This window comes from Podarcis muralis, chromosome 3 (assembly GCF_964188315.1).
Source record: "Podarcis muralis chromosome 3, rPodMur119.hap1.1, whole genome shotgun sequence".
NCBI classification, from domain to species: Eukaryota; Metazoa; Chordata; class Lepidosauria; order Squamata; family Lacertidae; genus Podarcis; species Podarcis muralis.
In genome coordinates, this window is record NC_135657.1 from 38,137,913 (window position 1) to 38,373,632 (window position 235,720).

Sequence of the window (235,720 nt, forward strand, 5' to 3'; positions counted from 1 at the left end):
GGGAGTTTCCAGAGTAAAAGATTCACACTCAAAATTCTTAGGACATCAATTAATTTCCTGTAGAATCCCACACAGGTGGGATCTAACAAACTGACTGCAGAAGGAAATACCAGTACGTATTTCCTTTGGCTGTAGAAAGTACAGTTGCAGTTTGGTTCAGAAACTCCACATGCAAAACAAGTGCTGTTCCCTGCTCTCCACAAAAGTAGATACAAACACAACTTAGAATGGTATTACAACAGTTATCAGTACTGAGGTTTGTAGGAGAATGTTGTGTCTCCAATGGAAGTAAGTAATATCACGTACACCTAATACCGCTTGTGTTGTTATACCATCTCTGGTATTATCTGTTAAGAAGAATTTCTGTAATCAATGCTTTTGTTTGTTTGTTTGTTTGTTTGTTTGTTTGTTTGTTTGTTTCGTACCATTATGGCCTACCTTTCCTCCAAGGACCTCAAAGTGGCATACATAGTTCTTCCCATTTTATCCTCATAACAACTGTGAGATAGGTTAGGCTGACATTCAAAGCTGCATTCCAACTGGGCAAAGACACTCCAGTTGCAAAGCAGGGCCAGTGAAGGGTGTGGCCTGGGGAGAATTCTGAGGGCCAGGTAAGGAGTTCTGGAGGGCCATATTCAGTCCCTGGGCCTGTAGCTCCCCACTTCACCCCTGTTCTACACAGCTACTTCCCTAATTATTTCACTGGGGGCAAAGCATATAAAAAAATATTTCAAAAAATTATTTATGCTTTTCAGGTTTATACATTTCACTAATTTAACAATCATTTTAACATTTCGAAAACTTGCCTTCCTTCCCCCTCTTTCTGCGGTTCCTTAAATTTATTTTTAATATCTTCTGCATATCCAAATTAACTTAATTTGCTCATCTATTCATCTACTTTAAATATATACTCTTATCAAGCGGCAGATTATTACAATAATCCTGCCAGTGTTCTTATCTGTTTACAATTTATCTGTAAATATTCAATAAACCATTTCCATTCTTTTATAAAAAGTTTGTTATCTTGATTTCTTATTCTTACCAGAAGCATATACAATTTTTATATGTGACATAGGGCCAGAATATTCTGTGTGCAAGTAGTCAGTCAATGCCCACTGAGTTTTTTCCTCTGTGCATTTGCCATGACTTTTAGAACAGCCCACATACATATAAAACGCTGTTCATGTAGAACCTAGTTTTGTGATTAGGAACCCCATCCAAAGCAGGGTGCTCAGTCACACTCATCAGATCTGCACAAGTACAGTTTGTGTACACATAGGCTCTTTCACAAACGATGCCAAACATTAATAGGTGGGGCAGGTTCCTGCATACAGGTTCTCAAATTGTCAATCCTGCCCCTGTATTAGAGCCTTCAATTCTTAAAATACTTCTTTGGGCAGTTATGAGGGGATATACACATAATCAATGTGCAAAGAGAGTGGAGCAAGCCTAAGAATATAGTCCTGGCCTGGAAGAAGCAACTATCCATATTTCCTGACAGAGCCGGCCCTACCATTAGGCAGAGTGAGGTAGCATCCTCAGGCAGTTGCTTTTGGTAGCAAAGTAGCAAATTGTTGTTATTATAGTGGGATGTTCTGTCTCAGGTGTCAAAATAACTTGGTCAGGTTTGCATACTACACACTACCTTGACTTGCTGAAGGAACCGGAGGGAACATGCTACAAGGTAAATTGGCATGTTCTTAATTTTTGGCTCTAGAATGCAGGAAGCCCCACCTTCAACCCGAATAATAATAATAATAATAATAATTTATTATTTATACCCCGCCCATCTGGCTGAGCTTCCCCAGCCACTCTGGGCGGCTCCCAATCAGTGTTAAAAACAGTACAGCATTACATATTAAAAACTTCCCTGAACAGGGCTGCCTTAAGATGTCTTCTGAATATCAGGTAATTATTTATCTCTTTGACATCTAATGGGAGGGCGTTCCACAGGGCGGGCGCCACTACCGAGAAGGCCCTCTGTCTGGTTCCCTGTAGCCTCACTTCTCGCAATGAGGGAACCGCCAGAAGGCCCTCGGCGCTGGATCTCAGTGTCCGGGCTGAATGATGGGGGTGGAGACGCTCCTTCAGGTATACAGGACCGAGGCCGTTTAGGGCTTTAAAGGTCAGCACCAACACTTTGAATCGTGCTCGGAAACGTACTGGGAGCCAATGCAGGTCTCTCAGAACCGGTGTTATATGGTCCCGGCGGCCACTCCCAGTCACCAGTCTAGCTGCCGCATTCTGGATTAATTGCAGTTTCCGGGTCACCTTCAAAGGTAGCCCCACGTAGAGCGCGTTGCAGTAGTCCAAGCGTGAGATAACTAGAGCATGCACCACTCTGGCGAGACAGTTCGCGGGCAGGTAGGGTCTTAGCCTGCGTACCAGGTGGAGCTGGTAGACAGCTGCCCTGGACACAGAGTTAACCTGCGCCTCCATGGACAGCTGTGAGTCCGAAGCTCTATCCCCGCTGCTGTAGCTCCAAACTCCAAACTTGCTGTGCTGTCAAGAGGAGAAAATGTGTCCTCTCAATTCCTATTACATCTGGAAAAGCCTCTCTCTGTTCTTGCCTATTCCCAAGAGGCAGGTTTCTCTCAGCATCTGAATTTCCAATGGCCTTCTCTGGTCATGTTGCCATGTGAAACAGATGGGCTGCTCTCTCACTCACTCTCCAGGGCAAGAGTCTATTCCAGCCACTCATGGAGATGCTGGGGATTGAATCTTCTATATACAAAGCAGGTGCTCTGCTACTGAGCTATGGCCTTCTCTTCTGAAAAAATAATGACAAAAGGCCTGTTTTCCTACTCCTCCATTTTTCTTGAGTGGTACCTGCATGTAAGCTCACCAACTCCTGAATGCTCAAGTCCAGGCAAAGCTTGTATCTGGCAGGAAGTTTGAGAAATCACAGTGGCAATTTACATAAACAAAAGCCATATTCTCTTGGGGTGGGGGTCAGCCATCTTCACATCTCCAAAAGCTGCCTATCCCATTTACCTACCTATGCTCTGGTGGACCAGAATATAGTGACTGCCACTCAATCCAACTGTGTGTGCGTGAGAGAGAGAGAGGGAGGGCTCTTAAAAATGGGCTGTGGTGTGCAGAAATTTGCCCCTCACATTCCATTATCCATCATCAAATTTTGGCTCTCCCCCAAATAATCCAGGGTTCTGTGGTTTGTTAAAGGTGCTTGGAACTGTAGCTCCACAAGGGGTAAACTATAATTCCCAGGATTCTTCGGGGCTGCTTTAAATGTATGGATGTGGATGCAATCATAAACGACCAAGTGAAGTTCTTTGGACTCCGCCAGCCTGCCTGTAGTGTTTAAGCATCCCACTTTGCTCAATTTCCAGTGCTGGGAGGATGGGACCAAGCTAAAGGCACATCTATCTTATTTTCACATGCAGGGGAATTATTTCCACTTGGCTTGGAATTTGCTGCTCCACTAATTTTGTTGTCTCCTCAATTGTCCATTGTCCCACATTTCCAAAGGCATTCCCCACCCCCAATTCACTTCTCTCTGCCCAATCCCCCAGGATTCTGGCAGGTACACAAGGAAGCCTATCCATCAACTCAAATATCACTGAGTTTTACAGAGATGAGGGGAGGGGAGAGGCAGAACCGCCTGACCTTTAGAACAACTAAGCGCTCGGGTTCCCTTCCTTGGCTGGGAGATGCTCTGCCTCCCTCCCTGCATTGTAACCTTCTCCTCTCTGCCCCTGCATTTATTTATAAGCACTATCAATAATTGAGAGGCTGACTGCATGTGCACCTCTCCTCTTGGCCCCTGACATTTCCCTATTTCAAACTGCCTCTTCTGGTTAGTTATGCGCTTAATTTCCTCCCTCTGCCTTGTTAGGAATGTCAGAATCACCAGCCCGGAACAAACCAAGGAGTCACATTTCACCTTATTGGAAAGCAAAAGCAGCCTCCTTAGCTCACCTTCTCCTGAGTTAGGGATGACTAGGTAAAAAGTTCAACCTGTCTCAAGATCCCTACAGTAACAGAATATATTGAGGATTCCCTTTGGCTTAGTTCAGCAGGGCCAGCTTGATCATGAGGCAAGGTGAGGTAATGGTCTTAGGTGGGGGTTCAGCAAACTGGCCCATACCCCGGCCCACCACTCACATGCCTTATCACCTCCTCTCCTGCTGTTGCCGCTGCCCACCCACCCAATTAAAAATTGCAATTAGAAATGGTGCTGGATTAAACCCTGTGGAGGCCCCAGACAGTCAAAATAACTCCTCCTTCTCTCTAGTGGGATATCACTGAACTAAGAAAGCTTGGCTGTAATTTTCTTTCAAGATCAAATAAATATTATTTTGACCCGTTGTCACAGGACCCCCTAATAGACATGGGGTCCCTAGGCCATGCCTACTCTGCCTATTTGGTAATCTGGCACTGGTTAGAAACCATTCAGCATCTAGCAGAGTGCAGTGGGATTGCTACAATAGGCAGAAAAATACGTAAGTGGCCCACCAAGACCGTCAGCCATTTTCTAGTGCTCCATGGAGGGGCAGAGTTTGGGAACCACTGGCATAAGCCATCATATTTCTGTCCTGAATCAGGAACTGTACTTTAAGAAGTCCACCTAGCTATGCTCAGAGGCTGAATTGTTATTCCAGAAAATTGCAGTATCTGGTTGGCCTTGTCTCCTTGTGGTTCCAAAAGTGGCAAAGTAGGCCTGAGATGCAGATGCAACTGAGTTTTCTACCCAGCTGCTGTTAAGAAGCAGACACTCTGCAGCACTCCTATTTCTGTCTTTGGGCTTTCTCTCCCATTCTTCCCATCCTCAAGAAGGAAGATGGGTTCCTACCAGATCTTAGTCCCTTGCAGCCGTGCTGTGCACTGCCTGTTAGCTCTGTGGGGGACCCGGAGAGAATAATAAGAGAGCTGGTTAAAGCAACAGCAGAAGACGGATCTGTCACAGGGAATCACTTCGCCAGGACAGTGATGTGTAGCTTGCGGGCTTCAAGGGCCCGCCATCGTTCGTGGCTACCATTGGAAGGGGCTGAGGATACAAGGGAGAGAGCATCAAAGGACAGTGTCAACTCAGCAGCCCTGGTAGCTCCCAGGCTGTCGTATCCCATCAGCCCTCACCACTCCAACCTAACTGGCACTGTCCTTGCCAGGCTGGGTGCAGTGAGATGCTTTATCTGACCACTCAGGGCTGCAAGAGCTTCCTGCTGAATGAGGGTTCCTCACCTGAAGCAAATAGAAGCAGCTGTGGAGCCTCTGGTGACGCCGGTCCCCTTATTAACAGCAGCAAGGAGGAAGCAGGCAGAGCTTAACTTGATATCTAGTTCTCAAGTGGAATCATCACTGATGGGGAAGCCCCTTACTCTGGCCATGGGAGCAAGTTAGAGGTGTAAGAAGCAATGCTGCAGCAAAGCCACCTACTTACCTGTTGCTTCAGCAGAAGGTGTCTACTTCCTTTCCCAGTTCAAGCTATAACTTCTTGCCTTGGGTGCTCTGAGGCGTAGGAAGCAGTGGGAGTGACGCTTCAGGAGGCTGAGGCAGGCAAGGGCCCACAGCCCAGCTCCCTAGCTGGCTAGGTGGGTCTCGCTAGCTCTGGGAGGAGGGCTGTGATTCCTCAGCTGGAGTAGGCTTGGAGCAGGTGAGGGTCACATGTCTCATCAAGCCCAGATGCTGCAATCAGCATGCAAAATATAAAAGGGCAGCAGAGTGAGGTGCTTTGTCTGCTCAATTGCCCATGTTGAGGGACCTTGATGCTCCAGGATGTCTGTGGGACTCTATGCCCCACATTGTTGAAATAAACACCTGCCATGATGGGCCCTTGTGCCTCTGTTGAGAGCTAAGACAGGAAGAGAAACTTTGGCACCAGTTAGTTCATCCTGAGCCTCATACCAAAGCCTTACATTTCTCTCTGTCCTTCACGTTCTTGGAGAAAAGGCCTGAAGCAGGATGGAGTGGGGTGGGGATAAAAATGGAAGGCAGCCATTTAGTGCAACGATTAATTAAATTGCAATCCATTTCCATGTTGCCTCTTCTTCCTGACAACACTATTGATATTAGGCCTGCTCGTTACCTCTAATGATCCTATTATGTTTCTTTTAAGTGTTCCCTAACCCCACCCGCTTCCATACTCTAGACTTGAAATTTGCTCCAGACGTTAATCACTAAGCCAGCTTGAAGCCATTTCCCCACCATCTCTTTGGGATTTTCAGTGCAATTGGATAAATGTGCGTCTAAATGTTCCTTTCATTTTTTAATTGCTGTTTCGATAAAACAGAACATGCTCCTTCCTTCAGGCAAGCTGCTAATAAGGGTCTGACCTCTAAAGCGATAGGAAATTATTACTAACTGGATTCTTAAACCAATGGACAGATATGCTCTTATCACCTTACACTTGCAATTCTATATGCGCATATTTGAGAGGAAGTCCCATTAAACTCAAGTGGGCCTTGCCTCCAAGTCAGTACATGCAGGATCACTCTGCAAAAAATTGCAGCATGGATCCCCCCCCCCAGTAATGCACCCTTCTAACCATAGTTGTTTGTATGCAATTTCCACAGATTTCAGTGGGATTTACTTCAAAATGTGGGCTCAGCATTGCAGAGTCTACACTTTTGGTCATATGAGCCTCTCCAGCATCAAACTGCCACCACCAACACCCCACAATTTTCAATATTCAGGCTGTGGTGCCTCTTGCACATGTAGCCAAAACTACACACAAGAGGGAGATATTGGGAACCTGAGATTTGCAGAAGTACAAACACATCTTTGGGGTGAGGGAACTGCCCAATGAGGAAGGAGCATGTTCAGCAGCCATGGAATGCTGACTGACTGTTGGCAGGAGGAGGCAGAAAATGGGGGGGGGGGGATAGAATGGAGACCTAAGCAAGAGCTTTCCAACTGCACCGCAACATTTTGTTGCAGGCTCCACATGCCCAGTAGCGATTGAGAAGGCTCCTGGGGCAACTGTTTAAAATGTCGACAGGTGCATGAATTGACCTTGAAGCCTCTGCTTCCAAAGCATATTCTTGTTTGCTGGCGTGCTTCGCATCTCCTGTTGCTGCTGTACTTTTTAAAAGGCCACTTTGCCTGCTGGTAAACCCCACCTCCCCTGGTGCGATGAGAAGCCACAGGCAAGTGCCAGCAAGAGAGCCCCCATGAGATAAACCTCTTCCTGGGCTGCTAAGCACCATTCTGTGCAGAACAATTAAGAGGAGCAGATGGGATGATTCCTGCGCTAGCATCTCTTCCTTTGCTAAAAAGCAGGGAGGAGGAACCAAATCCAATCTAATTAAAGGGTAATTACCATTCATCCCAGAGACGACTGTAGGAGACAGAACCCTGCTTTCCCTCCCATCTATTAATAGTCAGCAGCAGCCACACAGAACCTGCTGGGAACCAGGCAAAGTGGAAAGCACTAGCTATGCCTGCATCTGATGGAACTTGCAGCTGGTACCGGCACAAGCCCAGCACTTGTGCAGGTGATTTTGCTTTCTTTTTTCAAGATGCAAAGAAAAAAAGAAAGGATTTTATGGCCTTTTAAGAGATGCTCACTCCCAGATTGTTCGATGCAAACAGGTATTGCCTCATAGCAGTGGCGTAGCGTGGGGGGTGCAGGGGGGGCCGGCCGCACCGGCCGCAACATCTGGGGTTAGGGCAAATCCACAGGTTAGGGGGCGCAAATCCACGGGTTAGGGGGCGCAAATCCACGGGTTAGGGGGTGCAAATTACTTGCCTTGCCCCGGGTGCTGACAACCCACGCTACGCCACTGCCTCATAGGATGATGTGGGGTAGTAGCAGAAGAATACAAATTCCTATAAGGATTTAACAGTTTCAGGGAATCTAAGCATTGCAGCCTGCAGGAACCCCACCTTTCTTTTGGGGAAGAATAGGCTGAGCGGTACATTGTGTGTTATTTGCTCCTGGGTGGAGTCACCATCACTTCCCCTTTCAAAAGAGGGGATCATAAGCCTCAACTTTTTGCTGGATTTCACATCCTCTCATTTACAGGGTGGGATAGCAAAGTCATTCCAAAGTTGGCAGAAGTCACAGTGCTGTGAAATGTGAGGGTTTCAGAAATAAGATTCAAGTTGGCTGGCAGCAGGTCAGTCCAGCCTTGTGCCCAAGCAAAGATGGCCTCAGGTTGCCTGAGTGGCAGAGGCACAGAGAGAGAGACACACAAGATGGTATCATTTCTCATCAGTGTTATGTTCAAAAAGTTATTTTGCAACCCAAAGGGACAATATTTTTTTTAAAAGCAGAGCTTAGCGGCTGCTCAGTAAATCAGCAAATTCAATGAGAAAGGCCATTCTGTGACAATTTATGTGGCTGCATGATCTCATTATACATGCTGCCCTGCCTGCAGTCTTTCCCAGGACTGTGTCCCGTCTAGTTTCCAGTATGCCAAGTGATGGGGCTCTCCCCATTCTCTAGAGACAAACTGTTTTGCATTCATCAGAGTTGTGTGTAAAGAACATTTTCTGGATGTTAAGCTCATTTTTTTTTAATTGACTAATTTCATGCCACTTTAAAAATGGGAATAAGACCAAACATACACATCTTTATATATTTTAAACATACTTTTTATGCCACCCCAAGTACAGTTCATAATTAGTTCATAATGAACTGTAAAGTACATGAAATTCAGGCTGCGATCCCATATTTGGAGAGCTATCGCTCTGTAGGCATGATGCAGATTTTTCAGGGACTGCAGTCCCCTCTGGTCACTTCTATCCCTCCTGGATCAGTCCCCTCAACACAGGGAGATGGAAAGAGATGGAGCCTATGTGTACATACTTTGCTTTTCCAAGGGATTTCGGATCCAGTAGAACTCACGAGTCTTGAAAAGCACACATAGCTGAAAGAGGAAGTAGGAAAGAGTGTCATTCTTTTCACTTCCTCGTTCAGCTCTACGTGCTTTTCAAGGGTGAAAAACATAACTTTACCATCTCATTACCAAGGAAGCTGTGAGTCGGAAGCCTCAGAGGCTTCTTGGGCACCTGGGGAAAACCTCAAGGATTTAATTACACCCATGAGCACCATGATGGCAACATGGATGATGGAGTGTATTTGTTTTCTATAGCTCCAGAGGGCGGGACTTGAACCTATGTGGGCTCAAAATACAAGAAACAGGATTTACACTAAACATTAGGAAGCACTTGATGACAGTACAAGCTGTTTGATGGTAGAACAGACTGCCTTGGAAGGTGGTGGACTCTCCTTCACGTTAGGTTTTTAGACAAGAGAGTGGATGGTCACCTATCAGGGATGCTGTAGTAGTGAGTATCCTGCATTGGCAGGGTGCTGAACTAGATGAGCTTTAAAGTCCCTTCCAACTCTGAGTTTAGGTTTACATGGAAGAAAGGAAAGGACTTCCTCCTCCCATATGTGGGCCTGTCCTCTTGTTAAGATCTTCCAAGAGGCTCTTCTTGTCCTACCAACCAGTGGGCAGAGGTAAGACCGACTGGGATGCAGAAGAGGATCTTCTCAGTGGCCCCACTGATGTTATGGAGTTCCTTATGTCAGATTATTTGACCAGGTCTCCTGGAGATTTCCACTGTTTGCTTTTCTGTTTCAGGAGGCATTTGGCCTGCCGGGTTGAGACGAGTTTTTGAGGAGCCCCTTGTCCACGAGTCAGCTACCTAAGGCCCATGGGTCGGAAGTGGCTCATGGAGTTCATTTGACCAGCCCATGAGCCACCCCCAAACTGAGCCACCTGCTTGCGCACTGCACTAAACTAGCGCGGCGAAGGACTCGCTTACACAGTGCCAGAAATCACACACAGATGCCGAAAATCGTGGGTGTGCATGCACAGATGATGAAAATCACTGGCGGGCACACTCACGCACCCTGGCCCACGGAGTTATCTCCACTGGCCCGATCCGGCCCAGGCAAGATAAACCTTGCCGACCCTTGCCTTTGTCTGTTTTTACAGCACAATCCTGTGCATGTCAATTTAAAAGCAAGTCCCATGGAGTCTGACAAGGCTTACTTCTAGGTAAATGGTTGCAGCCTTCAAGTTGCATTAATATGATGTACTTGATTCCCCCCCCCCCCAATATGCAATGAGCCATCCTGAGCCATGTTGTTGAAACAGGAGGGTAGGATATAAATAGCCTCATTAAGCTAGCAGGCAAGTTCATTGGAGTCACGGAGGCTATGTTACTTCCAAGTAAACATGGCTACAACAGGAGTGTTAATGACAAAATATTTCACACCTGCTCTGCTATTAAAAAAAGGTATTTCAGAAGTAAACACAAATGGCATGATCAAGGAAGCATGAATAGCTGTATCCTTCCCATCCTTCTCTTACAAGTGCTGCTCCATATATGAGAGTTTCCTGGCATCAAATCTCACCTTCCCATCAGTCCCACTCCTGTCAATAGAGAACCGAGCTAGTGGAAAGGGACCGTTTCAAAAATATGTCTACAAGATCACTGATCCTTATGTTTCTGACCAAGAGGAGCCCAACAACAAGGGTTTAGATTTGATTCAGATTCACTTATTATAATACAGTGGTATCTCGGGTTACGGACTTAATTCGTTCCAGAGATCCATTCTTAACCTGAAACCGTTCTTAACCTGAGGCGCACTTTTGCTAATGGGGCCTCCCGCTGCCGCCGCGTGATTTCCGTTCTCATCCTGGGGCAAAGTTCTCAACCTGAGGTACTACTTCCGGGTTAGCGGAGTTTGTAACCCAAAGTGTTTGTAACCCGAAGCATTTGTAACCCAAGGTACCACTGTAATTTTGTTCTATTGTTCTATCTGCAGCATAATGTTGCCTTTATTATTTACACAGAAATAAATCTACTGGGTTCAGTGGGGCTTGCTTCCTAGGAAGTGTTTTAACACTGCACCCCTAGTCTTCCTTCCCTGCAATATTTATTTATTTATTGCTCCAAAGCAAGACTCCGAAAGGAAGTAAAGCCAGGGGTGGCTTGGCCCAGTGCTCCTCTCCACCCACCAAGGGCTGCATCAGCTGGCCGGGCTCCCCCCATATGATGGCAGGCAGGTGGCTCAGCATGGCCCACTTTGCTCAAGTGGCAAGGGCAGGTCTGTGCCCTGCCACCCGGCATGCGCTCACCAGCCCCAGCACCTTTAACTGCTGCTATGCCACTGAGTAAGGCAGAACTATTCCAATGTTTATGGCACATGATGTGTCCTGAAGGTGATACAAAATGCATCTCCAGAAACCCTGGGAAGAAAAGAAACATCAATTTTTGCTTTTAGGACCATGCTGGAGCACATATAGCAGCTTTAAGGTATGTAGGAAGCGGCCTTGTACTGTGTCAGAACATTGGCTTATATGTAGTCCTGCACTGCCTACATTGTGATGCACATAGCTATCAACTTACAGATTTGAAAATAAGGGACCAGCAGCCTTGAAAATAAGGGACCAGCAGCCAAAATAAGGGACCTGCAGCCTCACCTGTTCCAGGCACTCCAGTCTTCCTGTCCTCCTGCAGTCTGGTCAAACTCATGCTGGGTAGCTTCGAGAACACTGTCCAACCAACTTGTAACCAGAGGTTCAACTGAATAGAATCTGAATCACATGCACCACAAGGCCTATGCAGCCTCAACTTAAGATGGCTCCCCGGCCTAGCTTTGCACTGCAAAGTTTGCAGCAGCATGTGCAACAAAATGGCGCCCAGCATTCAAAAACCCCCTCAGCTTGCATTAACTAGCCACACACAAGGCATGCAAGCTCCACCCCCCAGTAATTCTTAGACTTCTTATTGGGTGAGCAACACAGCCAAGCAACACAGTTGTAGCCTCCCTCCTCCCTGGCCGGCAGGGAGGGAGGGAGAGGAGCTGCTTCCTTTGAAATTTAAGGGACATCATTTAAGGGACATTTAAGGGACATCCATCAATAAGGGACAGCAGCGGGACATGGTGCTGGAACAAGGGACTGTCCCTTCAAATAAGGGACACTTGACAGCTATGGTGATGCAGCCTCCATAGCCCTAGGCCATTGCACCACCCCTATGAGATATTAACTATTTCATGGCCCTTTCTTGTTGTCTTTAGCACAGAAGCAGCAGCAATAGATAAGAACTTAGGGAGACCCCTGCTGGATCAGGCCAAAGGCCCATCTAGTCCAGCATCCTGTTTGCATAGTCACCCAACTACAGCACATGCCTGTGGGAAGGCCATATGGAGGACACGAATGCAAGCAAAATGATGCAGATGTTTCCCCGAGATGACATTACATCAGGTTGTTCTGTCTCCTTATTTGAGCTGCATTTCTGACTGTTACTTATGCTGCCTTTTTGCTTAAAGGAGAGCTTGTCAAAGGGATTAGGCCAGAAATATGACCCTCCGTACCTTCGAATTGCTCTCTTTTGCTCAGGAATGTCTTGTGGCATTTGCGTCTCTCTTGCTTAGAAGTTCTTTTTCACTATACAGCCAAGTAATTAAAAGTGCCTAGCTGCTCGTTTTGGCAAAATTGCCTTTAGGTAGCATGATTTTTGTAGATGGTCAGGCTCGGTCACTACAGTCCACTGCTATGTTGCTGGATAGCTGACTGTTTTTATCATCCTGGTCATTTGACTGGTCTAAATTAAGATTATTTGAGAGAGAAAATATTATTAATAATAATTTGTTAATTTATTAATGTATCTATTTCTTTGAGTCCGTTCATCTGACTGGGATGCCCCAGCCACTCTGGGCAGCTTCCAACAGAACAAAGCATCAGACATTGAAAGCTTCCGAATAAGTCATATAATTGTTTCTCTTTGACATCTGACAGGAGGGTGTTCCATAAGGTGGGTACCACTACCAAAAAGGCTTTCTTCTTGTTTCCCTGTAATTTCACTTGCCATGTGACAAGTGCCCTTTTTGGATATGCTAAATGGCTTTCTATTCAGGAATGTGTGGTTTGCTTAACAGGCAAATGTTTACTTAACAAGCATGATAATAGCTGGGCTACTGGGTTATATATGCCACCTTTGGGGGGGGGGGAGGGACTTTGGCAATTCTGGATGTAGCCAGTGTCAGGAGAGAAACAAGTTTGTGAACCGCCCTGAGATCTTTGAATGAAGGGCGGTATACAAACTTAAATAAATAAGTCAGAGTTTGCAACGGGCTGGTGAATGCAGCCTTTCATTGGCTGCTAATGGATGGGCTTTTCGGGGAGAAGGGGAAGCTTCTCGCTGCTACTTTCCAGATCAGCGCTGCCCAACTGCGGCCTCGCTGCTCCCCGCGCATATTTGCATCATAGGGACTGCACAACCCTCCGGTATATTCTCTTCATAACCGGCCCGGTAGAGGATTTCCTGGCCATGAGACTTCCCAGCGCTCCAGGGGAATGGGGCTCACAATTCTGCATGATGTCTTCCCTCTCGTTTGCAATGTGCTTCCTACAACGATCACTGCAGCAAAGTAGCAAAGTCCGTTGTAGAGGAGCCTCTTGGTTCATCACCAGGACGGTTTCCTACAACATAGGGCTGTATTCTCCAGACTGGGTGCACAGCAAGGCTCCTCGTGGTACTGTTGTACCCAGTTCGGAAGGTGGCACCCATCCCAAGCTTCCTGTGGCAAAGGCATGCCAGAGCCCGCCGCCGGGATGACGAGAGCACCTATTACAGCGGCACGCCCTCCTCCAGGCTAAACCTATGCAAGTTTACTGAAAAGCCTGCCCCACTGGGGACATGCCACCCAGTAGGTGCGTTAGCGTTTGCTCCCACGAAAACCCTGGAGTGCTCCTATTTCTTGTTGTTTAGTCGTGTCCGACTCTTCGTGACCCCATGGACCAGAGCACGCCAGGCACTCCTATCTTCCACTGCCTCCCGCAGTTTGGTCAAACTCATGCTGCTAGCTTCGAGAACACTGTCCAACCATCTCGCCCTCTGTCGTCCGCTTCTCCTTGTGGCCTCCATCTTTCCCAACACCAGGGTCTTTTCCAGGGAGTCTTCTCTTCTCATGAGGTGGCCAAAGTATTGGAGCCTCAGCTTCACGATCTGTCCTTCCAGTGAGCACTAAGGGCTGATTTCCTTCAGAATGGATAGGTTTGATCTTCTTGCAGTCCATGGGACTCTCAAGAGTCTCCTCCAGCACCATAATTCAAAAGCATCAATTCTTCGGTGATCAGCCTTCTTTATGGTCCAGCTCTCACTTCCATATATCACTACTGGGAAAACCAGTTTTAACTATACGGACCTTTGTTGGCAAGGTGATGTCTCTGCTTTTTAAGATGCTGTCTAGGTTTTTTATAAAAAGGTAAAGGTAAAGGTACCCCTGCCCGTACGGGCCAGTCTTGACAGACTCTGGGGTTGTGCGCCCATCTCATTCAAGAGGCCAGGGGCCAGCGCTGTCCGGAGACACTTCCGGGTCACGTGGCCAGCGTGACATCGCTGCTCTGGCGAGCCAGAGCTGCACACAGAAACGCCGTTTACCTTCCCGCTAGAAAGCGGTCCCTATTTATCTACTTGCACCCGGAGGTGCTTTCGAACTGCTAGGTTGGCAGGCGCTGGGACCGAGCAACGGGAGCGCACCCCGCCGCGGGGATTTGAACCGCCGACCTTTCGATCGGCAAGCCCTAGGCGCTGAGGCTTTTACCCACAGCGCCAGCCGCGTCCCGATCTAGGTTTGTCATAGCAGTCCGCAATGAATGGACGCCTGTCAGGCACATGTTTTAATCTAAAACCAATGTTTTAATCTAAAACCAACAATCACCTGGCATGGGCTTAAAAAGGTAAAGGTACCCCTGCCCGTACAGGCCAGTCTTGACAGACTCTAGGGTTGTGCGCCCATCTCACTTGAGGCCGGGGGCCAGCGCTGTCCGGAGACACTTCCAGGTCACGTGGCCAGCGTGACAAAGCTGCATCTGGCAAGCCAGCGCAGCTCACGGAAACGCCGTTTACCTTCCCGCCAGTAAGCGGTCCCTATTTATCTACTTGCACCCGGGGGTGCTTTCGAACTGCTAGGTTGGCAGGCGCTGGGACCGAACAACGGGAGCGCACCCCGCCGCGGGGATTCGAACTGCCGACCTTTCGATCGGCAAGCCCTAGGCGCTGAGGCTTTTACCCACAGTGCCACCCGCGTCCCTGGCATGGGCTTAGGCAGGAATTATTTTTTAGGGCGGCAGGCTTCATGTTGGGGTGGGGGGAGGAGGACAGAACCGAGTTATCTGTGATGCAATTAGTTAGTTAAGTATTTTTATTTATTTACTTGGTGGGGGGCAGCTGCTCCTCCTGCATCCCCCTGGCTACGCCCATGCCACCTGGGCGAAGAATGGGTGGTTCTCCAAGGGCGGCCAGGTAGACGCGAGACCAGGGGCTCCTGCACCTTGCAAGTGGCACAGCTATTAAAGGTGCAGGAGCCCCGTCTTCTTCTTCACCACACGAAAACCGCGCGCGCTGTTCTTACCAGCGCCTCTCACTCCCCTTAGCGCAGCCTCCTGTTCTGAAGGCGGGAGGTACCCATTATTTGGGCGGGGAGGGACAGCAATGCTTTACGGAACGTCGCCCTGACGATTTTTGTTTCAAACGCAAAGGGGACAACGCAGTCCTAACCCCCGCCCCTGGGCGTTTCTTCGCGCCCACCCCTCTGAAGCGGGAATGGGCGGCTCCCGCATGCTGATTGGAGGCTGCGCTGAAAGCCCCTGGCGGGGCGGGGCCGCGCTTGCATCTCTGGCGCCGGCCCTTGGCAACGCTTCGTTTCCCTAGCAACCGCCCCCCCCACCCCCGAGGACTAAGCAGACAAGTGGGATAGCTCGGCCCGGGAGACGGGCGTGTGCTGGGACCAGTCGGGATAGGGGAGAAGAGGGAACCTCGAGACTTCCGGGTTAGCAAAATGTGAAGGTAGCACTCGGGGTGCAGGGGGGCCATCCGTGAAAGGGGAACAACAGGTCGAAGGTTTATTGGTTTGTTTATTGATTTATCGCATGTGTGCACCACCTTTTCCCTCCAAGGAGCTCAAGGTGGTGTGCATGTTTCTCCCTGCATGGCTAAATGACCCTTGGGGTTCCCCCTTCCAGCTCTATAGTTCTAAGCTTCTATGACTCCCCCTCCTCATTGAATCCCCACAACAGCTCTGTGAGGTAGCTTATAGGCTGAGAGGCAGTGACTGGCCCAAGGTCACTCAGTGAGCTTCTTGCCTAAGTGGGGATTTGAACTCTGCTCTCAGGCTACGCCACACTAGCTCAGCAGGCAGGGGACCCCACAAAGCAATTGGAAGAACGACGATGAAGGCAACCCCTAAGCCCTTTTCCCAGCACTCCTTCTGCCGCCACCGCTCTTTTAATATATATTCCAACTCTATGATTCTTTCTCTCTGTGTGTGTGTGCGTGTGTGTGTGTGTGAGAGAGAGAGAGAGAGTGTGTTTGTGTGTTTCTGTGTGTGTGTGTTTTCACAGGCTATAATATTAAGGAAAGAACAGGCTTTCTTTAAAGTAAGAGGCAGGCAGTTCTGCTGTCATAAATGTGAGATCTTGGCCTTCTAATTACAGTGGTACCTTGGGTTACATACGCTTCAGGTTACAGACTCCACTAACCCAGAAATAGTACCTCGGGTTAAGAACTTTGCTTCAGGATGAGAACAGAAATTGTGCTCTGGTGGTGTGGCAGCAGCAGGAGGCCCCATTAGCTAAAGTGGTCTTCAGGTTAAGAACAGACCTCAGGTTAAGAACAGTTTCAGGTTAAGAACAGACCTCCGGAACGAATTAAGTACTTAACCCGGGGTACCACCGTACTCTGGGTTAAGTGCCAAAGGCTGGTAGTTCCCTTTTTGTACAGTTACGGTGAATTTGGAACACTCACTTTATCCATTCCACAGGCACACACCGAGAGACCAAGAGAAAGCTCACCCTTTTGCCATCCTTGAAGTTTGGGGTGGTTTAGGGGTAACTAAAAGTATTTCCAGGTGATCAGTTGTTTCTAAGGACTGCAAACTAGAATTCATATTGGGAATGCAAAAGGGGTGGGTTAAGTAAACATTTAAAATACGGCTAAAGTGGCTGTGTGCGTGTGAAGAAATACTGAGAGCTTTTGGAGAATAGCAAATGGTGCAAAGCTGTTTCTCTTTCACAGTATTTGTATTTGGTGCTTGACTTATGGGGAAAGAGAGATAGGGGAGCTTTTAATGACAAGACACCTCCCATGGACTGCCCCGCAATTTAGACAATCCCCCTCCCAGGCTTCTAAAAACATCATGAAAAATAGAGCACCTTCTCCTGTAATTGGAGCATTGCTTGCATAGAACTGTAGAATTGTAGAGTTGGAAGCGACCACGAGGGTCATTTAGCCCTACCCCCTGCAATTGTTGAGTGGGTGTTGCATCTACTCAGTACTGCACTATTAGAAGGTAGGGTTTATATAATATTCATTTCAGTGGACTTTGTGTTGCATCTAAAAGCAGAAAATATTTCCCAGTAAGCAGGTTTTATTTCTTAAATTAAAAGAAAGTTGAATTGAAAAAGGGCTTGACTATTAAAAAGCAGCTTAAAATAAAGAAATTGAATGAAGTACTTAAGGACATGGAAGAAAGTCAGTGATGTTTTTTCTTCTATGATTAAATCTATGGCTTATACATCCTTGCGCAAATTGTATAGATTGGAAATTGACTCCATTTTGGCATTTTGTTGCATCTCTTTTAGCAGTACTTTTGCAATGCACTTGATTTAGGCACAACGTGGGTGGAAAGTTACATATACAATTATATGCTATCTTCTAATTAGCTGCATCTTAACATGCTGTTTAATGCAAAATGTCAAGAAAGGAGACTACATATATTATATGGCAGTGTGCCATTTATGGGAGCAGTTATGTTTTCAGCCAATGTTCATTGAATCTGAGATGATGAGTGAATAAGAAAGGCTATTTATCAAATAATAGCATATCACAGTGAGCGTATAACCACTTGGTATGCTAGTAATCTATATTGTCCTGTGAAAAAATGAGAACTTTACATTTCCATACTGGAAGTGGAAAGCTGAAAAAACTGGAGGAGGGGGCATAAACTACCTGTTTGTACTTTGGCAGGGCAATATAATCTGTTTACTAAGTGGTCACATAAATGTGGTAACTTGGTAGAAAGTTATCTAATCATCCATGAATATATGAATGTGAACCCAAAGCAGTACAGAGGAATATATGTATGTACTGACAAAATAAGAAAATGAAGTATAGAACAGCCATGGTGATATGTGATTGCTGCATCAGGAGATCCTGTAAATTGATTCAGTGTGATAAATGACTCACTGCAAGACCTAGCACCTTACAACTCCCCAGGCATTTGATCACAGAGTTAATTCAGACACCTTGTGGAATCTTCATCACACCATAGCAACCTTGCTCTGCTATATTTGTAATGACACTGAATGTGGAGTGAGTGAAACACACATGCTTTGTAAAAGCAAAAAGTAAGTTTGAACACTGTGTTGAGGTTTTTGCCTCATTTTCCTAGAACATTGCAATCCCTTCATAATACAGCGTACACAGCTCATGAGTACAATAGAGAACAGCTTCTAGTGGAGAAATTACTGGCAATAGGTAGAGTCAGAAAAGTTTTATTTATTTACTAGAACTATAAGCAGCCTATTTTATTTATGTGTCTATAAAACCAGATATACTACTTAATAAAGTAAACATCTCTAAGTGGTTTACATAAAACAATGAAATTGCAAACAGCATTATTCAATTAAAATTTTCAAAAAAAACACCTAAATAAAAACAAGCCCCCAAGGTATAAAACATTATTAATCCTGACTACCAAATGAGCTTGCACTACTGTACGTAGGATGGGAAGAGCCCTGCTTTCTGCCAAAGCTACGGACACTTGCCTTTTTCAGTTTGCAGTGTATTCAGTCCACATGTGATTAATGGTAATTTGGTGGTTTCCCATTTCAGTCTCCCAGCCCTTTCAAAGGCAGGCTGCAATTGAAACTGCAGAATCACAACTCACTGTAGTCCACAAAAGCTCATGCTGTAATAAATCTGTGGGTCTTTAGGGTGTCACAAGACAGGTTAACATGGCTCCCCTACTGGAAATTGTTGCAACCAAATCAGTTTTCTAGCACAGGTTGATGCTAAAGAGTTGGATGCTAAATTGATGCCATTTGATTTGTATGCAGAGGAAATTGAACGGCCCCCTTTTCCCGTAAGGAGATGTGGTGCCACTGTCGGTAGCAGGCTTTAGGTGGATTAGTTTAGGACAAGTGTATGTGCCATGCCTATCATGTGGATTGTAAGAACATGGTGTGGTGTCACACTTCTAATTGACATTTGAATTGTAAATAATCTTAAACCCAGGCTTTATTTTAGCTATACCAAGGGTACCAGTGATTTTTGGATAGCCCTAGAATAGTGGAATTGTGTGTACAAAAGGGAATAAATCTGGGCGCCATCATATCTGACAATGACTGCTGGATCCTAAAGCTTGCCATTTGGTCACCAGCAAAAAGAGTCCTTGGGAATTTTGCAACAAAGCATCACACTTTGCAGCAGATGATCACAAAATTGCAGCATTTAGAAGAGTTTCAGGGCATGTAAACTAAAGGGATGTGTGGTAAACTGCCTACAGAGCAGCACTTCTTTTGAATGGAGCCTCTCTTTTTAAAAGCAGCCCTCCATGCTGCCTTTAAGCTGTTCCTAAAACTCAGGGGAATTTCAGAAGTACTCCTCAGAACAGTCGGAAATAGAAATGATACTTCCCTGACCATGTGTGGAAATGCTTTTCCTGCATAAAGTGGCTCTTTGGATTCAAGCCATAGGCTTTATGAGCTACAACTGGCATTAGAGGTTTTAATGAACTGTTCTGCACTTGCAGGCTCCTTTTTTAAAAGTCAGTAGAGATTTAGTTGAAATTCACCTACAGCTGCTGTCTTGCTTTATGGAATATTTAATCATGAGATGTTTTATTTTTTAAATACAATTTTGTATGTGCATATTTTGACAATTAAATTCACAGTTGTTCCCAATATTTTTTTTAGAATCCTGCTCATTATTAATCGTTTATGCAGTTCATGGTGTTTTACAGAAATAAACTCATGTCCATGCCTGCCTCTTGGAAGAAGCTACAGTTGCACAGTGGTTCGTTTACTATTGTCCAGTAATATTTGGACTGTTTGGGAAGTGCAGAAAGCTTTTGAGTTTTCGTGCTTCGTGACCCCAGGGGGTTGTTCTTGCAATTGCCAACTGTTTTCTCCCTTCCATATTCTGGGATTGATGAAGATTGGAGTGACAAGATGGTTCTGGTCACAGCAGTCAGATCTGCAGAAGCCCTACGGATCTCTGACTGAGGAGCAGCGCTGGGCTGGCTTCACGCAGGAAGGAAGAATCACAGAGAGCAGAAACCACAGTTATGAGGGCTGTTGCATTCTCCTGGTTTTCTGTGTGGCTTTTGGGGTTAAGAATCTTAGTTGCCTGCAAGATTGCTCCAAAATAGCTGATTTTCCACCCCCACTCGGATTAGCTGGTCTCCAGTGGATATTATTCCATGTCATTTGGCCCTTGGGCAGCATTGTCTCACAATTTCTGTAGACACCTAAGTATCCATGTGACCTGGCCTCTCCCTGCCCTTCATTTCAGTGTGCTTTGCTTCGCCTGCTGCTTGCTGCTACCATCTGAGAAGCCTTTGCAGACACATTATCAGTAACACAACATGAATAACTTGGCTTTGCCCCCTTGCATTCTTCAAAGGGTTTGTAGAGGTCTGCTCTTGTGATTTAGCAGGTTGTTTTTATCAGCACTACCCCAGAAAGTTTGGGGGCTGAAAAATTGCCCATTGCAAATGTTTCAAAGGCACCAGGGCTTTCACACACCAAAGGCTGCTTCTTATGTGTGCTTGAAAGCAAAATGGAGCAGCTTCATGAACAGGAAGGAAATAATGAGCTTGATCTCTGCCGTGGCACTGGCTTCTCTCTCTTTGTAATGGGAAGGTAGTGTATAAGATCAAAGCACTTCTCAGCAGAAGTGTGCCGGATTGGGGCACTAGTTTCCACGCAACTGCAGGTGTCTTTGTAGAAGGTTACAAGGACGTCTTGTGCACATGAACATTTTCCACTCTCAATTCACACACCGTATCCAACTGCTGTGCCGTCTAAAGTAAGCCTCATTGAGCTTAATGGGATTTACTCCTGGGTAGAGATGCACTGTTACTGCTTATTGTATGGGTTTTTTTTTTAGTTCCAGCCTTTTTTAACATGTTTTCTTTAAAAGCCTAGATGAGCACTTTGGTAAAATGAAAGAACGCTCAACTTTTAAACCTTGAAGAGATTAAGAGGCTGAGCATTCCCCCATTATGCCACAGTATTCACCCAGCATTTTAATGAAAAATCTCAGTAAGGAACCTGCAGGATTGCCCACTTCTATAATGGTTTCCATGTTAAAATATAATTGTAAGCTTATTTAGCTCAGCAGGGGGGAACTTTTGGACTTCCAGATGTTTCTGGACTAAAATTCCACCTGCCTCAGCTAGCACGGCTAATGATTGGGGGCAAATTGTAATCTAACAACATCTGGATGGCCACAGGTTCTCCACCACTGATCTTGTTCTTTGGAGGCCCTGAGCTCTGTTCTGTGATGGCATGCATTTCTAGCCTTATTTTTTAAAAGAGAGTTAGGGGGGCAAGTTACAGTTATCTCCTTGCTTCAGAGCTATCCCCTCCAGTCAAAATGTGCAGACTATACTTTGCTATTGTGTTGTGCCTCTGTTTTGGCACTTCAACTCCTAGGATGTGGAATGGATGAACTGCAACTTGGATAATATGTTGTCTGCATGATCCTTAAGAAATATGGGTACTGCAGGTAAGATTGGCGTATGAAATTAGACTAGTTCAGAGAAAGGAGAATGAGACTGCCAGATTCTCTTCTGTGCTTGCTTGGTGTGTTTTTTTTAATGTATAAATATATTTTTACATCATGTGAGCCCCCTGCACTGACACCCCGCTGCATTTTGATGTGAAACCACCACTCCAGTGTGCTTATAAATCCAATCTGCGTATGACTCACTTCATATAATTGCTTCATCTTAGGAGACATTTAATAGCTCAAGAAAAGGTGAAACAAATTTCTGATGTAAACAACTTCCAGTTATTAAATGTTCTTATATTCACAGAAGTTGGTCCAGTGAAACAGTCTGTCTACCTTCCTTGTTTTGTTATGTGCATTGGTGGAGCTAATAATTGATTGGACTACATCAGAGATTTAAATAATGCAGTTGTAAGGAACTTCTTCCTCCCTACACTTGTAGTATAATGCACCACATCCAATATTTTATTAGCATCAGTGAGTGGTACTGACTTCTGGATTTTTCTAGGAGGAATGGCTGCTGAACTTTAGTGTTCCAGTTTGCGCAGAACTTTCAAACCATTCTGAGAGAGAGGAGAGAGAAGAGAGAGAGAAGAGAGAGAAGAGAGAGAGAGGTTTTACTCCAGCACTTCAAGATGCAGGAGCCAGTTGCTGCAGACCCCAATGCAGTCCCTCCCCCAAGCCGGACCAGAAACCCAGCAGCTAACCCTCGGCGAATGCGGCGGATTATAGCTGAGGATCCTGAGTGGAGTCTAGCTATAGTGCCCCAGCTCACAGAGCTCTGCATACAGCACATAATCAACAACTTTGAAAGTAAGTAATTTCTCCTCCTCTGGTCTCTCTTGCTGAGAATGAACCTTTAGATCACAGGTTGCAATTATACATGCAGTTGAGGACTGAGTTCTTAAACATGAAACTAAGTGGAATGGTTCTTTAAATGCGAGGGAATTATTCCATAGACCAAGGGTAGCTAATGTGGTGCCCTCCATCACAACTCCCTTTCTTCCTGACCATGTAGTTGATGGGAACTGTAGTCCTAAACAACTTTTGGAGGGTACCACTTTGGCTGCTCTAGACCAAGTCATTCCTGCTGCTGATTCTTGATGACCAGTCAATACCTTTATTTTTGCCTTGTTTTGAAGCATTGTAGTCTACAGTATAACACAAAACTTTCATTTGTTCCTAGGGAATCCTGGAAACTATTGTTCTGGGAGTAGGGCTTGGTCTTCCTAATGGAATTCTTAGCATCCTCAGCAAATTACTCCTCTCAAGATTATTTAGTGGAAGCACTGCTAAACTTGTACAAACTAAAATGTGTGTTGCTTTCAACATATGATGCTATGTCTGAATAATTGTTTAATCTGCTGGTGCTATTCTAATGCTAAAAGGTTATCTGCTTATTTTATTTACTGCTGTTATTTGAGTTTTTTAGTGTTGCTGTTTTTTCTTATTCTTTTGTAATAACTGAGATGCATATTCTGTTGTTTTATTGATTACTGTAACTTGCTTTGGGGAGGATAATTTAAAAATCAAACAAACAGATAAATAATCTATCTATACCTAGCAAATAGATCTTCATGGTGGTATAAAAAGCAGCAAACAGACACCACATTCCGGAAGGCTCATTTCTCTTTTTTCCAACCAGGTAATCCTATTTTGAATAGCCTCCTTCCTGATCACCAAAGGAAGGTGCTGGACAAGGTCTCCACAAGTCTGCCCCTTACTGTGACTGCCAACCTGATTAGTGATGAAGGTTATTGGAAACGATGTTGCATTGCGAGATGGGCAGTTTGTGACGTGTCCCGCTATGGAAACAGCTGGAAGCGGATGTTTTTTGAACGTCACTTGGAGAACATCTTGAAGTTCTACATTCCAGACACCACTAACCCCAACCAGGTCCTGGATGTCATCCCACTCTGCAAGGAATATGTGAAGAAGCTAGATATCGACCAGTTCCTTCCACCTGTGAAAATAGATCAGAAAAAGGAAGACGAAGAAGCCTCTGATGCAGAAAGTGATTCTGGAATGGATGAACCTTCCATGGACCATTTTGATATGAGTATGCTCACTCCAGCGCTCTGTCACCTAGAGGAGCTGCACTTATCTTATGGCGTTAAAGATTGTGGCATGAATTTTGAGTGGAATCTTTTTGAGTTCACCTACCGGGACTGCTGCTCCCTGGCCAATGCTGTCAAGAAGTGTCCAACTTTAAAAGTAACTTGCCATATACAGTTCTATACTTTTTAGAAACTCTGAACCTAGAATGATGGTTCCCAAGGGTCAGAGGACAATTTTAAACCTTTAGTGAATAATTTTGTCCAAATCATTACCTGACATCGGTACAGTAGGCCCACAACTTAGGTTACATTCCGGGGATCATGCCTAAAGCCAAAATTGCATTTAGTCAAAGCACATTAGGTTCAATGGTGGGTGGGATTGCCAAAGTCTTTTTTCCCCCAGATGCCTGCCCCCTTTCCACTCATTTTTTAATTTTTTTAACCTTTTTTTTTTTGCTAAGCACGGAAAGCTGAATGCACACAAATGTACATAAGGTGCAGGCTTACTGTACTTCCAGGGCCACAGAGAGCCCCCTTTGCACCATACTTGTATACTAATCTCAAACACTCTTATATTAAAGTTAGATGCCATTACAGCTAAGTGATGGGAGCCACTCTTCCTTAGCTTCAGCTGGTGTAGATGGGGTCAGCTACATGGATTCTTCCCACCTGATCCCAGCTGTGCAAGGTTGATGTGCAAAGGACCTATGTGATTGACCCTGCTTACATGGCACACCTGTCAAGTGTCCTGGAAAAAATGGGACATCCCTTTTTTTGTATGAGATCACGGTGGCCATTTGGGGGGCAGCACTCTTGTGCTGAAAAAAAGTGCTTTTAGGGGGTGGAATTGTAGTGTGGGTCATGCGACTTGCCCCGGAGTGTGGTCCGGAAGACGTGTGAACTGTTTTTTGAAATTAAAAAGTTGGACAGTATGACATGGTATTAGAGCTTTAAACATTAAAGCAGTGAGATGAAGCCTTGGTAAATAAGCTCTTAAATCTCAACTTCAAGTCCCATGGATTTAAATTGAACACCCCACCCCCCAAAAAAGGCCAAATAAGGCAAAGTTTGGGAGATCCACTATTTAATCTCTTGGCATTTCCATTTTACTTAAAAGCAGCCACAGGGCCTCCAGACTGGAGCTACAGTGCCAGGAGAGGGGGCATTTAACCACATATTTCAGCATCTTTCTCTGATCAAAATCCCTCCCTCAAGTGGCAGTCTAGATCAGGAAAATTACTTGGGGGAAAGAGTTAGGTCTTCCTCCTCCTGCAGTACAGGCCTAATCCAACATGGGTGGCCCTCTATAGCAACTCTTTAAGAGAGAGAAAAAACAAATGAAGAGAGATTGAATCATGGGTCTCCCACATCTTGTTGAGTTTGGTCCTAATGTGGCTTGCATTAAAACAACAGCCTTAAGGTTCCTTTTTAAATTGCTCCTCCCCAATATATTTATAATGTAGACATCTGCATAAGAGGGTTAAATGAGGAAGCAAGGTAAGCAATAGCCTCTACTGGTTGCTAGAGACCTACAGTTCCTCCAAAAAAATAGGAGGATGGGTGGAATGACCTTTCAACTCCGCACCCTCAAACCACCCTCAGTAGCGTACAAAAGCTATCCGTTGGCTTATAGCACTTGAAAAACTTGTGTTGTATCTCACTCTTGATGACTGAACCACCCCTCTACCTGCCAGTTTAGATCACATAAAGGCTTGAGCCTGCTTAGGGGCAATGGAGAAATCTTTGATTCTAAATTCTAATATTTCTGAGAAAATTAGGCAAAATTAACCACAGACTTACTGTCTGAACTACGGAGCCTTTCAGACAACTCCTTGTGGTTCCAGATTGTAGAGCAGTTTAAAAGCCTTTTACCAGAAATACAGGTTACGCTTATTGCTTCTGATATGTGAACTTTTTCAAAAAAACAGCTAAGGCAATGAGCTGTCCAAATCCCTTGACTTTCAGTGAAAACTGTGTGGTTTGAGGCAAAAATAAAATAAAAATTGTCTGAATTATTTTTCTTTCTCAAAACGTGTAACCTTATTCTTCTTCTGCAGGTCTTCAAACTGTCCCGAAGCAAAGTGGATGACGAAAAATCTCGTGTGCTGATCCATGAACTATTAGACCACCCCTCGCTAACAGAACTAAACTTATCTCACAATCTGATAGCAGACCGGGGAGCACGAGCTGTTGGCAAACTGATCAACCGCAGCAAGATAGTAACCCTTAACCTTTGTGATAACAGGATCCGTGCTCAAGGAGCCCAGGCGATTGCTCACGCCTTGTCCAAGAATTCCATTCTGACGTCCCTCAATCTGCGTCTCAACTGCATTGAGGATGAGGGAGGCCAAGCCATTTGCCATGCCCTCTTGGCTAACGAAACTCTGACAAATCTTCACTTGGGTGGCAATGAGTTGTCGGAGCCAACGGCCACCCTTTTCTCTCAGGTCCTTGCTCAGAACACGGCTCTGACTCACATCAACCTCTCCTGCAACCACATTGGGCTAGTACGCAATCTCTTTTCCTACAAGGGGGATGGGCACATTGCACTTGTATAGAATGTTCAAAGCACTTTACATGCATTATCTTAAGTAATCCTTACAACCTTGTAAAGTAGGTCAGATGATGTTTCTTTTGAAGCTGGGAGATAGTGGCTTGTCATCTCACAGTGAATTTTTGGCTGGGATAGACTTGGACTGGCCTACATGTGTAGGAGAATGAGGTGGGGGGTGGAAATACTAAACTCCCTACTAGCAAAAGAGGGTCATATCACAGGGAGCTTCTAGCTTAATCCACTCCTCCTTGTGCTAGTTTTTAATTTGCAGAATTTTGTTTTGTGTTTAACTCAAAACCGAAGTAGCACAGTCCATGTGATTTTGTACTATAGCAAATAGTGTTTGTACTATAGCAATAGTGTGTGTGTGTGTGTGTGTGTGTGTGTGTGTGTGTAGGAACATTTGTAGTATAAAAAAATTATGGGATTTTAGCAGGAAAGCTATAGGATTCACACTGACTGCAGCCAAAGCAGTATAACTGCCCTTAAACTTTTGCAGGTGCAAATGGTATTGAAAGTGTGATTGCATATATAACCACCCTGATAGTATGATGAGCACAAATCGTGATGAATGTACAATAATGTCTTGTGGGGCCCCTAAAATACTTTCTGTGGTTTGCTAGCAATAAACCCAGAATATATATGTGGCTTACAATGAAGGATGAATGTTCTTATTTCTCTGCTTAGCAGCAGAGAAAGCTGCTGGAGAACGGGCTGTTTCAAATTGTGTTCTGGAACTCTACATTGCAGCATTATGTGTGACTACATTTTACACATCTTTTCTTAATTTGATAATGTGGCAACAGGTGATTGATGCAACCTGTTAGGAATGTATTTCTGTTCATTTCTATATAATGTTGCCGCAGAAAATAGCATACCAGCTGCTTTGCCATCTTTTCCTAGTTTGTGCTTGCAACAAAGGCAGAGATTGGGCAACGTGCCCCAGGACTGTCTGAAATCCCGTATTTTACCAAAGGGCAGAGGTTTGAATCCTATCCTCAGTGGCTGTCTTTTGAGAAGTTGGCAACTCTCTACATGGTAGAGCTACATATATTAATCTTTGTTGCTTGTATATGTTTATCCAAGCACGCTTTAGATTTTCTTGTCCCATCTTTCACGAAGCAAAATATTCTACTGGATCAGTTCTTGTGGATAAAAGTGTGCAAACTCTTAATATTCAGAGTTGTGATCCAATGGAAGCAAAAGCTCTGAAAACTCCAGCAGCTTTTGCATGTTTATTGGCAGATTTTGCTTGGTTTGCTGTATCTTTTCCAATCTTCTGCAGTAACATGGCCACCAGATTCCAGGTAGCTAATGGGCTTAAACGAAATGGCAGTATTCCAATTTCTGAAGATGGTATGATTGATTTCCCCAGAAATTATTCTAAATTCTGGGTGTCTGCAAGTGTAGGGTCCTTCATCTAATTGTGTGATGACTTTTTCTTAAAATCCAGACTGGGACGGGCAGGGCAGAAGCGGTTGAGAAGCAAGAAGATACAGAACAGAATGCCACTCCATAGACCTATCAGCCCATGTCAGCTCAGAAATCTCTACTTTTCATCACATGCTTTTAAGATCTGTCTGGTGCATGTATCACGATGCTATCACCTGCTTTTAGTTCCTGCCATGCCAGTACTGTTCCCTCTGGATCTGTTACATGCTTTTTTAGATGCCTCAGAGGTTGAGGGAGTTAATGACTTCTTGTCTCTTTCCCCCAGGATGCCAAAATCTTACCGAATTGCCTAAGCAAACACTTTATCATCTCTTGACATGGTAATGAGGAGGTAGGAAGATGTCACTGTCATAATGACACTTTCATAACGGGGAGCGTGACACACCATCCATTCTGTGAGCATTTGGCAATAAGCAGCAGTAGCTTGATGAATAGGTGACAGGAGAGGTTGACAAATCTGCTTGCTTTGGTGAGCATCCCTCTCTACTCCAAGAGGCACAGCTTCGGGCTAAAGGGACAAGTGCCTGGAACTGGGAAGGAGGGTGCAATGCATTCTAAGCACCTCGGAATCTCAGCACAGCAGGGTTTCAGAGGCAACCTCCACACAAGGAACTCATCCCTGTCCTCATACTTTGACTCTTCTAACACACACACACACACACACACACACACACACACACACACACACTGTGATCTGTTCCCATGCATAAGCTCCTGCTATCCCCAGGTCATTGTCCCTGTTTGTCTTCCTGCCAGCCATCCCTTTCTCCTCCCTATGCATGATGAATTCAGATTGGTAGTTATTGAAGAAGCATGTTGGAAACACCAATCTCTCTCTCTCTCTCTCTCTCTCTCTCTCTCTCTCTCTCTCTGTGTGTGTGTGTGTGTATATGTGTGTGTGTTTCAAACTGCAAGTTCTAGTTTAACTGCACAAGTGCTCTCTATCTGAAGAAGTGTGCATGCACACGAAAGCTCATACCAAGAACAAACTGAGTTGATCTCTTAAGGTGCTACTAAGGGATGCGGGTGGCGCTGTGCGTTAAACCACAGAGCCTGGGACTTGCTGATCAGAAGGTCGGCGGTTCAAATCCCCATGACAGGGTGAGCTCCCATTGCTCGGTCCCTGCTCCTGCCAACCTAGCAGTTCGAAAGCACATCAAAGTGGAAGCAGATAAATAGGTACTGCTCCAGCGCGAAGGTAAACGGCATTTCTGTGCACTGCTCTGGTTTGCCAGAAGCGGCTTAGTCATGCTGGCCACATGACCCAGAAGCTGTACGCCGGCTCCCTCGGCCAATAAAGCGAGATGAGCGCCGCAACCCCAGAGTCAGTCACGACTGGACCTAATGGTCAGGGGTTCCTTTATCTTTAAGGTGCTACTGGACAATTTTTTTTATTTTTTAAAATATATTTCTACAAGCACTCCCTATTTTAGAGTAGGGGCTGCTCCAGTAACTCAGTGCTCAAAAGATGGACTCTTTCCCACCCCCCTCCATGGAAATTTTATTAAATTTTTAAACAATAAAACAACAATCCCAAGGAAGCAATTCCATCAAAAACAAGAACTCTCTGGTATGAACATTTTCACCCAGTTTATAGGTCATACAGCTTGTAGGTCACAATAGTTATCAAGGTACATATCATCTCCATGGGCATTCTTGAGAGGGGGAAGAAAAATATTTCCCCTGCTTATTAACATAAGCAAAAAAGGGAAGTCATATGTCACCAAAATCGGTTGTCCCTTTCACCACGTCTTGTGAGATCTGAGTTAACCACTTCCCACACATTATTAATCCAGTTATAGAATGGAATTGCAAGCTTTGTTTTCCAATGTTGTGCTATTACGAGTCTTGCAGTGGTTAATAAAAGGCTGGTCAATTCTCTGTGCTGGAGAGAGCGTTAGAGGACTGTTGATATGTGCACAGCATGTGAAATGTTTTCACACTGGCAGAGGCAGTTTTGTTGCTCTAAATCTTTGGATGAAGAGTGGTATATACCGTATTTTTCGCCCTATAGGACGCACTTTTCCCCTCCAAAAATGAAGGGGAAATGTGTGTGCGTCCTATGGGGTGAATGCAGGCTTTTGCTGAAGCCCGGAGAGCGAGAGGCATCAGTGTGCACTGACCCCTCTCGCTCTCCAGGCTTCAGGAAGATATCCGCAAGCCTTGGCAGCCTGCGGGAGTTTCGGGCAGCTCTCCGCAAGCCATGGGAGACCGGCGGGAGTTCCCGGACCCGTTCTGGGGGCTGGGGACGGGGAAAGCTCGGGCTTCCCCCGCCCCCAGCCCCGCAAGCAAGCTCCGGGAGCGATGGCGAGGTTGCGCAACCTTGCCATTGCTCCCGGACCCGTTCTGGGGGCTGGGGTCGGGGGAAGCTCAGGCTTCCCCGGCACCCAGCCCCGCAAGCTCCGGGAGAGATGGCGAGGTTGAGCGCAACCTCGCCTTCCCTCCCGGAACCCCAGCCCCGAGGCTAAAAACGAAGCCAGGACAGCTAGCGGGATCCATCCCGCTCACTCTCATGGCTTCTTTGCTCTTTGGGGCTGGGGGGGAATAATTTTTTTTCTTTATCCCCCCCCCCCTCCAAAAAATAAGTGCGCCCTATGGGCCGGTGCGCCCTATAGGGCAAAAAATACGGTACACCGGTACACTTAATAAATGTTATGTACAGGATGATGTATTATAATTTTGAAAGTTCTTCAGTTTTATAGGACCTCCTAGTGGCATGCTGTTTATTGAGCGTTCTTCATGATTTGTACTTAGGATGTTATGGGAGCAGTTAGACCTGATCACACTTTCAATGCCACTTGCATTTGCAAAGGTTTTGGGCTGGTCGTACTTACTCATTTGCAAAATAATAATAATAATAATAATAATCATCATCATCATCATCTAAAAATGCTAAAATCTGATAACTTTTCATACCACAAGTGTTCTGGTGGGTTTTTTGCCGCTCTAGATGGTGATAATATTGGGGAAGCATTGCAGAAGAACTACTGAAGTTGAATGATGTGTGGATGCCCGGTGTTAATCCACCACTACTGCATTATAATCACAGTAGTGAGACGCTCTGAATATACCTTTATATACCTGCCAACTAAGAGTTCACTTAACACGTTTGATGAAGTAGGCTTCAGCCCATGAAAACTTATGCTATAATAACTTTGTCTAAGGGTTCCATGAGATTTCATTGTCTTTTCTTTTTGTAAATAAAAAATAGCATGTAAGGAAGCATGTTTGCCCCTTCCTCAAGGCATTTTTAGGTCTTGGTTGCAAACCAGCCAAGGTGCTTTGGGGCAATGTGGTTTAAACCCAAGGGTTGCTTGTGTGCATGTGTGTTTTTGACCTTCAGCCTAGTCTTTTTATTGATTCCAGGATGGAGGGAAGCAGCTGCTGGAAGGCATGACTGATAACAAGACAGTGGTAGAATTTGACCTGAGGCTGGCAGAGGTGGGCCAAGAGAGTGAATACCTCATTAACCAGGCCATAAAGACCAACCAGGAACTAGCCCGATTCAAAAGCCTGCAGCACCCGCCCTCTGCACCTGTCCCACATACGGTTGAAGAAAAACACCCCGAACAAGGCTAACATTTCCTGTGTTTTTGTCTTCACCATGTTAGATTAAATGCCTATTTTATTATCTGCTAAGCATTGTGCTCAGAAGTTCCTTCTCAGCTGTGTTTGATCTTGGCTGGCCATAACTTCCTTTCCTCCTGCCTTTCTCTTCACCTTCCCATGAAGCCTGTGGCACAAGTCCCTTGGTCCCATGTCATATTGCACCTGAGCCTGGGCCGAACCCTAGCAGGGGCGACGGAAAGCATGTGGCTTCCCTGTTTACCCCTTCTTCCCCTTGCTCTCTTGTTCCTCTTTGTCAGATTTTAGATCGGAAGCTGCTAAAGGCAGGGACTTCTACTCTGTAAAGTACACCCTGATGGAGCTAGATTATGGTGATTATTAATCATTGATTAAATCTTTTTAAATCATTTTTGACAGGCCATTCTGGGAACTGAACATGACAATACTGTAAAAGCAGGTTAAGCAAGGCAGAGTATGTTGAAAGTGAGCTAGATCTAACAAAATCCATCAGGTACAAGATTCTTGTTTAATAATTCACTGATTTTTTTGTAAATCTTTGAATGAAACTTTTCCTCTCTCTTTGCCACCGCATCAACCCTCTTTCCCCCTTGTGATCCCAAAGCAAAAGTCCTCTCAATAGCAGAAACAGCAAGCAGACCAAAAATGACTAAGGTTCAGCCTTCTGCTGCCATCACCGTCTAGTGGTGCTCTCAGCCTGGCCAAGCCATGCTATTAACATGGGAAAGCAGGGAGCTGTCCATTTGACCCTGCAACTGATGGTGCTGAAACCTGACAGAAGCCCCAAAATTTATTGCAGGATCACATCCTGCAAACCTCTGGTTTATACCCCAGGGCACACACCAGCCTACATTATCAGTGTCCCCCTCCCCCTTTGGTCAAGGAGTATATTAGGAACGCAAACCTATTAATTGTACTTCTAAACTTCAAAAGGGTGTGTGTGCATTGTGGATATATCACAAAACAGCCGTGCTCAGGGTGTACTGGTAATTGTTCCTCTGGAGTTTTGTTTCAGTTTAGATGCTGGGGAGGGGCAGAGTATTTTTTCCATCTGTTCAATTACGTAAATATTTGTGACTTGTTAACACATCATCCTAAGCCAATGGGCAACTCATCTAAATCTTGTGACTGTAAATGTGCCTTACTGTTGCTAGCTGTTGCTAAAGTGTGGGTTGATGTGAGGCCAGTGACAGAATCTGCTGTGACTTAAATGGCTTCCTGGGTGCAATTTGCTTTTGGATTTAGCCATCCAAACTTTCTAAGACCCAGTTATGTCTCTTGCAGTTGTTATCTTATTTTCCTTCTCCTGAGGAGATTCTCAGTAATAGGGTCAAGTGATGATTGCTAGGGGGAGGGCAGGCAACACCCTCCAAAGTCACAGTCATGTGCAATGGGAAGACTCTCATTTTTAGCATCAAAGGGTACATCCCTGATCTGACCTCCAAAGTCTCCTGCTTTTTCAAGCTTCTCTCTGAAGACAGGATCAGAAAGGCTTTCTCTAGCTATTGCCCCAGGTTAGCACACAGCAGTGAAGTCACTTAAAATTCCACTAGGTGCTTTATTGCTTATATAATCTGAGGTTCTTGCTGTGTCTCAGTATTTCCCTAGTAACAAGTAACAATTGCCATCAGAATGGTTTTCCTTGCTACACATCTTGTCTTTCCTCACTTCTTTAGGGTTGCTTTACATAACACAGTTGCTGTTCATAAACTCAGAAATGCTGTTTGGATAGCTAAAATGTTCAAGACGTTAGGCACAATCCTGTATTCCATTGGCCTGTGTGACTTTCTAAACACACTTACTAGGTAATGCTAAGCTTGCAAAAGTTGCCTTTGAAATCTCCTTGCCCTGTTAACTAACCCACTAGTCATAATGACAATGGTGTCACATTTTTAATTGTTCTATGTATGAAGAACTGAACTATCACTTATTCACATGCAACACTAATCCAAAACATGGCTTAACATGAAGAAGTTTTAAAATCATTATTTACATATAAAACCCTAAACTCTGGGCCAGGTTACCTGAAAGACCAACTTCCCCACCATTGCTGGTGAGCACATTAAGATCAACCAACAAATGCAGCCTAATTAATCTTGTCATGACCTAATTATTAATGGGTTTTTGCTGGCACATAGGTGGGCCTTTTCACTGACGTCACTGGAATGTGCTCGATGCCTTCTTTTTCTAAAATTCTCCCATGTATTCAATCTTGCCTTGTTTAAAAAATCTGCTTACATTTAAAATTAAACTATTCCGGGGAGGGAGAGGGTGGGTGTGATGTCACCAGTATTAGCTAATCCATGCTGCGCAATGCAGTCCACAATCAACTCCCCCAAGATCAACCCTGCAGAGGATTAAGTATATGTTAACCGGAATGTGGTGGGTGGGCTTTCAGAAGACAGTGGCTTCTCTTTTGATGGGTCTCTACAAACTCTATGAAGAAAGTCAGCCAGGCACACATCGGACATCGTGAATCATCTGGAACTTTTATTACACCGATTTGGTTTACAATCTTTGTACTTTTGATATTTCCAACAAAAAGGCAACATTGTGATATACCGTTTTACATAGAGAGAGACAAACAGAACTAGATAGTACGGACATATTGAAAAGTAAAAACTGTTCTCAGTGCTCACAGAAAAGTTTTGTCAGAACTGGATTTATCTCCGCTGTTGCTCATTGTGGGCAATGGATACAAACGTCCACCATCCATGGTTCTGCTGCCTGCAGTGCCCCTCGGCCAAAGGGGCTTTAGCTGCTTGATGTTTTGGCCGTAATAGATCAGAAAGGATACTTGTGTGAGGTTATCTTGGGTGGCAGCAGCTGTCTTAGAGGTGTCAACAACAACACCCCATAGTCTTTACAAGCTTGTGTTTCCCCCCTTCCTAATCCATGAGTGGATTGCTCCAGTGGTTTAAACCACAGGGAGTTGCAGCAGCATGAGAAATATGCCCATGGCAGCAACTATAAAATATCCCCCTGAGACATACCTAGAACATCAGATATTCGCCACTGACCACCTAGTTTCTTGACCTGAGGCAGGCTGGCTTGTTGAAGTTACAAAATAATGTATTACTTAAATTGCACACTTGAATTAAGAGATCTTTTTAGTCACTCAGGAAAAGGCCCAAGATCCCAAATCAGTCAATCATGGTAAGCACAGCTTCTTGCAATCTATTGGAGATCAGTTTCTTTGGGGTTGTTTTTAATCTGAGAATGAATGCGTATGATGTCTGCAAAGCAGCCTGCCTCCACAGAGTGCAGAGAAGATAAAGTAAAATTGACTCTTAATTGTGACTCTAAAACAGGCACCCCCAAACTTGGTCCTCCAGATGTTTTGGGACTACAACTCCCATCATCCCTAGCTAACAGGACCAGTGGTCAGGGATGATGGGAATTGTAGTCCCAAAACATCTGGAGGCCTGAGTTTGGGGGTGCCTGCTCTAAAACGTGCAACAAATGTGAAATAAAAGCAGTGCTTGTTGAATTGTCCTGGTGATGAACTGAGCTAGATAAGGTCACATGGCTGAATGGGTTAGTGCTCCATATGGGTGCTTAAACATAACTAACCAAAAGAATTCCCTAAATTCCCTCCAACAAACTTGTCCTGTGACTGGAGGGTGGTCTTGAGACTTCTCAGGCTATTCAGCTACAGAGTCATTAGCAGACAAAAATGAAATAATTATCTGCCCGAGCTTCTCTATCTGAAAAATAGGAATAATAAAAAACTACTTTACAGTGCTGCTGTGAATACTTTAGATTTATAGCCTTGAAGGCTCAGGTTGAGTACCAATTTAAAAGCATACAGAATTTTAAAAACCCACAATATAATTCAATATGACATTCAGTAAATACTGCTAAAGGCTCTCATCTTTGTGCTAACTCCTGAGAGCCAACTGAAACAGATAAACCTTAAAACACCTCCAAAACATTCTTAAGCTTTATGCTCTGGTGAATCTGTAGCTCAACACTGATGGGGTGTCACAGGCCAGTATTGTAACATCTGTAAGCTGCTGCCCTACGAGTTGTTCCCAGCTTATTCAGCATTATCTATAAATGGCTGCTCTATAAAAAACAAGGAAAAACAAAATGGCTGACACATGCATATCCCCCCCCCCCCAAGGCTTGGGGAAGCTTTTCTGATCCCAAGAGATGTTGCGAGTCTCAATAAATGCTGAAAACATAGGCCAACTAGCCATGGGTATTCTTCCTTTTCTTCCCAATACTTAGCTTTTCTCTATGTATGGTTCATGGCAGACTTTGCCAACCAGGTGCTCTCCTGATGTTTTGGACTACAACTCCCATTAGTCACAGCTAGCACGCAGTGCTGGCTGGAGTTGGTGGGAGTTGTAGTTCAAAACATCTGGAGGGCAGCAGTTGGCCAAGACTGATTTTATGGTGTACAACAGGGATGGGTCATCTTATTGTTGGAGACGGCATCTCCTTGGAGGTAATCTGTTGGAGTCACATGCTAGTACTGGGGGAACCAGAGACAAAAGAGTTCTGGATAAACCAATCCAGAATAAAGACTCTTCTGCTTCAATTTTCATCACGGCTACATAGGACTAAATTTTCTGTGTTCCTTTGGGGCTGACGGGGTTATTCTCAAATAAGTATGTGGAGGATTTATATTTTTTTAACCCAGAACACCCAACAGCTACTGTTCTGGAGGACAAGAGTAATTCCTTTCTGATTTTAGTGTACTGCACACACATGGCAGAAATCGATTTCTCAGGCAGCCAGGGTGGATTCTTTTCCTCAAGCCATGAAAAAGTGAAACAAAAACTGCCCAACTTCAATTTTTATCAGATAGGACTCCTTCCAATTGTTCTGCAACTAAACAAAAAGAGGGAGAAAGATACTCCAAATCAGAATAGGGCAGCTTCAAGAAGTACTGGAAGCAAGAGAAAATAAGGTTTAGGGGCTTCAGGGGATTGCCCACCTGTGCTGTATAGCAAAGCAACAAAGGTAGGGTGAGCTATCAACCTGCCAATCCTTCCTCCCCAAGGTGTAGCTGAACAAAGTTGTTTGTTAGCCTTTTCAGACTTTTGAACTCTGAAGTTAGGGCAGAAAATGCAAGTCTTCATATGACTCGGGTGGTCTGAAATGTACGTAGTTTCCATATAAAATTGCAAACTCGGCTTCCACTTTTCTGAACTGAATGCATATGACAGAAGGGCCATTTCCCACGCAATGGCTCCATCTCTTAGCTTTTCCTCTAAGTGCAATGACATTGATTTGGGAGGTTAAAAGTTAGTGATGTTAAATGGGTTTCTGGATGCATTACGTTTTTATGGCCATTTCCCAATTGTATACTATTTGTATGTTAGGCTCATTTTCTTGTCCCCATATTATTTAACAGCTGGTATATTCCAAGTAACAACAGGTAGTTTAAGATACAGTGACCAAGGGATAAAATATTGTATGAGCACCAATCCAGGCACATTAAGCTAGCTTTAATCCAACCCTACCTGTTAGTTCGCCTGAGAGGTTTCATTAAGAAGCTCTGCACATAATTATTATTCCTCTCAGCTGCTCTACCCTGTTTATTATAAAGGGAGGCCTCCAATTCTGTCCGGGTGCTTCTTGCAACCTCTCTCTCTCTCTCTCTCTCTGTGTGTGTGTGTGTGTGCTTGCGTGTGACACATTTTTGCTACTGAAATATGTGTGCATTGACCCACCTTTCTGTACGCCTTCCTTGCTAGGGAGGGAGGTAACACAGGATAGCAGTCATAGGGAGGCGAGGAAGACAAGTGTCCTGTTATGTTTGTCTGCTCACCTACAGACAGCAAAGACCTGCCAGTCATTTCCATGGCAACAAGTTTAAGTGAGGAGAAGCTGCTTCGGCATTTAAATGAATTAGAAAATGAATGAAATGTTATTAAGGTGAAGTGGAAGAAAAGGAGTTATTTCTTAGAGAGAGAAAGATTTTTGCATTTGGCTGTGGGACAACAGGGTTGTTGTGAGGAGAAAATTGGGTATGCCGATTTTTGCTACCTTGGGCTCTTTGAAGAAAGACCAGGATATAAATGTGTTACACACACACACACACACACACACACACACACACACACACACACACACAATTAATGGAGATGTTAAACACGAAATCAATAGAGATGACAATTTAAATCAGAAAGAGTAGTTATGATCAGAACTGTGCGCAGCCTGCATCAAATCTACAAACAAACCCAAGTTCTGTTATCAGAACAAATAAACCAGATTAGCAGCTAGTTCTTTAGTTTGGACCTCTACTACCAGGTTGATGATTTGTGTTGCTGTTCTAGAATTATGACCCAGAAACTGAATTTCTCTAAGTGAGCACGTTATTTTATCCGGCAAGGAAGCTTTGGTATTGGATTCTGGCGAAGGTTAAACAGTATTCTACCATTTTAGACTCCAGAGCATTACAGATCTCTAACGTATAAAACATATTTTATCTTCATGGTTATGGCGCTGTCCCAGTTTGTGGTGAATGTAAAACAGCAGAACGTCCTCTGTTTGTGCAAACCGTAATGATCTCACAGCACCTTTAGCAAAAACAACAGGCAGCATTTCCGTTCACAGGAACAAATAGATGCAGTAAAAGAAATAGGTGGCTCAGAACTCGCACCAAGGCAGAAGATGTTTTGTTTTGTTTTTTTAATCCAGTGTGTCTGAGGACATTTTATCCTCTGCAAATTCCTAAAATAAATGTCAGCCATGCATGTCTACTTTGCATTGCAACATCCATATGAAATGCCTCCAAGACAACAAATTTAAATTGCTATGCTTTGTTGACACCTTGCAAATTCAGTGGAGCTGGACAAAACATTCCAAATGCCGTTTCCCATTAAACTTAAAATATTTTATGAGGGTTTTGTTGCAGCTTTTTCAATCTGCCTAATTCTTTTGGTTGTGGAACCATGAAAGGCTGATGTGGAAAAGCTTTTGTATAATTCACATGCACCTCATTGTGCATTTCCCCCCACAGCACCAGGGAAACATTGTTGCTTAGCAAGAGAGAAAAGCAAAACACTAAATCATCTCGTATTATTTTGAAAGGGGACAGAATGCACCTTTTATCACCTGGTCCTATGAATATGCTTCTCTTGCCTCCGGAGACTCATTTGTGCGTCTAGGCCAGCTTTTTAAAATAAATAAATAAGCATTTTTTACCTTGATTGATTAATGGGATGCCGTCCAACATCAGGCCTCATTAGCCATCAGCTGACAGTGCCGCTAGGGATTATTTGAATCGTGTAAGTGATATGGATACTAAATCATCTGGACACATTCTACCTATATTCTCCACACACACCCCTTAAGTGAGCAGCTATGACTGTGGTAGAAACATCTTGCACTGATGAAAAATGACTTTCCAAGTGTACGTGTGGGTTCCCTCCCCCTCCCCTTCATTTTACAAACCAGTATACAAAAATAAAATCACAGTGGGTGATCCACAAAATTACCAGACTCCCAAGAATGTGTGATTTGATTCAGAAAGAGCATTTCTACTTGTATGCTTAGGGTGGACATTAAAAAAAAAAACTTTTTCAGGCAAAGCAAAAATGTGAAAGTTGTGCTTACAACAGAAATGTGCTTGATAAAAGTGGCACCCACCGGAAAGCAACATGGGATCACAGACCCTCAGCAGTTCCTGGAAGTGTTGTATAGGTGGCTAAATGTTATTTAGTCAGAAGAAACTGTTGCTGACTGCAGATACCCCCCCCCCCCCGCTCCTGCGGGACTCCTTAATGATGCAACTCCACAGGCAATGTGAGCAGAGGAACAGAAGAGAAAGCTATGAGAAACAGTGACTTCTTTCAGATCTTGGATTGTGGCAAAGCCACATCTTGGCTAGGAAGACCTATCTTTCAGAGATGCCTCAAACCTTCAGAACTGTATTCTTTCTGATGGCACTGGGAAGATTAAATTCATGGGCACAGCACACCTCCTTTCTTCATATAGTGTGGTCACAGACTCCGTTGTGGGAGAAGGAAAAACAGAACAGAATGATGAATTAGATTATTGCATCTCCAACGTATATTATTGCTTTTAGCAACTATTCTTTTCTGTAAACCACTTGGGAAGTTTCCCCGCCCCCCTACAATCAAGCAGTATATAAATTTTATGAAATAAACAAATAAATAATGGTGCAACCCTAAGTCCACTTACTTGTGAGTAGGCACCACTGAACACAGTGGTACTTACTTCTGAGTAAGCATGCATAGGATCAGGCTACAGGAGAGGATACAGACCATCAGGAAACACATGGTAACCAATTGAAAGCTTGCTGCATGGCACTTGTAATTGCAAGGAGAGACTATTCTGCACTTTTTATACTATAGTATGTGCCTTTGTAATAAATTATTACAAAACTGGCCTGGTTTCACAGGGGCTTTTGTGTGTGTCACAAAACCATGTTAGCAGCACATTTCTTTCTTGCAATGAAAGATCACTTTCAACATGTGAAAAATGAGCAAATATGCATTCTGCATCAGCCTTTAGGACTAGGCATGATAACATGAACTCAGGACAGTCCTGCAAGCTTTTCCTAGATCTACAACATGAAGCAGCGCAGTAGCAGGTGCTGCGAAGATATCAGGTGAAGAACACTGAAAGAGTTGCATCATTGTGAAAAAGCCACATTTTTGTGGCAATAGTGGAGGTTATTATCTCACAAGTTGTACAATTTCAATAGATAATTCAGTGCCCTAACATCAAATTATTCAAGGCAATCAGCACAGGAAAAACAAATAATTAAAAGAATATACTTCTCTCTTACACGTGCATGCGCGCACACCTCTTTAAACAACAAAACTAAGACTACACTCAAACTTCTGAATGTCCCTTTTCCCCCAGATTGGTGGGTGATGCTCATGATAACTACACTGAGGGGCAGTCAACAAAATGTCCACTAGATGTTGCTGGACTACAACTTCCATCATCCCTCACCGCTGGTCATACAGAATTGGGCTGATGGGAGTTGTAGTCCAACCACATCTGGAGAGCACCACCCGACTGTAAGGGAAGATCTGTGTGATGGGTTCTCCCAGTACTTTGTTGTCTAGTTGCACCATAGGTTACTTTGAGCCATGTTGCAACTGTATGCAAGAAAAGCTGCTCGCAGCAGATCGTCCTGTGCTCCCGGTTTGGCACTGAAGTGCCAAATAAATAAATAACAGGAAGTAATGCCCGTATAATGTTAAGCAAGATCTTATGCATCCTTTCCTGGGGCAGATTACTTCAGGATTCCTCTGTATGGGCTATTAGGCGAACATAAGCTGGGTATGGGTACCATATGGCTTAACAAGCACTGAATCGGTGCACCAGAGTTCCAAAAAAAGAGACATCCCTCAGGCCAAGCCTCACACCTCTGAGCCTGTAACTCATGGGTAGGCAAACTAAGGTCCAGGGGCCGGATCCAACCCAATTGCCTTCTAAATCCAGCCTGCGGATGGTCCGTGAATCAGTCTGTTTTTACATGAGTAGAATGTGTCCTTTTATTTAAAATGCATCTCTGGGTTATTTGTGGGGCATGGAAATTCGTTCATCCCCCCCCCCAAAAAAAATATAGTCTGGCCCAGCAAAAGGTCTGAGGGACAGTGAACTGGGCTCCTGCTGAAAAAGTTTGCTGACCCCTAAATAGCTTCCCAATGCTGGTAACCCTCTAGATCAGGATGGTCCAACACAGTATGGTGGGGGGAAAAGTCTAGAAAGACAAGGAAAAGTTGTGCACTGCCAGACCCAGAAACCGAACAGAGGAGCAGGGTCAATTGTGCTATTTGGTCAATGAATGAGAAATAATGAGATTAAGACGCAGCTGAGAGAACTCAGGTTACATATGAGGGAACAGGCTGTCACTATAAGAGCAGATCAGGCCATCAAACCTGTTGCCAAATAAATTGTCATCTCAGGCGTAAATAACCTGGAGATCAGACAATACTCTAAAGTGGAATGAATGCGAGGCCGGCAATTCCAGATGCTACACTCTTCAAAAATAATGTTTACGGTCACACAAGAGACATAACAACTGCTGCTTTATGCAAACAGTAGACTTCGATACAGGTTATCTTCATGCTCAGCCTCAAATCCCACATTCATGTATTTTAGCATCCTGATCCTAAACGCCATCACAGTGTCAAGGACTGGCTGGACAATGAGGCGTGGTGGGAGGCACCCACCAAGGAACCCCCAAGGGAAGTTCCAGAGGAGGATGGCTCAGAGCCTGGGGATTGGTGGTGGAGAGGTCAGAGGGAGACGATTGGAAGGAGGGGCTGGATGCCGAAGGGGCAACAGGGTTTAGTGAGCAGGAAGAGCCAGTGACAGAGCAGTTCAGACTCCAAGGCTGAAGCAGAGGAGAGGGAGCAAGAGGCTGCTGAAGAATCCCAGGAATCTCCCTCTCCTGCTGTGACAAGCTCCCCTCCCTGCTGGTCTCCAAGAACAGAGGCCAGAGGTAGGTAGGCACAGTTTGAGACTGCTTGGGAAACATACGGGAGAGGAGGAGTCTTAGAAAGGGTAGAATGCAGGGACCTTCAGTCCTGGCATCTGCTCTATGGGGGCAAGACCTACAGGGAAGTGTTGCTGAATTGTAGGCCATTTCCTTGAATAAAGAGTTAACTTCACTGACAACTGTCTCTGCTTCTTCGTGCTGACCTGCATCTGACGCCAGCCTTGATTTCCCTGCAAGCAACGGTGTTCAAAACAGCCAGTTTTCTCTCACACTTCCCCTTTCCTATTTTACAGAATATCCAGCTCGAATAACAGTTCCGGAAAACTCAAGTTTTGTGCAAATTAATCCTATATTATAAGGGCACTACAGTCTCTGCTGCGCCTCCTTGTCTAAAAGGAAACACAGACCCTGGTAAGTATATCTGGTACCCCTGGAATCTTGCACCGCTTGTGGAAATTGGGGTGACTTGTTTCAATATTATACCAAAATTACTCAAAAGTGCAGAGGCATTATTTGCTAGATGAAGTAATGTAACACAAAATGCAAATAAGCCAGAATGTGAGCAAAACTCTATTTTTAAAAGCAAGTTCAGCATGATAGAGTTCTGAGATCAGTGCCTATCTTTCTTATGCTAAATAATGTCAGAGTAGAAAATGAAAGGAACAGTTGTTCTCCTCCAATGAAGAAGGAATTGATCTGCCTGCTAATGCCCTACTATAGACAGGACTTAATCTCACTGGAATGCAAAAGGATCCATTTGCATGTTTCTGTTCTTTGACTAACACTGCAATCCTGTATGTGTCTACCCAGAAGGAAGTCCCATTGAATGTAATGAGGCTTAGTCCCAGGTACTGTGCATAGGATTGTGTTGTTTGTATTGTCAAGGGTTTGGATGGTTCGGATGGTTCGAGGAACCTCAGAAAACTATTTAGTGGTTCCTTATACTGTCCATTAATTAGGGGGGTGGGACACTCAGTAATGAAAGTGTCTTCCCATTACAAAGGAGCTCAAAACGCCTTGGAGCCACCTGTCTTAAGGGATATGAATTATAACAAGTTACTTCTCTTGCTATTGCCTCATTCTTCCACCAGAAAGAAAGCAGGTTTCAGGAATCTCTCTCACTCTCACATATACACGCTTTCTCTAACACAATTTCTCTTTTATGCTCTGTATAACTGCCTCCTTTCACATTCCAGAGAACACCATCAATCAGACAAGCTTGACTTTAAGTAAAATTCCCTCAGCCTTGCACTACCCCTCAGCCTTGCACACCAACCTTTTCCTGTATGAATAGATAAACTGCAGCTGAACCTCTCAGAACCTCCCTTGATACCAGACTTCCTCCCTGCCTGCGTTCATTACAACACACTTTCATTCACTTCAGAGCTCCCAGCTTCCCAGTTCATCCTCACCTCCCCATGACATCTCTCCCAACACCAGCAGATGCCTAGCAAATTCAACTGCTTTCCTTTGTGTACTGGCCCTTCTTCTAGGTTCGGAAAGAAGACTGCATTCTATTAAAAGCGTGGGGTTTCCTTTGCAAATTCCCTGTTCGTTTCTGCTTTCTGCTACCACAATGAAGTAAGTACTTTGAATGCTTTGAGCTTTACCTATGGGATGCTGATTCTCAGACGTGAAACATCAAGGCTTTCCAAGGAGAAATCCTAAGATCTCGCGTCCCCAGCAGCTGAGAACAGCGTAACAGTCGGAGCATGGTTTAGAAAAAGGAAGGCGGCCTGGCTTGTAGTTGCTTCTCAGTTATTTCTCAGCTCCTTTTGCCTGGGAAACCAGTGCAGTTAATTGCCTTGCTTCTGAAGGAAACATGCTACACTGCCATGAATTCAACTGCCAAAGTGTGTGACTCTACAAAGATTGGATGACGTCCCCTCCCCACAATAATAATCATAATTATGGGGCAGGGACTGCTCCTGCTAGACAGATATTGTCAAGGTGGCCTGGTTAGCTAGAGGCTAGGAAGAAAGACACACACACCAAATACTTGGGCTGTTACTGCCCTTCCCTTCAGATTTTTTTTGTTTTTTGCATGTGGCTGTCAGTGTTTAGTTCTGTGCAGTAGTTTTGATGGTGGTGTTAGCTGCCCACCTCACATCAAAGCCATTACAGAGCCAGAACGGAGCTCAGGAGCTGTTGAGTCCTTTGTGGGATGATAAGAGGGAGCCATTCTCTCTGATTCACATGGGATGTGTTGGGACCTCTCTTTTTCATCTGCTTCCCCTCCCCCCCCCAAAAAAACACCTCCCCACATCTGGGCACATGGCACTTCTCCTGTAGGTACTTTTCATGCCCTCACAGCGAGGTCTCCACGCAGGACCCATTCCGATGGAGATGGCGGTGGTCATGGTTGAGGCAGCCCTCGTTTCGGTGCACGATGAGGATGGGGAAGTAGAGGGCGTCCTGGTAAGGAGGAGGGTCTTCCTCCTCCACAGTGACTTGGCTGGACAGGCGGGTCTGTTCAGTTGGGCAGCTCTGCTCGTTCAGGCTCCCACTCCGGCTCTGCCAAAGGCAGCTGCGCCGTGAGCCATAGAGGCGGCTCAGTGAGAAGCGGCTGCTGCTGAAGGGGATTCTGGGGCTGCCGTTACAGATGCTGAGAGCGCTGCGGGAGAAGATGGAAGAACTGCTTATAGTCCTGTGGCACTGCTCACAGTTCTGTCTGTAGCTCCCATAGCGGCAGGAGGAGTAGGTAGTGCAGCTAGACAGTCCCACCAAGTCCATGAGGACAGCCTCAGAGTAGCTGGGCACCAGCTGCTGGTTGGACCGGATATGCCACTCCAGCTCAGTGCTGTCCACCGTGTTGACCCGGGGCATCCTCCGGCAGAAAGGGCGCTCTTCAGCCGGTGTTACTGCCACATAATCAAACCCAAAGAGTTTCTCTACGTGGTAGTGGACGTAGGAAGTGCGGAACTCATTCAAGACCCGCAAGGGCCAAGACAAAGTCAAGAGAGCAGCAACCCAGAAGACATAGTGGGAGACGTACCAAGGTAGGTTGTCTGGGTCTGAGAAGGCCACCATGTACTCTTTGAAGTCCACATTCTTAAGATGCATGCCTTCCCTTGCCTCCATATAGTCATCCAGTCCCTCGTTCTCTGTGAAGAAGCGGGCCCTCTGGGTCAGATAGGAGTTCTCAGATTCCACGTTGGCAAAGCTGAAGCACTTGGTGAAGCGGAGCCGGGTGGCCGGGAAGTTCTCCAGATCAATCAGGTCCTTCGAGATGTCCTTCACCCCGCAATTGGAGTAGTCAAACTCTGCTTCTGCCACGTGGGTGTTGACCCTTTCGTGGTACACTTGGGTGGTGGTATACGCGTCCCCGTTGCGGTAGCGGGTGACTTGGCGAGTCCTCCTGACGTAGTGGTAGCTGATGGCTTTCCACCAGATGCAGGGGGTGGCCTGCTGCATCCTCTGGACACGCTCGTGAACGCTCTCCACGTCCACCTTGTACTGGAGCTCATTGCGGGTGTAGCAGTGCCAGCATTCCACCAGGTAGACCACGTAGAGCATCACCAGGAAGGCCAAGGGGATGTAGATGTAGCCATTGGAGCAGGGGCTGTCATGGTACATCATGGACTTTCCCTTGTAGGCGCTGTCAAAGGTCAGCCGGGTCACCTTCGTCACATGGCACCAGGTCATGGCTCCCATGCAGCCGTACATGAGGAGGGAGAGCACCAGGCACTTCCAGTGTGACTCCCTACAGAGCGACTTGCTGAGCGACTGCTTCACAGGCCGTTGCTTCTCCAGGGCGGGGAAAAGAGAGAACAGAAAGAGAAATTACTATACAGTGAAGGGAAAGAAGAATTGCCACAGAGCTGCACCGGCGCCTTGATTAGCATTGGCAACTAGCCAGCTAGAGAAGAAGACACAGATGGGCATCCCCAGAGGCATGAAATCTCACTTAAAGGCTACTCAGGATAAACTCCTCTCATTTGGCAGGCGAGAGAAGGAGGCCTGCCTCATGTGTCATCCTTTCCTAGGACCCATATAGTATGTCCTCCAGTTGTTGTAATAAGAAACCTGTACCCATTTCTTGCCATGCTTGGGCTGCCACTGCACATTCCCTCAAAAGTGCTCATGAAATGTGGCCTTGGGGCATGTCGACCTGGTCTGGAAGCTACGATTCTCTTCGAATCTGAATGGAGCAGCTGGATGACTGTTCCATTATTTAACTCATACTACAACACAGGATGGGAAAGATTGCCCCATTCTTCTCCCTCTCTCCCTTCTGACATTTTCCATCATTTGAAGTCTTTCTTAAAATATGGGAATGCTGCTTGCAATCCACTGCCACTCCTTGCTGCAAGTGCAGGCCAGCCAGCTACCTCCTTGTCCAGTGAAATCTACTCAAGAGTCAGTAACAATAATTAATGGCGATGGGATCCATTATGTTCACCTGACGGACCTAGTTATGGCTCCTTGCCCTTCTATGAGAGGAAGGCAGTCAGGTGAGTATTAAGCACACATATTTCTGTATCACCTACAACAGAGGCAAAATCAACATAGCCAAGCTCTTTGGGCTCACACATACCTCCAGTCTAGGATTCCTTTTGAAAGCATTTCTTTATGCATTCATCCATTTGATCATGCACACAATAAAGGCACTGGAATCTCACACTAAGAGAAGATAATTGCTTGCAATGTTCCATCATTCTCCAGTGCCTGATGTTCCTGTTCCTAGCTGCCTGTACAGAGACAGGAAGGGAAGCTCCCCTTTACCATACTCAGGGTACTGGGAACCCCTGCTAAGTATAGAGGGATGATCTCTATGCACAAATGCAGGAGGTGCATGCCCTATGCACTAGGAGATGAGAGACCTGTAATCAAATGCTTCTGGGACTCTGTTTACACTGTTCCTGGAAAGTGAAAGAAGGCTGAGAATGTTTATATCCACGCCCTTTTTTCTGCCCAGTACAACCCCGTGTTATTTTCTAGTACAGTGGTACCTCGGGTTACATACGCTTCAGGTTACAGACTCCGCTAACCCAGAAATACTGTATTGGGGATATCTGAAGACTCTCCAGAGACAGCTAATGTGTTACCCACCAGAAAATTTGGACTACAGTTCCCATGAGCCCCAGCCAGCATGGCCAATGGTCAGGTAAGATGGGAGTTGTAATCCAAAACATTTGGATTACATCTCCAGTACTTTTTTTTGAAGAAAAATGAAGTGCTGGTACTCCTATCTTGATAAAAGTGCTTTGGGCAACAGCACAAAATGGCCACCATGGGCATCAAAAAGAGGTGATGGTACTTTATACTGGTGAGTACTGTCCCCTCAAAAGAACTCCCAACCTTTGTACCTTAGATGGGTGCAAATAATGCCCTTTAAACTCACAATATTCCAGTGGTATAAATAATTCCTGATGCTACAGGTCAAATTCATGCACTTGCATTTCTACCACATCTTCAATCCTGGATGGTGAAACAGTAAAGATGTGGTTACAAATAAAATAAGACTGATTTGTTTTCAGCACCATCCATGCGCTGCTTATAGAATTGCAGGTGACTGAAATGGAAATGCATTTACAAACCGCAGTTTCTCTCCTGCTTCAAAGCTGCTTGTTCTATTTTTGTATATCTCACATTTTCTGAGAGTGACTCTAGACTAGCCAGCCCTGATGTATAAATCTTCCATGTTAACAGGATGCAAGAAGCAGCCTTCTCATTGGCATGGTTGTCATCTTCAGGGTTATTAGCCAGATTTCTCTAGAAGGAGCTGTTCGTATTTATATTAAAGGATGAAACATTCCAAAACACAAAATATAAATCTGCTTTTATACCCTTGATTTCCTGTGGGATGGGAGAGACAGACATCAAAAAGCATGTCTCCATATATTTTTCACTGTAACCCCTGACTCTGACCACCCCTTTTTCTGTGGACGTCCTCATTCCTCTGGGGCTAATCTATGTGGGAGGGGCAGTAGGTAAGTGGCACAGAAGTGGCTGGGACCATCCTGTTTCTCTCATACACTTTCTCACAGGCCATCTCTTCCTCCCCACCTAGCTGGCTGCTGAGAGAGGGACAAATAGCTCTTCTCAGAGGTCTGGACGGCTTGCTTGTAAGGAGCTTTTGAAATTAGGTCCACACCATGGTATTTGACATTTTTGTTCATTTAAAGCATTTTTAGACTGACCTTCATCTAATGGTCTCAGGGCAGAGTACATCCCTAAAAGCATAATGTCATGAAAATACACAAACAATCCCAATAAAATAGTTAAGACACCAATTTCTACACCCACAGAACGAGGTCGGGAAATTCATGCACAGCGTTACCTAGAGTTACCTAAACAGAAACCAACAAAAGCCACAGCAAACAAATAAATGAGTTTTAAGCTGGCACTGAAAAGAATGGAGTGTTGGCATCAACTGTACCTCTAAAGAGTGAAAGTCCAAGAGATGGGGCTTCACCACAGAGAAAAGTGTGGGAAGTCTGATAGGCGAGATTGAAGGATGGGGACACCTTATGAGAAACTACAGTTGCTGGACCTCCCTGAAGCACTATAAATCTGCCCAGAAGTACAGTGGTGCCCCACAAGACGAATGCCTCGCAAGACGGAAAACTCGCTAGACGAAAGGGTTTTCCGTTTTTTGAGTTGTTCCGCAAGACGAATTTCCCTATGGGCTTGCTTCGCAAGACGAAACATCTTGCGAGTTCTTGCGAGTTTGTTTCCTTTTTCTTAAAGCCGCTAAGCCGTTAATAGCTGCTAAGCCGTTAATAGCCGCTAAGAGCCGTGCTTCGCAAGACGAAAAAACCGCAAGATGAAGAGACTCGCGGAACGGATTAATTTCGTCTTGCGAGGCACCACTGTAGAACAAAAACCTGAGAACATCACAAAACACAACATGATGGTACATTTCATCTCTTGGACTCAGAAATGCCCAGCATTTTCTTTTAATTTTTCCATATGTACTGTGAATCCAAAAATGATTGTGAAACCAGAGGGCAGGGAGGTAGCTCTTTTACTGCAATGTATTTTGTACTTTGGTTTTATATATATATATTTTTAAGCAAGAAAGGCCTCTGTAAGGTGGCTGGAGGAATGTGATCAATGCTGAGAACATCTTTTCTACTGTTGTAAGGCTGGGGGCTAGACCTGAGAGGGTTAGTGGGGCAAGATTTGAGTGTAAATGTTTCATATTAGTTCCTTTTATTAGGCAGTTTGCTCTTGACAGCTGGACTTTCTTTAAGTCTTTTTGAATGGAGCAAAAGCAGGTCTTCTTCCCCAGTACCTTAGAGTGATGTAATCTAGATAACAATGGAAGGACACATAACAGCTTTCAAGTGAGACACAGAGAAATGAGTTTCCATGCTCTGCAAGTTCAAGGAAAGAGCCTCTCTCTGGAGTTCTGATGTTTGGCTATCTGTTGGGAATATTATTTTAAGTGATGCTTCTATCCAACAGAAAGATAGTAGACCTAATAATAATAATAATAATAATAATAATAATAATAATAATAATATAAACACTCTGTTTCCCTGGGTCTCCAAATTTCTAGTTTTGTTCAGTTGTGTTTTTTATTTTTTGTTTGTTAAGAATGGAAAGTATCTAGTGCTTCTTAGCAAGCCGGATTGCCAGGTGTTGAGACCATCATTAACCCTCCATATCAACACAAAATAAGATCGGCCTCTTGGGTTGAGTTAATTATGTCTCCAGGCAACATCCCGCTCCCAGAAAGCAAGTGGTTGGCTCTGTGTCAGATGGGGACTTTCTTCACACCAGAAAGAGCACCGAGAGAACGAAGCAGATGGAAAAGGCGAAAGAGCACTCCGTTCGAGTGGCTGAGCAGATCTGTGCTGAGCATTCCTGGCTGGCTCAGTCCACCTACAGTACCAAATCTAGCCAACCGATTTAGAACAGTAAACACAACTAGGTTTGGCTACTCCTCTCAATCACAACTGGATGCCAAGCAAAACTGCTACTGTCTTCCTTGGGCTTTCCTGATTCTACTGCTCTGTGTTTCTGAGGGCAGCGACCGGTCCCCAGTTTGGGGTTTCCCATCTGTATTCCAAGAGAAGCACAACTGGGAGAGTACAGATGCTGGCACATTCTCACTGGAAGATTCACATTGTTGTTGTTGTTGCAAGAGTCAGTGTGGCGTAGTGGTTAGAATGTTGGACTAGAACCTGAGAGAGAGAGCAGGGTTTGAATCCCCACTTAGCCACTGGGTGACCTTGGGCCAGTCACCATCTCTTAGCTAAACCTGCCTCACAGGGTTGTTGTAACGATAAACTGGGAAGGAGAACCATGTACCCCCCACCTTGAGATCCTTGGAAGATAAAGGTGCTATATAAATAAATGTAATAAATAAGTAATAATAATAACAAAAAGAATGGTCTGATCCACAATAAAAATTCCCTGATACCCTTGTCTGCCTGGCTCAGAATTGCACCCAATTTCTTGGCACAGAAACAGATCAATGCACCAACCCACCCCTGACATAATAAGCACAGGCTTGGTAAAGTTAAAACCTCCAGCAGAGAGGTTAACCAATCATGAAGTAGGTAAGTAGGAGGGACCATAGCTCAGTGGTACAGCATATATCTGCATGCAGAAGACCCCAGTTTCAATCCCTAGTATCGCTAGGCAGGGCTGGGAAAGACTCTTAAACACTGGAGAACTGTGGGTAGTTAGTATAGTATTGCTACACGCCACCTCAATCTGCATGAGCAGTGCAAGACTCCTGGGGTATCAGGAGTGCTTAGCAGGGTCTGTGTTCGCTTTTGAGGTACATCGGTGACTATGATGTCTTTATAATATATGCCTTAAAAAGGTAAAGATAAAGGGACCCCTGACCATTAGGTCCAGTCGTGACCGACTCTGGGGTTGCGGCGCTCATCTCACTTTATTGGCCGAGGGAGCCGGCGTACAGCTTCTGGGTCATGTGGCCAGCATGACTAAGCCACTTCTGGCAAACCAGAGCAGTGCACAGAAACGCCGTTTACCTTCGCGCCGGAGCGGTACCTATTTATCTACTTGTACTTTGACGTGCTTTCGAACTGCTAGGTTGGCAGGAGCAGGGACCTAGCAACGGGAGCTCACCCCGTCGCGGGGATTCGAACCGCCAACCTTCTGATTGGCAAGTCCTAGGCTCTGTGGTTTAACCCACAGCGCCACCCGCATCCCTGATATATGCCTTATTTACATATATATACAACCTGCACCTAGATGGAGGCATTGCAGAGCATTCACATCTTAAGAGGGGCTTGTCCTTCCCAGCAAAGCACTGGATTCAGAGGCACCAACTGGTGCTTTCTAGGGTTCTGATTTACACAGAGGGCTGCCTTATACCAAGTCAGATCACTGGTCCCTCTGAGATGAGAACTGTCTACACCAGTGGCTCCCAATTAGCAGACCCCCTGTTTTTCAAGAGCCAAGTCATGGATCCCCTGGGGTCCACAGACCACCAGTTGGGAAGCACTGGTTCACACTAATTGGTTTTAGCCAAGAATCTTTCTGAGCCCGGAGTTGTTAGGAATTGAACCTTGGGACCTTCCACTAAACTACAGTCCTTCTACTTTCAAATTCATTTGGTGAAGGGGAAGACATAATCTGGCATGTTCTTCCCCTTCAGTAATGAAATGTCAGACTAGGCACACAACAGCTTCACCTTTTCCTTAAATCACCTCTAGAAAATTTCTGCACTTTCAGCAGGCTTGTAAACACTGGAACTGTTGTGAGAGCCGGGCTCTGTCTAAGAAAATCACATTACATCAATGGTCCCCAAAGGTAACGCCTACTTCATTGCAAAGTGGTGCTTCTAAGTGCAGGAGGAAAATAAAGCATGACCTGCTGTGCTTCTGCTGGGGATGAGGTATGTCTCTAATTCAGATACTGTTTGTTCCATCCATGGCCCACCTTGCACAGAAGAAAATAAAAGTACAACCAAGGGGCAGCATGCAAAGCAGGGGGTTCATTGACTGTTGTGTTGGACGTAGCAATTGGAACTGGATTTAAATTAGACATTGGCATTGACCTCAGTTCCCCATCTGTAAAATGGGAATAATGGTGGTCTACTTCACATGGTTATTGTTAGGACAAGCAAAGCACTTTTTGCATTAACAGTGCAAAAAGGATCTTATGTTAATGTGATTTTTAAGGGAAAGGCTGTTGCTCAGAGCATGAACTTTGCAGGCAAAAAGCTCCAGGTTCTGTCCACACATAAGGCTGGGGAAGGCTCCTGTCTGAGACTACAGAGAGTTGTTACCAATTGATTAGACAATACAGTGGAACCTTGGGTTAAGTACTTAATTCATTCCGGAGGTCCGTTCTTAACCTGAAACTGTTCTTAACCTGAAGCACCACTTTAGCTAATAGGGCCTCCTGCTGCTGCCGGAGCCCGATTTCTGTTCTTATCCTGAAGCAAAGTTCTTAACCTGAAGCAGTATTTTTGGGTTAGCAGAGTGTGTAACCTGAAGCGTATGTAACCTGAAGCATATGTAACCCCAGGTACCACTGTACAGGGATAGATGGACCAATGGTCTAACTCTGTAAAAGGAAGTTCCTATGTTTCTGTTTTGAAAACCCACAGCTCATTCCAGGTATCTGGTCCTGGTTGTTATCAGGAACAGCAGAATGTGTTTCGGGGTGTGGGGGAGAGAAGTAATCTAAGCTTCTCCTCAATAGCCTAAGTAAAGGAGCACTGAGGTACAGAATCAGCACTTATGTATCTGTGTCACGTTGTTAGCCAGTAAAAAGGAAAAGTGAACTATGCATTGGAATCACATCTTGCCTGGCAATGCAATGGCTTAGACATCCTATTAATCTCACTGAGGACTGTTTAAAAGTTCATGAAAACCAGTGTCTTGCTAGGTGATGTTGAAAATGCAAGGTGCCTCCTAGGACATCACAGCAGCTCCCTCTCGGCTTCATTTTCCTATTTTCCAACTTCCTAATGTTATTTTTCAGTGCCTCCCTGTAGGCTTTGACCATGAGGGACTCCAGCTCTAGTTACTAAAGCACCGAGTCAAGCAGCTTTCCCTGCAAAGCCCAAAGGAAATGAGAGTGCTGAGGAACATTCAATCTCAGAACTGTCTTGTACAGAGGCAACACTGGAAAGACTTCTCAACTTGGGGGAGTTCTCTTCGCTATTCATAACATTTAGGTAGCAATACTGCGCCCAGTTGCTCATGCATCTTGTGTTGAAGTTAATGGGATTTATGCCCTGCAAAGCAGATTTGAATAACTGCATGCTTATTTAATGCCAGCAAAGGACTGTTCTGTACCTCCATGTTTCTCAAATGGAATGGCAGAACTACCGAACAGTATTCAGTAGTAAAGCCCCAATCTCCTCCTAACCACTCCAGGCCAGTATTTTAAGCAACTTCTTCAAGTTCACGTCTCAAGCACCATGGAACTCCAGCCAGCACCTAAGCCATCTTTCCTTGTTTTGTGTTACATTTGAGCAGGTTCATGCTCTTTCCTTTTTTCTTAAGAAAACTGACAGTGATGCCTTTGAGAAGCCCTCCTCTCTCTCCTTTGCATGACCTGAATTCAACTCCATCCCAGCACACACAGCAAAATAAAATAAAATGCTGGACTATGTTGAGAAAGTCCATCAAAGACTGCAATCCTATTCAACATACCTGGGAATAAGTCTCACTGAACTCAGTGGGACTTACTTCCGAGTAGTCATGTGTGTGACTGCACTGTAAAACACATTAACAGAGAACTGCAAAGTTGGCGCACCATGTCCCTATTCAGTAACCACAGGCTTTCAATCCAAAGCCTTTTCACCAGCCACTGCATTTATCTGAAAATAGAAAACTGAATAGTAAATACAATTCAGCCAGAAATCTTTTTTCCTTTCTTTCTCCTAAGGCAGTCACACTGAGTGACTTTGTCTTTTGCAGACCTACAGTGTCATATACTGCTCAGGTCAAAGGAGGTCAAGTTCTTGCCTCAGTCCCAGAGTAAGCATTAGCCTACATTACAAAATGATGTCATAATTTAGCTGGGGGGAAAGCAGTTCCTTTTCAGGAGAGGCGAAAGGCTTACAACTCAAACTAGGCAAAACAAAATAGATTTCAATGGGCTAAGGAATGCCTAACTCTGACCACACTGTTAAGAGTAGAACGGCTCAAGGCTGAGTAGTAACTATCAAGTGATCATCTCTGACCTTAACCACCCTCATTTTCCATTATATTTTTACCAGCCACCTTCACTCCTCTAATTCTACCCTACTCGAGCCTTGCGTCCTCTTATCTTTGTCCAAAATGCCAAAATCATTCATCTTTCCCACTGTTCAATCTGTGCGACATTCCTCCTAATTCAGGGGTCAGCAAACTTTTTCAGCAGGGGGGGCCAGTCCACTGTCCCTCAGACCTTGTGGGGGGCCGGACTATATTTTGAAAAAGAAAAAAAGAAAAGAACGAATTCCTATGCCCCACAAATAACCCAGAGATGCATTCTAAATAAAAGGACACATTCTACTCATGTAAAAACACGCTGGTTCCCGGACCGTCCACGGGCCAGATTTAGAAGGCGATTGGGCCGGATCCAGCCCCCGGGCCTTAATTTACCTACCCAAATTCTAATCCTTACTCTGTTTCCTGCCCCCTTGGGCATCCAGCACATTTGCCTTGCCTTACATAGAAAGCTCACAATGACTCTGTCCCACCTGATCTTTATGCCCTTATCTGCCATTACATCTTTGCCAATCACCTTCACTTCTCCAGTTCTACCACAGTTGTGCAAAAGTCTTCTGCTCTCTTTAACAAACCGCCAACTCTCCCATATGTCTTGCTATGCCAGAGTTGGGGGGGGGGGAATTGGGCCTTCCAGATGTTGTTGGGGCTCCCATCACCACTGACCCTGATCAGAATTGGGAGATGTGTCGAAAGCCTTACTAGAAAATCTCTAGTTACAGATGGGTAGCCGTGTTGGTCTGCCATAGTCAAAACAAAAAAAATTCCTTCCAGTAGCACCTTAAAGACCAACTAAGTTAGACCAACTAGAAAATCTCTAGTGGAACAGCACTGGAGGGAAGATGCTGGTCAATTCCGGATCCAAATGACAGAGCTAGATGAGAAGGGGGCTGGCAGTGCTAGGCATGAAATAGCAAACAGGTGTATGTGTGCACTGAAAGAGAACTGCTTGTGTGAAGTCCAACACCAACTGATCAATACACATTTAAAGAGTGATGGGGAATGATGAAGGAAGGACAGGTCTACATTAACACAGGAAGTTTGTATAGAGATGTATTAATGGAGCTACTAGATAGAAAAAGTAACTCAGTCACAGACATTTCCTCAAATACATCAAACCTTCACTATAAATATTAGGTAGCGTCAATTTACTAGCAACATCAGCTACTAGCTCTGCCCATAGAACTGCTATGGCCTTACACATACTTCCTACTACAGTAGGAAAGCAATATTCACTACACTGCTTCAGACACACACACCTTTCCTAGGGACTTCATTCCCAGGCAAAAATCCTGGCATTCTTATATAAAACCTTTTCATCATCATCATCATCATCATCATCATTATTATTATTAATCATCCTGGGGTGTTCCAATGATCCTTAAAGCATATGAGAACTACCATCCCTCAGTAAAGATACCTTTCCTATTTTAAAAAAGTGGAGGAAAGAATCCATTTAACTGTCTTGAAGGGCAAAGCAATTAGAGCATCATAACTAAGGCTGCTAGGTGATAATGCGAATGATTCAGAAATCCTGAACTTCGGTGAGCTGTTGATACTTGAGTTTTTTTCTCTCCCCCTCCACCAAAGATACATAAAATGTGGGGATAGAAACCATAGCACTAATTAGCTACATCTACACATACAAGCGCTGCCGCCAACTATCTGTGATGCATGCAAAGATGTAAGAAAAGGAGGTCAAAGGAGACGTGTGGTTTTCCTTCTCGTTCCAGTGAAAGCAGGAATGCTGGCAAGATACACCATTGACAGCTGTTCCCACGCATAGACTCCATAGTACAAGGGATGATAGAAAACACCCACTGCCTCTGACACTGTGGCGTACCTGCTACCTCTCTTAACACGAAGTTCATAGAAACAGTTAGGAAGAGAAACGTCTGTTCAGTGGTAGAACCAATGCCTTGTATGCAGAATGTCCCAGGTCCAATCCCTGCCATCTCCAATTAAAAAAAAAAAAAAAAGATCCAGTAACAGATGATGTGATGACAAAGTCAGTGTAATATTTGCCTGAAACACTTATGTGGAAAGCCACACCCCTTACTTCCTAGCTCTCCATTTCTACAGCATCCGCTTGGCTTCACCTGAACTGGCTCTGTTATGCCAGTTTCTGTTATGCATTTCCATTAACCTGTTGCATATTTATATACATATATTAAAAGCACACCAGCATGCTTACAGATATGTGAGGATTGGATCACTGCAATAGGCATTCATTGGGGGTGGGAGATCACTAACATTTCTACATGAACAGTGCAAGGAAGTGACCAAATAGCACATGCAACATCCCACACTCTGAGCAACCATGCCTCCTTCTGTACTCCTTTGCAGCCAGAGTCCTAGATAGCTCAGTCCTGCAATTCTCACCAAGAAGAAGCACAATCACCACCTCACAGCCAGTAAGCGTTGCCTACTCCAGATAGGTTTAGTTCCTTCTTCACACACTTCAGCTATCCTTTTGCAGATAAATTCGCCGTTTGCAGACTCACACACAAATCATCCCAGGTTAATTTAACGGTATCTAGACCATCAGTTACCATCCTCTGATTGGTTCAAGACTCAACTAGGGGATGAAAACCCCCAAATCCCTCACTGGCATGAAAAGGTGGCACAAATGCACCCTTTCAGCGGCTAAAGTGTGTCAAGAGGCAATATATAAATCTGCGCCCAGAGATTCCTAAAGGTTGGAGGGAACATACAAAGTGTATCTTCTGAACTGTTAGCAACTGGCAGCGCAGGACCGAAAGGGCACAGTGTCCCAAATGAGTTCATCCTAAACAGTCAAATGAGCCAAGGCGAAAAGAACGACCCAGACACCCGCCCGCCCCACATCCCCCCCACCCCACCCGCTCCCAGGCGTTAGGGTTTTGCAAGGAAGGCGACGGGGGCCATCCTGCTCTGCTCCCAGGGACCCCCGAGCGCGGCGTCGGACAGGGAAGGCGACGGTGCGAGCGAAAGATTGCGTACCTGTGTATGCAAAGCGCCCTGGCCCGCTTAGAGCCGGGGTGCAAGCCAAGCCCCGTGCCGGAGCGGAGGGAGCCTCATCGCGATGCAATGAGCGTGCCATGCAAAGCCGGTCACATGCAGACGGTTACAACGTGTTTTGCAAAGGGCCGCCCGGCGAGGGCAGGTAGCTCGGCTCTGTCCTCACCTCCTCTCGGGCCCCCTCCGCCTCCTCCGGAGGCACCGAGGCGCTGCTGCCTCTCTCGCTGCTGCTGGCCGCGGCCGCCGAGGCTGGGGGGGACATGGCGGCGACTCGGGGCCTCTCGGGTGGGCGACCAGCAGGCGCGGCGGCGAAGACGGCACATTATCCCGCCACCGAGAGCCGACGAGCGCCCCCCGCGCGGTCGCGCCGGGGCTGGCGGTGGCCGGGCGGCGGTGGGGACCCGGGAGCCGTCGGCGCCCCCGGCATGGTGTCCCCCAAAAGCCCGGAGCACCCCGGCTGAGGAAAGGGGGTTGGCGGGCGAGGAAAGAGCCGAGCAGCGCCGCGAGGGGACCCTCCACGGCGGGCTGCCGCTGCCGCCCAAGTGCCGGCGACGGCGGGCTGAGGAGCTGGTGGTGGCTTCGCGCCTGAAGGGCTCCCGGCAAACCTCACGCAGCCCGCCGGGCGCGCACGCAGCGAGCGGGAACGGGCAGGGTGGGGAAAGGGGCGGGAAGCCGAGAAGGCTGGCAAGGCGAGGGGCGCGGGGTGTGGGGAGGAGGAGGAGAGGGCAGCACTGGGAATGGGGGGCTCGGCGGCGGCAGCGTAGGAGGAGGGCAGCTTGGTTCCCGCGCGCGCCTCTTTTCCCTCTGCTGTGCCAGGGAGGGGAGCGAGTGACCTTGAGGCTGCGGAGCTCCCTCGCTCTCCCTCTCGCGCCCCCCTTTGTCTGCCCGGCTCTGTGCGCGGTAGGCGAGGAGGAGGAGGAGGAGAAGCGGCAGCAGCCAGTCCCTCGCGCTCCCTTCCTCTCTGCGCCCTCCTCCTCCTCCTGCCGCCGCCTCCCCCTCTCCGCATTCAGATCCACCGGGAAAGTGGAGCCCCCTTCCAGGCGCGCGAGAAAGAAAGAGACGTGCTCTTCACTCCCGCAGCAGCAGCAGCAGCGCGGGAAAAATCCAGCTTCTCCTCCGAAACCACAAAGCCTCCTGGGAAGGGAGAAGGCGAGGGAAGAGAGGCCTTGTTTCTGCGACAGTAAAGGGAGAGCTCCGAACGTGGCGGTCTTTTATTTCTGGGTGCAACTCGGCCGGCCCCCCTCTGCTGCACCTGTCAAATATTCAGGTTAGACTTTCCCAAGAAGAAGAAGAACAAGTCCTAAGCGCGAGGCAGCCGAGCCACGCAAGACAGAAGCATGTCTCGCCCCGCAGAATTAGCTCGCATGCTAAATCAATGTCTCCGGCTCGCGGCAGACAATTAACGTGCCTGTCAACGGGATGAGAGGATGAGTCTCGAAGGCTCCATTAGTGGCCAAGATGAATAGCCATCATGGTGCCCAGATGTAAATACGTACAAGATTGAACTAGTGCGGGATGATCGCGGGAGGTGGGGGGTGGGAATAAATAACTGCCCCCACAGGAGGACGTCGAAGAAGTTCTGGAGAAAGTTACAGATGGGTAGCCGTGTTGGTCTGCCATAGTCAAAACAAAAAAAATTCCTTCCAGTAGCACCTTAAAGACCAACTAAGTTAGTTCTTGGTATCTGAAGAAGTGTGCATGCACACGAAAGCTCATACCAAGAACTAACTTAGTTGGTCTTTAAGGTGCTACTGGAAGGAATTTTTTTTTGTTCTGGAGAAAGTATATCTTAGAAGGAAAACTTGGAACGAATTGTTCCGTGTTACTAGGGCTTCTGCACTTGGAAATGTTTTTCACAGATATCAGAAGCTCGTGGCTGGGCATCCTTCTCTAGAGCATTTCAAAGTCTCCCTCTCAGATATGTGGTTATGAATGAAAGTGGTCCGGGGCCGGGCAGGCATCCTGCTGTGAAGACTTTTCTTTGGTCTAGAATGGTCAATTTGTAGGCTGGAAGCGATCAATTTACGTAACTTGTCCTGTACATTGCCCATGAAAAACATGAAAGAGTAATGTGTGGGTCATGTATAACCACTATTGTTGTAGCTTATTAGAAAACCTCATATTCTATTCAAAATAAAGAGAAAGTTTGTGGTTGTCACATTTGCAGAGATATGTTCAAAAACGTGATGGTGGAAAATGCTGAAAGAAAAGGAAGTGTGCTAAGACTTCAGGAATGGGGAACCTGCGGCTCTCCAGACAGCATGGCCAGTGGTCAGGAATTATGGGAGTTGTAGTCCGATAACAGGGATGCGGGTGGCGCTGTGGGTAAAACCTCAGCGCCTAGGACTTGCCGATCGCATGGTCGGCAGTTCGAATCCCCGTGGCGGGGTGAGCTCCCGTCTTTCGGTCCCAGCTCCTGCCCACCTAGCAGTTCGAAAGCACCCCTAAGTGCAAGTAGATAAATAGGTACCGCTTTATAGCGGGAAGGTAAACGGCGTTTCCGTGAGCTGCGCTGGTGCCGGCTCGCCAGAGCAGCGATGTCACGCTGACCACGTGACCCGGAAGTGTCTCCGGACAGCGCTGGCTCCCGGCCTCTTAAGTGAGATGAGCGCACAACCCTAGAGTCGGACACGACTGGCCCGTACGGGCAGGGGTACCTTTACCTTTACCTAGTCCGATAACATATGGAGGACCACAGGTTCCTGTTCCTTTTCTGAGTCAGGACTCCAAGGACTCATGTTCCAGTTTCTACAGCCATGAAGCTCGCTGGTGACCTTCTGCAAACTGCTATCGCTCAGTCTAACCTAAATCACAGGGTTGTTTTAGGAGGGGGAAAGAAAAACATACAGCATTTTTGATGAACTTGTTTGGAACAGTTTGAGATTCGGCTTGTTAGGAGGTAGGAAGGAGAAAGTCCAATTAAAATCAGCACTAGGAGTTCCAGTTTTCCCAAGCTGAAGTTAGGACCTGGCTTATGCTCATTTGCCTTATTGTACAACCTAAGGCACCTTTCTAGACTTCATGACATCAGCTGAACTGCCAGCTTTCTTTTTACCGGCTCGTTCCTATGAGTTTAGCAGCAGCCTGATATGCAAAACACACACACACACACACACACACACACACACACACACACAAAACAACCAAGGGTTTGTTTGTCTTTGTAATCCTATGCACTAAGAAATAAATCCCCTTGATCACATTGGGACTTGATCACATTGGGCCAACACAGTCCAACAAGTAGTAGATCTACCCAGAAAGTGTTGAGGACAATTAGGGACAACTTGCCCCAGGTTGCACTTATGTAGAAGTCCTATGGGGCTTAGTACAGTCCATAAGTAGACACTGAAAGAGCAGGAATTTGCAGTAACAGACTGAAGGAGCAAAAATTCAGTAGGCTGTACCTAAAAGCTCAGCACTTGCCTTTTCAACCAGAATGTTTTATAACCCTGAGTGAGATCGATAAATTCTCCCCATCATATCATTTTCATTTCCTTTGAAGGAACCTAGGTAACTACGCTGCCACATGAGCCCTTAGCGCAAAATAGTCCCCTTTCCATCTATCAAACCTGGCAGGTTTCTAAGTAACCTAATAGCCAATCAGTCCAATGGTCCAACTAAGCATAATGTCAGCAGACTATGTACCCCCAGCAGAAAAGTCGAGTGTAAAATGACAGCACTACTAACTACAGAGAATGTAACAATTCTGACAGCCATTCTCCAGCATCCACAGGGCAATATTCCCAGCATACACCAGCTAAGGAATGGCATGCTGGTGATGCCTCTACATCACACAGGGTTACTAGACATATGGAAGCTCTATATGCATACAGCTGTACATACAGAGGCACCTTTCATGTCTGGCAGAAAGCAGGGATGTTGTCTTCTTCGGGTGGAGCCAAAAGGCAGGACATGAGGAACCCCCAATCCATGAGCCAAACCACCAGAATTCCTCAAATGGCTCATGAGACCATCTTTCCTAGCCGTGCCCACCTGTCCCACACCTGATGTCATATGGTGTAAGAGGTAAATCTGCAGCTGCAAAGGAGCAATTTGGGACTCGAGTGCACTCCTGATTGTCCCTTTTCAACCAGCAGATACCAAGCAAGTCCCTGCGAGCACAATTGCACCTATTTGCACTATGCATTTGGCACCTTTTAAATTTGGCACCCAATACAAGCTCTGTTGGGACTGGTTCCACTTGGGAGTTCACAGGAACTCCTGAGTAGAGCCCATCTCTGTCAAATGCATTTGGCGCTGAATTTAAATCCAAGCCCCACTGGAATCAACTTGGGTTCTCCTGAGTGGAGCTGATCCCTGCTGAAAGCCAAATTTCAACAGCACCATACCCAAGCCCTGCTGCAAAGGAACAATCGTGAGTGCATAGCTAAGAGTGTGCTCCTGGTTGCTTGTTTGAATGGAACTTGCACTTGGCAGCATGGGTGTAGCCAGGATTTTTGTTGGGGGGAGACAGACCTTTCGTTGGGGTTGGGGCAGAATCTCAGTTTGCTGTGTGTTTTTATTGATTGGGGAGCAGCTGCCCCTCTCTGCCCCCCCCCGGCTACACCCATGTTTGGCAGTGTTCAAAATCCCTCCTTCATTCTATGCAGTTTTCATGATGAAGTCAAGAAGGGAGCAGGGGGCAGGAGTGGCGGTCAGGCACTTTGCAGTTACCAAGTTAGTAATTGTGGGCACGGTTGCTCCCATTTGCACTATGCTGGAAACCCCAGGCATAGACATCATATCAGCTTTACTTTTGCTTGAGTTCATTGTATTTTTCTGCCCAGGACTAGTTCAAGTTTGTTTTCTGCTGCCAAATTTAAAATTTGCAGCCATCTCCACAATGCTGTGCTTTATTGTATACCAAACAGCATAGTAATAGCATATTGAATTATTAAGACTGTAACATTACTTTCATTTTTTTATGTCTGCCACATCTTTCCTTCCCCTTCTTCTTCCCCAAGATATATATACTGGAATGTGTGTGTCCTGAGCAGCTGGTAGACATCAAAAGGTTCTCCCTTGGAATGTAAGGAATCCCATCTCCCTCCATGAGCTTCTAAAATGCTTCTGTGCATTTACTCCAAAACTACAGGCAGCAGTTTTCTCTCAAAGGCAGAGTACAAGCAGTTGCTTGGTTTCCTCTATGGGCTGAGTAGGCCCTGGGATCCTATTTATTTGGATATTACTCATTAATGTGTGGTAGAGCTGTAGCAACTACTCTGCAGCGGGGGCTAGTCCACCCACCACCACCTGCCTTCAGCCAGCTCCCACCAGCCTGCCTTCTTACCTACCATCTGTCCAGGGTGGTGCCAGCTGTCAGCTTCCTCCTCCTTAGCTTCAACATTGCCCTTGTAGCCCTCAGCAGGGAAGAGGATGGGGAGAAAACAAGAATTAGTTGGCTCTGCCTGTCCTTGGCTCTGGCTCCACCTACTGTTGGGCTCCTTGTCTTCTGCCCTGCCAGCCCCAATGGCCACCACTCAACCAGTGCTACTTTGACATAAGCACATCAGCGTGAAATTTGATTACGGTGGCTTAGAATGTAAGCTTGGCATTGAGGAAGCAGATAAGCAGATTCCCTGCACTTCCTGTCCAGCTTGAACGTCTCCCAAGTTGGCAGGATGCAAAGGCTGTGTTTCTGGTGATAAGTTCTGGTGATAAGCAATAGGAAGAGTGGGTTCCTTGCATGTTCCCATGTATCAAGCAGTTAGGCAATTTTAGGCTTGGAACGGTCTTAAGGGTCTCCCCATTTTAAAGGTGAATGAGTCTTACTCCAAAATGGGGTAAGCCAGATTCCACCTCTGTATTTGGGGACCTCCAACTTATTCCCTCTCGTGCCCCCAAGTTCTGCCATGATGGCACCACTGGTCTCATGTAATGTCTGAAGTTGCTCTAGTCCCTTTACCTTTACCTAACCATTCAAAGTGCATTCAAGTGACCAGATTATGGTCCCCAGGCTAACTTTACACAGGATATTTGTCAGGGAGACACCAGTATGGCAGCTGGTGCCCATTGGGGCTGATGAGGCAGAACGCAAGGTGGGCAACAGTAGGTGGAGCCAGAGCCAATGGCAGGCAGAGTCAATTAATTCTAGTTTTCTCCCCACCCTCCTCCTCCTGAGTTCTACACACCATATATTTAAAGCTCATGGCTTCTCCCAAAGAATTGTAGTTTAACCATCACAGAGCTAACAAACACAGAGCTGTTGGACTACAGTTCCAATCATCCCTGATCAATGTCCATGCTGTCTGGGGCTGATGGGAGTTGGAGTTCAACAGCATCTGGAGGATCACAGGTTCCCCACTTGTGGAGGGCACCTGTGAATGACAGGAAGGGACAGTGGCAAGGAGGGACAATGCCATCAAAGCACTTCAGAAATGTTAGTGCAATGGGTAATTGCAATGGCATTTCCACTTTTGCTGTGTTTTCAGACACAAAGCACGTTTCCCCAAGCCACCAAAAGTGAAACAGTACAATATTTCAATAACAACAAACCCTTTTTTTTTAAATGCACACAAACAAATGTGAATTATTTAAAATATGGAGATTCTAGGGAAACATCTCATGTAGACAGCTTAGCGAATGAACCCTGCCCAGCTGTCCTCATTTCTCAGTCTCAGTTTGTGCGCAAGTGATTTCATCTCAGGGTGCTTAAGGACAAAGCCTGTCCCTCTTTCTTGCAGAGGATCCAGGCTGCGTCTGCCTAGGTGAAGCAGAGCAGCTTTGTGGCAGGCTGTGAAATTCAGAATATGCTCCTCCAGCTTGCTACTGTTCCCATGGAAACGCTGGGAAGGCAGAGATGAAGTCAAGCCCCTCCTTCCTTATAATGGTGAGATTGCCTGTAAAGGGAACAAAAATGCAGGAGGTTATATTGGTTGATTTGAAGAAGAAATCCTTACAGGGACATTGTCATTACACTTTTAGTAAGAATCCTTTAAAAAAAAAAGATCCCAGTGAGCTGGCTTCTGAGTTTCACAGGACTCTATTCCTCAGGCTTCCTGTTTTTAAAAAAAGTAACACAAGAGGGAGGGAGAGAAAAATATATTGCTGGTGTAGGGCATGGCAGAAACCCTGCCTACCATCTGCAATAATCCTGAAATGATACTTCTGGAAGCTCTTTGCTGCATTTTGTTAGCTTGCAATCAGTGGAAAAGATCTCAGGTTGCTGTGGAGGAAGGAGAGAAGGAAAAAACTCCTCCCTGTTGCTGGGTAACTGGATTGACACTCCCTTACAATGGGATTCACACCCCTTTAAAAAGAATGCTGTGCAGAGGAACAGTATTTACATCCAGATGTGCTCTGGTCCCGGTCCCGCCCCCCCCCCCCCCGGTTGTCTCCTTCCCAGTCCCCTTGCAGTGAGCTTCCCTTTTAACCAAAAGAGACCCCTGACAGTTAGGTCCAGTTGTGGACGACTCTGGGGTTGTGGCGCTCATCTCACTTTACTGGCCAAGGGAGCTGGTGTACAGCTACCGGATCATGTGGACAGCATGACTAAGCTGCTTCTGGCGAACCAGAGCAGCACACGGAAATGACGTTTACCTTCCCGCCAGAGCGGTGCCTATTTATCTACTTGCACTTTGACATGCTTTCGAACTGCTAGGTTGGCAGGAGCAGGGACCGAGCAACGGGAGCTCACCCCATCATGGGGATTCGAACCTCCGACCTTCTGATCAGCAAGTCCTGGGCTCTGTGGTTTAACCCACAGCACCACCTGTGTCCCTCTTTGAATGGTTAGCACAATCCTAAATATGAGCCCATGCTGAAGGAACAGGACTTTATGATGAATCCCACCCCATACAAACAGATCCCTTACTGAGATCTCTTATAGAAAGAAAAAGCAGTCAACTGCCCTGAATATCTGTGTCTTATGTGCTGTAATATGAAACAGGTTTTATATTGTTTCATATGTTCCATCGTTTCCCTAGTAACACTCTCACACATGTTCTTGCCGAATTGCATGACGATATGCTCTGGCACTTGCTTTAATAGATGCATCTCACTCCTTGTCAAGCTATACTTGCCAGCTTTGAGGCCATTTGGTATGCAAACAGAAATGCAAAACCTAATTGGACCCTGAGCTTTGTAGATGGGGCTCTTTGTTGGTAGCAATAATCTTATAATAGCTTATCAGATCCTTGTGTTACAGATTAAGGGCACACCTACTGTATAGGAATTGCTACCAGTTCCTAAGCAGCGCATGCAATCAAATCTCTATACATCATCGCTATACAATCAAAACTATGGGGAAATAACACCATTAGCAGATGCTACTGGTTGAAACTAGCTTTTGAGCCTAGCAGGAAAACAACAGAAGGATAGGTGGTTGTGGTGGTAACAAAGAATTGCCCACAAACATAAACACCGACATCAGAGGGACTGCTACTTTCCAGATGTGCCTCTCCCCACCCTGCTACATCACCACAGCTATGAACATAAGAGCCTAGAGTGAATCATGCAATGACCCATCTAGTTCAGCTAAGTTTAGGCTCTGTATCTTAGGCTCTGTATCCTCACTGTCACCCTGAAGATCTGATGTGAGAGCAAGGGACCTTGGCTGTTGTTGGGTAGCTACTTTCACACTGGAACTTCTGCCTGCTCAGAGAAGTGTGGCGAGCATCATGAAATCAAATTCGATGCCTGGTCTAATCCTTCCTAGGGAGAGAGCTGAGGTGCCACAACCAAAAAAGGCCCTATATCAATCCACCACTTGCTTCACCTCTGACAGCAATTGGGACCTGGAAAAGGATCCTTTGTGATTCTTAAATTTATGGGGCAAGCTCATATGGGAGTGGGAAGTCCTTAAGGGACCTGGGTCCCAGCTTGTTAACACTTCCTCTATGGATCTTAAATGAGTGATCAATGAACATACTAGATAGGCCAGCTAGAATATAATGTTCATGAATCCCCATCGCTGAGCTGCAAAGCATATTAATACCCTGTGTTCTCAAAAGGCAGATCTGGCCTATGGGATCTACCCAACCACATGGCCTCTTTCCACCCCCCTATGGAACCACTGCAGTAAATGTGGTCAGCAGAAAATAAACATGTTGGAGAAAAAACACCAATGCTGAAAGGCCTCTAAATGGCATTAGCACCAGAAACAGCTGGTTACCTGGGTAACCCAGCACAGCGCATCACTTATTCATGGAGCCGTGGTGCGATTTGGCCTAGCCAAGTCCTTTACCTCCAGGGATAGCTGCCTGCTATATCCACGGCTTATCATTCCTTTTCATCTGGTTTATTCTTTCAAGAAACAGATGTGTCTACCTTTCTTTACTAAAGCAGCCTCTGCATTCCAGAGCTCGGTACCCCTGCTTCCCTTATATTTCTTGACCCTTTACGAAGACCTAAATATTAAGAACTTCCCATGGGTTTTAGAGAAGAACCAACCATATGAGATATCTGGGCTTGGTTGGTAAAGAGGGGACAGAGCTACTAAATATAAACCCACCCATGGGTAGACATGGGACATGCCCACTTCTTCACTACAGTGGCTGGTTCTTCCATGGGATTTTTGCTTTGTGGAACACTTTGCTGATAAGAGGCTGAGCATGTCACACGGGCCATAAGACGCACTCCAGGATCCCTTGCAACAGCAGAGATCCAAGGCCCTTGCTGGCTGGTGCCAAGGAAACAGTGTAGAATCCAATGTCAGTATCTCCTGACATCCTTCTGACATCACAGGCAAGGTGTACTTGCAGCCCAGGTAGTACTGCTACAGATATTGCAGGACTTGTGCACCAGTGTTCTGTGATGTCCAAAGGATGCCTGCGTTTCATAGTGTGTGGCATGCAAGCTGAGAGTTGCACCCCAACAGCCCCCATAGCAGAACCGAGTATTTGGGGACACAACAGTTGGGTGACACATTGTTCTCACTTCTGTCAGCTATATCATCCTGAAGGGTGATGATCACACAACAGTGTGGCATGAAGTAGTTCAAAGACATTGGGCGTAAGCAAAAGGTAAAATGCTGGTTCTAGGTTGCTTAAGGCACATCCTGGAGATAACTTCCTTCCCACTTGAATAACTCACATCAGTTCCCAGAAGGAACAGTAAAAGGGGAAAAACCTAGACATGGATTAGTGGAACATTAATCTACCTCAGAGAGTTTGTTTCCCCCCTCTCTCCCAGAAAGATTACCTACTCTCAGTAAGATTACTACTCTCAGCATACAACAGGTGCAACTAAACAGAAGCTGATACCCTGGCAGTATAATGTTGGTGGTATTTTGTGGTTTATATTATTTGCATTCCATCCATACAGAACTAATGCGAACCTCCATCAGCACAAGGATTTTTCCTTGCACAATGGAATGTTACTCCTCTCTTTTCCCTCCCTGAAGCCCCCCTAAATTTGTTCTAGGGTTCCCCCAACCCTTTAGAGCAGATTTGAGCATGGCAGAGTATGCATGGAAGGAGGAGAGTGGGAAGATGAAGTCCTGTTGCACAAGTAGAAGTCATTCTCCTTGCACAAAAAATAACGCCCATTATATCTTTCTTTACAATGGTATATGATGAGCACATTTGGTGATTTGGTCATACTGTCCTGCATTGCAATATCTTAACAGTTGTGTTGTTTGAAACATTCACAATTGTTTACTATGGTGCTAATACCCTGTGTTCTAGTTACTGCCAAACAGAGAAGCCACTTACACAGACCAAGCAGTTTTCGACACGTGTAGATATGGGTGAATTTGTCTCTTGCTCTAGGATGAGGCGCCATCTGCTGGTCCACAGCAGTCTTCTCTAGTCTAAAGCTCATTGCAACATTTTCATTCTTAAAAATAGAAAGGGAAACGTGTGGTAGGCAGGCCCTTATTTGCATTTTTACAGATCAGGAAGGGGAACTGAGTTTGCTAGGCCAGCTCTGTCCTTCAGGATCCTCACAGAATCATAGAATTGTAGAGTTGGAAGGGATCTCAAGAGTCATTTAGTCCAAACCTCTGCAATGCAGGAATCTGAAACCAGTTAGACTTTTTTTGTGAATGCTTGTCTGTCCACAACATAAAGGAAAATATAATACAAAGTGGACCATTCTTTCCACAAAAAGTCCTTGAGGGTCTTGACCAAAACGGTAAATAACTTATTTTATAATTTTCTCCTTGGGGTAGGTCTTTAGGAGCTTCCAACTAAATATTAGGAAGAACTCTCTGACGGTAAGAACTGTTCAGCAGTGGAACAGACTACCTCAGAAGATGGTTCATTAGAGGTTTTTGAAGAGGGATTCAGTCTGCCTGGGATTCTTTAACTGTGATTCCTGCATTGCAGGGAGTTGGACTAAATGACCCTTGCCTTCTCTTCCAACTCTACAGTGGAACTCTTAAGATTATTTGCTTTCTCTTCCTACCAACCTCATTAAGAAAATCCTTCTGCCTTTATGCCAACCTTTAACCGATTGAAACAGTAGCACAAAGGGTGGTATTCAACTAAGTTTTACTCAGAGCCGACCCGCGGAAATTAATGGGACTACTTTAGCCATGTTAATCCATTTCAATGTGTCTATTTTCTGCAAAACTTAGTTGAATACCACTCTCTTCCTCTGATTTCCAAGAACTAGGTTTTCAATTCCCGAGAACCTTGCCGGCACTTTTGGTTTCTATTCTTGGCCACCCTCACTACCTGCCCGTCAAAAAAGCAGAGCTGGATATTGCAGCACCCCCAGGCTCCTCACCTAAACACAAAAAGGCAACACAACTCCTTTGTTTATATTATCATTGCATTTCCAGGGTTTCCTAATCTTGCAACTTGTACAGAATCAGCAGCATTTGATCAGAACCAGCAGAGTCCAGCTGAGCTGCCTGCTGGCCCAGGAAGGCTCTCCTTGAGAAAAAGGAAAAGTTGGAGTCTGGCAGTCTGCCTCAATTTGAGACTAGCTGGCTGTGAGTGTGCCTGTGTGCTTCAAAATAAATAGGATTTATTTAGGATTCCAAGGAAGGGGGCAAGCAACCCCCACCTCACCAATGGCTGTCTCACTCCATTGAAGATGGGGATCGCAATTAATCCTCTCCTTTCTAAGGTGATCAGGTACAAAAGGGGACGGGGCTCCTGCAGCTCTGATAGTTGTGCAGAAAAGGAGATTTTAGCATAGCACGCTGCACCTGCTGTAGCAACGGAAGGCCTAAGCTCAGCGAGCATCTCCTTTGCACGCAGAACGTCCTGAGTTCAATCCCCAGCATCACCAAGTAGGGCTGGGGCGCCGCTTGCCTGAGACCTTAGACAGCCGCCACCAGTCAAATGTAGAAACAATACTCAGCTAGATAGACCGTTGGTCTGACTCAATCCAAGCTACTAAAGGTGCAATAAGTTAGTCCTCTTTCGCATCTAGATACCCCGACTCTTCCCGCATAATATGGTCCTATTCATTTGCATAGCCCCCCTCCTTCAAACTGATACAGAAAACCTGGCACCCAGAGGTGGGGCCATGTGCGACCCTAGCTTGCGCGATCTCCTATTCCTTCCACGTTTTCAGTGTCCGTGGGTTCAAAATCCCGAATAGGGGCTTCGGCGTTGCTTTCGTATGCGGGCAGTGCAAAGTCTACCCAGGGCTCCTTTCACACGTACATGCGCGGACACGTGTGCGTCGCTTGGCTGTGTGCGCGTCGGGGCGTGTGGAGGGTGTATTCATGTTCACCGTCTTGCCGCCAGGCGGCGCCCGTTCCCTCGGAGGCGGGCTTGGCTCCGGCGGAGGTGGGCGGAGTCAGGCTGGTTAAGCGTCGGGGCTGCTGGCCCCGCGGCTCTTTCACGCGCGCCGCATCGCCCTCTCCTGCTCGGCTATGCGCCCTCCGCGCTTCCTCCTGCCGGGGTTTCCTGGGACGCGGCTCTGCTCCAGCCTTTAGGCGCAGCCAGGGCCCCGAGCTCCGCTTTGCCTCCCGCCTCGACGCCCCTCCTGCTGCCTGCGCCGCCGCCACCATGTCGGAAACCCGGAGCTGCTGCGACGGCAAGAAGGACGTGCAGGTGGAAGGCGGCGTCTACCTGGAGGAAGGGCAGTGCGACTCCGGCCTCGGCTCCATCCGCTCCCTGCAGGGCCAGTTGCCCGAAGGCGAGCCCCGGTCGCCGGCAGCCCGAGGGGTCCGCTCGGACAAGGCTGCCGATTTCCCGGAGGCGGCCGCAGGCAAGGAGGGCTCGGCGTCGGAGCCGGACGAGCGGCTCGATTCCAGCTACGGCTCTTCCTCGCTCGTCGAGTCTTTGGCGGGGCTGGGAGAGACCCCTCGGCACCCTGGCGAAGAGGAAGAGGAGGAAGAGGCCGAAAGGGTCCGGCAGCAGCTGCTGCTGGAGACGTTCGCTTTCGTCTCGGAGGACGGAGACACGTGAGTGGCCCCAGCTCGTTCTCACGTGCTTGTTTCCGTGGGAGGCAGGAGACTTGAAAGTCGGCGCGCGGGTGGGGCAGGTTGGGCGAGGGCGAGCGCGTGCACACGGAGGCAGACACCTGCGCGCGTGCATTCTGCACTCTGGGGAATACGGGGAAACTACTAGAGGGAGTCGCGTGTGGGTGGAGGGGTGACGTTACTAGCTCAGTCAACATTTCCAAACTCAAGGAACACCTTAAGGGTGCTTCCCGACACAAGGGTGTTGTGGTATCGCTGATCTTCATGCATACAAGTTTGGTTTGGGTTTTTTTTTTTACAGTTTACATTGTAGCATTGCTGCATTCAAAATAATGTACCGTATCCTCCTCACCTGCCAATACATTGCGTTTCTGGACAAAATCGTGGTGTAAACGTCCAGTTTGCAGTATTCGGCCTCTGTCTAGACGGAGCCTAAAAAGTTCCATTTAAAATAAAAGCAGCCCATTGTTTATATGGGACCTTCTTGTCTGCAGATATGGGGTAGCCTTTCAGGTCCAGCTGTATTGCTTCAAAAAGCGTGTTTTGTCAATAAGTATATGATGCAGGCAGTTGGCAAAGGTTTCTCTGAAATTCCTTAAATGTAATGTGGGACATAGTTGGGGTTGAATGGATGTTGGGAGGAGGGGGGTTATTTTGGCACCTCTTTCTGTTCCTTCCCTCACAACCTTCTGCAGACCTGTTTGGCAGCAGTTTTAGTATCAGTTTTATTTTTCCATGGAAGTTGCTCAGTTCCTTATTTGTTCATTGGAAAATAGATTGAACATATAAACTCTGCTGTGATCATTGGTGCAATGATCCCCGATCTTTTATGGCTTCATCTGCACAACAAACCTGTGGAGTAGGCATGTGGAAAGAGCAAGAGGCTCAGAATGAGTTGTCAAGGCACTCTAGAAGGCTGGGGGTGTTGACTCCAAATCCAGCCCCCTCATATCACCTTGGATCTCTGGCTGGAGTTTTAGGAAGCAATAGTTCAGATTTCCAATTGCACAACCAACCTAGCATGGGGTTGCTTGCTGGGAGTCTGCTTCTAAGCAAGTTGTTCTTGCCTTAAAAAAAAAGAAGTGGTGAAATTGGGGCATCCATGGGGGTTTTCCATGACCTCTAAGCCATTTATGCTTTTTATAGCCGCCTTTGTAGAGTAGAGGCAAGTTTGATGACTTAGTAGTGTGAAAGGCAAACATCTCAAGCCCGCATGACTTCTGTGATGTAGTAGTGCTAGTTTCTCTTGGGGCTCTGATCTGAGACATGCTTTTCCGGAGCTTTTAGGTTCGCTCTTGGGGGCTTTGTGCGGGTAAAATGTAATCCCGTGTGTACATTTGGAGAGTGGGGGTTTCATATCAAGCAGGAAGTAATAAGCTTGGCTCTCTGCTGTTGGTTTACCATAACTAATACACCGTCTGTGGCCTCCTAACTTCCTCCTGATCCTACATCTCTGATGAGACGAGCCGTTTCTGCTTTTTCCAGCTGGATATTTCCAGTTTCCACTCTGGCGTGGCTGGGCTAACTATAGACACTATGGCAGTGTGACCTGTGTGCTGAACAGATTAAAATGGCAGCATGGGGGACAGCTTGGTGTAGAATCAGTGGCTGCTGGTGGTGCAGTAGCCGCTGAACCCTCATCCATGCATCCTTTTCCTCTCAAGTCACCTTTCTACCCCCCCTATATTGCTTTTGCCTTTGGACGTGACATGAAAAGTATGCCCTACCAGGGAGAAAGCCTGGGCATGGGGGAAGAGTTCAACACTACCTTTCCGCTCTCTCCTCCACACCATTAAATCACTTCCGCCTCCAGCTCTGCGTTTGTCCGGAACCTGCAGTTTTCAAACATAGGCCTGCTGCCATCTTGCCTGGTTATTGTTGATTGGTTCTCCCATCTCCTAGATAAGTCTATAGCTATGGAGGGGGGGAATGCTAAGTTTGAAATTAGATGGTGGGGAAAGTCTCTAACCTAATCAATTGTTTGTGGCGGGGACGGGGAAACAAGAAGATGCATCTTATTTTGCAAGTGCTTCCACACCTCTCCTAGTTTGGAGGCTTGGGTAGAAGCAGTGAGAGGTGTCCCCTCCAGGAGTCAAGGCAGTGACAACACCTGATGCCATATGGAATGATCTATTTGAACTTGCCTTGTTTTACTCAAAAGAAGAACAACAGTGATAATTTCATTATTTATTCCCCTCCCATCTGACTGGGTTGCCGAGCCACTCTGGGCAATAGCTGGCCAACAATGTTCCCTTTGGCTGAGAGCATCCTAAGTGGCAGAGTGGGAATTACTTTATTCACGGTTTCTCAGCAATCTCCACTGAACAATATCACTTCCTTGTAACAGTTCTAGTGATGAAAGAACAGAAGTTTGTGGCTTCAGATTTCTGCTTCCTGTTTTTTTTTTTTAACAGCTGCCATAGTGAGAATGGCGATGGTTCTGAATTGGATTGGTGTTTATTAATCATTCCAAATTGCATGTGTGTTTGTTGGAGCTATGTTGGTCTGTTGTACCAAAAACAACATGCTCAGTGTTGGTTTACACATGGACATCAAGTGATGTCTTCCACGTGTGAATTGTCCATCATGGAATTGAATTTTCCTATTCCTCCTGTACAGCAATTTTCAGTGGAGTATGTGCATTTGTTCAGCTTCAAATTCAACATGTAGCTACTCTCTTGCATTTAAGTTTTTCTACACGTTTGCTCTCCAGTCACACACCCATTCTTTCTTCTTCTCTCCTCCATCCCTCTTTCTCCAGGTGTTCTGAATTCTGCAATTGTAGTACATTCCACAGTAGACCTGCAAAGGGGACTTAAATGGATCTTTGTATAGGGTTGCCATATTTCAACAAGTGGAAATCCGGACACAAAAGTTGTTGACAGTGCTGATATGGGTTGCCATATGTCTGGATTTTCCAAGGCATTTTGACAATTTCTACCCAAACACTGCTTCTGACCGCAGTATTCCAGGTTATGTCCGGGAAATTCTGGACATATGGCAACCCAGTTCTTTTTCCTGAATCCAGAATTCTTGGAGGGTTTTCTGGGCCCACTTCATCCACATTTCCTAGAAATGAAACTATTGAATCAGTCTTGAAGCGGTTTACATATATTCCTGCTGTAGTCCAGGCCACACGGTGGATGTTGGTGATTTACTAAAGCTAGTTAAAACTACTCTTACCGGTAAGTGGCTAAAACTTGAGACCTTCAAAATCTGACTCCATTTATTCTTGAAGCAGGATAATGGTTCCGTTCTTTTTTTGTTCAGCACAGAACCCTCTTTGTGTTGGATAAGACTCTTAATACATGGAGAGTTCTGTTTGCAAGTGCAAGGCAGTGAAGATCCTCATGACTCAAGGCGAAATGTCCACAAGACCAGGATGGGAAACTTGCCGCCCTCCCACAAGTTGTTGGGTTACAACTCCTGTCAGCCAAAGCCAGCATGACCCATGGTCAAAGATGATGAGTACAGTGGTACCTCGGGTTAAGTACTTAATTCGTTCCAGAGGTCCGTTCTTAACCTGAAACTGTTCTTAACCTGAAGCACCACTTTAGCTAATGGGGCCTCCCGCTGCCACCGTGCTGCCAGAGCACGATTTCTGTTCTCATCCTGAAGCAAAGTTCTTAACCTGAGGTACTATTTCTGGGTTAGCGGAGTCTGTAACCTGAAGCGTATGTAACCTGAAGCGTATGTAACCCGAGGTACCACTGTACTCTTAACAGAGTCTGGAGTACATAAGGTTCCCCACACCCTACTGCTAGAGGATGGTTAGTTACACAGTGTGTGGAGAAAGACTGCTGTGAAAAAGATAATGGTGACCTCTAGTCCCCACTGATAGGGAATGAAATTCCACTGTGAGTAAGCCTTCTAATCTGGCAGGGGAATACTGACCAGTTTCAAGTTCCTAAAGTGTAGGCCCCAGATGTCATTTGTGTGTGGCTGCCATTTTGTTTTGCCTTGTAGCTTCTTGGTCTAGTGAGGCACAGGATTCCCCAACCTGAGTGGCAATGAGACGACAACTACCTTTTTTTTACTGTATGGAAACAGTTGTATCTATTTTGGTAGGACTGAATATGCATGTGGTCTCTAGTGGGAGTAGGCGACGGCAGGGAAGCCTAACTGTGGCATGTGGTTAAGTACCATACTCTCTACTGACTGTTGGGAAATCACGTGTCGGTGACTTCTAGACTGAGGTTTGTAGAGCAGAGACTTGGAAGGTCATTGAGTATATTTAAAGCTTGTCCTGATAGGGGTTGGGTTGGGGATGTTTGCTCTTCATGTGGTGGGGCCTGTAGGTAAGCGATACCGTAGTTAAAAAAACTGCTTAGGCTTTCCTGCCCGGCCTGGAACATGTGGCTCTTGTGGGATGCTCAAACTTAGCTTTGAACAAAGGAGGACAATAGCTTTGTGCAGTAGAGCTGTAGCCTTTTACTGATCTAGATTGGCTTAATCAAAGCTGCTGTGTTAATCAACCAAAGAGGCATCTCAGAATAATTTGTGCAATGCACTTTATTTTTAAAATCACATTGTTTTTAGTATGAGTACTTACAAAAACTTGCAGATAGCATGCGTGCCCTCCACTTTCACACAGGAGGGAATGCCTCTTCTAAAAGGTGCCTGCTGCAACAGAATCATAGAGTTGGAAGGGACCCCAAGGATCATCTAGTCCAACCCTCTGCAATGCAGCAATCTTTTGTCCAATGTGGGGCTCAAACCCACAACCCTGAGATTAAGAGTCTCATGTTGTACCAGCTGAGCTATCCCATATATGTGCATCCTCAAAAAGAAGGATGTTAATCAGTCTTAACTGTTTCGACACCTGCAAAAAAACATTCTGGTTTAGACAAGCGTGGAAAGATGTGGTGATTTTAGTTTGTTTTAGTATTTTAACTTTTGTATGTTTTAAAGTATGGTTGGGATTTATTCTGGGATTATTTTTTTTTTACTTGTTTTATCTTTTGTAAACTGCTCTGAGGTTTTCCTACACTCAAGCAACGTATAAACTTTATGAAGTATGAATGAATGAATGAATGAATGAATAAATAAGAACCAAGGCAGGCCTAATCAACTGATAACAAGCTACCGGTAGCACTGCTGAAGCATCAGTTAAAAGACTTGCTCCCCAAAACTCTGGTGAGAAGATATTTGATTTACCGCCTCAGACACAAATAAAATTTTGTTAAGATTTTCCACAGGTGGTATCCAATACCAGCTAAGTTGGCAAAGATATATAAATTGAAATCCAATCTTTGTTGGAGATGTGGTAAAGAAATAGGAACAACAATACATATGTGGTGGAGGTGTGAGGAAATTAAGAAATTCTGGACAGTAATACATGAAGAATTAAAGAAGATGCTGATTATCAATAATTAAAAAACCAGAGATACATCTCCTTGAATTGATAGGGGAAGAGGTATGGGGGGGGGGGGAGAATCTTCTTATATGCAAGCACAGCAGCTAGAGTACTGATTGCTGCTAAACGGAAATCACAAACTCTACCTTCAAGGGAGGAATGGGTTTGTAAATTAAATGAATACTTAGCTTTGGCAAAACTAATATCTATTATAAGAAATCAATCGAATCAAAAATTAAAAAAGGAGTGGAGATGTTTTGATGAATATATGGAAAAATATTGCTCAAAAAAAGATATGCTAATATGCCTAGATTAGAAATGTAAAGTATTTGAGTGAATGTAAGTTAGTAAGGAAGGACAATAAGAATACATAGATGAATTGAGAAGTCTGTAGAATGCAAAGATAAATGTAATCTCAGAATGTAGAGGAAATCGAGTGGGAGCGGGGGGAGGGACAAAAGAATATTAAGTTTGAGGATTTAAATGATAAATATATGTGGGGATGGGGATGATGTGGTGAAGGCTTTGGTATATTTGCATTGTGATGTAATATGGAATGAATGAATGAATGAATGAATGAATGAATGAATAAAAGGAGACTTGCTCCCCTGTGACTTGTTTAGATTTGAGAGAATTGTTATTATCTCCAAAGAATTCACAGTGCTTCTCCACATTAATCCTAAATTAGTCTTACATGGTACAAGTGGAAGTGATTACCATGCAGATGTTGGGTTGTTTTAGAATTTGTAATCTTTCAGTGGGAAAAAAGATGCTGAGTTTTGTAATAGGTGCAGTTAGAAGGCACTTGGCATAGACCAGGTGACAGCTGGAGGCTTAGCATATATGAGAGACATAAAGGAAGTTTGCATTACCCCTCTTCCAAATGGAAAGCATGCATGAAGGAGTTGTGCTGGCTGGCCCAGCTCTTCTGCCACCTGCCGTGCCCCCTGGGCTGCCTTTGTGTGAAGAGACTCTTGGGCCAATCTGGATATGCTCTCGTGTGGAGGAGCCTTATGCAGATCTCGGAAGAGGCCGTGTGCAAGTACAAGCGAAACTGCCAAGCTTGTGTATTGATTAGGGTGGGCAGCACAACCCCCTTGCACATGCTTTTAATGCATGAAGGGATGGAGAGATCATAAGAATTCCCCCACCCCCAGAAGTTCTTGCACAGTTGAATTAGCTCATTGCCTATGCAGGAGGCTGCGCAAGTATTCTTAATGCAAGTGTGTGGCTCTTCTGTGATTGGAGGAGGGAGTGGAATGGGGAAACTTGTAATGAATATCTAATTTATGCAAAGAGATGTTAAAGCAGAGGGACTCTCTTAAGATGAAAACTTCCAGAAATCTTCTTGGATGCTTTAGAAGAAGAGGACGCAAACTCCCATTGCGTAAGAATCGCTGTAATACAGACTGAATAGTCTGATAAGATTTTGCAAGGGCTAATGTTTCATTCCGATATCTTGAGTCTCATCTTCTAGTCCACGGTGAGTGTGCATGTCCTGTGAATGCGAGATTCTGAATTTCTGCTTTCATTCCAAAGATGCTTCTAGCACCATGGCTGATATCACTTACACAAATGTCTCAAAAACCACAAGGTGAAGAATTTCACGATGACTGTTCTTTTTTAGATTTTTAAATGTGTTGACTCAATTTTTGGCTTCAGGATGTGTACACATTGGAACTGACTGCTAAATTAAATGGAAATTACATTGGGCATTCATGCTTCATTTCTGTCACCCATGGATTTTAGAAGTTGAGCTGGAAGGAGCATGCGTCGAGTTCTCAATACACAGAAGCTGACATCTGTGGATATCAGATGTTACTGCCCATCCAAGTCTTATTTTTTAGCACCACTGGCAACTCATATTCAGTTTGCTTTACAAAACATAACTTACTACAGTAATTCCAACAGTGCCATAAAATATTAAAGCACACATTTTAGAAGGGAAGATACTGACTGGAAACTAATCATGACATCTCTAAAATGCACTTAAATGATCTATACAGGCAGTAGGAACCTGTAATGGTACAGTCAATACAGGTGCGGGACACTTTGCAATTTGCACAGGGAGGAAGGTACTTTCCCTGATTTGTTAATTTTCTATTTTGCATGGGATTTTCCCATACAGAAGGGTTCAAATTTATGGTTCCCATTTGCAGCCTGAAGTGAAACATTCCATTCTACCACCTTACTTCCACCTTATTCTGTTGATGTGTAGACCAGGCCTCGAAAATATTTTCTAGCAGTTTGTCATGGTGAGAAGGGAGTAATGGAGGGTTGGGAAGAGCAAGCTTCCATGGTAGAATCTGCTACAGCAAATGATGACTCGCTTAACTCCAGGTAGATGGGAATTCCAGATTACCTGAGGTATTTTGAGTGCTGGCATCTCATAGGTGGAGTTCTAGGTGTGGGTCTCAAATATGTCCAGGGCTTAAACTGATCGGGATTTTAAAAATAAGCCGAGACCAAGGGCAATTGGTTCTGTTATCTAGAAATGTTTTTATTGCAAAGACAGCACTTGCTAGAAAATGCGATCTCCCCCTTCCCCCAGTCACTTCTATGACAAAGTTTTATTAGTGCCCCCTGCCCTCCTTCCAGTGGAATAAACTATCATGACTTTTCATTATTTCCACTAGACCAGCAGGTTGTGGTGGAGCAATTTTGCATTCTTCTGTTGCAAGTACCTCCTTGGCTTGCTATAGAAGAAAGCAAACATTAACAACTGTTACCATTCAACAACTTGGCATTCCCAAGCATCTGGGAAATGAATCGATGCCAGTGAGGCACTAGTTCATGGGAACTTTGCCCAGCCAAAATGTGCCAGTCTAATTGGCATGTATGCAAGGTAAGATGCTGGGGCAAGTAATAACATGTAGGGATGCATAATGTTACGGACTCTGTGAATTCTCCAGCTATCTAGCTACACAGAGTCACTGTGCTGCAGTCTTGAGTTACCTGGATAGACCTTGGGAGGCCTAGATTTATGTACCACCTCTGGCACTGATCCAGTTTGTCAGTCTTGGGGAAAGTCACCATCTTTCACTCTTGTTTCCTGTGTAGAAAAAGGTACCTGAGTGAATGAGGAATCTTGGCAGGACTTGTATCCAAATACTTTAGCTCTTCCTCATATTCAGATGTGCACATTTGTCATCCCCTTTCCAGTGATTGGACTTGCCATTTATTGGAAGAAACCCAATTGGCCATAGTCATCTGCAAAGGAAAGATGATTAAATCATGATGATTTTTAAAATCAGTTGCATTTTTATCCTGTCATTTTAAACATAAAAGCTTCTTATATCCTGCACTTTGTTCAGGAACTTAAAGCTTTATTTATTTCCTAAGAGAGAGCAGGAATTCATTTGCAAAGAAAAGATTGGGAGTGCACTATTAGGCTCTTTTGTGCAGGGCAACAGATAAAGGCGCCAAATTTGACAAGCACTGAGCTCTACCTGAGAGTGGAAAAGAAGAATGATTTCTGTTCAGTTTCATCCTTCAGGTTTATCTGTCACATGCATCATAAGACCACAGGTGATAGACAAATGAGTATGGCTTAGGAAAAACTACACCTTCTGCCTGTGTGCTGAAGACTCCCTATTGCTTATATGATGCCAATACCATTTTTCCTTAAATGAAGAAAATTGTACTGTCTAATACTTTGTTTACCGTGGATTAGTAGCTAGTGGACCTACCAGCATGAATTTGACCAAACTGCGGGAGGCAGTGGAAGACAGAAGTGCCTGGCGTGCTCTGGTCCATGGGGTCACGAAGAGTCGGGCACGACTAAACGACTAAACAACAACAACAAGCACCTGGAAGAATTTAGGATCTATTCCACTGAGTGAGACCCAACACTATCACAAAATTCCTCAATTTTGAATTTGCTGCCTTTGTAGATTTGGTGTGCGCACTTTTAGTTCAATTAACCTCTGCGCATCTTAAATTACACAACAATGTGAGCTTATTACAGAAGACGGCTTTCACAAATGATCCCAGATGGGTCTTCCTTTAAAAAAAGAGCAGCAGACAAGATGTGGCTTCAGTCTTAATACTGAAAAGCCTCTGAAGTATGTGACATTATATTTTTGCTGGTGTTGCCTTTGGCTTCCTCAGTAAGGGAGGGCTTCTGTTCATAGATTTCCCCCAAAGGCCCAGGGCACTCTTCACAAATGTCCCTTTATGTATTTATCCTTTATAATCCTTCCTGCAGGAGTCTCTCATGTGACCTTTGTTTCCTGAAACTGATGGGAAAATTCCACAATATGAAAAGGGTTGGTGGGAGCAGTTATGGAGATCCAAAGAGGTTTGAAATACAGAGGGTTGAAATAGCTCAGTTTGGTGTTTGTTCATTTTTATGAAAGGTGCATATTTCCAAAACAGATCTTTGTCCCTGTGGGCAAGAGCAACTCCCGTTCCTCACCTTTAGGATACCCATGCTCTAAAATCTACAGCTGCCACCTTGGTAACATCAGGCCACCAGGCACAGTTAATTAGTCAGGTATATAATACTGCAAGGAGGCTGAGAAACTGGAATAGCAGGGAGGAAAGTGTTGATTAGGGGAGAGAGAGAGAGAGGTGTGTATTGATACCACAGTATTGTAAAAAGGTTACTGTCGGACAGTTTTTCTTGGTAAAAGAGATCAGTTAAGACAGTTAAAAAAATATGCACTGGACAAGTGTGGAATTCCCCTCTTTTATTTTTCTGGAGAGTCTATTGGCTTCTTGGTATCAACAGTATTTATATTTGTTTCAGTTTCTTAGCCCCCTTTTTTCCTTCCCTTTCATAGCTATTATTGGATAAATGGTTTAGTTGCATGCATTTCCCACCTTACTTCCTAAGGGGGGGAAGCACCAGAGCGAAGTGGTAATGGATGAATAGTGTCATTCCTTGTATTCAGTTTCTGTTGCTTATTATAAAAGTTTGTAACATATGCTCTTAAGTCAACAAAGCAGAACTTATTTGAGGAGGGACTGTTGCTTAGCAGTGGAGCATATGGGTTGGATGCAGAAGGTCCCTGGCATTTCCACATAGAAAGTTCAGAAGATGAGAAAAGGCTACTCCTCTGCCCGAGACCCTGGGGGTGTTTTGGGGTAAGTAGAAGGCAAATCTCTGGGTGATTTGCAGTAGATCAGCAAGGATTTCTGATTCTCAACTGCAGCAACAAAATGACTCTGCACCCTAAAATTATAGTGCTGGAATAAATAAATAAAAAAACACTTGGGGTAAGCAGGAATGGTTTTTTGTGTGAGCAGACTGATCCCCAAAGCAAATTCCTGGGCTCAGAATTCCCTAAGTGCATGCCTTTTGTACAAAGCTGGTGGCTCTTGGAGGTTTTTATTTTAACACTAAAGCGAACAAAAGAAGTAGATCCCACAAACCTGAAGGAGAAGCCTCCAGGAGAAGACATGCAACATTGAGCTAATCTGATTTGGTAAGTGGCAGCTTCTTGGGTTATAAACAGAGTGAGGACATAGGTCCTGAATCAGTTCTTTTAATTCCCAGACCTTCTATTGATCTCCCAAAGGCTCCTGACTGGCTTGGAGAAGGAATGACCAGTTTTGCCCCCAGAGTCCTCTGCTGTACCATACACGGTTCAATGGGAAGCACTGGGAAGCCGTTTTAAAGGCATCTTCTTTGTCGCTCTGAACTGTGAATAGTGACATAGAATTGTAGAGTTGGAAGGGACCCTGAGGATCATGTAGTCCAACCCCCTGCAATGCAGGGATATGCAGCTGTTCCATATGGGAATCAAACTTGCAACCTTGGCAGCACACTCTAGCCAACTGAGCGATCCAGGCTGAGCATTGTGTGTTAGAGGTTTGCTAAAAGGCATAGGTAGGGACCCAAAGGAATGCATGGACCATGTTATGCAGGAAGGCCTGGTCCCAGTCTCATAATATATATTCAGCTGATGGTACTCTGGGCCACAGTTTCCCATTCGTAATATTACAGTGGTAGTATTGCACCTGGTTTACAGAAAGGATGCAGGAGAGCTACTGAGGTGATGATGCCAAGGTGCTTCGTGTGTTTTGTTTAGACGGGTTTGTATGTGCTTTTTTACCATGTCAGAGCTGGCTTGTGTACTGCTAGGCCGAGCTGAGGGGATGGGAAGAAGGGAGTGTTACGGAAGGGGGGGGGCATGTCTTCTTCACTACAATATATTTGCTCAATTTCTCTAGGACTCCATCACCCCTCCCCTGTCCTCCATAATCTCTCAAGTAAGGTGTCAAGACCCTAATCCTGTCAAAATCACTCTGCCAAACCTTTCCTCCGGGCAATGCCAGGTGACAGACTACGCATACATGGACCATTGTCTTCTCAGGATGTGCTTATCTGCGCATATCTCCAGCTCTGCATATTCCCCCCTCCCTCCTCCATATCTCCAGCTCTCTGCATATTCCCCCCTCCCTCCTCCATATCTCCAGCTCTCTGCATATTCCCCCCTCCATATCTCCAGCTCTCTGCATATTCCCCCCTCCCTCCTCCATATGTTAATCCAGTGTAACCCAACCTCTCCTTAATGTATTCATGATGTAACTGGGATGTATTTTGCACTGTATTCTGGGACATGGAGGGAGTTTCAAAAGTTCATGTCACCCCTTTTTCGCTGTTCAATCTGGTCTTGAACCTGTTGCGCAATAAACTTGGATCTTCTGCAGTTTGCTCCTGTCGAGGCTGAGCTCATTTTCTTCCGCAGGGACCCGCGGACTTACTTAGTCCGACGAGCTGGGTGGCAGAGTAGCCCCGCACCCAGATTTAGCCGTAACAGGAGGAAACGGCGCAAGTAGCTCTTGCACAATAAACAAACAGGCTCCAATATTAGAACTGGGCTCCTCCTCTGTGTGCTTTTCTCTAGTAACTGCAGCACATTTGGGAGAGGATAATTAAAGCTTTAAAGCCTGGGCCTGAAAATAGGGCTATTCCCTAGCATAGTTCTGTGAGGTGGGGAGGGAACTGTATAAAATCCAGGCCAAGTAAACAGCAGCTGAAGCTTCCCCTCCCCCACCCCTTCTTGCCTCATGATCAGGGACTTCCCACATTGACACTGAAATATCCCCACTCCTCCTCCATTGTAAGTGCACATTAGTCTCACTGTGACTAGGTAGACACCGTCCTTCCATGAATCACGCTCAGGGCTGTGTATGCTCTCATTCTCAAGCCACATTCCTGACCATGGGGGATCCTGCTCACTCCCTATTTCCTCCTCCCCGCTCCCAAACAGGCTTTGATATTCTGCCAACTGTTGCAGACAGTAGGGACTAGAAACACCATTCCTCCCAGTCACAAAGTTCAGAGATGAGTATGGATCCTTCTGCAGCCTAAATAGTACCATCCGAGCTCATAAGGGAGATAGTAGAAGGCTTGGGGGAACCCCCACTAGGTTTGCGGGGGGACAAAAAAAGTGAAGGAGGGAAGCCCCTCTCTAAGGCTGGGTTGGCAACAGTGTCCTTGAGGACCCACAAAGCCTCTGAGCTTACGACTCCCTTTGTCACAAGGTGGAGTGAGGGGTTATGTCTCCCCCCCCAATTGAAAAGTACATAGAGCTGAAGGAGGAAATTGGAAAAAGTGATGCTTCCCATGGTATATCTCTATTCCATTTTCTGTGTTGACTTGCTTGTGTTTTGCTGGTTTGTTGATATTGGTGGTCCATTCACTTCTAAGGCCATACAGTGGTACCTCGGTTTAAGAACAGCCCTGTTTACGAACAATTTGGGTTACGAACTTCTGCAAAACCAGAAGTTTACCTCGGTCTACGAACTTTACCTCGGTCTAAGAATGGAAACCGAATGGTGGAAGGGCACCGGTGGCGGGAGGCCTCATTAGGGAAAGCGCGCCTTGGTTTAAGAATGGACTTCCGGAATGGATTAAGTTCATAAACCGAGGTACCACTGTATTTGAAGTAGCTTGTAGCTGACAGATTGTTATTTAATGTGTGTGTGTGTGTGTATGAGAGGGAGAGAGAGAGAGAGCGCTCGCGTTTTCAGGTTTGTTCTCCCCTCATAGAAAAATGAGGTAGTAGACAGGACCTTGCTATTTCAAGCCAAAGGGTACCCTGTTTCAGTGATTATGTATTGCAAAACAAACCTGTTTGCTAATAAAGTTTAGCACACTGGGGTGAGAGATTCTTGCTTAGCTCACTCCCTGTTGTATTGATTTTTCTATGTGCAAGGTTTTTAACTGAACAATATTATTGTTAGTCTGTAGTCTGAAGTGATATATGCCATTCTACCCCTTCATTCTATAGCACAGACTCCATGTCCTATGTTGCAGTTAAGCAGCTGCTGCTGCTGCTTGTCCCACCAACGGGCATCTTGTAGAATTACAGAGGCAAAGCCGGACAGGTTTCTGCCCTAAAGGAATTGATAATATACCCATGTGCTGGGGTCCCACCCCCACTTCTGCTATAAAGTATGAAGAAATGGGGACCTATTGATACAGGTGCAATGGCAAGGGGTTTTGTTTTCATACATTGCTTGAATAACTTGGGGCCAGATGGTGTGGAAGTGCCCTTCCGTTCTGGACAGATTACATTTGGATCCAGACAGTAAAGCAAACTTTTGGATAAATATTTCAGTTTAGTGTTATTGAAGCAGATACCGATGCTTGGTATCTTGTGATGGTAGCCCAGCCTCCCCCTAGAATGGGAATTTGGCTGTCCTTGCTGGCTGTTGTGAGGAATTCTTGGGGAAAGTGGCTTGGTTAAAATAGCCCCAGAGAATTCTGTGCAGTCTGTCAGATAAAAGCAGCAATGGTTAAAGTTCAGCCCGGATTGCCTTGTTGGAAAGTCCCTGTTCCTGAGAGTTCTTATCTGCTACATACTTGTTAGGAAGCAAGAAAGATAAACTTCAAGCCACACAAAGTCAAAATGTAAAACATCTGCAAGGATAAACTGACCATGTGTGTGTTTGTGCGCATGTAACGATAGAATGAAACATTCGTAATCTGGCACCAAACAGGGCATAGTTTGTGGAAGCAAATTTCAATGGAGTCTTTTGCTGGTTTCCAGTCTGAGATCACTCAGGCACAGGTACCATCTAGCAGAGTGTTTTTGCTGATATTTGATTGAGAAGATTCTAGTGCAGTTGACTTTAGGTCCTGTCTAATTCCAAACCATCACTGTAACTTCTGTTGCTAATTTTTGCTGTCTCTTTATTGATAACACACTCAAAGCCTCTGAGCAGCATTTTCTGTACAAGTAATACTGAAATGAAATGGTGCATTTGTAGATTATTTAACCTTTCTTTAGTTCTTTCTGCTTCAAATTAGGATCTTATCTCTTCCAGTTCTCTCTGTACCATGTGATGGTGAGCAGAGGTTACTATCATTATTAGGTGTGGGGTTTTTTTTTTTTTTGTTTTGTTTTTTTTGAGGGGGTGGGTAGGCTGTGTGCCTGGGTCCCCTTCTAGAGACCAACTCAGAAGAAGAAGAAGAAGAGGAGTTTGGATTTGATATCCCGCTTTATCACTACCCGAAGGAGTCTCAAAGCGGCTAACATTCTCCTTTCCCTTCCTCCCCCACAACAAACACGCTGTGAGGTGAGTGGGGCTGAGAGACTTCAAAGAAGTGTGACTGGCCCAAGGTCACCCAGCAGCTGCATGTGGAGGAGCGGAGACACGAACCTGGTTCCCCAGATTATGAGTCTGTCACTCTTAACCACTACACCATACTGGCTCTCAGCTAGCCCTTTGGAATTTGTTCTAAAAATAATCGTAGAACCAAAACCAGAAGCTAGCTGAGGTGGTCTGTCCAGCAAAATCAGTCTTGTGGAACCTTAAAGACTAGCTAGTATGGCATAAACATTCACAGACTACAGACCACTTCATCAGATGCATCTGAAGTACACTGTTATCCATTCAAGGTTATGCTACAATTCATGCTACAATTCATAGTGCTACAATACTTTTAGGGTTTTTAAGGCTCAAAAAATGACTTTTGAAATGATACTTTCTTGTTCAGTGCATCTCACTTTTGTCTTTGGTAAGCCAGGTTTTGAAAGGTTTTTGTACTGTTCCAAAACCCTGTCAGACCTGTTTGGCCAGAGGTAGGGGTGGAGCATGTATGGCATGGAAAGAGAGGCCTCTCTTCAATCCAGATTCCCCTATCAAAACTATTGCCTGGCTTCTGCCTTTGTCACTTCCTCTTCCTCTTACCCCCCCCCCCAACCCCCAGACACTTCCTCTCCATTTTACATTGATTTTAGCCATAAGAAAAATAAATGCAGGAACACTCATATATTTTACACTGTATTCCTAATTGTATTTAAGGTGCTTCATATCATCCTGCTTTAAGAATAAACAGTTTGGGGACTTCAGTTATTGCAGTGTTAATCTAGGTGCCTGTTTAGTTTCCATGAAAAGCAGCTGGTTAAGGTTGTAATTTGGAGTCTACCAAGTCTGAGGGACTAGATAACTCAGATCCAACTGTCTTGCAAAGTCTGAATACGGAGGCCATTTGCAAATTGTGCGGGGAATGCTGGGCCGTGTGGGGTTTTTTTGTTTAAATGCTTTGCTTTTGGGCAATTTGTTTTAGCCAGGAAAGTTTATGTAAAACTTAAGAAACTCCTTCTCCCCCACCTTTGTTTCACACCATCAAGTGACACTACGGACATGTGTGGGCAGGTGGGCCATTTAAAAGGCTTTTGTGGTCTTATAATTACAAAGCTGATTTAAGTAAGGTCTTGGGCAATTTTGCCTTGCTTAGGAAGCCACATAGAAGGTGGGTGCGGCTTGTCAGTGGATCAGCCCAGAGAGTGGGATGTTTGGGGTCTATGCATACTCTGGTCAGCCACTTTTGCTAACATTAATGAAAAACAGTGTTATAAGAAGTGGAAGATCCTAGAATAGAGGAGGTACATCCATGGAAATTTGGAGTGATATCTGGCTAAGTCATACTTGAAATGAACCCATGGAAATAAATGGAAATTGCATGCCCACAGATCTCACTGCATCTATTCCAGGTATGACTAATATTAGGTATCTGCCTTTGTCCCATAGCGTGCTACCCCTTTTCTACACAACTTCCCTGTTCTGTTGCTGTATTTCCAGAGAACCTCCCTGTGCGTAGGTCACCTGCAATTTTACTGGTGTGCTCTAAATAGAAATAAACTGGCACCGATGTAAACTTAACTTTGCATATGAAATAAAGAATCGTGAGGTGGCTTGTAGAACAGTCCTAACATCTTTTACTTAGAAGCTATATAGCTGCAACCTTTTTTACTCTCTCTGGCTGTGTCTGAATTTCAGCCTTATAAAACCAAAGTAACTGAATGTGAAAAGAAATCTTCGGAAGGACCCAGCCTCTCTCTTCCCACAGTGTCTTCAGCCCTCTATGGGCAACAGCAGCTGTGCACAGCCTCCTTCAACTCTCCCCTCCCCTTGTTGCTGAGGCGACTGTGGGTGGCCACATCTCCGGCAGGGCAGGGAAATTCCCCATGCCCATGTGACCTTGGGCTTCCCCTAGGGCCTTGCCTGTGCCTTAGCCACATACGCTGCTTGGCTTGGGGAGCAAAGACCGTCTGTTCTCTTTGCTTAAGAGTCCATTTGTCAGATGGAAGCCTTGTAAAATGGTGCTTGGGCAGTTTCCTCTAGGCAGCCCCAGCCAGGGCTGCTGTGATGGCTTTTGGGTACCTTGGACGGGTGCCTGATTACTTTCCTTTCCCCCCTCCTTATTTCCTGATTTCTCTATGACCTTGTCACTACCACCTCCCATATCCCTTCTCTCTGCCTCTATGGAAATCCCCTTTGTTAAACGCTCTGGAAACGTGAAGGGCTACGCGACAATACAGTAAAAACGATTCTCTAATTGCAGACTTGTTTTAAAGCACATGGTAACTTTGAATAGGTCGGATGGCTTACTGGAAATACATTGTAAGCGGATCAGTTCCATACTTATGCAAAAGCAGTGTCTTGTGATCCCTTTTAAAGATTAACAAACTTTATTATGGTATAATCTAGGCCAGGGAACCTGTGGCCCTCCAAATGTTGGACTGCAGCTTCCATCATCCCTGACCATTGGCAATGCTTGTTTCATAGAATTGTAGAGTTGGAAGAGACCCTGAGGATCATCTAGTCCAACCCCCTGCAATGCACGAATGTGCAGTTGTCCCATACAGGGATCAAACTTAAATCTTTGGCATTATCAGCACCACGCTCTAACCGACTGAGCTATCCACCTCCATCATCTGAACATCTGGACTTCAGCCCCAGCATCTGGAGGGGTTGCAGTTTCTCACCCCAGCATAAGCTTTTCTGGACTACAGTCCATCAGATGTTGTCCTGAGTTTCCACACACAAGGTTGAGGAGGTGGCATTCTGAAGAAGTAAAGTCCATGAAAGCTTGTGCCATAATAAAGTGGCATTTGATGCTTTGTTTTGTTTGCTGCTGCAGACTATCCCTGTGGAACACATTTCTAAAAGTGTATCCCTTTTTTAAAAAAACTGGTAGACTCTGATGCGTTGTATTTGTTCTGGAATTATTTCTGAATGTGGGCAGGGCGATGCATGAGTACCCACTTTTAAAAAGAGAAATCACTTGATTTTTTTAAAAAACTGTTTCATTTGGTTTTTAAATCGTTTTTAGAAAAGCATCCAGTGCAAGTTTAATATACAGTCTCAAATACCTTGGCTCCCGAACAAATCGGCTCCCAAACGATCAAAACCCAGAAGTGAGTGTTCCGGTTTTCGAACAGTTTTCAGAAGCTGAACGTCTGGTGCGGCTTCCACAGTTTCCGGTTGGCTGCAGGACGCTCCTACAGCCAATCAGAAGCCACACCTTGGTTTTTGAACGGTTCAGGAGTCGAACGCACTCTGTTTGAGAACCAAGGTATGACTGTATCAGGTTTAACAATTACTTCACAGCAGTGAAAACTAGAAAGCTACTTTTCTGTCCTTGATCTATATAACTACTGTATTTCCCCCCATAGGACGCACCTAGATATTTTTTTGGGGGGGGGGGAATAAAGAAAAATATTTTTATTTCCCCCCCAGGCGCGGGGCTAGCCTGAGCTTCCCCAGCCCCCAGAACAGGCTGCCGCCCCAAGACTTGCGCGCCCGGCGGGACCTCCCGCCGGGCGCGCGAGGCTTGCAGACATCTGCCCGAAGCACGGGATGTGCTCCGCAGCGTGCCCCGTGCTTCGGGCTGCAGGCTGCCGCCCGCAAGCCTTGCACGCTCGGTGGGACCTCCCGCTGGGCGCGCGAGGCTTGCGGATAGCTTCCTGAAGCCTGGAGAGCGAGAGGGGTCAGTGCGCACCGATCCCTCTCGCTCTCCAGGCTTCAGCGAAAGCCTGCATTTGCCCCATAAGACGCACACACATTTCCCCTTCATTTTTTGGAGAGGAAAAAGTGCGTCCTATAGGGCGAAAAATACGGTAAGTTTATCTCTTGCATCCTAGCTTCTATACGCTAGAGGGGGAAAAAGAAAAAAAAGGAGGGATGTATAAATGATGTCAAGTTGTGATTACGATATAGATTTAGTAGTCTTGTTAATTGAAATAGTTGCTTCTTCATTTTGTTGGAATTAGGTTTTGTGCATGCATCCCGTATTTATTTTCAAACACATTCAAAACCCTACTTTCAGTTTCAGGGTAGTGGGAGTGCCTGCTTTGTACCTTTGAACAGCTAGGAGTAGTTGGATAGTGCAGGGTGGCAGCAACCTTCTAAGGCCTGCTCAGTCTCTGAGGTGATTCATGAATTTATGTTCTGGTAGAAACATTCAACAGGTGGAGTTGCATAAGAGCTGCTGGCATGGAGAAATTCTTTTGAGAATTTCCTTCAGACTTTACCTAGTGTGAAACTTCTGCCATGAGTGCAGCCTGTCTGTGCTATAGCCATCTGAGCTGTACTGTAGGTAGAACTAGCTATATGGAAGCTTCTGAAAAAAATGTGCTTTGGATGGAGTGAGTCTCTGCATGAGTGTGTTCTCAGTCCTTGGATTGCTGACTTCAGTCATGGCCTGCCTCTCATTGGGCCATTTGTGTTAATGCTGGTGCTACATACTATTGTTGTCGCAGATTATCTTTTTCCACTCCAAAGGCTTCAGGCGGCTATCCCTGAAGCCTGGAGAGCGAGAGGGGTCGGTGCGCACTGACCCCTCTCGCTTTCCAGGCTTCAGGGAAAGCAACGCGAAGCCTCCGGAGCGCGGAGGGAGCGCTCCCTCTGCGCTTCGGAGGCTTCACGTTGCTATCGCTGAAGCCAAGGAGCCTGCATTCGCTCCATAGGACGCACACACATTTCGCCTTAATTTTTGGAGGGGAAAAAGTGCGTCCTATAGAGCGAAAAATACGGTAACTTCCCAATTGTTTTACATGCTTAAAGGGGAGTGTGTTGTTCATGATTCTAGGTTGGTATGACTTGGGCCCTGCACCACAAACTCATATCTCTTTTCTCTCTTTCAGGTTGCTACACCTGGCGGTCATTCACTGTGTACCTGCAATAGCACTCTGCTTCATTGCCCAATTGCCAGTGGAGGTTTTAGAGATCCAGAATGACTTATTCCAGGTATTTGATAGACTGTGGGGAAGGGTCAGTATTTTTCCCATTCTAGCTAGAAGAAAGAAAACAACCGGGAATCTGGGTCATTCTGTCTTGCTCGTGGCAATTTGTGTCTGGCTATAATATTTATCCTCCCTGTACTTACTCCTTGCCTCATTTTTCTAGATCTGGTGGACAGGCATATGCAGATTTGTAGACCGTCTTGGAAGTTTTCCTTGAGAATTTGTGACAGTTGCTTCTTAGTGATAGATTTTTGTTATAACCTACCTTGGAAGGGTATGCACATTAAAAGATCTTACAAAAATCCATTAAATGAGTAATACTAATTCTAGTTACTCTTCTTGTCAATGGCCTCAGTCCAATTTGAGTTGCATGCAGCAACTTGTGCCCTGAGTTGCTCATCCCTTCATCTGGATGAGTCATTTGACCCCATTAGTTATTGGGGGCTAAATGATCTTTGGGGTGTGGACTTAGATGTATATCTGTATCGGCAGAGTGCACAGAAGTCTGCTTCCCCAGTTGAATAAGAGCACTTTTTCTGAGGAAAAGAACATGCGGGCTTTAAAGTTAATTTAGCATCTACCTCTCATTTTTGCCAAAGGTTGTGTACTTTATCTGAGATTTTTATAAAGAAATCTAAAGAACCAGAGTAATCCAAATTCTGGCCTAGAGAAGACTGCATTCTGCAAGCTATATAAATGAAGTAAACTCACACAGCTGTTTGCTTTTAGTTTATTTATTTCTGGCTTCTGCCAATCCTGTTGAGGAGATACAAAGGGTACTGATGTCCCATGAATGTTTACAATTTTATGAAGCTTACCTTTGAAGGATCACTAGGTGTTGCATATGTGTGTCGTCCCCCCTACCATGAAAGCTGAGATTTCAGCTGAGATATTAAATTACGCATCCATTCCTAAATCCTGTGTGTGTGTTTTGTGATGCAATTGCAGCAGTCTCGGTTTTGCCCCTGCCTCTTGCACCTTTCTACTCTAGTCCCTGTGTCACTCTCTTGCAATAACCTTCTCCGTTTCCCATTTACAGACCCCGCTTCACCTCTCCGTGTACCTGGAACAGTCCAGAGTGGTGCAAGCACTAGTCCTGAGAGGAGTGAACACAGCGCTGCAAGACCGCAATGGGAACACAGCCCTGCATTTGGCCTGTGAGCAGCAGAGTCTGGAGTGTGTGCAGCTGCTGCTGCAGGGGTTCATCTCCAACAAGACCTTGGAGGCTAGAAAAAGCCACCAAGATTTGCACCTCCAGAACTGGCAAGGTGAGGTAGTAAAGATTGATCAGGGTGGTGTGTGTGTGTGTCTGGTGACACACTGGGGCCAGAGTTCGGCTACTTGCCTCGTAGCAACTTCCTGGGATGTCTTCTTCTCCAGGCTTGACTTGCCTACACATCAGCACCTTGAAAGGGAACCTGCATCTGATGGCATTGTTGGTGAAGAGTGGAGCCGACATCGATGTTCAGGTATGGCAAGGGCAGCTGCACCAGAGCCACACGTGCTCTGTACTTTTGTGATCAGGCCGAGCAAGAAGATCTGGCAATTAGATACAGAAAGCGAAAAAGTTTGTCCATTGTGGCAGGGGAGATTAATACTGAAAATGTGTAGGAAGTGCCTAGTGAAGTATCAAAAGGTGGGCAGAGGTGACTGAACAGGAGCTAACAAGCTGCAGCTTTGCAAAAACACAGGCTTGCAGAACTGCTTGATCTACATCACTTGTTACAAGTTGCAAAGTAAATATGTTATCAGGACATAATTTGTATTTATTCAGAGTAGATTTTTAACAGTGAATAACCATTGGACAGTGTTGCAGCTGCAGGAACAGGACACAGATTAGGGGAAGTGATAAGTTCCATACCTTTGTGTTCCCACCCAAGATCATCTGAATCTGTGCAGGTTCCTGGAATCCCCCAAATGTTTAAAATCGCAGGAAGATTTTAAACTCCATGTTATGTTTTGAGCCTGTTCCTGTGTTCATTTGTGAGGAGGTTTAGAAACAGTGTGTCTCTATGCTGCGGGGCCCAGTTTCCAATCCTGGCCACAGGATAGCTCATTTGGTTAGCGCGTAGTGCTGATAATCCCAAGGTTGCAGGTTCGATCCACCTATAGGACAGTTGCATATTTCTGCATTGCAGGGAGTTAGACTAGATGATCCTCAATGTCCCTTTCAACTCTACACTTCTCTGAGTCTTTGAAATGTGCTAGTGTAGGACAGGGTTAGCTGACCTGTGACCTTACAGGTGTCCCTCTAGTTCCCATCATCCCAGACTATTGACCATGTTGGCTGAGGCTGATGGGTGTTGAGTTCAACAATATCTGAAGGGCCACAGGTTTGTTGTCCCTGGTTTAGAGGGTGTTCCATCCCTTTAAGATTCTGTTTCAGAGGCTCACTGAAGTGGCTGATCTGACACCCTGCTTTCATGGTCCCAGGATGGCACAAGCGGAAAGACACCCCTGCACATGGCAGTGGAGAACCACGACGAGATGGCTGTGAAGCACCTCCTTGAAATGGGGGCCCAGGTGGATGCCCAGATGTACAACGGTTGCACCCCACTGCACCTGGCAGTAGGCAGGAAGGACGCTGCGATTGCTGCCATCCTCTGCCAATCGGGGGCAGACACCTTGCTGCGGAATATGGAGGATGAGACGGCCCAGGACCTGGCTGATGAAAACGATGATGTGAGAACCTTTCTGAGTCTGGCTGTTCTAGATCAGGGGCTTGTAGGAATAAGCTGAACAAGTCCCATCAAGCTCTTGAAGCAAGGCCAGGAGTGCAGGCTGTATGGCGTAGTTCTCAAGCTTTGGCCCATCAGTAGAAGGTGCTTTATGAACAGGGTTTGGAGTTTCGCAACTGGCCGTTGTCAGTTGTACCTCTCCTCCCATACCTGTGATTTGACTATTTCCAATTCAGATTAGTCTGGTGTCATCATCATCTTAAGGCCATATAGCAGGGAGGAGCTGCTAATCTGACAAGCCTACCTCCTATGTCTCCAGTGCCATTGCACTGTTGAAGCTTCTACAGTGGAAGGAACTGCAGCAACTGCATTGCAGTAGAGCAATTTTGGCAACTCCTTCCCTCAGGTAGGGAGGGGTGTAAGCCAGCACAGAACTACATGTAGGTCAGGATGAGGCAACAACTCTTTTTCTCATGTATTGGTGTTGCAGCATTATTATTATTATTATTATTATTATTATTATTATTATTATTATTATTATTAACTTTTGTATACCGCCCTATACATGTAGATCTCAGGGCGGTTCATAGCATAAAATCACAATATAAAGAAAGAAAATACATAGTAAAAACAAAAGCTTAAGAGAGAGGGATTCAGTTATTTATTACTATTTATTAAATTTCTATACCACCCTTCATCCAAGGATCACAGGGCAGTTTACAATATAAAACACAAAAATGCATAGCATAGTAACAAAAATAATACCTCCCACAGTTTCAAAGGGCATAGATTGTTTAATTGGCCTGGAAGAAGAGGAATGTTTTTCCCTGGTGCCAAAGATACATGACAAAAGTTGGTTCATATGGGGAGAGGCGGTCCTTGAGGTCCAACATGAATCTTGTTGGGTGGCGTAAGACATTCCTTATCTTAGCCTAACACGTGGCACAGGATGACACTGAGGATAAAATGGGATAACTCTTACGCTCCACCCCAAGCTTCTTCAAGGAAGGACATGATACAAATGCATTACGTTGGGACTCCTCACAGCTATCCCTATCCCTATCTTTCTTTTATAATGCTAATGTTACTGTTTCCTCTCCTTTTGCCTTGGCAGATTCTTACACTCTTGCCTTTTGATGACCTGAAGATCTCTGGCAAACCTGTTGTGTGCTCCAGTTGAGCATTGCAAAATGTGAATGAATAAATCATTGGGAGACGTATCCTGCTGCTGCAGGTTGATAGGAGCAGAGCTGGTCACCAGTATATCATTCCCCTTCTTGCAGAATTGGAGCCTTTTGTGCTTCTTCAGACACTTACAATAGTGCGCAGGACTTTGGGAGCTGGTGCAAGAGAAAAAAATCGTTCTTTGTGTATTTAATTTGATGGCGTCATGGAGTTGCTGTCTACCTGAGTGACAGGAGTCCAGATAGACAGATTCTATGTTTGCTTTGCCTGCTGTGTTGAAAATTGGAGACACCAGAAGTTCTAGGAGGATACTTATTTTTTCCAAGACTGCACAGTCAACAGAGGTGGTGTGTCAGCCCTCATTTTTCCTTCTTCCTCCAGCCCCCGCCATTCACCTCAAGTCTGTGATGGAACTATAATAGGGGTTTTTCTCTTTCCAGTCCGCCAGAGTCACTTCTGTTTTTAAAATGCTTCCTTCCCGCACCCCAGCTACTTTCTGATCTAGCTACTGCTGCTCAGGCCTTCTGCTTTTCCTTCAGTGGCCAGTTGAGGATTGACTCAGGCTTCTAATTCTGCAACATCCAGGACTGCAAATTGTTCCATTCTCTCCCTTTAGTCCACCTGTTGCCTCCCATGGAGGATAAGCCTTGCAAGCAGAGTGGACAGACAACTCTTTAGTTCCTCCCTACTGCTTCTGTGACGTGCCAGAAGGAACTTGAAGGCTGAGCTTATGGGGACAAAATGAGACTTTCTCTCATGCCTCAAGATAACTGGTGTTCTTGAGGCCAGACTCGAAGCAAAGAAGCCTAATTCTGTTTCAGTTCTCTTTCAGATTTACTAGCTAATACTGCTGTATAGGCAAGTGCCATATCTCTAAACTGCCATCCTAAAAACACCACACTTCCCTCGCTGTGCTGGCAACTTGAAATTCTGCCTGTGGAGCAAGGGAGAACAAGGAAATTCCAAGGCCTACCCTCCTTCATAGAGTGTTGTGGAATCCCATATTGTATATTGCTTTTGTTCATCTTGAACAGAAGCTTTATAACAGTTACCAGGAACTGTTTTTTGTTGTCCCTGCTGGAAGAAGCTGCACATGGTTACATTTTCTGCATGCTGATTCTTAGTATTTGAACAGTACTCCTGCTTAGGAACAGATCTGTCCGTTTTAGCCGATGGGTGGGCAGATTGTCTTGTTTCTCTCTGCATTCAAAGTGGCGAGTTTGGTGATCCTAAGCAGCCTGTCATGAGACGACTGCAAAGCTGGGTTTGGAAATCATGACCTGCGGAGTGATAGGACTCCGGATCGTGCGGTATGTGTAACATGTGTAACGTGGTGGTATTTGCTCCTTTGATGATTGTTGTGTTCCACCCAGAGGTTATACACTCTGCCTCTCACCAGCTGCAGCAAGTGTAGAGAAGCATTTGGGTCATCAAATGGCAGGAATAGGAGTTGCTTACATGCAAACTTTACTCTGAACTGGGGAAATTCCCAGTCCCCTCCCTCCCACTATTTGCTGCCTGGGAGCGGCTGTTTGTAACGTGGCAAGTCCTGGATGGCGCAATCAGCTGGGATGTTTTAAGGAGAAGTTTTCTTCTTCCCTGTTTTTTAGAAGACCAACCTAGAAGCAGCAGCAACTTTTATGCGATATTTTCCAGCAAAGTCCTCCTTGATTTTTATATCTGGCTTATTTGCTTGAGACCTTAGCTGCTCTTCCTCCTGCACTCCCCCATTGTGTTTTTATTAAGTATTTTTTTTTTGTCTAAACAACACAATAAAGTTTTTAAAACTGGATTAATCTGCTGCTGTTGCAAGTTGCATGGTGTTCCTCTGCCTCCGTACAAATAATGCGTTGCTTCATAGTAATACATTTCTCCAGTTAAAATCACTTCATTACATTTGGGATGGGAGAGTATTTTCAGATGGACTAGCAAAGAGGGGTGCAGCAGCAGTTCATCCACAGTGCATGGAGAGTCACAACATGAGAACTGCAGCAGGCTGCTAGACTGTCGAAGGGGAAGTGTGCAAGAAGAGCGAATGCTTTAAAAAATCATGTTTCAAATGTGAAGGCGCTCAAAATGTGCTGTTACCTTGCGGCTGCTCTTAGCAGCTCCTCCTTGTGGCGCCTTTAAAGCCATGCTGCAAGCTGATATGTACCATGTTCTTAGTCCTGTGGAGCAAACAGTGGAGAAGCAGAATTATGTCTCTGCTAATTTTCTACACTATCCTCATGGCCACCTCGGTTTTTATTTTTTGGGGAAACCAGGCTGGTGATACTCTTGCAACATCAGATCAATATTCCTTCTGACAAAGCCAGTTTTATTTGGATTCTTTAGAGGAAGTCTGAATCTGCAGACTGTACTAACAGCTGTGTAGGACAAGGGTAGTCTGTCTCTTTGCAACAGGATATTTCCATAGGGGATGGCCAGCACTAGTTTTTGAATAGCCAGCTCCAAGGAACAGGAACTCCCTTGCTGATACTAGGAATTAGGCAACTCCCCTAGTTAAAGGCTTATTGATCAAAAGCCAAGAACACCACTATGTTTTTGTGTATGGAAACATGTCCATTATACTCCATTATTTGGTGTTTTAGAAAAATAGGCAGCATTTGTCAGAATCTGGAACAAATGGTAATCCACAGTTTACAATGGCATGACAGAGCAGCCCAATCGAAGCATAGCATTGACAGCCTTAATCCCAAAATTCTCTGTCAAGTTCTACTGTTTGTTGTTATTGGGGCAGAGGGGGAAAGTAAAACTCCCAAAATAAGTGGAGGTTATGCAGTTCACCTCCAAAGGTGGTGCATGGCATTTTAAAAATGCCAATATTACCTCCAGGATATCTTCAGTTTTACACCAGCTACTTTCAGATATAACAGAGGAAAATGCATCTGTAACTTATGTAGGAGAAACACCACATTTCACACAAGGGAGCACATTGTGAATTTAAAAATGGTCAATGCATTGTGGCAGAAATGTCCACAACTGTGGGAGCAAATTTTCCCTTGATGCATGATGCAGCAGCAAAAAAAATAAAAATATAAAATGCTATTATAGACTGCATCAACAAAAGTATAGTGTTCAGATATCACTAGTCTGTGTCCAATTCTGGGTGCCACAGTTTAAGGAGGACATTGACAAGCTGGAACGTGTGCAGAGGACAACGACCAATATTATCAAGGGTCTGGAAATTAAGCCTTAAGAGGAACGGTTGAAGGACCTGGGTATGTTTAGCTTAGAAAAGAGGAGAGTGCCATCTACAACAGCCACCTTCAAATATCTGAAGGGCTGTCACGTGGAAAATGGAGAAAGCTTGTTTTCTCCTGCTCCAGAGAGTAGGAGTAGGACTCGAACCAATGGATTCAAGTTACAAGAAAGGAGATTCCGACTAAGCCATCAGGAAGAACTTTCTGGCAATAAGAGTTGTTCAGCTCCCTTGGGGGGGGGGGTTGTGGACTTTCCTTCATTGGAGGTTTTAAAACAGAGGTTGGATGGCCATCTGTCTTGGCTGCTTTAGTTGAGATTCCTGTATTGTAGGGGGTTGGACTTGATTACTCTTGGGGTCCCTTCCAACTCAGTAGGATTCTGTGATTCTATAAATTGTCGTGCTAGTAAAAGATCACCCCAGATTTGCTTGTGACTCCCAAGAGTACACCCATTTCTTTCAGATATAACGTCCCACACATTTTCACAGGTCTACACATCTGCTGCAGGAAGAAGATACACATGTCACGCTTAAGCAGTGAGAGCAGCCAATCTGCCTGTTTTTCTGCCCCAGCTAGATAACCAAAAGCAGCGGATGGAGATATCCTTTCACCCACAGCAACAAATTGCTTGGGAAAGCACCAGTCAGCTGCTGAAGCAGAGAAAGGCTGAGATCACATGGGCTGTCTTCTGGCTTGAGGCCCAATGCAACAGTTCGTGCAGTTCTGGTTATTACAGAATCAAAGCTGGAGGAGGCTTATATAGAAAGTTGTGTATTTAAGGTTTCTGACAATAGAGGACTCTTGACTCTTCAAATCTAATCAAGTTACTGTGCCATTTACAAGGTACAGAAATCTTTGGCTGGCTACTATGGAGAAGCCTTCAGTTCCGGGACGACGACGACAGGGGACTTGGTTCTGTACCAAAACCATTACAATTGGTGCAAATATAAAGCTGTTCGCTGAACCTTACCAAAGAAGTGTCAGCAAACAGAGTAGCTCCTTACACGGGAACTATTAGGAGAGGAATGTTTTCAAGAATTTGATTTGGGTTTCTTGTTTTTGTTTTTTAAGAAAAGTTTTCCTGCCTTTCCTGAGATGCTTTAGTGGAACTTTAAGCCATTTGCACCCTGCTGTCGATTGGCAGCATGAAAGAGGAGGAGTATGTTGAAAGCGGTTCACAAAGAGGAAGACACAGCTTCCAACATTCAATAGGGAAATTAGAGCTGTCTTTCTGTATTGTATTTCCAACAGTAGTTAGCTTGATGCATCCTTGGAAGCCTACAAGCAGGCCTGCTTCTGCTTTCAGAAGTTGCTGTCTGACCCCAAAGGCTCAATGTAGCTATATTATGGCTATACTCTCCTTCGTGGACCTAAACCAGGGGTCAGCAACCTTTTTCAGCCATGGGCCGGTCCACCATCCCTCAGACCATGTTGTGGGCCAGACTTTATTTTGAAAAATAAATGCATTCCCACAGATAACCCAGAGATGCATTTTAAATAAAAGGGCACACTCATGTAAAAACACGCTGATTCCTGGACCATCCACGGACCAGATTGAGAAAGCGATTGGGCTGCAATTGGGCCCCTGGGCCTTAGGTTGCCTACCCCTGCTCTAGAACATAAATTCCACTGAACCTGGTAGAACTTGCTTCCAAGTAAACATGTGCTGGATTGTGCTCTGAAGTCTTCCATTGATACAAAATTTTGCTTTAACCATCTCAAGATAATTAATACCAGAAACACAAACTTTGTACAACAAAACGGAGTAAGTCTACATGCACACTACCTTGAGCTCCTATAAAGCAGGATGCTTTATAAATATAACAAGTCATTGAAAAGTAATCAAACCACGCAGGAAATATTTTCATTTTCATATGGGACGTAAGGCTACCTTTCAGTTATAAAGTGTTTGAAGCATTTTGTAATTCAAGTCTACTAAATTTATGGATAATATTAATTGGTTGTCGTTATTTGCATTTGTTAAATCGCTTTATACAGAAGTCGCAAAGCAAGTTAACAGGATAAAAGACAAATTAAACTGGACATGTCTAAAATACGGGCAGGCTTCTTATTTATTGTTTGTGGTTAGAAAACAAATGGCAATGAAAATGCATTCTTAAGAAGTGGTAGAACATTTGCAAAAGACTTTTTGGACACAGATTACGCAAGAAGACATTCCAGTCTAGCAAAGAGAATTTCCGTTCTGGAGAACTGGGCTCAAACACTGTCTGAGATGGATAGCTTTGTGCAGGGGTCAGCAAACTTATTCAGCAGGGGGCCAGTCCACTGTCCCTCAGACCCTGTGGGGGGCCAGACTATATTTTGAAAAAAAGAAAAAAAATGAATTCCTATGCCCCACAAATAGCCCAGAGATGCATTTTAAATAAAAGGACACATTCTACTCATGTAAAAACACACTGATTCCTGGACCGTCCGCGGGCCGGATTTAGAAGGCAATTGGGCCGGATCCAGCCCCTGGGCCTTAGTTTGCCTACCCATGTGGTAGCCTAAATGAATCGTAGAGTTGGAAGGGAACCCCATGGATCACCTAGTCCAACCCCTTGCTATGCAGGAATATGCACTCATACAGGGATCAGCCCATGACCTTGGTGTTATCAGCATTACACTCTAAGCAGCTGAGCTAACAGGTATCCTAGATTGATGTAGGCCAGGGTATGTATGCAATGTGCTACTGCAAAAAGCTTCCCTCAATAGCCCAGCATGCATGCTATTGTAATTAGATGCCATAAATCACACATCATCCCCCTCAAGATATTTCAAATCCTTTTGGTATTTGGAAAATCTTAGTTCACCCTAAGGCAGGCAGTTTTGTTACCTAGAATGGGTATATGGGGCAAGGGAGCGCCATCACCAGGTTCAAATATGTACTGTATCTGTTTTTCCACATAGCTGGCAGGGAAGGTGACAGGAGAAGCAAATTGTTTCCTTCACTTTTGGGTTTGTGCCAGTTGGGTAACTTGTTCTCTAGTAGTTCAACTCTCCAACTAGCCTCAGGCAGCATAGCAAATGTACAGGAATGACGCAGTCTCAGAAGGCCGCAAGTTACCCACAACTGTCACCCCAAGTTTTGTTGTTGGACCCTGATACTGGCAAATGTAGCAGCTGAGAGTATGAAGGCATCTGAGTTTTCTCTGGTTGAAAAACCTGAGGGAAAAATTAAGTATTTAAAAAACATAGAAGTGCCCTTTAAAAAAAAACCGGGAATTAAGAGTGGAGGAATGCCATGCTTCATTGACTGTTAATCTAGAGATGAAGCACGCAGACTGCCTGAAGAACAGTGCTTCCGGCCATATACAGAGAGCAAATCCTGTGGCTTGGAGACGTGCGACTGAAACCGTAGTGAATGAGGCTTTTTATGGGTGGCTTCCACGTTCACTTGCTTTCCCACAGGGCATTGTCCTGTCCCAAAGGAGTCCACAGCTCTCCGCAGGAGGGTATATTTGCTAGTGAAAAGAGAATAATTCCTGAAATTGAAGTTCTTCCTTTCACCTCACGTGGCTCCTCAGGGTGGAGGGGAAGCCCTTTGCACCTTTTTGCGAACTTCACGACACTCTTCCGCGAAACGTTGCCCTCCAGATTCTGGGCCGGCGGCCTAGCTCTCAAACGGATTTAAGAGTCCTTTTCGCCTGTCGCCGGCTTCCTCCCCTTAGTCAAACACGGGCGGGAACTTGTAGGCTTCCCCGCTTCTTCGGAAGTGAATCCATTGCCGCGCGGAGACGGGGCCTCCATACCGGCAGGCGGCGCTGTGGAAGCCCCGGAGTCCCTGCTCGGCTGGGGCGAGCGGCCGGTTCCTGGCCCTGTGGCGCCGGGAGGGAGGCGCGGCCGGGCTCGGAGCAGCGAAGTGGCGGGGGAGCGGAGCGCACCGGCCCGGCCGGCATCATGGGCCGCAGGTGGGCTAACTCCGGGGCGCGGGGCGGGCGGAAGAGGCTTCCGGGACGGACGGCGCCGGGGATGAGGCGGCCGTCCCCTCCCGCGCTGGCGGGCCCGCGACCAGCGGGGGGAAGGCGGGAGGCGCCTACCGGCATCTTCGGGGGCTCCGGGCAGGGGCGGGGAGAATGCTGTGGGTCAGGCGGGAGAGATGCATGGAGGAGCGGGCAGAAGAGCCCCTCGCTAGGCTTGGGTGCCTCTGGAGGAAACGGGAATCAAAGATGGGGCTGGCTCTCGGGAAGAGCTCGGTTTCCCTTTCCAAGGCGGATTTGTCTCGCTTGCCTCGTCCGGGTTCAGCCGGAGACCGAGGAGTCGGATAGAAATGAAATCTGGGGGGAGCGGGGGATCCAGCGAGACTCGATATACAGTACGATCTGATCCTGGGTTTGAAGCAGCTGTGGGAGGTTATAAATGCTTGGTATGTTTCCAGGTGGAAGTCTTTATCCCTTTACTAGGGGAGTTAGTCCCATTTATATCAGTGGGGTTTTTTTACTTCTCAGTAGCAGAGTATCTTTTTTCCTGAACCGGCCTCAGGTCAACCCTGCGAGGTAGGCCAGTGCTAGCTCCACCTGCTGAGCAACTTGACTTTGAAATCATCATTTATCCAAGGCCACGTAGTTGGTTTCATGTTGACATCGAATTGGTATCAAGGTTGCCTTACATAGAGGCATTGGGCTTCAATTCTATACCTACTTAACTGGGTGTCTTTTAAAACTAAGGCTCCAGTCCAACCCTGCTTACCAGGAAATTTGATGCTTCATACCAGGCAGGGTTAGGATGCAGTAAGTGAAAATCATTGTGCGGACGATTTCATAGCTAAAATCTGAATGGATTAATCTGAAGTAACTCACGGGCTCTATATTTTAATGGTGTGTATCCAATTTTAATGCAAGTCAATAATTCTTTAATGCTTTTTTTTTTTTACCTTGCTATAATCACAGTAAATGGTAAGGATGCTTGTCCTCACTTCGCTTTCTTCATTCACACTTAACAGGTAGAATGGGAATTCTATCTGCAGTGGCAGTTTTGTGTAAGGAATTTATGGTGGGAGTTGTTTGAGGATTATGACGCTAGAGTAACAGGATGTGATCATTTATGCGGGAATAGTAGTCAGTATAGTTAAGAATCCAGATTTAAAGTGTAAGGGAAGTATTTTGCTCCGTTTGTATCAGCTTGAGTGTGCAAATGGTAAGTGCATCTGAAATAACTAAAAAATTCAAAGCTCAAAGGTGACAATTTCATTAGTACTTATAATACATCTTATGAAGTTATCCACTGCAGGGATGAGGAACCCGTGGCCTTCAAGGTGGTTCTGGGCTATAACTCCCATCATCCATGACCACTGCCTGGAAGCTGGAGTCCAGTGATACCTAGGGGGCCACAGTCTCTCCAACCTTGCTCTACAGAGTGCCACTTTATGAAGGCCAGTCAGTTCGTAAAGGGATTTGACAGACCACAGAATCAGTTGTCTCATCAATTGAAAAAGGAGCCTACTTCAGCCACTGCCATGCTTATTCACAAATGAAACTCTTTGTACCTCTCCTCTGTTTAGAATGGATAGGAGGGTCAACTCCTAGTATCTAGTGAAACATGAGCATGTTTAAGAGAGCAAGTTCAATGACTAAGAAGCTGCGCCAGTGTAAACAAGGATGGAGCACAAAGAACAAACAGTCTCTCCTGCATTCTGGATTTATGAGGATTTATATACCGAGACCCTTCACAGGCACCATAGCAGGTATTGGCAGGCACACTGGCACCCGTGGGCACAGTGTTGCTGACTGATGTTAAAGGTCAGTATCAGCATCTTGAATTGGAAACTGAGATTAACAGTTTCCTTAATTTGCTGACTGGGGTTCTTGCTGCAGTTTGTAAACACGTGTAGCTATCAGGTGGTTGGCTGTACAAATATACAATAAAAAATTAAAAACATTCAAAACTGAAGTTGGGGGGGGGGGGAATCTGCCAAAGCTTAGCTAAACAAAAATATTACCCCTTTTCCTTAAAAAAAAATGTGGAGCTGCACAGGCTTAGGCAGGTGTCTTTTAGGATAAATTACTTCAAGTGGATGTTCTTCCTAAGAACATTCTTGCTCCTAACCACAGTCACAGTTCTCTGTGCTCTGGTCCATGGGGTCACGAAGAGTCGGACACAACTAAACGACTAAACAACAACAACCCCAGTCACAGTTTTATGGAATATGGAGCAGAGCTACACCTAAAAATCTTGAGCAAAAAAGGCTTGTGGAAGACACAAGCTACATAGGATCTGTTCAGTTATCACATTCAGTTTGAATTGTGCCCAGAACCTGATAATCAGTATTGCAGAACGCAGCTGGCGTATGCTCTCAATCTTTGACTCCAATTAGATCACAGACTTTTGCATTTTGTTGCAAAAGCTGACATTTCCAGTCTTAAAAGGCAGCCTCATTTGTAGTTTATTTGCAGTAGTCAAACTTCAGAGTTTAAAAAATACACGAATGATGATTGCTAGGGCCTTGTTTTCCAGGAAGGGATGCAATTCACATATTGGTTATTAATGAAAAAAGTCTCTGGCCAAAGCTTAGAGCAGCCATGTGCAAAAGAGACCACAGCTCTTATACTTTTAATAGCTGTGGAGTAGGGAATCCCAGAAGGAGTAGCTTGACACCTGACATTGCCTCTTCTGCACACTAGTAATGTTGCAGGTGTCCTGTCCTCTTTTTGAGCTGGACCACAAATGTGCACCTATCAGCAAAGGCAGCTCCAGGAGTACTCCCAATCTGAATATTTGTTCTTTGAGGGACATTGAGACACCATCCAAAAACACACCCCCAAATCACATGGCCCACTTGCTATAATCACCTTGTCTGGATTCACCTTGTAATGGGTGAATCTATGCCAAAATAGCCTCTAAGCACGGGTGTAAACACTAAGACCATTGCTATTAGATTAGATAGAAATGAAAGATAGCACTGAGTGTTGCCAATTTAGAGATGACACCACACTCCAAATCTGCAGGTAATCCCAATGTTTCATGGGATATTAAATAGATTCCCACAAAAAAACTTCAAGTAGCAAATGAAAATCTCCCCATCACCGTTCTCTAATGTTGTCAGATTGAAAGAGAAAGCCACCAAAGGGCAATAACAGTTTGTATTTCTTCCACTCTGCTTAACTGGTCCAACAATACTTCGTGGCCAGTAGTTTTAAATGCCGTGAAACTAGAGTGCCTTTTGTTGTTGTTGTAAATTTCATTTTAGTAGGTGAATCAATAACAGTTTGATATGTTAAAGAAGTTTAGTTGTAGGCAAGCCTAGAAATCCAGCCTTCATTGTAATTATGACATTCCTTCAGCTCCCAGAGTTCTAAGCTGACAACTGCCCAAAACAACCTCTCCTTGTGGATCTTTTTGAACCAGGATCCTTACCCTGACTGCTCTACATAGCAAGTAGCCCTGTGAGTTTCTCTGAGGCTTGCAAATAGTGCTTTCTGATCTCTGGATTTCTTGGGATCCAGTAGAAATATTTAGAATATGTTTAAACAATGAAAAGTGTCTATTATCTAAATCAGTCACTATTTGGGGGCATTTTACATTATAATATGAAATAAGAATAATAAACTATTTGGGGGCATTTATATGTGGTTAAATTCCAGTTCATGGTTCATAAGCGAGCTTCAGTGTCTTGTGGTGACACTGCCCAGAAGTGTGCTGCTCTGCAAATTTAATGATTGCTTGACAGGCAAGTGTGACTTGTTTGTTCTCCTAGTGAACTCCGAAGACTAGCTGATCAGCAGCCTCTGCTATTCTTGCTTCTGTGTTCTGGGAAGCCCTTAGGCTAGAGATGCCAGTCATAGGAAGAGCTTTATTTTTCATAACATTTTCTTGTCGCTGTGGCTGAGATTTGCCTTTAGCTTTCCTTTGGTTTTCAATTTGTTTTTATTATTTGCTGGTTAAGAGAGCTAACAAATAGCAGCTTGTAATTTTCTAGCTGTTAGATCAGCAGTGTCAAGTAGTGATTGCCTCCTGGTAACTAGGATTGACTGATAAGTGTCAGAAATGTGAGCAAGAATGAGATGCTGCACTAAGTTTTTGTGTTGTCTGCATGCACATCACTATACCACCTGCAGAGACCAAATACTTAGAACTGGCAGTCCTCAAGCGAGACATAAGCTGTGGGTGGGAGCTGGTCCCTAAAGTTTCCTCTGCAGGGGGAAAAAAAACATGCACAGTGAATGTCCCTCACCCTGGAATCAGGAGCTCCTGGGTCCAAGGCAAGCATTGGCAGTTATGTTAAGGGAGGTGAATGCCTGCCTCCTCAAGCTTGATTTGAAAGCTGCTTAATAGTGTAATGCAATATGTGCAATATTCCCCTGGTTCCACGCTTGCACTCACTAAAGCAAATTTCAATCCATGCACTTTATTTACCGTATTGGTCTGAATATAAGCCGCACCTTTAAAATTCAAGGCTTATTTGCGGGTGCAGCCCGCCTCCTGGCACTATTGCCCTGAACAGGGGACAGGGGCTCGGTTCTGAGCATGTGCGCCTGCCTCCCAGCACTTCCTCCTCAAGCCACCACCGCCCCCCCTGCCCCCCATTCAGGGCGGTAGTGCTGGGAGCCGGGCACACAGCACTTGGTTCCGAATATAGGATGCACTTTAACTTTTCACAGAATTTGGGGGGGGGGGGGAGAGTGCGGCTTATATTCGAGCCAATACGGTATACATGTGGAACAAAAGAACATTGGAAGCTGCCCTATACCAAGTCGGATCATTTCCTATCTAGCTCAGTATTGTCTACACTGACTGGCAGTGGCTCTCCAGAGTTTCAGATGGCACATTTCTCCTGTCCTACCTGGAGATGCAGAGCAGCAGGTTCTCTGAGCTATGGCCTTTCCTCTAAATAGGTTGGCCGTAAATGTGCCCTTTTGCCACTTCCTAACCACCCTAATTGTGAGACAGTATGTCGTAGAAGCCTAATAGATGCAAATACTTGCCAAGTAATTCTGACTGTGGATCCAAAGAAGGGAGGAATCTCTTAAGGCCCACAGAACTAGCTGCAGGAAAAATGCAATTGAAGGGTGAAGGGCATTTGCTTCCATGATCTTTTTGTGCTCCACTTTCTTGTGGCTTTTTTGTCACTAGCATCAAGAATGGAGGTCTGTGGTGATTTGTACTCCTGCTTCAGAACCATCTTGCCGGAGGAACTGAAATGGAAAGGTCTGCCAAAGGGGGCTTTGTCCCAGACCGCTCTTGCCCTAGTAGAGAGCCGCCTATCCGTGGGGGTGGGGTGCGTGTCAAAAGCACGTCTGTCTAGTGTGAAAGGGAACAGTAGAGGTATATATGAGCTCCGACTTCCTGGTTTCTTTGTGGGTTTGAAGCTATGAAAGCTTCTTTCATTCCTCGCACTGGTGCTGGTTTTGCTTGCCTGGCAGAAGTGAGAGCTCACCTGTAACACTAGCTGCCTTGTCTGAAGCTGGGAGGGAGAAACACAGGGTGGAAGTGCCTCACAGGCAGTGCCAGATTTACATATAAGCTAAACAAGCTATAGCTTGGGGCCCCCAAAAAAATTTAAAGGGAAAAAACCCTGGATGTACATTTCCAAAATATAAGATAAAAAACAAAATAAAACCTACATACAGTTAGAGCTTAATATTTATTTTACTAATAATATACTTCTTAATTGTATTTCAGATCAACAATTACTTTGACAAAATACATATTTTTTATGTGCAAATAGCTTTAGATACCTATTAGGTCCATAAATTACCATATAGCATATATTCAACACACAAAAACAGCAACAATTTGTTGTTGACAAAGGACAACTGGACAGCTGGACATATAAAGGGCCCCATTACCTTCAGTAGCTTAGGGCCTCATCAAACCTATATCTGGCCCTGCTCACGGGCCAGGGAGCTGTGAACCAAAGCAGGAGAGAGAACTGTTGTTTGGCTGGTTTATTCCTTTTTCTCTGAGAACCAGTAATACCAGCACTCCTGCCCTGGCCCAAAGTAGTTGAATTAAATTGATTTAAACCAGTTTCCCTCTAAGTGGCTAATCACACAGGGAGGTGCCCATGCGGTTGGGGATACCAGGACCAGTGATATATTTAGGGATTATTTATTTAGGGATTATGACTTACTTGGGAGTGAAATAGGCAAATCAAACACAAGCAGTCTCTTGCCTCCTTGCTGAAAAGTCTACGGCCTGAGAGTCCTGACCACATAAGGGAATAGTATTTTCAAAAGCTAGTACTGTGTGATAAATTCTCCATAAAATTATTTAAAATGCCTGCTGATTTTCTTCTTCTTCAGTGATCAGGTGTGTGAAGTTCAATAAAGAAGGGTATTGTCTGAGTTCAGCTGGGTGGGAGGGGAATCCACAGAATGCGTGGCTCCTGGTGATGTGTCTGAGCCGTGAGGGATCACTAACAGAGACCCCGGGTTTGGCGTCAAATGGTCCTTAAGTTAACCTGGACAAAAGTTGTCCAGGAACCGTGAATGTGCCCTAGTAGTGTGTGGGCAGCTAGTGCAACCATTAAGCACTGGGGTGATGTGCTGGTGGTAATATGACCCCACCAACCATCTAACTGCAACATTTTGTGCCAGCTGGAGCCTTCAGACAGGGGACATTGCAGTAATTGAGTCTTGTGGTTACCAATGAATGAATCATCATAGCCAGGCTGTCCTTGTCCAAAAATGGCTGTAGTTTTTTACATTTATCTGGAAACCACCAGAGTATAATAAATTCATGGCTTGGGGGGGGGGAAAAGATATTTGAAATTCCTGGGTGCCTGGACTACAGTTTTATGCAACGAGGTGTGGAAATTTTTCTAGCAATTATTTCTGTAATTCGGGTAGTGCTTGCCACAGCATGAACAAACGATGTAAGATGGCAATGCTTTGAAACTGACCTCAGAGGGCTGTTTCAGAGCCTCTTTGAACCTACTCAAAACCGGTTTTCTGTGGTTTCATATCTTGCAAAAGATCTTGCGCTGGAACATGCCTGTCCAAGGCAGTTGGTGGGTAGAAAGAGAGAGGATGGGGAAACAGTTAACAGAATTATTCAAAGTGGGCTCCTCAGCTGTTGTTGGACTACGATTCCCATCATCCTTAGCTAGCAGAACCAGTGGTCAGAGATTATGGGGGTTATAGTCCAACAACAGCTGAGGACCTCAGCTTGAGAAACTCTGAGTTAGAGGGTTAAAGTTGTCAGCAAGAGGGTATTAATTCTGCCTTGGAAGCTTTAGTATATTTGAGTAACGGCTCAACTTTTCATTAGGCTGGAATCCTATGGAAGGAAGCTCTGCAGAACATATTGAGACTTGCTTCTGAATCAGCATGCATCTATGATAGTTGTGATTCCATGGTGTCCAGAAAAACGTGGCACAAGTGAAGAATTTACTATTCTGCCTTCAGCTGGAGATGGAAGGACTAGCCTTTGGGCAGTATGCTTCTCACACGGTGAAGGGAAGAATAAGGATGCATGTGCTTGCTGCATCACATCACAGTGCTGGTCCCTGTCACCCTTCACATGTTGGAGCGCAAACATCTGCAGCAGGGAACCTGCTGCCTTTGTGCAAGTTTCACGTCTACATCGGTGGCTCCAGCTCCTCAGTGCAGACATTTGCCCTCTGAGAAATGTTGAGCTGTGGGGGTGGTGACTCAGCAGAGCTATTGTGCTTGACCCCACTCTCCCTCACACGATTCTAACCATGTGAGGTAAATTAACAAACAGGGCTTCTGTCTCTCACAGTTGCAGGGGGACAACGTAGAAAAGTGTCAGCGGTGCCTTTGAGGCTCGGGAATCATGGTGGCAGTGGGGGGGGGGGGGCGGACTGCATAAGAACAGAAGAAGAGCCTGCTGGATCAGGCCAATGGCCCATCTAGTCCAGTTTCCTGTTCTCACCATGGCCAGCCAGATGCCTGTGGGAAAGCAGCAAGCAGGATTTGAGCAGAAGAGGATTCCAGCAAGTAGTTCTGAGGAACATTACTTCCTGTCTGCATGGAGGCAGAGCAGAGCCATCATGGCTTGCATAATAATAATAATAATAATAATAATAATAATAATAATAATATTTCCCCAGCCACTCTGGGCGGCTCCCAATCAGTGTTAAAAACAGTACAGCGTTACATATTAAAAACTTCCCTGAACAGGGCTGCCTTAAGATGTCTTCTGAATGTCAGGTAATTGTTTATCTCTTTGACATCTGATGGGAGGGCGTTCCACAGGGCGGGCGCCACTACCGAGAAGGCCCTCTGTCTGGTTCCCTGTAGCCTCACTTCTCGCAATGAGGGAACCGCCAGAAGGCCCTCGGCGCTGGATCTCAGTGTCCGGGCTGAACGATGGGGGTGGAGACGCTCCTTCAGGTATACAGGACCGAGGCCGTTTAGGGCTTCAAAGGTCAGCACCAACACTTTGAATTGTGCTCGGAAACGTACTGGGAGCCAATGCAGATCTCTCAGATCTTGCAGATCTTGCAGCCACCGATAGTCTTCTTCATGCCTTCTGATGGTTAAAGGGTGCTCTCTCTGCATAGCTTCTTGTTTGTAACAGATATTCTCCCTTGATCTCGCTACCTATTCTTCCGAGTTTCTCTGCCCACCTCTAGCTCGCCATCTTGTTTCGGAAAACAACGCTCGCTCCAAATGTGCATAACTTGAGTTTGACAGATTCAGGGTCGCTGGCTAAAAGGCCAGTTGAGACCCTGTGGGTTTCTTTGCCGCTAACAGGATGAAAAGGGGCTTGACAGCACAGTCATTAATCTGCCTCCTCTTTTGGAGTGTTATCTCTTTGTGGCGCAACTGCACTGTGGCTACTCCAGGGAGACATTAGCTCCTTCTCTCACGTGTCTGTGGTGAATTTCTGCACAACTACATAGCTGCTCATTGGCTCTCGCCCTGAAGTCTGAAAATACGTGCGATTCCTCTGTAATAGATTTGAGTGAGCAGCCCAGTTGTCTGCTTCCCATGCTGCGTAAGAATATAGTTTTTAATAGGCTTGTTCTGTGACATATCTGGGAGTTATGTGCTGCCATATTCCAAGGACGCTCCTGCCCCATAGAATGTCTGGTTGGTAAGTACCAACAGAGTCCTCAGCTGCTACACTTATTTGCTTTGTAGGAAGGTCACTCTGACTTTGCTGCTCAGGGGACACCGCCTGTTCCAAGATCTGTGTTTGTGCATGTTAATGTGCACAGCTTGTCTGAGATCCCAAAAGGAGGGTGTTTAGAGTGTTCTCTGTTTGCCTGTGTCTATTGCATCCCAGCCTTACTGTTTTATTTCATTTCTTTTATCTCTCTCCCTAACTCCAAGGAAGGGTGTTTGAAAAGACCAAAGATCAGACAAATGGGAGCTCTCACAGGCCTCTGTCCTTGGTGTCGTGCCAGATTAAGTGAAAGGCAATAGTTCCGCAGACAGGCATAGGGATTGCATGTGCAGAATTTCTTCACTCAGCTTTGAAGCTGCAAGCACGTCTGCAGCATTTGCTGTGAGAATCCTGCACAAGACAGATGTAGCTGCTTGGTTTCTGGGGTTCCTGGTTTCGCCTGTTGCTAGAGGAAGGGGGGGGGCGGGAATCTTGAATGCTTCCCATGTGTGATGAGAGAGTTGCCTGTATAAACTTTTCACCGGATCCAGGGATTCCCTTTGGCTTACGGCCTGCTCTTTTTCTTGGCAGGTTCTGCCTGGCTCTTGCGCTGGCTGCTCTCCCCATAGTGACTGCGAATGAAGAGGTACCTGCTGTCCACCAGGACTCCTGGGGAGACTTCTGGCTGTTTCGCTTTTTGGTCAATGCCGCAGGCTATGCAAGTATTGTGGTTCCAGGCTTCTTGCTTATACAATACTTCAAGAGGAAAAATTACCTTGAAACAGGTAAGTGGTAGGAATATGCACACAGAGTGGTTTCCTGATGTTGCAGCTGAGATAGCTCTTTCTGAGCCCATCGTATCTTCTGCAGCCCCTCAGCTGTGCTATCCTGGACTTGAAACTGCCCCAGAGTGCATTCATTGTCGACTTCTAAGTGCGCAATCAGTATGTTCACTCAGTGTTAGAAACTCAGATATATAAGCTAGGTGTCAAATGGCTCCTTAAAGCAGGGTTGCAGTCGCCAAAACGGAATGCCTCGTTGCCATTTTGGGGCCTGATGGCTCAAAAGTTGTATTTATTTATAAATTTATTTAGTTTTTCAAATTTTGAAATTTACAAACAATTGTCAAACAACCCAAATAAAAAGAGAATTCCATAGATTCCCCTGGACTGCCCTCTTCCCCTTTGTGGGTCCTTAGTTAACTTTTTTTCTTCTGCATCTTCTCTATTAATCCAAATCTATTAAATCTCCATTTGAACCATAATTCAACGTTAAATTACAAGTATTATTCCAATTCTACTAATAATTTTGTATACAATGATTTTTAAGGTAAATTATATATTTTCCCCTTTCCTTATTAAAGTTTTGGTCTTCCTGATTCTTCTTGCCACTTCGGCATAGTCCTTCAACTTAATCTGCCATTCTTCTCTGGGCTAGTAGCATCCAAGCAGCAGTAGTCGCGTACATTAATAGTCTTTTCTGATCCGTTGATATTTCGGTGCCTAGAATTCCTAGAAGAAAAGCTTTGGGGGTTTTTAATAAAAAGTTACTTTAAAGATTTTTTTCGGTTCATTATATATAATCTCCCAGAATTCTTTTACTAATTTACAAGTCCACCACATATGATAAAAGGTGTCTTCTTTTTATTTACATTTACATTTCAATGCAACTTTCTGGTTCCTGAAATTCATTCTGATTGTGCAGATAAAATATAATGGATAGAATTCTACGGGGTATGTTGCTAGTGTGTGAAAACAGTCATGATACAAGGACCCCCAGGCAGATGGACCTCCAGATGGCGGAGATGTCAGGTGCCATCCTGGTGCCCGGCCATCTTCACTTGGTTGCAAGTGGCTGATAGCCGGGTGCAAAATGTGCCTGGCGCCTGGCGAATTTCAAACACTGTGTCCACTCCATCAGTGTTATCATGCTAGCAAGCACAGAATCTGTAGCCATTACCTGTTGAGAAAATTGGGAGATTTGCAAGGAATAGCCATGGCAATGTGGGTATAAGATCTGCATCACTATCTCTCTGATTTTCTGCAGCTCAGTAAGTCTGTCTTCTCTTAGCTGGGGGCAAGCCCTGTGAGCAGAGTAGAGTAGGACTGGCCTAGAGAAGAGGCAAGTAAATCTGTTTGGAAGTGCCATCAGGAAACCACATATGGTGGTGCTATGTCTCCGAGAACCAGTATCTGGGAATCGCAAGTGAAAAGAATGCTGCTGCTCTCAAGTCTTGCTCACAGCCATTCTTTCCACAGGCAACTGGTTGGCCACTGTGAGAACAAGATGCGGGACTATGGCGGGCCTTTGGCCTAATCCAGCAGGGCTCTTCTTAGTTCTTATGTGGTGGTGATTGTGGGGACAACATTGGCAGCTGTAATGTGTGTGGCTTCCCTTCCTCCCTCCCCCATGCCCCCCAACTGGTGTGATTCAGTGTTGTGGCTAATGTGTTTTTGCTCCTTTCCCTCTTAGGCCGTGGTATTTGCTTTCCAGTTATCAAATCATGTGTCTTTGGCAATGAGGCCAAATCTGTACACCAGGACGATACCTTGCTAGCAGCTCGGAATGAGACCGTCGAGTCCTCCACAGCCCGGCAGTTCTTTAAGCTGCTGTTTTGTGCAACTGGCCTGCAGGTAAAGAACTGAGAGCTAGTACTCCACTTTGATTTGGCTTGTCTAGGGTGGTGATTGGGAGGTTCTCATTTAGAGGTAGCATTACACCGAGAGTAGGATTGGCTCAAAGGTTAGTTCACAGCTGAGCAAAGTTTCCAAGCAAGGTTAAAATATCCCACCCATTGCCCTGGCTTTGTGTACTGGGACATATGCAGCCTTCCTGACCTATAACTTCCATTAAGCAATGCTACAATCTCAGTTCTCATGAGACTTGGAATTAAATTTGAGCCTGGGCTCATTTGGAGGAAGGGCGTGATATAAATTTAATAAAATAATAAATAAAACCAAGATGATGCTTTCAGAATTGCATGGTTTGTACCCTTCATGCAATAATGAGGTCAGAATATCACCCAGTTATTTTTGAACTGGAGTAAGAACACTGGGTTCAGTTAGGGGATTTCTGTTATTTTAGAAAGATAAAAACTTCTGCTCAGTCAGTATCAGGAGGATTAGAATTTTGTTTGTCTTATCTCACTCATTCTGCGGAAGATAGATAAGAGGCGTTTTGTAGTTAATTTGGCTCTTTGAGCAACTGTAAGTCCAAAATAACGATGAGCTGCAGGCCCTAGAGTGACATAGTTTAGCAAGTGTAGAACTTTATTTGGCATCCTTGGGTTATGGCCATAGCTACCTATAAAAGAAATGCATAGGAAATGCTGCATGTCCTTGAATGACATTGAAAGAAAGAGAGAGAGAAGGAAATTTTCTTAATGCACTGAACTAATGTGGATTTAGTTATGTACCAAGCCTGCTGAATGGCCATAGGCAAGTCATGAAATCTCTTTGATTCAGATCATTCCAAATTTACAGGACATAAGTAATGATACTTTTCATATTACTGAGGTGAGGGTGTTGGGATTACTGCTTCTGCATTTACAAAGAACTGAGAAAACACAGAAGGAAAACAGTTGATTCTGCATGGTACACTAAAAGTTGCTGTCTGCAGAAGCAGGTGCTCTGTGGCAGCTGCTGTCCAGCTATGTACTTTTTTCAGTGGCTGAAATATGTAATCCTGTATAGCATCATGGTCATTTCATAAAACATAAACCAGATGGTGTTCAGATTGTTTGTGCGGATAGGAAATGCCAAGGCAAACATTGCATCTTGTGGCTCAGCTAGCATTTTATTGCTGTAATTTTGGTAGGTGGTGTCTTAACATAGCCCGGCATAGAAAATAGTCTCTGTGGGATGAAGTGCAACACCGATCTGGTTAGATCCTGCTTGGGAGTGGAAAGAGAATCTCAGTCAGATCCGGCCCTCAGCTTCCTGTTGCGTAGGTTGACAGTCTAGGAAAAGTGGGCGTCTTTATGAGCTCCTTGGGTCAGTGGCATCCAAAGAGCATCATGCTTCCTGCTTGCCCGATTCTCCAAGATGCTGTCTTACTGTTTGTTGTGGCAGTTGCCCTCCATTCCCCCCTCTCTTCCTCTTCCTTTGCAGATCTCCTACCTGACATGGGGCGTCCTCCAGGAGAGGGTGATGACCCGAACGTACGGCGCAACCGAGTCCGACCCTGGCGAGAAGTTCAAGGATTCTCAGTTCCTGGTCTTCATGAACCGGATCCTAGCGTGCACCGTGGCCGGCCTCTACTGCGCCCTGATCAAGCAGCCCCGTCACGGCGCTCCCATGTACAAGTATTCCTTCGCCTCCCTCTCCAACATCCTCAGCAGCTGGTGCCAGTATGAGGCCCTCAAGTACATCAGCTTCCCCACGCAGGTGCTGGCCAAAGCCTCCAAGGTGATTCCGGTCATGCTGATGGGCAAGCTGGTGTCCCGCAAGAGCTACGAGTACTGGGAGTACCTGACAGCAGCCCTCATCTCGGTCGGAGTCAGCATGTTCCTGCTCTCCAGCTCCCACGACAAGCACCTCTCCACGGTCACCACCTTCTCCGGCGTGGTCCTCCTGGCAGGCTACATTGTCTTTGACAGCTTCACGTCCAACTGGCAGGACGCCCTCTTCACCTACAAGATGTCCTCGGTGCAGATGATGTTTGGCGTCAACGTCTTCTCGTGCCTCTTCACGGTGGGCTCGCTGCTGGAGCAGGGCGCCCTGCTGGAGTCGGTGCGCTTCATGGCCCGCCACTCGGAGTTTGCCGCCCACGCTGTGCTGCTGTCGGTCTGCTCGGCCTTCGGGCAGCTCTTCATCTTCTACACCATCAACCAGTTTGGAGCCGCCGTCTTCACCATCATCATGACTTTGCGGCAAGCCTTTGCCATCCTCCTGTCGTGTCTCATCTACGGCCACGCGGTCACCGTGGTGGGCGGGCTGGGAGTGGCGGTGGTCTTCACGGCGCTCTTTCTCCGCGTCTATGCCCGCAGCCGCATGAAGAAGCGGGCAAAGAAAGTGCCCGTCGAGGGCACCGTGCAGAAGGTTTAGGGGCCACCGGGCAAGCGACACGCCCTGAGCTCCTCCCCGCCCCCAAGCACTTGCCGAATCTCTCTCTTACGAACCCAGCAAAGAGCTGGTCGATTTGGGAAACGTCAATTCCCATCCTCTACACCTCCCACCCCAGCTGATTCTTAAACACTGCTGGGATTGGCTTGGAGGAAGCGAGGGGCAGCTTCCTCCTGTCCTAACGTCTGAGTATTTTAAGTCTGCTGAGGCTTTCTGCTGAAGGAGACCCCTTTCCAAGTTAAGGGTACAGGTGTCCCTAATGCCTGCCCTGACTGACAGCTTGTGGGGGAGAGAAGGCTAATTTATGATCAAGTCAAATTGGAGCTTGTTTTTGTTTTTGTTTTGCTACGGTTCGCCTTCTGCTCACCACCCTGGAGCTGCGTATGAGGGAACAGCAAGGCCAAGACTTTTACAGTTTCCATTAAAAAGAAAGAAGAGAGAACCACACCCTCAAAACGTCATGGTTGGAATGGAAACCCCAGGCAGCTTCTACAGAAAACCAGTCCTGACTGTGGAGGTTCTGAACATACCCTGCTGGGCAATGGCCTCTCTTAAATCACAGCCCCTTTGCTTTCTGAAGGCTCAGTATACCCACCTGTACTTTTGCCCCACTGTCGGACCTTTCAGACGGTGCCCCCTTTGCCAGCTTCATTTGGGTTTTTGCTTTTTGCTTAGTTTTTCTTTGACCATCCCCTCCTCTCACTGCCATGAACTAGTCCCAGAACCCCTCTTGGGGTGCTTTCTTTGGGTTTACTGTTGCTGCAAACTTAGAAAAGCACAAATATTGCCTTTTTGAAAGACCTCTCTTCGGAACCAAGTTTCTTTGCTGCTCTAGGCAAGGTGGTGAGGGAGAGGGTATCCTCATAGTAAAAGAATGTGCACCCCCGTCCTTTTCTCCACCCCACCCCCCACTCCCCAGTGATTTTTGCAAAGGTTGGTGGGAAATAGGTGGTTCAAGCTGAGAGCCAGCCATACGGAAGCAGCCTGAGTCTGGGCTCGTGTGCTGCTTCCAGCAGGGCTGAGCTCTGGGCTCTGACCCTCTTGGGCCTTGCAGTCTCTTTTGTGCCATGTTCCCATTTTATTACTTGGCACGTAGGCCGTTCTGGAAGCTGCAAGGTGTGGTGGGGGCACTGAACTGCACTGTATTGTCTAGCTCACTATGCCATTTTCATTTTTGAGCCAGGAGATAACAATTCTGAGATGTACGGTGCAGGATAGTTTGGTGCCCAGAGGCTGGATCTTTTTACCCTTTTCTCCCCATGCTCTCAAAACTGGATGCAGGACTGGAGTTTTTGGCTCTGCCCTAAAAGTCTCGAGTTTTACCCATTAACCCTTTTGTTGCCAAGCTGACATTGGGCAGGGGAAACATTTTTTGGTACTCGACACACAACTGTTTTATTTTATTAAATTTAAACTATGCTGCAAATAAGTGGCCAGGACATGTTTTATAGCCTTTAAAGTGTGTCCAGGAGGGATAATCTAAAGGAGTTGCTGCTCCCTTGTGGGCCACCCCCCCCTCCAGGTGCTGTTGGGGTGAAAACAAACAAGTGTCTCAAATCTCATCCAGTTGATTTATCCAGTATGGTTTAATCACATTAGCAAGTGGGTCGCTTTACATCTGATGTGCCAAATATGGATCTAAGTGGCAAAAATGGGAGTTCAATTACATTAAGCAGAAAGAAGTTGCTGCATCTCTTGCCTTTGAGCCAGGTGAACTTGATACTTTACCTTGTAGATGGGGAACGATTTTGGAGGCTTGAGATCAATTATTTGTGCAAAGCTAATTATCTTTCCTTCTCCATCTCTGCTGCAACAAAAGTCTTATCTCACAGGTAGAAATACTGCCAAAAGTGGATTCCTGTGTCAGCTTAGTTTTAGTACTCTTTGCATGAGGATAGAGATTTCTGGCAGGAAAAAAACATGTTATTTTAAATAGAGCCAAAACGAGGTAGCTAAAGTGCCATTCAATCTCTGCAGTGATGACTGGTGTCCGATGGGGCTCAAGGCTAAGAGATCAATGACAGAACCAATGACAGGCAGAGTCAGAGCCTGACTGGTTATAAGACAGAAGGCAGGCATGTGGAGACTAGCTGAGGGCTGACAAGTTATTGTGGAGCAGTGCTGCATTTGCTTTAATGGACCAGCCAGATTCAGTCTCTGGTAACAGGTAGGCAAGTATGTGAAAAAATTGATATAAATACAAGTAAGGGGGAAGAGATGTCTTGTGACTGAAAAAGCCCCATTTGTTAATTTCCTCAAATGAGCACATAATAAGTAAATTGAAGGGCAAAGGTACCAATGAGACACTAAAATCCTCATCTTTGGCTGCAAAGTATGTTGTGTAAATTCACAATTCAAAATGTTCCAGGCTTTCCGATTTTATTTCAAGGAGTGGCATGGTATGAGGAAGTGATGATGGGCAAGAAGGGATGTGGACAGAAATAGTAAATAGGTGTTCACACAGAAGTTCAGCTTTAGCAGCTCTTGTGCACCATGAGGCCTAGATTCTTAACTTGACTTCAAAGCAAAACTTAACTCCCCCAAGACTTAAATATCTCTGTCACTATGGCAGTGGACTGCAGAGGATTAAAAAAGCATTAAAAGGCTGCTTAGGACACAAAAGACGTTCCAGGTAAAAGGTTACACTTGACAGCCATGCTCCACATTAAGAGAAAATTCCAGTGGGTAGGAAATTCAGTGTATGGTGTCTTAGCCTTGTTCTGCCAATGTTGTTGCAGTCTAAAAATATCCCCACCCTTGGCTGATCAACCTGTGAAACCCACTGTTATAAACTTGCATAAATGAAGACTGTTAATTGTAGAAAGGGAAGGTATACACAATTCAACCCATTTAAGTGTAGTTTGTCCTGGACATCACTTACAGGCAGGTGTCTGTAATAAAGCATAAAATCTTGACAGCAAGAAGCACAAGGTACTTCCTTAATTAGCAGTCAGGAAGGCAAATCTGAGTAATCCTATGCATGTTTACTTACAAGTCCCTTTGTTCAATGAAGCTTGCTCTATTGTAAGCAATTATTAGCAGGGGTGGGGAACACATTATTCCATGGGCCAAATTGGGCAGTTACGTGGGCGTTGCATGATGCTACAATGAAGGCAAGCTGGTTTTGAAGAGCTCTTTGAAGCCACTCTGCCCATGGATCAGTTGATCATTGTACAGTGGTACCTCGGGTTAAGAACTTAATTCGTTCCGGAGGTCTGTTCTTAACCTGAGGTACCACTTTAGCTAATGGGGCCTCCCGCTGCCGCCGCGTGATTTCTGTTCTCATCCTGAAGCAACATTCTTTACCAGAGGTACTATTTCTGGGTTAGCGGAGTCTGTAACCTGAAGCGTCTGTAACCCGAGGTATCACTGTACAGGGTTTGGCCGGGGGAGGAAGATGGGTTCAGCAATCTTCTCTAGCCTACAAGGAATTGTACATGTCAGAATAACAGCTTTATATAGATGACTGCTACATCCCTGCTCTTGCAGGAGACGATGCCTTGTGTAATCTATCCTTTATAGCAGGACAGGGACAGAGGGCCATGGGCAACCTTCTAGAGGTGGGCAGGGCTGGAGGCAAAAGTGGGCAAAGCAATTTAACTTTTGTACCCTTGGCTATATTCCAGCTATGCCAAAGTATATTTTGTAGAATCATAAGAGTTGGAAGGGACCCTGAGGATCATCTAGTCCAACCCCTTGCAGCACAGGAATCTGCAGCTGTAAGATGTTCCTACAACCCCCATGTACATCCAGGCAAGCACGATTCACAGTTCAGGAACATATTCTGGCTAGGAAAAAGCATCCAAAGGGCCTGGAGCAAAGCCAGTAAAGGAAATGCTCTGGACTCTCCCTCCATGAGACTGAACCATCAGCACCCCCTGCTGGAAGCAGGCTTGGCAGCAGGATTTTATTGTATGCATATGCAACTATGCATGGCTGCAGGGTGTGCCTTGCCCACAAGCCCAAAGCAGTTGACAACCCCTGCTTGCAGAGCAGATGCCAGTAATGAGAAGCATGTAAGAAACGTGACTACTTAAGAGACAGTCTCTGAATCTGTCAAAATAGTCCTACCACCTTCAGGAGACAAAACTAAGCAGGTGGATTTTTCTACAAGAGAATTAACTTGAAAATAAGTCATCTTGTTGCACAATGACAACGGGGAACAGGGATGGGTAACTTATGGCCAACAGACCAAGTGTGTTTCCAAAAGCGACTGTGATACCATACCATTTTGCTCAATGCACTTCATATGGAGGACCCAAAGATGCTTCCCCTAACCACCTGTAGTTGGGAGTCCCCAACATGGTGCCCTTATAGCACATGCACCCACCAAGGCCAAGAGAGACCTGGAACCCATGAGAACCTGAACCCATTGAAACAGATTGAATTGCTGGAGGTTTGTTCTTGCCCAGAGCTGTTCCTCCACACTCCGTTATCTCCGTATGCCCTCTAATCAGCATGAATGTGGCAATGGAAGCAGCAATGTGGGTTCCAGGGTGGGGGCTTCGGGGCACCATGAGGATCATTTTTACTCTGGCACGTATACTCATTTTTTTGTAAGGTGTGCCCACAAGAAATCCCCTAAAAACAGATCACATTTGAAGTCTACAGTTTTGTTCCATGGCATGTTTCTTCCCAGTGTAAAAACCAATGCCACGCGGCTTTAATTTGCGGAAGAATCCTTGTAAAAACCATAAGGATTTGTTTTGAGAATCCAATGTTTGTACTGACAGATTTTTAGATGTCAGATCTGTAGTTTGATATTGGTTTAGGGGAATACTTCATGTAAATATCATGCAAATGCAAGAGGAGCCATTTTGAGGCTGGAGTGCCCACAAAACTTTCTCAGAATTCCACATGTACACACAAGCTCAAGAAGGTCGGGGTGTTCTGGCACATGACACCTGAACTAGGAACCAGTTTCCACTCTTGATTGGGGGGGGGGGTATGGTTCTTTGCACCAGTTTGTGACAAGGTCCATGTGCTCCACAAGAAAAGAAATCCATCACAATACCACTTCATTGTAAACCACATTCTTTGTTATTTTAATTCCAGTAAAACAAAACCAAATACAAACAGCCAACAAGAGTACAAGTCCCTGCTCTCTGAGGACAAAGGGCAGCAGTGAGGGAGGGAGGCAAGGAGTCAACTCACTGCTCTATTAGTGGGGAGGACATTCACTGTGTTCACCTCAGCTATGGTAGGATGGATGCTTGGTGGCCCAGCAGAAAAAGGATAAAACCCGCACGGGGGGAGGGAAAACCTAAAACCAGTGGGCCGGTCCCTTTCCCCTAAAGCAGCATTTTTTTCTAAACAAGCAGAAAGACAGATCAGATAGGTGTGAAGACCCCTTGTCACACTGGCTACCAATTATACAGGAAGGTAGTGAGAGACTGCTTACGAAGGCATGCCAGAGCACTGCCGGAGCCAGTCTTCCTGAGCAAGGCGATGGTGCAGGGAATGGATGGGGGCAAGACAGAGGGGGAGGTCAGCACCCTCTCTTTAATCCACCTCCTCCATGCGTGAGGCATCCTCGTCTCCTTCCAGAGGGGGAATATCTTCAGAGACAGCGGCACTAGGCTCTTCAGCAGCAACCTCATCTTCATCAATCCCTGAAATAGTGCAATAGAAAATCATTTTTAGGCCGTTCAAGGCTAGAAAGGGTCTCTTTAAGAGCCAGGCTTGCATTCCTTTCTCATTTGCAAGCAATCATTCTGCCCCCTGCGGCACATTGGTTGTGCTCAGTTTGGAGCCCTCCAAAAGCATGAGGGCCTGAAGTGAGGAGCCTCCATGAAGAGAGAAGGGTCCTCACTTTAGGCCTTTGTCCTCAAGCGTGTGGAGAGCTCAGAGCCATGACCTGCTGCTTCTCCCTGCAGGTTTGTTTACATACAAGGAGATTCAGTGCCCTAACAGGGCTTTAATAAGGCCACATAAGTAGCAGTAACAAAGGAAAGACTTGTTAGCCTTATGCTGCAGTACTACAGAATGCCCTTCATGGAAGCTCCTTAGGCATATATCTACAATTTTTAGGAAAAGTGGGCAGACTAAAGAACATTTGCCAATATCCATCGCAATCTCAGTAATGCTTACAACAGCCTGGAAAGGTGCGGCAAAGTTATCTCCATGTTGTACATGCTGGGGGGCAGGTACTGAGAGAACAGACATTTCCCTCAGTAGCAAAGTCATAGAAAAGGTCCAATCTTAGCTTGGGCTCTCAGACCTTCACATCCACCACCCTGTGTTACAGGCTGGAATCCTTTCTTGGTACTCCCAAAATTAATTGACATTTAGGTTCCAAGTCTGCTTTCCACACCAACTACAGGCAATTTCACATCCTTCTGCTCACCAGGCCTCACTTATAAAAACACTCCCCACTGCTATACCTCTCCTGCCATTTTCACAACAATATCACAATTCTATGTGACTAACCCACATTCATGTTTCCGCCACCACTGCCACAACAAAGTTCACCCCGAGGGTAGAGAAGAATGAGTGTGCATTTGTGAGTAGAGTAACCAAGTAAATTGGACCTTCCTGAGGCCAAAAAACCCAAGTTGTTTGACAAGCCCTGGATTGAATGCACCAGGGCCACAAAAAGGCTATAACCCACTCTTAACTGGCCATATTCAATTTCCTCAATGGCAGAAGAAATAGGCTTTGCTGCTCCCCATCTCCCAGCAACTCACCGAGCCCCAGCTTGATCATCCTATAGATACGGTTGGAGTGAGTCTGTGGATCCTCCAAGGAGAAGCCAGAGGAAAGCAGTGCTGTCTCAAAGAGCAGCACCACAAGGTCCTTGACGGCCTTGTCATTCTTGTCTGCCTCGGCCTTCTGACGCAGTGTCTCTACAATGGGGTGGTCAGGATTGATCTCCAGGTGCTTCTTGGCCATCATGTAGCCCATGGTGGAGTTGTCTCGCAAGGCCTGGGCCTTCATGATACGTTCCATGTTGGCGGTCCAGCCATAGGTGCTGGTGACAATACAGCAGGGCGAGGAGACCAGCCTGTTTGAGACTGTCACCTAGATAAGACACCAGATGCCAAATCATGAGCCTTCATCAAAAAATGTTTATTATTATTATTATTATTATTATTAACCCATCTGGCTGGGTTTCCCCAGCCACTCTGGGTGGCTTACAGAACATCTAAAAATATAATAAAAACAAGCTTTAAAAACCACCTGATACAGGGCTGCCTTCAGATGTCTTCTAAAAGTTGTGTAATTCTTTATCTCCTTGACATCTGAAGGGAGGGTGTTCCACAGGGAGGGCACCACTACCAAGAAGGCCCTCTGCCTTCTTGGCACATGTGTGTGGTCAGGCAGATAAAGGGACAAAGCACACTCACCTTTTCAACTTTCTTCTCCAGGATTTCCTTCATGAGTTTGCAAAGGTTCTCAAACTTGGCTTTGCTCTCCTCCATCTTCTTCTTCTCGTCCTCATCCTCTGGCAGCTCCAGCCCTTCTTTGGTGACGGACACCAAGGTCTTGCCATCAAATTCCTTCAACTGCTGGACGCTATACTCATCGATGGGCTCTGTCATGTACACCACCTCAAAACCACGTTTCCTCACTCGCTCCACAAAGGCAGAGTTAGCCACCTGCTCCTTGCTCTCACCTGCAGCACAAGAGATTAGAGGAGCTAACATCAGGCTGCACATCATGGGCTCCAACAAAGCTCCATTTTTAAAGAGAGTAATGCTGCTCTCATAACAAGCATGTTTCAGCTGGTCTTGCATTTTGCTAAGCCTTGTGGATGGGGCCCCCAAACCTGGCAAGACTAGGAAGGTATCAAAACAGAGGGCACCAAGGTCATCTTCTAATAGAGACCAATATTCTAGTACAGAGCAAATCAGGATGTATTTGGGTTTACATTTGCTGAATCTAAGCTTCAGTTCCTATTATAAATGTGGCTCCCTTTTGCACAATTTAATCAGCACACATTATGTGGATTGTGCAATTTAGGACCTTGAAAGGTATGTTTCCCCATTTTTTATCATGCACTGAGAAATTAGACTGGAACTCTAAAATTTTGAAATGGGGGGCAAAGATGTGTAAAAGAATTGACAGATATTTGGAAGTCCTTCTGAATTAACTCTTACTGGTTTCACAACGTTTAATTAAAACTTGGAGGTTTTTAGCTCCTGTCTCTGGAATCATGAAGATTAGAGTTGGGTTTTCAATCTCTCTTCAATTAAAGAAAAGAGCCACCTTCCCAGAAGATCCAAGGAAGGTAATCTATTAAAAGAGAATTGACCAAAGGCACAAATAGCTCATAAATTGATGCCAGAGCAGCCAAGGTGACTTCAGTGGAAATAAAATTCCCAGGTTCCACTACAACCAAAGATTCCTGCTCAAAGGAATCATCATTCCACTGTGAGGGGACAAGGTTTGATCAGCTTTTACCTGTGATGTAATAGATGCTTTTCTGGTTTTCCTTCATACGGGACACATATTCGGAGAGGGAATTCATCTCATCACCGGAGTGGGAAGTGTGGTATCGCAACAGTTCTGACAGGCGTTTCCTGTTGGTAGAGTCCTCATGGATCCCCAGCTATGGACAAAGGTTGTTTTAGATGCATTTATTTGGATTTAAAGATTCCAAATAGTATGGGCAAAAAAATGTCACTATTGACAGATGGGCAGCCCAACCCAGGGTGGTTGGGGAGAGAAGAACTGGACTCTAAATAAATAGGTACCCAACTGGCCAGGCTAATAAATGGACATGCAGGGCAACAGGTGTTCAGGCTAGAGTTAAGCTTTCTGATAATCTAAAATTACTGCTTAGCTTCACTCTCCACTTTTCTGAGCAGATGCTTATGGCCTGAAGATTTCCCAGCCTTTTCACAATCATGAGGACTAGAACTGTTTTTTTACAGAACACTTCCCCTAATTAAAAACAAAACAAAACACAGGGTAGTAGAAGCCAGGGGCAATAAATTCTACTGCAACAGATTGTTTTGCTGCCCAAGTTACTGTGCTCAATCCAGTCTGAGACAGTGGGCTGGTCAGCTCTCACCTTGAGATTTTTGGAGAAGGCCTCGTAGAACTTCTTGTAGTTTTCTTTGTCCTCCGCCAGCTCTGCAAAAAGCTCCAGGCATTTCTTGACGATGTTCTTGCGAATCACTTTGAGAATCTTGCTTTGTTGCAGCATCTCACGGGAGATGTTCAGGGGCAGATCCTCAGAGTCCACTACACCCCGGATGAAGTCTGATTTAACAAAAGAAAGGAAGAAATAAAATCAGAGACTAAACGAGACATGACAACTGATAGGTAATCTGAGTAAGGGAGTACCATTTCTTTGTTCTACATAAGTGATCCAGGGAGAAGGGACAAGAAAGTGTGTACATACATGGCAATTCAGCCTTCCCTAAAAGTGCCCTTCACAGAACTCAGCAGAAGGGCTTTGCTCATTTTCAGAGTCTCCACCCTGCAGACTTTCATATGGTTTGGTTTTCCATAGAATTACTGTATGGTTTGATTCTCTTCCTTGGACCATGCAGCCATTATATTAGTAGCTAATACTAATATATATATTAGTATTAGCTACTAATATAATATTAGTATTAGCTGCCATGGCTCCCACAGGACCAATGTTGTGCAGTATTATTATTTTTTAAGGAGAGGATGAACGGGTGGGTGGCAGGTTAGGCCAGGTGGTATTTCATCCCAACCTACGAAAGCATTTTATAAGCAAAACAGTGCCCAATTGGAATGCAAGCCTCAGGTGTTTGGGAAGAACAGCGCAAAGAACTTGCAGAGGGAGCTGACCTATGTCATGACCCCCTTGCACTAATTCCCCCCTGTGCCACCACAGTTCTACAAATAGCAGAGGAAGATAAATGAGTACACTAAGCCAGGCTGGCTGGGGTGGGAGATACAGCTTTGCTAGAGATCAGCGATGGGGAACATGTGTCACTCCAATCCCCATCAGCTCCACCTAGCATGACCAATGGTTAAGGATGATGGGAATTGTAGTCCATAAGCATCTAGCGATGCCACCTTGTTCTGGGAGTTTGAAAAACCAGAATGAAATGATACTTCAATACTGGCATTGCAGAGATGGGTCAAACAAGGGAGATAAAAACAGCCCAATATTCTAAGTGAGGTAAGGCAGGAGCAGAGAGAGGGAGCTTACTCAGGTACTCTGGGATGAGTTCATCACAGCTGTCCATAATGAAGACGCGCCTCACATAGAGCTTGATGTTATTCTTTTTCTTCTTGTTCTCAAAGAGGTCAAACGGGGCCCGGCGTGGGATGAAGAGAAGCGCCCGGAATTCCAACTGCCCCTCCACAGAGAAGTGCTGTGAAGTTTGGGAACATCAGATGAGCTAGTGAGCAGCCCTTTGGGGAAAACACACACTGGCAGCAAAAGTACCATAGAAAGACTTCTGTGTGGACTGGACTTGTTAGATATTCCTGGCAAAACTTGCTAGGCAAGAGGAAGCTTCAGAGACTCCACTGTGCTAGAATTTCTTGCACCCCAGTAGAGTTCAACAGGTGCCACTTATTGCATTAGTGCTAAATGGACAAGAGAAGCTGCACCTCTTCATTTGCAACCCAGAACACAGCTGGAAATGGACAAAAACTTGCCCCAGCATGGAATCTGGCAGCCATACACCTAGTTCCAATTATTTCATTCAAGAGACCCTTCTCTCCTCTAGCCTGAGGGGGTGTGTTTCTTCGTTTTTTAAACTTTTCAATGATACCTCAGTTAATACTTTAAAACATACTGCTATACTTCTACCCCCTGGGCAGCTATGAATGGGTGCAGACAACTCTAATGAAACCTAGCGACACTTAGAAAATATATCCCAGTGGAGAACTGCAAGCTTCTTCCTCCATGAAGCGGTCTCTTCTATCCCCTTCACATAATAATGCATACATTCTTCAGTTAGGGTTGCTGTATTTCAAAAATCTGGACATAAAAGGTTGCTTGGCGGTGGCAAAGTTGTTGAGCTTTTTTTAAATGGAAAATCCACACTGCCAGCATGGGCTGCCATACATCTGAATTTTCCAGACATTTTGCCAATTTCTGCCTGGGCACTGCTGCCAACCACAGTATTCTGGATATGCCCAGGAAATTCCAGATGTATGACAACCCTATTTAAGTGCTCAGCTTCTTAGTTAGCGGACGCTGCTGCCCTGTATTGCCATCTTGTCTGCTACTTTCTCTGGGCCTTTGCTCGATACAGAGAACCAAGTACAGTAGATATCAGCAGTTATATATCTGCCACTCTCACCTTAACAGCCAGATGGTCTTCCCAATCATTAGTCAAGCTCTTGTAGAACTCGCCATACTCCTCCTGAGTGATATCATCAGGGTTTCGGGTCCAGATGGGCTTGGTCTTGTTCAGTTCCTCCTGGTCGATGTACTTTTCCTTGATCTTCTTGGTCTTCTTCTTGCTCTTTCCACCTTCCTCCTCTTCATCTGAGCCCACATCTTCAATCTTGGGCTTCTCCTCTTCATCCTTGGGGGCTGCCTCTTCATCCTCCTTCTCCACTTTTTCCTCCTCCGCCTCATCGTCGCTGATTTCCTTCTCACGCTCCTTCTCCAGCTGCAAGAAGAGAACCTTGTTACTGTACTGCAGGTTTATCAAGAGGGTTAAAGTTAAAAGGGTCAAACCTGGGCGTGGGCCATATTCAGAGAATGGGGGATTATTGTACTGTGTATGAAGCATGCACACACAGATAGGCACCCTTTGTCTTGCCAACTTCACACCTATACTTCCACCAGGTAGAGAGTATGGCCGTTCTGCTTCTCATGCTAGTCAAGGGAACAGAGTTTCAAACCACCACTACCATCTAGAGTGTGGTCACTGCTTTCTCAGGCCTGTGACCAGGCCACAACCCAAGATGTGGCAGAACTTTTTAAAAAGCCCACCACAGGATGGAGCTGCTCTACACTGCAACACATGAGAATGCTTCCCAAGTGAAGCAGCACTTGAAATTGCAAGTACCACTTCACTTTAGCACCCTAAACACTTTAAAGCATGCAAGACTTCACTCATCAACTGGTGTGTCAGGACCCAATATTGGGTCATGGTCTGATTTAAGGTGGCTCATTAACAGCAGCACTAACCGCAATAAAAATATATAACAAAAATTAAGAAATGGATTCCCAAATCCATTTTTGTGTTGAAGGTGGGTCCCGGTCTGAAACGAAATTCAATAAATAACATCAACAGCAGTCTAAGTCACAGGCCAGTACAATGCTCCTATAAAATCCATTTCAGAAGCTGCAGGACTGCTCTACAAGTACAGGCAGTATATGAATAGTCCAGCTCTCTCTCCTGGGCTCTCCTTCATGGAGAGACTTTAGCACTCCAACAGCAGCACAATGTGGAACAGTTTCCACCATATACCTAAAAGTGGCTGTGGAAATGAAACTCCTTTGACCCCTTGGAGCAGCTCCTCTCGTATACCTACATAGAGGGTGATAGGGTAGCCGATGAACTGGGAGTGCTTCTTCACCACTTCCTTGATGCGACGTTCCTCCAGGTATTCAGTCTGATCATCCTTCAGGTGCAAGATCACTTTGGTACCACGGCCAATGGGTTCGCCTAAAACAAAGAACAAGAGGAACTAAGCCTGGGTTGCGGAGCTGCAGTCCAAAACATCTGGGGAGCACCAGGTTGGTGAAGGCTGGTGGGAGACTCCAGAAGGCCATGTCAGGTCTGTGGTTCCTTAGAACGTGTTCCTGGTCAGAGCCAACATCTCCAGCAGGTGGAAGACTGGCCATTATTGGGGGAGGTAGTCCTTGTTTTGGAGAGGCTGATATAAAAAACTTAGTTTTTGTCTTCTAAGAGAAAGTCGTAGGTCTTATAATTGGTAAGAACTCATTCTTAAGTGTACATATGCAGCCTAAGATTGTTCAGAGGAAACCTACGAGGCTACTAAAGGTAAAGGGACCCCTGACCATTAGGTCCAGTTGTGACAGACTCTGGGATTGTGGTGCTCATTTCGCTTTATTGGCCGAGGGAGCCGGCGTACAGCTTCCGGGTCACGTGGCCAGCATGACTAAGCCGCTTCTGGCGAACCAGAGCAGCGCATGGAAATACCGTTTACCTTCCCACCGGAGTGGTACCTATTTATCTACTTGCACTTTGACGTGCTTTCCAACTGCTAGGTTGGCAGGAGCAGGGACCGAGCAACGGGAGCTCACCCCGTCACGGGGATTCGAACCGCTGACCTTCTGATCGGCAAGTCCTAGGCTCTGTGGTTTAACCCACAGCGCCACCCGCGTCCCTTTTATGAGGCTACTAGAAAGAAGGTAAGAGCCGGCTGGATCAGGCCAATGGCCTATCTAGTCCAGCATCCTGTTCAGAGTGGCTAACCGGATGCCTGTGTCAAATTCACAAACAGGGGTGCTCTCCCTCAGCCATTGAGAGCCTTATCCTCCACAAACTTCCCTAATCCTCTTTTAAAGCCATCCAAGTTGGTGGCTATCACTGCTTTGGAGGGAGCAAATTCCAAAGTTTATCTTTGTGCTATGTGAATGAATGCCTTTCTTCCTGTCCCAAAACCCCCAACATTCAGTTTCATTAGATGCCCAGGAGTTCTAGTATTATGAGGGAGAAAAACAAATTTCTCTATCCACTTTCTCCATGCCATGCTTAATTTTTCAAACTTCTATCATGTCACCTCTTACTTGCCTTTTGTCTAAACTAAAAAGTCCTAAATGCTGCAATTTTCCCTGTATTTCAGATGCAGTCCAGATTTTTATAACGACACTTGTGATATTGGCAGTTTTATTTTCAATTCATTTCCTAATAATCCTAGTATGGAATTTGTTTTTTTTACAGCTGTCGCACACTGGGTCGAAATCTTGATTGCCATTTCCTCCCCTGTAAACTCAAGCTATGCACCTAATGACAATATGCAAGGACACCTATTTATAGCTGCCTCAGAAATATGAAAAGCATGAGGTGACGCAGATAATACATTTATTTTGTATCTCTTGCATCAACAAATAATTATGGTTTCTTTTTTATTTCCTTATGGAATGCTTTTGAGAATTCTGTGGCGGAGAAGAGATGCTATTTATACACTGTTTAATAAAATATTATTTAAAAGTGAAAAATGTCACTTCACGCTCAATCTGCCTCACGAAACCAGAAAAACAGAGATCCCAAATGCACTGTAAATGATGCAGGAAGTCCCAGCAACATAGCAGAGGGATTCTGGGACCAGCAAACAATGTGCTGCTGCACCATGATTGATGTCCCAACCTCCATGCTCTTTTGGAAATGACTGGAAGGTCTCCTGGGTAACAAGTCTTTTTTGCTGGTTACTTCTCAACCTCACCAGCAGAGGGCAGAAAAGAAGAGAAGAGGAAGGATTACAGTGGTACCTCTGGTTAAGTACTTACAGGTAATTTGTTCCAGAGGTCTGTTCTTAACCTGATGTACCACTTTAACTAATGGGGCCTCCCCCCGACCGCGATTTCTGTTCTTATCCTGAGGTAAAGTTCTTAACCTGAGGTACTACTTCTGGGTTAGTGGAGTCTGTAACCCAAAGTGTTTGTAACCCGAGGTACCACTGTACCACTGTTCCTACTTTTGGGTCATGTATGAGACTGCCACATTCCCCCTTCTACTTCTAATTCAAGACAGCCTTTGAGAACCCCTTGATCACTTGCTGTTGGGGGCATCTACCATCACATACCATGGTCAGTTTTGACAGTGAAGGAGCCGCCTGCAGATGACTCCCAGGCATACTGTTCATCATCGTTGTGCTTTGTGATAACCACAACCTTCTCAGCCACAAGGTAAGCAGAGTAAAAGCCCACACCGAACTGTCCAATCATGGAGATGTCTGCGCCAGCCTGTAGATGGAAAAGAGACTAGATGCTTGGAAAGGAAAGCTAACATACATATGCATACACAGAGTTTCTAAATGACCAGAAAGCTATGTTCTAGACATGAAGAGCTGGCAGGAAATAAGGCAACACCCAGGTTAGATGCACCTTTATAATGAATTTAGATTTTTTTGTTTATTTTAAAAATAGGAATGGTGCAAAACAGTGAAGCAGCTTATGAGTGAGGTGCTGTATTTGGGGGGGGGGGGGAGATGAAAATTCATAGGCAAAGGATTCAACATCCTGAAAGCCTTTGTTTTGATTATATTAAAAGCAGCCTTCTTCCTCTTAAAATCAGGGAGAGGGACCTGTGGCCCTAATTTACTGGAAATCAACTCTTATCAGCCCCAGAGAACATGGCCAATGGCCAGGGATGGTAGGAATTGAAATCAGGTGGCATCAGGAGGAGCACAGGTTTCCTACCATAAGACTGTATATAAAGTGCATGGATAGTGGCTGATGAATTTCTCAGACGAGTGCATAAGACAATAATTTCCACTTATCAAGGGGATCAGATACCCTGTACAGTTCTATGTTCCTCTCCAGTAGAATGTTGTTAAATAAACACCAATTTGCCTACTTTGCATGTAATTATTTTAATTTCTAATATAGATGTTAAGTAAGAGATTCAGGTTTTCCTGCTAAAGTATCCCAGTTTCTTTGAATGTGAAATTCAAGCATGCCTCTATATGCCAGATCCCTTGTCTCTCTGCTTATTTAAGTCAACAAACTAAAGTTGTTGCTCTCCATCCTTTCCAAAAATCTCATCCACCAGCCACCCACCTGCAAGGCTTCCATGAAGGCTTTGGTGCCAGACTTCGCAATGGTGCCCAGATTGTTGATAAGGTCTGCCTTTGTCATGCCAATACCGGTGTCCACCAAGGTGAGGGTGCGATCATGGGGATTGGGAATGATATCTATCTTCAGCTCTTTGCCACTTTCCAGCTTTGAGGGATCTGTCAGACTCTCATAGCGGATCTTGTCCAGTGCCTATGGGACAAGAAAAAATAGGTAAGGATGGGATGATCAAACAGACAATCTCAATTTCAGAATCTGTATCACTTCCACAGAACTGCATGTAAGCAAACAAAATGTTTCATGATGCTATCAGTTTTCAGATTTTACAGATCTACAAACCGTTGTCAAAGTTAACGGCATTGTTGTGACACTAAGTAGCTGTTTGAAATTTGCTATATAAAAATACAAATCTCAGTCACTTTATATTCCACATATCCAACGATGATGGCGATCAGTTGTCCTGTGATGTTTAGGTCCCCCCCGCCCAACTTTCAATTTGTTTGCTGTTAAATTACATGGAATTTACGAAGCTTGGGGATCCAAATTGCCGTTACTGAAATGAATGAGGAAGAGAAACTTCTGAAGACCAAAGCTAACATAAATCCTTTTAATTCTCGACAACTTCTCAAAATAGGGCAGAGAAAATGTTAGCATTTTACTTGTATCACCAATTCCATTTTAATGTTGTTATACGACTTAAAAAAAAAATTAGTATTCCTTGTTTTTTAAAAAAACATTACCTAGGACTACAGGGTAACCACTGGACCTCAGGAATAACACTTATCCTAGGAAGTTCATTCTGCTCAGATATGACTTTATCATGACACAGAAGTTGACACTCTCATAAAGCAAACTTGCAACAATGATTTCTTATTTCTACTTTTTTAAACCTATTAGGCTACTGGAACATATTGGACCCCCCCCCCTTTTTTTACTATGAGTATTTCACTTAGGCATTTTTTTGTTTGTTTTGGATTCTCATGTTTGTTAGACTATTTTGAAATGTGATGCCAACACTTGCCCACACCCTTGAACTGGAGCCATGCTGAAATCTATTCCAATCATTGTTTCCAGGTAGGACTTTAACGGGGCCCACTAGAGCCAGCGATACCGTCAAAACAAAACTCTGCCGGAGGCTTAAGAAGGAACAAAGCCTGTTCAGAAAGGGATGAGTAAAATCTCAGAGCAGTATGAAGGAGAGGTGAACCAGTTCCCCCACCACTTGTTAGCACATGCCTACTGCAAAGCTGCTTCTGTGGGTGAGAGGAAGAAATGGAGCCAATGTGATCAATCCATGTCAGAACGCTGCTTCTGCATGAGAAGGTTCTGCTTAAACGAAGTCCCAGAAGCAAGCCTGGCACAGGGTTGTTGCTCTCCTGGAAGGAAGAGTACGAAGACCTCCCTCTCTCTCTTATTCACAAACTAAAGAAGGTAGGAGTGGCTCAACTGGTGAGGCACACCAACAGCAAGAGCCGCCAGTGGTTGCCGTTGATAGGAAAGGAGAGGGGCTGGGCAGTGAGGAGGTTGGGGCTACACAGCAGAACCAATCCAGCACTCCTACCATTGCACCCAGCCTTGTCCTTCCCAGGAAGTGGCAATCAACACTGCTGCTGGGCAAGCTACTCCTGAAGGGAGAATAGGAGGGAGATTTATAAAATTATTCATGATGCTAAAAAATAGATAAGAGGAAACTGTGTGTGAGCGCTCTCTCTCTCATATATATAATACTAGACCCAACAAAATTTGGGCAGCAGATTTAGGATCAAGTAAGTATTTCAGCACACAATGCAGAATTATAGAATTTGTCGTCATAAGGTGTGGCCATCGCCACTGGCTTAGAGGATTTAAAAGGGGAATATAATCAGCCATTATAACCACAAACAGCTGCTCTGTAGCAACCAGCAAACAATGGCGACATGTCTTCATGCCAGACTAAATGCATCTTTGGTTTGTTCCAGCAGCGTTTTTAAATGTAGGAATCTGTCCACATTGTCCACCTTCCTAACACTCTCAACAGATTGCATGCTATAATGTAGGCTTCCCCAACCTGCGGTCCTCCAATGTTATGAGACCACAACTCCCATCATCTATGACCACTAGCCACACTGGCTGGGGCTGATGGGCGCTGGAGTCCAACAACCTCTAAAGGGCAACAGGTTGGGAAGGTTGTCCCAATCTGAACTTCTAAGGCAACCAGTCCATGCTTTACCAAGTAAAAGATGGAAAGTGAGTGCTCACTTCTACTTAATACCAGCAGTTGGCTTGATCAAATCTGCTAAGCCTTTTTTTCAGTATTGCCAAGATGAGGGGAAATCATTTACCGTATTTTTCGCCATATAGGACGCACTTTTCCCCCTCCAAAAATGAAGGGGAAATGTGTGTGCGTCCTATGGGGCGAATACAGGCTTTCACTGAAGCCTGGAGAGCGAGAGGGGTCGGTGCCCACCGACCCCTCTTGCTCTCCAGGCTTCAGGAAGCTCTGCGCAACCCTACGGAGCCCGGCGCGAAGCCGCGCCGGGCTCCCGAGGGTTGCGCAGAGCTGCCTGCGCTCCCGGACGCGCAGCCAGAGCGATGCCGAAGCTGCGCGCAGCTTCGGCATCGCTCTGGCTCCCGTTCTGGGGGCTGGGGAAGCTCGAGCTTCCCCCGCCCCGCGCCTGTGTGTGTGTGGTGGTGGGGGGGAATAATTTTTTCCCCTTTATCCCCCCCCTCCAAAATCTAGGTGTCCCCTATGGGCCGGAGCGTCCAATAGGGCAAAAAATACGGTAATCAGATTTGAAGAAGAAAAAATCCCAAGTTTATCTGTCTAAAAAGATAGGACAATTAAATCTGAATAAAATTATGTGAAAACTCAAACACACTGAGGGAAAGGCGGCATTTCTTCAAAAATAAAGAACCACTGTAAAAATACATTTTTCAAGATCAATCATTACCAAATGGCACAAAAGGTTATGTACTATGTTGTTACTATTGGTTTGGGACTGTGCAATAGATTCCATATTATACTGCTGTTATAGGTTTGATACTGGGGGCTAGGCTCTAGCAAGTGATGAAATGCACCAGGATCTAGACTCTGGGTCCAGGAAATGCCATTCTGTGGATCACTGGGAGACCTATACCATTGTGCCCAGGGCCTGCCATTGATGCAAAGTTTTAAAGACACCCATGGCAAGCCCCACTTGCAGAGAAACAACCAAGAAAACATTATAAGGCACCCAATTATTCCTCTGTGGCTTTCTATGCCCCACACCTTATGCCGTGTTATAGCAGGTGGGCCTTGCAAGGCAAGTAGGACCCCGGCAGGCTTCATTTTGTCCACCGATCAGTAGTTTTGAAGCCCGCCATATTCTTTAACTTCTTGAACTCTGCAACCTACTCCATAACTGACATTATTAATATGAAAAAAGAAAAAGTAGATGTCCTAACAGCTTGCTCTTCCCAAGCCTTGCTTCTAGAAAGCTCTGAGCACTTAATAGTCTCTAAAGAAACAAAAAATGTGCATAGGCATGCTGCAATGGAGTTTTTGGATTGTCTTCTACTTTGTGTTTTTGGGATCAGGACAGAACAGAACAGGTGTGTTCTGCAACTAGAAGAAATGGCTGGCAAGTAGTGTAGCCTCCTAGACAATATAAATGCTCTATTTAATTAAATGTTTATGGATAGTTCAACTAATGAGTGTGCACCACTGTTCGGGAAATATATGAAGTTCCAATGAGAAACTCAATTTAAATAAATTATTTAAATTCTAGATTTAAGTATTATTCCTTCTTCCGCACAGCTCTTCTCCTTTCTCCCAACTCTAGGTCAACATACTCACATCAGAGGCGTTGGAAATGATCTCCCGCATAAAGATTTCCTTGTTGGAGTAAAAGGTGTTGATTATCAGGGACATAAGCTGGGCAATCTCTGCCTGGAAGGCAAAGGTTTCCACCTCCTCTTCGCCATGCTGGGTTTGGATTTCTTCAGGCATCTGGAATACAAACCAAGATGTCAGTATCTTTGTTATACAGGGTTACTAACATTTACCACAGCTTCATCAGTTGCTAATTTGTTTCCAGGTTTAATTTATGGCACTCACACTGCTGTTAAAAGCCCCAAACTAGGCCCCAACTACCTGAAAGACCACCTCCTTGCCCTACAGATCCTCTCAGGTGCTCAGATAAGCAGAGGGGGTCCTCTTGGTAGCTGTGGCCCCCTCAGAAGTTCAAGTGTGGCAGCCCTTAAATTGTGGCATTCCCTCTCTAGTGGTGCATCTGACACCATCCTGCTTTTGTCTTACGCTGAAGACACATCTCTTTATTCTAGATGTTGACACTTAAATATATTCTAGGACCCACTCTAGTTGTGATTGTAATTTGTTTTTTTAAGCTGTTTTTAGTATTTTATTTTACATTGACGTGATCCACCCTGGAACCTTTGTATTCAGTGAGGTTACTATAAATTAACTCAGTAATCCTTATGACCACCTTGAAAGGCATATCCCCACATTGTCGTCCTCCTACAAACACTGGGCAGCGATAGTGACCTCCTAAAAGCTAGCTAGTCAAGTTTGCAAGAGCAAAGATGTGATGCAGAGACACTGTGTGTAGCTCAGCTACACATGCTATGTCTACAGCAAGAATGAGAAACTGTGGTCCTCCAGTTTCTGTTGGACTTGACCAAGTGGCCATGTTGGCAGGAGCAGGAGTCCTAACAGCACCTGGAGGCTGATAGGTTCCCCATCCCTGTTAGTCTGACACTGCATGATGGAGTCCTGAACTTCAGCTTGCTAGAGTCAAAGAAAGATTCACTGAACATTTCCTGGGATACCGCTATCTTTCTTCCTCGGCTCCTGCGAACAAAAAGGACTTATCTCCTGCCAGGATTAGTGCAAGGCTGAACTAGATCAAGGCCACCGGCAGGCATCTTCTTGCATCACATGTTTTGCAGTAGTGCAGGGGGCCAGCAGGCTTAACTTCCCCGACGTTTGCATTCACTGGCCCGCCATTTGTAAAAACCCAATTAGCAAGATTTAAACCTCTAAGTTGAAACAATGGGAATTCCTAGATCTAAGTCCCCTCCCGTCCAATTTCTCCTGTTTTCTTAGCTGCATCTGGGATAAAAGCCGGCTGCCTGGGGAAGCCGAGGCACAAGGCCGAAGACCCGAGACCAGGCGAGCCATTGTTGAACCGGCCACTTAAGCCGTTAGAAGATGAGCGCCATTAGGGCGGCGGCAGCAACAACCGCCACCATCCACCATGATGGGTGAGCGGGTGGTTTTGCTTCTCTTTCACACCTTCTCCCCCGCGAGGAACTGCGCTCAGCCAAGGCCGGTAAGAGGAAAAGCCGAGCGCCGGGAAGAGAAGCCGCAAGGCCTCGAGGGAGGGAGAGAGGAGGGCAGGGGCTGCGGGAGGCGCCAGGGCTCCGGGCCCTGAGAATGACGCGCTCGGGCACCAGGCCTGGCTAGGCCCACGAGCGCGCGCGCCTCTCCTCGGCCGGGTGGCGCTGGGCCCCCTCCCCCACCCACCCGCGCGCGTGTCTGCGCGGCCGATCCTGTCAGCGGCGCCTCCGAGGAAACCCTTCGCGGGGTCTGGGGCCCGACCTAGCCGAGGAAGAGGAGGCGGCGGCGACGGGCACATGGCCCCCCGGAGGAAGCAGGTGCGGCGCCGCTCCTCTGCCCTTCTACCCGCAGCATCCCTCGGGACACCGCCGTCGCCTCACGCGGCGCCCTTCTTTTGGGAATGGGGTGGGTGGGGGGAATCAGGGCCCCCCCCCCGCTTACTTTGATCGACGGCGGGAGATAAGCCTGGAGCACGGCCTGGTCTTGACGACAGAGATCGCGGCACAGCCAGGAGAGGAGCGCGGACCGCCTCCTGCAGACCTATATAGCGGCTGAGTCCGGAGCCTCGCGTCCCTTTGCTCCCTCCGCCTTAAAAGGGCCTGGTGCTCATTTCGGCTCCGACAGCCTCCTCCCTCCCCTTCGCACTTCGACGGCTCTTCTTCTCGCCTGAAGCTCAGGGACTCCCGGGTCGCGCTTCTTCTCCCTGTGCCGTTTCGAAAGGAATGGCTAGGAATAACGAACGACGTGCAGATGAGGAGTGCTGTCTGTTAAAGACGTCGATTAGCTCGCCGGTTAACCCATCAAATGTGCATTAATTTGTATGGGAAGTGTAGAGTTCAAAATCAAGTACTGTACTGTAAACAGATATTTCGTTTTGTGGTGATGGAGGCGTGTACCCTCAGTCAACATTTTCAGAAGAGGAATTCCTTATGTGAGGAAGAAGAACGCTTCTTTTAAGATAGTCCAGTTACAATTAAAAAAAATACTTTTATTTTCATTGGAATCTTGGAATATTAGAGGTGGGAGTTACCTTGGAGGTAGATCTATGCAGGTAGATCTCTATGCAGGATCTTCAATGCTGGATGCAAATATAGGATGCCTTAAAAAATGGCAGCCCAGTCTCCAGCAAAGGAGAGCCCAACGCCTCGCAAGGCAGCCTTTTTGCAGGTCACATAGCTCTCACCCCAATATTTAACTGGAAATTGCTTCCCTGATTTCCCACCTATCGATCCTACTCCGGCCTTCTGTGACAACTCTTTAGATATTGGAGGACTGCTATTATTCCTCCCATTAATCTCTTAATCTCTTCTCTAGGCCAAATACTGTATACCCAGCAATTTTATTGCCTCAAAAGCTTTTAAATGATTCCATCTTGGCTTTTTGGCTAAAATAAAAGGTAATGTGTGTAACTGGTTAATCTAACAGATTGATCCATTGAAAGTGTTGCAGTTCTGCCAGATTTATAACCTTGTTAACCCTAATTCAAAAAGCTAACTGTTGTAGCACAAACATTTGTTGCTCTGGGACCATTTATTGTGGGATCAGCTTCTACAGACTACCAAAGAGGTGGGGAATCTGTAGCCTTTCAAACTGTTGTTGGACTCCAACTCCCAGTAGCACCAGCCGGTTCTGGACCTGATCCCCATCACCGGATTCAGCCACAGACTAATGGCCAGGAGTGATGGGTTCAACAACATCTGGTTCCACATCCCTGGAAAATGGGTTTCAGCTGGGCAATGTGACAAAGTGAATTCCATTCAGTCTATGAAATCTTTGTGGTTTTAAGGTGCCACAAGAGTCTGGGGGGGCCTAGTGGTTTTGAGTCCCCGACCAGAATGCACAGGTTTTTAGAAACAGTATTTACTTTATTGTAACCTGCCCAAAAAACACAAAATTAGTATTTCATTAAATTGGTATTGGCTTTCCAGCATGTTGTGATCAACAGGCTTCAGGATAAAAGACCCTACTTTCAGAGAGTTGCAGAAGAGCTTTTATTTCAGTGCTCAGACTCCTGTAGAACAGCTTCTCTCACTAATAATAAAATAATAATAATAATGTATATTTGTGGAATGGAATGCTGTTAAACTAGGACAAAGAGCTGCAGAGAGCCAGTTCGAAGTCAGATGCATGTAAATATGTTACTTTTACAAACACAGAAAATGCCCAAACCCAATTTAAGCATCAAGTGTAGAAACAGGGCCGAAACTAGGCTTTATTTCACCCGGTTAAAGACCTAGTTTGGCACGCCCAGGGTGCAAAATTGCGTCCAGACATACAAAGGCTGGGAGCCTCAATGGTGCCTATCTGGAGGCTTAACCCAGGGCAAAAAATCTGGCTAGCCCCCGCTCCCTGCGTAGCTAAGACCCTGTGTATAAATGCTTCACCTATTACTTTCCATTTGGATCAGGGAAAATAAATCCCAACTCAGGATCCACCAGGTTCAACTGGCCTTTCAAATGATTTTCAGGTCTTGATGAACTGAATGCTGGAGGGCACAAACTGAAACATTACCAGGATTACTGCTTTAAATGGCCCAAGTGTCATTAGCTTAGCTGGAAGAACAGAAATCTGCTGGAAAACTTAAAAACTAGGCATGTGAAATGACCCTACGCACTTACATATACAAAACTACCCATGTGTCTACAATTTCTCTCCGCATGTTGCTTTGTGGGGACTTGGCCCTGAAAAGCAGCTAATAAATACCGGGAATGCAGGAATGAAAATAAGATATATGTGCTCGATTGTGAGTTGCACTCCTCTCCTCACACACTGGAGGAGGAACGTCCTTGCCCTGCTACAGCTTCGTCTCTCAGGCTGGAGCTGACATTGTGGGACCCACAAGATCTTTCCCTCTTAAGTGAAAGAGAAAGCTGTGGGAGGAAACGCAAAGGCTATGGGGCCGATTCAGTTATCCCGCCTCCCCCAGATCTTTTAATAGCCACATTACTACGCATTTCCTGTAATCAAAGGAGAGCCCTTGCGTTGGAAAGCCCAAGGCAGGGCAATGGGGCCCCACACTCTTTTCGCCCCAAAGCCCTGACTCCGCTTCCCGCCCCCCCCCCCGCCTTGTCTCTAGACAAAGCACTCTGTACATGCCCAGAGGCGCTCTCGTCTATTGCTGTGTGCGTTCCCGTTCTCAACCCAGGCACCTGAGTGCTTCCTATGGGCCGGTTTGCTTATAAACGCCCGCGGAGAGCAAGGGCCAAATGGGCACTATAGACAATCGCTGCTCCCGAACGGAATCACGGCTCTCAGACGCAGATTTACTTTGCGAGAACCCTCCCGGTGTGCGCATGCGCAGTCGCGCTCCCTCGAGGTCCGAGGCGGAGCCGCGGCCGCCGGCTTTGATTGGCGTGCGGGGACTATTTTTCTTGAGGTACTCTGCATGGGTGGCGTAGGGAGACGGTTGGCTGTGCTGCGACCTCCTTCCAGTAGTTTCTTCGCGAGGCTCCTCTCTCCCTCCCTCCCTGCTCGGCTTGTGGCTTTCTTTTACCTCGCGCCCGCTTTCCCGCCTTGCGGGAATGCTTCTGACGCAGGGGCGGGCTCATTGCGTGGCCACCAGGGGGAGCCGTAACTCAGGCCTCTGCCGCACAAGCCGTGCATTTAAACCACCCAGACCCCCAAGAATGCTGGGAACTGTAGCTTAGCTCTACACAGAACTACAATTCCCAGCACCCTTAAACTACATTTCCCGGGATTCTTTTTTGGTTGTGGTGTGCTTTAAATGCGTTGTGTGCTCAACCATAAGATCCAGCAACTAGCGCACCATGCAAATGTCAATAAATAATTCTGAAATCTAGGATTGTGTGTGTGTGTGGACCAGAATTGAACCCAGCTAGCATTCCCCCCCCCAAAATAATTTTTCTTGATTCAGCAGTGCAGTTCGGTGTGGGGGAGGGGCACATTTAGGCCATCTACTAAAAAATCATCCAGAATATTACCAATAAATCCTGATTTGCTTTCTGCCTAGCCTACCTCTGTATAGGCCAGATAGTACAGTGGTACCTCGGGTTAAGTACTTAATTCATTCCAGAGGTCCGTTCTTAACCTGAAACTGTTCTTAACCTGAAGCACCACTTTGGCTAATGGGGCCTCCTGCTGCCCCCGCACCGCTAGAGCATGATTTCTGTTCTCATCCTGAAGCAATGTTCTTAACCTGAAGCACTATTTCTGGGTTAGCGGAGTCTGTAACCTGAAGTGTATGTAACCTGAAGCGTATGTAACCCGAGGGAACCACTGTAATTGTATTTATTTTTCATTGTTATTTTTCATTGTTCTGCATGGGACAATGACAATAAAGATATTGTATATCGTATATCGTAAATTTTTGTTTGAGTAACTCAGGGGTAGTCAACTTTTTTATACCTACTGCCCACTAATGCATCTTTCTTGATAGTAAAATTTCCTTACCGCCCACCAGCGCTTGATGGAAGGAGGATTCAGCAAGTGCCGTAAAACCCCCTACTGCCCACCCAGAATCCTGAAACGCCTACTAGTGGGCGGTAGGGACCAGGTTGACAACCCCTGGTGTAACTGGTGCTGCAAAAGCAAGAGGGGCTGCCTTGGCCAGGTGCCCAGCAAGCCATGAGAGGGTTCAAAAGTGGCCCCAAAGTTCACTGTGGGTGACCTCTCAGCCTAGCCTGCTTCACAGGCCTGTTTGTGAGGATGATAAAATGGGGTAACTTCATCCTTGTGCTATCATGTGCCCACCACTCTGGAATCCCTGGAGGAAGAGGCGGGGGATATAAATGTGAGAGACAAAATAGATACAAGGGAAAACTGTCACTCTACTGCTGCCACCTATATCTTAGTAGGAATTTGAAATGGCATCTCCTGCCCACTAACAATGGCCCCATCTGCACTTTACATTTAAAGTAGCATCGTACCACTTTAAATTCATGGCTTCCCCCCAAAGAATCCTGGGAAATGTAGCGCATTAAGGATGCTGAGAGTTCTTAGGAGGCGCCTAGTCCCATCAGAAAGCTACAACTCCCAGAGTTCCCTGGGAAGAGAGATTGAATGTTAAACTGCTCTGCTCCAAAAGGATCTCTTCAAACTGAGTGAATGGCTATTAATGTGAAAAATGCAGTTCCGTGTAAGAAAGTGTAAAGTTGGGGCAAAAAATCCTCACTTTACCTGGATGCTTATTATGGGATTGGAACAGACAGTGACTGTCCAGGAAAAAGATCTTTGGTGCATAGTAGATAGCTCCATGAAAATATTGAACTGGTGAATCTCATGCTAGGATCTCTAAGAAAGGGAACAACAACAAAACTGTCCATATCATAACGCCAATATACAAACATCTATAGTTCAGTCAAACTTTGAATACTGTGTACAGTTTTGGTCACTACATTTCAACAAGGTTATCATAGAGCCGTCTTAAAATGGGACTCAAATGTTTGCTCAGATATAAAATTTCAGGGAAATATATTTTGAGAATGAGTTTTTTTAAAAACCAACTTTTGCCTTGCAGTATAGAAATATGGCCAACAGGTGGTGCTCTAGTTCTACTATTGCCATCAGAAGCCAAAGCCAATAACAAGCAATGTTTGGAAAGCTTTACCTCTTGTAGTTGACATTTGTCTACTTATACTTAACACTTCTCCCCCTCCCCCCTTGAATGTTGTACCACCTCCAGCCCCCACCCACCAGCTGAAGTTTCCAGATACAAAATTGCAGTAACTAGTGGAAAAATTGTGAAAGCATTATTTTCTGGAGTGGAGCTGAGCAGGCAAGACATTCTGCCTCGAACTACTCTCCACCCATTGTTCTTTGTAGTGGGAAAGGGGAGGAGGGAGTTTCAAGATGCAAACCGCCTGCAGAGCATTTAACATAACTCAGTCCTTGTAGTTCGTTCAGTGCCAACACACCATCAAACTTTTAACAGGTCTGGTCATTTCTTCTAGTAGTGTTTGGCTGTGCTCTCACCCAAGTGCTGGATGCAATCTCATCCAAGTGCTCTTGCCCTAATTTCCCTCTTCATATTTAACCATTCTAATAATTAACAATTCTGCAGTCCTATACACACGCTGTGGTTTAAACAACAGAGCCTAGGGCTTGCTGATCAGAAGGCCAGTGGTTCGAATCCCCGTGACAGGGTGAGCTCCCGTTGCTCGGTCCCTGCTCCTGCCAACCTAGCAGTTCGAAAGCACGTCAAAGTGCAAGTAGATAAATAGGTACCGCTCCGGTGGGAAGGTAAATGGCATTTCTGTGTGCTGCTCTGGTTCACCAGAAGCAGCTTAGTCATGCTGGCCACATGACCCGGAAGCTGTACGCCAGCTCCCTCGGCCAATAAAGCGAAACGAGCGCCGCAACCCCAGAGTCGGCCACGACTGGACCTAATGGTCAGGGGTCCCTTTACCTTTACTTTATACACACTTACAACAGAACTTCTCTGCAGGCATATATGGAATGTGCTGTTCATTGCGAACCTTTACCTCCCATACACTTTACTCCACACCTTTCACAAGATAAGGTTCCAGGCATGTTTTTTAATTATAAAAAAGCAGTCCTATTTTAATGCATCTCCTAATTTAATAATACAAATCTCTTCCACACGCTAGTGGACTACGAACTACTCCCCCCCAAAAAAATAATAAAAAATATATATCACAAGCATTGCCTTTTTTTTAACAGAGTACAAACAAAACAACTACAATCCTGAGCTTTATAAATTCAAGGAGGGCAGGAGACAAGCTGAGAATGGATTGCAAGTGCCTTGGGCCTTTGCTCTAAACAACCAGGGCAGGGGAGGGTATGGGATGAGATCTGCCATCCACTATAGCATTTCCTGAATTCCATGCATTAAAATGCACTCCTTCGGTGCTGCCACCTGGTGACCATGTGAGTAGAAAGTTGTCAAAGACATGGAAGCAGTTTTAAAACCGGGGCATGTTCTGTTTGTATACAAAATGGCAAATGCACACATATATTTACAAAGGCAAAGTAATAGGGAGTAATTCGAGACTCCAGGACTATGGCTGTTGAAAGCAATACTCTCCATCATTGGCTTGCTCAGTCATATTCTATATATATATATATTCACACACACACACACACACACTTCCACCAGTTATGGGTCAGGAGTAGCCAAGGTCCTCCTCTTCGGACTTGGCACTCTTACCATGCTCTTTTCATAGACAGAAACCAGCTATGCCTTGGGGAAATGTGGCTTGGGAGTGCCAGAAGTCCACCTCAAGAGAAGGGTTGCCTTCCAGAGGCAGGACAGGACACCCTATTGACAGAACTCTGGGTATAACCTGTAATTATTGCCAAAACATTGGGATTTCCCCCATCAGATAGCAAAGCAGACGCCAGAGAAGCTTGGACACTTAGGAGCAAGTCCTTCCAACCAAAGCAGGGGTGGGAGACTGAAGTGGCAGTGAGGTGCAGGGGAGGAATCCCTTTTACGGAGCAGCGGAGACTGCAATGGTGTTAAAAAAAATAGAAGTAGGGCAGACATTCTTAAGCCAGTCCCCGCATAAGGAAACACGGTAAATGGTCCTGGGTTTGGGAGGCAGGACAGACAAACATCCCGATGTCAACGGGAGCGCGGCGGGTTGGCACAATCCTTGGAAGTGGAGGTCATTCACAGCTGGCAGTAGAAAAGATGGGGAGGCTGGGCGTATTGCACAGAAGAAGAGCCAGGCCGCTAGCGCAGCCCCACTGCAGGCCAAGAAGTGCTTGAGTCAGCTAAGGCAGTGAATTCCCGGGCAGCAGGCAAAACGTCTTCCCTGGCACCGTGGCCTCTCTGAGCTGATCCTCTGCCCGCAAAGCACTCAGAGTGTGTCTGTTAGATGGCTAGTCGGATTGGGAAGGAAAGGACAGCCCCCAAGGCCAGGCCCAACGAGAGGAAGAATGCCATGATGGTCCCAGCCGTCTCTGCTTCGTGGGACAGCACTTTCCTAGTGGGGGAAGGAAGGAGAAAACCTGGTCAGTTCAGGGTCGACACCCCGTTACCCAAGCCACCAACTGCTTGCACACAGTCCTTTCAGTGAGCCAGCCCAACAAAGGGTTTCAGACAGCAGGCGTGCCAGCTCTGCCCGGAGATGCCAGGGGCATGTAGCTGGGCTTGCTTATATTCTTCCCTTCGCCTCTCCCATTTAAGAGTGTAAGCACCTTGGGGCAGAGGCCTGCCTTTAAGGTTTCGTTTGTTTTCGTCACTCTGTAGGCACCAGTGTGCCAAGCGCATGGGCAGCGCTGTGCCAAAAACCCGGGCAATAGCTTGCTCATCCCAAACCAGAAATGCAGAGGTGGCCCAACATTAGGCTGCTAAGGGGAGCTCAAGGGAAGCACAAACCCTGCATGCAGTTCCCACCTTGGCATATCTGGTTGATGGACTGAAGCTGGGGACTCAAGCATTAGAAAGGAGCTGGCAGTTATTATAGATGGTTAAGATTAACTAGAATCATAGAACTGTAAAGTTGGAAGGGACCCCGAGGGCCATCTAGTCCAACCCTCTGCAATGCAGGAATCTCAACACAGGGTGCCCCATCCAATTTTAAACCGGACCAGACCCTGCTTAGCTTTGCAAATGTGCTAGCAGTTTTATTGCTGCGCCACTACCTCAGGGGTGAAGAATCTTCAGGGGGACAAATGTTCAGTCCTCTCTAACTGGCCCTAGGGCCTCTCACCAGGCCACACCCATCCCCAGCCGTGCCACATCACTGTTCCTCTCCCACACCCTCATCAACTTGTTTGTTTGCATGACTGTAATGTGTCCTTGAACTCTGATAAAGCCTCTTGCTTGCCTGGATGGGGTGGTGTTTGACTGGCTACATATTTTGACTGTTAATGACATGGCAGTGCCATGCGTAAAACAGCACCACCTAGTGGAAGTCGGGAGGTACTGACATTCATTGTTTGTGGTGGAGGCTGAAAGCTTATTTCAGGGTGTGCTTATTTTAGGGTTGCCCAAAACAAAACAAAAGCATTTTGTACGTATTTTGGCTATTATTGAGATCATTACATCATAATAAAATATCATACTATTATTATTGTTATTATTATTATTATTATTATGATGTAGGCTATCATTGAAACACCCAAACAATGCCTCACAAGGCCCAATAATCAGCTGGTGGTGCTTTGCAAGCTGTGCCTTTACCTGCACATTTTGATTTCAAGGACAGGCAAAAATACAGGTCACCTGGCAACAGTGACATCAGGTGTCTGACAGGTGGGTGGATCAGCACTTTGCACAGGCTCTTCAGTGCCTACAACTGTACAACTGCCCCCCCCCCCAGCTCAGTAGGGTGGGTGGGTGTGGCTTGGCTGCAATGGCCTCACAGACCAAACGAGAAGGCATGGAAGACCTAATTAGCCCCACATGACAGAAATTCCCCACCACTGATCTAGTGTTTTGCAGAGTGTGGAAGATTGGGATGCACACAGGTTGACCGAAACATGAAGCAACATGAGGCAGATACAAATAGAATCCTTGTCTATCTACAATGCCCTAGATTTTGAAGTGGTTTCAGATGGAGGCAATGCTGTGCTTCGCCAGGTGGTTGGAGGCAGTCTCCTGCTGTGAAAAATTCCCTGAACCCAAGGAAATTGCTGGGGACCAATGTGGTAGACCAGTGGTTTTCAACCAATGTGCCGTGACACCCTGTGGTGCCTTGAATGATGGCCTCTTTTCCTCTCACATCTCTGCCTCCCAAAGGCTTGCACAGCTGTTTGTTGCAGCAGCCCTGGCTACAAGCTCCAGAGGCGGAAGGAGGAAGCAAGCAAGCAGGTGAGGAAGCCCAGCCAGCCAGTCCACCAGCCCTTGCTTTTGGGAACGGACAGACTGGTAGGAGGCCAAGCAGGCAGTGTGCTGGCCTTTCTTGGGCTTGCTGTGTGCAAGACCTGCTTGGGAGCTGAGTGCCTGATGCTGAAGGCGGGAGCCTTTCTGCCATGCAAGCCCAGCGGGGCCCGCTGCTGGCTGCCAAGGTGAGTAAGGTGCTGGCCTCACATTCACCTCTGGCCAGCCTCCATCAGGTTGCTAAGGTTGGGGGCATCCTCTTCCCAGGCTCTTGAGGGGTGGTGTGAGGAGGCACCTCTATCTGGGGCAGGGGGTGCAGTTCAGAGAGCAGAGGACTCCCAAGGAGAGAGGAGAGAAGGCTGAAGGAACACTCCACAAGGGAGGGTATTCGAAAAGGGGTGAGGGGTTGCCAGCTCTGCAGGCAAGGGGTGACACAACTGGGCTCCTGAGCCCCATAGGGGTGCCACAGAAAAAATGTAGCTGGTCAAGGCTGAAAACTTGACTTGACTTGAAAAGGTTGAAAACCTCTGTGGTAAATGACTGTCAAGTGCAATTTGGGCTGCAATAGTAGCCCCTCAGGCAAACTCCATGCCAGTTCCCATAGAGCAGGAGAAGCAGAGTCTGGCAAGAGTTCAAGTTTGGCCTTTTTGCTCAGGCCTGCCTTCCTCTCAGGTGATTACTCACTTGGGTCCAAAGCACATGCAGAGACTGGCCAGGTAGCCATTGGAGATGGAGAAGAAGAACATGAAGACGATGTACCAGGCATCATGGGCAAAGAGGACAGGCAGGTGTCTGCGTGGGTCCACATTGCACAGCATGAAGAGGGGGATGAAGACCACACGGGCAACCACCATGATGGGCAGCAGGCGGCTGTCCTTCCCAGGCTGTATGAAATGGGGGAGAAGAAAATTAGTAGTTGTCAGGCTTTGGGGAATCCTATCCCTCCCCCGGTGGCAGCAAGAAGCAGAGAAAACAAGGAAGAGTTCTTACCAATGAGTTTATTCAATCATCATGGCGAGAGACAAAGGAATGCAGTCTGTATCCCGTTAATGGTGTTGCTGCAACTGATCTCCTCCCCTCTCCCTAGCAACAGCCCTTCCCCTTAAGGTGGCCGCCAGGGGCTAATTGCTCTTGCACTCTCACTGAATGCCAAATTCTGGGAGAAGCAGGGTCAGAAATACTCTCCAGTGATAACGTGTCACCTGGCTGCTCTGTCTCTGTCTCCTCCTCCTCTTCTCCCAACTCTTCTGTTCACCTGTCTCTGAGCTGTGACCTTCCTGAAACCACTGCTGTAATTCAATACTGCCTTCCTCTTCTATGGAAGCTTCAGGAAGGGGGGGGGGGGAGAGATCTCCAGCATTCATCATCAAGCTCATCCCCTTCAGTCCAGTCCCTGACAGTAGTAAGCTGCTGGTATTTCCTCTCAGTGCAAGTAGCTTCAGAGGAGCAATTTTGGTCAGTTTTGCAACTGAGTTGTAAGGGCTAAACTCCCCTTCCTTTCTACTGAAATCCTGGTATTTATCAGATGCATCAGCAGACAGATAGGTATATTTCAGAGTATGCATGTTACATTTAACATCAAACACATTTTATGTCACGTCTTGTTTGGCTCCATGCCATAGAATCTCCCTGCTTATTCTCCCTGCTCACTGGAAGACATATTGTTCTCTGGGTTGACTGAGAATATACAACAGTACAAACTGCAGCTCTGTGCTCTTAATTCTGCAATTGTTGAATGGGGAGGTGGGCTCCCAATATTATTCTGTATTTAAAGCAGCACTTGTTTAGTCGTGATTTAGTTGACCAAAGCAACTGACAAAACTATTTCTTGTTTTGAACATCTTTATCCTAGTTTGTACCTGTACTAGATTTGAAACTGTTTTTACATATAAAAGTGATCTTGTTACAATTTTTTTTAAATATATGAAATTGCACAATTGTTTTTATTGCAAACATCAATAAGGAGCTATTTTGCGGGAAATGTTTATAATAACTGGAGTTAAGAAAAACAATAAGATCCTAAGGGAAAAGAGAACAAAGTCGTGCCTGAGCCAAAAGCAACCATCAGGAAAACAACAACCCATACATACAAAGTGAGTCCCTGCCCCATGGAGCCTTCGGTCTATTCGTTTCCATGAGGGTACAGATGTGCTCAGCAAATCTCATGTATGTTCAGTCTAGTCTACCAACATACCCTTGTGGGTTCTGTTTCGTGAACTGCTGTTATCTTCCCACTGAAATTACACACCAGAGAGAACAGTCTGTTCCTCGCACGCATCCTTAGGCTGTGTAGTCGCAGTCTGTCGGCCAAATCACGGGGAGAAGTGACTCCACAGAGGTCACAAAGGACATCTGGAAGTTGAGGGTTTTCCCACTTTCCCCTCTCATTGGGCACTTCCTCCCACCAAAGTGGGAGAACTTGTGCAGAGCTCCACAGACACACTCCTCTGTGCCCAAGCAAAAGGAGAGCAAAGGAAAATGATCGAAAGAGCCGCTGGGCGCTTCTGCCCTGGATTGCTTGGGTCGCTGGCAATGGCAAAGCGCTGCACAATAATTCCACAGATGCAATACGTGGCAAAGAAAGCAGCTGGAAAAGCCACTCACACAAACATTAACGCACTATGGAACAGCTCACCCTTCCCTGAGCTTTGGCAAGGGGACCTGGCAAAACCTCGATAAGTGCCTGCGTGTTGCAATGCTCACATTAGTCTCCAAAAGACTTTCTAGATCCTTACCCCATGCACAAAGGTCAGCTACTTCAAAGGCTTCCCAAGAGAACGTCCTTAGTATTGGCTGACAACAGCATATCCACAATCTAAACTCGAGATGTTTTGCAGCCTAGCTCTCTTGACTGAGCCTTTGGGGAAAGGCGATAGCTCAGCTGCAAAGCAGGAAAACTGTGTGCTTAAAATCCTAGTACCAGCGCTGTGTAAAACCCCTACCCAAAGCCTGTCAGAGTAGGCCACACTGAGCTAGATGGTCTGATTCCATATAAGGCGGCTTCCAATGACAACATGAGGCCTGTAATTTGCCTCATAGCTATAAGCATGACTCCTGATTGAAACAGGTCAGGTGATCCTTTAATTCCCTTCTTCTTGTTATACAGATAAGAGTTCAGGACAGTACTTTAAACTGGGTTCTCCATTGCTCAGGACTGCTAGAGGACCTTTAAATTGCCTTCTTTTGCCATCATTTCTCTCTCCCTTCCCCTGCCTAATCCCCACATTAAATGGATACGGCTAGCTGTAAGACTGCATAATCCTCAAGAAAGCTTCACACACACAGAGCTACTGGCAGTCACCCAAAATGTTGTTGAACTGTTACACACATTGCTAGAGAGAGAGAGAGAGAGAGAGAGAGAGAGAGAGAGAGAGAGAGTTCTTATGAACTATTTCCATTATTTTTCCATGTACAATACTAATAAGAGCCAGAAAATACTGCCTATGTTGACAAAATGGCTTAGTGTGCACAACTGCTAAGGGGTCTTTTGGTATACGCTGTCCCCATCTGTAGGGTTTACCATAGTAGCTTGATTCAGTACAGCTTTCCTTATAACTTCAACAGAATGTCCCAGCTTTTCCAGAAAATGGGTGGTGGTGGGGGGGGGGGGAGAATCACCCACAAAGGCAGAATTATATACCATAGAAGAGGTCAAATTCTTAGTCCTGATTTACTGGAGAACTTTCCACCAAATGGGTCATGACCTTATAAAGACCAGAATTAGACTTCCTGGGGGTTTAAGTAGTCCCAGTTTGCCAAATTAGCACTGGTCCCTTATCAAAACACGAGAAGCTGGATGGGCCTATATGCAGGCACTTCAATAACAGTGGGGCGAGCAGCCCTCCATCTACCTCGGTGTTGACCATGCTGTGGCGAACAAACACAACTATTATTTCTGCCAAAAGAGGAGGCAGCAAGAAAATGGATCTGCCAGAGGAAATGAGGGGCCTGGATGGATCATGAGGCTCAAACCACATACAAAGAGGCAGTCTGTGGCATCAGGCTTCCCACACTGCTGTTTTGCAAGCATCTCTTTGCATGGGCTACTGTTCAGAGACCTGGCAAACGGGAGAGCAGCCAACAGACAGAGAGAAGCAAAAGGTGAAGTGTGGGCTTGGACTTCCCACAGAGGTCTATTGACTCAGACCAGGATGGGGTCTCTTACTGGTGTGCACCAATATATTTATCTGAACTGCAGGGGCCTAGGCCAAAGGGGTGAGCTGTAGTGCAGGTGCTCATCTTGCAGAGGGGCCCAAGAGGAAACCTGTTTCTCACAACCCTCGAGAAGAAGGTGGTTGATCTTTGGGTTCTCTGTACCCTCCATCCACAGATCTTGGTCTGGGCTGCCAGAGCCCTTTCTCTGTTGACTGGCCCCCAGCACGCCGCCTCTGTGCTGTACCAGACAGCCTGCTCATTGAGAGACTGCAAGCGTGGGCTTGTTTACTAGAGTCTGCAATCGGTGAGGTGTTTTTCTCCAAGCCGCATACATGGGGGCGGGGGACACAGAGGTGTGCCTCTTTCATGTGCCAAGCAAAACCATGAGCTGTCTTTGACTCTTCCCTCCCCACCTCTGCACTTCTTATTCTTTCCATGGTTGCTCATGTCTCTGGTTAGCCAAGCAATCAACTTTGCCTCCCACTTTCCCTCCTGTTTTTGAAGTCTCTTCCTTTACACCCCTTTCCCCTTCCTTCCCTATTCCCAGACACTTTATTCCTCTCCACAGCGACTGTGGCCTTCTGTGGTACCTTAAAGATTACACAACACACATTGACTCACCCCTCTGTCACTGCCTGGCATCTCCTGCTCTATGACAGTCAGGCAGCTCAGCTCAACTTGCCTCTCCTTAACCTTAAAACATAAGAACTACAGGGCCAGAGCTGAACAATAAAGCTGGTTGTAATGATGGAGAGCAGCAGAGGATCCAGTGAGACTGTGGGCAGTGACCCCTTGGCAGATGCCCAACCCATGTCAACCCTTGATGCCAGGCCAATATGTTGCATGTTCTGCAGAGAACCATGAGGTGAAACTGACTATGCTCAATCCAGTCAGAGGGGCATCTTAATATGAACCACAACTTCAAGAAGCAAGGGAAAGTGTGCTGTGAGGGCTATTCCTTCAACTCCATTTGTGGCATATTCTCTCTATAGATACTTATTTTCAGCTCTTACTATTCTCTACTACTCTATACAAAACTGTGAATCCATCTGCCCTCATTCGGAGGCAAAAAAAACACTGGAAGAAATAATACACGCATATCTCAGATGGAAAGACAAGAACTTTCTAAAAAGCCAACGGAGCCTGACCCAAAAAATGAAATATAAAAGTAGGGGGGAAATGGCTGTTTTTGAGTCTCTGTATCCAACTTGGGTCCAGTATATGGACATCCTTTTTCTGCCCCCTGCTTCAGGGGTCTGTAGAATTCAGGCCCTCTCAGATCTAATTTGTGTTTTCACTAGAACCCCACAGACTCAAGAGCAAAAGACGCAGTTAAAATTAAGAGAACGGGGTGCCTCAAAGCACACTTTAGGAATTTAGTTTTTCAGTACTGGAACTGAACTCAGCACACAGTCCTTTCACCTAAAAGCCCATTCCTGGTTCGCTCATTTCGGCAGTTTAAATATACTTGCAAAGGGTAGGGTTGTTGTTTGCCATTGTTCAACAATTGCAAGCCAGAAATCTTTGCCCATCCAATCTCCCTCAAAATCAGCAAGTATAGATCCCAATCGACTTTCTACCCATCCCAGCTTGACTTCACATGAACATGCCTTTTCTTGATAAAAACAGAAGAAGAGCCAGTTGGATCAGGCCAGCATCCTGTTCTCTCAGTGGCCAACAGATCCCTATGGGAAACCCGCAAGCAGGATTCAAGCACAAGAGCTCCCTTCCCTCCTGTGGTTTCTAGCAACTGATATTCAGAAACATTACTGGCTGTTGTGCTAACTTGTTTAATGAGCTTTAGGAAGGGTAGGCTCTGTCCGGTTAAGCCAATACCAATGGCCTTTCTAGTGGATACTCACCCACATGCAGACAGCTGTAAGGCTCCGACCTGCCCAGTCGAAGACATTAAACGTCAGGAAACAACAGACTGGGATAAAGTAATCAGCTGAAGAGAGAAAGAAGTGGAGAGGAGGAATCAGTTCCAGGACCTCAGTCCCCTGCTATAGTCAAACAGAGTGACAGCAAGCCCCAGGGGCTAGGCCCAGGCAAATGGTACGGAATGCTTGAGGTGCATGTAAGCCACACACTTCCGCCTTCTTTGAACATGGAACATGCTGCTGATGAAAGGAGCCCTGCAGCCATGGGTCAGTCTGTTTCTGTACCCAGTCACTATGGGAGCACTAGTGAGTGGTGAAGAAAACTCAGCCCTTTGAGATACATGAAAAAAAACCCACAACCCCTCCCAAAATAGTAGGTTAAGGACTGGGGGAAGAGCATCCCGCATCCAGGACTTGGTGGTTGTAGAAATTTCCTTCATTCTTTCCCTTTCGATACTGTTCTGTCTTATCAAAGCAGCAAAAGGTTTGCTCCATCTTCGAAGAGAGTTGAATTCAGGCAGCTGAGGAGGTGGGCATAGCTTCCTCCTACCCCGATAAGACACCTTCTGAAATCTTCTCTGTTCTCCACTGTGAAATCATACTCCCTTCTTTAGCATACTTTTCATGCACAGTGCTCATGAGAACTTATTTATATAATATGCATGGATTGTCACAGCCCTCTGCTATTCCTTTCCCAACAAATAATGTTGTCGATAATTGTACAGAGTCTGTTGTAGCATGCATGCATGGTGTAAATGCAGAGAGGTATAGTAAGAAGAAATAAGAAAATGTGCATGTTTTGTCCAAGCAGGATGTAGAAACTTAGAACAGGAAGGATGCATTTAATTTTCAGACCCTAGTCATTGTTGGTGATCAAATATTCTTCTTCCAACAGATAATCCTCCCTTCAAAGTCTTTCAGCTCTCCAGGCTAAACCTGTCCAGTCCTCCTGCTCTTACCCACAGTTGATGGCGGCCTTCTCAAACTTAATGCACTTCACAAGTTTTGGACTACAACTTCCATCAGCCCTGGATGGGTATGATGGGAGTTGTAGTCCAAAACATCTGGAGAGAACAAGGTTGGGGAAGGCTGCTTTATGGGGTTACAGCTGATGATGGGACACAGGTGGCGCTGTGGGTTAAAGCCTCAGCACCTAGGACTTGCCGATCGAAAGGTCGGCGGTTCGAATCCCCGCGGCGGGGTGCGCTCCCGTTGCTCGGTCCCAGCGCCTGCCAACCTAGCAGTTCGAAAGCACCCCCGGGTGCAAGTAGATAAATAGGGACCGCTTACTAGCGGGAAGGTAAACGGCGTTCCGTGTGCTGCGCTGGCTCGCCAGATGCAGCTTGTCACGCTGGCCACATGACCCGGAAGTGTCTCCGGACAGCGCTGGCTCCCGGCCTATAGAGTGAGATGGGCGCACAACCCTAGAGTCTGTCAAGACTGGCCCGTACGGGCAGGGGTACCTTTACCTTTACCTTTAGCTGATGATGGCATGATGGTGGTATAACTTTATTCAAGCTAAGCAGGCACCAGCCAAGTCAGTTCCTGGATAAAAGGCTGCCTATGAGTCCCTATGTAAGGAGCTCTGAGCTCCCCCAATAAAGGGTGGGCCATTCATGTATTTATTTATTTTTTAGTCTGCCAAAATCTCCCAGGGTTTGGCCATCAATAGTCCTGACCCCAGCCACTTACAATGGAGTGCACTTTCACTTACCCCAAAGTGTCTTTCCCGCAATGGTTGGTTTTACATCAGCAGTGACAGCTGGGAAGACCCCAATAGTGACAGTAAAGACAAAGCAGACACAAGCAGCCATGACCCAGATCTGGTGAAGAAAATGGAATAGGTACACATGAAGACAAATTCAGGGCAAGAAAACCCTAGAGACGTGGGTGTGGGACAGGCCCATTCCAAGGCCCAACCTTGGAAGAGCCAATTTTTCCAAGGCCCATTTTAAGTTCCAATACCTTTTTGAAAATGCTCAGTACTGAAGGGTTGTGGTCTGGTGCACGGGAGCCCCCATTTGCAGCATGTGGGGGTTCCACACCATTGAGGTCATCTGCAGAAAAAGACAATGTTTAGAATGATTTCTCATGCTTCTTAAAATAATTATTATTATGATCATTTCTGATAAAGCACACTATGCCTGAGTATTTGCTGGATGCATCTCCAAACTTCCTTTAAACTTGTTTTTATTATGGGTTTTCATAGGACGTTGTTAATAACTGGCCCACGAAAGTTAAAACAATAATTTAAAAAATCCTAACAAAGCACTAACAGATCTGGGGTGGGGACCCTGTGGTTCTCTAGACGACATTGTACTAAAACTCTCATCACCCCAACCATTGACCATGCTTCCTGGGAATCACGGGAACTGGAGTCCAGCAACATCTGGAGGGCCACAAATTTCCCCACCCCTTGTGCTAGGGATATTCAAATGTTTACATTATCGGCCAATGTTCAAGCGAGAAATGCTGGGTTGGTTGGTAGAAGAGGGGAGATTATAACAGTGCACATCAATGGAGACCATCGTTCCAAAACAGGGAATAGGATGCAAGTTGAGCATAAGGGTTCCGTGGCTTATGTAATCTATTTATTTATACAGATAAATCATACGGAGAATAACCATGCAGAGAATAAAAAAGTAAAAATGTGTTATAAATCCAAAACACTCCCCTACAATTCCTTCTGTAGTAAGAAAGTCTTTGCCATGTGCCTGAAGTTCAACAAGGAGAGTCTAATCTCTCTCTCTCTCTCTCTCTCTCTCTCTCTCTCTCTCTCTCTGTGTGTGTGTGTGTGTGTGTGTGGAGTTCCATAGATAGAAGCTATGCATCCAGTGTTGTGGGTCCTAATAGTTACGAGGGGTGCATTTGAACTGTGGGGAACCACCAACAGGGGCTCCACTCAAGATTTCAGTGTTTGAGCCAGGATATAAGAGATCAGATGGCCCCTTATGATATCCTGGAGCCGAGTTGTTATGGGCCTGGTAAATTAATACAAGAACCTTGAACCACATCCTGCAACATATGGGCAGCCACTGCAACGAGTTATGGGCTGGCCTCTCCCTCTCAGCGATGCAGCCACAGCATTTTGCGCCAGGCGATGTGCGAGGATAGCCCCACACCGAGCGCACTGCAATAATTGCGTCTTGTGGTTACAGTGCATGAATCATTGTAGCCAGGCTATTCCTGCACCATGGTGGCCATATAGTTGGCAGACCTGCCATAGATGGCAAAAAGTACTCCTAATCTTACCTTGGGGAATTGCCCATATAAAGCGGGCCACTGGTGTCTTAGAGGAGTTATAATTTGCTGCATATATTCTGTAACAGGGATGAGGAATATGTGGCTTTCCAGATGTTGGATAAAATCTGCCATTATCCCTGACCATTGGCTATTCTGTTGTAGCCCAGCAACAATTTGAGGGCCACAGATTCCTCAGCCCTGTACTAAAGCATGTTTTGACTGTTACTAAGTGCTGGTAGGGACTCCCTACCCCCATAACTGAACTGGCAGCACATTTCCCAGCCCATCATCTCTTCCTTCTTTTACCTTTCTTGATGAGGTCCATCTTGGTTTCCACCTCAGAGTAGGCCTCATGGGTCCGATATTCTGTCTTATCCTTCATGGAGTAGTAGCGGAAGAAGTCCTATTGAGAAAACCAGGGCGTAGCATAGAACATGTGTTGGCGTGGAAGGTAAAAACAACTATAACGTAGTGGTGGCAAAGGGAAAGATCTTGGGAACTCTTCTGAAGCAAAAAACTGAGACTCCCTGTGGCTCCACAGACCTATTGTATAACTGAGAATGGGACACAGAGCCTGCTCCCACCTCCCTGCAAAATGGTGCCCATTGGCCAGGAATACAAGGAACTGCTCACTTGCCCACTATTTCAGGGCCACCTTAAGAGAAAAGAAAATCCTTACCAGACGAGGCAACATAATATAGGCGCCAATGGCCATTAGGATCACGACACAGGCGGTGATGAAGTAACCAAAGGCACTGTCTTCCAGTTTAGAGCCACCTGAAAGATTTGGAAAGAAATGGTGACTGGGGAAACTTTCCCTCCCACCTGAGGGTAAAGCAGAGGCAGCCACCTGAAAATTATGTTTCTAGGAACCTTGGGATTCCTGCTTCAAACCAGGGTGTCATCTAATGCAACCCTTTGCATGGAGGTCCAGTCACAAACCAACACACACAATGCAGGTCACCAGTGATAATGACCACAGAGCCAAGGGTTTTTAAGATACAAAAACCTCAAGGTTTGTCCTTCACAGGCATTTGTGAAGGACAAGCCTTGCAGTTTGTGACTGAGAAGGGCCATGAAGATTAGGGACCACAGAAGGTAGACCCCAGTGAAGAGAAGGCCTTTCCAAGAACATACACTAAGGGCTCCTTCTGATCTGAGATTTCATACTCCCAAGTAGTCCAGGCTGTTATACTGAAAGGAGATGGGTGGTTGTGTAGCAATACTCACTGGCGAGAGCGCAGATCATGGCCAGAGCTGCAAATGTCCCTGCAAGGCCCTGCCCGCTCATAATAGGCGCTGTGTAACTGGCAGGCAAGAGTCCTGCCAGTCCAAAGAGGCTGCCCTGGAGAATGGCACCAAAGGCTGTAGGGAGAAAAGGCAGAGAGGTGAGTGGTGGAGGGGTCTGGTGCAGAGGAGATATTGTGACACCACCCAGTGCTGAGGAGCAGGAGGCAGCCTGAATATGCTCTCTCTAGGGTAAACATGCCACACTCAGCCTTGCTGGGGAAGGACTACTCCTTCTACAGCCTCCACTGCCAATTGCCAGGAGTGATGGAAGCCGTAAGTCCAACAATACCTAGACAGCCTTAAGTTTCCATATGCAGGTTTTACAGAGATGAAGAAGCTACTTTCTCACTTCAACACCAAGTACCTCTCTCTCTCTGTCTGTCTGTCTATAAAATTTTGTAAATAAATAAATAATCCTTTACCCAAGTCCCTACAATATCTTCTGCTATGAAAGTCATAGCTGTGAATTCTGGCATCCCCATTCCTCCAAAGGCAATCAGGATTTGCCTTCCTGCATTCAGACAAGCTCACTCTCTCTCTCTCTCCGTTGGTGAAGGGTTGCATGTGAGAAATGTCTATATTCCATTCTGTCAACATCAAGGCCAGTCTACAAGTGACCCACACTTACAATTGATGAAGACTATCTTGACCATGGTGATAGTGAAGAATGACAAAGGAGCCATGGAGATCTTGACTACAATGGCTGTTATCAGGAAGACCAACAGGATAGCCACCAGGCTGCATAGGATCCGAACTTGCTGAGGGATCCTAACAAGTTGACATTGACAGAGGGAGCAAGAGAAAATTGACTGATTGTTTGATATGCATTCAAATGAATCCAAAAGGGCTTACAAACAATAAATAATGACACAATAGAGCAGTGTTTCCCAACCTTGGGCCTCCAGCTGTTTTTGGACTACAACTCCCATCATCCCTAGCTAGCAAGACCAGTGGTCAGGGATGATGGGAATTGTAGTTCAAAAACAGCTGGAGGCCCAAGGTTGGGAAACACTGCAATAGAGCATCACAGTTACAGCATAAGCCATATTACATGATTAACAAATCATTGTCGAAAACTAAAAAGCCCAACAAAGATGCAAAAAGGACATGATCCACCAAGATTGTAACTCTATCAAAAAGAGGCTCCTTTCCATTGGAAATGTCAAGGCTGTCTTGCCCTCGATGCAACTGTTGGGCCAAAAGGAGGAGAGGGACGAAGCAGGAAGCATAGGACTTCCTTTCAGGAAGAAAACTACAAAGATCTCACCTCTGGTGGATGAAGGAGTTGAGGCAGGTAAAGATGAGTAGAGGCAACATGGCGCAGAGTGTCATCACATTGTTGAATATGGACTGCAAGTGTGTGGGAGGAGGTTTCTCAGTCTCTGTGTCATTCATGTTCATATGGAGATCAATGGAGGACACATTGTTGTAAGTATCCTCATTCAGGCGGCTAGTAAAGTACTGCAGAGAGTGGACAGAGGAAAGCACGAAGAAAAGAATCTTCACTACTAAGCAATTGCTAAGTTCTTCACTGAGCAGGGCTTTCCGTCGCCTGTTAAAATAATCAACTCTAAATCATGCTAAGCCATGTTTCTGACGGCAAACCAAAGAGCTGTTTTGCGTGTTTTTTTGCGGGGGATGGATCCTCATAAATGCCTTGAAGAGATTCATCTTGGAAAGATAAAACACCTTTCCAATGGGAAGGTCCAGGCTGGCTCGCCTTGGGTGCTACCCCTGGGATAGAAGGGGTTTGGGCAGAACAGTTGCCCTTATCGCTGCTCATATTCATCAAGCAATCCTCATCAAAAGGCACCTCCTATGTATGGGTGCAAGCCACAGGAAGTGGCTGTAATGAAGTCCCACTGAAGTAAAAGTGACTACAGTGTCTTGGACACAGACTAACACAGAGCCACCATGCTTCTTAATCTGGTCTTGTGGAGCAATGTGCTGTGGTGGATGCATCCAAGAAACAATCTGATTCTTCAAGGTGCATTTCAGTCCCTCTAGCATCACACTAGGGTACCCTGACACACAGCTTGGGAATCCCTGATTTGGGCCAGCCCTGGTGAAGGCCTCTAGTACCAAACACATCAACTATATATACACAAGTGGCTCCCATCTCCCTTGAACTTACCCCCGTAGCAGTCATGAAAAAATTCCATGGCAAAAGTGTCCCAAGGCCAAGAATGAAAAAGATCAGCCAGACAGCCTTATACCTGCAAGAAACAAGAACAACAAATGGGGACTTAAATGGGAGCTCCTGGACAAGGGACAGCCTAGCCATTTAAGACATTTCTATATTGCAAAACGTTGCATACCGCTCAAGGATTAAATGAATGTTAGAAACGCTGTAAGTGCAAAAGGTGCTAAACATGCCGGAGAGCCAGTGCGGTGCAATGACTAAGAGATTGTTGGACCAGGATTCAGATTGTGACTCAGCCATGAAGTCCACCATTTCTCAATCTAACCCATCTCACAGGGCTGTTGCAAGGATAGAAGGGGGAGGCTGAGAACCCTTGGAGTAAAGAAAATAAATTAATTTTCTACTAAATAAATAAAATGCTACCCTTGGGGCAGAAAACAAACAAACAAACAAACAAACAAACAAATAATCATAGAACTGTAGAATTGAAAGGCACCATGAGGGTCATTTCAGTCCAAATCCCTTTTGCCCAACGCAGGGCTTGAACCCAAGACCTTGAGATTAAGTACTGATTGAGCTAGAGAGTAAGCTATACTGTTGTAGCAACCAGCAGGGCAGTCACATCTTGCTCCTTCCTCACCTGGAGAATCCCACTATCCCGTGCTGGAACGCTAGTAACCAAAGGAGACCAATAGGCTGATCTGGGTTGACGCCAACACAAAACAGTTGCACTCTGCAGTTGAGTGCCTGCTGCAGTTTACATCACATCAGGAGGTCCATTCCACACAATCTAGGGTTTTTGGGGTTGCAGCACCTACCCCTTGGAATCCCCTCTACTTGCATGTTTAAAAGGTGCCATCTCTGTTGATTTTGAGAGCCTACTGAAAGACCTTCGTCTTTCAACAAGATGTTTATATGTTGGGATCGAGGCTGCAGTGGTGGGAAATTGAGCAACCATTTTTATAAATATGCCCTTCAGGCTATATATAGCCCCAGAGCTAGTAAGGGGCAACTTGTAGGTTCTTATTAAAATCTCTTGAGTACAATATAAATCAGCCTTTCCCAGCCTCCAAATGCTTGGGACTACAACTCCCATTAGCCCTGGACACCATGGCCAATGGTCAGGGATCGTGGGAGTCGAGTCCAAAACATCCAGAGGGCACAAGGCCAGGGAAGGTTCTATATAAATCCTTTCAAGATCCTTTGCTCTGCTAGTTCTCGCCAGACTCTGTGAGGTAACTTCAGTACTATTCTCATTTCATTTCCTCCACGTCCTTCAAACTTAATATGTGAGCTTGTTGGGGACATGGATCCATCTCGTATACAAATAATTCTCATCTCGAGACTTGGGATGGACCATCTGTAGCTCTAAACAAACAAATGAGTGTACGATGCAGCTACAGTTAAGTTTGATTTCGGCAAGATAAATTTAAGCATGTGTTTGCCTGGGCTAATGAATAAGTGTGCTTGGCCAATTTTATTTTTTTTAATTGAGTAAATATGTGATCTTCCAAAGCACTCAGGCACCAAGCATGGAAACACAGAGGCGGGGGGGGGGGTATCCTTCTTTGCTATCTTTTATGACAGTCACAGAAGCGTTGAGTGGGAGAATACTTGCCCAGTCTCTTAGGATCATTCATACAACAATGCTAACATGTTCAACATAGGATAAAGTACCAGATTTGTGGCAAAGGAGGTTTTGGGTGGTGGCTAAAATGAGGCAAGGTACCTACAGCAAGGGGAATGGTGTAAAAATGTGATTTATTTTATGCATGGTCTCCTGGCAAGCAGCATTGCCACGGCTTCCATTTAGGAAGCAAGAGCACAGAGGCTTTGTTCAAGCTCTGGAATTTCTTTCTGTGGCTCGTGCCAGGGGCCCTCTGCGCTAAGCATGTTGCCTGCTTCTTATGTCAGAAAGTGAGAAGTTCGTGGTGAACAAAGCTAGGAAGGAGATTCAGAAGCAGGCGAAGAGACAGAGCTCATTTTTTAAAAGGGACTGCCACAGCTTTTCCACTGCCAATTGATTCTGTTTGTTGTTGCTCCTGCCTCGGAACAAGGAAGTCTCTTAAGAGACATCAGTGCAGTCATCGGAACATAAATCCAGTCATCCAAAACACTCACACTACGTTTCCCATACAATGAGTCAGACGAAAGGTCCTGGGTTCAATTCAGGTCCAACTGGGGCTGACAAAGACTTTTGCCTGAAACTCTGGAGAACTGCTGCCAGTCAGTGTTGACAGTACTGAGCTAGATGGCTCCTTGGCTTGAATCAATATAAAGGCAGCTTCCTAGTTCCATGTGGGGGGAAATGTGTCATGTGACATCAAAATCAAGGCGTAGGAAAAGAAGGGGCTGTTTCGTACAGTGCTAGCAAAGCTGGCTCCAGGCTTTAGTGGGGTGTCTTTGTTAAAGTGCCCTAGTGCTTGGTCTACCATGGTCACTAGGTAAGTCTGCTAGGTAAGTAGCAGACTTACCTAGTGACCATAGAAGGCAGTAGCCATGCTCTGATGAGCAGGCAGCTCAGTCTGGAAGTATACACCTTTAAAATTACCCACAATGCCCCTGAGATAGCATCAATCCAGGGTATTGTAGGACATTAAAATCACAGGGACTCCCAGACCAAGTTGCATGGGCACAAACTGGACCACCAAAAACATTGTTTTTAAAGGTGGTCTAAAGTAGCTGTCAGCAGTGATCCCTGATAAGGTAGTAGGACTCCAGCAGATGTGTTGTGTGTTAATGGTGGGCCTGGTGCTAAATAAACACACGTGTGTGTGTGTGTGTGTGTGTGTGTGTGTGTGTGTGTGTGTGTTTGCATTTGCCCATATACACAGGCAGTTTCCTTTCATTGCGCCCCAACCATACCTGTCCTGAGGGCTGTTGCCTGTCATTTTGGCACTTTGAAGGTGTTTCTTGTGTGTAGCAAATTCTCTCACTGCTTCACTTCACAGCTGGCCCCCTGGAGGGTCAAAAGAAAAGAAAAAGGTTAGTTACTGATTAATTTTGCTGCATTAGATTACTATGAATATATTATACATCTTGCACCATATATTGACAAGACCGCAGAGCTTCATTGAAAATATTTGGTTGTTCGTTATGCTCAAATAAAAGTAATAGATTTTTTTTTTAAAAGGAAAGAAAAAAAACAGTTAATGAGAAGCCAGAACAATGGAGTCCAATGAAATTGTTCATAGAATCCAAAGAAACTGAAAGGATCTAGAATTACTGGTGGTTCTAGACATCAGTACTGAAGCAGCTGAACAGAACAAGGATGCATGTGGATTTCTAGAATAGAATATGCTGGCTTACAGACAAGCTTGTCTCCAATTTTTTTTTAAAAGTTTCTAGTCCTCAGGATCACAAATAGAAAATTTAATACACAGTGCCCTTGTTGACCTCTCTAGAAAATATATGCAAAAACACATTTAGCAGTGGCATTTTAAAAAGGAAATCTTGCTTGTGAATACTGGGGAAATGCTCTCAGCAGGGATTTGTTGTAGATCCATCCCTTTAACTCTCACACAGGTCCATCTCATTACACGACCTGGATGTAATCCTTGTGCCCTTTCAGAAGTTGCACACAACAGGTTACTACTGGGCTGTTACTGATTTGCCATAATTATATATTCCCCATTTCACTCCTAGCTCTCCCACCTTCCACACACAATGTTCTATTTACCAAAGGCTGAGAACTGCATCAGTAATGGGAAAATGGGGATGAATACCGTCCAGAAATCTACACACAAATACAGCGATGGAAATCTGAGTAAGCAGAAACAACAGTGGAAAAGGCCAGAGGTAGAGCAGCCAACATAAAAGATCTTACGTGATCAAGCAATCAAAAGACAACAAGTAGAAGTTGGGGGACAAGGTGAAGAGAAACCAACATCTGACGTGATAAAGGACTAGGAGAGCAAACAAGACCATGTTGCTACACAGGCACAATCATAAAGGTAAAGGTAAAGGTACCCCTGCCCGTACGGGCTAGTCGGGTCCGACTCTGGGGTTGCGCGCCCATCTCGCTTAAGAGGCCGGGGGCCAGCGCTGTCCGGAGACACTTCCGGGTCACGTGGCCAGCGTGACAAGCTGCATCTGGCGAGCCAGCGCAGCACACGGAAACGCCGTTTACCTTCCCGCTAGTAAGCGGTCCCTATTTATCTACTTGCACCCGGGGGTGCTTTCGAACTGCTAGGTTGGCAGGCGCTGGGACCGAGCAACGGGAGCGCACCCCGCCGTGGGGATTCGAACTGCCGACCTGATGATCGGCAAGTTCTAGGCGCTGAGGTTTTACCCACAGCGCCACCCGCGTCCCGCGTCATAGCAATATGCAATATTTCTTGGATAGAGAGCAGATACAGTAGTTCCAATCTGATCCACACGTAAGTCTGGACTTGTGAGCCCTTTGCCCTCTCCCATTATTGCCCATAACTCTACGGCATCCACAGCCTGGGCACATCACAGCCTCCTTCCAAAGACTTCCATACACAAGCATAATAGGATGCAAAGAAAGAGCATCACTCTGGGATACTTTATAAAGTTTTTGCTCCCTGCTCCTAACAAGAGACAGCAATTTCCCATCAAACTTGATTTCCCCCTGGAAAAAAAATTATGCATTTTTTGGGGGGGGGGGGAGGGGACAGACTTATCATCTGCTTTATACCATGACATGGAGAAAGTGATCTTCAGATTAGACAGTACAAAATGAAATAACTATTAATGGGAAGGTGCTACCCAAACATCATCTCTTTGAATTGGGATTTCGCTCCTGTGGGCATGTGACATTTATTTATTTTAAAGCACTTCCGTATCACTTAATACTTCAAGAAACTTTAACTGGGTACAGTCTGAAGAAATGAACAACATATCGTGAAATCGTTAAAACAAAAAGTCTTCCGCGTGGTTTGCCAACTTGTTCTTTTTATGCAGATTGAAGAGACAGATTCCTGCCTTGACAACATTTCTCGCTTTCCCACTAAAGCTTAGCATCTTTCATACATGAAATGAAGAGGTCAAAACCACAGCTCCTGCGGTGACTTAAGTACTGGCTACAGCAAATATGCAAATTCCAGTTGCATAAGAATGGAGCTTAGCTGGTTATATTTAAAAGCTGTTTGACATCTATTTGTGCCAGGTCCTGAGATTTCCCCCCCAAAACTCTCTTACTTGTCTTACTTGTCTGCACTGCACATACACTGAATCTCTGTGATTCTGCTAAAGCATGCACAATAAATAAATACTTTTTACAGCATAATTAGTGTACAAATTGATTTACAGTCTTTATCCATCTCATTCTTATCACATTTATATGGCCCCATTTGACAAAGGGCACATAATCACTTCTCCCTTCCTTCTGCTGCAATACTTTCCCAGCCTTCCTTGGACTCAGAGGAGACCAGAGTTTCCCCTTGGTCTTTTCTCCCCAAGGCTTGCAATAATGGCCTGTTATACCACTAGGTATTTCAAGACTATTGTTTTATTGCACCGTGAACATAGAGCTGTTACTCACATTGTTTGGGTAATCCAGATTTCCTTTCCACTGTAGTACTTATGTTGATGGGGAAATGCAATTTATCTGCAAAAAGCAGCTGCAGTTTGGAATACAGTAAGTTCAGTTGCGCACATGCCACAGGTACCTATTGGCTAGTGCCCATGCCACCACTAGTTACAAAGACGTACTTCTCTTTTTTTTCTCTCCCCCCCAAAGATCTTTATTGAAACTTAACATATATACATAATAACCAAAATTCCCAATGATTCCCTCACATAAAATATAATATCTAAATTACAACAGCTGTATAATTATACACTTAATTATAAAACCCACCACCTACCCTCTACTTCCCTCCACAGCAATTCAACTTCTTTATATTTCTTTCTACCTCCCCCCCCTTGCATTCTATAATAAATTATTTTTGTTAAATTCTGATTTTTCCTTCTTTCTTTATTGGTTTTTGTTATTGCTTGCATTTTTTATTCTAAGCCTATTAGCATGTCCTTTTTAGAACAATATTTTGACATATAGTCTTCGAAATACTTCCACTCCATTCTTAACTTTTGATTTGATTGATATCTTATAATTGAAGTTAATTTTGCCAATTCTATATACTCACTTAATTTACAAATCCACTCTTCCTTTGTTGGTGTGTCCTGAGATTTCCATTTAGTGGCAATCACTACCCTGGCAGCTGTTGTTGCATATAAAAAGATTGTTTTTTTCATATGAGGTATGTCTTTGCCCACCAACCATAACAGATAAGCTTCAGGATTTTTTAACAAGGTTTTTTATAGCATTTTCTTAAGTTCCTCATGTATCATTCCCCAAAACTTCTTTATTTCCTTGCAACCTCATCACATATGAATTATCATTCCAGGTTCTTCGTTACATTCTCTTTTTCTCTTACATTCTCTTTCTCTCCACAAAGCCCACAATATTTTTTTATATCTATCTGTACTGTTAACTACAGTATTACACACACAAAGAGCAAGTAACTATCAATAAGGAACCATAAGGATAAAGGATGGTACAAATCACACAAATCCAAAACAGAACCATTCCCACAGGTGGCACATGCTCCACTGCAGTGCAGAGATATACCATAGTAGGATATCACCCCACTGGTGCCAAATTTGGGGCTGAAGCTGGACTTTCATTTTCAAGCGGAAGAAATGCCCTGGTCTCAGAATTGCAAAATGCTTTGAAAGCCCATAATCCTAAAGGGCATCATGCAAAAACACCAGGTTCCCTGGAAGCTGCAGGATTTTTTCTTCATGCTTTTAGCCAGGTGCAAGCAACATACATACCATGAATCACACCCAAGCCCTCAGGCACTTCTGTAAAAGGCAGAGATTGCCACTATGATCCAGAGCATCACAACTTTCATTTCAAAATACATTTCTAACCATGGTGGTTTGAAAGAGAAGTTTGAAACAGCATTGCATTTCAGGGAAAAGTAAAAGGGTACACAGAGATTTTTCTCTTCTCTTTTCTGGTAAAAGCTCACAATGATTTAAATTTATTTTTTTCCCAAAGACTCAAGTATTTTACATCTGAGTGTTAGCATTACAGGACAAGACAAGGCTTGGCACGTGTGTTTCTGTGTATGAACTGGCATGGAAAACCACGTTGTGAGAACCAAGTCCTCCAGACATCCAGCATCCCTGTGACAAGTCCAATCAGTGCAGCAGCTGAGAAATGTGCTGCCATGTTCATTACTGCCAGGAAATTTCAGCTGGATCTGTGATGGGTCAGGCTATACTTTTGCATGCAAAAGCAGCCTCAGACAATTGGGGTGCACTGTGTAGAGTCCTTTGCTACATGTAGGCCACTCTGTATCTTACGAACTATCTCTCATCTATATTCTTTCTTGAACATGGCTTCAGCCTATACTTTTCTTTTAAGTTTCTAAACAAATATACATAGAGTGGTACCTCGGGTTAAGAACTAAATTCGTTCTGGAGGTCCGTTCTTAACCTGAAACTGTTCTTAACCTGAGGTACCACTTTAGCTAATGGGGTCTCCCTCTGCTGCTGCAACACAATTTCTGTTCTCATTCTGAAGCAAAGTTCTTAATCTGAGGTACTATTTCTGGGTTAGCGGAGTCTGTAACCTGAAGCGTCTGTAACCCAAGGTACTACTGTATAACAAACAATCCCCATATACCCCCACCCTCCAAGAAACATTCCATGCTCATACAATGTAAATAATAAAGTCAAAATAAAGTTTGGACGTGGTTTAGAACCACTGGTTAGGTGTCTTCTACTCTCTTCTCTTAACAGATGGTCCTAAAGTGAGCCATGGGTGAAAAGGCAACACTGTCCTTTCTAATGTACTGGAAACAAGCGTGCGCCATACAGTTTCAAATTCGTCTTTGTGTTCCTGAGTGTTCTTAAGATTATTTGCTACTTGATACTTCAGCTGGGTATCAATCTGCCCTCATGGCAGTGGCGTAGCGTGGGTTGTCAGCACCCGGGGCAAGGCAAGTAATTTGCGCCCCCTAACCCGTGGATTTGCGCCCCCTAGCCCGTGGATTCGCGCCCCCTAACCTGTGGATTTGCCCTAACCCCAGATGTTGCGCCCGGTGCGGCCGGCCCCCCCTGCACCCCCCACGCTACGCCACTGCCTCACGGCAATCTGGCCAACCTGTGAACACAACACTCCATGACCCTCACCAGGGTACAAAGCTTCTCCTCTCTCTCTCTCTCTCTCTCTCTCTCTCTCTCTCTCTCTCTCTCTCCAACACAGTCCCTGCTTCCACCACAGAAAGAGGCTCCAGATACAAGTCCAAGAGTGAGGAGAAGCACAGCTTTCCTGCCTTGGAAACAAGAGAGAATTTAAGCCAGATGGAATGGAAACTGGCACTTACCGTGTCTCAAGTTTGCTGAGCCTAGTCCTGTGCTGGGAGCCGTGTATTTGAAAGGAGTGGATATGTGTTTTGCTTTCCACTGTTTTTGAGACTGACATGGGGCAAAGACCATGTCAGAATCATGGGCTGGATCTGACTTGCGGTCAGATCAGTGTCTGGCGCTACATCTGGTCTGTCGCTTGAGTCACGGCTTAAGTAAACACATAATGGGTAGGAGCAGCTGCGGCTGCCAACTCTGGGATTATGGTGGGGATGGAGGATGCTTGTCTCTGTCAGGAATGCTAAGTAGGTCTGCAGTATCTGCTGGGTCGAGCTAGTCTGTGTTTGTCACTAACACCCAACTCCCCTCTGCTCTCTTCTTATCAGGAAGGGCAGGAGTTGCATTTCATAGAATCATAGAACTGTAGAGTCGGAAGGGACACCAGAGGCCATCTAGTCCAACCCCCTGCAATGCAGAGCGGTGCTTTAGTTGAACGCATTCATGACAGATGGCCACCCAATCGCCAGTGAAGCAGAGTCCACCACCTCCCAAGGGAGTCCATTCCCCTCACTGTTAAACAGTTCTGTCAGAAAGTTCTTCCTCATGTTTAGCCAGAATCTCTTTCCTTGTAATTTGAAGCCATTGAATTGGGTCTACCCTCCAGAGCAGGAGAAAGCAAGCTTTCTCCATCTTCCATGTGACAGCCCTTTAGATATCTGAAGATGGCTATCATATCTCCCCTCAGTTTCCTCTTTTCCAGGCTAAACATAACCAGCTCCCTCAACCATTCCTCATAAGGCTTGGTTTCTAGCCCCTTGATCATCTTGGTCGCCCTCTTCTGCATACTCTCCAGCTTGTCAACATCCTTCTTAAATTGTGGTGCCTAGAACTGGACACAGTATTCTAGGTGGGGTCTGACCAAAACAGACTAGAGTGGTACTATTACTTCCCTTGATTTGGACACTTGATTTCTGTTGATGCAGCCTAGAACAGCATTAGGTGGGTTTTTTGCTGCTACATCACACTGTTGATTCACGTTCAACTTGTGGTCTACTAAGACCCTATATCATTTTCACAGGTACTATGGGCAATCCAGGTGTCCTCCAACTTATATTTGTGCAGCTGGTTATTCCTGACTATGTGCAGAACATAGTCTAACTATCATTTTGTTAGTTTTGGCCCAGTTCTCCCATCTGTTAAGGTCAAATTGAATCCTTATTCTGTTTTCTGCAGCATTCACTACTCCTCATCTGGCTTACATTTTACCAGCTTCTCTGCAATATTATGGGGGACTTTGTTAAAAGCCTTACTTGAATCTCAATTCCCTACTACAGGATGCCAGTTGTTCAGACACGGCAAAGTCCAGCACCTTCTCAGGAAGGCTTCATTATACACATCTACTCAGATTACCTATTTTACTTTTGCAGGTGCCCACAAAGCTATGAAGGGGAATTTAACTCATGGGCTGGAAAATACAAACTGAATCCGTCATCCATGCTAGGGACACAGTTCTGTGGGCATAAACCCAGAACCCTTTGGAAAGGATGTGCATGGGAGAAAAGCCACAACGGACATGGCTCATTGTGGTCTTCCTGGTTGCTTTCGCCACATGCCTCCAAATCCTTTCCAAAGAAAGCTGTGTTTTCTTTCTGAGAAATGAGGCAGTGCTAAACAACTAGGGGTGGAGTGGGTGGGAAGGTGCCCTGATGGTACAAACTTCCCTACCACAAGAGTAATTCAGCCATCCCAGACTAATGCAATCTTCCCCAGCCTGCTGCCCTTGATGTCTTGCACTACAAACTCCAACCAGCTGTGGCCAGCATGGTGGGGGGATTTGTAGTCCAGAACATATGGATAGCACCAGCTTGGGGAACATGACCAGGGCAAAGTAAGTTAGGGCAACCTAAAATGTTTGGACACTCCTACGTGATAACCAAGTAATTTGATAAGGTTTATAACAACAAGCCTCTTGGGTATGGTCAGTCAGCAAACATAGTTCAGGTCAGGTTTCTTGCACAATTCTGCAGCCTAGAGCCAGTTGCTGGTACATGTGGAGGACATTACAAATGTTCACAGCACTGTCACAGCAAAGTGTAATGGGGCGCTTCAAAGGTAATGGCAATGCGCCTTTAGGAAAATGGACTATCAAAAAATAAAAGAGGGCATTTACCTTTCTGAAGGACAGTCCATACAGTATATCTTTCCTAGAACTGATTGTGTAATGTTATCACCTGGATATTTTTCAAAGTGCCACAAAGCTGTCCAGGTTTTCTCTTGACTAGGAAATTTGCCTCTTTTGAGGAAAGGGAGCCCCAGAAAGACAGAAAACACAATCCCAAGGAAGCTCAGAAGAAGCGGGGTTTGACAGCGACAAACTCCTCCTGGCATTTGTCCCCAACACCTGGCAATCTAATAGCCACTGATAGGCACAACTTTTGTGTGTGGGTGGCGGTGGTAGGGTGTGTGCGTGCTACATTTGAAGGGTCTAAATATGCATATACTAACATGAATAACAAATCCCTGAAGGCAAACCTTCAGGAAAGAAAAGTGGCTTAGGGGTAAGGCAATTTTAAGCAGAGAAGCTTTTGTATGTGTCTCTACAGAATTAATTCTTTCCCCACCACCAATTTTTCTGCTCCAAACCCCCTCTCCCACCCAATCCCCAGTGGGATTTCAGCTGTGTGTATACCCTATTACAGTGCTGTATTTCTAGAAAAATGAGGTGCCGGAACTCACAATGAACGCCTCCTTTCTTCACTTACAATGGCAATGGCGCCCACCTGAGAGGTGCCAGAAGTGAGTTCTGGCTGAAAAAAAGCCCTGCAAGGACAAATCTAGAATTCCACAAAGGCGAAAGCACTGGATACATGAGTAGTATTGAGTTAAAACATGGGTAGCAAGGAAAGCATTATATATCCCCTCCCCTCTGCCTCTCTTTCTCTATCTCACCTTCCAGAAGCTACTTTTCAGGGACTCTTATGTCAACACTGGCATCATCCAGTAAAGGTAAAATGTAAAGGGCCCCTGGATGGTTAATTCTAGTCAAAGATGACTATGGGGTGTGGCACTCATCTCGTTTTTCAGACTGAGGGAGTCGGCATTTGTCCACAGACAGCTTTCCGGGTCATGTGGCCAGCATGACTAAACCACTTCTGGTGCAATGGAACACTGTGACGGAAACCAGAGCACAAGGAAATGCCGTTTACCTTCCCACCACAGTGGTACCTATTTATCTACTTGCACTGGTGTGCTTTAGAACTGCTAGCTTGGCAGAAGCTGGGACAGAGCAACAGCTCACCCCGTTGCGCAGATTCAAACTGCCAACCTTCCGATCTGTAAGCCCAAGAAGTTCAGTGGTTTAGACCACAGCACCAACTGCGCCTCACCTGAGAGCAGCAAGCTAGCTTGGCGAGTGCAGGGCTGGTCATATGGGGCACACACAGTTCTGTTCTCCAACTCTTTGCAGCCACTCTGAGCCTTCCAGCACCTCCCACCTCATTCTGCCTAACGGTAGGGCTGGCCCTGCTACTTTTCTTTACGAAAGCGTCTATTGGAGGTTTACTCATCCATGTGTAACATGTAGCAAAACTTCAGTAAGACAGTGGAGGCGGGGGAACCAGAAATTAGAAAAAAGATTAGCATAGACGAAGGAATGGTTTAGCAGACTTGGCTGGCAAAATTAGATTCAGTCAACAAGGAAAGGTTTGCAATAGAATGTGTTAAAAGGAGGAACTTAACTTGATGGAGGAGGGACGGGGGATGACTGCTCCAAGCAAGGGAAGGGGCCAAAGGAGTTAGAGGGAACTAAACAGAGGGTACTGAGAGCAGGTGAGCTTTTTCCTATACTGATCTGTGCTCAATGACTCACTTGTTCTCTGCAGCATTGCTGGTAAGAGAAGAGTGCCTAAGTAATATTTTCCTTGTTTCAACATTGCTTCCTTTCAATTTTTGCCCTTGTTCTGACATCGCCTCCAAATCAACACAACACTGCTTTCTTTGGAATGAATTTAGGGATGTGGTAAAAGGAATCAGAATGGCAATATGAACTATATCCGTTTGCTGTGGCCAGTTTCCATGGACGTGCTTTCTAAAGAAAACCCGCAAAACCTTGTAATTGTGCACAGCAGATAAGTTCTAAATTTTATTCTGCATTCTGAGAGTTAGAATTTGCTTTGTGGCAGTCTTTGTTACACCCCAGAAGGAAGTTATTGTCTTCTCCTTTCCCCAAAGTCAACAAACCTGTGGCAGCTCCTGTGAATGTACTGACTGAAAAACACTAAACAGGAATTACTGCCAGAAAACTGCAGGTACCCAGTAAATCTAAGAAGGATTTGATTCATATAGTATAGTATAGTTTTATTTTATCTTATTTACTTATTGAAGTGGTCTTATACCACTATTACCATATCAAGGCAGTGCATGTTGATAAAACACAAAGCACCATTAAAACCAGTACAGGATTATCATTACAGCATTTGGCTAAATGATGTGCTTTATGCAACTACATAGGCCTGTTGGCATAAAAAGCCTTCAAGAGATGCCTGGAAGTCCAAAACAAGGATGCCTGCCAAATCTCTGCTGGAAGAGTGTTCCACAGCTTGGGTAGGACCAGTGATGCTAAATGCCCAACAAAGGACAACTAGCAGTGCTCCTTCCGAAGATCAAACTGTGATACAAGGGCTCAGGTGGTCCTTTAGGTATCCTGGGCCAAAGTTGTTCAGGGCTCAGTATATCCACACAACAGCCATATATACCGGGTTTCGTAGCTTTAGGCTGCAATCCTATGCACACTTACCTGGTAGTAAGCGCACATGAGACCAATGAGACTTACATCTGAGCAGACATGCCTAGGATTGTGCTGTTAAGGCTAATTCTGCAGTTAACCTACTAACAGGGAGGCCACATTTTGGGGGGACCCAGTACCATGCACACACAGAGCGACTGCTGTTATTTCATTGTCAGCTCAGAGCAGATCAAGCAGATATTTAACTTGGGTCAATTATTTTTTGCTATTTAGCCCTCCTTTACGTTACTACACAGTACCCAGAATGTTTCACACATTCTGAATAGCAAGTCCTTTGTTTGGAGTTCAAAAGGATGCCGAAATCTCTTCCCCCTTCCTTCCTTCCCCCTGTTTTTAAGCTGATAAGCTTTTCTCTGCTCCAGAGGTCAGGCACATCTTCCTCCTTTGATGTCCCTGTGTAAGCAGGGGACCACGAGATTGGAGTGTAACATCCCCCAGTTCCTTAGAATAAACACAGTAGGAGTGAAAAAAGGATGGACTGGAAGAACTTTACTCCAGGTGCACTGCAGTTTGTAAACAAACATATATATTTTTCTATTTCACACTGAAGGCTGCCCACTCTCCCACATTTCATGAAAATCAGACTTGATCTGTGTACACCACAAACTCCCCTAGTTTCCACATGCTCAAGGTTCAAAGAGACATAAGCGTTCATCACTCTACCAAATGGCTGTGTCAACATTTGTTTCTCATACTCCCCTGATCAAGACTGCTCCAGTTCAAAATGCATCCGGATTCACCTAACCACTATCTTATCTCACAGTTGCCACCTGGCCTTGTTGAAAAGCTGTGGTGCAAGGTCCCCAAAGGTTCGGATGTGTCTTGAGTTTTCCCCACCACCCAAAGGAGTATGAAGTTCCCTTCTGTTTGTCATTGTTTACCAGAAAAGGTGGTGAAATGGGATCAAATTGTAGGTGTCTTTAATAAGCACTGCTGCGCTCATCTTCCACCCTTACCCTCCTGCCCCCGTAGATGTTGAGATTGCAATACAAGGAGCTAAAGGCAAGAATACAAGTGCTGAAAAGCCCCAGCTTTCATCCAATAGCACTGCATTTGCCGGATCCAGTCTGGCTTTGACACCGGCCATAAGAGAATGAACAAAAGGGCAATAAGGATCAGGTCTTGGAAATAAAATCCAGGAATGGGGTATTACGACTAGATGGTCCATACTACACTATCCAGGGTTAAATATGTTCATGTCAAAACCTGCAAAACCTACAAGAAAATATGGAATAGTTAGGACCTATCTTAATTTTTAAAAAGAAATGAATTTACATTGCAAACTCAATAGGGAAAACATTTGCCTCTTTGGGCTATGTACACACAGTGTATCTAGTGATGGCACTAGATAAAATATAATTACCACACCTGCTGCCCCCATTAGGTTATATCTTTTGATGGCAGAACTGGGCTAGTTTTGTGATAGGAATTTTATGGTCTTAGATATATGGCAACATTCATAACCACACGTACATAGATCAGCACAGGAAAGCCAACCTGGAACCATTTTGATTCCCAAACTGACCAAATGTTGTCTCTGCAAGGTCAAACTGGAAAAGTCTCCCCATTGTCTCTTTCCTCACAAATCCTGTCTCAAGGATATGTCTGTTTGAATAAGGTGTGAGCCTGTGACCTGGCCCAGGAAATAAGTATTTTACCACTACAAAAGAATGGCCAGGCTCCCCAGGCAATCCAATCAAGTAACTTGCCAGACAGGAGATAAACAACAACAGGAGAAAAACAATATTTAAATTTCTGTGATGTAGGTGGGATGTATCTGAGGGGTGGTCTTAGATTACACCCCTTCTGTGATGTATGCATAATGTTTCTGGGGGTGGTCTTGATCTAGATAATGGGAATTTCAAAAGTCTTTATAAGGTCTTGGAGACCATCTTTCTGGGTCCTCCTCCTCTCCTGCAGGTGAGGGGAGCACCCTGTTGCAACAGATCAATAAAGATCAAGCTTACTAGCTGCTTTGCTTCTCAATATTCTCTGGTTGGCCTCTGTTATTTTCTCCTACCAATAGGGAACCTATGTAAGGACTCTATATGGGCTCTTGGATACCCCATAAGGGATAAGGGCATTATTTTTATTTACAACAGATGGCGACCACGCACGAAGGGACTTTTGGTTACCCGGATTCTGGAAGCGAGGAAGGACTGGTTATCCAGCGCGCACCAGGCAGTTTGCCAGGAGGAATAACCAGTCCTCCATCGATCCCAGGGTCTGGAAATAACTGGAGGTTCAGCGGGGCTAACCAGAGGAAGCAACGCTTGATCAGGCCGGCCTTAAACAACCAGTCAAGAGATCGTGGGATCACCAGGAACAGCGCATGCGGAAGTGAGTATTAAGTAGGAAACACGGGTAGTGGGTTGGGTTCTCTAAACCACAGCAACCAAAATTCTTTAACTCTTCCTTTTTCCTTCAAATCTAAACTTTCTACTTCTTTCCTCATCTAAAAATTGTCTTCTCCTCCTTTCTGTCCCCTCAATCTCAACACCAGCCCTAGCCCTTCGGAGTATGCCCAGGCAAAAGTTGTGTGTGACTTCTTTTATTTCCCTTCTACAGTCTATATGCCGACCTATTCCTTCGGAGTTTTGCCCAGAAAAGGGTCGTGCTTTTTCTTCTGTACTGAAAACTATAACTCCCAGGTGCAGCCGCACCTCTGCCATGGCGATCTTTGTTAGAGATGACCTGTGAGCAGAGAACGCAAGGGCACCTGATTCCTTTCCTTCTTTGTCATTTCTGAGTCCCAATCTGGCACTGCGCTACGCAAGCGTCCAGTAGGGAACTCTCAGGTTAGATTGTAAGAGGCAGGAGGTTGCTGTGGGCTCCCTGGCTGAGAAATGACCATGGGGGGGTTTGAGATCGCTGACCGCACTGTTAGCTTAGTAGCCAGGAAAGGCCAACAGCTGTACCAGCCTAGTAAGTCAGGCCAGACGAACGGCGGTGTGTCACAGTACAAATTCTCGGAGTTGTCCAAATTGAGTCTACTGTGGGTTATTTATTGTGTTTCCTGAAAAGTGGGGATAAAACCCCGACTGCAGTATAAAAGTAAAAGCTAGCGCTATTAAAAATTCTTAATAAAATGGGTGCACCTCAATCAAAAGAAATGAACCCACAGACTCCTGATGGGAAAGAAGCCCAGTTGGTGCTTACTTCCCGCCTGGACTCTGACGGTCCCCTTCAATTTGTGTTTAAGAAACGTTTTTCCTGTGTTTAAATTGTACTTAGGCAACATCCAGCAGCTGCTTATCTTGAATGTGCCATCTAAAATAAAAATGCAAGCTTGCTCCAAGTTCTAAATCTAAGAAAGCCATGTTGAACGTTATCAATCTTAAACAAGACAAAAATTGAGAATGAAGTGTGCAAATGTTTGTTATTTGAGAGAGGCTCTAAAAGAGTTTTTCTCCCAAGTGGTAAAATCCTGTATACGTGCTACTTGTGTTCTGAAAGGAGGATTACCCCACCTCCTTCCTCTAGTTTAAGTGAGGAGAGTGATTTTAAGTCTAATGGTAAATGATGTTGTGTTGTAACTTTTGAGTTTGTGAGTACACCTGTGTTCCAGTCTATTTTGGAACGCGAAGTTAACCTAATGTTTCTGCTGCAAAAGCCTAGTTGAGCAAAATTGCTGTCTCAAGCTAAAATGCAGTGTATGTATTTCATTAAGCACATGCCTATGAAAGTATGGTGTTCTTTCTAAGAAAATTGTTATTAAATGTAGAGGCTTCCATGGCTAGCAAAATTCTATGAGTCCAGTCCAAATATCAGTCTCTATAAGACTTCCTGGCCTCTTTCTTAGAAAATGCCCCCCCCCCTTGTTTCATTCTGTCTCTCTCATATTTTTTTTCTCTTTTCTTCTCCTTCTTACTTCTGTGCCAAGTAAATTTACTCCCGAGTAAGCTTCCTTTAAAGGAAACTGCAAGGGGGGGGCATAGATTAGGCTTACTATTCCTCTGCAAGTTCAGGAAAATTTGTTCACTTTTGTATTCCTTTTAAATCAAATCTATGGCTGTTTTAATTATTTGTGAGTGGTTATATCAATTGAATTAACTTTGCTTTATAAGGGATCCTCTCCCTATCTTAGGAAAAATGTTCACTTCAATCTTCCTTTAAAGATACTTTCTCTAGGAACTTGCACTCATTAGTCTAAGGAAGTAAACTCTCACTCAAACTAGCTTCAAGATCTGCTAAAAGGGTTCTGTATAAGTTGGGTACTTTTATTTTCCTCTTCATTAGTACATGATATGCGCATGGCTTGTGATAGGTGCATGGCTTGTGGTCTCTTCCCCAGTTGTGTCTGTGTACATAAGAATGTGTGTGTTTCTGGTAGTACAAATCTTGCTATGAACCCTGTATTTTGGGGTTGGACTAGATGACCCCAGGTCCCTTTCAACTTTCCCAATTTGTGGCTGATGAGTTGAAATTCAGCCCAGATTTGCTCTTTGTTTTTAAAGGTGAGAGGTGAAAGCTGTGATGTTTTGAAGCAGAACTGGTGATATCAGGCATTTGAGTGATTACAGTGTTTATCATTTTGTCTATTATTTTGAATACTTGAATTGCTGAGTTTCTCTTTTTTGTTTTAAAAATCTAACCCTATTTTAAAAATCTACTCCTTACCCTTCCCTTCCCTTATTCAAATTCTAATTTAGCCAAAAGATGCAACATTTTCAATAGTATAAAAGGTTTGCTGAGACATGAACTCTGCACATGCACAGAGGCTAGATCAGCTTACAAAGAGAGAAAGGAGGGGGGAGAGAGGAGGTTTGGAGAGGTGGGCTGCAGGGAGTTCAAAGCACTCCCACTGTGAGTTCCTCTCTTGAGTAGTTTGCCTCCCCAATGGGGATTTAACAGTTTTTTTTTTGTTTGTTTGTGTATATGTCTATGCATTTTAGGAACAGCATTTCCTGGCAGACTTCTCACATGAAATAATTTTCTCTTTTATCAGGATATGTGAACCCCATTAACAAAGTATTTGTCCCTTCTTTTCTCCCACAGCACAAATGATAATGAGGGGATGCAAACAGTGATTTAAATACTCTAAAAAAAGTAATTGCATTTGTATTTCTTTTGTCTTTCTTCCCTTAAAGCCAAACAGTCACTTTCTTTCTGTTCAGCAAAACAAGTCTGAATCCCTGCTATATTAGTTGATTTTCCTCTATCTCTGACACTTTTTTAGGTTACAAATAATCTGTTTTTCATTTATTAATCAGTTTTTCATTGGGTTGTTAGAATGCCAAAACAGATTACTTCAGGTTACTTCAGGTTGTTGTTTTTTTTAAAAAAAATGTGTGTCTTAGCATTTAATTATTTTTGGTTCCTCATAGGTCATTGTGTGTGTGTGTGTGTGTGTGTGTGTGTGTGTGTGTGTGTGTGTGTTTTACTTTGGGGACATGTCCATCACATGTTGAAAGTCATTTTCATCAAGTTCTACTTATCAGATAGCACATGCTGAATTTGAACCTTTTTTCCATTGTTTTACCATTTTTTTCAGTCCAGTGGTAATCTGTGTGGTTTTGATAATATCTTTGTATTATTTAATAATAATTCTTTTCTAAATCTGATGTCTTTGTGTCGAGTCTGTTTTCATCTGACTGGTAATCTAATTTTTTGCTTTCTTTTTTATTTTTTAACCTTTGTTGTATTTTTTTTACAGTTCTCTTTCTCTACACGTGGAGTAATTTTTTATTTAATAATGTGGAAAAAAAAAAACTAAATGAAGGAAAGCAAACAAACTTAGCAGATAATAACAGTAATTATATAGAAATGTGATAATAATATTGAAATGAATAAAATGCTTAATGCGCTAAGATTTTTATTATTTGCAGCTAATAACTCAAGGAGATTGGGGGGGGGGCTTTTGCCCCTTCTTTTTCTAACTGTCTTTTAAGTCAAAACCCCCGCCCCCTTACAGGATGTCACTTCTACAGATGTGTTACTACAGACCTATGATGAAAAAGCTTCGCCACCACCTGCAGCAACAGACACCAAAGTTTTCAAAGTGCCCACAGCTATCTTCTTTCAAAGGATACAGACTGACGGGGGAGTGGGGCTGACAAAGGGGGGAGGAGTTGAATTGCAAAGACATTTTCTCACTTTTGAGATACATACGTAAAAGATCACAATTGTCTCAAGATATGTATCTGATATGTAATTAGTTTGTTGTGTATTATGTGTTATTACGTAGGAATGTTGAAATGTGTCTGACAGTGTGTTATTTCCACAAAGTGGGGGGGATATTTTTGCGTGTAATTGTTTTTATGTGAATCTCTTCTATGACTTCTGTATCTCTTGCAGATTCAGTACTGTCTTTAAGTAGCAATTGTTCTGTATTAATCTTGGATTCCCCGTATACCTGTGAAATTAATCTAACCACAACCAAGTATTATTCTTGGAACCATATTTTATCAGGTAGTTTTGAAACAACACACTTTATTATTATTTGGGATGTTTTGATTAGAATGCCAAATGGAAATGAGTGTAGATCATGTCTCAAATTTTATTTATTTGAGGACACGTCCACCATACATGGAATAAGGTTCCTACACTTTGTTTATATCTCCAACACATTATTTATTTTATTTTATTTTATTTTGCTAACATCTGCATATCATTTTCATAGTTTTTTCCCAGATTGCACACAGTGAATCTGAAGGTTTTTCCCCATAATTGCTCTCATTTTTTTATCTCAATTGGACAACCAAATTGTGTGCTTGCTCTTCTCTGCCGAATTTTGATTTTACCAAGGAGAAGCTTCAAGATCCATAAAAGCCTAGATAACAAGAAAAGTGTATATGCCTTGATTTAGCAGGAATGATCCCCTATAGAGTTAAATTAACTAATTTGGACAAGTGCCCTTTTAAGAATGGTTGTTTTAACAGATTGGTTTGGAAAGTTGAGAACCATGGGCATATATAAATTATAATTGGACTCAGTTTGAATTGGGCAAGTGTATCCAGGCTGCAATTAGCTTTTTGGTCCTTTAAGTGCAAGTGAGCAACTTCCCATGAGTGCAAGACCACAGCCTATAATAAAATCCCATAGAAAGGCCAAGGCCAAGGCATCTCCCTCACGAGATGTCCAAACCTGTGCCAGCTATGGTGAATGCCAGGCGACATGGTTAAATGAAAGCCCCGAGGGGATTCAACAGACAGGATGTGTTGCTGTAGCACTATGTCAGTGTGAGACCACAGAAGAGCTAGCTTGACACCTGAGAAACACACAAAAATGGCGAAGGACAAAACACCAACTGCATTTTTCAGTCAGTAGTGGACCTTCCTGCTAAATGTAAAGCATAGCCACTATTGAGAAAATGTTTCTCCCAAGAGCTAGAATGCCACAAGCTAGAATGCTACAAGTAATTTAGTAACAAAATGCAACATATGTTATTTTTATATGATATATTTATACAAAGACATCCATTTACAACATACGATGTTATTATTTGTGGGGCAAAAATTTTTAAGAAAAATTCTAGCCCCAAAGGGGGGATAATGTGATAGGAATTTTATGGTCTTAGATATATGGCAACATTCATAACCACACGTACATAGATCAGCACAGGAAAGCCAACCTGGAACCATTTTGATTCCCAAACTGACCAAATGTTGTCTCTGCAAGGTCAAACTGGAAAAGTCTCCCCATTGTCTCTTTCCTCACAAATCCTGTCTCAAGGATATGTCTGTTTGAATAAGGTGTGAGCCTGTGACCTGGCCCAGGAAATAAGTATTTTACCACTACAAAAGAATGGCCAGGCTCCCCAGGCAATCCAATCAAGTAACTTGCCAGACAGGAGATAAACAACAACAGGAGAAAAACAATATTTAAATTTCTGTGATGTAGGTGGGATGTATCTGAGGGGTGGTCTTAGATTACACCCCTTCTGTGATGTATGCATAATGTTTCTGGGGGTGGTCTTGATCTAGATAATGGGAATTTCAAAAGTCTTTATAAGCTCTTGCACACCATCTTTCTGGGTCCTCCTCCTCTCCTGCGTGTGAGGGAGTACCCTGTTGCAACAGATCAATAAAGATCAAGCTTACTAGCTGCTTTGCTTCTCAATATTCTCTGGTTGGCCTCTGTTATTTTCTCCTACCAATAGGGAACCTATGTAAGGACTCTATATGGGCTCTTGGATACCCCATAAGGGAAAAGGGCATATTATTTTTATTTACAACAGTTTGCATGACTAATTACCTCCAGGCCCATTTATAAACACTACTTGAGGATGCTGCCCTTGCTAGGTTGATCTTTTAGGAATCTAAATTTATTTCTCTATAATAATGTTGTAAACCTAATGCTCGCTGGAGATTACGCTCCTCTAGGACAGCAAAGCCAAACTCTCAGTTATACACTCCCCACCCCCAAGGCAGCTTTCAAAGCAAAAACCAGTTAGGATTCCGCCCTGCAGATCCTCCAAAGGGCCCCATCGCAGCAAAACGCCAGACTCCCTTGGAACTGCACCAGCCAATGTGTTGCCAATATCCACAAGACTAATGGGCTGTTTGTGCCTTTCTCCCGAGCCTCTCGCATATATATACACGGACATCCATCACAGGGAATATCTGCACAGAGCAGCTCAGTGGCTGTAATTAATTACATCAGTAATGATACCTTCTCAGCATCCAAGCAAACCCTGGGGCCTCCACCCAGCAGAAGCTGCAGCCAAGTCCCCAGTCCTGCTTCTTTTCAGCGTTATGGAAACGGACCAGTTGGCCAAATCGGCACTTCAAGTTCCAGATCCTTCAGCTGGAAAGAATAGGCAGGTTTAGGCATACGGGCCCTTGCCCCCTACAAATCTTAAGGTAACGTTGAAAAGAGACTTACTTAGAGCAGAGGCTAGTTCATCCGTTCTATAAATCCTTTAACGCTCATGTGATAAAGAGTTCCAGTAAACTATCAGTGGTCCAGGAATGAGTCAAACACACACACATGTGCAGTATCTAAGCTAAACCACCTGCTGATTAGCAGTTTGCCATCAGCAAGGGCCTCTTTCTAAGAAGGCCACCTAGTGAAAACAGCGATAAGGCTGGGTGTTACACAACATCTTTTCTACTGAGTTGCCAAGAGGAATCACCATGAGACTGAACGTAAGGATATTCACTCAAGCTTACTTAATGCAGATCAAGCTTGCTTATCACAGATTAGGCACTCTTTAACCAGCTTGTAAAATGGATGGAATTGGTGTATGGGATTCCAAGCACTGCTGGTGAATGTAAGTATGCTAACAGGTAAAAGTGGAAGTAGCTATTCTGGGTTGACTAAGCTGCCATATACTAAATCTGGCCACTAGAGTTAGTCGGTGTCTTCCCAACCTGGATTTCCAGGTGGCAGCTGTGCTAACAGACATTCTTCTTTAAAATTGAGGAAGCCAGGGGTTAAATCTGAAGCTTTCTGCATGCAAATCTCATGTGTTCTACCAATGAGCTATGCCCCATCCCCTTGTATGGCGACTGCCCTCCACAACACTTCAGAACTTTAGAGAGGGTGCAAGAGAGGTTGCATTAGAACTATGGCTGGCCAGAGGAGGACCAACAGCCCTGAAACGACAAACTAAGCCTTCCAATGAAATTTATCAATGCCCCTCTCTTTTATCTTTTTGCCACTCCCCCCCCCCTTTTGCTGACATTTAGGAGCTGGCAGAAGAAATGCAAAAACTGTTCACTTTTTCGCTTCTTCTTTTATCAATTGCTTCCATTTCCGTTGGCATGCTGGGGTTTTTTTTAAGATCTCAAAGTATCTGAGTAATGCGACCGCAAAGGGGAAGGGGTGTTTCGGGCAGGGGTTAGGAACTTGCAGTCTAAGGGTGATATGAGGCCCCTGGCTAAATGTCATGAGGGTGGGGGGAACCAAGAGGGAGGAGAAGGGGAAAGCTGGAAACTGAAATGCAAAGCAGCTTGCTGGGAGGGTGGAGAGAACAGAAAGACAGAAAAGGGGCAGTGTTGCCCATTTTTGGCACTGGCCCCACCTGCTACCAGTTCCACCAGCATGCAGCCCCCAAAGGAATGCAGGCCTTGACAGAAAGAAAAGCTTTGCCCTCCCTCCCACATTAGGGAAAGGCTTCAGACATACAGACATCCCTGTTCCATCTGAGGGCCAGTGTGGTTCCATTCCTTCCATAAACCCATGGCAGAGATTTAGTAAACTCATTCTCTCTTTTAACGAAGGCTGTGCACACACTATACACTTAAAGCACATTGCTACCCCCAGATAATCTTGGGAACAGTAGTCCCCCCCACAGAGCTAGCACCCTTAGCAAACTAAGGTAAAGGTAAAGGGACCCCTGACCATTAGGTCCAGTCGTGACCGACTCTGGGGTTGCGGCACTCATCTCGCTTTACTGGCTGAGGAAGCCGGCATGCAGCTTCTGGGTCATGTGGCCAGCATGACTAAGCTGCTTCTGGCAAACCAGAGCAGCGCACGGAAATGCCGTTTACCTTCCCGCCGGAGTGGTACCTATTTATCTACTTGCACTTTGACGTGCTTTCGAACTACTAGGTTGGCAGGAGCAGGGACCGAGCAACGGGAGCTCACCCCGTCGCAGGGATTCGAACCGCCAACCTTCTGATCGGCAAGTCCTAGGCTCTGTGGTTTAACCCACAGCGCCACCCGCGTCCCAATAAACAAACTACAGTTAGCAAACTACGGTTCCCAAAAATTTTTGAGGAAGGCAGCCATATGTCTTAAATGTGTTAAGCAAGCACAACACTTTGCAAATTAAAGCTGCAATACTAAACACAAGCAATCTAGAAGCGAACTACACTGAAATCAATGTGTCTTAAATTCTCAAGCAAAAATATACTTAGGACCTGGCTATAAACGTTTTATTAAAATGATTATACAGAAGAAGCCATGACTCCTCCCAATTCCATTTCACCAACCACCCTGACCTAAGTTCCCCCTTCCTTGGCCTGAATCGCCCCAATTCCTGCCAAAATATTCCAAAATACTGCAAAAATATTTTGCTCAAGGAAAAAGAAGTTCAGAGTTCATTCTGAACACAGATACTGCTTTCCTTGGGGAGAATTTGATTCTAATTTAAGTACGTCATAGATACAGTCCAAGCCTACTGCTGAAATCCGAACACACAAAACACCCTCTTTCAACTCCAGGGAGAAATAGGGAGTCTATGTCTTGCTGTGTTGAAAAGTTAAGACAGACTTGCTGTGTGTTGTCAAACCACTGCTTGGCTCCAAGGCACTGAGAAGTGCGTTAAAAGTATGTTTTGCAGAGTCGTGAAAATAGTAAAAAAAGCATGTTAAACCACTGGGGTAAGCCAATGTGGTGCCCTCCAGATGTTAGTCTACAACTCCCATCATCCCTGACAGCTGGTATCCTTGCAGAAGCAGATGGGCATTGGACTCCAACAACACCTGAAGGGCACCACATTGGCTGCCCTTGTTATAACCAATATCATCAGGCTGGAGAGACGATGCCAACAGGCATGATTTTAACTAACTATCCTCCTACTCCTCCAAATTGCTGAAGATGGTCAACGATATTTTGAGAAGAGATTTCATTTTCATTCCTTCTTTAATCCACCCTGATGAGCTGGATTAGTAAATTTTGAAAGGAGAAATCATGTTTACCATGGTAAAGAGTATGTATTCATAAACAAGGTGTTTGTTTCAGGAATAACTGGCACAGTGCATCATGATCTTACCGGCGTGTTTTTATGTTTTTGTTTTAAATTACACTCCACGCCAGAGGTGCCCAAAAGGTGGCATGTGCAGAATTCAAGAGCAGTTCAAGACTTTCTTCTCCCTCCCATCTGTCTGACAGTCAAGTGCTTGGAAAGAGGGCGTTGCTGTAAAGTTGCAATATTTCCCCCCTCCAGGAGTATGCCTGTGTTTTTAAAAGTTACATAGCATGTAGACGTTTAACAGGAGCTTTTGGAATTACTGGTGAGGAAAAATGACTGAATTCCTTCATGGAACTGTTAAAATGTCTTAGATCACACCCACCTTTTCCTAGCAAAGTTCCAGCAAGGAAGGCTCAGTATGGAAGAACTGTGGCATGTGATGTTCCAAAGAATTGTGGGCTGAAAGCAAAGAGGACATTGGTGGAGGACAAGGGATGTCTGAAGGCATCATTTTCCATCCCACCCTGTATTGACTGCATGCAATGCTATCTCCACCCTCTTGCAGTTCATCTTCCACTAAACCCTACATCTCTCTGGCTGCTGTGGCAAAATTACATAAATTACATTGTCATTTCACCCCATTCATTGCAATGCAAAGGAAACATAATGTGAATAGGTGGTGGTGGGAATGTAATCATATTGTTTGCAGATGGAAGGCAGCAGCAAATACCGATCTTAATCAAAGGGAAAGGAAATAAAACAAGAGGCTTTGAAAGGAGGCAGGAGGAATAAGGAACTTTGCTGAGGTGAAGAGGAACTACGAAGAAAGAGAATGCTTGTGAGAGAGAAGAGAGATGGGGCAAAGGCTGGCCAGCAACCGTATGAAGTTTCATTTTTTTCAGTATGGCTCTTAGAACTCCGCTACTATTTGGATGGTGAAAAACATTGTTATTTAAATAAAACAATATGGACTGCAGCTTTAGGATTTGCACTAGCTCCAGATTGCCTTCCGGACACAGTTTAGGGTGTCCATTTTGACCTACAAAGCTCTATAACAGGGGTGGGAACTCGCCCAAAAAGTTGTCCAAGAAGGAAAGCTACCCGCCCGCATTTCAAGGAGTGGAGTGGCAGTAACATTTCCATCTCCCCCAGAGCATTGAATTAAGTTTGCAAATGGAAGTTGTAAGGCTCCCTTGGCTCAGCTTGAGGACATTTTCCCAGGGTCACTCTCAGGCTCTGATGGCTGTGTGCTAATCAAAGAATAAAAGCAAACAAGACCCCTTTTGTCCCAAGGGTGGAGGAGAGGAAGGAACTTGATGGGGACCCAAGTTGGGGACTTGCCCCTAGTTCACAGAGCTTCCCATTGCAGCAAAGGATGCTCTTTGAGGCAAAGTAAGGCCATGAGGTTGGTCACATGGGAAAGTTATTCTGCACTCACAATGCAGTAGCATAGGTAGCCATGGGCAGGGGCGGTCTATAGGACGGCACAGGGGTCTGTCTTATGTTCCCTGCTGTGCGTCAGGAGTTTTGTTTCTGGGCAGCAGGGGAGCTTTCTCAACAATTTTGATTTCCCATTAAAAGCTCAACAACTTTGGTCTGCTCCAGGCGCCAGCCGGGGTTGCTACGCCGCTGCACAATGTTTCTTCTTAGGCAGGAATAACCAGCTGCAATGCAGAATGCAGTGATTAATTGGGTATATAAAAGACACTTTTTCAGGTATCCTGGTCCCAAGCTGTATATGTCTTTATACACCAGTATCAGTACCTTGAACTTAGCCAGGAAGTGAACTGGCAGCCAGCTTGTTGAAGTACTTGCTACAGTCACAATCGATGGATTAAATCGCTAGGCAAGCCAAGTCAAAGAGTTTCAGCTTGGAAAGAGTGGTCAAGGCGCATATGTGAATGAGATGCATAAACCCTCCTTAGAACAGCAAGACAATGAGCAAACAATGATGGAGGGGGAGGTTAGCACAAGAATGGAAGAGAATTACTCCCTATGGGCAAAATTGGGAAATGACACAATGGCAGGAAAGTAGGATTTCCTATCCCCATGGAGATTCTATATAGGAAGCAGCAATAAAATAATAATGAAGTATTCTTCATAATAAAGTATCCTGATTGTGGGAAACTTTGAGGAATGTTAATAACATGAAAAGCAAGCAGCTCCTCTGTGCATTGACCCCCCCCCCCACTCCCCATCTCAGCTGCAAAGAATGCTATGAACTTGGCCCTTTAAATCATGGTCATGTAGAATGATAGTCACCCAGAGCATTTTTGTTAAACAGCCGTGATGAAGGTGCCCTGCTGTGAATGGTGCGTGCATTCCACTGCTCATGTGTACCTGTTTGCGAGAGATGGACTGAGTCAGTTTAGGTAGGTTTTAGTAGCAGCAAGGGTTGATTCCTGAATTTGTAGAGGTAGCAGATAACGTGCCAAGAGAGAAAAAACTTTTAGCTGTGACTTACAAAGTAACACTTTGCAAAAAAAGAAAGGGGGGAAAAGGAACAAACTTGCCCCAGCATGACCAGCAAAATGGCAGTTCGCTTAAGTACCCCAATATTATCTCACCGGTGCAGTCCTGCATCCAATTATCAAATAATAATAATAATAATAATAATAATAATAATAATAATAATAATAATAATAATAATTTATTATTTGCACCCTGCCCATCTGGCTGGGTTTCCCCAGCCACTCTGGGCAGCTTCCAACAAAGATTAAAAATGCATTAAAATGTCAGACATTAAAAACTTCCCTAAACAGGACTGCCTTCAGGTGTCTTCTAAATGTCTGGGAGTTGTTTATCTCACCAGAAGGCCCTCGGTGCTGGACCTCAATGTCCGGGCAGAACGATGGGGGTGGAGATGCAACTTCAGGTATACTGGGCTGAGGCCGTTTAGGGTTTTAAAGGTCAGCACCAACACTTTAAATTGTGCTCAGAAACGTGCTGGTAGCCAATGTAGGTATTTCAGTAACAAACATACTGGCAAAAGCAAGCATTTAATCAATCCAGTGGTGGCGCAGTGTGCAGGGGGGTGCTAATCCCAGATAGTGGAGGCAGTTTTGCTTTATTTGCCCTGCCCTTCCTCCAATGAGATCTCTCATTTTATCCTCACAACAAGGTTCGGCTGTGTCAGCTAAGGCCACCAAAGGCCCCCTTTGAGCTACGTGGGGAATGAGATACGAACTCAGGCCTTCCAATCCAAGCCCAACACTTTATTCACTGCATCAGGCTGGCGTTTCCAGTGCTACTACCTCTCCCAGAAAGGAAGACAGTGCACCAGCTTCTAACCTGCAGCTACATCTTAACCCTTGCATGTCAACAGCTCTTTAAAAAGCTATAAAGAAAACATAAGGAACTGCATGACCACTGACAAGCAAATTTAGAGTGACTGTGGTTGCTCTTTGGCTGCTCCTCTGAAGGGATGATGGAATAATGGCCAAACAGTGATGAATCACACATAAATAGCCATGAGTCACACATTAACAGTAATAAATCAAACTAAGTTTGTAAACATTTTAAGAGCGTTGCAGAAGGTGAGCTCAGAGAGGCATTACTCCCCATAGTGCTCACACAGGGTTTTTTTGTGTGGTTGAGTTCAATTATTGCTTCTGGTCAAATGGATTTTGCAGGCTTTTGAAACAATACCAAAAAAATGCCTAACCTGTTTGCCAGAAACCAAAGTGGGAAGATAGTAAACAACACAGTGGTCCTTCTAGCAAACAGATTTCGACTCTCAAAAATCCTATTGTCTGTCTCCAGCCCAACAGCATAATCCTACCCATGTTTACTCATTCAGTGGGGCTTACTTCAAGGAATGTGGGTATGCAAGTGAAGCCTAAGCCTCCAACAATTTATTATCCTTTTTTCCTTTTCCATATCTGCAAGTTCCATGGATCCCAAGCAAGTATTTAGACCATGTGCAATATAGTGCCATTGCAGATGGTGACATATAAGGAATAATTCAATCTTCTGTTGGCCATTTCAGTTTGTCATATGGAATGATTGCCCCTGCCGTGTGCAAGTGGAAGTCTTTGTGTGGGCTTCTGTTGATGGTACTCATTAGTTGAATTCCACCCACAGGTAATTCATAGTAATCATTTCAGGTAGAACAAAGCAGCTTGGGCAATTCTCATTCTCTGAATCCGGATTTACTACAGCCACCATGTTGGCAGCGGAGAGTTCTTTGTACCATCCTGTGGCTCTCCTTCAAAGTCACCTATTATCTTACTCATTATCATTGCAATCAGAACGTGTAGCAATCATGGTGATGCAGGTACACTCTTGCAAAATTCTATAGTTTGCAGAGTACGAGATACTTGGTCTTGCACGAGTGGAGTGATACATGCATTCTGCTCTTTTACTTACAACACAACTGTGAAGCTGGTTCACTCTCAGCCCACAAGAGCATGATTGGAGGACTTGTGTGCGCATGCAATATAGCACAAAATTATTCTGAATGTCTGGTGCACAGAAACTTTGGCGGCAAGAGACCTGCCTCATATAGACACAGCACTCATCCATTTTTACAAAGGCACAGCTTCCCACTGAGCTATTTTCAGTTGCCATCTGCTCCCTTTCATCTATATTTCGGAGACATCTGTCCTTCTCTTATTCAGCCTAGGGGCCAATGCAAGACTTACAGCATTGCAGCTGGTCCCAATTTAGAGGGAGTGTGGTTGAAGCCAAAACGCAGGACAAAACGTTCTGTGTGCTAAAATACCATCACTTCCACCAATTAAAAGTAAAATATCAAGGCAGAGCTGTTTGTGGCCATGATTGACACTGAATTTGACCAATAATTATTCTTGGAGGAATGCCAGCCAACATAATGGCTGGGATTCATGGCTTTTCTCCCCACCTCGTTCACGACACACACAGGACTAAAATACCGGGTCTATTTCAGGCTGAGCAACCCACCATCCATTCACACGGCAGCCAAAACCTTAAGAGGGGATGGAACAGATGCAAAACTAAAAGATTAGTTTTCTTAGCAGCATTCATCCTAATGCCAAGTCCATGGATGAACATATCAATTATCAAAGTGAGGGGGGAAGGCATAGGATCAAGTATGGACACCCCTGAGAGTGGGATGCAAAAACACTGCCAAAAATCTGGCAGAAACCCACATTGGCTCCCAGCACCATTATCAACGGAACGGAAAAGGATGCAGCATGCCACAAGTCTGCAGAATGCCTTTCAAATTCAGGCTAGAAAACTGAAACAAGCCATTTGTTGCAAGGGTAGCAAACCTATAGCCCTCCATATCTCCATCTCCCATTAGCCCCAGTCAGCATGGTTAATGGTCAAGAGATTTTGAGAGCTGGAATCCAGTAAAATCTGGAAGGTCACAGGTTTCCCGTTCTTGCCCTCTCCCAGTCTGAAAAAGACTTAAAGGTTTTTTCATCCAACTCCCACCCACTAGTACCCCAGATATCAACCTATGCAATTGGGTGAAGCAAATAATGGAAGTGACTCAAGCAAGTGAGCCAGGCTATATATTGCACAGATTCTTTTCTTCTGCCTATTGTCTTGGGCACCAGATAATTATTCCAAACTTTCCTCAAAGCAGGCCATCCACCCTCCAGTTCAAGAATATGCTTGAATGTTTATGCATTAGGGGGGGGGGGGCTGAAGAAGAGCCTGCTGTGTCCTGTCTAATTTACAGCTACCTGGAACAGACAAAGCATTCTGCTTTGTTTAGGCAACAGATAAATTTAGTGGACTGGATTCTATCTTGGCAAAAGCTTTCTTCAGCAACAGAGGAGAGACCTCCAGGGAAGGCTGATTTACAGAATGGTTTAAATAATGACTAGCGCCACTGCTGCAAGTCAGACAAAAATATCATTACTGTCATCCTGAGACCTGAAAACTATCATTTTTCTTACTCCACCCAAACTAAGTTCTGTTATTTGCACATAGCACAAAATACAAACTGAGGGACCAGATCCTGCAGCAAGCCAAGATATCAACCCCACTCAACCAGTACTGCTATAGGGCCTAATAATGTCAGCCACAACGCCAAAATTAATCAAACCTGATCATCATCCAATACAGTATAAGCTATCATCTGCCAGTAATACCTATCTATATTCTATGTATAAGACAAACAATTCAGTCACAACACAAAAGAGTAAGTGGGTACCAATATGACATAAAAAGCAGGTGTATTTCAAAATCACTATGAGACCATCAACTGAACTGCTGTCATTTCAATGGAAAGAAGGAAGTTCATAGAGGAATTAGCATGAAATTGCTAAATGAACACTTATAAAGTTACGTTCTATCACACGTGGCCTGAATCAAAACAATGGGTTTCCCTGTATGGGAGTTAAGTAACTGAACAATGCCAGATAGTTTGTGTTATCATTAATACGGCTTTGTACACAATTATCAGAGTTCATATTTCTTGCATTTCCTTTTCCTGGCCTCAGCCCAGTATACCTGAAGGCACGTCTCCACACCCATTGTTCAGCCCGGACATTGAGGTCCAGCACCAAGGGCCTTCTGGTGGTTCCCTCACTGTGAGAAGTGAGGCTACAGGGAACCAGGCAGAGGGCCTTCTTGGTAGTGGCGCCTGCCCTGTGGAACGCCCTCCCACCAGATGTCAAGGAAATAAACAACTATCTGACTTTTAGAAGACATCTGAAGGCAGCCCTGTTTATAGAAGTTTTTAATGTTTGAAGTTTTATTCTGTTTTTAGTGTTCTGCTGGGAGCTGTCCAGAGTGGCTGGGGAAACCCAGCCAGATGTGTGGGGTATTAATAATAAAATTATTATTATTATTATTATTATTATTATTATTATTATTATTAGACCTCGCTGCTAATGTCTCCATTGCCACACATGTGAATGGGATATATGCACACAGAAACACCTACCAATTTAAAATAACATTCCATGCATACAATGAAGTGGACTCTAGTCCATGAAAGCTTATGCCATAAAACAGCCTTCAGGTGTCACAAGGCAACTCTTCAGAAGCAGGAATTGACACAGAGCACACCACCAGTTAAGATGACCAAGGTGGATTTTGTTTGGTGGTAGCCTAAGCAGGGCATAAGCAAACAAGACACCTGACCAGAACAGGGAGGGAGGTGAGGAGCTAGGAAGAGATAGCCTAAAGTCAGGAAGTAATGTGTTAGGCTTCTGGCTTATCATTCCTTTGTTATGCAGATTATGGGCTAAATGGTCATCTGATGGTTAGGAGGTGGTTGGGAATTTCACTGCTATTTGAAAGACAGCACCAGCAAGACTATCCCAGATAACAGGAAGTCGTAGTCAGAGGCTCAACTTCTAAGTGGCATGGAATATCACTATCATATTACACTCATGGGCATCTGTCTGTCCTGGGAGACAATGGAGGAGTGAGCCTTTGGGGGGTGAGATCAAGCTGTTGGAAGGTTGCAGCACCTGCTGTGGCCGTAGAGACAGATACAGGAGAGACATGGTTTGTTGCAGCTGGGGCAGATGAAGGCATCTGGTTGTGCTGCTGCAGATGCACCAGGGTGTTTCTTCTCTCTGCACTGCTACTGAAAAATCGAACTGACTGCCAGTTAGCTACTGAGCTACATTTAAGGTACTGGTGTGCAAAGCCCTACACAGCTTGGGGCCAGGATACCTAGAAGGCTGCCTCATAACCTACATCCCCAACTGATCACTGCATTCTGCAGGAGAGGGCATCCTGCAGATACCATGAGGTCCTTTCTTTACAGTGTCAGAATCAGGCCTAAATTCCTTCCCATTGCGTGTCAGGCAGGCGCCATCTGTTGAATTTTCTGCACTTGCTAAAGACATTTGTCTTTCAATGAGCCTTCTAAAATCTTTAATCCAGTTGGAATTTGTCTTGGATTTGAATTGATTCCACGTACGTGCTTTTGTTGTTTTAAACTGTTTTTATATTTTTGTTTTATACGTGTTATTACGGTATATTGCAAATCACTTTGGGATGCCTCATGGGAAATGATTCCTAAACAAAATAATTAAATAAATAATTCGATCAATCCTGCATGTATTGTTTCACACCGCCGGAATGAGTGACTTAGAAGGATATCATCATATAAAATTTACAATTCCATAGAACAATTAAAATGGGGGGAAAGGTAGGGAAAATTGGAGTGTCTCTTGGCCCCACGCTCCTGAGTGGACCTTCTTGCAGCATCAACAGCTTCCTTGTGTCACAACACAGAGAAAGGCTGGTTGACCACAGTAGATCATAGCTAAGTGTAATACATACCATGGAGTCACCCGGGGTCAGAGGATAGATTGCGCAAGCGTGTTTTTCCCATGAACAAAGGTTGGGGAACCATCGTTCTAGTGATGCGGCTCTTGCACCCTTGAGAAACAAGCCACTGCACTAAATGGAAAAGTGGTGCAATTATTGCCCAGAGGCACATTGTGTGCAAGAGGCAAGCAAGACAGGGTTGTGGGAGAGGCTATCGAATGGGAAGTCAAACAGGGTGGAGTAGCCCTGTTGTGATGGTGGTGGAATAGCAGGTACAGTGAGGTTGGGGGTGGTGTGGTCAGGAAAGGCATTGCTCAAGTGGGTCACAGAGGCTCTTAAAAGAGAGAAGGGAAGCTCTTCCAAGCATGGAAGTAGGAGTGGGAGAGAAGGAAGCATAGGCATCGTGAGCAGCTATTATGGGAACCAGCCTCAGTTGGGGACCTATCTGTGCTGTAAGAGACTCTGAGTATCATCCAGAGAGGAGGACCATGGCTACTAAAATAAAACAAACCCTCATGTTTTTAAAGCAGCAGTTAGAAAATCAGTATGTCCAGGCTTTCTCTGTGGGGAAAAGTTGTCTTTTATGGCAGAGTGACTTCTCCAGGCCCCTTCTGAAGCCAGGAGGAAATACCTTGTTTTCCTGTATCCTCCCTCCCTCTTTTGAGGAAGCTTCTTCTCCCATCTCTTCATTCACTCTCACGCAATTACTGAGATACAAGCTTGGAGGCCCTACTGCAGGTACAACCACCGTCGGAAATTAACTACTAGAAATGCTGCCTTTGCTGTTATACCTCTGTATGTAGAATTTGAACCCAAAATGAAGGCAAGTCATTACAGTGGTACCTCAGGTTAAGTACTTAATTCGTTCCGGAGGTCCGTTCTTAACCTGAAACTGTTCTTAACCTGAAGCACCACTTTAGCTAATGGGGCCTCCTACTGCTGCTGCGCCACCAGAGCACAATTTCTGTTCTCATCCTGAAGCAAAGTTCTTAACCTGAAGCACTATTTCTGGGTTAGCGGAGTGTGTAACTTGAAGTGTATGTAACCTGAAGCGTATGTAACCTGAGGTACCACTGTACATGTGTTTGGCCCATGCTGGTGGTTTATTCCAAACACACACACACACGTCCGCCTCTGGTGGGCTGTATTATGACAGATGACCTTTTGCAAACAACCTTAAACTGCTGTGCAGAAGATTTTATTCTGCATCACTGGACGCTTTGAAAACCATCTGGTCCAAAAGTGTCACATAAAATGGGATGAATAGCCCAGCTTGTTGGTGGAACATATGCCCTGTCTGAAAAGGCCTATGGTTGTATTCCTAGCATCTTCAAAGTGTCTCATGAAGCAGGGCTGGGAAAGGCGCTTGCTTTGGACCTTAGAGAGCCACTGTCATAGGCAAAAACACTGGGCTGTTTAGACAATTCTTATCCCACCTCTCCAGATGGTCAAAGTGACTTGCAGTCTAACTGCTAGCAGACCAATGACCTGACATGGGCTACATTCACATTTAAAGCACAAATATATCATTTTAAATATTCATAGCTTCCACCAAAGAACTCTGGACACGGTAGTTTGTTAAGGGTGCTGAGAGTCGCTAGGAGACCCCTATTCCCCTCGCAGAACTACAATTCCCACAATCAAATCCCTTTTCCCAGGGAACTGAATAGACAGCAAAACCCCCTCTGGACATCCACTTGCTTCATTCAAGGTGTAAAATCTCTTTGCCCTTCCCAAACTTGCTATTTAGCACTGATTGCTGCGTATGTGTACCACTTCCAGCTTTATCAGCCATTTATAAATATTGGCTGCCTTCCAACACATTTGGCACACCCTCCATTCAGGTCAACAAGGCTGGCTCACTACATGTTCCCAAAAGGTTGTAATCACCAGAAGACTTAGCAAGTTGGGCAGATGTAAACAGACTTTGAATTTTAACTTCAATAGCCGTTGGAGCTATGCATGACACCAGCAGAAAATTGATTATTCTTTTAACCTGAACATACCTGGCTCTGGAAATAAGAGCCTTGCTGGATGAAACTAACAATCAGTTCCATGGGGAGCCAGACCACAGGCCTTAAAAAGGTAAAGGACCCCTGACAGTTAAGTCCAGTCGCAGACGACTCTGGGGTTGTGGTGCTCATCTCGCTTTACAGGCCGAGGGAGCCGGCGTTTGTGCGCAGTTTTTCCGGGTCATGTGGCCAGCATGACTAAGCCGCCTCTGGCACAACAGAACACCAAATGCCGTTTACCTTCCCGCCAGAGCAGTACCTATTTATCTACTTGCACTTTTGGCGTGCTTTCGAACTGCTAGGTAGGTAGGAGCTGGGACCGAGCAATGGGAGCTCACCCCGTTGCAGGGATTCGAACCGCAGACCTTCTGATCAGCAAGCCCAAGAGGCTCAATGGTTTAGGCCACAGCGCCACAGGCCTTATCTACCCCCAACAAAGGTGTTTAGTGACACCCCACACCCTCTTGGTTAGAGCAGGGCGCTGATAAAGCCAAGGTTCCAGGTGTGATCCCCTGAGACAGCTGCATATTCCTGCATTGCAGGGGGTTGGACTAGATGATCCTCAGGGACCCTTCCTGTGGTATATAGTGAGTAGAATGTGAGGTTAGGACTCGTGGAGACTAAATCCCTGCTCAACAGTTAAATCCTCCCCCCCCCCCCAATTATTTTCTTTGGAAAGGCAAAGAAGGAAATACAAAATCACACACACTCCCAATCTCTATTTTTAGGCCGTAAAAGGTATAGACCTAAACATTTACTCATTAAAAATGAATTGCTGGTTGCCACACATCCTCTTGCTGTTTGTAATTCACTCCCTTCCTGCCAGAGAGAACTGGAAAGTAGGACTTCTGGTTTGGGGGAAGGAGGCAACGTAATGTCTTGACGAAAGATGACTAAGGGAGGTTTGTAAAATTGCACATTGTGTTGACTGAAGTTTTCCTCCTTCCCTCATAATACTAGAACTCAGGCTCATCAAATCAAGATTTGGAACAGAGAAAAGGAAGTACTTCACAGAATCTTGGGGCTCCTCCAACCTTTTACTTGACGCGTATTTTGATCGTTTTGTGTACTGGTTAAGTCCCCCTGCTCCAAGAGCTTTTATCATTGTTCCAAAACTCTTGCCTTGTGAAAATCCTATCTTACCTGCTGAATTGAAGCTCAGCTAAGTAAAATCTCTCTTCAGATATTCTGCACATCTGGTAAGATCCAATTCAGCCGGTAAGAATGGATTTTCGCAAGGCACAGCCACATAACCATGAGAAAGGCTCTTGGACCCAGCGAAATTAATTGGTACACAATGCAATCAAAATACAGGTCAAGTGAAAGTGTTGATGAGCCCATAGACTTTGAAGGGGGCTTTATAGAGGCAGTCTAACTTAATTAACCGTAGGAAATAGAGCAGAGCAGTGCCCAACCTGGTGATAACACAACAAATGATGCAAGGAGGGAGCTCAAGAAAAGAGGTGGTAAAGGCGCCCCTAGCTACTTTAAACGAGTTCACATCTCCAGGGCCTGATGAGCTGTACCCAAGGGTACTAAAGAATTTGCAGGTGTAATTTCAGAGCCTCTGTCTATAATCTTGGAGAATTCTTGGAGAATGGGTGAGGTTCCTGCAGACTGGAGGTGGGCAAATGTTGTCCTCTTCTTCAAAAAGAAGGGAAAAGAAGACCAAGATAACTAATGACTGGTCAGCTTGATGTCAATGCCAGGAAAGGTCCTAAAACAAATAATTAAACAGTTGGTTTGTGAGCACAGAAAAGAGGATGCTGTGATTACTAAGACCAAGCATGGCTTTCTCCAAAACTAGTGATGCCAGATAAATCTCATTTCTTTCTTTGATGGAGTTACAAGCTTGGGAAATGCTGTGGGCATAGTATATCTTGAATACAGTAAAGCTTCTGACAAAGTCTCCCATGATATTCTTGCAGAAAAGCTGGCAAAATGTAGGCCAGACGAGGTGTAGCAAATTTTGCAGAAGACAGAATCGGGATTCAAGAAGACCTTAACAGATTGGAGAACTAGGCCCAAACTAACAGAATGCATTTCAATAGGGCCAAATGTAGAGTTCTACACACAGTCAGGAATGACTCAGAGTTACACTAAACTTTGAGAACTTCATTTAACACAACAGGCCCATCCATTGCATTAAGACACCAATGTTGATTTTTAATTGTATATTTATTGCTTCTTTTTCTTATTGTATTAACATTTGAATTCCTTTTTTTATTACATATATTAGTTCCTAGCACAGAATATTGCAGTTGCTAAACAACAGAAAAATAATTAAGTAGTGCACCAGGAACCTCAGCAATTTTCAAATGCTCTTGGGGTGGGGTTGAGAGTACAGCATTCACCAAAGGCAGCTGCTCAGCCTCTCTTTGAATATACCTCCCCACGTCAAACGAGAGCCCCGCCACTCTAACAAATTAGTTCTTTGGTTGGATGTTCTTACCACAAAGAAGTTTCTCCTAATGTTCAACTGAAATCTGTGCTCCTGTATTTTAACCCCATTGGATGTAGTTCTGCCCTCTGAAGAAGCAGAGAACAATTTGTTGCTCTCTTCTATATGACAACCCTTTTGAGTATTTGAAGAGTGCTCTCATGGGCCCCAGCTGTCTTCTGTCCTCCTGCCTATTTATTTATTTTACAATAGTTATAAACCACTTGACTGTAAAAAAAACACAAATCCTCTTAAGTGGTTTACAAAAATAAAGAAAAAGTTTAAAAAAGGCATTTGAAAGCACTCAAAAGATGACTAAAATCACAGACATAAAAGATAGACCATTGATCTGATCCAATAGGGCTCATCTTACATCCTTTGGATATTTTGCTTCCATGATTACTTCAGTCTCATGACATCTACTTTGAGTTCATTGCCTCATTTTTAAAAAGAACCAAAAATATTTCACGTGCATAGCTTGTTTATGATGCAACCCCTATTTTACCTTTATTTACAATGATCATCTTGGTTGGGAAAGCAAGCGTTGAGGCCAATATGCCAGCAATCCTCTCTGCATGTGACCCAGCAGGCAAATCCTACTCATACCAGTTTCTGTGCCAAGTTGCTGAAGGTGTGGTCAGTTTGAAGGTGACAAGAGGCAGGGAGAGCCAAGTGCTGAATTGGGTGTATTCTTTAATGATATGGTTGGATAAACAGAAATGTTAATTCTTTTGACACTTAGCAGTGAAATCTGGGGGAACCAACCCAAGATGTTGGCTATGCAGCATCAGGGTTGTGCTGGTGAAATCAACTTTGCTGGAACCCTAGACCGCTTGAACTCAAACAAGGTGGTGGGAGAAAATGTTATTCTCACCTCATTATGAAAGCTGCTTTCAATTCTCTTAGTGAATATAAACTCTCTTTAGTTATTCCATAGCTTTAGGGCAGGCCCCAGGAAGGACATCTCTCAAAGTTAAGCTACATATCCATTTCTGAGGGAACTGCAGGAATAGAGGACAAAATGCTCATAACTTGTAGTGCCACAGATCAGTTGGAAGGATCCAGGAGAGCTAAACTGGTTTATATTCATGGTTCGGGTATGGCCTAAAGGCACTCCTGCACCACAAACAAGTCCCTTTAATAGCAAACTCAGGTGGTCAAGTGCTGACAGGATTGGAGCCAAAATGAAACAACAGGAAGGTATCAACATGCTCAGCTGAATTCCAAGGTTTCCAGTGGTACGAGGAAAAACCAAAGGGGGCACCCTCCCCACAACCTCCCCTCACGCTCACAAATGCTCAGACAGGGAACATTGAGTTTTAAGCTTGGGGGGAAACCTGAAAAAAGAGAGAATGACATGAAGTATCCTGGAGAAGGGCCAACAGGCACTATGAAGAAGAAAACTGCTCCTCAGAGCTGAGGCTATGCTGCAACACTTTGCTGCAAGTCACAATTGTTCCATCTAAAGCCCCAAAGGAAGCAAAATCCTTCCTTCCCAACTATTATGTTCAGGGTAGGACGGATAGAACAAGAGAACACGACAGGTCTTGCAATTAAACTAGTTTACATTTGCGCTGCATATGTACTTTAAGGGTGTAGTAGCATATGTCAGCGAAACGACAATATGTCAGCACCATAGCTGTCAACTTTTCCCTTTTCCTGTGTATTCAGAATAAGGGGATTTCCCTTAAAAAAGGGGAAACATTGACAGCTATGGTCAGCACATAACAACCACAACTAATAAAACCTTGCTAAGGGATACTGCAGTCTATAATAACCAAAATACTTTCCTCTCTCTTGTGGCTAAGTCTACCTTTTACCAGTTTCATGTGGTATGCCAGGTACAGCTGTATCTGTATCTGGATCAGGATAATTTGTCCAGAGTATTCCATACATGGGTAACCTTGAGACTAGATTACTACAAGGTACTCCTTGTGGGGCTACCCTCGGGCCTGGTCCAGAAACTCCAGTTAGTGCGGACAGGATGTGAACCTCAGGTGAAACACCTGTATCGGCTGCCCAGGTTCAAGGGTGTTGTGTTGATATACAAAGCCCTGAACAACTTGGGCCCAGGATCCTTTAAGGACCACCAGAACCTAACTCAATCACTGAAATTATCTGGAGCACAGTGGTCCAACAAGCGGCCTTGACGGCCTCTGCTAAGTTCCAAAGGGGTGATACTAACAGCCATCCCTGTGATACTTTATGATATAGAGGTATATAAATGATTTTATAAACAAATTATAAACTAGATTCTGCGGAAAGCATTACTGGTTAAGGGATTTTCCATCAAGTACCACCATGGGAGAGGGCTGGAGCTAGCCAACCATCTGGTATCCTGTTCCAGAAATATTTGCATGATAGTTGAAAGGCCATTGGGGCTATAAACTAAGGTTCCAGAAAGACTGGAAGGCTTTACGTAAACACATACTTTGTACAACAGAACTGGCACTATCTCGTGATTTGCTGACACCTCTTGAAAATGTTCCTGGCTGCCCTTTAAACAGTGCGCAAGCAATGACCAAACAGCAGACTAAAAAGCATAATTCAGTTTCCATTGCCAACAGCAAAAGGGACTTTTCAGATAAGCAAAGCAGTATTTTCAGATTAGCTAGAATACCCTGGCATTCTCCGCGAGCGTTAAGTAGCTGGGCTTCTTGCCCCAGCAATCTTTATCTGAGAAGCATTTCCATTATGACTGCAGTATGGTCTTCCCAAAATAATATATTGCAAAATATTCCATACCATCTTAGTCAGGCATCCCCAACCTTCGGCCCTCCAGATGTTTTGGACTACAATTCCCATCATCCCTGACCATTGATCCTGTTAGCTAGGGATCATGGGAGTTGTAGGCCAAAACATCTGGAGGGCTGCAGGTTAGGGATGCCTGATCTTAGTAGTTCAATCCTATGTCTACTCAGAAGCACACCCAACTGTGGTCAATGGGATTTACTCTCAGGTCGGTGAGGACAGAACTGCAACCTTAGCAAGTTTCTTAATCCACCTCCCGAAACAACCTGACATTCTTGTACATCCACTGCTTCTTCTCCCAATATTTGTCTGCTCAGATGACAAACCACAGGAAAACAATTACAGATGCTTACCAGGAAATGAAGAGTCAGCAGGAGTAACTTTCCAAAGAAAATTTCCATATAATTTACAAGGAAAAGCGGCTACTTTGGTTGGTTGCAACAACAAGTGTGCCAAGCCTAGACTTAATTTATGTTGCAAGAGACAGAAATGCAATAAGTTTCTGCCACTTCTTATGTCAGCCGGTTCCAGAGTGTTAATCTCTTGCAGGAAAACAACAACAGAGAGTCTTGCGGCACCTTAAAGATCAACAAATGTATTATTGCATAAGTTTTTATGGACTTGTAGCATAGTACACGAGAGCTAGATCAGGTGGTTTGGAAGGCAACCAAGTCAGCACAGTCTTCGAATGATGTTTTCCAAAAACTAATCTCAGATATCTGTTAAAAGGAGTAGACTCACACAACTGTCAACATTTCCTATGTGATAGATGGACTTCCCCTCTTTATTGGGTCATCCAAGATTAAAGAACAGCTCTCCATTCAAAGAACCCAAAAGGATAGAAAGTCTTGCTGAATCAGGAGTTTACTGCTCCATCTTTAAAAACCAGCCCCTCCCTGCAACATCTGTGCAATCTGTGTTCTAGGTTTGATCTTAATGCTGGTTTAGGTGTGATTAACTTGAGTGTCTGCAATAACAGAAGCCTCTTGTTACTGGGCTTGTATTTACCAGTGCTTGATGGTTTGTCCAATAATGAGGGGTGCGTGAAGGGCAAGGACCACCTGCCTCACTGATGCAAAGGAGGAAGTATATTTGGTTTCCACCCACCCTTCCATCAGAAGGTGGGAGCCTCTGCCTTGGTTAAGGTACAGAGTGCAACCTCTGAATTTAAGAGGGAGACAGGGGGAGGCAACAGTATATGCCCCAGCTGACAGTCATTCTTCACATAGCTTTTTTATCCCTAAAATCAAAGCTTTCTGCTGACGCACCAAGCCCCAAAGAGCACAGGAGAAGATTCGTACATTTAAAACCCAAGAAAGCCCTTCCCTTCCTAACAGCCCATCCTTTTCTGCCTCTCCTGGCCCCAGGGCTAAGCTCTATCCCCACCCTGTTATAAGAAGGCAATGTGGGCCAGCCCAACAGAACCAACTTTCTGAAGCAGTTGGAAAAGAAGCTTTTGCCCCTTTTCTCCTGGACCCTGTAAAGAGGTCAGTGAGTACTTAGTGGGGGTCTATTCAGATTAAGGAAGGGGACCCAGCACTTTGCTTTGGGGCACATCTGGAAAAATTGAGATCTCCATTGCTACTAAAAATGAAGTTAAGAGGCCTTTGGGTTTGGATGCAGCTGTTAAGGCCTAAATAGAACTTTTGAAGGTATAAAGTATCAGGTCCCCAACCGAAATAGTATCTAGATCAGCAACCAACAACCTTTTTGGCAAGCATACAACCAAGTAGAAGACTGAGTTCCTCTGGTGTACACCACCGTATCCATTAATAATAATAATATAATATAATAAATACAGTGGTACCTCGAGTTACAAACGCCTCAGGTTACAAACTCCGCTAACCTGGAAGAGTTACTTTGAGTTGAGAACTTTGCCCCAGGGTGAGAACGGAAATCATGTGCCAACTGCGCAGCGGCAGCAAGAGGCCCCATTAGTGAAAGCACGCCTCTAGTTAAGAACAGTTTCAGGTTAAGAACGGACCTCTGGAACGAATTAAGTTTGTAACTAGAGGTACCATTGTACTGTGCCGTAATGTGGTTTTGCCACAAATAAGGGAATGGAGAGCTGTGCAACACCAGGCTTTATCCAAGTGCAGGAGTGCAACAAACTCCTACTGTCTGCGCCACTTGCAGCACATGTAGCATGAATGAGCAGATAATCTCAGCAACAAAGAGAGGGTCAGCAACAAATAAACAGAGTGCATTGTCAGCTGCTAGACTATGACAGAGCATGTCTAGAGTGCCTTGGTTTCTATTATGACTGTATCAACACAACTTGCTCACACCTCTCTGAAATAAATGCATCAAGGTTAGTGGGGTGGGACTTTGAGGCAGAGCTGAACTTTGGCACCTTTCATTTAAGAAATAAGCATGGGCAAGGGATCAATGTACAGATTCTGCACTGGATTAAAGAGGCAAGGCATACTGGAGAGAATGCCTTGCCAAAGCACCCCCCCCCCAAATTTGTCATTTTTTTTTTTAAAAAAAAGCTTTAAAAAAAGTACCGTAATTGACTGCTCCTGTAGGTCCCCTACTGTGATGGCAAAATGTTGTGTGTGTGTGTGTGTGTGTGTGTGTGTGTGTGTGTGTGTTCCTCCAAGTCGCTCCGTAAAATATGTTTGTTTAAAAATACTTTTTGGTTACATAATTTAATAATGAATGATTTAAAATTGATTAAAAATAGTAGTTGCTGTCCGGGAAGTCTTATGTAAGGCAGCTTTGAGAATTACAGTTCTTAATGCAGCTACTTTTTCAATTTGGCCACACCCATTCTAACATGCACCCCTGCACCCTTTGACAACTAACCATGAGTCAATGCAGCCCTCTGCCGAAAGAACGTTAGCCACCCCTGTTGTAGAGCAGAAGATTCCCATTCTCTCATGTAAGGGGTTTGGTTTCCTTTAAATCTGCACTAAGTATGCACTTTTTCTGTATCTGATCATGCAAAGGCTAAGTGTGAGAGCTTGAGCTGTATACAGAAAACTATGAGGATATATGTCCCATCTTCCTATATCAGATACAGTAAGAAGGCTGGCCAGTACAGATCCAAACAGAGGCTGAGAATGCACCATATATTTAAAGCACATGGCTTCCCCCCAAGAATCCAGATTTTTGTGTGGAAGCCATGTGCTTTAAATTTATTAGGGGGGGGGGGAGGAGTGGTGCATGCTTACAGATCTGGGAACATTTTTCCATTTGCACACTACTAATCCATGGTAAGTCATGTTTTATGATCTAGCATGTCATCCAAACATGGCCTACACCTAATGTGTGCATGCATGAGAACAGTGGTGCAAATCCAGGGCTATTTCAGTGTGGGGCTGGAACTAAGAAATGAAAAAGAATGGATGAAACATTTCAAACGTGCTGGTGTTGACATAGCCCAGGCATAGGCAACCTCGGCCCTCCAGATGTTTTGTGACCACAACTCCCATGATCCCTAACTAACAGGACCAGTGGTCAGGGATGATGGGAATTGTGGTTCCAAAACATCTGGAAGGCCAAGGTTGCCTAAGCCTGACATAGCCTAAGCCATGGGTAGGCAAACTAAGGCCCGGGGGCTGGATCCGGCCCAACCACCCTATTTATCTACTTGCACTGGCATGCTTTCGAACTGCTAGGTTGGCAGGAGTTGCTTTCTTTACACCTTCTCTTACTTAGCATCATTTTTTTTAGAGCGACTAGAGAAGTGGAAACCCCACCTATGGTCTTTGGTCCTTTTATGTGTAAAATGAACACAAGGATCCTCCTTCCCTGTTGTTTAAGAGTCAGCTTGCAGGTTGTAAGTCTATCAGAGAGCTCAGCATTGAAATGCTTGTTCCAGGAGTGTTATGACTCATGGAGGCATTAATCTCAATCTTTTTATAACATCTTGTTCTTTCACAACTCTCAGGCCCCACAGTTTCAGTGCTTGTTGTTCCCAAGTGTGGCTAAGGGCTTGCTTGGCACACTGGTGGCACAAGTCTTGCAGGGCAAATAGCCAGGAGGTGGTCAGAATGATGCAGAACTGGGAGGTGGGGGGGGGAGGGAATTCCTACTAGTGCCTGGCACAAAGGCTTTCCTCAAGAATTTAAATGAACAATTATTACCCCTGCCTGTGATCAAATACACCTGCCTGAGCTCAAGTGCTCGAAACTCCCATTGTTCTAGGCGCATTTTAAGACAGGGAGTTTCTTTTTTTTTTTTTAATGCATTTTTATTGAAGTTATACACAAAAACAGACATATAAGAAAATACAAAGAGAAAATTACAAAGAAAAGAGAAAAGAAAAAAAAGAAAAAACACTCATCCGAAAAAAGAAAAACACACAATCTGAACTTCCTTCCATCCTTTTGATAAGTATCAAATATCTCCTTCCATTACGTATTTGATTTTCAATCTATAGTCTTAAATTCACTCGCTGGTCGTATTGTTCTAACCCCGTCAGTTCACTTTAAACATTCATTCCAATATATTTCCAAAATTTGCTCCAATTTTTCAGAAATTCCTGTTCATCCTGATCTCTTATTCTACCTGTTAATTTGTCAAGCTCAGCATAGTTTACCATTCTAATCTGCCAGTCCTTTATGTTGGGGATAGTTTCCACTTTCCAATATTGTGCCAACATAATTCTCGCTGCTGTGGTGGCGTAGAGGAATATCGTCCTATCTTCCTTTTTAATTTCTTTATCCATCATTCCCAACAAGAAGGCTTCAGGCCTCTTGGGAAAGGTATACTTAAATATTTTTTTAAGTTCATTATAAATTGATTCCCAAAAGCCTTTCACCTTTTTACATGTCCACCATAAATGATATAGGTCACCCTCCACCTCGCCACATTTCCAGCATCTCTTGTCCTTTAATCTATACATTTTGGCCAATTTCACAGGGGTGTGGTACCATCTATATAGCATCTTCCAGATATTTTCTCTCAGTGCCATACATGCTGTGAACTTTATGTTACAATTCCAAACTTCTATCCACCTTTCGAAATCAATATTATAACCAAAGTCAATTGCCCATTTAATCATTGCCTCCTTCACCTCCTCGTCCTTTGTGTACCACTCTAATAGTATATCATAAATTCTGGACAGGGTTTTGTTTTTGCCTTCTATTACTTCTATATTAAATTTTGATTTTTTATCATCAAAACCCACCTTCCTCTTATCCTCTTTTAACAAATCATTCACCTGGTGGTATTGCAGCCAACCAGTGAATAAATTTTTTATTTCTTCATAAGGTCTAAGTTTGGGCCCTTGGTCTGTTTTTCTTAACATTTCTTCATAGGTGGCGTTTATCTCCTCCATATTTATTTTCTTGACCGTTAAAGCCTCTATTGGTGAAATCCACCATGGGGTCTTTCTTTCAAGGAGGTTTTTGTTCCTTTCCCATGCTTGATATAATGGTCCCCTAAAAATATGGTCTAAGAAACTCTTGTGGACTTTCACTTTCCCATACCAAAGGTACGAATGCCATCCGTACCGATTATTAAAGCCTTCCAGGTCCAGTAGCTCTCTATTCTCCAGTTTTATCCAATCTTTTAACCAAAGTATACAAGCCGCTTCATAGTATAAACTTAGGTCCGGGAGAGAAAAACCCCCTCTTTCTTTTTTATCTATCAAAATTTTCATTTTTATCCGTGGCCTTTTCCCCTGCCAAATATACTTTGCTAAGGCTCTCTGCCACTCTTTACATTGTTTTAGGCCTTTAAGTATGGGGATGGTTTGGAATAAAAATAACATTCTGGGCAGAATGTTCATTTTAACAACAGCTATCCTCCCCAAAAAGGAGAGTTTCATCCTCCCCCAAATTTCCATGTCTTTCTTTATAATCCTCCAGGTGGCATCGTAATTATCCTTGTATAAATTTATGTTCTTAGCTGTAACCCAGATCCCAAGATATTTCACTTTCTTAGCTACCGCAATTTCTGTCCTTCCTTCTAGATCTATCATTTCTTCCTTTGTTAAATTTTTAACTAACATTTTGGTTTTATTTTTATTTACCTTAAGTCCTGCCACGGCTCCAAATTCGTCAATTTTTTGTAAAGCTTCTTTTACGCTATTTTTTGGGTCTTCTAAGGTTAATACGATGTCATCTGCAAAGGCCTTGATTTTGTATTCCCTCTTTCCTACCTTGACTCCTGTGACTTCTGTTGCCCCCCTCAGTCTCTCGTTTAGTATTTCTAATACTGTTTCATTAGACAGGGAGTTTCATTAGCGCGAGCAGTTTCTGCACTCTGTGGGTGAAGTACTGCGCCTAAAATTTCAGATTAAAACTTCAGAGTGGAAGGAAAGGAGCACTTTTTTTCTGCCTCCCCACTTCTGGCTACTTTCTGAAAACTGGAGAAGAGACCCTCTTAAGAAGATCAGGAAGTGGGCAGGGGAAGGACTAGACCATGTGAAAAATGAACATAATATTTTAGCTGCAGTTCATTCATTTTCAGCTTTGTATTTTTGTTATAAAAGTGTGCCTACACATTCTGTTGTTGCACCCTTAACCTAGGTTTAAGGTGCCGTTTAGTTCCTAGCTTTAATATCTATTTTCTAACACTGCCTGAGCTATAGTCTGTATGGGGGGGGGGGGGTCCTTCCCTCCGGCCTGCTAGTAAAAGCAGTTAGATTGGTGGGTACCTGAAACAAGGGCTTTTCATTGGTGGACTGGCACCTTTGGAACTCCCTTCCTAAGGAGGGGCCCCAATGGCCCCATCATTGTCAATTTTCAAGATCTTAAAGACATTCTAACCAGCCCTGGTTTGGTCCATTTTATTGTGTGCTTTTTAATTTTTATTACTGCTGGCCTGTAAATTAGCAGGTTTGATCGGGTGCTTTGCTGATATGACGTTCTGTGTTTTACGTCTCTCTACAACTTTTGTGAACGGGGGTGCCCCTTGAAAAGAGGGCAAGGAATCATTTTAACTTAGTAAGTGTAAGGGCATTTCACCACTCTAAAAGTGGATAACGGGTACTTGGGTTTTGTTTTTTGTTTTTTTAAAGATCCACCCATCAGACCCTGGGTGCAAACCCAAAAGCTGAGAGGGTGGGTGTGTCAGAAGGAAAATGAATTGATTTTGATATTGAAAAATGAATTTATATTGATTTTTATATATTTGTATTAATGTAACATTTTTATATGTAACTGTGCATATTTGTAATATTTTGTTTAAGTTGTTGCTTCAGTTTTTATACACAGTTTAGATATATTTTAAATGTATTAAATGGTATAGAAATTAAATAATCAATCAATCAGATCTCCCTACCTCCCCTCAACTATGAGAGTTTGGAAATCTGCTGCCCATGAAAGTACACACTACTGCTGCAAGTGTGTTTTTTGCTCTGACTCTGCAAAAGGCAGCCTCATCTATACTTTGATGGATGGATATAAGGAGGTACTTCTATTGCTGAAGGATGTGCCTCTTTATCTGGAGTGAATCAATTTTTGCAACCGCTGGAAGATTTAGCAATAATTCTGCACACCACAGAAAAACAATGGGTGGAATTCAGCTTGACTTTGTAAACTGACCCCACACCTCTAACAGTCAGTCTATTTTTATTACTTTATTACATTTTGCCCTGTGCAACCACCCCTAATTGTGCAACATTTTGCCTGCTGAATAATTCTGGAGAATTCAAAAGTTTGCCACATCTTTGTAATCTTTCAGTCGGTCCAAATAAAGGTATTACCCAACTGTGGAAATTGGAGTTGTTTTCTTACAGAGTAACAAGGCTACTCTTGTTTTCTTAAAGTGCTCAGTATACTGTATAATAGCTTAACTCCACAGTATGATCATCATGCCTGATAAATACTGAGTGCAATACATTGTCATTATATTAAATAAAACTGTACTTTTATTGACAGCCTAACTTACACAAATTGTTTCTAATTAAGACCCCACATTTATAATATAATCCAATACCACTCACAACAGCATGAAGTCTATGCCAATCCCAAATATCCCTATTAAAAATCTATGAAATATTCATTTATTTATATCCGTCTTCTTCCCAAACTGTCTTATCTCCTTATGCTTTGCTACTGAAATGCTTTCCCAAGCTTTGAGATATAGACACACTGAGTAACTCATTGCTTTGCTACAATAAAATACTTTGTTTTCCCTATTCTATTTCTCTGCCATTTAGCACCAGGTGTGGGAAGAGCAGCACAGATTATAGAAAAGACAAAAAGCTAAATGTGACTTTGCCTTTAATCTGTATGTTTCTTTAAATGAAAATACCATCTTATGGGGGTGATAATTATCATTATCTCAGCAGCAAGAGGGGGAAGCTTAAACATTTGCTACCCTGCCTTAATCCTAACAAAAATTCCTCCTCTGCTACTATTTGCATTGGTATTTTCTCACAATAGGACGCGGGTGGCGCTGTGGGTAAAAGCCTCAGCGCCTAGGGCTTGCCGATCGAAAGGTCGGCGGTTCGAATCCCCGCGGCGGGGTGCGCTCCCGTTGTTTGGTCCCAGTGCCTGCCAACCTAGCAGTTCGAAAGCACCCCTAAGTGCAAGTAGATAAATAGGGACCGCTTACTAGCGGGAAGGTAAACGGTGTTCTGTGTGCGGCTCTGGCTCGCCAGAACAGCGATGTCACGCTGGCCACGTGACCCGGAAGTGTCTCCGGACAGCGCTGGCCCCTGGCCTCTTGAGTGAGATGGGCGCACAACCCCAGAGTCTGTCAAGACTGGCCTGTACGGGCAGGGGTACCTTTACCTTTCTCACAATGCAAAAAAGCAGTTTCAGAAGAGGAATTTTTGTTAGGACTGCAGCAGGTGAGGAAACTGTTAAAGTCCCACTTCCCCAACTTTTTAGATCCTGATTATTGTCTAGCTCACCCTTCAGTCCATGTTAAAGGGAAATAGGTCAGGAACCTGACAGTAACTACTGGCAGACTGAATAGGAAAAAGTGAGCTGAATGTGCATGAAGAAAGTGCATTTGGAATGGGAGCAATTGAAGGTTCTCTTCACAATTTGCCCTCTCCCTCATCTTCCTACTATCCTACCTTTCTCCAATTGTAATGTTCACTTCTCTAATTCCATCACCCTCAAACAGCCAAGTCTCCTGCTCCTTTAAAGCATTCTGCTCTCTCTCTCGCTACCCCTTATGCTTGAAATTGCCTCTTAGGACACCTGTATGATGCCACTTGCCTTACCTGAGTAAGGGTTGCAGCTTAGTAGCACAGCACAGGTTTTGTATGCAGATTCAATCCCTGCCACCTCTAGGTAGGCCTGGGAAATGTCCCTCTTTGAAACCCTGGATGGACATTCAGTGGGGTACCGGGGGGGGGGGTCCCAGGGGTGCCAAGGTCCCAGGCACAGAATCTGGTGGGGAGGCATGAACCAGGCACCTCGAGGCTTTGCAGAGATCCCCGCACCCTGCTTTGCTGCAGTGGTGGGGGCTTCGTGAGAGCGGAGGGTAAAGGGCACCCTCCGTGCCCGCCCGGCACACACCTGCCCAACAGTGGTGAGGGCTGGACAAATGCATTCCGACACCACATAGTGAGCATGGTCTGCCTCTGCCCCGGGTGCCGGCAAGCAGCATTATGCCACTGTGGCCACTTCCAGTCTGTGTAGACAAGGGGTAGAGAACCTGTGGCCCTCCAGATGTTGGACCCACCACATCTGGAGTGATCTAGACAGACCAAGGCACTTTCCTAATTTCCTGCTTGCTTCAAACTGCTCCTCAAAATCCGATGCTGACATAACCCCATGAACCTACTCTAAAACCCTAGGCACATGTAGCTAAAAACCACTTATACGCACACATCCTTTCTCCCACCAAAAGAGCCTGCTGAATCCGGTCAATGGCCTAACTAACTAGTCCAGCATCCTGCTATCACAGTGACCCATATCAGATGCTTGTGAAAAACCCACAAGCAGGACCCAAGCACAAAAGCATTCTCCCTTTCTGTGGTTTCCCGCAACTGCCATTCAAAGCCTGCAGGAAGCCTGATCATCTGATGCCCGGGGTGTGTGTGTGTGTGTGTGTGTGTGTGTGTGTGCTATTCTGCTTGGTCACTATCTTTCCTCACACAGGTGATTGACTGGGGAGTAGTCTCAACCGCCTGTCAAAGTTGACTGTGAGGGGAAATAAAGATATGGCCCAGGTTCTCCACCCCTGCTTTAAAAAGGCAGCACAATAAGGTTGGGTGAGTTCTCTCAGGAATACCGGACAAGATCCAAGAAAAAGCAGCAATCGTTGCATGTGAGTACAAATTTTGAAGTCTCCATAGGAGACTTTGGTTATACCACCCACACAATCCTGTGCACAGGCAACCATCCGTAGGTGTGCAAAAAATAAATAAAATGGTTTGCCCAAGACCAGCTCACAGGACTCTCTCGCACAGTCTACGCTAACCACCTCCCTGCAGTATGGAATAGCTCGATAAATGTAAGGGATACACAGCTTACACGATCGCCATCTGGAAAGATAAGCAATTCCTTTTAAGACGAACGGCGGCGCTGCGATACGTCAGAAACAATAGAGGGATTCCAGTGGGGGCGGTCCCCGCTACCACGAGGTAGGAAGAAATCGTTAAGACTCTTTTATTGAAAGAAAGGGGAAAGGCTCACAAGCTCTTAAATGTCGAAGAAGAACAGAGTATGACTCATAAGAGGTGGACGAAGATGGGGAAGAGCCCCCCAGCCCCGACCGCGGGCATCCTAACCCCCTTCCCGCCAACTTCTCTTCCCGCCAACTTCAAAAAATGTCCCCACCGCCGCTGCTTGGGCGCCTCTATCTTCTGAGAGAAATAAGCGTTACTCTGGCAACCTACGTTTCAGGGCAGCGGGTGGGGAAAGGGATGAATGGACGGACAGAGATATATAAATACAGACACTAAGTTGCTCTGCCGCCTCCGTGAAACCGGAGCGACTCCTCGTTCCGCCTGCTGGAAAGGAAGCAGAGGTGAGCCCCCTAGAGCCGAGTGCCAGGCTGGCACCGCTCGCCTCGTGGCCGCGGAGCGAGCAAGGCAGGAAGCCCATCTCCGCCCTCCGGAGCAGCAACAGGCACCTGCCACTGCGCTCCCCGCGCCGGGGAGAGTTGGCTCCCGATGCCAGGCACACGCGCCACCACCCCGGCCCATCCATCATCGGCTTGGCTGGCATCGGCTTGCGGAGCCACGTCGCTCCTCCCGGCTCGGGGGGGGGGTGTCTCTCCATTCCCGCCTAGCGCCTGGGCCCCCCGGGCAGGCCGAGGCAAGCGGTTCCTTACGCACGCCAGGCGAAACTCACCTGCTCCGGCCCCGCGCTCTCCGGTCTCGGCGTGCAGCGTCCTCGCGGCGGCAATTCCATGCGAAGGGGCCGGCTCACTCCGGGGCAGCTCCGCCTCGTGGTAAAGATAGGCTCTCCCGCGGCCCGCCTCCTCCTCTCCTCGCGCGCCACTGCAGGGACTCGGTCGGCTTGCAGCAGCCGCCTCCTTTCCCGCCTTTGCTGGGCACCGTGCCTGGTGACTGTGCCCTGGGCCTGGACCAGTTGGCAGGGCGCTTCCCAAACGAGAGAGGCGGCTGGAAGCCCTTCGTTCGGGATTCGCCATGAGGTATGAGTGCGAAGCGGGGCGTGAGGAAGGGGCCTGACCATCTTCCGAGTTTTACGCATTCAGAACTGCTGTGCTGGATCAGGCCAGTGGCCCATCTAGGCCAGCATCCTGTTCTCGCAATTGCCAACCAGCTGCCTGCGGAATACAACGAATTAAGTACTTAACCCGAGGTACCACTGTACCAGCAAGCAGCACCCAAGCACAGGAGCACTCTGCCTGCCCTCCTGTCGTTTCCAGCAACGTTTTTCAGAAGCATGGCTGCCTCCAACTGTGGAGGCAAAGCATAGCCATCAGTAGCACTCTCCTCTATAAATTTGTCTAATTTTCTTTTAAACGCAGCTAGCTCGGTGGCCATCACTGCCTCCTGCGGGGGCAAGTTCCATAGTTTTAACTATGTACCGCATGAAGAAGTGTCTGAGGCCTGGCGGAAAGTGGGGACATAGTTCTCCTATGTGTGTTAATTTTGGGGGTAGGAGAGAGCCCCAGTGATAAAGAGCTTTGGACTAGGAGCAGGGAGGTGTGGGTTTGAAATCCCCACTGAGCCATAGATCTCACTTGCTGACTTTGGGACAAAACAAAACAAATTCCTTCCAGTAGCACCTTAAAGACCAACTAAGTTAGTTCTTGGTATGAGCTTTCGTGTGCATGCACACTTCTTCAGATACACAGCTTAGTTGATACACAGATACACACTTCTTCAGCATGCACACTTCTTCAGATACACAGCTTAGACACACAGATACACAACTTAGTTGGTCTTTAAGGTGCTACTGGAAGGATTTTTGTTTTGTTTTGACTGGCATACCAACACAGCTACCTATCTGTAACTGACTTTGGGACAGTCACTCTTTTTAGCTGTTCCCCCTTTACAAGATTGTTGTGAGGTATAAAAGAGCAGAACTCAAACTCATGCAAGACAGGCACTTGGAGTAAGTTACTGCCTTCAAGTAAACATGTCTACTATCATGCCTGGACTATGGCCCCAATCCTAAGCATGTTTTCTTGGAATTTAACTCCCATTCATTTCAGTGCATTGTAAGTTTCTGAATGGGACGCGGGTGGCGCTGTGGGTTAAACCACAGAGCCTAGGGCTTGCTGATCAGGTTGGCGGTTCGAATCCCCACAACGGGGTGAGCTCCTGTTGCTCGGTCCCTGCTCCTGCCAACCTAGCAATTCAAAAGCACGAAGTGCAAGTAGATAAACAGGTACCACTCCGACAGGAAGGTAAACACTGTTTCCATGCGCTGCTCTGGTTCGCCAGAAGCTGCTTAGTCATGCTGGCCACATGACCTGGAAGCTGTACGCCAGCTCCCTCAGCCAGTAAAGAGAGATGAGCGTCGCAACCCCAGAGTCGTCCGCAACTGGACCTAATGGTCAGGGGTCCCTTTACCTAAGTTTCTGAATAGGGCAGCCTTAGTTGAAATTGATTGCCTCTCTGCACACTCCTCCCTAGCACCCTTCTCTTGCCATGGCACTGCCTCCAGCCAGCTCTTCTCCAACCATCATTTGGCTGGCACCGGGTCTTTGTGACCTCCCCTTCCTTTCTTCTAATTGGCACACATTTCACTCTGGCTGGCAGCTGTGCCACCCCTCACCCACTGCCCCTGCCCCTAATGTTCTGCTTCCTCCCACCTACCCTCCTTGTCTTTTGCTCTCTTCAAGCCTCTCCATTCAGGAGCCCAGACGACAAAGTGGGTCATTGCTATTTCCAAACACCCAGGACAGGGTCTGAATGTGAATAAGTTTCCAGAGCCTTATGCCACACACAGAAAGCCTCTTCCCTGCTTAAGGAACCACTTTCTGCCTTGCATCCTTGCTAGGAGGAGATGCCAGGGTTTATGTGCTTTTCCAGAGATTTTCAGGGCATCAGTATTGTTTTGAGTTCAGGGGCGTGTGTGTGTGCCAGGCACATATAATTCCTGGATCTAGTAAGTGTTAGAATTTAATCAAGGCTTGGAGTGTTAAACTGGGTGCCAGACACTGAACATTCATTCAGCAAGTGTTAAAATATAACCCAGGCTAGTTTCCTGTTGACCTGGGGTGATGAGCCATTAAGAAAACAAAGGAAGAGTGATACCCCATTATGAAAATTGAGAGGGGCTCTGTACCAGATGGCAAATGAGTGGGGCCCCACCTCCAGCTCTTAGCGGGAAGGACTAAAGTCAGGATTGAGAGTTGGTTGTGATGAAACCTAGCGGTGGGTATGTGTGTGTGTGTGTGTTGCAGACTGGAAAAGGAAGGGAGAGAGCACAATGTTTGCTGTGTATTTGAATCCAAGGCTGTGGCTATGAGAGAAGAGCTTTTGGGGGTGTTAATGGTGTGAACCCCTCCAACATAGGATCAGGTCGCATATAAGTGTAAATAAACCATATACCACAAAGACACCACAGTCTCTGCTGTGCCTCATTTGCAAAAGGAAACACAGACCCTGGGTGAGCACCTGGAACCCCTGAAATCTTGCACTGCTCAGAGATTGGGGTGGTGTTCAACTGCATATTTCAGAGGATAGCCTGGAGACACTCACTTCTATAATGAGCAATCCAGATGCAGAACAGACTATTTTCTCCCCTTTCAGGGTTCACCCTGGCTGTCAGGGCTTACTCTGAGATAGGCTCAGAAAGGCAGACCCAAAGACACTGGCCTCAGCAATCCTGTTCACAGGGTGAAGGGTTGCATCTGTGCAAAATGCACCTCCCATATATGAATCTGGGTTTCCACAGGAAAAAAACAAAATAGGGGTTTGTCAACCTCTTCTTTGAATGGGAAAACAAGGCCCATCATGAAGCTGGTAAAATAGATAATTGCTGCAACCAGGACTTCCCTGAATGCCAAGAACCAGCTTAACTTACTGTTTGAATAATATCTGGCAAGCCATGGTAGCAAGGCAGTATAGTCTGTTAGCAGACTGGAATTCACAAAGAGGCTTGATGTCACTTAGCATTCTCTGATGAGGCCTCATGAGAAGAGGAATACAAGGAAAGGCTAAGCAGAACAGAACCTCAAAATGTCATCACACAGGTAGTGTTCTCAAAACAGAGGTCATGACACCAAATGGAGTCACAGAGTCAGCTATCAGGGTAATTGATCCACCCATGTTACCTATCAATAGTGAGTGATTTCCAGAGAAGTAGTTGTGTTAGTAGACTCTTCGCTGTCTTTACACTGAATGTAGTTATTGTAGTTACCATACAAATCAAGGTCCTATGAGTCCTCCTTTCAACCTTGGTTGTGGATGGAAACAAGACCTATTTAAATTTTATTATTTTTATTTATTAAGTGATACCCTACCTTTTTTGCTTGACAGGGACTCAGGGCAGCTCACAGATAGGCTTGCAAATGTAATCTTCATCTTGGTCATCCATGGATTCCAATCTATACTCATTGGCAGCAGTTCTCCAGGGTTTCAGACAGGAATATCCCAATCCTAACTGGAGATGATGGGAATTGAACCTGGGACATTCTGCATGCAAAGCATATGTTTTATCCCTAGATAAAAGGACCAGTGGTCAGGGATGATGGGAATTGTAGTCTCAAAACATCTGGAGGGTAAGAGTTTGCCTATGCCTACCTTATGTACTAGGGGCCGCAAGACTTGTTTTTTACTTTAAAAGTTGTTGTTGCATTTATATCTTACCTTTCCTCCAAGGTGTTTAAGGTGACTACATAGTTATTTATTATTTCATAAAATTTACATACTGCTTGAATGTAGAAAAAAGACCCCTCAAAGCAGAAATTGTTCTCCCCACCCCTCTTTTATCCTAACAAGAACCAACCCTGTGGGTAGGTTGGGCTCATAGGCAGTGAGTGGCCTGAGATCACCCCTGTGACCTTCATGGCTGAGTGGGGGATTTGAACCCTGCCGGATTTGAACTCTGACGACTACACCACACTGGCTTTTATTTAGCCTTTATATCAGGAATGCAAAGGGAAGGAAACACACTATTCGCTCAAAAAGGTTATGAAGATTATGATTTTAGTTTTAGGCATACGTAAAAGATCTTTTAATCCTCAAAAGCATGATAAATCGTCATTTCACTTGCAAGAGAAAAGAAGCTCCAAGAAAAGGAACTACTCTATGGAGAGTTTTGCCTCCATTAGTGCCAGTTCACAGTGAAAGCTGAGGATTGGGGGTTCTGCATATAATATCAAATAACGAACACAAAGTGAATTCTCACTCATTCTAACCCGGAATCATCATATGAGACGAATATAATCTACTCAGCACACCCCCAATCCCGAGGAAACCTGGTGCCAGAATTTGGAAGTAATTCATTTTCTCTAGAGATACACCAGAGTTCTTGAAGCAACATCCTGTAAAATGAAAACCCAAAGCAGCAATATTGTCCACAGCTGCAATTCTAAATCACTCATTTTGTAAGTTAATCCTTTTGAAAGTCAACAGGACTTACTTCAAGGACAGTGGATTTAGGAAAGAAGTGCAAAATGCTCTATAAACATCTTCCTGCAAATGACGACTTTAAAGCAGTATCCAAATATAGAAATAAAATGAAAATGAACATAAATGGATTATGAGTTTAACTGCTGAAAATTATTTCAGGACTTCACTCAGCCTTTGTTGTCTGCAAGCATCTCCTAATTAAACAGAGGGAGCGGTGGTCATAGTGTTTAGCCTGTCTCACACACCAATTCCCAGACCTATATGCCATCTGCCAAAGCAGCTATTAGCAGTGTTGGGAGGGGAGAAATATACACATATACTAAGCAAAATTCAAGGCTCACTCACAAACAAACTGCTCCTATTGCAGAGATCCATTAGCAGTGTTAAACCCAAATTTATGCAGGGCTTTTTGCCCCCGTTTCTCTGCAGCTCCCATAACATCCTCAGTCCTAGATTGCTGCCAAGGGCTCATTCTGCCATGGCTGCTAAACAACTATGAGAACAGGGAAAGAGGTACAAACCCTCTGGTCATTAGGGTCCCATTATCCAGGAAGCAAGGCCAAGCTAAGCTTCTTGGCACAAATGGCTGCTGGGAGCATTATCAGGACACTAGTCGATTGCTGTCATGGCTCGTCTGAATCCATGGCCCAAATGACTTGAAACTTTGGAGGCCCAATTGTGTATCCTTAAATTTCAGCAAACAGCCTGGGGAGCATTAGGTACATGGTGCAGCGAAGGGGCGGGGGCAAGGTGATTTAACTCTTTCTCCACACATATTTATATATTGTTGCACGCCACCCCAATCTCTGAGATGGTAGAGAATGAATAGGGGGGATCAGTAAAAGAGGAGCTTGCAGAAAGAAGAGTGTGCATGCTCAGGGCTGGAGAGGGAAAAGGGTTAAATGGAAAGAAAAGTTATTCCATAGATAATGTAGCTGCAACAACATTTGACAATATTGTCAGCATTGTCCCTGCAACCTTGAGGACTTGGAACCTAGGGCTTGGGTCGCATGCTTTTTAAAAATTAAATTTGAAATTGTAGCAAATCCTTATATTCCTTCTCTTGTCCGAGGGAAATGAAGGGGGAGGGGAGGTGCACCATGATTTGGGGTTTATTCAAGGGTGTAGAAAAAAGCACTGCTGTGGTGGTAACTATAGAAACTGACTATCTGCTGCTCTTTAAGGGCAAATACCCTCCTCTCCCCCACCCCCAAAATTCCAGCAAACTCTCTCGCTTTGACTTATATGAGGGCCAATTTGGTGCATGGGTCGTAAAAGTATTCACTTAACAATTGGCCAGTGCTGGGGAGAGAAGACACAGAGGTTGGAAACATTTTATTGGTTTGCGAAAGTGAAGCAGAAGGAGAATGTTGTTTTTAATTCATCCAACATTGCTTTTAAGAAGCTCCTTATGAGCCAATATATCCACAAAGGGGCGGGGGAACATCAAGAAAAGCTTGAAGAAACAAGGCCATGACCTCCTGTTGATGACTCATTTGTCTACAAAAACAAAGAGAAGCAGCAGTGTCAGCGTAAAACATACCAACAGTGAACTGGGCTATACCGAGAAGGCCTATAGGAGACAGGCCAGTAGATCTGCTGCAGTGGTTGCACTCCACCCCAGTCTCCATGAGTGGTTACAGATTCCAGGGATTCTAGATACTACCCAGGACTGGAGAGACTGAGGCGCAGTGGAGGCTAGTATCTTTAAAATATATGGTTTGTTACCACATTTTTTACACCTAGGAGTCTGCAGCGGAGGAGGTACAGAACATTGTACCTCAATAATGTATCTCGTGGCCCCTCTCTTCAGCAAGCTTGGGTGCAAAGTAGCGCCCATCATCATGGCTCCTAGTGCAGCCTCCTCTTGCCAGCATCACATGGGGTTCTCCCTCTGTTCCCCTTCTCCTTCCTAGCACACATTTCCCCCCAAATCCAAGGCTCCTGTATAATAACAGTTCCGCCCCCCCCCCAAGGCATGCTATGCGCTTGCCTTCCTGCAATTCCTTGTCACCTATGGCTGCCATGTATACAAGTCTTAATTAGTAATATTAAACTTTAAATAAAGTTACCTATTCAATGTTAAACTGTTAAAGAAAAGTAATATAAAAAACAATTGTTGCAATAGGCCAATGGACACACACACATTAAAAGCAACAGAATGGAAAGAGTGTTAAAAATCAGCTCATCCAATATTTGAAAAAGCCTGGGAGGTTATGTATTTGTCAAAATGGCACAATAATAGGTGCCAGGTTATTAAAGCCTAAGTACCACCATCGTACAAAGATGCAATTGGCTGCAGTCCTCTACCTGGCTCTTAATAAATAGTTCACTTCTTATGGATGCAATTTATCCATTTGTTTTATTCCATGGATTATTTCTCATAATAAAATCACAGTGAATAACCCTAATTTTGGCATGAATTACCGTATGTATCCAGACCTCCTTGAGAGACTGAATGAAAATTGATTTGTTCTCTGCCAATGCAGTGCAATCTGCACTGAAATAACACAAAAGATGATAGTAATGAATGATACTAAATAAGGGCAATTCTTCAATAGTTAATAATGAAGCTAATTATAGTTAGCAATACCCATTATTATACTGCAGTTGCAATAATTTCTTACTCATTTTGTGTTTCTAAAATGTTGAAAGGGCCATTAGTTTGCTATGTTACTGGGTGGCAAATTAATTTTGAGTGATCCCTGTGCTTCATGTATATGCATAAGTACGGTAACATTAAGAAAGCTACAGGCTGAAATTGTATAGTGGATAGTGAGATTATATACAGTATCACAAAGTTCCACTTAATCCTGGGTGCTTTCAAAATGCCAATCCAATACAGTACATACATGAAATGACTGCCCTCTGCTGGAGAAAACAGGTTCCCTACTCAACAGATAAGGCCGTCCGGGAGACATGGTGTCAATTGTATCCTGTGGCACCATCACGAAATGAGTCCTTCTGGCTGAGCAAATGCATGCCCGTCATTTGGGGTGACAATAACAGTTCACGCTCAACCCTCCCTAAGCTACTGGTATTTTCAACCTTCTAGCTGATAGAATCTTGAGATTGTTGTCTGTGGAGGCTCTATGGGGTCTTGCAGGCTTCCAGTGGGAGCTGTCATTTCTCTATATTGGAACAAGCAGGAATTTGAGCATTGCCTTTCTGGCTCAATAAGCAGAAACAAACCTACATTGTCCGTAGCTCAGGCTTCAACTCTGTCGGGGGCACCACCATCACGCATGCAGACTCTCAGCTGTGCACATTCCACACAATTGCATTGCAAGATTCTGACTCACCAGAATCTCATAAACCATGGATATGGGGTGTGGTATATATTCATACATGAGGTAAATATTAAGCCAAAATGGATCTCATGGCAGCTCCTTCTCACAGCTGACGTTATTTCCCAGAAGTTAATAGCCTGGGAGCTCAAACTACCAAGATGACTGACACTTAAAACAGTTTCAGTTCACCTACTAAGATTAATAAATAGCTTGTATGGATTCAAAAGTTGTTTCCACACTTTCCCAATACAATGAGGTTGTGTCTTTGCTGATATTTGCCTGCCAGCTGACCTTCCACAAAATCTTGCTCACATTCACAGTCTGCTTGTAGGAACAGTGCGATACTGGAGCCTCAATCTGACACGAGATCGTGGTTCCAGTTTTTCAAACTGAAAACTCACAAGTTATCACAACTAAAATATTAGCAGGGATGCCGGTCCTACCAGTAGGAAGAACAAGGTAGCAAAGGATGCTGGTGTGGGGTGTTGGAGGAGGAGAGAGCTCTGGGCACCATGTCACCTGCCCCATAAGCTCACCTGCTGCCTTTAGCTACAATAGGGGACAATGTCCCATCATCAGTGCAGAAATAAGATTCAGCTGCCAGGTCAGCTGGCTTTTGCATATGGGATGGGGAACACTTTTGAGGAAGGGCCATAGCTCTGTAGCTATCTGCTATGCATGAAGGAAGTCCCAGATGCAATCCTCAGCATCTTCCAAGGAGGGCTGGGAAAGACTCATTGCCTGAAATTCTGAAGAGCCACAGTCAGTCAGGATGGGCGAAACTGAGCTTGACGGACCAGTGGTCTGACTCAGTAAGAGGCAGATGCCTACATTTCTGGGTTTCCTGTGTTCCTTTAGCACAGGCAGCAAAATGTAGTTGGCCATCTCTACTGCAGAAAGAGAAGACCTTGTCTCTCACCTCTGAATTCTCATGACACAGAAGAGGCAAACTGGTTGATGTCCCATCTCAAGTACCCTCCAAAAGAGCCCCATGGCAGGAATTCCACTCTGGAGGCTGCAGAATTTCTCTCTTTTATGCCTATGAATTTTTTTTATTGATTTTCAATTTTTTATAAAACAAATGAACCTCCAATTAATTCAAATTTAACATACGGTACATTTTCAGCCTTGGAATTTCCCTGTTCCTCCTAGCCATTGAAATCAAAATGCCTCTCTTGAGCATGCGAGACCATCTCCACCAGCCACCTTCAAAGATGAGGATGGCTCGACTGCACAAGGCATGATCTGACATCACATGACACTAAGCTGGTCTGGATCCGGCCAGTGCCTGGATGGGAGACTCCCTGTGAACCTCCTTGGGCACCAACTGCCTTGAATTCCATGAGGAAGACAAGCAAGTTGTAATCATAATGAAAGAAACTACACCTCCCAAGCCCATTGGGAGGGCGGTTTCCCCTCCTGCATTGATTTTGCATAATGAATATGTTCTTTTGAATTGCTGTGATGAGGCAAAAGCCATTCTATACCATTCTGGAACAAACTGTTATGATACCTAATAATGGAACTGTAGTATTGGAAGGGATCCCAAGGATTGCCTTGTTCAGCCCCCTGAAATGCAGGAAACTCAACTACGGAATGGGGTGGAGAACGGGAAGGGGTGTAGTTCAATTATAGAGCATCTGCCTGAGAGCTGCTGCCAGTCAGTGTGGTCAGTACTGAGCTAGATGGACTCTGCAAAAGGCAGTTTTCTATATCTTTGTGGTCCAGGAAAAGAGGGGGTAACAGAGATAGACAGGAGATAACATGGGATAGGGCTGCAGACTCTGGCAGCGCAAGAAGACACACACACCATAGACTGCAAAGAGAGAGGAGAGAGGGCCTGCTAAGGAGTGGAGAGGAAAAGAGACCTCTAACAGAGAGAGAAGTCAAGGATGGTACAGAGGGAGCGTTGCTGCAAGTCACAGAGAGAAAGAAGAGAGTTTTACAAAGTAAACGGAGTTAAAGCAAAGTAATGCAAACATCACTAAGAGAGCAAACAGAGATGGCTTGAAGATTGCAAATTCTATTACATATTAACAAAAGCCATATTACTATTCCTCTTATTATTTATATTGTGTGTGTGTGTGTGTATATAACTTTTGTCTTATGAATGTAAATTGAGAGATTTATGGAAGAGTAGATATCATTTACGGTATGTTCCAACTTACAGATAAGATAAAGTATTTTTTTCTTCTCTGTTTCCTTTTTGTATTATAGCTTGTATTATGACTTTAAAATATTTTTCTTTAATAAAATTATTATTATTATTATTATTATTATTATTATTATTATTAATAATAATAATAATAATAATAATACAGGCTTAAAATTGTAAAGAGAGGGATAGCAATGTGATTCTCCTGAGGTATCAAAAATAGAAGTGTGGCCTTCTGAACAATTTGAGTTTGACACCCCAGCCTAGATCACCTTGAGCCCATCAAAGACTTGGCCGGTTCCATTACTGCCCCCTGCCCTGGGGTGTTGGCAAAGCAGGGAGCCGACAGACCTGCTCAACAAGGAAAACGGCATGTCCTGGCTCCAAGGTCATCGGGTCTATTAAGCTGTTGTACAGGAGCAGCAGCTCCTTGGCTGGTAAGTGGAGCCAGACTCCAGCGAAGGAGCACCGTTGGACTTTAACCAAGCTCTTAGGCCATAAAATGAAGTGGAGGCCAAAGACCAGCAGGGAGCAAAAGAGCCAATGTAGAGTCCTGGGCTTAGGATAAGGGTCTTGTGCCACAGAGCCACCCTCACCAGTAGAGGGCGAATGGGGCATTGCCCCCACAACCTCAGCCAGACCCCACCTGCCTCTGTTCTAGTCCAAGGGGCAGTGCTGGCTGTCAGCTTCCTCCGCCTGTGTTACAGTTTTGTCTGTATAGAACTCAGAATGGAGGGGTGGGGTGAAGACTAGTATTTATTGGCTGTGGCTCCCCCTAGTGTTGACCTCCCTGCCTTCACTCAGCCTCACCTCTAGTTGTGCATTAAGCCAGATCTCTCACTTCAAAGACTGACCTTTCCCGAGGCCAGCCAACAATATATTAAAGTCAAACATAAAGCAGCCCGCTCACTTTCAATTAAGGTGCAATTAAAAACAGCTGAAAATGGATTAGTAGCTTTCCAGAAACAGGGGAAAAAACTCCCTCCACATGCTCCTATTACAGGGTAGTCCAATTCTACTGGGAGAGTTCAGGAGCAGGTATGCAGTCTGTACTATATATCCTTAGACCAGATGATCCAGGGAAGGATACAATGATGGGGATTCAGGGATTTGTCCTCCTGCTCTATAAACTCTCCTCGGCTGCCAGGATTTTGCAGGACCAGCTGGCAGATGTCAGTGGCAGCTGTGTGAAATGGTATGAAAGGACAAGCTGTGCCCATGGCAGGCCTCTGCAGAGCGCTCCTTAGCAGCTCACAAGTGAAAAGTATTACTATAGCACAACCTAGTACTTGGCTCACTGCAAGGCCTCCGCTCCAGATTGCTGAGACCCACCCAGGGCAAGGCCATCTCCACCCCTCTCAGTGAGAATCCCTTCTCACTACCATCCTCACCACCTGCTCCTCCTCCTCCCCATTGCCATGACCACACTCTTCTTTTCCAGGCAGAGAGCCAGTGAGCCAGCAGGCAGTGGCATCTATTGCTCCTTCTTCCCACCACCTCTGTGGTCTGGGTCAGCTTGAGAGGCAGTGAGCCAGAGCTAGCCAGCCCATGAGACTGTTAGAATTCCTGCTCCGTGATTGCAGTCATGGGATTGTTGTCTATCACATGACGGTGTATGTTTTGACTCCACAAAGTAGAAGGGACGGAGACAGGATGTTTGTGTTACTGTGTGCAACAACAGCAGCAAGGATACTTCTCGCGAAGCACTGGAAAACTCAAGATCTACCCACACTGGAAGAATGGCAGATGCAACTGATGGACTATATGCAACTGGCCGAGATGACCGGCAGAATCCGAGATCTGGGAGAGGAGACGGTAGAAGAAGATTGGAAAAAATTTAAGATTTATTTGCAAAAACATTGTAAACTGTATGAATGCTAAGCAGGATGCTTGATTATAAACAATTTGGCACCATTAAAATAGATGAAGCGAAGTAGGAAGATAAGTTAAAATGTAAGAAAAAACAATTTTTATTTTGGATAAACATTTGGCTAAATTTAATTGATAATTAGACAGTAAGGATGGAAGTAAGGTGATAATTTGCTGGATTAATATTTTTTTTTAACGTGGAAGGTAGGGGCGGGAGATGTGAGGAGGTCACAAGAAGATAAGAAAGTATGTTATGTTTTGTTATAACTTTGTTTGTCTATTATATTGTAACTTAAAAATTTCAATAAAATATTTATTAAAAAAAAAAAAGGATGTTTGTGTTACTGTGTTCCGTGAAGTGGGACTATTGTCCTTTGTCCTTTCTCTTTGCTGTCTGATGCTAGAGAGAGAGGGAGCCATGTTGCAGTGCTCCGCGTGTGTTTATATGTAAATAAAGTAGATTAGCCAAAACGCTGAGTTGCTGAGGTCTGTTATGCGAGCTGCGATGGCTCTGCAGATCACTAAGTGTGCCAATGTCTCTTGGCATCGTTCGCTGTGATGTTCAGGCAGAAGAAAGCTTTTGAAGCTCCCGAACGATCGACCAGGAGGGTGGGAACATGCCAATTGGGCATGTGTCCCTGCCAGGGTCCTACTCGAGAGTAGGACGAGCTCCTGACAGAGAGAAGGTGAAGCAGTTGCCTTAGGTGGCAGATCTGGCCTCCAAGGATCTCGTCTCGTCTCCCATGTCCACCCACCTGTCATGGACTGGCTGGTTGCAGAGGAGTGATGGGAGACACCAGCCGGGGAACCCCCTAGCGAACCCCCAGGGGAAGAAGACTCAGAGCCAGGGGATTGGTGGTGGGTGCTTTATCTGAGATTCCAGCATCTTGGGGGGTTGGACTAGATGACGTTTGGGTCTTTTCCAACTCTAAGATTCTATGATTCTATGACAATGAGTGGTCATAGAAAGAAAAGACTGTGGGGGGAAGTGTCGGCAGCTGGCATGGCAACAGGGTTTCATGAGCAGGAAGAGTCTGTGGCAAAGTGCAGTCCAGACTCTGAGGCAGAAGCAGAGGCTGAAGAGGGTGGGGGTTAAGAGGCTGCTGAAGAATCCAGGGAGTCTCCCCCTCCTGCTGCGACCAGCTCCCCTCCCCACTGGTGTCTGAGAACGGGCAGAGAAATGAAATGATCAGAACACAGATTACTTGTGTGCAGATGCAGTTTGAGACTGGGGGGGGGGGCAGGAAAGGAAGAGCTTTAAGGAGGGGTGGTAAGACAGGGACCTTCAGTCCTCACAACTGTGTCGTCGGGGCAAGACCTCCAAGTAGAGTTGCCGAGACCCCTAGGCCTGAGCTGTGGTTTTGTTTCCTTGATTGAAGATTTAACTTCACTGGCTTCAGGTGATTTATTTTTTGTTGCTGACCTACACCTGACTCAAGCCCTGACACCACCTGTACCTGTACCTGCCCTGTACCTGCCTGCTGCCCACTCCTCTTCACCTTCCTTTTGCTTCTCAGTCACCTTCAGCACAGGGGAGGGGCACCTGCGGGCAGCATCTTCCGTATTGCCTGTAGCTGCAAAATGTCCTGGGCCAGCCCTGGAGTGAACAAACTGGAAGAGGTCCCCCCCCCCGGGGGTGGGCTGTTGGCAGTGGGTCCCCTACTGGGCTGTGGACCAATGGCAGAAGCCCAGTGCTGCCAACTGTGGATGCTGGCATTTACATTTATATTTTAAAATGTAACTAGCCACATAACTAATAAAGAAATAAAGACGCTGGCCCTGCTTTTGTTCATAGGATGTGCAAGGAGCCAAGCAGCAAAGTCCAGGCCTCTAAGAAATGGCACCGTTTCATTTTTCTTTATCTCATTAAAGTTAGAAACCAATTAGCTTCACTTATTTCAAGTGGTCCTTTAGAATATGTACTCTGCATTTCATCAGATTGCCTAACACAAAGTGTTCCGTTTCTTCAGGGAGAGGAGAAATGTGGCGCAATAAGCTAAACTTTGGCTGTTAAGCCTCAGGTTTGGGCAGGCCTGGTAATTTTCCAGGACCGCTTAAAAAAAAGAAAAGTAAAACCATAAATAGTTGGCTCAGTAGGGAATTGCATAGTCCAGGCTTCCTCAACCTTGGCCCTCCAGCTGTTTTTGGCCTACAACTCCCATGATCCCTAGCTAGCAGGACCCGTGGTCAGGGATGATGGGAATTGTAGTCTCAAAACATCTGGAAGGCCAAGGTTGAGGAAGCTGGCATAGTCCTTCACACAAGCTGCAATTCCTTCTTTAGCAGTCAGTGGTATGAACAGGCCCTAGATGCATCTTCCTAGTAGAGTAGCATAATATAATTAAGAGATCCTTTTTCACATTGTTGTTTGCAGCACAGTAGATCAATGTACAGTAATCTATCCATTATGTAATTTACTGGTGCATTGTCACCTCCATTGTGGGTATCATTTGGATTTTCTGCCACAAGTACCAAAACATCTTGAGTCTCTCTGCCTTCCCTGATTGGTCTGTTTTAATCTCTTGCAGCGTCACTGTTCCCAGCCCACCGACCAAAACATCAGCATTGATTAACTGTAAAATGGCTTGTGACAAACTTATCTTCTAGATGGAGATCTTGCAGATTTTTCAGAACTCTGACCTACACGTCTTCCTCCCCTCTGCTCATTTCCCACCCTCTGATTTGATCATATTACATAAGAGCTAGCAACGGGTGCATGAGTGAAGTCTACACAGTATTCCATCAAGTGCAAGTTAAAAACCAGTACTCATGGAAAATCGGAATTTAAGGTTCTCTGTAAGCTCTTAGTGAAAGAGAAAGCCTTTGATGAAACATTTGATGAAATCATTTTGTGCACAAATTCAATAGTTTATTTTTTAGTATGCTGGCACTTGACTCCAATTAGGATTAAATGTAAGGCATCTGCTAGTCGATGCTGGACAGATTATAGCAAATCACATGTGGAGTAATGGGGAAAACAAAATCCAACCATTTTTGACTAAGGGTAATCCTTTACGAGAAGACAGGAGTGCCTCGCGTGCTCTGGTCTATGGGGTCATGAAGAGTCGGACACGACTAAATGACTAAACAACAACAACAACAATCCTTTACTATCTTCTTTAAAAATGGGTATGAAAAGGAGAGTCTAGGGACTACTGCTGGGAAAACTGATGCAGTAATTGAGACATTCAGAGTGCCAAAACAAGGTGGAAGACCAGTAATGGGGGACCTTTGGCTCTCGTGCAATCTGACTCCCAACTCCCGTCAAACCCAGCCAGCATGACTAATGGTCAGAGGTGGTGGGAACTGTAGCCCCCCAACATACAGAGGGCTACAGGTGCACCATCCTCAGTTTAATAGTAAAGTGGTTTCCCTTCTTAAAAATAAATATAATTTGGAGAGGTGATAATTTTAAAAACATCATATAATGCTGTCATTCTGAAGATTTTCATTCATTTCTTTGAGCAGTGACCTTCGATTTCCAACTATTGACTGCTGCATTTTATTTAGTAGTTAAAATTATGTGCTGTGAAATTTATTAGATACTTCTTTGGATTGGGTTATGTCTGTGTTTTAGTGGTGCAGAATTTTTGTTCTGAAATAAAACAAAAAACAAGAAGGCAGAAGCATGTATTTCGTTGGAGAGCCTGTGTGATGTAATGGTCAGAATGCAACTAGACCAGGACCAGCACGGCCCAGGTTCAAATCCCCACTCAGCCACTGGGTGACCTTGGGCCAGTCCCTGTCTCTCTAGTGAACCCGCCTCCCAGAGTCATTGAACCTATGCCAAGGAATCAAAGGCACGCATGCCTTTGTCTCGCCCCCTGCCATTAAAGAGACAAGATCCATCTTAATTCTTTACTTCTGGGAGCAGAGAACTGGTCATTTTACTGTCTCAGGAGCCACTCATGCTTCCACAGGAGAAGCGTTTTGCTCTAGCTCGCTCTGCCTGCTTTGCATGCATCCTAAATGTGCTGTGCCACAGCGCTTAAGTAAACTGATAGAGACGTGAAACTTTAAACTGCGGTAGCTTCGCATTTCCAAAAAAACAGGCAGTGGGTGTAACAGCTTTATGGAGGGCAGTGCAATGTTTATACATCTGATCCATAGGGAAAGCAGAGAGGCGGTTTTAAAGAGACAAAGTACTTTTTGACCTTAGCTGGAGCAGCCTGAGAAGCTCTGCCACCCTTTAAAGTGGGAGAGCAGGACTCTCTGTTGCTAAGGGGTCTTACAGGCGGATGGAGGAGAAGGAAAGGAACTGTGCTATTTCCCTAGCAAGGACCAAGGCGTCACATGAGGCACATGAGGAGCTGGATTAAATGGCTTATAGAATTAAGCGCTTCCGATAGCCTGACGAAAGAATGGAGAAACTTTTAAAACTCCGAGGTAAACCTTCCAAGATTTGCTTGTGACAACGGCATCCACGTTATAGCACAGGCCCATTGTCCCTGTTCTCTTTGGCTCCCATTTAGGGTGGCTCATCTGGACACGCCGCACGTAAAGAGAAGCATTCCCTAGGCCTAATGTCCAAGCTGCTTCTGCTGGCCACACACTTGTCACGTACGTGTGCTGCTGCTGCTGCCCACAGGATTCAACTTCTGGCATGCACCGACATGCCAGTGCTTTTTTTTCCCCAAGAGTCTGCCACAATGTGCCCAAAGCCAAATCCTGGCATGGCCCCTGGAGCAGCACGTGACGGCATTGTATTTCCCTTTTGCATGACTTAGCAGATTTGTCCTCCCACACAAGGAGAAACTGCGAGCAAGGCCTGTCAGAGGAAATATGCAGGGAAGTGCCCATACGCCTGTACTTTCCACATCAGTGTCAACTGTGTCATCATTGTTATTTATTACATTTATCTGTTTACTACAAAAAAAGTTTGTCTCAAAGTAACTTACTTTTTTGGGGGGGGGGACCATACACTACCAAATTAAAAACATATCAGAAAATAGAATAAATTTGTTAACTAAAAGTGTCTAAGAGATTTTACTTTCTTGGGCTCCATGATCACTGCAGATGGTGATAGCAGTCATGAAATTAAAAGACACCTGCTTCTTGGGAGAAAAGCGATGACAAACCTAGACAGCATCTTTAAAAGCAGAGACATCACCTTGCTGACAAAGGTATGTATGGTTAAAGCTATGGTTTTCCCAGTAGTGATGTATGGAAGTGAGAGCTGGACAATAAAGACGGCTGATCGCAGAAGAAATGATGTTTTTGAATTATGGTGCTGGAGGAGACTCTTGAGAGTCCCATGGACTGCAAGAAGATCAAACCTCTCCATTCTGAAGGAAATCAGCCCTAAGTGCTCACTGGAAGGACAGATTGTGAAGCTCAGGCTCCAATACTTTGGCCACTGCATGAGAAGAGAAGACTCCCTGGAAAAGACCCTGATGTTGGGAAAGATGGAGGGCACAAGGAGAAGGGGATGACAGGAAGAGATGGTTGGATAGTGTTCTCGAAGCTACCAGCATGAGTTTGACCAAACTGTGGGGGGCAGTGGAAGACAGGAGCACCTGGCATGCTCTGGTCCATGGGGTCATGAAGAATCAGACACGACTAAACGACTAAACAACAACAAAAACTGTCCATCCTGGAATAGCATAAAAAAGACACATGCTACCCCACTCCAGTGGCTTTTATCAAAACCAGCACCTTGAATTAAGCCTAGAAACTAATTGGCAGCCAATGCAGTTGGGCCAGTATTGGAGTTATGTACATTCAGTCAGCAATCTGGTCACTTAGGTAATTCTTCACTAGCGGTAGTTTCCAAATCGTCATCAAAGGTAGCCCCACATATAATGCATCAAAGTTATTCAGCCTAGAGGCTACCAGAATGTAGATAACCAAAGCTGGGTTATGGAGTCTGTTCATATGGGGTCACAGCTATAGGATTTTAAAGAGCAGATCCAGGGAGAGAGAATAAGGGCATGTGATTTTGCTACTGGCTGGTAATTTTAGGTCCTGGCAAGCATTTTAAGAAAGAAATGATGAATCAAGTTTATCTCCCAAGTAATCCCATTGACCAAAGCATACCTTCTGAAGCAGACATAACTTGAAGAGTGGACCCTTAAAAGAGTAAAGAAAAAGCAACCACTTTTAGAGAAATGTGACTGGGACAAACATTTATTTTATAACTGCTTTTATGCCAGCTTTGGCCTCTGCACTTTCCATTTCTGCTGCTGTTCTATGTATCATTGCCAAAATGTTTCCTTGGGTGGATTTCTTTTTCTTTAGACACGGTTTTCAAAAATACAAAAGCTAAATAATCAGCCATACAGCAATAAGAGAACAGATATTGCAGAAGTTGATTTAAATGTTATTCACACCAGTATAGACAATATGATGAATAAGGCACTGTGCCTGTTCCCTGGGAACTTTGTGTTTTTGAATTGTTTTTACATCTCTCTTTCTTTTCTATTTACCTTGTGTTGACATTTGTTGCTGAATTTCACTTGAATATAAATAAAACCCTTTTAAAAATAGTGCAAGTTAACATCTGAACTTTAAAAGGCAGAAAGAATGTATTTTAAAATGTCTTGTGCTTGGCACTGAAAAGAAAACAATATAAGCCCCTGAAAAACCTTTGGTGGGAGGGATTTCTAGAGATGGCATTTTCTTTCCGAAGAGCATGGCGTGAGAGCTATAGATCCTTTTGACATAACTGCAGGCCCATGACAATAATTCTTTCTGGTCTTGTGAGTAAATTCTTTGAATTCTGATCCCAGCCCAGGCATGAGTTCACTAGATGATTCCTCAGCCAGAGTTCTGTAAAATGGGAACAGCAGAAATCTCTCTCACAACTCGCAAAACAGCAAAACTTTTTCCAGTGTTAGGTTATAATTGCTTGTCATGCTCATTGGGAGAGTTTTAAATTCGGAAGAGATGCTAATTGTCGTGTAGTGTTCTCCTCAGGCAGGAATTGTTCACCCTCAGCTGTAGGGATCTCCCCTCAAGGAAGGATCACTTGACTAGTTCAAATAGCAGCTGATTGAGCAGCCAAAAATCACGCTGAGTCACATGCCTGAAGGCAGTTCTCAGAGTTATGGATGCACTGATGTGGTGAGAACGTTAAAGCAGAAAGCTACTAGGATAGTGAAATTACACTGAAAGATGCATGGGGATAATTAAACAGAGAAGAACTTCAGGGACAGATTAGCAAAGCAAAAAGGGGATAAGGCTGATTGCTATTGGACGTGTTAAGAAAGGCAAGAGTTGAAAGAAAGGTTAAAAGGTAGGCAGTGTGTAGTAGTAAATTCTGAAGTGCAGGCGCTTCCCCATGTCAGGTTCCCAGACCTCGTCTAAGACTATACGTACAACAAAAACAAACTTTTGACTAATGCAGGCATTAAGTCGACTTGTCTCTCTCTCTCTCTAAATCACACACATACGCACTTGGCTTAACATTCAGCCTGATGAAGCGTTTTGGTGGACTTGAAAGCTTGCTCACGATTCTGTGCCAGTTTGGTTCGTCAAAAATTTTCAAAACAGAAGCCACAGCTTAATTCTTAGCCCTGCATGCCAATGTAACCTGCTCTTTCCTCTTGCTTAGCTCATGTAATGGATTCCTCTCTCAGGAATAACTTACAGGTTTGATTGGCAAATAGTGCTCCAGCATAGGACATCAACACCCCTGCTTTGATATAAGTGGCGGTGCTTCATCCCTTTTCCAGTATGCCACTGGTACCAGCAGAGAAGCCATGATGGGTAGGCCTCAAAGCCCTGCCTAAATTTCCTCCAACATGTCTTTTCCTTTGGATATACTGGTAAATTGAGATTGCCCTAAGAGGTATGTTTGGCCTTAGAATTTACCACCTATTTTGGGAAATAAGGTGACAGCTAGCCTGCAGTATCCAATCACATCCACGTCCCTGGCCAAACCTAATTAGGATCCGGTGACTTAAGAGTTTGAGCCATCAGCAAGAAGTCCTCTATTCACTTCTTAACTGCACTCACAGCAATCCACCCTCTCAGCCAGAGTCAGCTGGGAATCTGCAGTATGGAAACAATAATACCAGCCTACCCTACAAGGCTCTTGCAAAGTGGTTTTATTAGTCAAAAGCATGTATTATTATTGCTGCAACCCCTTGGAAAAAACATCAGTGGATGGATATCTGAAAAGCTGTGCAATAAATTACCTGTGTGTGTGTGTTTAAAAAAAACAAACCTCAGGGTCCTATGATTTCACAGAGAAAACAGTAGCTAAAAGAGTGATAATTAAGACAGCTTGATTTTTCCACCAAAGCGACAGCGCCAAAATGACAGCATTTGCAGTATTTGGTATTTGACTTTAGACAATAAAGAAACATTAACTTCTCCACAGGTGTCTGGTGCTGTCCAGCACAATCATCAGCAGATCAGGGCTGGAAGCACAAGGAAATGCCTTCCTGCGGTATTCATGCAAAAAGCTATTTTATCCAGGTTAGAATAAGCTCATAGAGGAAGGACTTGCAGAGGGAGGGGGGGCAGATTACAGCTGTACGTTACCATGACGATTGCATGAGCACAGCAACTGTGCCTGAGCCCCAGTGCATGAGAGGCTCTGAAGGACTGCCTACCCTTGTACAAATTCACCCGTTCAGTGATGCCTTGCTCCAAAAGCCACCCATAAAATGGAATTTCCTGCTTATGCATTGACCGCAGGAGTCAAGACTAGTGCCCTGGAATCTGCTTGAGATAAAGGAGCCTTCATCTTTTAGCGGGAATCTGGTCTTCCACACTTGAGCAAATCATCACAACCTACCAAAATGCAGCAAAACCACCTACCGGTATATTTCTCCCAGCTAATTCAGAAACTTTGAATCCAATTGTACAGACGGTATTAAGCTATATCTGTCTATGTAGTTAAATAAGCAGCATCTCACACGTGATGCTTAAAAGAGAATGAGAGAAGCTCATGTTTCACGTTACTCTTCATGCGGAAGAGAAAAACAGGGAAGGCATTTGTCCTGCAAATGGGCATTTTGGCCACTTTAAACGGCATGTGTGAAAACAGCCATCGTTCGCACAAGAGATGGTTGTCATGGTTCTTGTCCCCGCCAATCATTTGTTTCACAGCTGTCGGAAATCAAGCTTAAGCTTGAGAGGACGGCAGGTCTCCCACAACATTAGCTGCATAGCAGTTGGAAGGGCAGGAAGCTCAGGAGGAATGGGACGCCTAACAGCAATCAACCGTCTGCATCTCCTGAACAGAGCCTCATAGCCTGCACAGCAAGGCAGTAGCCTCCCTGGTGGTGCAAGGAGGGGAATTTCAGCAAAGAGCATCAGTCACCTCCCAAGGTCACACAGTACATCGGCAACTGAAGTTCCCTTTGCCTTGTTACCACTGGTGACCCACATGTATTTACATATTGAACTCTGAGATGAGCTCAGTGTGATGGTGACAAACCCGTTCTGTTTAAAATGGTGTCAAATGCAAAGGGAAGACACAGTTTTTAGAGCAAGGGGGGCATGTGGGCAAAAGGAAACCTTGCCAACTTTGTGGAAGAAGAATATGAACATAAGAGTCCTGCTGGATCAGGCCAGTGGCCCACCCAGTCCAGCATCCTGGTTTCACAGTGGACCACCAAGTGCCTATGAGAAGGACCTACTGGAAACAGCGCTCTCCCCCCCCCCCCCCGTGGTTTCCAGCAATGGTGTTCAGAAACATATGGGCAAAAGGCATCAGGAGAGCAACAGAAGAAGGGAAACCACAACAGATTCCTCTTTTGCTCCTGTAAAAACAGTACAAATCATCTACACAACCTCTGGATTGCAACCTGGGAACCCTTCTGAACACCTGTGCCGATTGGCCAAACCTGGCACAGCTCCATCATTGAGATGCCAACACAGTTGACCTGGGACAGCTCTGGCTAGTGGGGAAAGAGAACAACAGAAGGAAATTGGGGTGGGGGGATTAGAATGGATGAAGACACTCAGAAATGAGAAACAGAAATGGCCGTGTGTTTCACAGATTTGTATTCAAAGCTGTGACCTTGAAAACCTGGAGATCTGTACACATAGCCAGCCCTGGAGACTTAGCACCAAGGACACAGCAAAACGATGACTGATGCCTGCTCTACACCTGCTTGATGGAATATCCCAACACTCTTAACCTTGTTTAGACTAAGATAAAGCAAACATGAGGCACGCCTCCAGGCTTGAAAAAGAAAAAGAAAAAGAAGCAGCCTAGCCTAGACATTAGTGGCAAAGTCCTATTGCTTAGTCAGCATTAAAGCCTGCAGGGAGGAAGCACAGTCAACAACTTACATGCAACTTCCAGGCAAGCTCTCTGGTTCCCTGCTACGCCTAACACCACAATTGTATCTGGAGCTCCGTTTTATTCCACTCCACCCAACCCAGGGGGTAAAATCAAGCACTGTTGCTGCTGCATCAAACGGGCAAGCAAACGGCATCAGGTCAACCGGTAGCTTCCTGAGCATCAGCTAGTTTATCTTTGGGAGGCTTCAAAGGGCAATTTCTAAGCTTTCTCCAGCCAAATCCAGTCAAGAATTTAGCAGACGCTTTATGCCCTCTGGGCGATTTCGCACCATTACACTTTGGAGGACACGCGCACCTTGCACCAGCTAACATAAGAGATTTATCTCTCCCTGGATGTGCACATCTAGCAATGAACAAGGGTAGGAAATCCACCGCGATCGAGAACACAGCAGGGCGTGCGTAAAGGGCGAGCTAATCTCCTCTCCATGCTGCCGAAGAACTGTGCCTCCGGGCACACCCGCCAAAGCACTCGGCCCGACTTGCTTTTCAGAAGAACGACATGTGCCGGGACAGACGCGGCCAAGCAGGCGTGCGCCCAAGGCTCGCGAGCAGGCTCCACTTTGGAAGCAGTGGCTGTGCGCCAACGAGATCCGTCCTTGCGCGCCGGAGCCGGAAAAAGGGCGCCCCCACCCCCAGACGCAGTTCAGAAATGAACCCCGCGGGGAGAAGCGGGTGGCCCTGCGGACGAGCCCCGGACGAAGGGCGCCCGCCTCGGCTTCTTTCTCTCTCCCCCCACCCCCGGGTGTTTACAACCTGTAGGTTCCCTCTGCGGGGAACTCGGCTCAACCAAACGCAAGCAGAAAGCACAAGCTGGAGCCCGAGGCACCACCGCGCACGCTTACATGTTGCCCAGGGCTCGGCCACCTCGCTGCCGGCTCCAGCGCTTTCTCCGCCTCTCCCGCGGAAAACTCGCCGCCTTCCACCAGACTGCTCGCTCGCTCGCTCGTCCCGGCGAGACTTTTCTGCTCGGGCGCCTGCTGAGCATCCCCAGGTCCTAGCGCGCCCGGCGCTTGCTTTTATCCTCTGGCGCCCTTGGCGAACCCTTCTTAGATGAGGCTCTTATTTGAAAGCAGGACTCTGCTCTGGCCCTTGAGCAGGTGCAGAGTGCCTCCCCCACCCTAGGGCAGGGCATCCTAGGCGTTGATGACAGCTCTGCATTGCAGGCAGAAATGCAATAGGTGAAGCTTTCCTGTATCTCCTTATAGATAAATGTTGCCACACACTTTTTAAAATGGTTTCCCTTCCACGCAGAATAAACACAGCAGTTGTAGTTCAGTAACATCAGGATACTGGGATGCGGGTGGCGCTGTGGGTAAAAGCCTCAGCGCCTAGAGCTTGCCGATCGAAAGGTTGGCGGTTCGAATCCCCGCGGTGGGGTGCGCTCCTGCTGCTCGGTCCCAGCACCTGCCAACCTAGCAGTTCGAAAGCACCCCCGGGTGCAAGTAGATAAATAGGGACCGCTTACTGGCGGGAAGGTAAACGCCGTTTCCGTGTGCGGCTCTGGCTCGCCAGAGCAGCGATGTCACGCTGGCCACGTGACCCAGAAGTGTCTGCGGACAGTGCTGGCCCCCGGCCTCTTGAGTGAGATGGGCGCACAACCCTAGAGTCTGTCAAGACTGGCCCGTATGGGCAGGGGTACCTTTACCTTTACCTTTAACATCAGGATGACTAGAGGATCTCCACACCTGGAGTGTTCGATATGAGGCTAGAGCTGGACCAAGGACCTGTTTTAGTTGACGTCAGCTCTGTACAGCTCTGGAACGCAGTGGCTTCAACAGAGACTCCGATGCTGAATGGGGAGCAGCATGGGCTGAGGCAGCCTGAGTCAATGGAGCAGGAGAAACCCTAGCAGCAAAGTGTTAACAAAGTACAGAGTCTCCTCTTGCCATCTCATGACCTTCATTTCCTGTTTGGGTGCAGATAGCTTGTAGCCTCTTGCCCTCTCTTACACTCTAGAAATCCTGATGCAGGAGGCCCTGCTTCTGAAGGGAAGAGGTGTGAGCACAATTGAATTTCAAAAGAGAGGTGCCAGAATCTCACCTGGAAGCTCCTATATCCTTAATGCAAAAACTAGGAGGGCTGCCAGCAGGGAAGGAAAGGTATAGGTCTGTTTGTTCATCCTTGGACCAATGGCAGCTCTCAAGGGTATCAGGCTCCATTTCCTTCACCTCACCTGCTCTTTAATCTTTTACTGGAGATGTGAGGCAGGGGGTGGGCTTGGTACCTTCTGCATTTGAAACATGTGCTTGAGCATTGAGCCAGGCTCCCTTTGTTTCCAAGGTTAATCAAGACTATGGACAGCCATGTAGACTTGGTTCAGAGGCTTTACATTAGGGGTTATCAGTACAGTACCTGCCTTTTCTTGGCGTCCATCAGTTCCCCTCCACTTGCTGAAATTAGGCTTGAAAGAAGCATTCTGTTGTAGCCAAGGAAACAGGATGAGATGGGTGTGTGGTGCCTGCAAATTTGCCATCAGGCTCCAAACGTTTGGTGACTCCTAGCCTATATGCACCATCACTTGCTAAGCAGGCCTTGGCCCCAAATTAAACAGTAAGAACACAAGAAGCTCCTATGGTGTTACTATGGCATTTCTGCACCTCTAGTGGCACTTTCAGAATGTGCACACCTTTTGGACTAGTGTCTTTGCGGAAATGGAATTAATGTAAAACACAAAACATGACCATGTCAACTTCATTAGTGCTGTTAGGGATAACAGAAGAAGCCAACCAGCTTTTATGTTATAAAGAATTGCTGATAGAGCCGATAGTGGTGGTGTGTTTAGAATTTGCCAGGTGTTTGCGTTCTGCAGATAGATTATCTGTTGACTCTTGGTATACTTATGTTTGGACAGTGGTGCTAACAGAGGAAAATGACACGTCAAATACATGCTAAGGGGAAATCGGACCCATTATCCCTCTATGCAGCTTGGCAACCAATCACCTCACACAGAAGCAGTGGGATGGCCAGATATGGAGACCACCTCAATCAAACAGAGGACTTTGGAAAGACTTAGTAGATTGAAGCCGTTATGATTTGCCATGGTCTGTGCTTTTGCACAAACTTTCATACCCCTTTGATGCACCTTGTACTCTCTAAGTGGGACAACCATCAAGTTACGTGTCACTGTATTCGCTTGTTAAGGTTTGGAAACTTAACCAAAAAAAGGCCTATTTTTTAAAGAAAGAAAGAAGTGCCTGCTGGATCAGGTCAATGGCCAATCCAGGCCAGCATCCTGTTCTCACACTAGCTAACCACATGCTGATGGGGAAACCTGTAAGCAAGACCAGAGTGCACCAGACCAGAGAGCATAGCTAGCATGCTTCGTAGTCACTGAGAGCCTTATCCTCCATGAATTTGTCTAATCCTTTAAAA

At 45.2% G+C, this 235,720-nt stretch overlaps 6 protein-coding genes across 14 annotated transcripts; 3 read left to right on the plus strand and 3 right to left on the minus strand.

Annotated features, from left to right (window-relative positions):
- The first annotated feature begins 15,663 nt into the window (after nt 1–15,663).
- Nucleotides 15,664–31,422, plus strand: DRC5 (dynein regulatory complex subunit 5). Of its 2 annotated transcripts, none has more exons than XM_028724372.2 (5): nt 15,664–15,774; nt 22,229–22,533; nt 23,366–23,934; nt 25,835–26,284; nt 31,150–31,422. In XM_028724372.2, exons 2-5 carry the CDS (start codon nt 22,356–22,358, stop codon nt 31,360–31,362), a joined length of 1,410 nt encoding a protein of 469 aa, XP_028580205.2. In that variant the 5' UTR covers nt 15,664–15,774; nt 22,229–22,355; the 3' UTR covers nt 31,363–31,422. The 2 variants fall into 2 exon arrangements, with proteins under 2 accessions (XP_028580205.2, XP_028580206.2); XM_028724373.2 differs by having other exon boundaries at nt 15,664–15,757.
- A 2,414-nt stretch (nt 31,423–33,836) lies between these two features.
- On the minus strand, nt 33,837–58,085 carry TMEM151B (transmembrane protein 151B). 2 transcript variants are annotated; one of them, XM_028724370.2, is made up of 2 exons: nt 57,128–58,085; nt 33,837–45,550 (listed from the first exon to the last, which is right to left on the minus strand). In XM_028724370.2, exons 1-2 carry the CDS (start codon nt 57,221–57,223, stop codon nt 44,114–44,116), a joined length of 1,533 nt encoding a protein of 510 aa, XP_028580203.2. In that variant the 5' UTR covers nt 57,224–58,085; the 3' UTR covers nt 33,837–44,113. The 2 variants fall into 2 exon arrangements, with proteins under 2 accessions (XP_028580203.2, XP_077781779.1); XM_077925653.1 differs by having other exon boundaries at nt 56,944–57,239.
- Nucleotides 58,086–69,657: 11,572 nt separating this feature from the next.
- NFKBIE (NFKB inhibitor epsilon) lies at nt 69,658–95,785 on the plus strand. The gene is made up of 6 exons (XM_028724369.2): nt 69,658–70,267; nt 90,032–90,134; nt 91,170–91,398; nt 91,511–91,599; nt 92,564–92,812; nt 93,923–95,785. The coding sequence occupies exons 1-6, from the start codon at nt 69,870–69,872 to the stop codon at nt 93,986–93,988; spliced, it is 1,134 nt and encodes a 377-aa protein (XP_028580202.2). The 5' UTR covers nt 69,658–69,869; the 3' UTR covers nt 93,989–95,785.
- Nucleotides 95,786–100,951: 5,166 nt separating this feature from the next.
- Nucleotides 100,952–118,084, plus strand: SLC35B2 (solute carrier family 35 member B2). 3 transcript variants are annotated; one of them, XM_028724368.2, is made up of 4 exons: nt 100,952–101,107; nt 110,802–110,995; nt 112,683–112,843; nt 114,320–118,084. In XM_028724368.2, exons 1-4 carry the CDS (start codon nt 101,097–101,099, stop codon nt 115,253–115,255), a joined length of 1,302 nt encoding a protein of 433 aa, XP_028580201.1. In that variant the 5' UTR covers nt 100,952–101,096; the 3' UTR covers nt 115,256–118,084. The 3 variants fall into 3 exon arrangements, with proteins under 3 accessions (XP_028580201.1, XP_028580200.1, XP_077781786.1); XM_028724367.2 differs by lacking the exon at nt 100,952–101,107 and adding an exon at nt 102,689–102,879; XM_077925660.1 differs by lacking the exon at nt 100,952–101,107 and adding an exon at nt 110,173–110,198.
- Nucleotides 118,085–120,290: 2,206 nt separating this feature from the next.
- HSP90AB1 (heat shock protein 90 alpha family class B member 1) lies at nt 120,291–136,843 on the minus strand. Its single transcript, XM_028724366.2, has 12 exons — nt 136,687–136,843; nt 134,743–134,895; nt 130,914–131,120; nt 129,938–130,097; nt 127,700–127,833; nt 126,514–126,828; nt 125,409–125,574; nt 124,290–124,480; nt 123,677–123,824; nt 122,620–122,888; nt 121,960–122,293; nt 120,291–120,885 (listed from the first exon to the last, which is right to left on the minus strand). The coding sequence occupies exons 2-12, from the start codon at nt 134,893–134,895 to the stop codon at nt 120,776–120,778; spliced, it is 2,187 nt and encodes a 728-aa protein (XP_028580199.1). The 5' UTR covers nt 136,687–136,843; the 3' UTR covers nt 120,291–120,775.
- Nucleotides 136,844–142,719: 5,876 nt separating this feature from the next.
- Nucleotides 142,720–233,343, minus strand: SLC29A1 (solute carrier family 29 member 1 (Augustine blood group)). 5 transcript variants are annotated; one of them, XM_028724365.2, is made up of 13 exons: nt 233,191–233,343; nt 161,570–161,663; nt 158,696–158,777; nt 157,829–158,022; nt 157,190–157,329; nt 156,502–156,636; nt 155,951–156,048; nt 155,578–155,674; nt 153,994–154,085; nt 153,743–153,851; nt 152,011–152,096; nt 146,678–146,877; nt 142,720–144,152 (listed from the first exon to the last, which is right to left on the minus strand). In XM_028724365.2, the coding sequence occupies exons 2-13, from the start codon at nt 161,593–161,595 to the stop codon at nt 144,041–144,043; spliced, it is 1,371 nt and encodes a 456-aa protein (XP_028580198.2). In that variant the 5' UTR covers nt 161,596–161,663; nt 233,191–233,343; the 3' UTR covers nt 142,720–144,040. The 5 variants fall into 5 exon arrangements, with proteins under 5 accessions (XP_028580198.2, XP_028580197.2, XP_077781787.1 ...); XM_028724364.2 differs by lacking the exon at nt 233,191–233,343 and adding an exon at nt 210,072–210,220; XM_077925661.1 differs by lacking the exon at nt 233,191–233,343 and adding an exon at nt 180,678–180,725.
- Nucleotides 233,344–235,720: the final 2,377 nt, after the last annotated feature.

Coding starts and splice junctions, on each gene's coding strand:
- DRC5 (XM_028724372.2), top strand. CDS start 22,356: ATGCAGGAGCCAGTTGCTGCAGACCCCAATGCAGTCCCTCCCCCAAGC. Junction 23,935..25,834: donor AGAAGTGTCCAACTTTAAAA/GTAACTTGCCAT, acceptor CTTCTTCTGCAG/GTCTTCAAACTGTCCCGAAG. Junction 26,285..31,149: donor CCTGCAACCACATTGGGCTA/GTACGCAATCTC, acceptor TATTGATTCCAG/GATGGAGGGAAGCAGCTGCT.
- SLC29A1 (XM_028724365.2), bottom strand. CDS start 161,595: ATGACAGGCAACAGCCCTCAGGACAG. Junction 156,049..156,501: donor CATGATCTGCGCTCTCGCCA/GTGAGTATTGCT, acceptor CAAATCTTTCAG/GTGGCTCTAAACTGGAAGAC. Junction 152,097..153,742: donor TGCGGGAAAGACACTTTGGG/GTAAGTGAAAGT, acceptor TTCTCTCTTCAG/CTGATTACTTTATCCCAGTC.
- NFKBIE (XM_028724369.2), top strand. CDS start 69,870: ATGTCGGAAACCCGGAGCTGCTGCGACGGCAAGAAGGACGTGCAGGTG. Junction 91,399..91,510: donor GCACCTCCAGAACTGGCAAG/GTGAGGTAGTAA, acceptor CTTCTTCTCCAG/GCTTGACTTGCCTACACATC. Junction 91,600..92,563: donor GAGCCGACATCGATGTTCAG/GTATGGCAAGGG, acceptor TCATGGTCCCAG/GATGGCACAAGCGGAAAGAC.
- SLC35B2 (XM_028724367.2), top strand. CDS start 102,794: ATGGAGCACAAAGAACAAACAGTCTCTCCTGCATTCTGGATTTATGAG. Junction 102,880..110,801: donor CTTCACAGGCACCATAGCAG/GTATTGGCAGGC, acceptor TTTTCTTGGCAG/GTTCTGCCTGGCTCTTGCGC. Junction 110,996..112,682: donor GAAAAATTACCTTGAAACAG/GTAAGTGGTAGG, acceptor TTTCCCTCTTAG/GCCGTGGTATTTGCTTTCCA.
- TMEM151B (XM_028724370.2), bottom strand. CDS start 57,223: ATGTCCCCCCCAGCCTCGGCGGCCGCGGCCAGCAGCAGCGAGAGAGGC. Junction 45,551..57,127: donor CGGAGGGGGCCCGAGAGGAG/GTGAGGACAGAG, acceptor GCCCTGGAGAAG/CAACGGCCTGTGAAGCAGTC.
- HSP90AB1 (XM_028724366.2), bottom strand. CDS start 134,895: ATGCCTGAAGAAATCCAAACCCAGCATGGCGAAGAGGAGGTGGAAACC. Junction 131,121..134,742: donor TCATTTCCAACGCCTCTGAT/GTGAGTATGTTG, acceptor CTTGTCCCATAG/GCACTGGACAAGATCCGCTA. Junction 126,829..127,699: donor GCTACCCTATCACCCTCTAT/GTAGGTATACGA, acceptor CTCTTCTTGCAG/CTGGAGAAGGAGCGTGAGAA.